The 288358-nt window shown below is 48.7% G+C and overlaps 1 protein-coding gene across 3 annotated transcripts; it reads right to left on the bottom strand.

Moving 5' to 3' along the window:
• Positions 1-47501: 47501 nt before the first annotated feature.
• On the bottom strand, positions 47502-252321 carry GALNT14 (polypeptide N-acetylgalactosaminyltransferase 14). Of its 3 annotated transcripts, XM_069494464.1 has the most exons (17): positions 251852-252321; positions 200253-200359; positions 131479-131497; positions 125863-126032; positions 100537-100635; positions 90290-90357; positions 88036-88101; positions 87751-87872; positions 79384-79471; positions 78629-78713; positions 75665-75768; positions 65833-65959; positions 63466-63558; positions 59033-59116; positions 58418-58562; positions 49179-49298; positions 47502-48063 (listed from the first exon to the last, which is right to left on the bottom strand). In XM_069494464.1, the coding sequence occupies exons 2-17, from the start codon at positions 200261-200263 to the stop codon at positions 47905-47907; spliced, it is 1560 nt and encodes a 519-aa protein (XP_069350565.1). In that variant the 5' UTR covers positions 200264-200359; positions 251852-252321; the 3' UTR covers positions 47502-47904. The 3 variants fall into 3 exon arrangements, with proteins under 3 accessions (XP_069350565.1, XP_069350564.1, XP_069350566.1); XM_069494463.1 differs by lacking the exons at positions 131479-131497; positions 200253-200359; XM_069494465.1 differs by lacking the exons at positions 58418-58562; positions 59033-59116; positions 131479-131497; positions 200253-200359.
• Between the last annotated feature and the right edge of the window lie 36037 nt (positions 252322-288358).

The raw sequence follows: 288358 nt of genomic DNA, 5'->3' as shown, positions 1-288358 counted from the left end.
ATGGAAATATTAAAAATAGAAAGGATAAATATATACAGAATCTGATTCTTTGTTTTTCAATAAAACAGATACGCTTCTTGCAAACTTAAGGAAAAAGACAGAGAGCATAAGGGTAGACAGGATTAAAAATGAAAAAAGGAGACACATGTCAGAGTTACATGATTGAATTGTATAGTAGCAAAATTTAAAAACTAGAGGAAATGGATTAATTGCAAATATAACACATCCTACTAAAATCAATTTAAGAAGAAATGGAAGCCTTTACTTGATCAATTATTAGAGAAGAAATAGAAGAGCTGATACATGAGGCTACCATTGAAAAAGTCACCAGTCCTCAAAGGTGAGCTTTTACATAACTTAAGAATATGCATTAGATAGCATTAATTCTAATGTTGTTTAACTAGTCCACATGATATGAAGAAAAATAAGCCCCCTCTATAACTCTAACAACAATATCTGACAAAGACAATAAAGAAGTAAAACTATACACTTATTAATCACTTATTAATATAGGTGCAAAATTCTAAATGAAGTATTAGCAAATAGAATCTGGTAATGATCTAAAGAATAATATATTATAATTAAGCAGATTTTAGAGTAGAGATGGTTGCCTATGAGAAAAATCTATCAAAATAATCCATTATGTTATTATATATCATTATATGAATATATTAATTATATCAATTTATACCATTATATAAATAAATTGACTATATGTATATACACATATACATATAATATATTGTTTATATATATTATATACACATGTTATATATTTATATATGCATGTAGCTAATAGATGTGGTATTATATATGGTAATTATCTATATCTATATTAACCTAGGAGACTACAGTATAAAGTTGGGGAGACTTTACTAATGAAAAATGGATGCCCAGAATAAATAAAATATAGCATAGACGTACTTTACTATATACAAATTAAACTTTTATATGAAAATACAAATTTAAATTAAGCTTTTGCATGAAAAAAAAAGGAGGTAATAGAAGTGTCAGTAAAAATGACAGCGTAAAGACCTCCAAAAAGTCTCTCTCCCATAAAGACAATAATAACACTAGCAAAATGATCAGATTCAACTTTTCCAGAACTCTGGAAATTAACCAAAGCCTGGCAGAAATTCAGGATGCATTTATATAAGAAAAGTAGCTGATTTTGGTAAGAACAATTAGCAACATGGCATTTTAACTTGCCGTATTCCCATCTTCCTCTCCCCTAGCTCTGCAGTAGTCATGAAAATCAATACCCCATGATCACATTGAAAACCAGCAGCCTGGCAGCTAGCAAGGTAGCTACTTTGAAAATAACTAAAAAATACAGAATAAAAGAAGCAAAGACGGAATTAAAAAGATACATGAGAAAATATCTATTTAACACAAAAGGAGACAGTAGTGGAAGAATAGAATTAACAAAACAGATATAAGATCCATACAGAATAAATAGCATTGTGGCAGATAAAAATTGCATTTCAATAATTACATTAAATGCAAATGAATTAAGCTATTAAATGTAAATTATTAAGCTTGAATCAAAAAGCAGAGATTGGCAGAATGGATTAAAAAAAGTTCCATTATATGCTTCCTACAAGAGACACACTTTAGATTCAAAGACACTAAAAAGGTTGACAGCATAAGAATGGAAAAGATATATCATGGCTGGGCACAGTGGCTCACACCTGTAATCCTAGCATTCTGGGAGGCCGTGGCACAAGGATCGCCCAAGATCAGGAGTTCGAGACCAGCCTGAGCAAGAGTCAGACCACGTCTCTACTAAAAATAGAAAGAAATGATCTGGACAGCTAAAAATATATATAGAAGAAAATTAGCCAGGCATGGTGGCGCATGCCTGTAGTCCCACGACTCAGGAGGCTGAGGCAGGAGGATCGCTTGAGCTCAGGAGTTTGAGATTGCTGTGAGCTAGGCTGATGCCACGGCACTCTAGCTCGGGCAACAGAGCGAGACTCTGTCTCAAAAAAAAAAAATAAATAAATAAATAAAAGAAAAGAAAAGATATATCATGAAAACAGTAATCAAAAAGACAAAAAGAGAGTTGGAATGGCTAATACTAATATCAGAAAATAGACTTTAGGACAACAATTGTTACTGGAGACAAAGGACATCAAGAAGCTATAACAAATATATAAACACATATGCACCGAGTGACAGAAACCCCAAATACATGAAGCAAAATACATGATGAACTGAAAGGAAAAATAGACAATTGAACAATAATAGTTGGAGTTTTTAATACCCTACTTTCAATGATGCATAAAACAACTAGATAGAAGATCAACAAGGAAATGGAAGACTTGAACAATACTATAAACAAATTAGACCTGACAGACATCTAAAGAACATTCCACTCAACAAGAGCAGAATATACATTCTTTTCAAGGGCACTTGGAACATTTTTCAGGATAGACAATACGTAAGGCCATAAGACAAGCCTGAATACATCTAAAAGTATTAAAATCATACAAAGTATATTCTCCATCCATAATGGAATGAAATTAAAAATCAACAATAGCAGAAAATATGGAAAAGTCACAAATATGCAGAAATTAAACAACACACTCCTAAATAGCCAATGGGTCAAAGAAGAAATCATAAGGGAAATGAGAAAATAAGAAGAATGAAAATGAAAACATAATTTTCTAAAATTATGGGATACATAAAAAGAGAGAAAAATTTATAACTATAAAATATTATATTTTTTAAAAGTCTCAATAACCTAAACCTCCATCTCAGGAAACTAGAAAAAAAGAGTAAACTAAACCAAAAGTTAGCAGAACAAAGACAATGATAAAGATTAGAATAGAAATAACTGAAATAAAGAATAGAAAAATTATAGACAAAAATCAATGAGATCAAAAGTTTATTATTTTAAAAAAAATCAACAAAATTTATTTTTGATTAAACTTTAGTCAGACTGATCAAAAAAAAAAGAATGAAGTCTCAAATAACTAAAATTAAGAATGAAAAGAGGGACATTTTTATTGACCTTAAAGAAATAAATAGCATTATAAGGGAATACCAAGAACAATTGTAGGACAAAAAACCAAACAACCTAGATGAAATAAACATATTTCTAGAAACATACACACTGTGGAAATTGACTCAAGAAGAAATAGAAAATCTTAGTAAACCTGTGATAAGTTAAGAGATTCAATTAGTAATCAAAAAACTTCCCAGGAAGAAAAAGCCCAGGACCAACACAGGTGAATTCTACCAAACTTGTAAAGAAGATTTAGCACTAATCCTTTATAAACTCTTCCCCTGCAAAAAAAAAAAAAAAAAAAAAAACAAACAAACAACAATAACAAAAAAACAAGAAGAGGAGGGAACACTTACCAACTCATTCTATGAGACCTACGTTATCCTGATAACAAAATCAAAGACATCACAAGAAAACTAGAGACCAATATCCCTTATGAATATAGACTCAAAAATTCCCAACAAAAATACTAGCAAATAGAATGCAGTGTCAGAGAAAAAGGATGTTACAACATGACCAAGTGGTATTTACCCTGAGAATGTAAGGTTGGTTTAACATACAACTACCAAGCAATGTAATATATTGTCTTAATAAATTAAAGGACAAAAACCACATGATTATCTCCAGAGACGCAGAAAAAGCATTTGAAAAAATTTCAACACCCTCTCATGATGAAAACAAACAACAGATTGGGAATAGAAGGAAACTTCCTCAATCTGATAAATAGCATCTACAATAAATCCACGTCTTACATTATACTTAATGGTGAAAACCCGAAATCTTTCCTATGAGATCAGTAAAGATAAGGAGACCTGCTTTTGCCACTTCTTTCAACATTGAACTTCTATTTAACATACAATGGAATGAAGGTTCTAACCAGGAAATTTGGCATATAAAAAAAATTCTTCCAGATTGGAAAGGAAGACATAAAATTATTCTATTTGCAGATGGCATGATCTTTTATTTTAAAAAATCCTAAGGAATCCACTCAAACACTGTTAAAGCTAATAAATAAGTTTAGCAGGCTTGCAGAACAAAAACATCAACATACAATAATCAATTGTATTTCTATACACTAGCAAGGAATAGTTTGAAAATGAAACTAAGAGAACAATTCCAGTTTTAATAGCATCAAAGAGAATAAAATACTTAGAAATCAATTTAACGAAAGTAGTGCAAGACTTGCACACTGAAAACCACAAAATGTCATAGAAACAAATTAAAGATCTAAATAAATGGAAAGACATCACATGCTCATGTATTGGAAGGCTTAATCTTGTTAAGATGGCAGTACTCCCTAAGTTGGTCTACAAGTTCAATGTGCAACCCTACCTAACACCATAAACACAAAACTTAACTCACAATGGATCAAAGATCTAAATGTAAAAGCTAAAACTATAAATGTCTTAGAAGAAAATATAGATATAAATCTTCGTGATCCTGGATTAAGCAATAGTTTTTTAGCTATGACTCCAAAAGTACAATCAACCAAGGAAAAAATAGATATATTAGACTTCATTGAAATGAAAAACTTTGGTGCTTCAAAAGACACTATCAAGAAAATTATTAGAGAACACACAGAATGAAAAAAAATTTTTCAAAGAAGATATACAAATGGCTAACAATCACAGTCAACCTCATTAGTTATTAGGGAAATTATTAGGCAAATCAAAACCACAATGATATACCACTTTACACCCACTAGGGCAGCTATAATAAAAAAGATGGACAATGACAAGCATGGAAAAATTAGAACCCTCATACATTGCTGGTGGGAATGTAAAATGGTGCAACTGCTTTGGAAAACATTTTGGCAGTTTCCCAAAAGTTAAACGTAGAGTTATCATATGACCTAGTAATTCCAACCTTAGGTATATACCCAAGAGAATTGAAAACATGTTTGCACAAAAACTGGTATAGGAATGTTCATAGCAGCACTATTTGTAACAGATCAAAGGTAAAAGTACCCAAATGTCCATCAACTGATGGGTGGAAAAAACAAAATCTCGGTCTATCCATACAATGGCACATGATTCAGCCATAAATAGGAATGAAGTTTTGATACATGGTGAACCTTGAAAACATTATGCTAAGAGAATAAAGAGGACACAAAAGGCCACATATTGTATGATTTAATTTATATGCAATGTCAAGAATAGCAAAATCCACAGAGACAGAAATCATTTTGTGCTTGCCAATGGCTTAGGGAAAGGGAGAAATCGGGAGTGACTGCTAATGGTTCCTTCAGGGTGACGAATATATTCTGGAGTTAGTGGTGATGGTTGTATGACCTTGTGAATATGCTAAAAACCAATAAATTTGTACACTGAAAAGATGAATTTTATGGCATGTGAATTATATCTCAATAAAAATTCAGTATATGCATTTCAGCAAAAAAGATATAACAAAGACAATAGACAATAGATTTAAAAAATGTTTGTAACTCAGATGGCAATTAAGTGGTTAATTTCTTTACAATGCAGAAAATTATAAATCAACAAGAACACTAAATCATAATAGAGCAAATTATATCAAAATACAGTTCATAGAAGGGTATATGCAAATGGAATAAAATATTCTCAACTCACTGACAGTCATAGAAATCCAAATTAAAATAACAATGAGAGATCTTTTTGCACCCACTAGACTGGCAAAAATTAAAAAGAACTATCATATCTATTGCTGGCAGGGATGTGGGGGAGTAAAGAGTGCTCTCATACATTGCTGGTTGGGGTAGTCAGGTAGTTACAGCTATTTTGGAAGCTAGCAAGCAACATCTATTAATATTCAAAGTACATATATCCTTTGATCTAGCAAACCTAGTTCTGTGAATCTAACTTAATAAAAATAGCAGTTTCTAAGGACACATACAGAAACACACATATATATTGTTGCTGAATTGGACATTGATGTGTATAGTAGCCCCAAACTGAATAGACTGTGGTACATTTACACTGCCCGAAGATTTAGAGGGAATTTCATGGATTTTATTGCATGAGAAAAGAAAGATACAGAAAGATGTGTATCATACAATCCCCTTTTAGTAAAATACCTAGAAAGAGCAATATATATGTGCATATATACATACATATATCTACATGATTATGCTTTTCATATACCTATAAAAACAGAGGGGAAAAGGTCACTTTGGTGGTAGATACTTGAAGGGAAGTAAAAATGGATGGTACAGGGATCGATGGGGAGCTCCTGCAACAGCCCAGGAAAGACAAGATGAAAACCTCGGCTAAATCAATGTTGGAGCCCAGGAGACAGAGCACCTCCCTATGGTCCTACTGGGACCCCCTCTCTGGGACTTTCTTCTGGATGTCAGAGCTGCCATGTGCCTTTCCCTCTGTACACCAGGTGACAGGCCTGCTGGTCTCCGGCTCCACTGCTACGACTGCTGGATCGTCTGTCTCTACAAGGCCAGTGTGGAATGAAAGTGCCTGACAGCTTCTCCGCATCCCAACCCCTGCCCCAGTCACCGTCCGAAGTGTGTTCTCACATCCTTCTGATATTCCGCATGAATCTGGACCGTGGAACCCCAGAGAAACAGACAGGGTCCATAAGACACCTGTGATGATGTCTTCATAGCTCTTTCCTAGTATTTATCCTTCATCTTTATGGACAATAAAGAGATCCAGCTGTGACTTTCCTTTACTTGGCTTCTGCATGTTCTCTGTCTTCATCCTTTCTCTGGGAGTCAACCCTACTACCTACCTTTGCTGTCCAGAGCTTCTGAGTTCTCCCAGAACTCCATGTGCTCCTTCATTCCAGTCTCACTCCTTTCCTTCAGACCTAGACCAGAGGTTCTCATGTTGGGGGTGGGCTAGATTCTATGGGGAAAGCTTTTCAAAATACACATGCCTTCCACTCTCCCTCATGTGTCACTGCTTCTGGAAAAATGAACTTTTTTTAAATGATAATATTAGGATGTACTATATACTGTCCCCATTTTACAGATTAGGAAACCAAGGACCAGTGAGATTAAGTGGCATTCCTAGGATCTGCTGACTCCAGAGCATATACTATTTCTACTGCACTCCCAACTTTTTATTACAGTAGAATTCACCAAAGATTCTGAGGAGGTACCTTTGCTTCTCAGAGGACCCTTTGGGAGTCTAATCCCAATGGCTTGTTTCAGTGTTCCTTTATTCTGCAAACAATCATCGAGCTTCTCAGATGTGCCAGGCTCTATAGCAGGTAGGCACTTGGAGTGAGGGGTGAGGATGTTGGTGGGGAGACGTGGAAATACACAGATGAACAAAACAGGGCATCTGCCTTTGATGGGTCACAGCCAGTGGGTGGGGTAGATCAGTGAAAAGAGGCACTTATACTCAGTGTGAAGGGTAGCTTTACAGGCTGGAGGAATTCAGAATTTACCTGACATGGGAGCACCTGTGAGGGCTCCCAGGGAGCAAGTGTTTAAGACCCACTTAAAGTGCATGGGTCTGTTCAGATCTACCTGTCTCTAAAAAGGAGTGATCCCGTCTCTCCCTCAGAACTTGTAAAGCACACTTCCTTGGGACCCTTCATGTTTCACACTTAACTTGGGCACAATCCAAAGTAGAACCAAGTCACTCTTTTCTCCATGGATTTCCAAGGGCGCTCCGAGAACCAGCCTGCCCGAGTTTTGGCAGCAGGGCCTCAGGACGCTTCCCAGCCTCAGGCTGATAAAACAAATGCATGAACAAACACACAAAGTGAGTGGGTCTTTAAAGTGTTCTAAAGGAGCCAGTGTGATGTACAGGAAATAACAGGATTTCACTGGGTGAGGAAAACAAAGAGAAGAGGATTCTGAAAGAACGGGAGTGTGAGTAGTGGCAAACATTCAAAATGCTCCAGGAAGAGATGCACATTTCTGATTCTGAAACAGAGAAAGTGGAGGCAGGGCCGGTGGTGATGCTGAACTCGTAGGTTGATCCGGATTGTAAAGATTCTTACGGGAGCTAGGGCTTCAGTGGGGAGGAATTGGGAGCTAAAGTAGACATTTTTAAGGTGAGTGGTTGCAAGATCAAAAAAATTATTTTTAATCATTTCATCATAACTTCCCAGTGGTCTTCCTACCTGGCAGGAACTTCTGTGAAGTATTTGAAGAATGCCTGCAAGTGAAATCATCCACAGAGAAACCCATGTCCGACGTGGCCTGCATGGCCTGTCCCTTCAAAGCAGAGTGGAAGCCGCAGGGAGGCATCCGGTGAGCGCGGGCGGCAGCCTGCAAGGCCCAGCGCTGTGAAGCTCCTGCCTTTCGGGCCCAGGGACTTCTGAGATTTCTGCTTTCCCTCTGTGCTTTCAACCTATAAAACCTGCCTCTTTGATCTAAAAGAAAAAAAATGGATTCAGCCTCCAGGTTAATGCTGTTGGCTGAGTATTTCAGAGAGGCTGCATGACTTAAGTATGAGCAAAGAACAGGCAGCTGTGGGAATCAAGGCCATCCATTTAACCTGTGTGAACCGCAGTGTTCTCGTCTGCAACAGTGGGGAGGTATCCCCTGTCCCACATTCCTGCCCAAGGAGGGGACAAAGGAGGTCATACGAAGCAGGTCTCTTCATTGGATATCTGTTGCCACATTAATGATGCTGAACAAAACCCGAAAAGCCATGGTGGGCATACAATCGCGTGCATACAAGAGCATGCATTGAATTAGTGCATGAGTCCGGGCACAGCTGCTCTGGGTTTGGCTGCTCTCAACTCTGCTTGTGCGTGTGATTGTGCTCAGCTGCGGGTCATCTAAATGGCCCTTGCCCATAAGGGCTGGGCTCGCTGTCATGCCTGGGAGTGGGCTAGCTACTGCTGATCTCGCATGGCCACAGCTGGAACAATGGGATGCCTGGGCATGTCCTTCCAATGGCAATGGCATAGGGCAAGGATGGAAACACACAGTGCTTATGTCACATCTCCTAACATCCCAGTGGCCAAGACAAGCCACAGGTTAAGCCCAGTGTCAGAGTGAGATGGCGTGACAAAGTTACAATGGCATGAGGTGAGGATGCAGGGTGTGCTGCAGAATTAGGCCATTTCCGCCATCTACCACAGCCCCTATAAACTGTAAGCCATGCAAATAAATGTACGGCGATATTACTATCCAAAGGCAATTTAATCAATGTATGCTTGTTGAATTGATTTACATGGGCATTGGCCTGTCTCAGACCTGATTACTTTCACAAGTGTTTTCCAATTACCCCATAGTTTTTCATAGCTAGAATAAAACTCCATTTAAAAACTATCTGTAAATTTTTCTTGGACAGCTGAGCTCTCTGCTTTCTCTCTGTCTGATGTTAAAGCGTGAGGGTGGGGAGGGTGTGAGTGGTGATTTTCTGTTTCCATTTAGCTTAAGTCATCAGCGATAACTTTAACTTGGCAGTTTCATCAGGCCTCTTTCTAAATGTGCTGACATTTCAATTAAATGTCAGTGGCATCATTCTGTTTACCAGCTGGAAGATTTGTAATGGGAAATATTGGTAGTGCCAGCGACTAGAGATTTCCATTTGGTAAAATGCCAGCCAATGTCTTTTGTCTCCACTACCCCCGAGGGTCCTCTGCACATAGTTTCTGACAGGCTCATTGGCCCTTCAGGGTGTCCCTCGCGCTCTGGGTCAGGAATTTTCAAACTGTTCCCTGAACCCTAATGGGGAGTGCTTTCAAAGTTAGGGGTTTTTTTTAAATTTATTTTTTATTTAGAGCTTGGAATAAAAGTTCTTCTGCCCTCCCATTTTAATTAAAGAATAGCCTGAGTTTGCAAGGCAGGCAATTAAAAAGTTATTAATTGCAACTACATATGTGTGTGTGTGTGTGTGTGTATGTGTATATATGGATTTTAATTGAGGCAGCAAAAGAAAATAGTTATTCAGCTCACAGACTTTGGGACTAAACTGCTTAAGTTTAAACCCCAGCTCAGCTACTTGCTAGCTTGCTGTGTGACTTTGGGTCACTCATCTGGGTCTCTGGGCCTCTATTTCCTCACTGGGGAATAATACTATCTCATAGCGTTCTGGGGCTTAGATGAGTCAGCATGTTCAATGCAGTCAGAGCAGTGCTGAAATACTATTCTCCATTATTAATACAATGCAACCAAAACAAAATGCAGATGGAAGACAGGTGCTGAAGCTGGTACCAAAAAATGCAGCTGTCATCCATGGTCCCTGACTTAATCTTTTTTGTTACAACAGTCTCATTATTGTCACTGATTGACTTTGTAAAAATTTCTATTAGTTAGAAATTATTTTAAAAAATACATAAAAAGTAACGACCATTTGTCTGTTTGATATATATTGAATTCTAAATGAGATTTCATCCGAGGAAAAACATTCTGCTGCTTAAAAATTTCCAAAGCCACTTCACATGACTGTGAGTTGGGGGCTTTAAACACATTCAGATACTCAAATACTGACCCAGCTCCCAACCTATGTGGGCCTGGAGGACAAATCCCAGGTTGAGTATTTATTTAAACCCAGAGCTAAAGTCACTCCACAGTAGTGTTTCTACTAGCACGTCCAGTTGAACCGAACAATTGTAAGAGCGTTTGGTGACAATAAATAACCTCCTATGGAAATAATAGTCACCTTGCTCTTTGACCAGGGCTGGAATGGTGCCCTGAATGGTTGCTAAAGCATGAGAAGCCCCTGAAGTATGTGTGGCTGTTACTGTCATTTCTGTGAGGCCCAGCTCTCCTAGTCTGCTTCAGCAGAAGTCACAAATACAGCAGCAGGACTCCAGGGGGAGCCCACGGGCAGATCCGTCTCTTCGCTCCTGCTACTGTGTGCACAGAACGCTGCAAATCAGTTTGATCCAGGTTAAGAAGGGGCTTGCGGGCCAGCAAGTTCAAACAAGGCAGTGACCACCCACTGGGTCACTGCCTGCAGGAGGCCTGAGTACGAGGCCCCCTCCCTGCTAGCAAAACAAGCCCTGAGCGGTGCTGCTCTCTCACTGAAGGGGCAGCAGGGGAGACTTAGCGGGAGCACTGCCAGCCGCCAGGTGTGCTCAGGAGAGCTCCCCCCAGGGAGCAGATCCCCCCATTTCACAGAGGGGCACACTCAAGACCTAGTGCTGCAGCTGGGTGTGGAATCAACGGTTTCTGACTCCAAATTCTTTGTTTTTCACTCCGCCAGCTACGATCAGAACTGCTTCAAAGAACAGCTGGCAAGAACTGGAACCATTTTATAAAGTAATGCAAAGCTTGATTCATCTATATTATCATTATTTTGCCCAGGAAAACTGAAGGAGATAAAAATCTATTTTCCCTTCGCTATTCCTATAGTGGGGAGTCACATGCTCCCATGTCATGGACTATTCCATTTTAGTGGCTTTGTACTAATCTACAGAATAGAAGTGCTTTATTCTTAACATTTCTGTTGTGGTTGACCATGAAGGTTGTTTTTACTTTTCACTGTAAGTTATATGGCCGTAATAAACATCTTTGTGTTTAATGCCAAAATACCTTCATCGGAATACAAGGATATAATTTAATTTTACATGTTTTTTTTTTTTTTTCATGGCAAGGAAAAAAAAGCTCAACTCTGGAAATGTGGAGGAATACAGATATTGGCCTTGCTCAGACACCTCCCTTGACTGAGTCTGAGGAGGGCGGTTCAGGGAAGGTCGGTACCAAATCACGGAAGAGCTTGAATGACAAGTGAAGAAGTTTTCACTTTTTCCAGGAAAATAGGGTGTTGCTAAAGAGTAGAGGAGGGTAATGCACAAGCTGAGCGCGGGACTAAACATCGGAGGCTGAAGGACACGAGGCAGGGACAGGTGTCGGGCCCTGGCTGCTGTAGTGATTACAGATCTCTGGGCCTCTGTTCCCTTGTCTGTGAAATGACTAGAAAGCTTGGAGAACAGAAGACGAGCCCCAGCTTCAGAGCCAGATAGACCTTGGTGTAAATTCTAGTTCAGCTACTTATCCACTTACCCATCTGTACAATGGGGAGAATTTTACCTACCCCATAGGATTATGGTGATAACTACAATTATCAGGCTAAAGAAACACTCCAATGGCTGGCACAAGCTTGGGTATAATTAGCAGTAACTGTTTCATTCTCATCGATTTGATGGCCTGGAGATGGCCTAAGCTCTCTGCCAGCTTAGAGGTGCCATGGTTCTATTCTATTACATGATGAGAAAACGGTTTGGAAGAATGGGGGCCTAAAAATTAAATTACTGGTTAATGGATTAATGGTTTAATCTATTTAAAAAGAAAATTCTCTCCTGGCAGAACCCAAAGGAAAATAATAGTTATTAAACATCCAGACATTTCACGGAGAAAAACAAATGATGTTGACTAGAGAGGTTTTCTTTAAAGTGTATTTAATTCACATCTGGAATGACATGAGGAATGCACCTTGAAATTCCTGGGTGATAAAGGATTAAAAATCAATAGTCTTTCTGCTTCAACTCTTTCAATTTTGTTTTCCTCCCCTTTCTGTAGAAAGGAGCACAGCCACTGAAGACCTAGTGATACATTTGAGGGGACCTGGTGTGTTTTTTGCCAAGGAATATAAGAAAGTGTCCCCAAGTGCCATCGCTGAATCCAAAATTCACTGTGTCAATATGTGGCAGAAGTCACAGTGCTGGGCCTTGGGGAAGGGAAGACGCTAGAGCTGTGCTGTCCAATATGACAAAAATTCAGCTCCTTGTCCACACTGGCCATGTTCCAGCTGCTCCATAGACACATGTGGCTAGCGGCTCCTACTCTGGACAGCACAGGTGTAGAACATTCCATCACTGCAGACAGTTTTGCTAGACAGCACTGGCCCAGAGGCAAACCCTGCCAGTGGCTGAGCACCCACTACCTCCTAAGTCCACCCATTCTACCTTTGAGCAGTCCTGGCTGTTAGAACAGCAGAATAAAAGGGGTTCTTACTGAGGTTTGTCTCTAACTCATTGTTACTGACTGCCTGGAAGACTAGTTAAGGAGGATTCTGAGGCCGTGTCCAGGGTTGGTGGTGAAGAGCGATTGATTAGTTAGCTGTGGCTGCCACAGGTAGCCAACGGGGCTGTGGTGGAACGGACACAGCACACCTGCCCTCCAGTGCTAGAAGCTCTTTTTCCTGTGAGCCAGATCTGCGCCTATTTACTGGTCCCTGTTTTTCCCTAGGTGAATGTTGTTGGTGGTCTTGCCAAATAGCACCCCCCTTTTCTTCCTTTCCAGCAGTGCCCACATTGCTCAGGCTGCTACCACCACCGTTGCCCGTGAACTCTCAGCAGACACTCACCTGCTGCAGCTCCAGGTTCGGTCAGGATTAGTCTTAACCAACCAGAGTAATCCCAGCCTCCTAACCACACCGAGTAATTCAGAAATGGGCAAAGAATCCAATTCCAGCCAGTGAGATGTGATCCGAGACGTTTGCCGAGGGCTTCTAAGATCTTTCCTCATTCTTTTGAGAGTTATGGGAAGATAGTTCTTGCTTTCCTAGTGGAAGTAAACAGAGACTGTGTAACCCATATTGCTACTGGAGGCCGGCGGGAGCATCCTAGAGTGACCAATGTAGGAGAAGGCCAACACTGTGCATAGCAGAGTAGAGGAATGGGAGACCTAGAGAATGTCACCGAGCCCCGAATCAACCGTCCACCTCTGGACCTCCAGTTACGCAAACTAGCACCTTCCCTGGTTGTTTAAAAACGATGAGAGTTGGGTGTTCTGTTGTCTTCCCTAACAGATTCATTCCCCTTGAGCGTGCAGATGTAACAAGTCTGATTCATGTTGTGATGTCTAGAGATGGCTGCCCTCTGCTCCTGCCTTCTCCAGGTACAACTGCTTTGGTTCCTTCCACCATTCCTCATAGGAAACGGCTGGGATTAATTCAGCATTTTGGAGGCTCTTCTGAGTATGTTCAAAGTTGTTTTAAGTCATTGTGTGACACTTGGTAGCCTCTGTTTGCACATCTAGGTGTCCAGCGAGGCCAGTAGGAAAGCCGGCAGCGGGTGCGCACTCTGTCTCCCGACGTTGTTCTGGGAACCCGAATAGCCACATGGGGTTTCTCTCTCCTCGCTTTGGCTGAGGCAGCCCTGCCCAGCAGCTGCCTCTCTTTCCTGGCTTCTGGGTAAATAACTCATGTTCTCGTCACTGCGCGTCACAGATAGAGAGTTTTCAGTGGGGTTCAATGTAATTGCTACCATCTATCACTTTAATAGCCTAATGAAGGTGAGATGTAATTAGAAAGGGTGTCAGTGGAATATGGAGTTTGTTTTACAATTATCTATACAGCCGGAGGGACCATCAGCACAGAACATTGCCTTTTAAAAGCCCAAGAAACATGTGGCATAAATGTTCACCACTGAGCGACTTAAAGGACCCATGGTCAAATTCCACTGCGTTTTCTTTTGGCTACTTTGAGTGCTGGTGCAGGTTTGTTTGGGCTCTGAATAAAGTTGCATAGAAATTGAATGTTTGTAAATCAAACCCTCATTTCTTACTGACTTACATTAACATCGCAGAGCTGTTTCTCTTTGCCTGACATCTCTTGAGTGTCTCTGGCTGTCCCCTAATTTGACGAGCAGTTAGTGATTTCTAAATGAACATTACGATTGTCCTGGAGTCACTATGGAAAGGAACATTTTTTCCCTTCAAGTGAAGAATTTCTCCTTGAAGTTTGTTTTTGTTTTTTATTTACTTTTTAATTGTAGTAAAATATACATAATGTAAAATCAACCATTTTAAGTGTACAATTCAATGGCATTAAGTACATTCATACTGTTGTGAAACCATCACCACTATCCATTTCCAGAACTTTTCATCATCCCAAACAGCAATCTATATCCATTAAACAATAGCTCCCATTTTACCCTTCCTTCATTCCCTGGTAACCTCCATTCTACTTTCTGTCTCTATGAATTTGACTATCGTAGGTAGTGATCTTAAAGTGACTTCATGTAAGTGAAGTCATACCATAATTGTCCTTTTGTGTCTGGTTTATTTCACTTGGCATAATGTCTTGAAGATTCATTCATGCTGTAGAATGCATCAGAATTTCCTTCCTTTTCCAGGCTGATTAATATCCCATTGCATGTACATACCACATTTTGTTTATCCATTCGTCCACCAATAGACACTTTGATTGCTCCTACCTTTTGGCTATAGTGAATAATGCTGCTATGAACATGGGTATATAAATATCTGCTCAAGTCCCTACTTTTAATTCTTTGGGGCATATATCCAGGAGTGGAATTGCTGGATCATATATTAACTATGTCTAACTCTCTGAGAAATCCCAGACTATTTTCAACAAGGGCTGCACCATCCTACATTCCTATCAGCAATGTACTATGGTTCTAATTTCTCCACATTCCTTGCCAACAGTTATTATTTTCCTTTTTTTACATAATAGCCATCATCCTGATGGGTGTGAAGTAATATCTCATGTGTTTTTTTTTTTTTTTTTTTTTTTTTATCGCCAGCCATGGGGTGGTCCCCTGCTGACCCCACCCCTGGCCCGACTTGCCGTTCTAGAACCCAGTGGCAGCAAGGCTGGTCGAGGCAGGGCAGATCTGATCAGGAGCCTCCCAAAGTCTCAGCTGCCTAAGATATGAGCCAGGAATTGTCACTTCTCTGTAAGTGACAGGTTAAAGCACCATATTATACTCTAGTTGGGATAGGGGAGAGGGCCTTGGATTTGGGAACAAACAGATGTGACCCTCATCACTATCTTGTGATCCTGAGTCAGTCATTTAACCTCTCCAGATTTTAGTTTTCTCATCTATAAAATGGCACATGCTCTACTTAGAATTGTTAAATAATAACAATGCTGTGGAAGCACCTGGCCCAGTTCAGCACGTTGGTCCCTCAATAATACGACCCAACTACAGAGTTGCTCATGATGTACCTTGGCTTTTATTGGGCTCAATTTGTCTGCGTGTGAACCTATAAACCCAAGAGGGCACACAGACTAAATCACACATGCCTCTCGGTTCCCCAGTAGCCTGGTGCAGCCTCAGCCATATAGGAGTCTCTGTTAATTAACAGACTCATTACTCAGACTGTAGCTTTCAAGCTAAGACCAAAAGAGGTAAAGTAACAGAAAGAAGGCCAGACTCTAAGTCAGCAGGACTAGCAAGATGGTACAGGACAAACAGCCTAACAACATCCACAAAAGGCCCTAGACTTGAACAAGAACCACAGCAACTTACAAGTGGAGAGTACTCTATGGTCAATACCACATTTTCTTATATATTATCTCCACTAATAAATAAGCTGTGAGAAAATGATCATTATCACTCTCGTGTGCAGATGAGCAAATGAAGGCTCAGAAAAGTTTAGAGATTTGCCTGAGGTCCAGAATCCAGAAACTGGTGGTGCCTGGACTTGAACCTGGGTCTTCTGACCTCGGCTGCTTTGACAACAGTTCATTCTGAGCTCCTTGACTCAAATCCATTCCAGATTCTGGTTTGATAGTAGAAGGCAAGCAACAGAGACCAAGAGCCACAAGAGCCTATTCTTTTACCTCCCTAACACTCAGAATTCCCCATCCGGGTATTTTACTGGATTGTCTGTTACCTTAACGTAGGAAGGTTTGCTGAGTAGGAATGAGGATGCTCCCTGGTACTGTGTCTTCCATATTCTCCTAAATATTCATTCAACAAACACTGGTCAGAATCACAGCTCAGGCCAGTTTCTCTGGCTCAACCGTGGCACAACCACCTTCCCTAACCACCTTCTCTCTCCCCGTGACCTGAGTTTGAATGTGGTTTATTCCACAGGAAGAAATCAGCAACAGACAGGCCACTGGATGGCCGACCCTCACTTAGAAGGTACTGTCAGTGGGAAGAACATTGGCACCAGATAACGATCGCTCGCTGCTAGATTAATGCCAGGGCTTGTCTCCTGATGGATGTTGTGCAGGAAAATAACAATTACTCAAGGTAGCTGTGTTGGAGCGCTGTGGGACTCACCCTTGCCAAGGGGCACAGGCACCCTTTTGGGGACTGAGAGCAGCCTTAGTTTAACCCCTTGTGTCCAGACTAGGCGGTGGGAGATGCTAAATGGGCAGGGGGTGGGGTAAAGAGGAGGCTCCATCTCTGTCTCGCTGCCTGGCTCTGGGGTGCCTTCTTGATTTGACTGTGCCTCCGTTTCTCCATCCTATATTATAGTGGTTGTCACCTGCAACCCCAGGCTGTTTAAGGGTTTGGAAAATACTTGAAACCAACATTAGGACATTAAATGGCACTTCTGATGCTGGTAAAGTGCCTCCCTCAATTCTGCTTTCGTGGCCAGGCTGGCAGTGGGGCCAGGAGAGTTGGAAGGAGAGAGAAGGGGATGCGACTGGGGTGTGAAACGGGTGGTGAGAGCTCCCCGCATGTGAGGACAGCAATGACAAAGTAGCCCTCACCGTAACTCTGAGCCGTTTTCCTTCCTGGGCGAAAAAACACAGGATTTAGAATCAGATGGATTCAGATTCAAATCCCAGCTCAACTGCCTTTAGCCGTGTGATCGTAAGCCAGGTGATCCTGCAGAGTTTCAATTTCCTGATTTGGGAACAGGAATGTGACTTCATCCATGCCTGAGTTATTGCAGCACCCTCCTAACTGGCCTCCCGTTTTCCCCTTAACCTCTCTTCTGTCGGAGCAGAGTGACCTAGCAAACGCAGGCCAGATCGTGAGACTACTGTGCATACCCACAGTGGCTTCTCGTCCCATGGAGTAAAAGCCAAAGTCTGTAATGGCCTAAAGGCCTCCCAGGACCAGGGCTCCTGTTTCCTCTCTGACCTCATCCCGTTCCACTCTGCTTACTCCACTCAGCTCCCTGGGCCCCTCCCTCAGGCTCAGTGTCTTTGCACAGGCTGTTCCCTCTGCCTGAAGTACTCTTTGCCCACATACTTGCATCACACACCCCTCATCTCCTTCAAGTGTTTGCCCGAACATGGTCTCAAGGAAGGTTGCCCTCACTGTCCTTTCGACAGACAACTGCATGCCTCACCCACTCTGACTCTCCCAGTTCATCCTGTCTCACTGGTTTTCTCTTTAGCGTCCCCCATACTAGACACTTACATCCTACGAGACACTCACCGTTCACGACTTCGTTATGAGTATTGCCTGTCTCTCCTCACTGAACGTTTGACTCCCTCAGGGTGGGGATTCTTGTCAGTTTTATTCAATTCTGTCACCCCAGCACCTAGAAAATTGCCTGGCACAGAAATCAGGGCCCACATTTAAAACATAATAATGTTTTGTGTACAAAAATTAGAAAATAAGACATCAAAGACAAGAAAAATCACCCACAATATCACTACCCAAAGTTAGGTATGGCCAGAATTTCAGTATGTGTTCTTTCAGCCTTTTATTCTATATATAAAATATATATATAACTCTATTTAATCAAAGTGGATCTGTTATGTAAATGTTATCAATCAATTTGTTTTTTTTTTTCCAAAAAACTACATTATGGATATTTTTTCATGTCATTGCATTCAGATTAACTTCATTCTTTTCAATGGTTGCATAGTACTCCACAGGATGATGGACCATGACCTGCTTAATGAATTAAGTTTCTCTCCAGTTTTTCACCATTGAAGATAATGCCACAATGACCATCTGTATACCTATTATACTATTTCTGTGGGATAGAAACCTAGAAGTGCATGTTCTGGATTGAAAAGCATCCACATTTTAAATCCTGGTTAAGAAATCTCATCATTCACAGTGGTTCCTTGAAATTAGCAGGGCCAGTGAACGACGTTTCTCTCCAATCTCATCATCTATGTGGAATTTTTCTATACTGTATCTTTCTTCTGTTTGAGGAGGAGGCAAACATTCAGCCTGAGAACGTGAGTTTAGGACTTTTTTCCCATAACCTTAAATAATGAACCTAACAACTGCTCCATGGCCCAGTAGGATTCTAGTGGGAGAGTGCTCTTTGTAAGTGGTGCACTCTTTTTCTTGTACATGCAGTGTTCATTGTTAACAGTACAACACAAACCGTGAGTTTTTCACCTATGCCTTTTATCTAGTTGGGGAAGTTAATCATGAACGAATGGCCATTGCATTTTGTCAAATATTTTTTCTACCATCTACTGGGATAATCATATTATTTTTCTTCTTTATTCTTTTAATGTGGTGAATGACATTGATTTTCAAATGTTGGAACAACCTTGAATTCCTGGGAAAAACCCCACTTAGTCATGATAGATTATCTTTTTGCTGGATTTGCTTTGCTAATATTTCTTTATGATTTTTATATCCATGTTCATGAGGGATATTGGTCTATAGTTTTATTTTCCAGTAAAGACTTTGTCAGATTTTTGTACCAGACTTATGGTGACCTCATAAACTGTAGTGGGACGTGTTCCCTCCTCCTCTATTTATTTGGATAAGATTGGCATTATGTGTTCCTCAAGTTTGATAAAATTCAACAGTGAAACCACTTGGATTAAGAATTTTTTGTGTGAGAAGGTTTTTATGTTTGTATCAAATTTGGGAAATATTCAGCCATTATTCTTTCAAATATTTTTTTCTGCCTTTTTCTTTTTCTCCTTTTCTGCCTTTCATTTACACATGCTGTGTTATGCTTCACTGCTTTATATTATCCTATAGATTTCAGAGGCTCTGTTAATATTTTTTAATATTTTTCTCTATATTCTTTAGCATGGATAATTTCTATTGATCTAACTTCAAGTTTACTAACCCTTTCTTATGTCATCTACAATCTTCTATTAAGCCCAACCAGTAAGTTTTTCACTTCAGTTATTATATATTTTTATTCTGGACATCCCATTTGGTTTTTTCTTTCAAATGGTCCTTTTTTCTCTGCTGAGGTTTCATATCTTTTCATTTATTATCTGTATGTTTTCTTTGAAGTCCTTGTATAGATTTACAATAATTGTTTTAAGTCTTTTTCTGCTATTCCAACAACAGGGGTCAGTTGCTATTGCCTGTTTTTTCTATTGAGTATGTGTCACAATTCCTGTTTCTTCATGTCTAAAACATTTTTTTTTTTTTTTTTTTTTTTTTTTTTTTTGAGACAGAGTCTCACTCTGTTGCCCAGGCTAGAGTGAGTGCCGTGGCGTCAGCCTAGCTCACAGCAACCTCAAACTCCTGAGCTCAAGCGATCCTCCTGTCTCAGCCTCCCGAGTAGCTGGGACTACAGGCATGCGCCACCATGCCCGGCTAATTTTTTTTTTTTCTATATATATTTTTAGCTGTCCATATAATTTCTTTCTATTTTTAGTAGAGATGGGGTCTCGCTCTTGCTCAGGCTGATCTCGAACTCCTGAGCTCAAACGATCCGCCCACCTCGGCCTCCCAGAGTGCTAGGATTACAGGCGTGAGCCACCGCGCCCGGCCCATGTCTAAAACATTTTAACTCTGTCCCAGGTACTGTGGATGACATGCTGCAGAAACTTTGCTTTGATGTCTTGCTTTCTCATGTATTGAATTTTGTTGCAGCAGGTAGTTAACATGATTCAACTCAAATTCCAAGCTGTCTTGCCTGAAGGGGGGATATCAGCTGATTTCACTGCTTAGTTCTTTTAACTTTCTGGGTGGGCTTCTTGGAATCTCCCACACACATGTACACTTTGAGTTAATTAAAAATTGGGGCAAAATTTATAAGAATATTTTGGGTCTCCACCTTTTGTGACTTCCTCTTTTCTAAGATTTCCCTTTTCAATACTCATCTGTTTTGGCAGGCCTGGAGTCTGTTCTTTGTGAGGTTGTGGTTTCTCGTTGAGTTACAGTCTCTCTATGTGGTGTATCTTAGGCTGGGGGTGATGGAGGTGCTATTAGGTGAAAAGCTATATAAGTGTGACTCTCACCAGCACAGTTTCCTTCCTCCATGGTTTAATTCTCCAGCTGCTGCCTGCTGTTAATCACTTTTCAGTGCCTTCAAGTAGTTTTTGTTTGTTTGCCCAGAGTTTATAATTCTACCTGAAGAATGCTTAGTCTAAAACAAGCTACCCTACCATTACTGAAAGCAAACGCCTTTCAGTAAGTAACATCATTAGTATTTTTTTCTTCTTTTGTGAATTCTTTTCTTATTCAGATTTTTTAATTAATTAATTTTGAGACAGCGTCTTGCTCTGTCACCCTGGCTAGAGTGCAGTGGTATCATCATAGCTCACAGCAACCTCAAACTCCTGGGCTCAAGAGATCCTCCTCCCTCAGCCTCCTGAGTAGCTGGGACTACAGGTGTGCACCACGGTGACTGGCTAATTTTTCTAATTTTTTGTAGAGATGGGGTCTCATTCTTGCTCAGGCTGTCATATTTTTCATATTACTTTATACACTGTGCCTGATCAGCTCATTTCTACATCTAATTCTGATCACAACCTATTTGAACTGGCTAGTAAAATAGCTTCAATTTCACACTTGAAACAGACATAGAGAATAGCCTCAGAGAACATTTGCAGATGGATCAAAGACAAATATAAATGCGGAGTTAAAAATCACTTCCAGGTGGTATCTACCTACACATTATTGTGTAAGCCTCCGTATTTAGAACTTGTAGTGTCCTCATTGCTGGGTACACATGACACAACCGTTCCTGTCCCCGGACCAATCTGCCTAGACTATTTTTCCCACTGTAATGTTCCCTCCACTGTTTTAGCCCAAACAGACTTTACTCACCATGGTGCATGTAGAACAAGGATCGTGGCTAGAGAGTCGGGAGGCTTGGATTTTAATTCAGGCTCTTCCACATCATAGTCAATTTATAGAAATCAGTTCCTCCAACTTTAAAATAGTCACAATAACAGAGCATTGTGCTGCGAATAGAATGAAGGAAATGAAAGCGTCTAGCATCACATGTGGCACACAAGAAGAGCTCAACAAAAGTTGAGTCTAAATTCTTTCTTGAATTCTGAACTATCCAAAAGTGGAGAACAGAGGTGAAGGGTTCTTGGCTGCAGGTGCTGCAGAATATGTGCTGGAGGAGGTGTGGACATGGTGGAGGTAGCGGCCCTGCACAGATGAATGACAGAGGAGGGGGGGGCAGGGGATTTGGGGCTTGATTCCTCCAACCACGAGAGTTTGCATTTGCTCTCTGGAGCAATAATAAATAGTTAGCTTTAACCAAAACTTACTGCTAAATTTCACATGATCTGTCATGTAGAAATATCGTGGAGATAGAAAACAAATACAGCTGCCTTACTTACTATGGCGAAGCTAGCAAGGGGAAACTTGGATTGGACTTCTGGTCTGCCTTACCCGTGATGCCATGAATTTTCACATATACAAATGCACATAAGAGAGAACCCGGTTTATAAGAGGAGCTCAATAAATCCTAATATCTGAATCTGAATCCAACTTTGTTTGCAAGTATCTTCCGATTAGCCATGCAAGGTGAGACTGGGGACCCTGTAAGACAATCTCAGCCACAAGGCCACCATGCTTCTTTGCACCCAGACTGTGCTGCCCTGGGTGGGGCTGGGGCCTGGGGTGCTGGGAAGTGGATCCCCAGGATCCAGGACCCTAGAGCGCCAGCGCTCCTCTCTGTCTGCCCCAGCTGTCCGAACCATAAGGCACTGGGAAGGCCTGTGTGGGATGGAGAAAGTCTGAGCCATGGAACAAGTAGGAGAGGTTCAGAGGGGGCCAATGGGCAATGGCAAGGCTCCCCGAGAAAGAGCACAGCCAGCCATGGGTCCTGGTGACACGGAAGCCTGGTGTGTGCACAGTTACCCTGGCACTGGGCCGGTCAGCTCAGGTACCATATGTATGCAGTTGGTTTCACGAAGCTACCTCTTCCTGTGCAGTGTAGATCAAACAAGGCTCTTCCATGGACCAGAAGGTGCCCATAAACACGTGCTTTCTCAGGCAAAGAAAATTAAAGGAAACTAGAGAGTATCTTGAGGATCCCCCAAAATATACGAATGAGGTAATGACCAAGTTCCTGAGGGTCTAATAAAAACCTGTGCAGAGCTGAGGACACATCATATTTGAAAGCTCTGAAGAATGTGCATAGGCTTAGGACAAACCTGATCTAGCTTATGAAAATAAAAAATTAAAAACTAAAGATGAGGAAGGGGTGATTCGGTCTACAGTAAGATTTCTCATAGGGTCCTTTTATCAGCAAACTTCCCTGCTGCCATTAAAATATTATTGGATTTGCAAAATTGTAACTAGATCTAATTTTTCCAGAACATGTCTAATGTGAATCTGGTAAACCCGGGTTGATGTCAATTTCATTTGCTCACATTTATTTGGGCATCTCTTGTCATCAGGCACTATGCCAGGCTTCGTGCTGGGCACAAGGACGTTGAGGTGAGTGGGAATCAGATCCTGAGCTCTAGGAGATTAGAGTTTCACAGAGGAGCCGGCCAGGTGCACAGCTAACTACAATGTAATCATACAAACGTCACCTATGGTGCTCTGAGGACACAGATGACTTCTTTGGTAGCAATGGTGAGGAATTATATCCTAGGAGCCCTAAGAGAAAAGGCAACACCTGAACTGGAGTTCCATTCAACAATTTAGCCCACAAATATTTATTGAGCACTAAGCACGTGTCGGGCATTGTGTTAGGGTCTGTAGTACCACAGAGATGTTGGACAAGGTTCCTGCCTGCACGGAGCTTCCATTCTAGCAGCAGAGATCATTAGACATTGTGAAACATGCTATGGAAGAGGTAAGAGGGTGGTCTGGCTGCCAGTAGGTAGGGGAGGCCTATTTTAAATCCTGTGGGTGGAAGGGAAGTATTCTAGGAAAGGGTATTTGAGTTGAGACTTGAAGGATGAGAATAAGTCTCTTACAATAATCACTGGTGGAAGCTGCAGACAGAGGAATCAGCATGTGCAAAGATCCCGGGGCAGAGAAGCGTTCACATGTCCTGGAAACAGAAGGCAGGTTGTCATGGCTGGAGTGTGCTGGGCAACGAGGAGGCTGCACTTGCATGGTGGAGAACTGGTTTCTGCTTTGAGGAACAAGAGAGGTTTTTAAGCAGAGGAAGGAAACTCAATCAAATTTTATCGTTAGAAAGAGGGGCATGCCCTGGGAACAACCTCAGCACTTCCCACCTGGTTTGGGCCAACTCTCACCCTCTGCCTCTCCCGACCCTATTGATCCTGTTTTTAGTTAAAATTGTGATGCTTTGTCATCATGAGTCTTTGCATTAATCTCGATTTTTTAAATAATATTGCATTAAAATAATGATTTCTCTTAATTACCAAATTCTTTGGTACTTCTTACATTTTGTGCCTGAGACGAGCTCTTCGCTCTCCTCACCCCTTCTCAGCCCTGCCACTTGGGCCCTTACACTCTGTCTGTAGAGGCAGCTCCCAGGGAAGGGAGTTGGACGGTCCTCAGCTTTTATTTTCCTGCCAGGAGTTTATATATCTCCCCCACCGCCAAACTTATCCCTTGTGTGTTATCCTGTGAGCACGGAGAAACGGTTCTTCTCTACCATCTTCACCTCTCTCAGCTGCAGAGGATAATCACACCCAGCCCACCCTCACCTCCATCCCCCCTCCAACCCCTGCCGACCCTTCAGAGCAGACGGAGTGAGAATCTGGACTCTCAGACACGTGGGAACAAAGCCCCAGTCTGTGGGCACCACAGAGTCTGGCCGAAATGCTCCCCGGTCCCTCACAGGGGACAGCAGTCTCTGCTCTGAACCTGGAAGAGATGAGGAATCCTCGGGGGGTGGGCAGAGAACAATGCCAAATGTTAACAAAGGGCCTTTGGTGAGCTCTAACCCCAGTCACTGCTTTGGGACCTTTGTCTGGCTTCCCCTGCCGCCCTGGGGCACCTCCAGAAGCTGAGCCGCACGGGATGCCCGTAGGAGGCCTCTATCTGAGCCGAGGTGTGTGAGGAAGCCTGGGGCTTGTGGGAGGAGCCCCCACCTAGGTCAGGGGCTTGGGGCTCGGCTCTGTCTAACCCAAGCAAACCACTTCACACCCTGAGCCTCTGCGATAAAAGGCCTCTGGGGGCTTCAGAATCCCCCACCTGAGTGGACTTCTCAATGGCTTAATTAATGTGTCTTAATCTCTTTTTTTGTTTTTAAATTCTCCAACATGTCCTGGCACATAGCACACTCTTAATAAATTCTGGTTAAATGAAATGTTGAATGAAGTTAAGATTTTTTAACATGACAACAGTAAAGTTAAGTCCTACACAAAAGAGAGAGGGGCCAGATGTGCCTTTGGGGACCCTTTAAATTGTCCTTACCTCATCAGTACTTGTCTTCTGCCCCCTACCTTCTCAACTGGATTTATCCTTACTAATAAACCCTTCCTCCCATCAGAAGCTAAATTGGAAAGTTGTTCATTGTTCTTGAACACCTTTGAATAATGTTTCAAGTACATTTAATACACGAGAGGGAAAGGTGTATTTAGAGAAGAAGATGGATTTTATGCATAACAGGCCTAGGCTTGGAAATTGCTTCTATTTTTTTTTTTTTAAATGGTTTCAGAAGTATTATATAATTTTTGAGTGCAAAAGATATGCGTTTACATAAATTCTTTAAACTCTTGCCACGGTCCATGGTGACGCCTTTGTGTGAATCTTCTGCACCCCTCATTTTAGGGCTTCTCTGCAGCTTGTGGCATCATTAAACACTCTTCCCGTAATTCCCTCCTCTTGCAGCTTCCACGATTATTTCTGATTCTCCTTCTTCCGCTTGAATTGCTCCTTTTATTTTTTATCTCGTCTTTCTTTGCTGTGTCTGTTTCCTCCTTCCACCCCCGAAAGGCTGGCATCCCCTGGGGTTCCTTCCTCGCCTTTCTTCTCCCTCAAGAGGGTTTCACTCCCTCTGCACTGGCCTGACACACGTCTGTGACTTCCAGATCTTTCTCTCCAGCTCTCGCCTCTTTCTGGGGCTCCAGGTTCAAATTCCCAACCTCCTGGGATAGCTCCAGCTGGATTCTTGTTGTTGCCTGAAATTAAATTTGTCCGAGAAAAAAACATTTGCTTTTCTTCTTAACCCCCCTAACCTCCTGCCCTCCCTGTACTCCTGGTCTCTGTTTAAGGTTGCACCACGGATGCAGGCCTCCTGGAGCGCTCTCTGAGGCTGCCTGCTCATTCGTCTCTCGGCTCCAGATTAACTTCAGTCCTGTGGATTGTCCTTGGAAATGCTTCTAATCCTGGCTTCCTTCCCTGTGGCCATCAGCCTTGCCCTAATTCAAACCCTCGAGTTTTTTTTCTCTTGCAAGAACATTATGAAAACTCAGCCTCCTTCCTCTCTACGCTGTCCTCCATACCCTGGTGCATGTCGTTGTTGTTTCACTGGCTGCAGCTCCTGCTAGGCTTGTTGTGCTTCCCCTGGCCACATGGGTGGACTCGGGGAGCCATAGGACCAGCAGGTGGCTGGGACGCCCCTCTGCCCCTCAGACTGTCCCTCCCTTCCCCTGCTAGGGAGGTGGGATGAGTGCGTAGCCTGTGTTCACATTGGCCTAGATGTGGAGGGGTGGGGGGTAGCAAGAAAGCCTCCTTTAATTATTCTCATTCCCTCTGTAAGCTCCCACTCAGTTGGAAGTAAAAAGTCAGCTTTTAGATCCAGCTTCAGAATTAGGACTTTAAAAAAAATCTTTTATTAAGGAAAATTACAAACACATATGGAAATGAAAAGTCTAATAAGCCCCAGTGAGCCATCACCCAGCTTCAGCAAGTCTTAACTCAGGGCCAATCTCCTTTCATCTCTGCTCCATGCACTTCCCCTCCCCCACCTCGGGTATTTGGAAGCAAATCCCAAACCGAGGTTTTCACTGAGCTGAAGTCCCAGGGCCACAGCCCTTTGCTGAGCCACAGCCTTGGTGCCCAGGCGTGTGTCTTTTCAGCACCTCCTGGTCTGGCAGGGGACAGGGCTCCACGTGGGACCTTTGAGTCAGCCTGTGGCTAATCACGACTCTTGTCATCCACGGGTGGCACCTCTCCCCTCTCCACTGAGAGAAATAGTTGGGGGCTGCCAGCCTGGCATCCCTGCACTTTGCCAGGTCCCCTCAGCCAAGCCCCATAGCTGCCCCCTGCTGGAGGGCGCAGGAGCAGCCAGCAAAGCACCCCCTACCCCCCACCCATCAGGGTGCTCATCAGAATTCCTCCTGCCAACGCCAGGACCCATTCCTGAGCCTGAAGGAGCAGCAGCAGAACGGAGGGGAGGAACCCAGATTCTTGAGAGTTACAGTGGAAAATATGCTATCTGGGTGCCTAGGGTCCCTTTGGGGGACCCAACAGTGCAGTTTGAGGCCGGAACAAGGGTGCCCAAGCCACAGGTGGCATAGCAAGGGCATATTGCGTCTGAGCTGCTGGAAGAGAAAGGGTGTCAGGCCAGAAGCCACAGTGAGTGGCTCATTTATCCAGGGCCTCTGTGTAGCCTTATTTTGTAATCAAAAGCACTTGCAGGGCTCTGGGCTCAAGATACAAATTTGCATATTGCTTTACATAAGTCAGCATATGGAGTTCACTCACCCCTAACACCAAGAAAGGGAAATTAAATTCAATTAGATTAATTAGCACAACTGATTGCAAATTGTTTTCAGACCAAATATTAAGGGTGCTGCGCACAGGAAATACAGAACAGATTTTTTAATTGGGAGGGGGTAGGCGGGGAGGAGGCAGCTTGGGCAGCCCGGGGTGGTCTGCTAGAGAGGAGCAGGGCTGGGGGGAGGGTGCATGCACTTCTAGGGGATAGTTTAGTCTCCCTCCCCTATTGCCCCCATCCCACCCCTCCCTGGATACAAACTGCTCCTGGGCAGAGGCTGACTGACCTGGAAGGTGATAAAGCTTAGGTTTCCGGCCACTCTCTGGCATGGATCTCTTCCAAGGCTCAATATTCAATTTTGCATTTGTCAATTTTAAGTGAGCCCTCCCCCTCCAAGGTGCCCAAGTCTGAGGTCCCTAAAAGCCTATATCTGCCTTTGCTACCCTCCCATCATTCCCTCTCTTCTCTCACCTTCCTCCTTTGCTGGTTCACTTCTCCCCATTGCTGCCTTGTTTGTTGGAATTTCAGGGGTGGAGGAAAGGGCTCAGGGAAAGGGAGGTTTTGGGGGAGCATGCTGGAGACAGGCGCTCCTTCCCCTTCCCCGCAGAGCTGTGGGTCCCGGGGGCACAGGCCTGGCCCTGTCCCCTGAGCCAGTCCTGACACCCAGTCAGGCACAGTGGTAGCCTCTAGCTTAGACCCCAGGTTAGGAGTGAAGCTGCCCACCCTTATCGGGTGTCTGCCCTGGCCCCATCTGTGGGGGCCTGTGTGACGCTCTGGTCGTGGGGGCGAGCGTCTGCCATCCATCCTGAACGGGCTCCCAGGGCCTGTGCTGGGAAAGGACCCTGATCCAGAGACCCAGCTCACTTGGTGGGTGGCTGGCCCTGCCTCCAGCCTCCCAGTCCCACCTGGCACACCCCTGCCCCCACGTGGATGACGGGAACCGGGAAGCTGCTGTGTCCTGAAGGCTCCTGCCACCTGTCCTCTCCCTCGAGTCCTGGCTCTCTGCCCTTCCCCAAGGGTTTATGTACTCGAAGTCCCAGCATACCTAGGACTGACTCGTCTCAGTTTTTATAAAAATAAATTCATGCCCCTGTTTATGTTTGCTTTCGAGACCTTGCCCCTTGTGATGGTGTGGGGCCAGTGTGCTCCCTGGTCCCAGAGCCTCTGCCCTACTTCCTGCTCACCCACTTTCGGAACGAGACTCTATAGAAGGGCTCTCTGCAGGATGGGCCACAGCTGGTGGCATGGGAATTCCTGGATGGTTCAGCAGTGTTCCGGAGGAAGGAGTCATTCACTCATCCATCCATTCACCCAACGGACACCTGCCATCTCCCACGTGTCAGGCCCTGTGCAGGTGAGACATCAGAGGTGGATGCACAAAGCCTAGTAAGGGGGGGTGAAGAAAAGTCCAGAAATAACCATAATATGAACCAGAACAGGATGAGCTTTCAAGAGAGGCACAGACAGGTCCCGGATTGTTCCAAGGTAGGGACGGCATCTCTGGCTGGGCCGTCAGGAAAAACCTCAAAAGGAAACCAAGCAAACTGGCCCTTCCAAGCGGGACAGCGGGGCTGGGCCCGACACGCAGAAACTGGGCAGTCACAGGAAGAGGTGGTGGGACCACCCTGGAAACAAACAGCCATTCAGCTTGGCCACGGCATTAGAATTTGGGTAGGGAAATAGTTGATGAATTCAGAGAGATTTGTGGGCAAAAAACAGACCAGAGGGTAATGAGGAGGAAGCAATGACCTTGGCAAGGAAGTGGGGGACAGTGGAAACAGAGGGGTAGGGGTGTCAAAGGCCCCCAACTCCTTTTCACAAATTCTCCTTTCCTGCTACTCCCAACTGATGGTGATGAGGGAAGTTGGAAGACCCCCAATCTCTCAGTCCTGGCTGATCCTCCATGTATGTTTCAGGCTGGGCACCCCGTCCTTGCTAGCAGCCAGGGGTTCCCCCTGGAGCCCCAGAATTCCTCAGCTGGGCCTTGGCCTTTCTGAACACACCTCCTCAGGCACCCAAGGTGGAGAAGAGGCTCTCCAAGAAGACAGCGGCCTGTTCTGCGTAATGATGCGCACACTCCTGACATTACTAAATGGTCGTCTGCTTCTAATAAACCCCATGCTGGTGGGTGCAGCATGAGAGGGAATAACCACTCTTCCTGGCTGGCTCCAACTGTGGTCAGGATTATAAAGATGCAGGAATCAGAGATGGCAGCCTGTAACAAAAGCTTTACCTCCAGCTGTTTTGTTCATTTTCTAAACAACAACAGAACATTCCCTCCTTCCCCACCCCTCCCGCTGTTCCTTTGTGATTCAGATTCATCACCAGCCCAATGCATCTGTCTAAACCCCCAGGCTTCTAGGACAACCTGAGAGAGAGAGGCCAGAGATGCCAGGCTGTGCCCAGTCCCTTGGTCACTGGCTTTTGGAGCAGCTACTGCCAACTGGGAAGGGGGTCCCAGGTTCCTCTCTGCCCAGCTGCACACAGTGCACCTGCCCCGCTGGCTCTGACCCTGCCCCCCTCCCAGGGCTAAGCCTGCTCAGGGACCCTGACCCTATGTGGCGAGGCTTAGCATGAGGTCACCTTTGCAGCAAATAACTGAGCTGCTGCCAGGAACAGAAGACTTGCCCCCACCTTGTTTAAACCTCCATTAAGTACCTGGCAACCTGTCTCAGCCCCTGCCTGATGCTATGATTGTTCTAAGGTCCTAATTACTCTTTTTTTTTAAATATATTGAGGTAATATTCACAAAACATAATATTAACCATTTTAAAGTGAGCAATCTAGTGGCCTTTAGTACACTTATACTGTTATATAACCACCACCTCCATCTTGTTCCAAACCATTTTCATCACCCCAAAGAAAAATCCTGTACCAGTAAGCAGTTACTTTCCATCTGACCCTTCCCCAGCCCCTGGCAACCAGCAACCTGCCTTCTGTCTCTAGGGCTTTACCTGTTCTGCCTCTTTCTCATAAATGGAATCACACCATAGGAGACCCTTTGTAACTAGTATCAGTACTTCATTCCTTTCTATGTCTGAGTAATATTCCACTTTGTGTATGTAGCACAATTTGTTTATCCATTCATCTGCTGATAGACATTTGGATTGTTTCCACTTTTGGCTACTGTGAATAGTGATGCATGTATGTGTATTTGCTTAAGTAGCTCTTTTCAGGTTTTTTCTGGGTATATAGCTATGGGTAAAATTCCTAGATCAAATGGTAACTCTGTGTTTAACTTTTTGAAAAACCACCAAATTGTTTTCCACAGCAGCTCAACCATTTTAGATGCCTACCAGCAATGTATAAGGGTTCCAATTTCTCCACATCCTTAATACTTATTTTCTGTTTTTTTTTTAGTTTAAATTTTTTTAAAATTATAACCATCCTAGTGAGTGGTAGCTCATTATAGTTTTGATTTGCATTTTTATAATCACCAATGGTGTTGAGCATCTTTTCATACACTTGTTGGCCATATATCTTCTACGGAGAAACATCTATTTAATTCTGCCTATTTTTTAACTTATCTTTTTGTTGTTGAGTTGTAAGAGCTCTTTATATATTCTGGATACTAAACTCTTATTAGATACATGATTTGCAAATATTTTCTCCCACTTTGTAGATTGTCTTTTCACTTTCTTGATAATGTCCTTTAATGCATAAAAGTTTCTAATTTTGATGAAATTCAATTTATCTATTTTTTCTTTTGTTATCTATGCTTTTAGTGTCATATTTAAGAAATCATTGGCAAATCTGAGGTCATGAAGAATCACTCCTATATTTTCTTCTAAGAGTTTTTGGTTTTGGCTTTTATATTTAGGTCATTGATCCATTTTGAGCTAATTTTTGTATATGGTGTGAGGTAGGGTCTCCTAACTTAATATTGACTCCTGCTCCCAAGCCCACCTCAGCTAGGGGTCCAACCTGGAACGTGTAGCCTGCTGGCAGCTGTCCCTGATTCCGGTACTGCTGAGGGTTTCTTGCTCTGCGTGGCCTGTTGGTCTGGGACAACTTCCACCTTGTGCCAGCCTCCATGATGTGGGTTGCTTGCTTGGGCTGCTACTTCTTGACCTGCATTGGAATCCACTAGATGAGACTTCCTCCCAGCCAACTAGCCAGGTCTGTTCCTCTAGTTCCAGCCCCATCCCTGTCATTGGTCTTAGCCAGGCCCCTTCCCTCCCCTGAGACTTAGCTATCCTGCTACTGCACCAGGCCGCTCCAGCAGTATCTTGAGGCAAAAACAGGTTTCATCAATAAAGTACAGTTGCTAAGGGCGAGGACTCTGGAACAGGGGACCAAATTCCAGCTCTGCCACTTACTACGTGGGTGACTATAGAAAGCTGTTTAACCTTTTTGTGCCTCAGTTTCCCCATCTGTAAAATGGCGATACTATAATGATTACACCTACTTCATAGGGTTGATATGGCAATGAAGAGAGTTAATACACCAAAAGAGTTAAGAAGAGTGGCCAGCACATAGTAAATGCTCCGTAAGTGTTAGCTCTTGTTATTAACAGTAATGTCTAAAAATACCACTGGTCCCTGGGAAAGGTATTACAACCAGAAAAACAATTTAGTATGGATGAGCTCATCATTTTCCTAGGTTCAGGGTTGGTGGTGTGGGTTGGTCGCCTACCAGAAAGGAGGACAATAAATCTATCTTTGCCAGTGGCCATTGGCAAGCAACTAGGCACAAGGAAGGAAGGAGAGGAGGAGGAGGGCGCAGGTCCCCATACCAATCTTGCTGGTTGCAAAATTCTGTTGGTGCCTCCCAGGTTGGATAAATCTACAGCAAATTCAGTCACATGATACCTGTGATCTAATAAGAGAGGCAGAAATCAGGAAGCTTATTTTGTTGAGTTGTCATGAGTTGTCCCTCCTTCCCAGCCCCTGTGCCCCTGATTTGCCTGCTATGGGGTTCGGGGATGGGCTGGGGTTGGGCGGCATTATGTTATCTTCCAGTATAATTACTTGCAGGTTTGTGTCCTGGGGATAGAATCCCAAAGATCCCCCAGAGTTGCCTGTAAGGAAGCCTGGGAGGAGGACCCCTCCTGTCACCACCCCTGCGGCTGTGTCCTTTTCAGAGTTGCAGATGATTCATTCCCCGGAGGGAGGTTAGCCACTGGATTTATTGTCTGTCTGGTTAGGCTCTGTGCAGCGCGACCAAAATAAAGGGGGAAAAATAAAGCTGTCTCAGCAAAATCTGCTGAATCAGAATTAACAAGAAAATCTTGTAACTAATGATCAGAAATTAAAATGTACTCGGGAGCTGTGGTGTTTAACTGAATAGCAGGGCTGCGGGGTGATGTTGTACAGGATAATGGAGCCTGGAACAGCTCCTATTCCAACTGCTGTGGGACCGAGGCTAGACTGTTCACAAGCCTGACTAGGTAAAAGGCTGGCCCCCCAGTGACCTGGTGGTACCACTCCTGGACAGAGACTTCTCCCCCGACCCCAGCCCTCCACTTCTCCCATCAAAGGTACCTTACTTTTCTGTAGCATCTCCCAGCTTACAATCCATAGCTCATCGGATTCTCATGACAGCCTGGGGGGACAGGAGAAACAGCTTAATACGACATCTCTCCATCTTGCAGAGATAAGCACTGAGGCTTGGAGAAGTTACGCCAGTAAGCGGTAGGGCTTGACCAGGGATTCAGTTTTTTGAATTATTAGAATTCCTGTACAAAGCCATCCTGTACACAAATAAGTCTCCTTTAATTTAGCTTTTCTATAAACCTAGATTTTTATGTAGTGTGTGCTTAGAGGCCTTTGTAGCATGCTAGCAAATATTGGAGTCTGAAGTGCAGAAGTGTGGTTGTTTTCTATATTTTAAATGTTAAAAATAGCTTTTGTTACAACAAAAGTCAAATATTTTCTTGCCTGCCTGACTCTAATAACACTTAACACGTTTTACAAAATAATTTGGATCTGGGGCTGCATCGAACCATGAGTATTTTTAGTCTCAGAGCAGGTGTCTCAGAAAGCTATGAAGGATGAAAAGCAGGGGTGTGAGGAAAGGATCCTGCAGTGTCACCATGCCACCTTGCCCTTCGGACAGCTGCCGTGGCCACTGAGTCATCAATGTCACTACTGGCCATACCTTGCCTACCACAATAACGTTCACCAGCGAGGGAAGAGCCTGCCGGTCTACCTGCTGGGGGAGACTGTGATTTGACTTGAACTTTATTTGCATATGTCTCCCTGGGGAGCCGGAGAGGAGACGGCTCCTCCCAAAGGAGAGAGCTGCCTTCTTCAATTTCAGGGAAGCCTTGGGAGCATGCTGAAAAAACGGAAAGAAACCCCAGGAGTCTGGGCTGCTAGTCTTCCCTTTGGTACTTAGTAATCCTGAGGTCTTGAGGAAACCATTCTCCTCTGTACCTCCTTTTCCACATCTCTAAAATGGGTATAATCATGCTTCCGTTATAGATCTGTTGAAAAGTCATATAAATACTTACATATTTATATATGTAAATAAATATGCAACTATAAATATTTACATATTTATATGTGTAAATAAATATATGTGCTCTGCTTATCCTATACTAGGGATCCAATGATGAGATACATGGTTACTAGTAGGAATAGCATTGGTAATAGTACCTGTATGGTAATAGCAGGAGGCATTTGTTAAATATTTTCTAGATTTGGCTTCCCCTTCCTCTATGAATATGCAAACATGTTCTTCCACTAAAAGTCTAACTCAAATCCCATTTCAGTGTGAAACCTCCCTGAGATGCGTGTCTGGAGTCATCACTTCCTCCTCAGTGTTCCTTGTCTGCATCTCTCACTAGACCAAACGTTGTTCCACCCAAGAGCCTCCTTTCTGTTTATGGGGCCTGGAGCACAGGCGGCAGCGGGACGGTCCAGGCAGAGTGGGGAAGATGTCAGGACTTGGTGTGTGGGTGGGGCCAGGTCAGAGGTGAGGGGTCAGGACAGGAGCCTTGGCAAGGGCAGGTAAGTCCATATGGCCAGCCCGAGACCAGGAGGCAAGTGTGAGGACAGGAAAGAGTCAGAGTGGGAGGGCGACACCTGAGTGATGATGCCAAGTTCAAGGTCTGGTGTTCAGACTCTGTCCAGCCAGGGCGGTGGGCCAGCAGAGGTTCAAATGGGCAGGTGGTTGGCACCAGGGCCATGTGGCCTATGGCATCAGAACCCCAGATTCAGGTTTATCAGGCGTGGGAGGCGAGGGCGCGCAGACCCCTGTCGACCAGCAGGCCACCAGCATCACTTAGATACAGGTTCCCAGGCTCCAGCCTCAGACTCTGAGGGAGTAAGTCAGACGCACTGTCAGGAGCCATCCCTGCTTTCCCGCTGCGTGAGTGCCCGTGCTCACCAGGTGAGGACTAGAGAGGGCCCCGTGACAGCGGTGGCCTTGAAACTTAATTAGAGACTTAATGAAGGTTTACTGAGAGGCAGGGGGTCTTCAAGGCACATCAACCAGATGCTCAGAAAGTGAGTGTGATAAAACGAACACTTTGTGGGGAAAAAAAAATTTAAAAAGAAGAGCAAACAACACCTGAAGGCTTGAGAAGTCAAAGTCAAGGTCAGCTTATATAAAAATAGAAAGGGCAGCAGCCATTTTCTGAAGAAAGCTCCACATGGAAACGTAGTCCTGAGGGCTCCGGGTCTCGCTTCAGGATGTCCTGCCTCAGTTTTGCCCCTTCGAACAGACCCACAAAGAATAGCAGCGTCTGAGTGAGAGAGCACAGTTAGTGCGAACAGGTAAGGTTTTGAATCCTACCCCCTGTTGACTCAGTCAACTTCTAGGTGATTTTCTCCTACCTTACAACAGGAATCTAAGGCTCTAAGCTCAGACCCAGGCCCTGAGAGGCTAGGAGTGAGAGGAGACCACTGTGAGGACACCCGTGTCCCGAGGCTTTGGTTTCTCGGAAGTATTTATTTGTCCTCCTTCATGAGGATGTGCTTGCTGCAGTGTGGCAGCCTCGGCCTCTCTCTCTCCCTATGCCCAGAAAGCCAAGCCTGGCATAAATCTCCCAGGCAGGAAACTGATAGACTGTTCTCTAGAGAAACTCAGGGGCAAATGCCCACCACTACCGACTATTGGGATCCCTCGACTAAAGGGCCACATCCCCTTTGACCACCCTCTGGCTCCGCTCCCCAGATGCCCTGCCCTGCCCGAGCACACAGAATTTCTAGCTGTCTTGGTGTCTCATGCTGAAGTGGACACTTATCGCCATAAATTGTTGGAAATTTGAGGAAATCCTCCAACCTGAAAGAGAACAAAGCAAATCAACAAGTAAATGACAGCTAGAGAATTCCATAAGGGTGTACAAGGGGAAAGAAACCATCTAACAATCAAATGAATAGTATAACAACAACAACAAAGAAAACTCCAGAAACATAGCATGTAAGGGTTTCTGAATTGGAATTTGGAAAAATCAGAAGACCAGGTGTAAAGAGATAGTTTAAAGGCTTCCAGGGAGGAGAAAAAAAAATGGTAAGAAACTAAAGAAAATGATTACACTGACATCAGACTGCTCAGGGGTGGTGGTGGAGGCTAGGAGGTAATGAAACCATTTTTGGCAGACAATTTATCGTGTCTTGTGCATGCCTGAATGTCTTGTGATTGTGGTATTGACTGCCCTTTGTCTTGGACTATCTTCTCAAGCACGTTTTATAGGGAACAGCCTTGGAAGACAAAGATAGTGTTTTTCTCCAGAGAGAAAGGCAGGCATGCCCATTATAAAAGATTTGGGTTCCTTAAGCTCAGGGTTCCTCTCTCGTAATGCAACTCATCGTGTGTGTGTGTGTGTGTGTGTGTGTGTGTGTGCATGTGTGCAGGTGTCATTGGCTCTCTTTACATGACCCCGTGAGAATTGGGGTTAGGGGGATTAGTACAAAAAAATGCTGATATCCTGACTTGTCCCATTTCTGTGAGTACCAAACCACCCTTTATCACTGACGCAGGATCCTCGTGTCGTCTACCAGCACCCACGAAACTGGGGCAGGCTGACTCGTTAGCTTGCAAGTAGGGCGACTCCTCAACACTCTTCACAGTACTCGACAACAATGCCTTCAGGATTCTGAATGAAAATGATTTTCACCTTAGAATTTAAGACACAACCAAAGTAGAAAACAAATATGAAATAGAATAAAGACATTTTTCGGCTTCAAAATTTTTACCTTTACAAATTCAAATTCAAAAACTTTACCTCCAATGTACCCATTCTTAGGAATGTACTCAAGGATGTTGTATGGCAAAAGAATAAAAAAAAAATAAATCAAGAAATAAGAAAATATATGATCCAGGAAAGAGGGAAACCGAAATTGGAGGTTGGAGAAGGAAATTCCTAGGATGTTCGCTATGCAGTATGCGCAGGAAGAACTGGTAACATTGGACCCTTTGATCAGAGAGCCTCTGGGGTGAGGACTCTCTGGAGGGAAAGAAAAAAAGGGCATGATGATTTAATTGAGTTTATGGAAAGTATTAGTATTATTATGACGTGTTGGAAAATTTGGAGAAAAGTATAACAGATTCACAGAAAACCAGGGCAGTGAAAAAAAAAATTGAGGCAATTATTAATTCCAGGAAAAATAAAAGACTGTATAAGAAAGGCACTGTGGTTGTAATTCACTATTTGGCTCAGTATGTAAATGCTGATTATTGATTTTACCAAAAATTATTTTATGAATGTGTGACAGGAACACAAGGAGAAGAATGTGGGCAGCAGTGTGGAAAAACTAAATCCTTCTCTACCATGGCATCAAGTCAATAGAGAAGGTCTCAAACTTATATTTCAAGACACAGCAGAATAATTTTTAAATTACGGAGGTAAATGCCAGGAGAAAGACCTAGAAGTGTCCAGGGTGGTTGTCTCTGGGGAGAGCGAGTGTAATAGGGAATTTCTGTATGAAAACATTACTTCAAATAACCACAACTTTGATAAAAATAAAAATCTGAGCTTTCCAAAGAGACAAAGGCAGCTGTTACAGCCTTCCAGTGGGGCCAGTCTACTTGTTGTCAGTCACACTGGCCAAGTCATTATCATCTCAAAACCTCAGTTTTTCTTCTCATGAAGGGGAAAGATAATTTTAAAAGGTGTTACACTTTGAACTTTTTAGTGACACTATATATAATATTGTTGTCATGTTTTTCTTGATTAGGTTTTCTAAAAAGTGAAACTTTCTTGAAGAAAAGGAAGGAGAACAGATCTGGGATCTGGAGCTGAATGGGTTCCAGCCCTGCCTGCCACTGCCACCCCGGTACTTACTGTGTGTCCTTGGACAAATTACTGCACTGCTCTGAGCGCTGTGGGTCAGGATTCCACCACCGGCCTCCCAGGGCAGTTACAGGCAGGCCTGAGGATCTCAGCCCACTGTAGCCTCAGCAGACCTGGTTACGTGCACGCGGTAGGCGGCCACTAAGTATCGACTTGATTTGAGAAAGTTAAGAATGACTTCTAAAGACGTTTTAAAATGGAAGCAAGTAGCTGCTATAATTTGGGCACACTCCTGTCAAGAAGCTGGGGTTGGACTAGAGATGCTCTTTTCAAAGTTCTGTTCACGCTTAGTATTCTAGACTTTTCTTTCATTCTGCCGTAGAAATACAGTATTCAAGGTAATACCGTTGGGCTGTTGAAATTAGAAAGAATTGATGGAGAAGATGCAGAGATAATCGAATCTGGTTTTTACAGGAATGGCTTGTTTTATAATGGCGAATTCTCAGCAGAGGAAGGGACTAACCTTCAAGTCATGCTCCCGGCATTGTAGCGTCTGTTTCTGGAATCTGAACTACTTCCCATGGTTGGCATGTGCCTGCCCGTGCCCACTGTGGTTGGCAGTTAACCTGGAAGCTGACTCAGTCTGCGTATCCCAAAGCCAGCTGCGGCAGGGGCGGGTGGTGTGTGGCCCTCCCGCTGCACTCTTGGCCTGCTCTCCTGCCATCCTTAGGTGGTCAGCCTGCTCAGGGAGCACCCTGGGGAGCCCCAAGGACAGCAGGGAGCACCCCTCTGGCTCTGCTCCCTGCAGGCAGCTTTGGAAGCCCTGAGGTTCCTGAGAGGTTTGTGTTGTCAGGGCTCCAGGGCAGCGGCTCAGAGCACCTGCTTGCCCACGCGCAGGGGCTATTGTCAAAAGTTTTCCATCAGCTTCACCAGAAAAAATTCCTGGTGGTTAGAATGAACCCTGGCCACTTCGTGCTGTCCAAGGTGGAAGGGCCTCTTCCAGACAGAGGAACAATCTTGGCCTGGCCGATTAGGCCGGGAGCAGCGGAAGGAGCAGCTTCATCTAGAAGTTAAGGCCTGGGCCATTCGGGTGGTTCAGTTCAACAAGCCCCCTTGGAGAGCCAGACCCTGCCAGTGCAGCGGGGGTCCCACCCTTTGAGGGGCTTCTACACAAATGGGGGTGGAGGGACAGACACACTGACAGGGGAAGTGCAGAGTGGAAGAAGTGTCAGGACAGGCTAGGCAGAGTGTGCTGTGGGACACAGAAGGACACGGAGACACAAAGCGTTCCATGAGGACACAGATGGGACACCTAGCCTTTCGCACCCCTCCTGCTGGGGGGCCTAGAAAGCACTTCCTTGAGGAGAGCTCAGCCTTTGGTCCCATGTTCTTCTCTAACCTCCAAAGAAATAATCTAAAGTTCACAAAGACAATGCCCCAGGGATATTACAGCGAGGACTAACCCGGGCACTCAGAGACAGCGTGGAGAAGCAAAGGTGGGCTCCTGCGTCTGCAATCCCGCAATCCCACCCTCACCTCCTCTCGTCCTATCAGCCTCACAGCCCGGCCACCCCCTCTGCGAAGCTTCTCCCTTCCCTTCTTAGCGGCCCTTAGGCTCAAATGACCTCTGTCATCGTGATACTACCAAGCACATCTTCCTCCCACTCCGCTCTGCTGTTCTCCTCTGCCCAACTTTCTCGCTAAGATGAAACCCGTTTCTCTCCCCTGCTCGCTGTCCTTGAAGGCAGGGACCGGAGGCCAGTTCCTGGCACCGTGCCTGCCATGGAACAGGTGGCGAGTTAATATTTATTGCTCGGTGATTTGCATGTACCTTTGGGGGGCCGCATTGCTGCGTACTTGGGAGGCCTGGCCACTGAGAAGGGGCTCCCGATCTGCCATTTGTCACTTGGACAACCTTGACCAGTCATTTAACTTCTCTGAGACTCAAGTTCCTCATCTGTAAAATTGTGATGATGATACCTGCCCCAGAGGAATGCTGTTTGCAGTAAATAAAAGAGTGTCTGTGAAGCAAACAAGCATAGCTTTGGCGCATAATAACAGCTCACTAAGGGCTACATCCCTTCTCCCTTCCCTACCTACCAAATGACTGATGAGTGAGCCAATCCGAGGGTCAGTGTGGCCAATGGTTGTTAAAGTTATAGAATGGCTCCCGTTTAAAAGGCCGCCCATTAGAGGGTTTTACACAAGGGACTCCAACTGCATTTGTGGCATTTTCTTTCAGGTGAGAACTCAAGTGTTCATTATTTTACCCTCAGTCTTGAGAAGCCGCAGAGCCTAGTGGTTATGAACACAAAACTCGGAATGGACTTCCTGGGCTTGAATCTCACTTCCATTACACGTTGTGTGACTCTGGGCAAGCTACTTAACCCGCACGGCCCGAAGGTACTCACTTCTAAGGTGGAGATAACAGGAACAGCTAGTATTACAAAGCTGCTGTTTTCATGAGGGTTGGCTCACTCCAAGAACAATGCCGGGCACAGAGCAAGCACTGTGTACATGGTTGCTATGCTACTAGTTTCCTCTTTTGTGTGTCTAGAATGTTTTATAATTAAGAAATTAAGCCTGGTTATCAGATACTCAAATAGATCAATTAAATGTGGGCGCTGTGAAGGCGTTTCCTCAGGAAGCTTGGCAGGACTCACTTGGCGCGAAGGCCATTCTCTGGCCTTGCTCCATCTTCTCTCTTCCCTCTTCCCCTCTCCCACCCACCCCCACCCCACCATCTCTCATACCCATTGTCTTTTTCCACCGTGACTGACAGTGACATAGTTCTGGCCTCATACCATTTCTGGAGCCTCTAATGGGTCCTACCTCTACAGAATCTCAGCTGTAAACCACCTTCCTCCCTGCTACCCAGCCGGTCTGCCTCCTCTTACACACTGCTCAGGGCTACTCCCTTGCTCCAAAACCTTCCATGGTGCACAATGACTTACCTGATTGCATGTAAAATCCTCTGCCTGGCATTCAAGGCCCTCTTTCTGGCCTTACCTGACCCCCACTTTTGTCCGTGTCTCTTACCCCACAGGCTGGCTGGCTTGTCGTGCATTCCCTGAAAAAGGCCCATCCTTCCTGCCTCTGTCCCTCTGCCCATGTTGTTCTTGTCCAGGATGCAGCCCCACCTCCATCTTTTTGAAATCTCACTTATGCTTCAAGTTCATCTCCCATGGGTTCTCTTCTTCCTTTGAACCTCAGAATACTTTATTTTAGCCTCTTTTCTGACACAACGTTCCTTCTTTGAGTCCTTCACCACCTGCCCCCTTGCTCAGGTGCTATGAGGAGCACCTGGGGGTCCGTGACTCCTGCTCCTACTTGGCTAGATGGATCAGGCCCACACGCTGCACAGGTGACCCCGCTGGAGAGGCAAGCGGAAGCCCAGGACACTGGGCGCTGGCGCCCACGCTGGACAGTGTTCCGACAGCATCTAGCGGTAGCTCCAAAACTGAAAACTGAGGAGCAAAGAGAGACAGAATTCAGGCACAAGAGCTGATTTCCTGGGTCAGACCAGAAGTTTCTAACAGGGCAGGAAGCCGAGCGGGGGTTATGACCTGGGTGTCGGGCGAGGCAGGACCTCCCCGTGAGGAGGCGGGAGCTTCTGGGGGTACTGGGCCAGGTGCACGTGCTCTGCCCTGCCTCGGAGCGCCTGCCACCACCGACAGCGCACACAGGGCTCCCACAGTGGAGGCACAGCCGCTTCCTGGGCACAGGTGGACAAAGGACACAAATGGCAAGAAATGACGGTGACAGAGGGGCCCAGACCAGAAGGGGGCACCGCTTCCCTGGGTCCTCGATCCTCCTGCCCTTTTCTGCTGACATTCCTGGGTTCGTCACCAAGTCAGAACCAAGGAGCCCTGCTTGCAGGGGGCCTGGTCCTTCTCCACTAGTCCCATGCCCTGGGCGACCCCACAGGGGAGTCTCGGGCCCCAGCCTGACATTTAAGGGACCTCTGAGAATTGAGGGGCACAGAGGATGGGATGTTTGTGTCCCCCCAAATCCATATGTTGAAATCCTAAGCCCCAGTGTGAGGATGTTGGGGAATGGTGCCTTGGGGGCATGATTAGGTCACGGGAGTGGAGCCCTCCTGAGTGGGATTAGTGCCCTTATAAAAGGGACCCCAGAGAGCTCTCTTGTCCTCTTTCTGCCACGTGAGGACACAGAGAGAAGGGGGCTGTCTGTGAACCCGGGAAGTGAGCCCTCATCAGACACGGAATCTGTTGGCGCCTTGATCTGGAACTCCCCAGCCCCCAGAACTGTGAGAAATAAGTGTCTGTCACTTAGGTCACGCAGTCGGTGGTATTTGTTACAGTAGCCTGAGGAGAGGAAGACAAGGGGTCATCCCTTCACACTCGCAGGCCTTTCCTCTGCTCTGGGACCCGATGTTTCATCCTCTCAATGAACTATAAGGACAATAGACATTTCTGAGGACGTAATACTCACCTGGTTCTGGGCTCAGAACTTCAAGTGAATCATTTCATTTAAGCTCACAATAAAACTATTAGGCAGGTGTGATTAGTAGCCCCTTGACAGAGGAGAAAATTGAATTCAGAGACGTTAAGTAATTTGTCCCTAGTCACACAGCTGAGAAGCAGAGGAGCCGGGATTTGAACCTGCATTATCTACCCCCAGAGTCCATGGGAACAGCCTCTGTGCTTCAGGGGAGCAGTTGGTCAGAGTGAAAGCAGAGACTGGACTTTCTTCTCTGAGCTAGGCCAGGAGAGATTTTCACGCCACTCAGTTGCTGGGGCAGGGTTGGCAGTGGAGGAGAAAGGCTGGGGGACCCAGAGGGGCACAGGGCACAGGTGAGGGGTAGCCTTGGAGAAGGCAGGGGGGAGGTAGGGAGGGCAAAGAGGAAGAGCGCACTCAGTCTCCGATTCCCCTGCTGTTAGAGGAGAAAAGTCATTTTCCGTGAGAGGCAGGAAAGGAGCGTGGGCCTGGGGGATGAAGTACCATCTCCTTGCTGCAGGACGGGCCTGGGACATCTCCGTGGCTGAGGGGCAGCCTGCAGAATGGAATGAAAGGCCCAGCTGAGTCTCGTGCCGCCCTTCATCCGTGCCCCTCGGTGCCGTTAACGAGAGCAGCTTTGGAAAGAGCTTCGCCCCTCTGTGGACTCCTATGTAGCCCCTGCCTGTCAGGTCACCCACTGTCACAACAAAAGCATCCGCAGGACGGACGGGGCAGGGACCCATTTTCTTGCCTCCATTTCAGGGATGGGTGAAGCTCCACTGGCGAAGGACCCACCCCCACCCAACGGCAGCCCTCCACCCCTGCACAGTGGCTGGCCCAGGGAGGGCTGTGCTCTGGGAGGCTGGACTCTCTGGGAGGGCCACCGGTTGCCATCCCCAGGGGTGTCCCGGCTCCTTGCTGCACTGGACAGTGAGTTGCCACAGCCTGTTACCTTCAGCAGCAGGTGCAGGCACCCTGGGCCAGTCCTTCCTGCAGCGTGAAGCCAGGTGATATTTACTGGCTCGAATGAATAAGGTAACTAGCCCTGTCACAGCACAGGGGATGGTCTCTCACCCGAGGCTTTTTTTTTTTTCTTCTCCTTCTTTCTTTCTTCATTATGTTTGTAATTTTGTTTTATTATTTCCCATTGGAAAGCTGTGAAATGAAAATGATGCAATCTACTGCTGTGAAATAATGTCGTGCTCGAGTCCTTTTCCAATAAGCCCTGAGGTTTGCACTGTGACGGCTTCATTAAATTAGTCGGCTCCATGGCAAATGGAAAAGCGCTTAGAGCTTCGGAGTTTGCTAATCCGAGTTGGGCTGCCAGAGACCACAGACCCACGAGAGAGAGCTCGGGAGCTTGGCTCTGGGTGGCGGGGCGGGGAGCAGGGGCAAGAGGCTCCCACCTGAGCTGCGTGGGGGTCCCAGAGGCCACTCCATCTGCACAGCTGCTAGAGCTCTCACCGGGCCCTCAAACCTTCACCCTCCTCTGCGTGCCAGATGCTGTCCCACGTGCTAAGAGAATGGATGGGCCAGGGCAGGACGGTGGCTCAGCATGTGGAGTGGGGAGGAGCAAGACTTGGCCACGTGATGAAACCACGACGGTGGACTGCAGGTACAGGGTGGGCCTCTCTGGGAAGGCCAGCCAGGGCTCCGCTGGCCAGACACCAGTCAATGTGCCTGAGACTCTTGCAGATGAAATACACGGCTTCCCGCCCACCCCTCCATCATGATCCTCCGGAGTTTACGAAATGAATTCTCTTTTGCTGGGCTCCACTGCAGTATTAAAGATTTCCATTACCGATAGTTCTTTCCAGTTAGCACTCTCAGTATTAAACTCTGTCATTATGAAGTAAAATATGTATGATCCCTAAATCTATGTGTATTATAACGAGGTATTATTGTTATAAATTTGTCTTCTCGGTCCTTCATTTCTGCCTTTGCTGTCTTTTGAAAACTCTAATGTCTGATAACTGAGGCCAGGAGGTAATTAGGAAGTGGTACTAAAGTATTACAGGCTTATTCTCTCACTCATTCGTAGAAATTTATTGAGTGTCTACAGTAAGATACGGCCCCACAGCCCGTGGGAAAGACGGTGGCAACAGCTAATTACAGCACTCAGGGATTTGGGTCTGAGCTGACACAGGGAGCCCCCTCCTCCATACACGTATAAATATTGGATAAAACATCACAGCTGCGTTTGAACAGAAAAAGGGAGAAATTCCAGATTCAGAAGCAAGTGGGAATTCAAATTCAGAGTGGCGAACGAGAGCTGATGGGGAACTGAAGCCAGATGCGTATCACCAGGGCTGGGGCTTCAATGCTCCAGCAGAGGCAGATGTGAAACCACAGCCTCATGGGTGGCAGAGCCCAGAAAGAGGGCCCTGCCCTAGCCGGGTGCTTGGAGGGGCCAGACAAACCCATCTGCCAGCCGGGGGGGTGCTGATGGCATGGAGCAGGACTAAAGTTTTGGGCAGAAAAAAGACAACCTGCAAAAGATCAAAATCCAAGCTTGTGCCAAGTAATAGACGTGGGTCCAAATTCCCATCACTCACTGTGAAATCAGTACCAGCAGAGTACAGATTTGTCTGGAATCAATGAAAACCAATAGGAGCCCAGCAGAGGCAAATGTAAACCTTCCCCGAGGCCTGTCTCCACCCCCAGGGTACCTGGGAGGCCTAGAGGAAAAAGCGCCCACTGAAGATGAGCTCACAGGGAACAATTACGAAGCACATAAGGAAACAGGGTGCCATGAGAGTGCGCTCAGATCCAACACGGCACCAGGCTCAGCTACCCACGCCGAGCTCAGATTGCCTAAAAACTCCCATTTCTCCCCACCTACTCTACACCGTCATGCCTCCAACTCTAATCCAGAGAATGCCTGAAGCCCCATCTCTTTTCCTTCTAGTTCATGAGAATATACATATATATAAAACATGTATAAATTCCTTTTCATTTAATATGCATATCACAACAATAAAATTCTCAGATGCCCATACTGTTCACATCTGTTCCCACTAGCCAGATATAACCCCGAGTGAGGGGGTTTCTGCCACACCTGGCCAACCTCCTCGCCTGGCAGTGAGGTGAGACTGTTCTAGGGTGATGACTCCTCAAGCGTGGTTTGGAGTCTAAATCGTGTGAACCCCTAAGATCCCCAGAGTATAGGGCTTTTTTATTCTCATAGGCTGATGTCATTTGACAAACTTTCACCTTCACTCACAGCTCCTCCAGGTTACTAAAACTTCGCGTTCGAATTCAATGTTCACAGTTGACCAAGGACTCTAATTCAACATCCACCAAAAGACCTGACAGCCAGGCAAAGCCTGGCCACGGTCATTCTGTGCTGCACATGCGCAGGCCACAGACTCCCTGTGACTAAAGCAGGTCACTGTCCTATCAGGTTATTGCTGGCTTTGTCTTGTATTAGTGGAGATTTGGAATTGCTGCTATGCTTGCTTTTAAATCCACTACTCTTGTTTTGGTTGCATCACCATCAGGTTGGTGGATAGAGCATTCGAGTAACGCTACACAGTTGTAGTGATTCCTGTGTGCATCATCAGAGTGTTTAACCTCCATTTTCCACTAAGGAGGCCTTGGGATGCACGCCCTGCAGCCCACAAGTGAGCCATCTGTGTCTCCCTTAGCGTGTTACCCTCATATCCTTCAAGGTGACTCTTCATGATTATCCCACGGTCTTTTCCTTGTACGAGGGACATCAGTGGGCCACATCGAAAGGGTTTGAGATAAGGAGTGTTTCCACCGTCCCCATTCCCTTGGGTGTTTGAGAGAGACCTAAGAACACCTGCGTTCTGTGTCCTCATAGGGGTAGCAAAATGTAAATAAAGTCACTTCGCCTGGGACAAGGAATAGTTTTTCAATCATCCGTTTAGGAAAACATCCACCGAGAGGCAGACGTGCCCAGCCCAGTGCTGGGGATAAAGAAAGGCCAGAGCCGTCTTCATTGCCACCAGCGGACTCAAGGACAGGCACGTACGTTTGGGGCAACAAGTAGGTAGATGAGGACAGTTCCAGGCTCTCTTGTATTTACTCTCATACAGTTCCTGCTTCACTGTATGGGGCGGAGGTTCTCGTTCTCCTCTGCAGGGCTGGTTTAAACTCTGTAGACACAGCGTAGAAGCCACCAGAGTGTCTTCTGTAGACAGCTTTATCTAGCCATGGCCTGCCTTAGCCCAGTGTGGAGTGAAATGTCTCCAACAAAACAGCCGAGTCCCACCTCCGGCAGGCAATGGGAGAATTGCAGACACATGAACGCAGCCACTGGAGAATGTCGGGTCTGTACACACTTAGCTGTTCGCTCTCCAAGTCTAGCGCAGTCTGCGGTAATGGATTTTATAATGATGAGCTTGAACAAATTCCCATCACTGAAGGGCTTTCTGGATGAAGGGGAGATGGATACCTGCTTGGAATATAATAGTTACTGTGGCAAGTGGATTCCAGCCTGGCTCCCAACAATCGCTGCCTCCTGGTGTTAATTCTCTTGTGCAGTCCTCTTCCCTTGAGTTTAGGCTGGACCCGATGACTTGCTTCTCTCAAACAGATGTTAAAAGTGAGGGGAGGTAACTTTTGAGATGAGGTTGCGAAGGGCTGTGACTTCTGGCATCTTGCTGGGCTCTCGCCTTCTTGGCTTACTTGCCTTGATGAACGAGCTGCAAAGCGAGACGCCCACACGGTGAGGAGCTGAGGGCGGCCTCTGGCCCACTGCCTGCCAGGAACAAAGTCCTGCCAGCCACCCCTGAGTGGGTGTGAGACAGAGCCTGCCCCAGCCAGCACCCTGACTGTAGCCTTGTGAGACAGAAGACCTCATGAAGCTGTGTCTGGATTCTTGACCCACAGAAAAGGGGAGGCAATAAATATGTGTTGCTCTAAGCTGCTCAGTCTCAGGGTAATTTGTTATGCAGCAGTGGATAACGAAGACACTTACTCATCAACACGTGGTGAACTTACCTGGGCAGAGAATGCATGGGCATATTTTGGGAACTTGAAAGCAACATGAATTGGTTCTCCTCTTAAACCCCAGTTAGCAAGAATGGACAGCACCATCACCAGTTCCCAGAGCACACTGGGGATTTCTTGGAGTAAGAAACTCTGAGGCTAATGGCCACAGACCATAAAGTGTTTGTAACCAAGGAGGGCATCGTAATCCACGGAGACACCTGGCCCCTGCTGGACCTACTGCACCAGGATCTCCACAGGGGAACCCAGGGCCTCAGAATTAGACAAAATTTCCCCAAATGAGGCAGATGTGTGTCATCAGCAAAAGCCACTGATCTGGTCCTATGCCCCCCTCTGACATAACAAAATGTTGGGACAAAGAAGTCACATGTCTTACTAAGATCACATGGCTGCTTGGTGGCCCAGGACAAGGGCACAGGCCTCCCGTCTCCCTGTCATCTTTGTCCACTCTGCCACAAGACACCCCCAACCCACACCCCCATCCAGGGGAGGACTCAGCTTAGCCCTGAGTTCACATCAGGGGAAACACAGCAAGAGACCCAGAGACAACTTCTAACGTTATCTTTATTTGTTTTGGAAAAACCCCTCGTTCTTCATCTCTGTTTAGTCCTGGCCTGGTGACAAGGAGGGCTTTCCTCTCTTGCCGCCACAGTGCCTCTTTTGTAAGAAAGGGAACAACACACGCTTCCCATCAGCTCTGTCTCCAGATACCGCTCAGGGGAGACCTGGCCGGCGCTGGAACTGGACGGCACTGAGAACACGTGGGATTTGTCTCTGAGTCCCACTGCCTCGCGATGGTTTCCTCCCTGAGACAGCTGCCCCTGGCCTGGGGGGCTCTGCCTCCACCTCCCAGTCCAGGGTGTCTGGAGTCGTCGCGGGCTCCAGTCTGTTCCGGTCCAGGGAAGCGCCACACGTGGGCCACGCTGTGTCTGGCAACGGTCCTCAAGAGCTCACCATGTCCCAGTGCTGGCTCATGAGTGAGGACTCACACGGGTTGACAACGACTTCCTTGCCGTCCTCAGTGCCGTCACCAAACATATCCGTGTCTAGGCAGAGGTGGGATGCTATGTGCTCGATGCGGGAACCGGTCTTGGTCCATTGCTGAGAGGACGGAGAGGAGAGAGGATGAAGCGGGTTTCCCTGGCTAGAGCCCCGGGTCCCGTCGATAGTATCGGGAGTTCTGGAAGCCTCAGAAAGTTTGATACCACTTGTCTGGGGTCACCCGAGACTGGATTTCACGGTCTCATGGAGCACTAAAACTGCAACTAATTGTTCTGCCAGGTATTGTTGTTGGGTTTTTTTGTTTAATTGGATAAAAAAAGTTAAAAGCAAAATCAATATGTTTACTAGGGAAGCTCATTAGGAGGCAATAACTTTCCAAGCAATAGGCCAGAAAACCTGAAGTGAGTTAGTCACAGGAGCGACCACAGAAACGATCCACACTCGGTGTCTGCATGGTCACGAGGAAGTGGGGGGAGCTGGGGGCAGCAGCAGCGGCAGGGCAGGCCCCATGCCGCGGTTCCACACTGCACCCAGCGTGACAAGGAGGGAGGGGCTGGACGCATCTTGGGCAAGATGCTGAGCAGGCACGGAGCTCCGCACTGCATGGAGACCGTCTCAGCTGCCCTGCAGAGTGAGTATCACCAACCCCAGCTCACAGAGGAGGAAACGGAAGCTCAGAGAGATCTAGTAACCCGCCATGGGTCACACAGCCAATGGGCCATAAAACGCACATTTGAATCTTGGTCTCTCTAATGCCAGTACCCAGTTGGCAGCCACCACTTTGCTGCTGGAGGAACTGGGCACTCGGTGCATCCAGAACACTGGGAACTTCGGTGGACACACTGCCAGAGCCCAAGGCTGTGAAAGCAAAGTCTTGCTCATCTTTGTGGCTTGGAGATTTTTGTCTGTGATCCCAGGTCGGGGGCAGGGCAATGACAGGACAGCACAAATAGAATGGGCATGGCACGGTCAGCTAGGGTCAACAGGCTTTCATGTGGCAAGCTGTCCTGCAGGGGTGGACCCTGCCATTGCTTCTGGCACCAGGGAGGGTATCCGAGATGGCACTGTCTCTCCCTCTCCTAACACAAGGACCTCTTTCTTATTAACCCTTCTTTTTGTAACAGTTTCTCTTGTCTCGTGCAGGAAACTTGGGCCCACACAGGCAGTCACGTTATGAAAGGCGGCCACACCCCAGGAGCCCCCTGAGCACTTACCTGTCTGGCATCTTCATTCTTGCAAAGGGCAAGAACCACAGGAGCACCAGGGAACAAGGTGACAACTGATAGGCACAGCTCCTCCTGGAGGATCTGCTGGGTGTACGTGAAGGCCCACACCTGGGGAGGAAGAGGCCAGGAAGGTCTGCTTAGGATCTGAGAAGTGGCATTGGACCATGTGTACGTGTGTGTGTGTGTGTGTGTGTGCGTGTGCCGATTAGTGCAGCTTGGTAAGAAGTCCTGGGGGTCCTAGCAGGCACTGGCCATCAACAAGGTCACCTTGGAAAATGCTACTCAAGTGCCAGAGACTTGGAGGTCACAGCCCCGTGGAGGGGACTGGGCCTGGGCCATGCCGGCTGCCCCTGGGAGTTGCACGATTCTGGGCTTCGGGCAGGAGCCTGAACAACATCCTTGGCTGAGCTGTGTGCTCCAGTGTCTGTGTTCGGGGAGAATGTCTCGAGGGGAGTCTGTTCCCCACCTGGAAGGTCACCCTCCCCACCGGCTGTCTTTAGAACGTGCCCCCGTCTTTGAAAGGGAGTCCAAGTCAGTGTCTTGAGCACATGAGAGTGATGGCATGAGGCAGATGGAAGGACAAAGGGAGCCAGGAAGGGCTCCGGGGCAGGGGATGAAGAGCTGAGGGAAGAAAGTTATGAGAAATCACATGATTTCAAGAGGTGCATGTGCCCCAGCATGCCAGGGTGATAGGTCATTTGGCCCCTGGACTCCTGCGGGGAGAGAAGCCGAGAGATCAGACTGACAAGCAGAGCTCTGACGGCACAAGGAAAGCAGCATTCTGCGAGGTTCATTAGGAGGGATGATTCCAACATGTTTCCTCCAAAGTGCAGAGAGCAGAGTAACTGTGGCTTAGGAAGCCACAGGCACTCCTGGTTCTTAAGCCAGAGGGCAGAAAGCGCTGGAATGATGGCTGTCAAAATGTGAATCTGGACAAGAGGTTTTTCCCTAGCTTGTAAAATGGGGATCACATCTGCCCTCTGCCTCTGGCAGGGCAAAGAAGATGATTCCCGGATTGGACCCCCAAGGGTGGCTGCAGGACTCTGTGAAGGCATCTGTTCTCCCCGACATCCCTGCCAACCAGCTGACCTCAGCCTGCGAACCAGGCCATACGTGGGCTACTTCTCCTTGGCCTAAGATGCAAAAGGCCCTTGAACAGGCCAGGCCCCTGCAGACATGGCGGCCATCGCCTCCCGGTCTGCACTTCCCTGCCTGTCTCCTGCCAGCCCCGCCCTGGTCCCACCCAGGTCCTCTCCTGACCACCCCAGTCCACTGAACATCCTTAATGGCTTTCTGGGACCTGGCTGTTCCTCCTCCTCTCCCACAGCCCCAAGCTCTTCTGCCGTCCCGACCGTACAGCGCACCTTCACCCTGAGGTGACCTGACTTGCTGGACAATGACCACTTTCTCTCCCGATCTGGGGCTTTCCCCTGTCCCCCCATCCCTGCATGAGGCCACCAGCCCAGTGGGAAGATGGCTCCTGCCTAAGGATTCTTTTTCTTTTGTCCCTTTTCAAACTGCTGGTGTTGGGAGAAGACCTAGACTAAAAAACTTCTCCCCGGGGAGCAGATGGCAACATAGATGGAGCAAGACTGCCCGTGAGCTGGTGATTCTCGCAGCCTGGCAGTGGGTACGTGGGGTTCTTTATGCTACCCGACTTCTGCATCCATATATCCATATATTTGAAATTCTCTATGATAGAAAGGCATGAAATACATTCTCCCAGACGTATCAAGAAGCTCTTCTCTGGCCTTGTGAACATCACCGTTCTATCCGTCCCACTTGCCTTCCTCCAGAATAAGCCGAAAGGGGCAAGAGGTCCGCGCGCACAGGGGTGATGCACTAACCATGCTGCCGCTGCTGATTCCTAACGGCAAACATTCATTAAGTGCCTAGGATGTGCCGGACACTGTCCTGGCAACTTTACACGGATTAATTGAATCTTCGTGAGAACCCTATTAAGTAGGTGTTATTAACATCCCTATTTTACAGATGACGAAACCAAGGCCCGGAGAGGTTGTCCAAGGTCATGTACTAGCAAGTGGCCCCAACCAACTCTCTCCAACAGCTCCGCTCCTGCTGACGCCGGCAGAGGCAGAGCTGGCTCCAGGCTCTTTTAGACAGGTTTAATCGTGGGAGAAGACACCTGACCCTGAGGTTCCTCTTCCAGGTTGTAAATATTAAAACCATAGATCAGCTGCACCTTGACAGGAGAGAGTGGCAAGAGATGCTACTTCGTGGCCAGTTTCCAGTGATGACCTTTACGAAAAGACAAAGGTCATACATACCCCAATGGCAGGGCCTGGGATGGGGCAGGCCAGAGAGTAGACCCCTCCCTGACGTTTATGGGAACTGGGCAGGAGTATGGTTGGAGCCCACACTCCCGATGCTCCACAGCCCCCTCCTGTCCCCTCCCTGGCCTGCATGCACAAGCTGGGTCACTCCCCTCTAAACAGTCCCCCTTGGGCCTAGGGGAGTGTACTAGGGACACAGTCCACCCTCAGAGGACAAACCCTGGGATAAGACCCACGCAGGTTCTGGAGTCAGGCTGGGCCATTTGGGTGGGGGATTCTGGGTTTCTGCATGTCTGGAATGTGATCTAGAAGGGCCCTTGAGTGTGGGCCCAGAATATTCCTTGACCTGTGGGGAGGAGAGAGAAGGGCCCAGGGGTCAGTCTCAGGGCTAGGCTGCCAGGAAGACGTTTGCCTTGGGGTTACTGACCTCAAATTTAGACTCTCGCTATTCTCTGGAAATGAAGCTAAACAGACAGTCAGGATACGGAAAGAAGATGAGGTTCTTTCCTTGTGTCCCATTACTTGACCCTGCAGCCTGCAGGGAACCAAAATTAGCATTTCAAAATGATCCTCACCATAATACAATGGCATTGTATTCTCTATGTTAAAAACATTAAGTGATTAAACATAAAAGCTTACAATAAACTACTGTTTTAAAAGCCCACTTTGGCATTTCTTCCTTTTCAATATCCTAGGGGTCTCAAAACTGGAAGTACTGGGGATGGGGGGTTCTTTGGACATCTGAGACACCCTGCGCAGCAATGCCTTTGAGGAGGGAACATGTGGGCTTGTGGCGCACCCCAGGCCAGGCCAGAAGAAACCCCCTCCGAGACCCCACGGGGAGTGTGTGAACGGGCACAGAGGGCCCAAGCCCTGGCACTTAGTGGACTTTCCATTAGCTGGTGCTTTCATGGCATTTAAATAATTTAGCCTCACGATTCCCAGAGGAGGGCTGATCTCTGGCTGTCTGCAAGAAGAGAGCAGAGAGAGGAAGCAAGGAGAGGTTTTCCGACTCTCATTCTGTGGCCTGCGCCGGCCAGACTTCCCGGAATGGCCCATGATGAGTGGGCTTGTTGAAAGGATCCTGGAGTCAGAAAGGACCCCAGGAAGGCAGCAGCGCTTGCTAAGGAGGCTCGATCCGTGAGTGCCCAGCCCTCTACCAATGGCCCCCCGGGGGGACTGGCAAAGGCATAGCCCTCCGTGGTGATGGAAGCCCCTCCCCACCCGCCTGCTGAGCCATGGAGGGGAACCCACAGGCCACTGGGAGGCTGGTGTGGGCGGCCTCGGTCCCTGTTGGGACGGGCTGGCTGGGGGCTAAGGAGGAGGAGGGTCCCCAGTGAATGGGAAGGGAAGCGTCCAGGCTGGGGCCCCTTAAGACCTTCTGTGCTCAGAGGGCGTCTCTGGAGACAGCCGCTGTGGAGGGAGCAGGAGCGGCCCAGCGGCAGGGGCAGTGGTCACTCCGGGGAGGCCAGGAGCAGACCTGGGGCTGACTCTGTGAACTTGGGCCCTCCCTGGTGACAGGGGACCTGAGCCAAGAGTATCCAGGGCCTCGACCAACCTCTGAGGCCACAGTGGGCAACTCAGTAGCCCGTGGAACGTGCCCTTGAAACTCTCTTCAGACGAGGTGTCTGGAATAAAGGAGCCTGAGCTCAACCGAACCTTTAAGTCAGCCGACCCCACGCTCCATCTGCTCTCTGAGGGGTCCGCTGTAGGGACTGGCGCTGACCCGCCATGGCGGGCGCTGCTGCACAGCTGCACAGACACAGGCCTCCGCCCCCGTGGAGCTCCTCTCAGGGGAGGCGGCAGGGCCACCTGGCAGGCTCCCAGACACACTCTTCCTCCCTGCAGGGCCTTTCATGGACCCGCTCTGGGGGTCTTTTCTTAATCTCAGCCCATCCTGTCCTTTCCTCTCACATCGCAAGAATTCACTTACATGTGTGTTTAAAAACCCACCCATGTGTGCTGGGTCACGTTGCTGGGCTCTGGGGCGACTGCCAGGGCAGGAATCCCTGCTCGCCTGCTTATTAACCTGGTGACCTCGGGTGAGTTGCTCGCTCTCTGCACCTCAGCTCCCTCCTGTGCAAAAATGAAGATACTATCCTGCTCCCCCACAGGGGTCACTGTAAGGAATAATCGGGCTGACACCTATCTGTGCCCAGAGCAGGGCTTTCCACTTAGCAAATGCTCCGTTACCGCCTGCGGCGTTGAGGATGGTGATGGAGGAGCCAACAGGCAGAGCCGGCCCCACAGACCTGCCTTTGGAAAACCGCTCTGCCAGAGGAGGCCACTCCCAAGGCTGTGCTGACAAAGTGCAGAAGGGTGACGTGCTGGCAGCCCGTCCCACTGGCAGACTCGGGCTCACACGCCGAGAGGTGCCAACACGAGTCTAGGTTTGGGGAAGAGCTTTATCCTCACCTTGCCCACCCGGGGTACCCAGCTGCCTGCATGCTCCACGGCCACTAGCCCGAATTGCTGGGAGACAGGTAGGAGAAAACATTAAAAATACTTTGATTTATATTTTCCCCTCTCTTTAAATTGGGATGGAAACCAGACTGGTGCATCTGTCTTCTTTCTACCTTTCACAAATATTTTTCTAGAGCATCCAGTAAAGTTACGAGGAAACTTGTTAACCTGGAGACTCCTTAAGCTTCACGTGTTTACAAATGGATGATGTATTTCTCTCGCATTTCACCTGGGGCATCAGTTTGCTGACATCTCCAATACGCACTCAGATTAAACATTCAGCTCCTGAGGTTGACAAGCCAGCCAAGGAAGGAGGAAAGGCAGGGAGAGGGATGGATGGGGCTGGGGGTGGAACAGAGATGGGAGCCAGTGTCAGAGCTGGAGGAGAAGCAGTGTCCTTTCAACAATGAGGACACCCCAGTGCCTGGGGCTCGCCCTGCCCGCAGAGAGAGTGGCCAGCTGGAACCAGAGCTCAGAGATCCCGGTCCCCACCCTCTGGTGCCTTTATGCCAGTCTGGGACCCCAGAATCCCCCCACAAATGGCGCAGCCTGACTCCAGGACCTGTGTGGATCTCATCCCGGGGTTTGTCCTCTGAGGGTGGACTGTGTCCCTAGTACACTCCCCTAGGCACAAGGGGGGCCGTTTAGGGGGGGATGACCCAGCTTGTGCACACAGGCCAGGGGTGGGGAGGGAGGGGGGCTAGGGTGGCATCGGGAGTCTGGGCTCCAACCATACTCCTGCCCAGTTCCCATAAACGTCAGGGAGGGGTCTGCTCTCTGGCCTGCCCCACCCCAGGCCCTGCCATGGGGGTGTGATCTTTGTTTGCCTTTTCATAAAGGTTGTCATTGGAAACCGGCCACAAAGCAGCATCTCTTACCACTCTCTCCTGTCAAGGTGCAGCTGATCTATGGTTTTAATATTTACAACCTAGAAGAGGAACCTCAGGGGCAGGTGTCTTCTCCCACGATTAAACCTGTCTGAAAGAGCCTGGAGCCAGCTCTGCCTCTGCCAGCGTGTCAGCAGGAGCGGAGCCATGATACGCAGCCAGATTTTCCATCTGTCTTTGTCGCTTGCTAGTGTATGACTTTGGATAACTTCTCTGAGCACTGGTGTCGTCATCTGTAAAGTGGGGATAATAGTAATACCTACTTAATAGGTGCTTATGGAACTTCTCTGATGCGGCTTTCCAGAGATAGGAGAGGTGGGGGCAGAGAGGGCTGAACGAGTCATGCGTAGGGGCCGGAGGGGCAGACGTGACTCCCGATAGGCCAAGAGGCAGGATGAGCCCGAGGACACAGGTGGGAGGGCCACGGGCGCAGCGTGGGGGCAAGAGGAGAGAACCCACCAACGCACATTAGCAGAAGGGGCTGGGAAGGGGAAGGACAGAGTGGTCGTTTGCGTAGGAAGGAGGAGAGGACCCTGAAAGGAAGGGGAAGGTCCCATAGGTCAGTCCTATGACAGTGTGTCCTCTCTCTCTCTCTCTTTCAACCTGTCTCAGGGATTATTTTAGCTGACATGGCTACGTGGGTTGCTATAAGTCCAAAGCAGGACTAACACCTTCAGACACTTGGAAACACACCCAGAGCTGCCGCTGGGCCAGGGGCACCTGGAGAGCGGGGCTCAGGCTCACCCAGCCCAGCCCCACTCGCACCCCAGGGCGGCGGGTGCCCAGGGGGCGGGGGCAGTCTGCTGAAGCGGACTGAACATCTTCCTCGCTCAGAGTGTGCTTCCAGTCTCTAAATTCACACTGTTGCTACACGAACCCAGCTGTTCTCTGCTGAGAGCAGCGGCAGCTTAGCATTGTCTTCTGGAAAAGAACACTAAGCTCACTTACAGAGGGTTCCCAGCACCACCCTGAACTGCCTACACAGGGCTGCTGTTTCCTCCTTTTCTCCCACCACGGGAGGGTCGCTGGGACGGGCACTACCACCCTCCAGTCCGAGCTTTATTGGCCTGGCCACCTCCCCTCAGGTCCAGGGCATTGCAGGGCCCCTCTCTGAGGCCCACAGAGCCCTCCCACTTCCTTCTGCACCCAAAGACATCGAGTACCAGAAACACCCCAGCTTTGCCAGAGATGGTCCAAGTAAACTCCTGCCCCAGGGAAAGGGGAAGACAACATTCCAGCTGCTGGGATGCCCGGGAGCGCTGCCCACTAACAGCCAGAAGAGAGGGATGTGTGTCGCCTACTCACAACGCTTCACAAAATGCCACTTGATCAGATTATGCCACTCTCAGCCCAGAGGCCATACTGAAAGTGAAATCAACACCTTGATTTCCTTTCCCTTTTCCTGTCTGACTCAGGCAGCTGCCTCCCCTGTCCTGCTGGAGCAGAGAGATGGTTCCTGGAAAAGTCACAGCAAGCTGGAGCCAGGTTGTGACATGTCAACAGGGAGATAATAGGGAGCCATCAAAGGCTTTGTTGGGACAGAAACCCTGGGTGAATGACCACATGCAAGAAGTGGGCTGAGGGGCAGGAGAAGCAAGCAGAGGCTGTCACCTTAATCTAACCCAAAGGCTCCCAACCCAGTGGTTTTTTCCCTCGGGGGCATCTGGTAATGCCTGGAGGCAATTTTGGTGGTCAGGACGCATGTGTGGGAGGTGCTCCTGGCAACTGTGGGCAGAGGCCAGGGACCCTGCTAGACAGCCTTCAACGCGCAGGACACCCCCACCACAGCAAAGAATTATCCAGCTCAAAATGTCAGCAGTGCCGAGGCTGAGCAATGCTGATCTCTCAAGAAGCGAACTCGGGGTCTAAGAACAGATATTCCGAGGGACGACATGATGGTGCTCGCAGAGACAGCAGGCGCAGCAGAAAGAGGAACCGTGGGGGCCGGACAGGATGGCAACCACGGAGCCTGGAGAAGGTGGCCACGTGGAGGAAAGTAGTGGGGTGAGGAGGCAGCTCGGGGGCCTAACAGGTGAATGACAGATGAGTGTGACATGGCCGTGGACTCATTCAACCACCTAGCAATTGAGACAGAGCCCAGGTGGGAGAGCCGCCTGCAGCTCTGCGATCCCGGAGCTTCTCCTGGGACCTCATAGCATCGTGCTCCTGAGGATGAGGCTCCTTCCCCAGCACAGGACGAGAGACCATGACTGGGCTCCTTCCTCCTGCCCAGCCTCACCGTCCGCTGCTCCCTCCCCCCACACCACACCCTCTGACCCCACCTCCCCGCAGCCCTTGAGAGGTCCATCCTCACGAGCATCCTGGCTCCACTCCAGGCTTGGCGCATGCTGCATGCCCTGGGCCGCCCTTTCTCTCCTTCCCACCTGGCCTGTTTCTGCTCGTTTCTGAGGATGCAGCTCCTTTCCAAGTCCTGTGGGCAGACTTCCCTGATCCTCACGCCTGCCTTGGATGTCACCTCTCGGTGCTCCTATGGCACCTGGACCAAACTCCACCCACGACAGAGGTTATAGCACAGTGGCTGCTAACTCGGTTATTTCTGCGTGACGTCCCTTGAGGCCTGAAATCTAGTCTTTAATCTTGGTATCTTAGCAGACAAGTGTTTGTTGAACGAATGAATGAATCCGTGGATGGATGAAGACACAGAATTTGTGAATCAATAAACAGAGGAGACTGTCAGAGCTGGAAGCACGGATAAAGTCTCCAAGAAACAGTTTTCAGAGAGAAGAGGAGTGAACTGAGACCCCCGGTGAATAAGGGGTGAGAATGGGGGGAGGAGCGAGCAGAGTGTGTAGGAAAGAGCGGGAGTGCAGGAGCACGGGGATCTCTCGGAGCCACGGGGCCAGGAGTGGGTTTTACATGACGGATGGATGTGCTTTAATGAGCTCAGCAGGCCAAGTGCCACAGAGACAGGCTGTGAATTTGTCAGCGACCTTTAAAAGAGCAGCTCTACCCTCAAATGGGAGGACACCGTCCCAAAAGACACCGTGGTCCTTCAGACTTTGGGGAAGCAGGAGCTATGTAGGGGGAGCTGTGTATCCTGATAAAAGGGGACGTGGCCAGAGACAAGGTGGCAGGTCGCGGTAGTTTTACCAAATCTGATATGACTCCCTGCCAGTCAGAGCTAAATCAGCTGAGAGACTCTCAGAGCAGGCACTTTGTCCAAGAGGAGGTGGCACCAGCGCAAGTTTTCCCTTTGCGTGTCACATTTGGGAGGAGATATGTCACTGGCCCTGCCTGACCCAGCCCACGTTTATCGCCCCCAGGTAGGACGCCGGTGAAGGCAGCCTCCTTAGGCTCCTGCTAATTCAGTGGGCAATTTCCTGCAGGCACGATGCTGCCTGTGAAGCCGTCTTTCAGAGGAATACCGTGTATTTGGAAAGCCGGTGGTGATAACCACAGTGGCAGAGAGGGACTCATACTCTCACGCTCTCTCTGCTGCTGGACTCTGGGAATAGGTGGCACCTGACAGCAGGGAGGAGCAGGGGATGGAGGCTGAGCCATCTGGCCACACGCACCCCTCCTCTGTGGCACTCAGTCCTGTATCCCCAGCCAGTTGCTTTACCTGGGACTTTGCTTCCTTGCCTTGGAACTTGACACAGGGGCTCAACCTTAGGTTTGGGATGTCTTGGTTGTTCTGCTTTTGAGATTCCAGGCACTTCTGCCTCTGTCGGATATTGCCCTTCTGGATGGAAGAATCCTTGGGGACTCTGGGGGAAAAGCCACAGGAGAGAGGAGAAGCCATTGCTCTTTGGATTAGACATAGCTGGAGAGGCTGAGTAGTGCTGTGACAACGGCAGGACCCTCTTGCCCAGGGCTGTCACAAGGATTTGCACTGCTCAGAGAAGGGGAGGATGCCACTAGGAATGAGGAGGTAAGGGGGGACTCAGGACCCACAGGGGGAGATGGATCCCTGGAAAGGAGCCACGTCAGTGAGCTCAGGCTCTCAAGGCACAACCCAGCAGTGGAGAAATACTGCTACTAGCTAACTTCAATCCCTCATGCTATTGATTCAATGTAATTCCCCTTCTGGTTTCAGGGATAGAGGAGACAACTGGTCTTAGACTTCCATATACTTAAAAGCCCTCGCCAGTTGGCCATAGGCTCTCTCTTCTCTAGACCAAGCAGCTCAGGGCCTCTCCTTGCAGCCGGCAAAGGCTCCAACAGGTAGGGAGGATACCTGAGTTCCGGGTACACATTCTCCAGGTACCACTTGAAGCTGTGGCAGCGCAGATTCTTCCTCAGGTCCAATCTGCTCTCAATGCTGGGGGCGACAGGGGTGGGGGCAGACACAAAGACAAAACACAGCCGTCAGAGGCAGGCACCAGTAACGCTGGCCCACGCTGCGGAGCGCAAAGTGCAACCCGTGCCCACGCTCTGCGCCCGCATCTCTCCAGAGGGTGCTGGGGAAACTAACCAAGGAGAGATTTCTATAACTCCAGAGCCATGGAAACACTCAGCAATATCTCACAATGGTGCGGTAATGACACTGAGGACTGCTGCTTTTTATTTGAAAGTGGAATTGGGGGTGTTTTTATTTCTCATTAAAAGGAAAGCTACAAGAACATCCAGTGTATTGTTCGTAATTCATCGCCGGGGCTCTGGGTCTACGTCCTCACAATCTCTCTGGATCCTGCAGTTGAAATCCCACTCCCCACTGCCCCAGCTTCAGAGAATCCTCTTCTTTGGCTGGTGCTGGGGCCTGCTCATATATTTGTTCACCAAATATTCATTGAACACCTACTATGTGTCAGGCTTGTACCCAACGTGGGATATGACAGAAAGCTTTTGAACAGGAGGCAAAGACAGGGAAACAAGCCATCACTGCCCGTATGACGTAAGGTGCACATGCAGGGCTGTGGGGCATCCCAGAGGGCACCCTCACTTGTCAGGGCAGGGTGGTCAAGGTGGTGATGGTGATTCTGGTACCTGGAAGGAAGAGTGGATGTTATCTAGACAACCAGGAAGTGGATGAGGTAGCAGTGCTGGAGGGGAGTGGAGAGAGAGATTAGCACATGCGGAGAGTGAAGGTTCTGTCGGGAGAACAGTGCTGCAGGATCTTAAAATCGATGTGTGTTTGTGAACATATATGGGGGCTGCAAGGGCGCAGTGGGTGGGATGACAGTGAAGACAGGCCATAAAGGCTCCTATGAGGGTCCTGCTGCCAAGGAGTCTGGACTTTATTTTGAGGGCACTGGAATCGATGGGTTCTAAGCAGAGCATGACGTGGTGACATTCTCGCTCTAAAAGCATCTTGCTCTTGGTACGTGAACGGGTCTGATGGGGTGGAGCTGGGACAGAGGGAACAGCAGGAGGCAGGTATGGAAGCCCAGGTGCTGATCAAGCTTTCAGATAGGGAAGTGGGTGGGACTGGAGGGAGCACAGGCTCAGTCTCCCCTTCTCTCCCTCTGCACTGCCCTCCCCCCAGCCCCTTTCCACCCTGTCCTTCCTGGGCAGCCACACAGAACTGACCCAGCCTCACTTCCTTCCGGCCCTGCCTCCTCCCTCAGCCCACCCTAAGATTGCACCAGAACTTCTCACACCGCACCAGCCACACCTCCTCAGCAGACTCTAAGCTCCCCAGGGACAGGAAGGATATCAGGTTTTTTAAAACGTTGAATGTTCAGAGTTTAGCAAGGACCTGGGTGCTCATGCATGAATGAGGCCGTGTCACCAGGACTTGCTGACAGTTTGGAGGGGGTGAGAGGGAGAGGGAGGAGTCAAGGTTGACCCCACATGTCTGATGTGGGCAACAGGGTACAAGGAAGGCTGTTATGGGGAATATGGGATGAGGAGTGTGTTCAAGAGCAAACCACATGAGTTCAGTTGAGGACTTGAGCTACAGGCCCCGGGGAGACATCCAGGAGAAGGTGTCCAGTTGCTACTTGGATACAGGGGACTGGAACGCAGAGGAAAGGCCTGGGTTAGAAATAGAGATGCGAGTACAGGCAGCAGAGGTGTGGTGGTTAGCGCCAGGGAGAATATGAGGCAAGAAAAGCCCTCATGACAGACCCGGGGCCAAGACTAGCATGTAAGGGGTGGGAAGAGGAAGCTGAGCCTGCAGATGGGACCAAGAAGGCAGAACCGAGCAGCAGCAGAAGAGCCACACTGCAGAGCTCTGCCGGCCTCTGGACAGAGGCATGCCGAGGGGGAGGGGTGGGAGAAGACTCAGGCTGATGGGGCAGTGTGGAGGATAATACAGGGCGCAAGTCAGTCATGGGGAGCCAGGTGGGAGCAGTTGCAGGGCACGGGGGCCAGGAGCATCAAGAGGGCATGGAGACAGTGAAGGAGCCTCTGCCTCCGGAACTGGGCTCTGAACAAGCAGAAAAGAGGAGGTGCAGTGATGGCACCGCTGGGCTGAAGGAGGGTTTCTGTAGTTTGTTTTCTTTTCTTCTCCTCATCTCTTTTTTGTCTGTTTGTTTTGTTTAAGATGTAACACTATGAATAAGTTTAAATGCTGATGGAAATGATGCCCAGAGAGACTCGTGATAAGGGAGAGAGTGGAGGCATATGGAGGGCAGATTGGCCCAGGAGTGTGGTTCCCACACTTGTCTCCATGTTAGAATCAACCGGGGGTTTTTAAAAAGTTCCACAGCCCTGGCCACACCACAGCCCAAGTGAATCAACCCTCTGGAGGAAGAGCCCAGGCCACAGTGGGTCCAAAGCACAGACTAGTTTGGGAACCTCCCTACTAGAACCTCGCTCTTCAAATTGCAGGCCTCAGACCAGCAGCATTGCATCACCTGGGCACTTACTAGAAATGCAGACCTTCTAAGTCAGAATTCATATTTTAGGCCGGGCGTGGTGGCTCACGCCTGTAATCCTAGCACTCTGGGAGGCCGAGGCGGGTGGATCGCTCAAGGTCAGGAGTTCGAGACCAGCCTGAGCAAGAGCGAGACCCCGTCTCTACTAAAAATAGAAAGAAATTATATGGACAACTAAAAATATATATATATATACAAAAAAATTAGCCTGGCATGGTGGCGCATGCCTGTAGTCCCAGCTACTCGGGAGGCTGAGGCAGGAGGATCGCTTGAGCCCAGGAGTTTGAGGTTGCTGTGAGCTAGGCTGACGCCACGGCACTCACTCTAGCCTGGGCAACAAAGTGAGACTCTGTCTCAAAAAAAAAAAAAAAAAAAGAATTCATATTTTAACAAGATCCCCAGGAAATCTGTGTGCGCATTAAAGTTAGATAGGGCCTGCACCAGGAGGCAAGAGGAGAGGAATGCAGGCAGTGGGAACTCGACAAATGTTGATTTATGGATGAATGCGGGAACGAATGGTGCACCCGGGGTACAGGCGGAGGCCTGGCCTACCGCAGCAGGAAGCACTTCTCGTCCTTTGAGACAAGAGACAGAGAAGGATGGTGCAGATGCAGTGACATTAATGTGTTGGTTTGTCTTGGGAAGCTGATGTCCTCTATTTCATCTGTAAAATAGGAGGTGTCATCTACTGCCAGTGAAACGAGTGGGGTAGACTCAAGGGCTGGGGACAGTAGAGAAAGTTTAATGACGACCGAGGGAGAACGCTAGCTAGGAAGGCAGCAGGGCCCGTGGGCATCCGGGGGCCTCGCGGGGACGACGGGCATGGAGTATTACTAGTAGCACCGGCTGATCTTTCCCAGTGCTGTTCAGCAGCCTGTGTGCAGGGGAGGACAAGGTAGTCAGGTTCATCCAGGTTGAGAAAACTTTGCACAGGGGGAGGGTGGTGTTAGATGGACAACAGGGCAAAAGATCTGAGGACAAGACCTCTGAGCACTGTCTTCAAGCAAGAGCGTGTCCAAGCTGGAGAGAGAAGGGACCTAGGGGGCGGGGTGCACATGGTCAATGGACCAGAAGTTCTGATGAGGTCCGAGAATGAATGCCTTGGGAGGTTCACAGTGCCTGTACGGGAAGGACAGCATGGATTTATGATTTCAGAGGTGCAAATCGTTTGGGCGGGCTCTGATTGAACTCTCTCCCATGCAGTGATGGACTTGACCCATGAAGTTTAGGCTGCAAAAAACCCATCTCCTCAGCAGCCTTCCTATGACTAGTGAGTGACATTAGTATGACAAAAAGCCATTGGTTGTCCCCAAAGAAACATAAATGATAACACAAATAAATGAAGTCACTATTTTTCTCTACTCCAATCAGCTCTGGGTTGGGGAATGCAAGCGCATATAGTTTTAGAATCAGACAGATGCGGTTTGAGCCTGCATTCCCCTCTGACATTGTGTGGTCTAGGGCAAGCACCTTAACCTGTAGAAGCCTCAGTCTACTCATCTGTAAATAGGGGCAATCAAGCCTGTTTCTCAGAGTCTGGGGAGGATAAATGAGATGCCTTCCATAAAGGTATCCAGTTCTTAATAAACATTCCTTGCCCTGTCCTCTTCTCCTGTGAAGGCTGAGCACTGCTGTGGGGGACATCTGAATGCAGACTGTTCCTCCAGGGAGGGAGGGAACTGAGGCTTGGGTGACTGAGTACTAGAAAGGAGGAACTCTGTCCGACCTGGAGGGACTCAGGCTGTCTAACCTGCATCCCACCTTTCTGCAAAAAGCCGGACATATTCAAGAGCTGCTTAAAGCCCTGCACACCCACCGTGGGCCTCTTCTGGACTGAAGGGACACTTACTTCCCAAAGGGCCTCTCCAGGGCAAAGGGCCGGGCAGCATAATAGTACTGCTTGTATTCATCCATCCACACTTCTGCTGTCCGCTTGGTGTTCCTGGGGAGACAGGGAGTGTCGTAAGGGGCTGACTAAGAGGGGCTGTGGGTACCAGTTAAAATACACACATGTGGGCTGAGTCGGCAGCACCGCCCAGGTGGGGGCCACCACAATCAGCTCCCCAATGTCATTGTTCCCAGGGCGCTGCCCCAGCTAAGCCCCACCCAATCTCCACAGGGGCCTCTACCCCAAGACACAGGATTGTCATTCAGGTTGAGTATCCCTTATCCAAAATGCATGGAACCAGAAGTGCTTTGGATTTCGGGTTTCTTTGTTTTTGGATTTTGTAATATTTGCATACACATAATGAGATATCTTGGGAATGGGAGCCTAGCCCAAACATGAAATTCATTTATGTTTCATATACACCTTATACACATAGCCTGAAGGTAATTTTATTTCTCTCTGGGGATGCTGAATAAACTCTGTGTTGTGCACCTGCGTTTTGACTGCAACACATCACATGAGGTCAGGTGTGGAATTTTACACTTGTGGTGTCATGTTGGTGCTCAAAACATTGCAGATGAGTTTGGATGAAGGATGCTCAAGCTCTGGCCATCCTCTGGCTGATGCTCCTGGGTTCTCCCCTCCACCACAGGGAAGTGCTGAGGTCCCAGCTCTCCAAGGGGACAGTTGGCACAAACAGGTCTTCCTGCAGGCCACGCACTTAGCCTGGTGCAGGTGTGAAGCACTAAGGAATCAAGCTTCCTCTTCCAGATATTCTGCCAGCACGCTAAGGTTCTTTAATCAGGTATTTGCTATGAGTCTGATCCCAAAGGTCATGGAAGTGGAGACAGAGAGAGACACTGAGGATGTCATCATTTAGCAGTCAGGGGTGTGGGGCTACCAGGAAGAGCCCCAGAGCAGAGAGAAATGACATCACGAAATAGTTAGGTGACTAGTGTCTTGGCGGCCGTGGCACTTGCCAAGGTCCAAGTAGGTACCTTGGGGGTCCAACTAAAAAGGGGGTGCTCTTCCGGATGCACACTGTGCTTTGGAGCAGAGGCACCCGACACAGGAGCGTGGGAGGACCTTCCACGCCAGGACCTGAGCTGACACGTGCACACGCAGCACGGCCTGTGGGCACTGGAGCCAGTTAGAGCCTCGCTGGCCCTGCCACCGGCCTAACCGCCAGCGGAGTGGAAGCTGCTCAGCAGACATCTGTGCCTCATTTCTCCACAATCGGAGTGGCACACCAGTGGGGTGCAGGATGCCCATGGGCCGGGGCCCGGTCTCAAAGCCCTGCCTCGTTCCCAGCCTGGCCCCTGCAGGCGGCCACACGGCCCTGCACAGCCACACGGCTTCTCTGCACCGGATGCCCCAGCTGACCTTTCCTTTTGACTTTTCCTTTTAAACACGAGAGCTGAGGCAGCTCTGCCGTCTGTCCCCGCTGTCCCCGCCTGCTGATTCTCTCATCACCCTCCCGTTTTCACTAAAGGTGTGGCTCACGGTCCCATTGCTCACCCCCTGCCTCCCCTGGGATGGTGTCAGGTCGTGACGCATATCTGTACACCTGTGCGGAGACCCGAGGGGGATAGAACACAGGAGGGGACAGTGACACCTTAACGAGGGGCACCAGAGGGTATGTAGCTTCCCTCCCCCAATGGACCAAGTGACAGAACAAAGAGGAAGAGGGGACAGTGGAAGAGCGAAGGTATCAGATGACAAGAGGCAGAGGATGGGGAGGGAGGGAAGCGGGAGGAGAAGATGAAAGAGGGGAGAGGGATGCGCAGGGATTACTCTGAAGGGAGAAGAGGAAGATGGGAAGTGGAGGGATCAAGGAAAGGAGGAGGGCGTATGAAGGGGTCCCTGCAAGGATGTTCCATCCCCCAGGTAGGAGGTAAGAATACCTGGGGACAGGGACCAGGGGCTCAGGCCCTGCCCCAGCCCAGACTATTTCCACGCACTGGTGAGGCCTGGGAGCAGGCTAAGCTGTACCCTCTGTGCCTGCCAGTTCCCCTAGTGACCCAGCCTGAAGGTGGGAGCAGCAGATCTAGAACTCAGGGGTAAAAAGGGCTGCCCTTCCCCCATCCACACAACCCCAAATACCAGGAGCTCGCACCCTTCAGGGTGGCACTGACCAGCGACTTGAAGCCTCTGAAGCCATCCCCTGGCCAGCCAGAGTCCAGGGAGCATGACGTGTGGCCCCTGTCCAACCAGGGGACTCAGGCAGCCTAACAGAGCACCAGGGGTGGCTGCAGCCCCTCAGCAGCAACCCCTGGCCACGGCCACACATGCCGCTGCCCACACTCGCCGAGCCCCTGGGGCACTTACTTTATATACGTGTTGGCGTTTCCATCTGGGAAAACATACGGGTGCTTCTTCCGGAAGACGTGCCCCACCCGGCTGCAGGGGATGATCTCTAGGCTGCCCCCGCACATCCACACTCGGAAGGAGATTTCTGCAAGACAGTCACGCCCCTATCACCTCCTCTCACTGGCCCTCCAGCTTGGAGGCCCCAGGTGCTGGGGAGCCCCCTTTACCCAGCCTGGGCACAGTGGCTAAGAACAGACTCTGCAGCCAGGCTGCGAGCTCCACTGGCTGGGCAATCTCAGTTTCCCCATCTGTAAACAAAACAACACTTTGGAGGGGAATTTAAGGTAATATAGGAGCAGTGCCAGGCACGCTAGCTCCTAGAACACAGCCAGCACCAAGCATAGCTCGGGTGGGGGCTCTGCTGGGACTGTAGTCTGGAAAGGAGGAGGCTTGGGGGGCACCAAGAGAGTTGCTTTTGAACATGTGGAAGGTTTCACGGTGGAAGATGGATTAGCCACATTCCTTGTGACCCCAGAGGGTTAGAATCAGGACTGAGGACAAAGCAATTTCATTTGAGAATACAGTAGAATTTCCTAACTATCAAGGCCCAGATGACTGTCTAGAGAAGACGTAGGACAGGCTAGAAAACTACATGGCAAGGATGCAACAGAGAGGACTGAGACCCTAGAAGGCATCTGGACAAGGTGTCCACCAGAGTTCATTGCACCAAGACTGCAATTCTACCACTGGGTAAGAGCCACCTGCATTGCAGCCCAGGAGGAGGAAGTCTGGGAGCAGAAAATCAGAGCTGAAAGCAACCGTAGAAAATGCTAGGAGCCTCAGAGCTGTTATTGGCTGTGTCCCCGGGGTTCACACACACACACATGTTTCTTCCTGGGTGGCTGCTGCTATGGGACCTCAGCGAGGGGGTGGCTGGAGTTAGCAGAGGCGGCTGTGATGAGTGTGCTCCTCACCGCGACTACCGCACGCAGCAGGCTGGAAGCACGTTCCGCCCCTGGGAGGAAGCAGTGGCCCCCCAAGGGGGCAGGGGCCGCTGGTTAGAATTGCCAGTGCGGGGTAACATTAAAAATCAGAAAGACTGTTAGACAGCATTATTAGTGCTTTTAAATTCTCTACAGACAATGCACCGCCTAGCTGACTGCACCCTACTGTGTATGGCACTAGCAGAAAAGGCAGCTTCCGATCTGCAGGAATTCCTGCGTGGCCTGTGCTCCCGCAGTCGCGTCCAAAGCATGAGCAAGGCAGGCTGGCTCACGAAAGGTCCACGCCCAGGGTGGCTGCACCTGCGAGGGGCCATGTGGATGCAGGACAAGTGTCGAGGGGCAGGGATCGAGGATGCGGGTATCCCAGGGCCTTCCCGACACGTGTGCCCTGCACCCTCCAGCACCCTGGGCCCCACTTCCCAGCCTCTCCAGGTTTCTTCTCTGTGGGCCCTCTCTCTCCTCTGCTCCTCACTCCCTTCCACTCCCACACTCTCTCCCCTCCTTCCAGGTCTCCAAGCAGATGCTTAGGCCGGAATTCTTCATCCTGACCCTCATTGGCTCTCACTCACCTGTCCCCAGCCACCTTAGCTGCCCCTCACCCCCAAGCCTCCTTGGAAAGGCCACAGGGCTACAGGTGAGACTTCCTGCACACCATCCCTACCCCCACCTTCTCCACACCTGCCTGCTGCTGCTGATTCCCAGGAAGCCTGGGTTTCCCTCAGCGTGGGGGCAGCACAGCCTCTAGGGAGAAGAAAGGACATCTCACCACTGCGACTGAGTGATGGTGAGAACGTGGCGGGAAGGAAACAGGGCGAGCTTAGCTCGGGGGCCACCAGGCCTGAGGCTGCAGTAACTACCAGCTGTGTCCCTGGGAAAACTGCCTAACCTTGTGGAGGCCTGATTCCCTCAAAAGTCAAAGATCACAAACGCACTCTGCAGGGCTGCTGTCAGCATCGCATGAAATGGAATTTTGAGAATACCTGTGTCAACTCTGAGTGTGAGGGGAGGATCAGCGGCAGTGATCCTGAGACGCCCTCGGAAGCCGGTGTCTCCAAAACACGGGCACTGATGTGCAGTACCCACCCGTGCCCACTTCTAACTTCCGCCACGCTGCAGGAGACGCTTGAAATTTGTGGACGTCACGTTTGAGACTTTGACTCTCCATGAAGTTCCACGCTATGGAGCTGGCACTTGGCTGGGCACCATCTGAATGGTGTGTGCCCCAGCCTGGCACATGCGTGCCCGGCACCCACGCTCCGTCTTGCAGTGAGCACACTGGGGCACATAGGGGTTGGTGGCAGAGTGTGTCAGCACATGTGAATCTGAGTCTCAGGACGTCTTCCTGAACATGTCTACGCTCCAATCAATTCCTCTCCAGGGAGTCAAAACAGGGTCTGCTCCAGTTCCCAAAACGGAAAACGCTCTAATCCTGCATCACTAGAGACGGAGTCCTTGCTTACTAGATATAACCCACACGTTCTGTGCCAGCTCTCTCCTAAGGACACGCCTGTTTCAGTGACAGTCTCTTCCTTTTCATGTATTCAGATGAGACATATGTCCCTGTGCATTTGCAAAGCAAATCCCGCCACCCTACGCCTGGCCCACGTCGTCCCCACTCCCACCCCCCACCCGCCACTTCTCTCCCTGAGCTCCCTTCACCCAGAACTCGGCTTCTCTCTGAAGCTTCCCCCTGCCTCAGTCGTGCACAGGGCCCCACCTTGGACAGCACTGTCCCCTGGCCTGGTCCTTCTCCACCTTCCTTCTGGTCTCCCCACATTCTTCTACGTCCCCCCAAGGCTCTGGCTTCAAGTGTCTTCCTGACACTGCTTCCTCGTCTGCTCCCAGAGAGCACTGGACGCCAAGGACTCACCTCCATCTCATCAGCCCCAACTTCCCCTGACCGGTGGAGGCTTCCATTGAGGTCCACGGGACACCACCCCACCCAAGACGTCTCCTACCCCTCAGCACCCCCCCATGGCCCACTGCAGCCCTGCCTCCTCTCTGCCTCCCCTAAAACCAGCCCAACCTTCCTCCTCCTCATTTTCCTGCGTCTGTTGCCCTGGTGCAAAAATTCAGAGTGTCACAATTCTGCAAACATCAGCCCTGGGAGGAAAATGACCCCTTCATTTCCTTCTGGGACAGGTGTTGTTAGGTTCCTCCTCTGGCAGTAGCTCCGTAGTCTTCCTAACAACCCTGCTCAGCGGTTAGCGATGTTCTCGTGTTGTGACGCAGAAGCAACTCTGATAGGACAGCCGGCAGCGAGCAGCTGGGAATCTCCCCAACTCCAGAATTCACGCTCTTTCCCCGACACCACCCCGCCACCGGCCAACACAGCTGCTGTGGATCCAAGGATCCTCACTTCAAGGCACTCACAAACAGAGTGACAAATATATAACTAGCTGTCACATGCCCCCGTTATCAACTCACTCGTCCAGTCCTGAAAAATGTCCATCTCAGTTTGTCCTTCAGGCCGGCTGCCGCTGCCCAGAGGAACCTGCAGCTGAGATGAGTTAAGAGTTTCTCTGCTCTGGAGTCCAGATTGTCGCACCTGAAATCACTGGAGCACGTGGCCTGACACGGCTCGCTGTGCGGCTGCCAGAGTCACGAGGCGGACAAGGGACGCGGCTTAGAGTTTTCAGATTAGCGTGATGATTTATAGGTTCTACAGTGCGGAGTGCTTAGCACCCAGGACACATAGCTGCCCTTCCCTGATCTATACCGCTGACTTCAGGATAATGATGTGCATCCTCTCAGGACCACGAGCCAGGCCTGGTGGCCCACAGATATGTGCCGAAGTCTTTGGGAAAGTCTTGTAATCCCGGGGCCCCAGGAAGCGGGCCTTGTGCAGGTGCTCTCGGAAGTGCCAAGACCGAGGTGGGCCGGGGCAGGGGCCCTCCAGGTGCAGCTAGGCCTCTGCTCCCCAAGGCCGCAGCTCCTGCAGAGTCATCATTTCTTAAGTGAAAGAGGAGGGAGCAACAAGGTTTTGCGTAGGGAGTTCCTAGGGGGTTCTTGCTGAGTCAGTGCCCGCATACTCTTCCGGGCAATGACTGTTGTCTCGCACAGACCCAAACTCACTTTGAATTCCAGGTGGGAGATGTGTAACTATCCAATCCTCGCTGGGGGCTCTGTTATCGTCTCACGTTCTTTAAACATCAGGTTAATATTTGAGAGCAAATTGCTCTCCCCACCTCCATTCCCACTTCTTTCATTCTACCTCCTCATCAACTCATCAGTCGTTCTTACCAGCCCTCCTGGGGCCCTGACCCTTCACCAGAACCAACATTTACCTGGCAAGCCCATAGATGGTGGACAGGAATGTAGGGGAGAAGGAACAGCTTTCTCCCCAGGAAGCAAACCACCGCTGTTCACATGCCACTGTTTGCCCATATTGGCCAAGGTTCTAATTTCATTGTATAGCCCGGTTTTTAAACAAAGGCCTAGAGAGCCATCCCATGTGGGTACCACTGAATGCCACGGGCTCTGTTTTAAATGGAGCCTCATATAATGTATATGTATGTATATTGTATACACAGTAATATTCTCCATTCTACCTTTGGCCAGGTTTAAATCTATTGGGCACAAAGGGATTGGAGAGGATGGTGGTGGGCAGAGAGAGATAGACACTCACCTGGCTATTGTCATTCATAAGTGCACACATTTATGTGGACAGGACCTTGCCTTTGGGGTCATCTTCACATTCCCAGGGGCTACTGGGCCAGGAAGCAAACTCTGTTATTATTCTTTAATGAACACATAGACTTGAGTAGACATAATATTATTGGCCCACAAAACACAGCTTTGAATCTGCACTTCACCCACATCTGAGACAATCAAGGCTCCACCCAGGCCCCCTACTCTAGACAAGTATTAACCACAGACACGCCACGGTCACCAATGGCCACATGACTGCAAATGCCAAGGTGACACCCTTTATCTTTCCATGTTCCCTATGAAAACCAAACAGCCAGTGTCAATGGGACTCGATTAGACTTGGAGGCGTTCAGGAGCAGCAGGAGAGGATGGCCTCAAGGGATCTCGCCTGGGCACAAGGCTTCAGCAACGGAGCCCAGACAAGGAACAGGGCGGTGGGCTACATGAGCTTTACTCTCCATCTGGGGAAAAAGATGCCTTTTCATCAGACTTGGATGCTTGTCTCAGATGAGGCCATTTCCTTAATCTTGAGCCACTGATCATGGAAAAGGTGAGGCCAAAAGAGAAAGTGCCAGGAGTAAAGTACTCCAGCAGGTCAGACACAACCCTCCTATAACAAATGCTGCTCACATGTAGCCGCAAGGGGAAGGCAGCCCATCCTGGTGGAGCGGAAGAGCTTGCATCATCTAATTTATCTTCACAACAGCCCCGTGATACAGGGACCGTGATAGTTTTCCACTGCTGCCGTAACAAACAACTGCAAACTTAGTGGCTGGGTTTGCTTGGGTCCTCTGCTTAGGGTCTCAAGGCTGAAATCAAGATGTCAACGGGATTATGAAAGGAGGCTCTGAAAAACAATCTGCTTTCATGCTCATTCAGGTTGTTTGCAGAACTCAATTCTTGGGGTTGCAGGACTGAGGTTCCCTTTTCCTTGCAGCTGTCGACCTGGGGCTTTTCTCAGCTACATCCGTGTCACCCCCTCCAGCAATGGGGTTGGCCGGTTCCTCTCATGCTTCAGATCCCTCTGGCTTCTCCTTCTGCTACTTCTCTTTTGCCTCCAGCCTGAGAAAGTTCTCTGCTTATAAGGGTCCACCCTGAGAAGCCAGGGTAATCTCCTGCCTTCAGGTCACTGACCGGTGACCTTCATCACATCTGCAAAATCCCTTCTGCCCTGGAAGGCAACATCCTGACAGGTGTCAGGGATTAGAGTATGGACATCTTTGCGGGGGATTCTTCCTCCCACGGGGGTCATTGGCTCCACTTTCGAGAACTGGAAACAGTTGAGGTGAAGGAACCTTCCCAAGGACGCCTAGTGACGGCTACCAAATTCAAACTTAGGTCTATCTGCCCGTGTTCTTTATATAACACATGTGCGTGTGCACACGCACGGGGAGCCAAGCCTGGCGTAGCCTGGTGTCCCTGTCTACGTTCTGGAGGTGGCAAGTGGTGGTGGTTCCTCTCTGGGCCCACTTCATCTGTCTCTGCTCAGCAGTCTTTTGTGCCTCCTCTGCTTTGGAAATCCCACATTCTAATTCAGGAATCCCATACCTCCCTTCCTGCATGTGCCAAGGCCTCCTTTTTGGAAATGTGCACCCCGCACCAGACCACCTACACACACACACACACACACACACACACACTTCTTACCAAGGCAACAGATTCCTTTTATCTCTAAAGACCAAAAGCTAAAAGTAAGATGCAGCTCAAAGGAAGTAGATGTATTACACGTACCCTGTGTAATGTAAATTGCAGTTTAAGCATCCAATTTTAATGCAAATCAACTTCTGAAAAATAAAGTCTAAAAGCCACATTTCCCTAAAACCTGCTCTCATGCTGAACTGTTGATGCAATTATCAGAGCTGTTCAGCTCACCTTAGAAGCACTTGGTGGGAACGGTGGCCCCAGGGTCGAGGTGTTGAGTATGTGAGGCGTGGCTTTCCCGTGGCTGCTGCAGCCCATCCAACCTCAGCTGCTTCCAACAGATAAAAACCAAGACAGGGCGGGGCAGGGCTGCAAGCTACTGCACAGGTCACGGTCACCCTGGCCAGGGCCTTCCCCCATAACCTCATGTATTTTTGTGCTGTGAAATAAAGTCAACACCACGTACTCAAACATGTCTACAATGCACAGAAATTCTACTTTGGGGAAGGAAAGATGTCTCTGCCTGCTGCTGTTATTAGTGTCCTGTTTAAAGGGAACCCTTAATCATGGGCTCCATTTAATATGCAATGAGGCTTATTTTAAATGGCGCCTCGTATATTGTGTCATGTTGCCCTTCCACCCTGAACACGCTTCCCAATCAGTCTCTGGCTTTTTGAACACACATTTAGTTAGCAGTTTCTACTGTTGTGGGCTTCAAGAATGAGAAGTTGGATGAATGGCCTTGGCTTTAATGAGCTCCAGGTTTGATAGGAGGCTGGGCAGCAGGCACAGATGAGTAAACAGACAAATACGTACGAGAGCTTAGTGCAATGACAGAGAGGGAACCGGCGCTGGGGGCGCAGCGTGAGGGAGGGTGGGGCAGGTGTCCTAGTTCTAGAGGAGGTGGCCCAGGACTGTGCCGTGCAAGGGAGCTTCTGTCTCGGGTGGAGATGGGAGGTTAGGTCGTTGTAGAGAGTCAGGCACATTCTAGCTAGTGTGGGAGGTTCTGTTCGGACCTCTGGACTGGAGGCTGGAGGCGGGAGCAGACTGATGAGGTCAGAGAGGGGGCAAGGCCACGGGAGGGACCCAGAAGAAGTGGGGGCCTCCTCTGTAGGACAAGAGGGAGCCACTGTGGATGCCAGGCCTGGGAGGGGTGGGGAGGTTTGCATTTCAGAAAGAGCACATTGGCAGGAGCATGGGAGGTCAGATTCCACAAGAGAGTAGAGGTGGGGGACAGGAGGTTCCTCCTGCCACACCCTGGAGCCGGGCAGCTTCCCTCACCCCTTAGCACCATCTCTCTTTTGCAGCTAGAGAGTCACTCATAGACTCTATCTGATCTTCACACAGGCCCTCTCTCACATGCCCTCCAGGTACCCAGGTGCCTTGTCACTTCACCAACAGATGTGAGGCTGCCACGTGACATAGCCACCATTGGAAAAGCACTGCGTTTTCTGGCATATAAAATGCTAATATATATATATATATATATCTCCACCCAGAAATGGCTTTCAAAATGCTGTTAGCTGGCTATAACATAATGGGATGTTGGGGTGGGGAAAATGAAGTGTTTCCTGTGATAGCTGTTGGCAGCGCTTTTTTTGTGGTTTAAAAAATTTTGTGATGGATTGTAAATGTCTCTCCCACACCTCCCAGCACCCTTCCCAACTTCTGTATTCCAATCGGCCCTTGTTAATGCCAAAAGACTTGGAAGCCTGCTAGATGAGATTGCTACTTGCTTTGAGCAGATGTGTGTTAACACTGCTATAAGGAAAGGTATTGTACCGATACCAAAATGGACCAGACTGCGTCTTGGTTGAAAAGAACACACTGCCTGACTCCAAATGGGATTGCCACGTGAAAGAATCATGCTCACTTTGTGCGGTTCAAGAGGGCAGAACAAACCTGACAGACAGGAGCAGGGGGGAGCCAGGCTTTGATTTAGAAGATTTTCTAACAGCCCAACAAAAAAATTCTCTACAACAGAATGTGCTAAACTGTGAAATAGTGAATACATATTACATGTGGCATTTGAGCAGAGGTTGGAGGGCTGCTGTCTGCCAAAAGTGCTGCAGAGAGGACGCATTTAATGGTTGGGAGAAATGCTAGAACACATCACTAAGAGGAACTGGGGTCCTCAGGACATGACAACTGGCTCTGCCCAGCGGGAGCGAAATCTCTGCCCCTCTGAGAACGCCGAGGGTCTACCCGGCTCCAAGTTCTCCTGGGTTGGTACAGGCAGACCTGGCCTCGAACCCACATCAGCAACCCCCAACCATGTTCCAGAAGGCCTTCTTGGACTGGGTCCCAGGGAGGGGGCTTGGTTTGGTTGGGGTGTTGGGGTTAGTCTGTTTTGTTTGCTGAGCTTCCGGTCTGGCCCCTGTATGGCAGGACACCGGCTTTTCTGATGCATTTCTCTGCACTGCCCAGTTTGGGAGAACAGATGCTGTGGGTCAGGCCAGAAGCCATAAATTTCTAGGAAATAACTCTTAGTGACTGAGGAAGAAAGCCATAAAACTCTCTGGAGGCAGAAACAGGAGAAAACAATGACAGCAGACAGTGCACGGGATTACTGCTAAATGCCAGGACGACCCATGGATCATTCTCTTGGCTTGCACCACTGTTTGGGGAGCCCAGGCCAAACACGTGCCCCAGTGCTCAGAGAGAGGAAGGGCCCCAACATGTGGCAGGTCCTATAGTAAGCACCGTGGATGGCCAGGAACAAAACGGACTAAAATCCATGCCCTTGTGCAGCTTCCATTCTAGGGATCTCTTAGGTCTCACCTGCTGGGAGGAAACTAATATTTACTATGCCTGTGGGGTGCCAGGATTCTGACACTGACCTCAACTGATTTTCACAGGAACCCAGAGAAGTATGATTATTACCCTGAAGTTACACTTGTAATACACAAGGGAAATGAGGTCACGTGATTACTACTAGCTAGATAGCATGGGTCTTTCTGACTGTGCTGTTTCTCTTGCAGTTGCAAACCTCAGCCTATAACGCTATGGCCAGACCTGGCCATCTGCAAGGCTTTGGGCCCCTCTCCCACTGAAAGATACCCCCAGGGTTCCTATAGCAATTGACGTAGACCCTCCTCATTCCCCAGTGCTGAGTGCCCTACTCATAGCAGCCGAAGGACATCAGTGGGTGTTCACGGATGTCACTGCTGTTCCTGTTCCTCATTCTCTTTCTCTCCAGTCTCCTTCCAACTCCAGATTCGCAGGTGCAGTGCTCCTAGTTTAACCTGTGTCTGGCCCCTTGGACTTGGCATTCCTCCTTGGTCCTCCTGGCTGCTGCATCTCATCTTTCCCCCAGCAGTCTGCCCAGGTGTGTTTCCCTGGTCCTCAGCACCCATGTGGCCCCCCAGAGCAATTCCCATTACCACCACCCTCCAACAACCATTAGTAGTAACTCACCATGTCTTAGGCCCTCATCCCAGGCACATGTGACTCCCCGACAGCTTGGTGCGGGATCCAAGGACTCAGAGATCCCTTCCCCAGCCCCCAGGGTGTACAGAGGGGCACAGGTTAGGATGAATAGGACAGGGACTCACCGAAGTTCTCCCCACCCCAGATGTCCATGTCCATATCATATTTCCCCAGGTAATTGAACCAGGCTTTGTTGATCACGAAGAGTCCTCCAGCTATGATGGGAGTCCTGTGCATTTGGAAGAGAAAGAGAGGAACTAGTTATAGTGGGAAGGTCACTCTCAAACTCTTCTGCCCCAGGAGTTTAGAACTCAAGGCCATTTTCTTCCCATTTCGTTCCCACTCAGAAGGGCCGATACATTTTCCAGTTACTTAAAACAAGAATAAGCTCCAGCGTTTTTCCCTTTGATTGTAAATTGCCTGACCTCTTAGACAGGCACATTCACTCATCAGCACACCTCCCATGGGGCTCGCCCAGGACTCCAGCTGCTCTGACGACCTGCCTGGGAGCCTCCGCTGGCCTCTTCCACAGGCCCTGCCCAGTGAGGCTCTCTTGCAGCTCTGCTGCTGGGGGACAGGGGTGGTGGCCACTGACCGGGCAGGGAGGAAGGGCTGAGGCCATCAGCAGCACATCCTGCTCCTGAAACCAGCTCTCTCCTTTTCCCTTTTCCCTCTGTGTTACAGGTTGAATTGTGCCCCCTTCTAAGCTCCCAGTACCCAGAATGTGGCCTTATTTGGAGAGAGGGTCTTTACAGAGGTCATCAAGTTAAACTGAGGTCAGCACTAGTCCAATAGGACTGCTGCCCTTATAAAAAGGGGCAATTGGGACACAGAGACAGACACACAAAGACGATGGGAAGAGACACAGGGAGGAGATGGCCACCTCCAGGCCAAGGAGAGAGGCCTGGAACAGATCCTTCCTCCCAGCCCTCAGCAGAAACCAGCCCTGGGGACACCTGATTTCAGACGTCTGACCTCCAGAACCGTGACACTGCACGTGTCTGCCGTGTAAGCCACTCCACACGCGGGCGTTGTTACCACAGCCCTGGTGAACTCACATATACCTGAGGACTGAACTCTGATCTTTCTCTTTGTCCAAAAAATTCCTTTCTAAGGGGGCCTGGTGAGCCATGACTACAAATGATAAAATCTCAGTAAACAGGTTTTTATGATGCGTTTTACTTCCCAACCTGGTTCCAATATAGCATCACATAAATGATAGGAGACCCTTATCTTAACAAAGCCTAACTCTTTCAGCTAATTGTCAACTAAAAAATCCTCAACCCACCTATGACTTGTAAGACCCCACTTTGAGTTGTCTCATCTTTTTGGGCCAAACCAATGTATGCCTTCTGTGTATTGATTTATGACTTTATCTGTAATTCCTCTCTTCCCAAAATGTATAAAACCAAACTGTAACCCAGCCACAGTGAGTCCACTTGCTCAAGGCTTCTTGGCTGTGGCTCCGGGTCATGGCCCTCAAATTTGGCTGAGAATAAACCTCTTTAAATTATTACACAGAGTTTGTCTTAGTTCCCATTGACATACCCTTTGTTTCCTCTTCTTGGGGCCCCGCCCCAGCCTCCCTGCCTTGATAACTGTGAGACGCCTGGAAAGGAAAGGGGCTGGGAAGGCAGGCGAGGGGAGCAGAGGCCCAGCAAATTCTCCAGCAAGTACAAGGACGGTGGCTGGGGCTGGTGGGCAAGCCCTCAGGACCTGGCCCCCAATCAGTGGGTCCAGAGGGCGAAGGGAGTTTTCTCCCACATCAAACAATTGAGGGAGAGCCGTGCAGATGCCCAGGTGTCCTGATGCCACTACACCCTGCTGTTCCCTGAGAACTGGCCTCATCCCAGTAAACGCTTGCTCTGATGAGCAGAGATGCCCCATGAGAAGAGAACCTGTCCTGAGAACACTGGCACTGGGACAGAGGGAAACCCAGACAGACCCGCAGCACCACCACCTTGGCCTTGACCTGGTCCCTTCCTTCGAGGTGTCTGGACAGGCAATGCTCTGCCCATGCCACGCCGCACGCTGAGCGGCAGAGGAGCTGACATGAGCTGCCTGAGGCTCAGCACGGGAAGAAGTGCCCCCTCTCCCCTTTGAAAGAAAGGACAGTGTCTGGGGGCCAGCTGGTGCCATTCTCTCTCCCTCCTCCAGTGAGCAGAGGGACGGCAGGTAGGTGAGACAGAGTCCCACCCCCGTCTGCAGTGCCAACATTCATATCCCTATTCACAGCTCTTCACATCCCCTTTGGTTTTCAGCTTGACGGAAGTCAATTTGGTGAAAATGATCAAACATTTACTATGTGGCAGCATCAGAGACACAGAGACGCCCTTGAATAGTCCCGGGCATCCCCGAGCCGCTGGATGGAGAAATCTCAGTCCTGGGACGGGTTTACCGTCCAGCCTTTGGTGGGACATCAACGCCACACGCCCTTGATGCTGAGACCACGGGCTCCCCATGGGGTGGCCACTATGCTCTCTTCCATGCCGAGCCCTCAGATGGGCCCCACCTGCCACCACGTGCAGGTCACTGTGGTCCTGCAAGAGAGAATGTGGGTCAGCACAAAGCCACCCACAGCTCAGCAAAGCAGCCAGGGTCCATGCCACCATCATGTTCTCACACGGAAGGGACAGATGTGCTTGTTGACACGTAGCAGTGGCTGTGCCTTGCTTTTGGCCTCCACTTACAGCAGTGGCTGTTTCAACCTTCCCGGACTGAAACGGGACACCCAAGACCCGGGATCTCTGCTCCAGGCCCTGGAGAACCATCCTTCCCTCACCAGAGGCCCACATGGGACCCTCCTACGGTAGCAGGAAGCACAGGGACATCATGGCACGTGTGAGAGTAGACCACACTTCTCAGCAGGTTTCCACCAGGCCCCGTCCCCTTAGCTAGAAGTCTCCATGAAGACGAAAACCTCCTAAAATGAGGGCAAAAGTGGAGATGCCTTGGCAAAGGGCTCTCTTCGACTCTGCCCAGTCCTTTGCTATCTCATATGGAGGGCCTCCCTACACCATGTGACAGAGGGAAGGCCCCAGTGGGGACGGATCTGCCCTCTCACCCTCGCACGGACCCTTCCTTCTTACCTAATGGGCTCTGTGGGGTCCAGGCGCCGAGACCTCTGCATTGGTGAGAGCTGCTCCCACTGGAAGTGGAGGCTCCAGTCAAACCCTGAAACACAGCACTGATCTGCTTAATTTGGTCTCTCAGAAGCACCACAGAGCTTCTCCATAAGGTCACGAAAGCACCCGGGTTCCCTGAGAAGCAGGCCCCCGGGACACAGGTCCCACCTGGGCTGATCAGCAGCCTGGCTGCCAAAGCTCCCTCTCTCAGCTCCTTCTCTTTCTGTACCTCCCGCGGCCTCTCCGAACCTTCTCTGCTGGGCAGAGTTAGGAATAAAGGGCAGGGGATACGGAGCCCAGGGCAGGGCCTGGGGACGACAGGATGGATGGTCATAGAGGGTGGCCCTTGGCCCTGAGTCTTGAGAAGCTGTGAGCAGGAAGTTTGGGAGAGGCCCCTAGACTACATGAGTCACCTCAAAGTCGGTCCTGGGGGGAGCACGAGGCCCTGGGCAGAGACGGGGGGTGAGTCTCTAGGAGGAGGGCAGAGCAACGTGGGCCCCGCACAGTCGGGGAATCCTTGCTCCCATCGTGTTCTCAGGCCCTGGGGTGAGCGCTGAGCACTGCAGTCCTGCCCACCCCCAGCCCTGCTGTCCACAGTTCCAGTGCTAAGAGCCAAGCTGGAGTTATTATATCACTGTAGGCAGGCCGGGCGTTCCAGACGAGCCACTGAGAACGTTCCCCACTGTCCCCACCCGGGAGAAGACATCAGCCCCACTCACCCCCTCTGAGCTCCGAAGCGGACTTGATGTAGGCGAAGGTGTCCAGGTTAATGATGTCGATCACGGGGCACACCACCCGTGTGTAGTCCTGGAAGACAACAGGCGCGCGCTCAGTGTGCCGTGAGGAGCCCTCGGGGAGTTAGGGAGCTCGGAAGGCCCCCCGGTGGTGCCAGAGATGGGGGTTTTGTGGCCTTGACCAAGCCCTTTCATCTCTGGGTCTCAGTTTTATCATCTATAAAATGGGGCACTGGACACTGGGACCTCTCCAGTTCTGATGCCTAAAATGCTTAGTGCCTTTCCTTGACTGCCGGGGACCCCTCCGTCACAGCGGCCATCAGAGAACGGTGCAGACAGCTGGAGGCTGGCTGCGGGGTGCTGTGCACCGAGGAAGGGGAAACCGGGAAGTCCTTCCCTTCCCTGGGCTCCAGGAGGCAGATCGGCTGGGAAGGCGACCCCAAGCCTGCAGTCCTAAGAAGCAACGTCACACACCCCCAGGGAACCTCTCAGTTTCATTCCAGACCTGTGGCTCATGGACAAGTTGATGGACAGCGTCTCCGGAGACTCCCAACCTCAGCTGCTCCCTGTACACAGATACGCACAAACCTGTGCCAGGTCTCGCCTTCCCTCCTCGCTTCCAGACTCAGCTCCAAGAAGCCACTGGCCACCTCCACGTGCACTTCACTCAGCCCTTCCAATGGTGGCTTCATCCTCTTCTCCGCAAACACACTCCTCTCCCTAAGTTCCCTATCTCTGTTAACAGAATCATCTCGTATCCCCCTCTTCCCAGCACTAAATGGAGTAGCTTCACCTGCCCATCAACCAGATCAAGTCCTGCTGGTTCTAACTCTAAATTCGCTCCTTTGAATTCATCCTGCCTCTCCTCCACCCGCAAGCCTGGGGAACTGCAAGGGACTCTTAAACCCAAGCCCACCCCACCTTCTTCTCTTCTGCTTCATTCTACTTATGGCCCCCAAAATGGACTTTCCAATTTGAAAATCTGACTTTGCCACTCAACTGCTAAAAACATTAATTGCCTCTAAGATAAGGTACAAACTTCTCAGCCTGGTATCCCAGACCATCAGGACAGGCCTGTCTCTAGCTTTTCAGCCTCATCACTTCCTAATTCCCCCAGGCCACCCCATCTGTAGGCGTGAAAATCCTCCAGAGAACAGTTTCAAAATATGCAAGCCCAAGTCACCAGCCCTTGGTAGGGGGACCATCAAGACATCGTACACATATTTTTCAGGTTTCCCAATCCTGGGTGAGCACCCCTGTACCTGGCGCGCCGTGGGGAAACTGCCCCTGAACATGCAGATTCATGGACAGCTAAATGGAAATCAGGAGGCCTGGGAAGCTCCCAGCAAAGCCAGCAGGTGTCTGGGAACCAGGTAGGACTGCTCTTCCCGTCTTCTGCACCAACCACCCTTTGGCCGACACAGGCAGGAACCTCTGGTTCTCCTTGAAGCCATTTAATTTCCTGCTTCAATCTTTCCTCCAAATGAGGTTGTCTTCTTATTTTAAGCTCCAGATTCACTGAGTGTCTGATTTTAAGTTCACAGACTTAATTTGGCCCTCAGCCTCCCACATGTGACTCATTCTGACAGTAACAAGGTGCCTCTGAAAACCAATTGGCCCACATGGAAAGAAATGCTCATTTTCTATGCATTGCTTCCACCTCTGGGATGTCACAGATGCTCATTCACAGTCAGCACTGCACCTGCCCGGCTGCCACGGTTCCTCTGGGGCTCTTCTTGGGCCACTGTCATTGTGTGACTATGTGTAGATGCACATGGCAGGCACACACCCGCCATCCATACAAATACCCACACACACAAATGCACACACACACACACACACACACTTGTCCCTTGGGTTTGGAAATGTCCTCAGATGTTCAGAGACATCTCTGCTATGTCCGACAAAGTCTTCATTTTGCCTTTGCTTTGAGTTTTGGGGCCTCTGCAGGTGTACTATGTCCTTCTGCGCCTCCTACACAGTCAAGGATTAACCGTGCCCAAAGATAGGTCTGGCCTTTGCCCAGCTGCCGGGAGGTAACCTCTAAACCCTTGGAATACCCTGCCTAGAAGGGCATCTTTGTTTCCCTGGAAGCCGTGGGCTACACCAGTAGTCTATGCTAACAATGTGATTTAGGGTGAGCGCCTTGGGCCACATAACACCCACTCAACTTGACCTCTGGAGAGGCCTGGAGACCATGAGGGTGGTCAGCCCCGTCTATGGGACTGACCCCCAAGAAAAACCTCAGATACCAAGGTCTGGGTGAGCTTTCCTGGCTGGCAGTACTCCATGCATGTCGCCTCCCATCCTTGCTGGGAGAAGTGAGTGCTGTCCCTACGGCCCACTGGGAGAAGACAACTGGAAGCTCATGACCGGAACTCCCCTGGCACCTCCTCCCACTGCCGGCTTCCATCTGTATCCTTTCACTGTCATGAACCACAACCACGATTGTAACAGTTTTGCTGAGTTCTTAGTCCTTCTAGCAAATGACTGAACCTAAGATTGTTCTCAGGGGCCCCCCAAACTGCAATCTTGTTTTGCTTTGACTTTAAAATAAATCTTCTCCCCATATTTGCAAACCACAATGCCAAATAAAATGCTGGCTGTTCACTTTGGCCACAGACTCCCGGAAGGCATGCATGCGTTCCGCCTCCAGGGCGCGACAGCTCTGGTGTGCTCCTCCGTAAGCTCTGAGGGTTCTGTCCTATCATCCCTGTCACAGCTCGGCCATGGCGTCTGCCTGGCTGCGAGTCACGGAGAACAGACAGGCAGTGAGGGATGTCTGGGGCTGAGTGTGTGTGGAGCCGCGACCTTGAAAGGGGCTGCAGGAGACTTTACGTATGAGCCATCAAAGCCAGGGCACGACCTCTCTAAGTGCCACTTTTGTATCCCTCAGCCCCAGCCCGGAGCCTGGTGGGCAGCAGGTGTTCAATCTGTGCTGGCTAAAGAGGACGTCTATTAACCACCTCCGAGGACATTGTCGGTGCTGCCAGTAAGCGTGTCACAGCTGAACAGGATGGCTTCTCCTCCTGCAGGCTCCCGATGAAGGGACTTGCAACACAAATACCCAGACCCACAGGAGGTCCCTGCCTCGTGCCCCAGCAGGCTGTATCTTTAAAGCTAGGGCCACGCTCAGCTCAAGCAGGCGGCAGGCGGAATCTGGGCAGATCCTGGACCACATCCCCTGCTCTCCCCTCCCCCATGCAGGTCCAAGGCCCTACCCCCACCCCACTCCCATCCAACCCTCCCCAGCCAGGAGCAACAACAGAGGCTGAATGTACCAGCCTGTGGCCACCGTCATCCTGCTGTCATGCCTCCCGTTCCTCCACTGAGTCATGTAATTAAAACCACACTGGGAATGCGAAATCAAAAAGCTCCGAGGGACATTCACTCCTGTGGTCACCCAGCATCCCTGAGCACCTGCTGTGGGGTAGCGGTGGCAGGTACCAAGATGAGTGAGACTTCCCAGTCCAGGGAAGGTGAGGACAGGTGAGATGGTTCTGATGCAGGTGTGTAGGAGCCTCTAAGCTGGCCTGGAGGGAGGGGAGGAGAGGGGAGCAGAGGTGTCCTCAAGGAGGTGACACTGTGGATCAGGGACAAGTTGGCAGGACACCTGGGTTCCCATTCTGGTTCTGCCATCTAGAATACGTGTGACCTTTCACAAATCAGCACACTCTGTAGGACTCTGTTTCTTCATCTATAAAGTGAAGACAAGTTACTATTTGCAAAACCACCCTGCCTCTCCAGCAGGGCTTTTGTGAGCAAAAAGAGAAGAAAGCATTCAATAAGTCTTGGAAGAATATGTAAGCTATTATTAATATTTATATAAATTTACCAAATGCTACAGGGATTGAGATTTCTTAAAATCTTTTCTCCTACTAAAAATATGTAGATAAGGAGGGAGAAAAGAGAAGCCCATGTTTAAAAAAAAAAAAACCCAACTTGGTGCTGGTTTCAAGTATGTTCATGTAATTGAAAGGAAGAGAAGGAAAGCCGGGGAGGTTTTCAGTGTGGAAAACACCAGCTGAGGACAGCTCATGACAGCTCAAGCCCAGCCTCTTCCTTATCTCTTTCTATTTTTGAAAATCCCAAACTCCAATTACAGCTTAACATTTCTACTTCCACGCACAAGATCAAATCACATTCTATTCTAACACAAGACACATACAAAGACACACAGAAACCAGGCCAACACATGCCCACACTCCCGATCCCCAAAGGCTATCCCAGAGGAACTGTTTCATGTCATCCAAAAAGTCAGGGTCTTAGCAAAAACCTGCAGCCCCTCGAGGGGCAGAGCCGGACCGTGGCTCCTGGGCTTGTCTGACTAATCTCTCTGCTATGAAAGCTTTAGCGCAGCCAGTGGAGAGGACCCAGGAGCTTAGCGTGGGAGGCTGAGCTCAATCCTGGGGCTGAATGGCTCCCCGAGAAGGAGCGTTTGGCAGCAGGCAGGCACTGAAGGAGCCGAAGGCTTTGCCTGACCAGTAGGTGAGGCTGGCCAGGGATGCAAAAATGAGAACATTTCTCAGAGAGGGCTTCTGAGATGGACTCCGAGCCGCTGGGATGGAAAGGGCTTTGCAGTTCATTAAGGCTGTCCAAGGAAAGCAAGGCTCCCTGAATGCGTCCTGCAGGGATAGAGTCAGCCTGGGGGTCCCTGCGGATTAAACATAAAAATACCATATGACCCAGCAATTCCATTCCGCCATATATGTACCCTCAAGGATTGAAAATAGGTCCTCAAAAAAAAAAAAAAAAAAAAAAAAACCAACTTGTACACAAAAATGTTTATAGCAGCAGTATTCGCAATAGTAAAGATGTGGAAACAACGCAAATGTTCATTAGTGGGTGAATGATAAACAAAACATGACATATACATACCATGGAATATTATTCAGCCATAAAAAGGGATACTGATACACGCTACAATGTGGATAAAGCACAAAAATATGCTAAAACAAGCCAGGATCAAAAGGACACATATTATAGTATATAATTCCATTTATATGAAATGTCCAGAATAGGCAAATCCATAGTGACAGAGCAGATTAGTGGTGGCCAGGGTTAGAGAGAAGAGGAGAATGAGGGGTGACTGCTAATGGGTATAAAGTTTCCTTTTGGGGTGATGAAAATGTTTTAAAATTTGATAGTGGTGAGGGTTACACAATGCCGTGAACATACTAAAATCATTGAATTGCCCACGTTCGAATGGTTAAAATAGTAAATTTTGTTATATGTATTATATTTTACAACACAACACACACACACATATACACTCATACAAAGGCAGCCTGGGGGCAGAGGCCATGGGGACTGAGTCTACCACTGTCACGGCTGCACCCAGGGAGGCCTGGGCACAGTTCTGGGCAGAGAGCTCCTGGGGTCAGGTCTGAGCCCCGACCACACCCTGGCCCAGCAGTCCCCAACATGTACTGAGAGCCAGGGCCCCGTGAGCTTCGGCTCCTGGGTATGTGGCCAGCAACCTGGAAGGGGGAGGGGGTCTGGCTGGGGCAGAGACCCCCCAAAGGGTGGGGCCGAGTGAGGAGGGGCCAGCAGTGCTGGGTGGGTGCTGGACTGTGCCCTGACCACGGCCCTTCATATCTTTCTGGGAGACAAACGTCAAGACTGTTTACACTGCGACACGTCTGCCATCCTGGGTGAGGGGCAAGTTACCTTAGAAACATTGCTCAGAAAATGCTGATGTATAACATTAAGAGAAAAAGCGGAATACAAAATTATATAAATACAGTATGATTACAATTATGTAAAAAGACACTTTCTGCAAAGGGAAAAAGATCCTAAATGGAAAGAAATGTTAACAGTGGATGTCTTTCAATGGTAGAATTTTGATTAATTTTTATTCTACTGTTCCTCGTTTTCCAAAATGTCTACAATGACCATGGAATACTTTCATAGTGGAAAACGAGGTCCCAGCCTCCTCTGTCCCCTGCCAAGAAGTTTTCCTTTACACCACATTCCTCAGTTTCGAATCCACTTTTTTTTTAAATACGACCTTAGTTTAGGTAGGGAACACTTTGTCTCTTCCTTACAAAATCCCCTGTGAACAGAGGCACCGTCTCCAACCCCTCCCTTTCCCCAGCTAAGCACTCCTAGACCCTAAACATTAGTTCTCATCCTGCTTCCTTAACCCTTAGTTGTTTAATGCACTGGAGTTTCCTTTTAACTCCAGGCATGAATGGCCGCAGAATGACTGAGCTGGCCCTAGGGTAATGTCAGCAGCTCCCAGGCAGAAAGATCTTTCTGGGAAGTAGATGTTCCTGCTGGGGAGCGGTTACCTCAATAACCAAGAGGTGCCCACATGTTTTCCATATTTCTTTTCCTCAAAGAATTTCCTTATTACTAGAGTTTTCCCTGGCTTCTCCCTGTGCTCACTTGCTGTGCTCCCCTTCACCGGAGGCCATTTGCAAACCGGTGTGGTACCAGTTCTCAGGGACCCACTGGGTCTCACCAAGCAGGGTTGGATTCCTTTTACATGGCCTGTTCCGACCTCAGGACTCTGCCTGAAACAGGTGCTCGATAAATGTCTGCTAATTAATTTAGAGAAAGGACGCAGGCTGCTTTCCTCCTATTCCAACCCTATCACCGCCCCGGGCATCTGGTCTCTTACTGACATTTCCAGACACCGAGTTCCTGCTCTGTGACAGGCAGGGCAGCCACAAGGAGACACTGGTGCCCCCACTGGGTTTGGAATCTGTCAGGGCTGCAGTTCCCAGCTCCTGGTACCAGTACCAGGCCGCGGCCTGTTAGGAGGAATGGGGCAGCTTCACCGCCACTCCATCCATGGAAAAATTACCTTCCATGAAACTGGTCCCTGGTGCCAAAAAGGTTGGGGACCACTGTGTTAGGGGAGACAGAGAACCCAGAAGAGGAACCGGTGGACCAAGGGGACAACTGTTGCCAGGAGTGACCCTTGCTGGCTGCACCGTCGGGAAAGGCTTCCTAGAGAGGGGGAGGTAGGGGTGGGGCTGAAGAGTAGGGGCTTGTGGAGCAGGGGGGAGGCAACCCCACTGCTGGAAGGGCCTGGCCAGAGCCGGAGCAGTGGGGATGTCGCAGGCACGTTCAGGGACAAAGAGTGGCCCAGCTGTGCCGCTGCTGTAGACAGGAACACAGAGGAGGGGCGTGTGGAAGGGCCTTCAGTGCCAGGCAAAGCCCTTCAACGGAATGATCTGTTCATGGCTTAATATTTCCCGGTCAGACCTCTTTGCCTGGCTTGTATCACAAGGAGGTAGAGAGGGGAGTTTTCTAAATAACACTGAGTGGACGAGCCTCTCAACCTCAGGGAAAATGGTCACCGATGGGCTTGAACACCGAGGCCAGTGGGCAAGAACTCTGAAAACCCAGCGAGGCTCTCTCACTGGAATGAACGACGCTGGTAAGGATGCCCCGGTTCTCTTCTGAGCAGTTCACAGAGCTCGATTCTTCCACGTCCCTAACACCGTCATTACGCAAGTGGGATGAAGAACGGGTAGGAAGTGACCACAGCCCAGGGAAGATGCAGCTGAGGTTACACCCAGGGCCCGGGTGCTGACGGTACCGGCTAGGGAATAGCACACCGGGTTATAGAACTGCCCGAGACTGCTTCCCCATCCGTGAGACGGGCACGTTAAAAACACCTGACCTCCTACTTCACAGACGGCAGAGCACGTCAGCAGCTCAGGAAGAGTCACGGGCAGGACAGAGGCCACACATTCTGCAGATCAGCTGGGGGGACGATGGGATTTTTGGAATATAAAATAATGATGGGAAAAATTAAAATGTTCTGTTTACATTTGAGAGGAGTAACTGAGACATAAAGAAAGATGCATATCGGATTCCAGAGTAATTTATGGGCAAAAAGAGGCAGGAACTCAGGTCTCTTAGCATCCAGCCTGCAGGCGTGGTGGAGCCCTTGGGTGAGGGTGACGCGTGGTGGAAGTAAGACAGAGGTTTTAGGAACCGGGGATGAAGCCTGGTTAATTCTCTTGTCTCCTTCCTACAAAAGGCCCTCATAAGGGCTCCCTTTCTGGAACCTTCTACTCTCTGGTAGAAACAATTCTGGGCAGCTCTCTTGCCCATGAAGCTGCACGTGTCATGTACCAGCTGCGGCAGCCCCAAGTGTAGGTCTGCTGTGGGTGACGGTCCTGGTCACACGTCCTGGTCCTTGCTCTACCACGGACTGCTGTGTGACCTCAGGCAGGCTGCTCCACCTTAGTTCCTTCATCTATAAAATGGGGACAGCAGTCTGTCCCACCCATCTCCCAGAGGAACTGGGGTCATGTGTGAGGTGATGTGCCTGAGAAGGTCTGAAGACACCTGGTGGAGGGAAACCCAGCTCCGCCCCTTGGCCCCACTCACCTCCTTGACCCGGTGCAGCAGCGGCTGGAGCCAGTCCCTGTTCACCTCACAGTGGCTGTCAAGGAAAGTCAGAGTGGTGCCCTGGGCAACATCAGCGCCCCGAATCCGGGACCGGACCAGACCTGCGGTTAGGGACAAATGACCAAGGGGCTGCCACTGTCGCTCCATCATCCAGCAAGACCACAGAAGAGCCACCCAGCATTCGCCCAGAACACCCAAACTCACCCCCGACCCTGCATCCCCATACCACTCACACCTGAGCTCTGTCCCGCCGCACGGCCCTACCTTGCCGCTCGTTGTTGCGCAGGCATTTCACTTTGGGCAACTTGATGAGCTGTTTGCAGTCATCGGCTACAAAGACAAAAGGTTATGCCGAGCGAGTGAGCGTCTGGGACGTGCTTGCATGATGCATGCTGCTGTGAACCTGAAGGGGAGGTAAGGCGGCCCCACTCACTGTCCCTCCCTGCCCCCCAACTGCAGAGCCGGGTCCTGACTCCACGGTGTTCCTAGGCTGTGGAGGGGCTGATGGATCACTGCTGTCATTAGACAAGGTGGGCCTCTTTGGTGCAGGTCAGTACACAGCAACACCTGTGCACCTGCTTGAAAGCACTCCAGGGGGGAAATTCTGACCTAGTCACCTGGGGATTTTCTCCTTTGGCTGGGGCCATTCAAAGCATGAGATCTGAGTCCTGTTCACCTTGCTGGGTCTGGTAAAAACTTCTGGGAGGCCACGAATGGTCGAGATGGATTTTGGACTTTCCTTTCAGAGCACGGAGACCCTCTCTGTGGAAGGATCAGCCCAGCGTGCCTGTGTCACTCAGAGCCGGTTCACTTCTCTATCACGCAGGGAGATGTGCTGGCGCCAGGGTGGGCAAGAGACCCTGCTCTAGGCATTTGTCCCAGGTGCCCCTTGGCTTGCCTGCTGTCCCCTCGGTTTCTTGGCTCTGAAGTCCATACCTTGGCCTCATCATTTTGGTGTCAGTTTATTTATTTGCTTTAGCGAGGAAAGTCATACAGTCAGATCTGTGCGTCAGAAAGTTCACTCTGGAGGCCCCAAGGAAGGTGGCCTGGTTGAGGCTAGTGCATTTTATTGCATTAAAATGTTGACATGTTTAATCCTTAAATAAACCATATATACTATTATCATTTCCTTTTTCTAGACAAGGAAACTGACGACACGAGGTTGATCATTTGCTCAAGGCACGTAGCCAGGGAGTGAGGAGGTCGCAAGGCTGGGATCTGAACCTAGGCAGGCTGGCTTCAGAGTCCGTGCTCTAATCTCTAGGCCATTCTGCTCTCAAGGGAATCCAGCAGCTGTCCCTTCTCCTGCCTCAGTGCCAGCTACCCCCACCACGGTGAGTGTCTCCTGACCTCCAAGCTCCTCCTCACCAGCGAAGGAGAGCAGATCACTGAGTCTCAGAACTCAGAGTCTTGATCTCCTGACTCTGGGCCTCACGCACAGCCCACTCTTCTGTGTCACTCCCAGAGGTTCCGAGGCTGTGTCACCAGCTGTGGGTTCCAGCTTTGCACAGCAGACCCCAGCGTGGCAGCGGCTCCCTGTGCCCAGCTTCCAGCATCCGTCCTGGTGGGGTGGGCTCCACTGTGCTGGGACTCAGAGCTGTCTCCAGTGGCCACCCTGTTTCCCCCAGTTTATCATCAGGAGGAGGCTGTCCTGCCTGGATACGGCTGACTGCACGGAACTGCACCCAGGCTGCTGGGATGCTGGCTCTCGGGGGAGGTGTCAGCACTACCAACACTTGAATTCCGACAGTGCTTCTACCATCATTGTGCCTTTCAACTTTAACACACAGATGTCTGGAAACACCCCTATGTTTTCCTCTGGAGAGTGCACCTGGGGTGTGAATTAGCCTGGGACCCAGGTTCTCTGACAGCAGGTAGGAGGTGGTAACGAGCAGCATGTTGGGAGACAGAGGCAGCCATGCACCGTGTCAGGGCTAGGGGGTGGGAGGTCCCCCAGGGGATCCCAGAGACAGGGCCCACGTGGACCTCTCCAGGAATGGCAGAGAGAGGACATGTTAGCCTCAGCCCAGACTGCAGATTATTGCAACATAAGAATGAAGAATCTCTAGTGGTGGGCATTGCTTCTGGGCCTTAGGTCCCAGTGTGAATCCTTTGAAGGTTCAGTGTCTTTTTCCATGACCAGGAATGCAGGTTAGGGGGCAATGACATATGTTCATGTGCATGCCGTGCATACTTGCACATATGTGTACACAAACTTGCATACACAAGTGTGCATGCACCCACACACATATACTCACACACCAACCAAATCAAGAATCTACTAAATTTAGCTGGTTAGGTCCTCAAAGACTCACAGCAGAGAACCCAAGAAATTATTTTTTAAAAGGAAAGCTTCTCTCCTTCTTGAGCCCAGCCATGGACACTCTACGTCTTCCGTCCCTATTACAGACCTGGGCCTCCTTCCATCCCCAGGAAACCGGTGCACTCACCTCTGCCCGTTGCACGGGGGCAGGGACAGACAGTGGTGCCTAAAGAGCAAGGCAGCGACATCACTTACGGTCATTGCTGAAGTCATCCACTAATATGATTTCCTGGATCAGATGCATCGGGGTGCGGTTTAACACGCTGTGAGATGGAAAGAGAAAAAATCATTATGGCTTCGAGTGGCAAAGTCTATGTATTAACCTGAGTTTTAAACAGACACTGTTGCATTCGCGGAATGAAAACTCAGAGCCACCACAGGGCTTGTCCAGTCACACTGTCCATCTGTGAGCCAATGGGGTGTAGTTCTGCCTTCCCTTAGTGAGTGCCACCACCAGCCACCCGGCCACCCACACAGACACCCAGCTCCCTGGAACCCCGAAGCAAATCAGTGAACAAGACTGGCTGGTGTTATTTGAAAATGTCACTCCAGCTACTTACACCTCTACCCTGATTCAACTTCTTTTTTCTGGTTTACTGCAATAGCCACGACCTGCCCTGGCCTCTCCCAGACCGCCTTCCCGTGGCCTCCAGAGTGAGCTTTCTGCTGCACAGATCTGGTTCTGTGACTTTCCTCGCTAATGCAAATGAATTGACACCCCCCAGTGGCTCCTCCCTTCTCCATCCCGGTCCCCAGCACACTCCTAAGGCCTTTGCCGCATGAACCTGGCCCGTGTGTCCCCCATCCCCACCTGCTCCATGCTGCAGTCCGAGACTTCCTGCTCATTCTTAACCGAGAGCTTTTCTCCAGCTGCTGCCACTGCTTGAAATGTCCCACACTGCCCACAAGGGCCAGTTCGAATGTCACTTCCTCTCTAACAGCTTTCCAACCCACTTAGTGAGAATTAATTACTTCCTCCTCTGGGATTCCCTCAGCAGTTTGTATCTGATCCTACTGCTTTTCTCACTTCCTGAGCCTGAAGGTTGGTTGGTTTTGTGCCTCACCCGCCTGTTGTTCCCGCCAGAGCAGCGGTCCCCAAGCTTTTTGCCTTTTTTGTACCAGGGGCCAGTTTCATGGAAGACAATTTTTTCACGGACTGGGTGAGGGGGGAGGGATGGTTTGGGGATGATTCAAGCGCATTATATTTATTGTGCACTTTATTTCTATTATTATTACATTGTTATATATAATGAAACAATTATACAACTCACCATAATGCAGAATCAGTGGGAGCCCTGAGCTTGTTTTCCCGCAACTAGACAGTCCCATCTGGGGGTGATGGGAGACAGTGACACCGAAGTGTGTTGCTGAGGTCCAGACTACTCCATAATCTCGTTTTGGTTGCTGCCACAGCAGAAAACCCTGCTTCACAAAGATAGGATGTTGGAAATGGAAGCAGGCCTTTCAGTGCTTTTGTGGCAACCTCAGGATATTCTGCTTTGACTTTAATCCAGAACGTATGGAGATTTGAAGTTGTCTCAAATGCATTTTCAAGGCCACCATCATTTGCGATCTCAAGCAGGTGATCCTCTTCTAGCACAGACAAAGTCAATTCACCTGTCTTATTCACAAATGGGTCCATTCCTTCCTGGGTCAGGGGTCCTTCGTGGTTGGGAGGTAATGCTCAAACCCTTTTGAAAGCTGAGATAGGCGATCGTGCACCAGCTGGGAGAAAGAAGGCCCTGGCTCAGTCTCTTTCAAAATCTCTGCTGATGTTTGAAACATGTCACAAAAATCCCAATGTTCACTCATCGCCCCCATAAATCCAGTTTGGCTTTGAATGCAGCCACTTTATCTGCCAACTTGAACACAGTTGTCGTTCTCCCCTGAAGTGACAGATTGAGTTCGCTGAGCAGGTTGAACATGTAACACAAGTAAGCAAGTTTTGCGACTCATTCTGTGTCACTGAAATGTGCTGCCAGTGGTGACTGTTTTTCTAAAAGAAATCTCTGGAGCAGCTCTCGGAACTCAACACTCTGGCCAGTGACCTACCTTTAGAAAGCCATCTCACTTCTGTGCATAAGAGAAGAGGTGTGTGCTCTGCGTCCATCTCCTCACAGAGCTGTGCAAACAGACGTGAGTTACAGGCATGTACTTTAAAGTGGTTGATAATTTTAATCACATCCTGCAAAACGTTTAGTTCAGGTGACATTTTTGGGCTAGCCAGAATTTCTCTGTGGATGACACGGTGCGTAGACTCACATTCAGAAGCGACCACCTTGACCCGAGTAGTGAAACCAGAAAGCCGTGCAGTCATGGCAGCCACTCCATCCATGCATTTACCTACACAAAATGACCAATTCAGTTTTCCTGATCTGTAATCATTCAAAGACTTGAATAGCTTTGCGGCTGTGGTGTTGGCTGGCAACAAAAGTGCACATAACATATCCCCATGCATGTCCTCCTAAAAATATATTGCACAAAAACAAGCATTGCTGCCTTGTTGTCAACCTGGATTGTGTACCACAGTGACTCATTAATCCTCTCCAACAATTGTGCCTCAATATCCTCTGCTATTTGATCAATTCGTCTAGTTATGGTGCTAGCGGGAAGAGGAACACCTGCCACCTTTTGAACTGCAGCCTCTCCTAAAAGTTCACGGCAAATGTCCTTAGCAACAGGCAGGATCAACTCTTCACCAATAGTAAAAGGCTTCTTAGCTTTAGCAATGTGGTTTGCCACGAAGAGTGATGCTCTCAGTGTAGACACATTTGATGAAGTGGTGGCCTTCAATAATTGCTTCTGTTTCTCATGTTCATGTTTTTTTCTTTTGAAAAACTACAAAGCCGTGTCTTTTAATGCAAGGTGCTTGGTCTCCACGTTGCGAAGCAGTTTTGAAGGTTTCATGGCTTCGTTGGATAGCTGGTCACCACATATTATAGAAAGTGGGCTTGGAGAATGTGAGTCATCTGTTGCAATGAACCCGTAATTTAAGTAAGACTCTTGATATTTTCCTTCAAATGCAGCTTTCATTTTATTGGCAGTCTTAGAGTCTTCTGCCGTCTTATCATTGGGTCTTCCCCCTTTTCAAAGAAGCTCTCCAGTGATGTTTGTTTTTCACTCATTTTTGCTAGGGTTAGCTTGTGGGTTTACCAAGACTGTGACTGAGACAAGTGTGCAGCTCAGGAAAGAGGTGTGGATGGAAGTGGACTAAAATAAGTGTTGGAATCTGACCTAAAGTCTGCACCAGATGCAGCTTCACAATTGAAGATGCCCATTTGCCACTATAAAGCCTGACACCAGGTGCAGCTTAATTGTCACTTGCCACTCACTGATAGGGTTTTGATATGTATGAGTCTGCAAGCAATTGATTTATTATGGTCTCTGTGCAGTCAAACCTCTCTGCTAATGATAATCTGTATTTGCAGCTGCTCCCCAGTGCTAGCATCACCGCCTCAGCTCCACCTCAGATCAGGCATTAGATTCCCATAAGGAGGGTGCAACCTGCATCCCTCACATGCCCAGTTTATAGTACAGTTCGTGGTCCTCTGAGAATCTAATGCCTCTGCTGATCTGACAGGAGGCGGAGCTCGGCTGGTGATGCCAGCGTTGGGGAGCGGCTGTAAATACAGATGAAGCTTTGCTCGCTGGTCCGCTCCTCACCTCCTGCTGTGCAGCCCTGTTCCTAACAGGCTACAGACCAGTACCAGTGTGTGGTCTGGGATTTGGGGACTGCAGAGCTAAACGGTAACATCCCAAGGCAGATCCTTGTCAACTGCTCTCCGTCTTGTCAGAGTCCAGCACGCCTTGGCCCATCGCCACTCCTTTGAGGGATGTCACAGCACACCTGCTGTGTCCTGGCACCGGGCATGTGATGGTGAACAGAGGAGAATGAGTTCTGCCCTCCCGAAGCTTGTGGTCTAGCAGCTCCTTCCTACAAGCTGTGGAACCTCAGGCAAGTTACTTTATAGCTCTGTGCAGCAAAGTACCCCACCTATAAACTAGGGCTAATAACAGTAGTACCTACTGCACAGTGCTGTTGAGAAATTTAACGGAGAAAATGCACATAAAGTATTTAGCATGATATTTGGCATTACATGATGATAAATGATAGCAATTATTACTATTTAATATTTTCTGCATCACTAATGATTTTTGAATTGAATAGACTTCAGTCACCCCTCCTGTGCTGTGGGCCTCGACCCAGGAGCAAGGATTGGGTTTCAGTGTTAACTCCGGGTCCTATACCTGATTGAGAAGGCTGGATCCTGCTTCTCCTGAAAACCCCCAACCACATGGTTTCTCAGAAACCTGCCGGGGCCACATCAGCCATCATGGGATACCCAGAGCCCTATGTATGTGGAGAGGGGTTCAGAGTGGGTGCTGGCAGAGGTGCTGTGGTCCTCCTCTGAGGAGGACCGTACTGGGCCCTGTTTCTGATGAGCCACCCTTTCTATGCAGGATGGAGACTCTCCTAGAAGGGAACTTTGCCTGGAGCTACCATATTTATGAAGCCTTAATTCTCACCATGGCAACTAGTATAAGACGGGAGAGGAACCCCAACACAAAGCCCCGAGCTCACAGTCACTGTCTGCTGGGAGCTGGGCTCAGGGAGGGGAAGACGCTACAGCCTCCGCCAGAGGGTGTGGGAGGGGGCCGTTCACCACGCGAGTCCCCAGAAAACACACACAAACACAACCACCAGCCCTCTAGTCAGGGAGGGAGGCAGGAGAGAGCAGAAAACCTGCTGGAAGAATAACCTCTAATGAGGTTTGATTACGGCTGTAGCTTCTGCATTCGATTCCCCCAAATCCCTCCCGGCTCTTTGAAATTCAAGAGTTCTCTTCTGTGAACATCAAAAGGTAAATCTCGTGCGGCTCTGTGCTGGTTGAACTGAGAGATGATTAGCGAATAAAAAATGTCCAGGGTTTAAAACAGAAAAGAAAAAAAAAAAAAAGAAATCGTCAGCAGTAAGTGCTAATTAGACCATTTCCTGGTAACACCTGGCTTGTTTTTGCACCTCTAATCAGAGCAGTTGGCGTGGTGGCAGTGTCCCCTTAGAGGTGGCTCAGGGCAGGGAGGGCCCGGGATGGGCTTGTGCTCTGGGTACCCGAGTGGTTGGAAGAGGAGAAGGTTAAGTCCAGCTCATGACACCTGGCCTGGCCCAGATGGTCCTCCAGGGCCCTCCCTTGTGCACACTCAGCCCCCAAACCCTGGTTGCTGGAGCCTCCCTCCCCCCTCTCACCACCGTGTCTACAGCAAAGCAACTCCCTCTTCCCCACGGGGCCCAGCGCAGGATGGCTCTTCTCTGTGTCACCCCTACTCCAGCTGCCTGCCCTATGCTTTTCCTTACATGGCCTTAGCATGGGAGCAAGCACTGGTCCCACCAGCATCTGTGGGCCACATTCTGCCTGAGATTATTCTAGAACTGAGTCTCCTATACGCAGCTCACCTCTCTGCCAGAGGGCGGCTGTTCAGGCAGCATCTATGCCCGCTGCACCGTAACCGTGGCCCCCGAGGAGCCCCCAGAGGTGGCGAGGCAGCATGGGCTCAGAGGCCAGGTGGGCTCCACCACCCACGAGCTGTGCAGTCCTGAACCAGAGAGACGCCTCCGTTTCCTCCTGTAATTACATTTTCCTTGTAAAGGCAGGCGATATTAATACTTGACCTACTTCACAGGCTTTTGTGCGTATGAAATGAGGAAATGTATTTGAAATTGCTTTGTGAACTCCGTGGTGCTCTACGCAGGCAGGTTTTATCAGACACTCCATAAATACCAGTAGAATGAAGACCGGAGGCCGGCTGACAGTTGAGTGCAGTCGTTCTGGAGTGAGACTAACCTGGGTTCAAGTACTTTCTCTGTGCATCCGCCCTTCCCTAGCAGGGAGAGCTTCAGTAAGTGTTCAGCCTGCAGCACCAGGACTTCCTCGGCTGCAGCAAAAGAGCGCACCGTGCCTGGCAGACGGCAGCTGCTCTCTGAATGAGGGCACTGATATTAATTGAAACTATATATTGAAACTAATAATAGCAATGAGCATGACTTTCAGCTGTGGTTCTCAAAGTGCAATCCCCAAACCACCATCACCTAGGACTTGTTAGAAATGCGAATTCTTGGGCCCCACGCCAGACTTACTGAGTTAGACTTTGTGGGGATGGCGCCCAAGAAACAGTGTTTTAACAAGCCCGCCAGGAGCTGCTAATGTCTGCTCAAGTTCGAGAGCCACTGCTGTCTGCCAAGGCTGGAAGCTCATGCTAACACCTGTTGTCACCTGTACAGGTTCACTAGCCAGGCACTGCTCCAAGTCTTTTACCTATCTGAACTTAGTCAATCTTCTCCACAATAATGCCAGGTAGTTATTAGTAGTCCCTGTTTTGCAGAAAAGGAAACTGAGACAGAGAGGTTAAGTAGCTTGCCTGGGGTCACACAGCTGTTAAGGGCAGAATAGGAAAATTTGGCCCCAGAGTCCAAATTCTTAACCACTTTAATCTGAGGAACTTCTCCTTTAGATCTAGGATATTACAAAAAAGCAACAGTGAGAAGAATCAGCATATAAAGTGATCAGTTCTGCATGCTCCAGAGCCCCTGTGGGGGGTGGGGGGGGCGGTAGGCCTGAAGGATGCCCCAAGAGGAAGGGAACAAATACACAAGGACTTGCTGCAACAGCAGTGAAGACGGTTCTTCAGGGTTTGTTCTCTCTCCTTAGATGAGAATGTCCCCTAATTCATCAAGGTTGTGATTCCCCCATCACCTATCTAGCCCACCCAGCCTCTGCCTGGCTCTGAATGCCCCCAGCTCCCCAGCTAACCCAAGAGCTTGGGGGGCTGGGGGGCACGGTGAGAGGGAGGAGGGGCACATTCAGTTCCTCGAACATCTTTCCCTCGCAAGAGCCTGGTGGCAAAGCTGTCCAGAGTTCTACAAAGTTGAAGATGAAAGGTACGTAGAGAAGATCCTGTCACTGAAGACAAAGGTGGGGTAGGAAGTGCTTTTCATTCATTCCTCTCTCAGTGCCTAGTGATGCATGCAACAGGATAGGGCATGGAAGCTTCTAGAAATAATCTTCCTTGACCCCACTCCTAAAAGCCATTTCCACCCAGTACGCTGATGCTGTAAGTGCCACCTGTCCACACGTGGTGGCTCTAAGGCCCCCATCCTGCAGGTCAGGTGTGTCTGAGCCAGGGGCCTGGCTTATGGCTGAAGTTCCTGGGAGGCAGGAAACGGGCTCTCAGCTAAGTCCTCTGGCATGTCCTGGGTGTCTTCTGAAAAGTACGGTGCTGAGGGGCCCCGAGCCCCCTCCCACAGTGCAGAGTGCCAGGGCCTCGGGGCAGCCCTCCATCAGGCCAGTGGACAGGGGAGCTGGGGCCGCACCCCGGGGCAGGCAGGAAGCCCAAGCCTGGCTTCTCCGCTTCCCAGCACATGGCCTTGGGCCTCGGCGTGGCACAACCACCCACTGCACCGGCTCAGGATGAGGCTCCGACCAGAGTGAGGGAAGGAATGTGTTCTGTAGGCCAGGAAGCTCAGGATACATTTACCATATTAATGTCATTAAGTATCAGTTCTACTATTAAAGAGAGATGGAGGAGCAGCAGGAAGAGGAAAAGTACATCTCAGAGCTGATGGAGCTAGGTGTGAGCACAGTGTTGGGAGGCATGGGGAGTGGAAGGCCCGGGACCCCCACACTGCATTGTAACGCTCCCCAATGTCCGAGACGTTCCCCAGAGGAAAGTGCATTGTGGGAAATATGATAGAACTGTTATAGAAACACAAAAAATATTTTTATTACCTTTTTGTTTTTTACTGATGTGGTTAGCAACCTGCCCAAGGTCACACAGCTAGGAAGTGGTAGGGTGGGGACTTGACCCCGGGTCTTCTGACTCCAAGCGCGGTGCCCTTTTAAATGTCCCAGAGCCTCTTTCCTCTGATCGAGCACTTACTCTGTGCCAGGCACAGTTCTCCGTTCTTCAGCCGAGCTAGCTTGAAGCAACCCTACATGCTACATACGATTAGTATTCCCACTTCCTTGATTGGGAAACTGAGCCACAGGGAGTTTACTAAGAGATGAATAAGACCAAGTTCTTTTCCTAAGGCAGCTCACTGAAGAGTATGTGGGAAAAATGCTTTAAAGGCCAGAGTAGTGATGTGCAGAGAAGGGCCCAGAGGGGGTGCACCGATGGGGTGCATGTGAGTGTGTTGGGGTGCAGATGCCTGGCGTCAGAGAACTTGAAGGACAAAGAGAGACCGGCCTGGACATCCAGGAACCTCTCTCAGATGCTAATAGTGTCCTCGTGGAAACTTCTAGCAGACATGCCCGGTCATGACCTGTGGCACAGCCACCATGGGTGGTGGCGGGGAAGGCAGGGCCTGCCACTGGCTTGTAGCACCGTCCCCTCCCTGCCCCCGTCTCCCCTTCCCCCCTGCCCCATGCCCAAGCAGATCCTGAGGGGGTGGGGGGTCGGGGGCAGTGGCCTGGCACCTCTGTTCCACCATGCGTCTGCTCAGCCCAGAAGGCCCAGACACTCCGATCTCCCCTCACCAGAGCAGACCCAGGTACATCGGACCTCCCCGTCTCTGTTCCCCCGCACACACACTCACCAGTTTATAAATCAGCCAGGCACTTTATTAATCTACCGTGAGACTCACAGTTGACACCTGACAGTGACTTGGCACATTTTCTTGTCAAGAGCTGTTGCCTTGTTGGGGAATCAAATTCGAATCTGGCAGCTTGCGGGGGAATGCGGAAGCCAGGACGGGCAAGCAGCTGGAGGACAGAGCCAGCTCGCCAGTGGCCAGGGACTTCTGGGCAGCAGACAGAGCTGTCCCTTGGATGAGTGGAAGCAGCGGGCTGAAAGCCTCGTGTCTGGACAGGCCCCTGGCTGTGTTTCTGCAGGACGTGCTGACTGTGCACAGTGGACATTCATCACTAGTGACAGGTGGGGCTGAAGACCCGGTGCCTCCCTCGGGGACAGCCTACTGCAGAACTCACCTCCATCACCTGGGGATTCGTGCCGGCCCACAGCCATGCGGGTGTGGGAGGGAGACAGGAAAAGCCTGGCTTGTTTGATGGAAATGACAAGAGAATTTGCTGTGCTTGGTGCACTTTCTTTGGCCCACATTTAATCTTATTTCCTTCTCTGTGGAGTCAGGCGACCATCATCCGAAGTGCTGTGCAACAGATCCGGGAGGATGCTAACGCCCCGTATCTTGCAGGGGCGTGCAGGTGTGGAGGGTTCTCACTCTGCTGGCAGGTGTGGCTGCGGCACCCTGCTGCCTAGCGATGCTCCATGCCGCCACTGGGACTAGCCTTGCCCTAGTCAGGCTGCCGAAAAGGACTCTGGGGTCAGAGTGTGCGCGCTGGAATCCTGCTTTACTACTGTTAGCTGTGTAACATTACACCTTGATTTAGCACCTCCAATCTGTTTCCTCAGCTGTAAGGCCTTGCCCCTCCCCAGCTGAGCATGGCCAGGGTGTATCTGCACAACAGTGAGGCAGATGCTGGGGGGCAGAAGGGCACCGGGAGAAGAGGGGAGTGAAACAGCCAGGGCCTTTGGAGAACCCAGAGGAGGAATTCCCAGGCAAGCCTTCCGGGTGCAGGTCTGTGTTCCGAAGAAAGTTCTGCTGGGGGCTGGCGCTAGGACTTGGGCGTATCAAAAATCCATGCAGCCCACAGGCCACACAGAGCACGAAGCACCCATTAGAGCAAGAACACAACCCAGGTGAGGCGCTGAGGGTGGACTGAGTCTCGAGGGGAAATGGGGCTGGAGCCCAAGGCAAATGGCCAGGAGGGCAAACCTTAGCGATGCCCGCAGGCTGTTCTGATTTGCATCAGCACCGCCCTGGGCAGATGTGCAGGAGGCGGAGCGGCAGGGGGCTGGGTGGGCGGCACCTGGCAGACCCGAGTTCTAACCCCAGCCTGATGCTGGGGCTGGGCTGTGCACCCGGCCTCCCAGGGCCTCAGCTCCTCCCACAGCTGTGAAAGTTGGAGCCCATGCTCTAGAGCAGCGGTCCCCAGCCTTTTTGGCACCAGGGACCTACCGTTTTCAAGGAAGACAATTTTTCCATGGACCAGGGAGGGAGCGGATGGTTTCAGGATGATTCAAGCACATTATGTTTATTGTGCACCTTATTTCTATTATTATTACATTGCAATATGTAATGCAATAATTACACAACTCACCATAGGTGGGGGACCCCTGCTTTAGAGGCAGTCTAGCACAGCAGAGAAGGCCAAGGGCACTGAGACCTTGCACAAGTTACCTGACACCCTGGGCCTTTCTCCCTGTGAAATGGGGCAACAGCCTCCCTCACAGGAATGTGAGCAGGGGCTGAGTGGACGTGTAGAATGGTGCCCGGTGTTCCCAGCATAGGGCCGGGCTCCCAGTGAGCAGACAGGCCCCCACCGAGTGCTGGCCTGGAGCTGGCTGGCAGACCAGGAAGGCGCCCTCACCTGCGGATGGTCCTGAGCAGGGTGGAGCGGGCCTCGTTGTGGAAGGTGATGATGATGCTGGTGGGTGGGAGGTCCGTGTAATACACCAACAGGGTGCATCTGGGGAAAGAAAGGCAGAAGACAGTGAGACTTTGGGGGGCAAAGCAGACCTGAAGGGCTAGAAACAAGGGTGTTGGCTGGTCACCAGTTTGACAGACATTTGGTATCTGCAGAGCGCTGGGTAAGACCCTAGGGCCTCACTGGGCCTTAAGCAGGGCCAGGGAGCTCAGAGAATGACTGAAGCCCAATATCCCACCACCTTGGGGGAACCTGGGCTTGGAGCCAAATCAAGGTGATGTACAGAAAATGCACATGGCATTTCTTGCACACCTGAGTTAGTGCACAGTGGTCCCTACCAGCCGCATGAACCCAACCCCAAGTCTTGGGCTCTGCTCCCCAGTGGTGTCCTTTCAGCTTTTCCTCTCGAGCCACTGGCCAGCGGCAGATGCCTCACCGTGTCTGGGCCAACAGCTCCAGCCCACCGTGCCGTGCTGCCCCGGCCTCTGCCACACATGCCTGAATCTGGCATGTATAGAGAGGTGGAGCCCCAAACCCTGGTATAAGCAACAAAACCCCATCTTGAAAAAGCATTCACTCCCATGTCTCCAGGATTATTTTGTATGACAATTACATCTGGGGTAATTTCAATTTAATACCTCGCTGCAAGTGAAAATTGTAGCCTGCAGCCCGAAAATTACTATAATAATGAAAATAAACCCGCTGAGTGAGGCTGGTGCCACCGGGGCTATAACTGGGTAAATGCTTCCTCCTGTTTCTTGCTATTTCAGGGGTTGACCAATTATTGGGGGGGGGGCTATTCAAAAAGAAGTAAATAGCAGACTTTTAGGGAGTCAAACGTTTGCTCTTTTCATTTTCCCATTTTTTCTTAGGCCTGGGGCTTTTAACATGGGGTCCGGTGACCCAGGGACGGGCTTCAAGGGTGAGTGAGCCCTCTGAAATTGCTTGCAAACTGTGTGTGCAAATGTGCATGTTTTCCTTGAAAAGACAGTTTTCACGGGATTATAAAAGAAGTCTGTGGTCTAAAATACTTAAGATCCTCAGTCCCAGGCCTGATATCTCTTTGCCTCCCTGGTAACTCTGAACAGCTTAGCGCCAGGTGTTGGTGCAAGGACTCATTCAGAGGACGCCAGGCTGTTCTGCTCAGGACCTGCATGGGCTGGCCTGGGCCCATCCACAAGGAGCCGAGAGTAAGGGAAGGAAGGGGCCAGGCCCAGAGACAGTGGGAAGGGGGAAGCCGTGACCTCCAGGCCTGTCCTCTCCCCACAGAGGCAACTTCTCACTCTGCCCTTTTACCTCTGCCTCCTGAATGCATCACTCCTCTCATGACAGCCCACCCTGCAGATTCTTCACTCCTCCTGGGAGCACTGCAGCAGCCTCCAGCCTCTGTCCTGCCCACCACCGGGTCTGCCAGGCCCTCCTCTGGCTTGAATCCCTCCTGCAGTTCCTGATGTATAAAGTCCAAACTCCCTGTCACAGCCTTCAAGATCTTCCACAATCACAGTCTAATATGCCACCATAACTCTGCCATTGCTCATGCTGTCCCCTCTGCACGAACAATGTCCCTCCTCCTTCCTTTACCTGAGGAGCTCCTATTCATCCTTCATCCCAGAGCAAACGTCCCCACTGCTGGAAAGGCATTCTATACTACCCCAGATAGGGAAGGGCCTGTCCTTTGTGCTCGCATAATTCTGTACATCTCTCTTTCTTAGCACTCCTTGTGATAAGTCTCTCCCACTATGAGCTCATCAAGGGAGGGACCCATGGCCTTGTCCATCTCTACAACCCTAGACCAGGACTCAAGCATACCAGATGCCCATTTATGGAGAAAGGAGGAAAATCAGGAAATCCGTGCCTGGGTCAGCTGAAGATTAGCCTTTTCCAGTTTTCCATGGTGTGGCAGCCAGCCTCCCAGATGGCTTCCAGTGGCTCTCACCTACCAGTTTTTATGCCCTTGTGAGGTCCCCTCCCTCACTGAATCAGGGCAGTTCATGTGCCCAATAGAATATGGTGGAAGTGACACTGTGACTGTTGAAATTAACCATAAAAGCACTGCAGGCTCTGCCTTGGCTGCCTGGAGGGGAGCCAGCTGCCAGGCTGTGAGGACACTCATGTAGCCCTATGAGAGGAACTGTGGCCACCTGCTCACAGCTGGCACCAACTTGCCAGCCACAGGAATGAGCCATCTTGAAGTGGGTCCACCAGTTCCAGTCAAGCCTTCAGATGGCAGCAGCCACAGTGGACTTCCAACTGCAGCTCAGCGAGACTCTAAGCCACAACCGCCTGCCCAGCCAAGATGTTCCAAACTGCTGACCCACAGACACAGTGAAGATAATCAATGAATGGTTCCTGTTGTTTCAAGCCACTAAGTTTAATCAGGAGTGATTTGTTTGCATTAAATAACTATTATAAAATGAGAAGGAAAATGCCTTGAAATGGCCCCCAGTGAGACGCTTGGACTTGCCTGTCTGTGGACACAGACGTGACTCAGGAGCAGTGGGGAGGGGGGAGGGCAGGCAGCCAGTCGAGGTGGAGCTGGGGAGCCCTTGGTTGGTAGGTAGCGGGTCCGTGAGAGCAGGGAGGGGCTTAGGCCGGAGCAGAGGGGGAGGCAGCCAGCACAGTCAGCATCAAGGGGAATAGGTGATGTCAGGGAGGGGGGAAACCATCTGTCCCCCTGAAGGAAGGTGATAAGTCAGACAGGTCTCTCCCTCAGAGACAGGGGACAAAGGAGAGAGCGTGAGCTGAGCGACTCAGAAGGCTGCTTCTGCGAACACTGCCAGGACTGGGTGTGTCCAGTGGCCAAGACCCCAGCTTCTCCTGGCTGCGGTGGCCCTTGCCATGGGGGAAGCATGCTCTGAAACCCCCTCAAGGGGTCAGGCCCTGGGCACTGCCTTGAAGATGGCTTCCCCTTCCACGTGCTGGGAGGCAGGGGGACCCCAAGCCCCAGCTTTTGTGATGTAAGTTACTCAGGGGCAAGTTGGGGAGGGAGGGTGGTACTGCGAGTTGCTATTGCTTAGAGAGCTTTTGGGGACAGGAGCTACTTTCCCTGCACTGAAGGCACCAGCTAGGACAGCAGCTGTGCTGGTGCACGACACAGAAGTGTGCACACACAGCAGAGGTGCAACTCTGCTTGGGGTGGAGGAGGAGGTGCGGGGTCTCACAGGTGAGGTAGGGAGGGACAGACAGACAGACAGGGCACAGAATCCCAGTCACAGGCACAGATCTGGACCTTCAGGCTAAGTGAGAGAGTTCACAGAATCCTGGGGTCAGGACACGAAGGACCAGCTGTGGGACCTTGGGCAAATCGCCCCTCTCCAGGCTGCTGTCTGCTCATCTGTAAAGCGGGGTGGCCCGCATTCAATGGAATGTCACAAATAACCATTTTGCAGCTGAGGCTCAACTGTGTCAGTGGGCATCCAACTTTACTTTTCTAAGCTTCGGTTTCTTCAACTGGAAAGTGGAGATAATTCTTAACTGGAAGATTTTTTTTCCCCTAGACTATGACTACGTTAGGTAATAATAGACGTTTGACAAATAGTAACTACTATTATTTGTAACATCAGTGCAAATCTGCAGACAGCCCAGCCTGCTGGGTGGATCCAGAGCTTGCGTGGGCTGGAAAGATGTCTTTGGCGAGTGGTTCTACCCTGTCCCCACAGCAGGTAAGGCGCACAGGAGGCAAGAGAGGGAGGAGAGATCAGAGAATGCGGCATCAATGTTAGTGAGCAGAACCTGGGCTCCAACACCTGCATTTCAGTCTGGATGTGCCAAGAACTGGCCGTGCACCCTTGGGCCCGTCATTTACCTTCCCTGAGTCTCAATATTGTCATCTGTAAAGTGGGGCTAAGTACGAACTCTTGCTGCGAAGATTGCTGATGATGTGTGCAGAGCACTGGGTGTTCAGTCGGTGCTGAGTAAATGGTTGCTACAGTCGCTGTCATCACAACTACGGAGCCGCTGAGCCAGCCCTGTGCTGTGTCCAGTGCGTACTGACTGGAATCGCAAGCTTGTGGTTTAGAAAAGGAAGGGATGGTGGGGATGACCCAGCTCAGCCTTCTGAGCTGACCTGGCCGTGGTGACAGGGCAGGTGTCAGCTGGAGCCTGGGCGGTTGTACTCCTGGCCTCTGCACCCTCCAGCCTCCTGTGCCTGCAGGGGAAGGGACAAGAATCCCGAGAGCACCCCCAGCACGCACAGGCTGGGGAGGGCAGGCGGCAGGTACTGTCTCACACCTCACAGGCTCGAAGGGCATCACAGGACATTCCTCTCGCCCCTGCTCACGGCTGGGGGTGCCCAGACTCACCCCTTGCCTCATCTGACCATCAGAACAGACTTCAAGAGCACCCACTAGAGATGAGGTAAACTGAGGCTCAGACTCTCGCTCAGGGTCACACACCTGGTGAGTGACTGCAATGATGGAGCCCAGGTCCCCTGACTCCTCACCTGGTGCTTGTCCCCAGCGCCCACTGTGAACTCCCCCGGGTTCAAGGCACAGGGGCCAGCACTGGTGCTGGCCCGTCCCACCTGCCACTGAGCCCTGCGCACGAGTCCCCGCGTGCAAGCGGCCAAGAGGCGGAGAGAACCCTGAGAGCTGGACAGCGCGCGGAGAGCCGGCTCAGACAGTGGGCTCTCTGTGGGAGGATCTAAAAGATTAATCAAACAGCGAGCTCTATTAGGGCCACGAGGGAATGGAAACACCTGCCAACACCGAGCTCCGGCGCCGGCAGACGGACGAGAAAGCATGTTGATTTATTAAAGATTCAAGGTTTTACTGGAAAGAAGAGCCAGCGAGCAGGAAAGATTGGTGTGGGGGGTGGGGGACACCATACAAGTCTTGGGGAGCCGGGAGGGAGGGCAGGTTCCCCGCCGGGCGTGGAAACAGACTCCCCGGGTCTGCAGACCTGCCGGCCAGGGCCACTCGTGAGCAAGGCACGCTCCTCTGAGCTGATCTGCAATGTGATGTTTCTTTCTCTTTTCTTCTTTTAAAGAATGACTCGAGGAAGGCTCTATTTCCCCCAGTTAAGACAGGGCGCCGAGTGCCTCCTGGACCACCAACCCCTCGAGTATTTGGTGCCACGGACTGGCCAAAGGTGCGGCCAGGGAGGTGACCCGAGACGACAACTGAGGGCCTGGGGAGGAGCGGCCCCCTTCCCTGTCCACAGTCAGTCACTGCCTCCTGCCCACCCCCACCCGGCCCCAGAACATGTGACAACGTGGGCACCTCGGAAACACGCCAGCGAGGATGGCTGTCAGTCACCGCAGCGCTGTCACGTGCGCACACGCCTTTTATCTTGTCCCACGAGCTCGTGCAGTCCTGGCAGCAGCCTGTGAAGGGGACTGTGATGATTATCCCCGTCAGCCCCGTGTCATCGACGAGGCTTCAGGGCCACTGGTGGTTCTGTGCTGGCCTGCTGGGGCTGGGACCAGGTCCTCAGACTCCCGGACACGCGTTCCTCCTCCTGCAGCACGCTGTCTTCATGGCAGACACGACTGGGTCACAGACCAGGAGCACTCGGGATCTCATTCTCGAGCAGAAAACCAGGAGGGATGATGGAGTGGCAGACCCGCCAACTCTGGAGCAGAGGTGAGGGGGTGGGTGCTATTCGTGACGTGTGGACGTTAAGGGAAGCCACTCTGGGCCTTAAAGGGGGCTCTGGCATCCCAGAGGGAAGACTGAGGACAGTGAGAGAACAGGGAAAGGTCACACAGTACACGGAATGATGTAATGGAAGTCACACAGGCCTGGGTGGGACACACTCGGGTGGAACCTCAGTTCCCTGGTTACAGTGATGGCGCCATCCACCCGTGGGACGGTGTCAAACCACCGCTGTTGAGCCCTGACTGGCAGGCCCTGCACAGAGCACCTCCCATAGTGAGTGTTCTCAGCAACCCTATGCGGGGGCTGCTGTTTTGCAGGTTCCCTAACGAAGGGACAGGCGCCTAAGGAACGCACTCCAGCTAGCGAAGGGGGTTTGAACCCAGGCCTGCCGCACTCCGGCGTCCTTGTCACAGGCTGTAATGTCCTCTGTGCCAGGACAGTTCCAGTTGTCACTCAGGTCTATTCCATGACCTTGTATGCTGTGTGTACCCAAGTGCCCACACTCGGGTAGCACTTGGGTACCCAAGCGTTTTCTGCCGAGCTCTAGAAACCAGCAGTTGCAGTGACCTGCCCAGGAGGGAGGGACAAGGTGCTGCGGGGAACTGCTGGCGGAGCAGCCAGGAGCATCCCAACAGCGGCTCCCACTGGAGCTCAAGAGGGTGGGTGAAGATGTGACCTCTCTAGGACCCTGGGTGGGACAGTTCATGAACATCTATTGCTAAACAGAAAGCCCTGCTGACCGAAACAAAAATTAAGGTTTCCTTCCAATTCCTGTACTTCCAGCGCACACTGCAGAGGTCAGACCCAGGCAGAGAAAGTGAATGGGTTGTTTTCTCCGTCTGTTCCATCTCCCTGAACACCAGGGCTAGAAAGGCAAAGGGAAACACAGGCGTAAGACATAAAGTGGGAGTGGGACTGGGAGAGAGCTCTCTGTCCCCAAGAGAATGACAATCTCTGGATCCTGGGTGCAGGTGGGGTACGTCTGTCTCTGTCACTCACTCCGTCATCGGTGCCAGCCCAGAACAGGCCTCACGGACAGCACCTTCATCAACCCCTCCTGTCCTCACCACCAGCCCCAACTCAAAGCTGATGTGTGTGAGGAAGAAAGAATGAGAGGAGAAAAGCTCTTGGCTAGAGACCTTTCCAGAATGTCGGTTCTCCCAGGACAGAGGGCAGTGAACTTGCTCCTGGCTTTTAGAATCACAGATTTAGTTGTTAGAACTGCGCACATCTAAATACATCCCCAGTTGAGGTCTATGGAAGGAAGCCTGCTCTCAGCTATGAGGAAAAGGGAGACGAACAAAAAAGTGTAACATGCCCGATCTGTGGCTGGTCCCTGGGTTCAAACTCTACCCTTTAGAAGAGAAAAAGGCAAACAGTATAAAAAGTATGACAACTGTGAAATCAGAAATTCCTTTTAATCTCATTTCATGGGCAACACTGATACACTGTAAGGCATGAAATTTTTATTTCATGTCAATTTCACTGGGGTTTCACATGTAGATTAATTCGTTCATCCACATAAACATACCCTGCTTTTAATTCTTGCCTCATCAGCCATTCTCACTTTGTGTTATGGAAATCTGCGTCTCAGAGAAGGGTCAGAGAATACCCTTAAAATAACAGTCGGATCTGCTATTCCATTACACTGCCACATTTGAATTGCTGGACAGGTTATTAAGTACAGTGTGCCAGGAAGGGAATAAGTGGGCCAGGGCAAAGAGGTGAGCCGCTCAGGAACCCGGCTGGCCACCGTGGCTGGCAGCTTTCAGAGATGCCCCCATCCCGCCTCCTTGTGTAGCCCCTTCTCCTGAGTGTGGGCTGAACCTGGTGGCTTGCTTTAAGGAACAGAATACAGCTAAACGACAGGTTGTCACTTTGTGATTAGGTTACAAGACTGGGACTCCCATCTGTCTGGCTTCTGGGCTTCCGTGAAGCAAGCTGCCGTGCAAGAGAGCCCCACAGGTCAAGGACTGAGCATGTCCCTGGCTAACAGCCCACGAGGAACTGAATCCCACCAGCAACCACGTGAGCAAGTGGGAGAGGATCCACCCCCAGCCAAGCCCTGAGATGACTGCAGCCCTGGGTGACCCTTTGATTGCTGCCTGTGAGGGACCCAAGACACTCCAGGATTCCTCACCCACAGAAAGGTGAGATGAAAAATGTTGTTTTAAGCCACTAAGTTTTGCGTAACTTGTTACACACCAACAGACAACAAATACAGGCACCCTTTGCTACCTAGAAAACAAGTCTACCAGAGTTTCTCACCCCTTGGGTGAAAGGCAGATTCCCTTGGGTACCTGGTAGAAGGGCTCTGCAATTGCACCATGATTCCCCCACCCCCACAGTGCTCCCAGAGTCACCACAGGACCTTGTGTCATGCTCTGCTGCCTCCATTCCACAACATGGTGCCAGGCATGGGGTGCCTTGGGGCTCCTCCATCCAGAGGAAGGCTCTTCAGCAGTGTCTTTTGGGCTCCCATGTGCTATAGATTCGACTCCTTTAGAGGTTCTTAATATGAACCACAATACATAGAAAACTATTTGAGTGACTATTTTCTCACTTCTCCCAGGGATGGTTCGCAACCAGTACCCTTCCACATGCATAGGAGAGCAGTTAATTCATTTCATAAAAGGGATGCCCTAGGGCTTGAGGGCTTAATTCTCTTTAGAAGCCCAGTTACAACAGGCTGCCCTGGACATTAGCACAGACATCCCTCCACTCCGTGAGCACAGGCCATTCAGCAGGGGACGTGGTCTCAGGGTGGGTCTATCTAGGCCAATATATGCATTTCCTTGTACCAACCCCCCACCCCCCCATAAACACACACACACACACACACACACACACACACACACACTCTTGGCTGAAACTCTGTCTGGCAAGCTCCGAGTCTGCAGTTCACTTCTTGCTGCTTAGAGGACCCTCCTGGTTTTCTTAGCCATCTACTTCCAGCAGCGTGGAATTTCTAAGAAAATCTGCACCTTGATAAGTCTAGGGCACTTCCACTGTCTGATGAACTGCAGGCTGTAGATCAGAATGATGACCTCAGAAATTCACTCTGCAAGCCCATCCTCCTGGCAATGTAAGAATGCCCTACAGAATCTTTCCAGACAAGCTGGGAAGCTAACCAGGGAAGGGGGCCCTACAAGGTAGGAGGCTATACTGTATGGACTCACCTGAAAGCTCAGGCTCTGGCTCTATTTTTGAGCCACTAGCAGCTGGAAGACCTTTCTCTGGCTGCAAGCAAACTCTAAGGTTGCTGCAATACCAAACCAGAAGGGGCCATGAAGACCAACTAGTGTCCTGCACAGTGAGTTGCTGGACACTATTTCCAGGAGATGTCTTCACACACTTGGTGAATAAAGTGTACAAGGGTCAAATAAGTTTGACAGTTGAGAAGTACTGGATAAATACTGGGTTACCTTTTTGGCCATTCACCAATGCACATTAACATGTTAAAAGTTCTTAAGAGTTCTACCAGCCTACAGTTTATTAAACTCCAACCTCAAAATCTGTCCCCTCCCTACCCTTGCACTTTTTAATTTTTGCTAGCACATAATCCTTCACAAATCATGGGAACTCAAAAATTTACTGGGTGTATATTTAGTAAAGTATACCATGTAATGTCCACCAAAAAGAATTGTGGGACACCAGTTTAGAAAGCATTGGCTCCAGCTCCTTCCTTCTTTACAGATGAGGAAACTGAGGCCCAGAACAGTGAATTGACCTGGCCAAGGTCACTCTCTAGTGGCAGAGCTGACATCTCCTGGTTCTTAGCTCTTGAACTTGCTCAGTTTCCTTAAGGCACTCAGGCCTGGGACCCATCAGACAGTACAGAGGCGCCTTGGCCCCTGTCGACAGAGGGTTACTGGTCACCTCTGCCTTCAAGTGTCCTTCTGCCACCCTCTCCCCCTAGATACTCCCATCAGACCCCCTATTACTTCTCTATGTGGTTAAATCTAATGGAAATGTTTCAGTCTTCTCTTGTCATTGAGGGTCACACATTTTATTAAGTGCTTGATTCTCTGCCCCTGGCTTTGGTGAGATGACCCCAGCATGTCTGTCCTCTTCTTAGGCTGCTTCCTCTTGGTTTTCCTTTTCTTTCCCTCATCTGAAATTCTGGTGTTCCCCCAAAATTCTCTCCTAGGCCTTCCTCTTCTCAATCTTTCTGCTCTTTGGATCATCCCACTTGCCTTCAAGGCTTCTATTTCCCATCTGGTTGCTAATGACCCAAATCCTAACCCTAATCCTATTGAGCATCTTCTCGGGGACATCCCCATGAGATGACCTATTCATCCACCCTCTGCTTCCCATGTCTCAGCCAAGCCTGCTGGCCCTTCTGAGTTCCCCAGCTCACCACCTACCATGTGCCCAAACCCAAGAGATACTCTCTAATCCTGCCTCTCTCTGCTCCACTCTCAATCTAATTAAACCTGGCCTTGCCCATTTGTCTTCCTTATCTCTCCGTCTGGTTGTTTCTCTGCGTTGCCATCATGTCTTTTCTGGATAGCTGCAGCAGCTTCCGAGCTGGCTTTGTCCTTTTCCACTCTACCCTGCATGCTGCAGCTAGAATGACCTTTCCAAAATTGCATCTTTAGCATCTTCCAGTGCTGCCCAACTGCTCACAAAGTGGAGACTCCTAATCATGGCTTACCATCCTTAGCGACATGGCACCACTTCCACTCCTGTCTTTGGCGCCCTCAAAGTCCCAGCCACGTTCTGTTCCATCTGCTCTTTGTTCCCTCCGGACCCTTGCAGGCACTGTCTCTCTCCCATGTGTCTGAAGTTCATTCTCCACTCTTCCAAGACCTGGCTATTTTTCTCCTCTTCTAATCTTGGCTTGGAAGTTACTTCCCCTGGGGAGCATTTCTCAGTCTCCTGAGGCTTTTCCAACGTGCCTGTCTAGGACCCTGTGCTCACCCCATCGCTGTAATTTATTACCAAGTGCTGTGAAATTACTTTTCTGTCTCCTCTACTGACTGTGGCTGCCATGAAGACAAGGACTTATTTGCAGTTGAAACCTCAGTACCTAGCATGGCAATGAAACCTACCAGGCATTCGACAAGTGTGTGAAGAATGGGTGGAGAGGCGAGTGAAGGCAAGAGGCAGGCCAGGCTTCCACAGGGTCAAAGCGAGATGGGAAAATGCCCTTTGCCAAGCTATGGGTCTCCCTGGCACAGTGAGCTACGCAGCAGTAAGCTGAGGGAGGGCAAGGTCAGTAATGCAGCAAAGAGAGACCAAGCAAGTCTCCCAAACCGAAGTGGAGTCTGGAAGCTGAAGTATGGAGCCGTGGTGGGGAGAATGAGGAGGCATGGGCTAAGGGTGTCCCGGGAGAACATCTGAGATGGTGCCTGGTGTCTGTGTGCAGCTCTTAAGCTTTGTCTATTACACTGGAAATGCTCAGCTGTGTTTCAAAGGCTGGGATGTTCTTCCTGTTTACCAAAGTCGCAGGAACGATGAACAATGCTTCCTGGAGTGAGGGGGGAGACTGGAATCCTATGACAGACTACGGCCCAGACACACTCTTCTCTTAGCCAGGCACTACCCAGTAGGGCAGCAACTAGCCACATGCAGTTACTGAGCATTTGAAATGTGTCTAGTCTGAATGGAGATAAGCTGTAAGTGTAAAATACACATAAGATTTCAAAGACTTAATATAAAAAAGAATGTAAAATATTTTACTTGTATATGTTTACATTGATCACATGCCAAAATGATAATATTTGGAAAAATTGAGTCAATAAAATGTATTGCTAAAATTAATTTCATGTATTCTACTTTAATGTGACTACTAGAAAATTTTAAATTACATATGTGGCTCACATCTATTTCTATTGGACATCATCTATTGGACATCATTCTATTGGACCTAAGTGGTCACCGAACTTTACTTTGTATATAATCCAATTTAAAATTTCAACATTAGTGTCCAGGTATTAGGTTCTTCTGTGTGAGTAAAGTAAAATAAAAACATTATAGAGACCGTTATTAGATTTGCAATATTTCATTCTGCAGGAAAGAATATATCTTAAAAATCCCATCATCTACCATCACCATCAGTTTGTAAAAGAAAGGGTATTTAAACACTAGGGAAGACCACGATCTCAGAATAATTCAGAGCCTTCAAATTGTAAAATTTGGCTTTAAGAAAATCTCCCTCATTGCCTCTCCTCTCCCCAAGGCCATGGCTCAGACCTGCACTAATTTACCAATGGCAACCGAAGGTACTGTTCAGGGTTTGTTCTGCTAAATTATGACGAGCCTTTGTCTGACCATCCTCAGCAGAGAACATAAACGCTATACGCACAAGACAGGACATCTCCCACTCTTCATTCTGGAACCAGCAGAGTTAACTAGGCTCCCGGTGCTACAGGTTTTTCCTCTGCTTGGGCACTTCTGCTGCCTGCGCTGACTGCTGCGGTCTGGGCTCAGAAGCCCCACCTGACTTAGGGAGTGTAGACTCCTCCGGCTACATTTAGAGACCTTCTAGAAATGACCATTGCTCCACTGTGTACCAGGGTCCTTTTCTCTTTCCAGACAACTAATTTTGGTCTCTTATGTCAAGCAGCCCCTCTGAAGTGAGTGGAACACTAAGGATTGGTTTCCACCCGTGGGGGAAGTGGCAGGTCCTTCTCTCCAGGAAGATCAGCAGAGAGGCTGCAAAGAGGTTTCTCTTGGGATGCTGCCGGCACCTGTGTCAGCTGGTACCAAGCACCACCCAGATGGTAGCTGTGTGTGCCTGTGCATGTGTGTTGTGTATGTGTGTGTGCGTGCACGCGCAAAAAAAAAAAAAAAAAAAAAAGTGTTCTCAAAAGGCAAATGCAGAGCCAAGCTGGGACCAGAAAGTGTGGAGGTGGGCCATGACTTATTTTTGAAATGTTTCCTGAAAAAGGTTTCTCAGTGTCTGGGAGCAGAGCTCCTTCATGTCTCATTTTAGCCCTGCTTGAATCAGATTCCATGTCAGTAATAATAGATGGCACTTACCGAATCCTCACTGTGTCTTCCCAGAGCTTTACGTCTGCACAGTAACTCTCTGGGGTAGGTTCCCCCAGTCCTCCTCTCTCATTGTGGAGGACAAGGCGGGTCCCAGCAGCGAGCTGCAGAGCCTGGATGTAAACCCAGACGGTCTGGCTCCCCAGGCCGTGCTCCCACAATCTGCACTAGAACGCCCTCAGCCAACCGTCTGGACTCACTGCCTCACAAAACTTCATTCCATGCTGGCCTTTCTCTGTGTCTTCCATCTTGAAGGCTGCATGCTGGAAGCTTCTACAAACATGGAAAATCATGGGTCTGGGCTGTCCCTCACCTGCTTAAGATACCCCCTTGACATCCCCTGAGCTATTTCATGATATTTCTCCGACTTTCCAGCTAAAGGATCAGAGAAGAGTCATTTTCTCCTTTTCCCTAAAGTGCGGAAGTTTCCTCAAAGTGAAGCAGCTAAGACCTACAGACTCCAGACCAGCGACTCTAGGGCTGTGCCCATCCCAGCCCAGAGCTTAGGAACAGTATGTTTGAGGCTAAGTGTCCAACACCTCTTCTCCAGGGGACTCACAACCGTGTGCCACTCCGGAAGGTCAGGGGTGGGTGTAGGTAAGAAGCAAAGGCTGCCCACACCTTCCTGCTGTCAGTCCATCCTCAGGTCAATCCTGCACCCGAATCTGCCTCCATCACCTCCTGTCACTCTCACTGTTACCCCTCAAGCCTGACCCATGCCCGTCTGCCATCCTGCAACAGCTTCCTGGCTATTCTGCCTGCAGACACTGCCTTCTTGCCTGTTCCTCCCACCCTTTCCATGGCGATCTGCCCAACACACTGCTTTACCTGTGTGACCCTTTCCCCCAAAGTCAGAAGCTACCTGGAGTTATGCCATAACCGGCATCCCAAAGCCTCCCCGCCATCTAAGCCTCCAGTCTCGCTGCCCCATTCCCTTGCAGGGGCCTCTGGCCCTGCTCAACCAGCCCATTGCCTCCCTGGGCCGTGCCCTGACCTCCACACACCTTCTCGGTCCTGCCACCTTCCTTCTCCGGCTGCCTAGACTGTAACTGCTGTGCAGGGTTCAGCTGAAGTCTCTTCCTCCACCGCTGCCCGGTGGGCTGCCTGTGTCACTATTCCCCTTCCCACACAGCCACACTATCGTCCCAGGTAGACCACTGCCTTCTTGAGGGCGGAGGCCGCATTTCTGCTTCTTTATTGTCCTATGGATGAGTTGCTCAACCTGCTGGAGTCAGTTTCTTCACCCAGGGTCACAGTAAAGCTGTGAGGCTGAACTGAGAGAGCATATATAAGGTGCCTACCACGCGTCAGGGGAATGGTGTGATCAATAAGTGTTTGCCGATTACGGCACTGGATTTATGTGTGAACACGGAGAATTCTCTGTTGAGTGAAGATGGTTTTAAATTTCCCATGGTTTGGTTTCCTCCCTCTGTTCTGAGGATTCAGTCCCACACCTATACCTTAGCTTGCAAACCCCGACACTTTCAGCAGCTGGAGAATGAATCCAGCGAGGTCTCTCTGGGCCCCTATTCACCTGGCTGATTCCGACGAACAGGCTGCGTGCCAGGCCCCCAGCCAGGCTCGGGAGGTGCAAAGGTAAGTCAGCACCCTGGCCCCCTGTTGCTCAATGTCTGCAACCAGGACTGACGGGTGCTGCTCAGAGGTGAGCATGGTTGTAGGAGGAGCTGCCAAACTCAGCCCTGGGGGGGCAGGATGTCTTCCAGGAAAAGGGACCCTCCACCCAGATTCCTGAAGGGTGAAAGAGCATCCTGAGCAGAGACAGCAATGATGAGGAGGAGGTACGACCCCTCACGGCACAGTTCGGCACAAGCCACGACCTGGCCGGGGACCCTGCCCTCAGGGTGTGGGTGAGAGATGGGGCGGGGTTTCAGAGGAGGAGCCCTGCAAGTGCATCCAAAAAGCTCTCTGAAGCGGATGTATGAGCAGAGCCAGAGGCAACTAGTGGGGTACCTGAGGGTGCCCAGGTGAGAGGCAGGTGGCCGTGGAGTGGGGTAGCAAGCCCAGGGACCGAGGGGTATCTCAGAGGCAGACTCCACAAGATGCAGGTGGGAGAGGAAGAGGACTCCGGGGGTGTGGGCTCGGGTGCCACGGTGAACGTAGGGCCCTGGCCTCAGGTGGAGGAGGTGCTTGCTGTCTCAAGAGGTGGTACAGGCAGGCTCAGTGGTTCAGGTTTGGGGCAAGGAGTAAATGATGTGTCTATAGGATGAATTGAGGGGGAGAGCCAGGGCGGAGTGGGGCGTGAGAGAACAGAGGCCAGGATGCCTGCCCCGGCCAGCGTCAGGGCTGCCGTGAGGGTCAGACAGGTCAGGGAGATGGGAGCCGTCTGGATACGATGAAACTTCCGTCAATACAAGGGGCTCTTCTTGCTGCCTAGGGACACCAAGGACAACCGCAGAGGGCATTTACTGATGCTGCCTGGTTAGCCCAAATGGGCCCTCGCTGGCTCAGTGGCCCACGGGTCCCCAGCAGAGCCCACCACACCCCACACTCCTCGGGGAGTTTGCAGCCACCGAGGGCCTCACGTGGCTCTCCCGGCTCCATCCCACCACCTGCCACCCTGGGCTCCACAGGCCTCCCCCCAACAGCTCCTCTCCTGTTCTTCCCATCTCTTGTCACATGGGCTTTGGATTCCCTGGCCCCTGGCCCCGCATGACACCCTCTGCTGGCCTTGGCTTCTATCCCCAGTATCTTTCAAGTGCAGATTTCAGCAGACCTGGCATCGCAATTGCCTCATCGTTTATTTTGCTCTCCAGTTTTTAAAGTAAGTTTGACATTCAGGCAAGTGGAACATTCAGCGCCGGGAGCCAAGGCTGAGGCCGGGAGCTCTCCAAGGACTTTGCCGCCCGCCCTCTGCCACCTCACTCTCAGCTCAGCGGTGACGCCTGTGAGCCACAGCATCCCACTCAGGGGTGGGGCAGGGTCCTGCACCAGGACCTCTCCAAACTCAGCCCTGTCACCGCTTTCTCCCCGCTGCACCTGTCACCTCTCTGCCCTGCCTCCCAGACCCGCTTTGGCCTGCAGCTGAGAGCAGCGGGAACATCACCAAGCCTGATGCCAATGCCACTGCCAACGCTAATGTGCTAATGTGACTCCTCATGGCCACGGCTGACGAAGGGTCACTGAGTGTGCTGTAGTCACACCAGAGGACACGCTCGGCATTTGACATGAGTTCCTTCACCTTGCCCTGAGGACATTACTATTCCCATTATATAGATGAAGAAACTGAGTCTCAGGGGGTTTGAGTAACTCACCCAAAGACAGGCTAGTGAGTGGCAGAGACGTTTTACCACAAAGCTCACAGGACTAGGAGACCTGGCCCTGCCACCTGGTCACCCAGTTACCTCTCCTGGATCTCAGCTTCCTTCTCTGTGAAGCAGCAATGACCCTTCACCCACAGGGCTACTGAGGACGGCCTGGGAACGAGACGGAAGGCACTCCGTAAAGCCCGACGCAAATACGAGGCATGACCAGTCTCACTCTATGGGCTCCCTGCACGGCCCATCCTTCCCTGTAGGAACTGCCCCATCCCAGCCCCAGCACCAAGCCTCCTCGGATTTCCTCAGGCAACCCTGCCGGCCTGTTTCTTCCCGCAGCAGAGGGGCATTGGGCATATCACAGGAGCCAGTGGTTCTTGGAAGTGCTGGGGGTTATAAACAGGAGAAGCCTGTACATTCCAGCTCTTTTTTCTAGACTGAAAAATGTGGGCAGGTCACCCCTGTTTGCAGCCCAGCTGCCATCCACGTGAAGTGCCAACTCCAGGAGCAAATGGCTCTGTCGCTGCTGTGTTTAACAGACCCGGGGGTTTCAGGTGAGTGAAAAGACAGTCAAAGCAGCCTACAGGAGCATCTCAGGCTGGGAGGGGTCCGGTGACCTACACCGTGGGGACGCAGAGGGGGTGGGGAGGCCCCCGTGGGAGGAATGGACAAGGTGGCAATGAAAAAGGACAGCTCCGATGCTCCGGGGGCCCTGGAGTCCTGTCAGGCAGGCAAGTGTGTGAGGGGAGGGGTAAGCGGGGGCCTGGGGGAGGGCGCTGCTGCCGAGCCCGAGCAGGAGGGCGTTGTGTTTCTGGAAATAGCCTCCAAGCCGATTCAGTCCCCAGCCGGTTCCCACACGTCTTCCCGGCAGAAGCATTTTCAAACCGGCAGACAGAGCTGGAAGTGACCTTAATAAGCGTCTCTGACTTACTTCTCTCGTCTTGCATGGGAGGAAACAGACACCCAGGGAGCAGAAGCATCGTTGGGCAGCAACTCAGAAAGGACCTGTGGCCTCTCATGCTCAGCCCGTGTATTTTTTTTCCCTTATCCTATTATGCTGCCTCAAAATGTCGCAAAAAATGCCAAAAAAAATAACCAGAAGAGAGGCAGGTTACTGAGGGGGACTAAGAGGCAGGCTCTGTGCTTGGTTCTCAGGCAAAAGGCGTGGATGGACGCAGACAGGAGGGGCAACACACTTGATTAGGCATTCACGTGGCCACGGAACTTATGGAAGGGTGCGCAGCTTCCCTGACCTGCAGGGAGCGGTAAATTAAAAACACAATAAGATGTCACTACTCAGCCTCCGGAAAGGCTAAACTGAAAAAGACAGACAGGAGCAGGTGACAGGCAGCGAAGATGTGGACAACTGGAACTTCCCAGAAGTGTGGCGGTTCCACAGCCGCTCCCAGGGAAAACCCTTCAGACACACATACGCGTCTTCACCGAAGACGCGAGTGAGACTCATCAGAGGAGCTCTAGTCCTAAGAACCCCAAACTGGAAAAGCCCGAGTGAGCATTGGTAGTATGCTAATTGGAATGTATTCATACAAGGGACTACTATACAGCAATGAGAACAAACAAACTGTGCCTTGCACATGTGGCTGGATTTCACACACGTACTTTTGAGGGAAGCCAGACACACAAGAGTGCATACTGTATAATTCCATTTACATGAAGTTCAAAAACGAGCAAGGTTCATCTATGGCACCTGAAGACAGGATAGCTATGGGGGATTCCGACTGGACAGGGGCACAGGGTGGCTTCTGGCAAACTAACAGTGTTCTTTTTCTTGCTGTACCTGCTAGATGTAGAAACACAGCATACTCTCTGTAAAATTTCTTCAAGCTGTACCTGTAGGAGGTATGTACTTTTCTGTATACATGGTATATTTCAATATAAGGTTTACTTAAGAAAAGATGAAGAGAGATTCTGGTCTTGGGGCAGATTTCAGTCTTGCAGGAAGATTTCAAAGGCCACTGAACTGGAAGAATTCAATACAGCCCATGAAATAGGCAGGAGCTGCAGCCAAATGCAGCAATGCCGTCTTCTCCACCCATCCTTGTGTTCACCGCAGCACTAAAGATCCCCAAAATGCAGAGTGCAAATCTGGGGCATCCCCCTCACCCTTCCTGCAAGATAACTCAGAAGAGAAAGCACTGATACCACGTTGCCCTTGGTGTTAGGGTAGGGCTTAGGGTCAGGGCTCATTTTCCAGGCACGCCTCCTCCAGGAAGAGAGCCTTAGGTGGGGATGGACTAGTGGCCTGGGGAGGGCAGCGAGGTAGCTCCCATCTGTCCACCTGGGGGAGTTACTTACTGGGGGAATCTAACTTCCATGAGGGCAAACTTCTGGTCTGCTTTTTTACCGACATACCCCTAATAACCTTGGACTCAATAATTTGTAGAATGAGTCCTTCGTGGCAAGTATTTAATCCAAGTCAGTTTTCCACCCTGGGCACTGAACATACTTCTACCTATCTTTCTGCATCTCTTTCCACTGCCTCGTCCCCCAGGCAATGTGACATAAAGGAGGCAAAGTCAGGGAGAGAGAGGGAAATCCGTCCCCGGAACAAAGGCCACTGAGTACCTTTCAAAGCCACACAAGGTTCTGCTTGGGTTACCTGCCCATTAGCATTTGGCCCAGATGAGAGAACACCAGATGACACTATTTATTGCATTAGATGATTGAAATACATTACTGTAGTGCCTCCAGGCAAAGCTAAAATATAATTATCAAACCATCTTAATTGGGAAACCCAGAATCCTCACGCATCACCTCTTCTTGCCCCAAAGCACAACTCAAGCACATGCACACACTCACTCACCCAGTGAACTTGGGCATCATAAGGGCTGTATGTTTTTGACAGAATAAGATAAAGTATGTGGACCCAGAATCTGAAAATTTGATTTTGAGTTTCAGCCAAGCATTGACTAGCTGTGTGACCTTGGACAAGTCCCCTAACCTCTCTGAGCCTGGTTCTCCTAACCGAGGTATGTGGTGAATCTGCTAGTCTTGCTGTTCTGCTCAAGTCTCTGCAGCCCCGTACTGGTGCTCAGTCAGAAACCCGGCAGTGAGTCTGGGCTCCTATTAGACCTGGAGACTGGGGACTAATTCCTAACACCGCACTTGGCACATGCTCAAGTTAGTGTGTTGAGTGAATGAATGAGCAAGTGAATGCATGAGTACAATGCAAGGTCAAAGTTGGCACAAATTCCCCAGGAAACAAGGTATGAGAAAACCAGGTAGTGAAGGCAGTTTGTCTGGATGAATTCTCATCAGCAGGTGCTGCTCTCTGGTCATCTTTTGAAGGCTGAGGAGGTGCCCTATGGGAAATCTCCCTGGAACTCACAGAACAGCAGGAGAGGCCTGCAGGCTCAGCATTCAGGGAAGCAGGGGACCCAGAATGGACAGGAATCCTGACCCAGAGGTACCTGCTGTCCTGGCTCCTGTGGCCTTTCTTCCCCTCTCACCCCAGCAAGAACCCATCCTAAGGCCCTGTAGGTGGTACCATGGACAGCTGCCCAGGGCCAGAGGAGGGACACAGTTCTACCGCCGAGCCACTTCCAGGATGTTCTGCACCCCCTCTGGCTGTTCCCTTACTCCCCCAGAGCTCCCCGAAACTCTGAGATGCTCCAGAGTGAAGTGCACTCACGCTGTCAGTAGGCTCACATCCTGTACTGAAAAATGGTGTGCAGGAGGAACCAGAATGTCACAGATGGGGAAAGCTTGTTTGCAAAAGCTAAGTGTCTGTGATGGGTCTCCCTCTCCACTCCCCTGGCCTTGATGTGGAATCACTAACGCTGTGCTGAGCTAGTGCAACAGCCTTGACTCAGAGGGAATATGAACATTTTTTATGCTTAGCCATTCCAGCTGTAAAGATTTTTATCCTATTACTGCTAAGTGACGGGTACAAAGAGAGAAATGATGATGATCTTCGGCAGCCATCCCAACCGAGTAAATACGAGGAGGGAGGGATGCGACCAGAGGCTGGGCCACTGCCCCTTCATTTCCCAGGGGGAAAAGGAGCCAGGAAAAATGTCTCCCTGGTGAGATGTATCAAAGTGTGGAATTTTCCCTCCAGGCAAGTGATGGGCATCCCACTGTCTGCGGCGTTTAGCAGTGCTCTGGACAAAGGCGGGGAGAGTCTGCCCAGGGAACAGTCAGACCCAGCCAGGCCCGCAGAGGGGACCCAGTGAGGCTCCCCAGCTCTAACCCCTCCCAGCCCATGGCCCACGGGCTCAGAACACCCTGCCACCTGCTCCCTGCAATCAATGCAACCCCATAATAGGCACTGCTCGGCAACAGCAAAACTATACATTTGCTTTATTCAAAATATTTCCCTCCTCCTCAAGGGGTGTGTCACCATTTGACGGCTGCTGGTTGCCAGACATTTTGTGTATCACTTGGACAATGACAAATCCAGCTGCTGTCACCAAAATGTGGTGACAGGGTGGGGCTGAGACAACTGGAAAATGAGGACCATTTGTGAGACCAGCCAGTGCTTTATAGATATAAGCAGCAGAACTCCTATGGGAAACTTCTCGGATTCACCCCAGCTAGAAGTTGTCTCCTCCTTACATTGAAATCGTTATTTAGGGCACATCACCTACCTCCTACTTCTGATACAAGTGGCCACGTTTTATTCGTCCTTGTGACCTCACAGCACCCAGGCAGCCACCTGGACATTAAGGCTCTCATCCAAGTTAACAGCACTGTTGGCCTTAGTGGGTAAAGTTGGAACTAGGATGCCCCAAGGCAAGCTCCATGTTTTGTTCAACTGGGGTGGGGGCTGGTATAGACATGTATATACCTGGAATGAGATCAACTGCAAAGCGTTATCATCCACGAGTCACCATACCCAACACCCTTATTTCACAGATGAGAAAACGAAGCAAAGAAAGGAGCAGGGATGTGCCGAAGGCCACTGCTGGGCTACTTGTCCCCACTCCTCTCACGTGGCCTGAGACCAGGGACAAGGGGACTCAGAGACACACGTGTCTACAGGCGCCAACAGCAGGCTTCCATCTCGAGAGTGTGAAAATCACATCAGATGCAGCGAGGGTGGGGTGTGCGTGGGGAGGCTGCTAGCCCTGCGGCGTGACTGAGCACGGGATCCCTTGGAAGCTGCAGAAATTACTTTCTGAACCACACTGGGTGTGCACTTGCTCACTGCCCACACTGGGCCCCCTAAGCCCTGGGAAAGGGGAGCTCAAAGCCTGCCCCCGTCTTAGCTTCTTCCACCCCTTGCCCACAATCCCACACTTCAGACAGACCAGACTGCCTCCCACAAAATACCTTGGACTCCACGGGGTGAAGGACCAAGAGAAAAACGGCCACTCCGTTCCTTTCCATACAGAGAAATGAAGCCCCCAGGCCCGTCTGGGCTCCTTCCACCCCATAATGCCTGGCTGTAGTGCTGCCGGTGCATCTGGGATTCCATCAGCACCGGCCTGCTGGGCGAGAACGTCCACAGCCTCCCTCCTTTCTTCCCTGACCCCCACCTGCTGCCTCCCCATCTCCCGGCAGCTTCAGCTTCCTAAGCAACTCAGCCCAGCCTCCGCCCTCCCTACAGCGCTTGCTCTAATGCTCGGCTAATAGTTCTCTGTTTCAGGCACTGTCCAAACGCATCCTATAAATCAGAATCCAATTACTGGGGTAAGAAAATTGGAAGCAAATTTAATAAGCTCAGACCCCTCCCACATGACATTTCTTCACTCTTCTCTTTTCAGTAATGAGAACTCTCTAAGGGAAAAAGCCTTTTTCTTTAACTCTGAGTCTGTTCTCCTGATTGCCCACAGGAGGCTCCTGAGGATGGGATGATAAGGAGAAGGGGGCAGGCGGACAGAGCGGTCAATTGTCTTTCTTATTCTCCCTTTTATTTGTTCAACAAACATTTATTGAATTCCTATCCCATGCCCAGCACTGTAGTAGATGCTCAATGTGTCTCTCACCCTAGAAGGCAACTGATGTCATGACCTTAGGACCTTAGCTGCAAGGCATGATGGGAACACAAAGGCGGCCCAGTGGAGCAAAGCCTGTGTCCATGGTGTTGGGTCCCACAAAGGAACCAGGAGTCCAGTGTGGGCCAATGGCCATGGGGTCAGGCATGGTTCCAAGTAGAGACTTCTTGGTAGAGGTGATGCCGATTCCCGGGAGGATGGCAAGACATGGATGCTGTGGATGAAGGAACTGGGAGAAGAGGGAGGAACAAGAAGGAAGCAGATAGGCCAAGGTCTCCACAGGGCCTGAGTCAGAGTCATGTCACCTGGACAGAGGGAGAAGGCTTTAGCATGTGGGCAGGTAGGTGGCCTTATTCCCAGGCCTCTGCTCTCTACTCAAACCCTGAGCCTTTCGGCTGGACCAACCCACCCGTGAACTTCATCTGGTCCACAAAAACGAGCAGCAGGTGTCAGCTGATGCTCTGTGGTTTCCAACTTGAGCAGGCATCAGAGTTGCCAAGGCACAGATTGCTAGACTCCACCCTCAGAGTTTCTGATCCGGTGGTTCTGGGTGAAGCCCAAGAATCTGCATTTCTAACAAGTTCCCAAGTGATGCTGCCACTGCTGGTCTCTTGGCTTGAGGAACCAGACTTTGAGAGCCACTGTGCTAAGCCCTAGCTACTCAATGTGCGATCCCCGGACCAGCAGCATTAGTATCACCCAAGAGCTTGTTAGAAATACAGAACCCTGGGCCCCACCCCAGACCTACTGAATCAGATTTTAGCAAGATCCTCAGGTGATTTGCTTGTTTGCCTATTGAAGTGTGAGAGGCACTTACCTAGAGCAGTGGTTCTCAATGCTGGATGCTCACAAGGATCACATGGGGACCTTAGAACAGAAATCCTGCAGCTGGATCCTGCAGTTGGAGTCTGAATCTCAGCATTTTTCAAAGGTTCCCAAGTGATTCTTGTAAGAAGCCTGGATTGAGAATGGCTAACGTTCATGGCCAGCACTCTACTCACTCGAATTTCTCTGGCATTGAACCTGACCTTGAAATGCACCTCTGCTCTCCCCTGTCCCCACCACCACGCCTGGCAACTCAGTGATCTTCATAACCAACGCCCTTTCCTGCTACTTGGGACACAGGTGCTTCCTCAGTTGGGGGTTGGCTGTGTCTCTTCCCCATGCACCTGCTGCTTTCTGGCGAGACCTCCCCGGCCACTCCGGGCCATCACCTTCCCCACATTCCCCGTAATAACAGCAACAACTGACACTTTAAAAACATTTACTATGGAGTAGGTAAATACACATATTTTATTTGACCCTTATAAAAATGGAATTAGGATCATTATTGTTATTTTTATCACTGTTTTTCAAAACAGCAAACAGGTACAAAGAAGCTAGGCAACCTGAGTTCACTCAGCTAGTCAACAGCAGACTGAGTGGATTTTCCTGGAAAGAGGGCGATCTGATCCCAGAGACCCTGTCCTTAACCCCTGATATGGTTGAAACACTTTCCCTTTTTGTTTTCCCAAAGGGTGTCTAAATTCTGTCTAAATCCTCTCTGCCCTTCTTGCTGCAATCCCAGATCTCACTTTCTTAACAGATGGAACGCACTGGGTCAGGTGCAAAGACCGGAACTTAACCTGGTGAGCTGGGCTCCTAGGGAACGGGCTCAGTTCGCCACCCAACACCACGACCTATGTCCGGCCCTCGCAGAACTGTGGTTTGTGCCTCTAGATTGTAGAACAGGGTGAGCGCAGAAACTGGTCCTGCTCAGGGTATCCCCAAGTACCCTTCTGCCCGGTGAATCCCTTGGTGCCTCCTTCCTGCGGGTGGGAGCAGTCACAGGTATCTCTTGGAAGGCTCTCACCCAGAGGCAGCCACTTTTCTGGCTAGGAGGTGTCCCTTTGCCCCTCTGGAGGGCCTCGGCATCTGGACTCAGAACAAGGGAGGGACCACTCGCCTGAGACCCAGAGGGGCTTCTCAGACTCCTGTCTCGTCCCTCTTCCCCTCTGCTCAGGGAAATACGATACGCCAATATTTAAATAAAAATCTCTCAGATGCCAAGGAGCAGGATAAGTGCTGGGGAATTTACATGGGGATAAAACAAGACTCTGATTCTGAGAAGCTTTCAGGTCAGCAGAAGGGAGTAGGTGTAACCCACGCCGCCCTCGGTCTCCGGCTGAAGGGGGCTGCCAGGCACTGCTGCTAAGGAAGCCGAGGGCGGAGTTTAATCCTGCAGACTGCCAGAGGTAGAGGAAGCCATAATGTCATCCAGGTCATAATGTCATCCCCCTTGCTGTACTCACAGGGAAACCAAGACTCCAGCTTCTTTTAGTGATGACAGTGATTAACAAGGACTACTTGGGTTCCTCCATAGGATACATGCTGCATAAGACAAGGTTTCTGAGCCCACTAGGCTCCACATAGTCTCAGCTTAAGAGCTTCCAGAGTAGTCAGCCTCATCAGCCGGGAAAATTCTCACTCCCCTGCTCATAAAACCCAGTTTCCACAACGGACCCAAAGGAACACAGCTAAGCCTCTCGATTGAACATTGCCTTCAAACCCTCCACCCGCAGCACGCCACCCTGCTATTTGGGGCCAGTTGCACAGCTAATTTCCTGCAGCAGAAAGGAAACAACCACACAGGTCTTTGGCACCTCTGGGCCCCCAGCTTGGAGGCCGGGAGGGGAGGAGCTGAAGTTGAGACTGACCTGCTAAGTAGGTCTCCCTGGGAAGTGTAAGGACTCTAGAAAGGGAGGGTCAGGAGGCCAAATGTCTTCACAAAGCCTCTTTTTGCAGGGAAATAAAACTTTCTACATAGCATCAGGCCTGATCTCTGCAAGCCATTGTAGGTGTGGCCTGACCAACGAAGGGCTGGCAGGTCGGAGGCTGTGTGAATGCGCCCCCTCCACAGGCAGGCAGTGGGACCAATGGCAGGTGGGGGGGGCCCTCTGGCTTCTCGTGTGGCAAAATGTGCATGGCGTGGCACAGGAAGGGTCTCTCCCAAGGACAGAAGAGATCAGCCACCTGACTTCCCTGGAGTCTGCCCATCCTCCCCTCCCCCAGGTTGTGGGACTCCGCCAGGGACAAACAGGCCTTGGCTATAGCATTGTTAGTGCTCCATGAGCTGATGGCAAGTGCCACCTGGGGTGACCACCCGGTGAGAAGGCAGGTGCAGGTGACGGGGACCACCCATCCTCTCCAGCCTCCCAGTGGAAGGTGGGGGGTCTTTGGCATGGCTGTTGGCACTAAGCAGTGGCAGCACAGACAGGGTAAATTACCATATCCTAGTGACCAGGACCTAGTCCCTCTAGAGTCCCACTGGTAGCAGATAGTTTGCCCACCGAATTCTCAGCTCTGGGCCCTACACAGGGTAGGCCCCAGATCAAGCCTGCTGCTGACCTGTCAACACTGCAGGGCCGGGGGCGGGTACGGAGTGGGAGACGCAGGAAGTACCTGGAATGGCGAGTGTCTGGGACGGCCCGGTTGCTGGGGGTCCGCTCGCTCTCCCGCTGGTTGAAAGCGTACAGCTTGTAGGGGTCCTCGCCAACGCGCCACTTTCTCGCATTCAGATACCGCCGCTCATCAAACTGGTCCCACAGGTCGTCCCAGTCAGCATCTGAAGGCTGCGCGACATGAACGGGAAGTCTGTGAGGACCGCTCCCTGCTCCACTGGCCCTGTCCGCCTCCCAGTACGCAACCCCAGAGACCAGGCCGGTGCTGGCAAGGCGTGGTCCAAAGATGGGGACAGAGGCAGAACACTGACAAAGCCGTCTCAGCAATAATAGACAGAACGGCAGTAACGGCTGCTCCCACTTAGCGAGCACCATACCGCGCTGCACACCGGGCGCTGCTCTAGGACCTTGACCACGTTATTTCATGTAGTTCTAGAGCAGTTCTATGAGATGGACATGCTATGATTGCACATACTCCCATTATACAGATGCGAAAAGAGCCTCCATAGGTAAGTGCTTTGCCCCAAATTCCCCAGTTTGGAAGCGGCAGGGCTGGGACTTGAATTCTAGTATCCTGAGCCCAGAGGACATCTCTCCAGGGCAATTGGAGAACACCTAGCCTAAAAGTGCTGGCCCGGTGACTGGCACAGAATAGGTACACAGCAACTGCTGTTCTCTCCTCCTACGCTGGAGGAAAGGCAGCAACAGGAAAGAGTGATCCATCTATCATGGTGTGCCACCCCCCAGACACCCTTTCTGTTCCCGTCTCCCTCCTACCCAGGAATCAGATTATTTTTAGAAGCATCAATGGAGGAGTGAGTAATAACCCTCGCCGTACATGGAGGCAGCACTATAGAATGTGCAAGGTGGTTTCTGTATTCATGGTCTCATTTCATCCTCACTAAACCCTCCGAGATGAGTAGGGAGGATGAGGTTCCAGAAAGATTACAAGGCTGCACAGGTGGAAGGTGGCGGAGCACGCAAAGCAGAACTCAGTCTCCCGGGCCCTCCGGCAGAGGAGGTGAGGGGATGCTCCCAGCCAGAGCCCAGGCTGCCCGGTCCGGGTCCGCCCCACCCACCCCAGCTCCACAGCCAACAGACTGTCCACACAGCCAGCAGAAGGTGTGGGCTTCAAGGCCTTGGCAAGCTCAATGCTTATATTGGGTGGCCATTTCCCAACTCATGTTACACATTCCCAGTATACTCTCAACCCTACGGAAGAGCCAGTCTGTATCCAAAAGAGCTCACACTTTTAGGTTCATCCAAACCATAAGACGCTGTGTCTCTGGGAAGAACATGCTGATCCAGTTCTGACCTGGAACATGAGGGCCGGGGCTGACATCATCCGTGACGAGATGCTCATTCATGTTTTACTGGCCCAAGTGGTTGTGCAAGTGTCTTTAAGCTGCCTGGGTACCGAGGGAGCTGAGCTGAGAGCTGCCCCTCCCGTCACGGAGCAGAATGCACTTCCTGCACCCGGGAACCTGACCAGGACGGCCCAGGGAGGCTCAGCAGACAGCGGTGCAGGCACTTGGCCCCCACGGCAGGTAGGAGGGGCTCGCCCGTCTGCACGTTCATCTCAGGCACTGCCGCAAGCTTATCCAGTAATTGATCTCCTCTCTCTCTGTTATCTCCTTTTGAAACAGCATTCTCTTGCTAATAGCACAAAATGAAGCTTTGGAGACCAGAGATTTTTATCCAATAATTGATTTTATTAATGTCCTGTGATACTGCTGCTACAGAACACGCTAGCGGGAATTTGAGTGGGGGTGTGAAACCCCCAGCTTGTGCTGTGCAATGTCACATCCTGATAGCTGTCACCTCTGGTTGGAACATCACCCCACGGCAACCTTGAAATCCCATCTTCATGGGAAGGGCCATAGAACTGTTTCCCACTAGCTTGTTTCCAATTTAATTCATTGCAGTTTTCTCAGTAAGTTGTGAGCCTGCCCAGTACTCAGAGCTGGGGGGGAGGGATGCGGAGATGAAAGGCCCCTGCCCTTGAGGGGGCTGCAATGTCACAGACAGACACGTGTGGAGATGCCTGTAACACACCGCAAGGTGAGTTCAATTACATAAGCTTGATGACAGTGCTGGTCATTGTCACAGAGCAGTGAGAGAAGCTGGGGACAGTTTCTTGGATAAGGTGTCACATGAGTTAGATGTTGAAGGATGAGTAGGGATCTTAACTTTGCTTGAGGGAAGATAGAGACGGGAAATAAGTGTGCAGTGAGAAGCCAGATAGAAGGCAGAATATTAGATATGTTTAGATGCACAAATACTTAGCACTGTGTTGCAACTGCCTGCGGTATTCAGGCCAGGAACCTGCTGCACAGGTGTGTAGCCCAGGAGCACTAGGCCACACCACACCATATAGCCTCGGGGTGTCGTAGGCTCGACCATCTAGGTTTGTGTGAGTGCACTCTAAGATGTTCCCACAAGGACAAAACCGTCTAACTTTTCTATATAAACTTTTATATGTATACTTTATAAAAGCATATAAAAGTTTATATGGAAAGAGATTTATTCTAAGGAACTGGCTCACACACTTATGAGAGCTGCCAAGTCCCAAGATCTCTGCTGGTCCCGACGGAGATCAAGAAAAGGCGATGCTTCTGTTTGAGTCTGAAGGCAAGAGAAAAACAACGTCCCCACTCAAAGGCAGTCAGGCAGGAGAAGTCCCTCTTAGCTCTTGTGTTCTATTCAGGCCTTCAGTGAGTGGGATGGGGCCCCTCACACTGGGGAGGGCAATCTGCTTTACTCAGGCTACTAATCCAAGTGTTAATCTCATCCAGAAACACTCTCACAGGCAAAACCAAATACCGTCTGACCAAATGTCTGGGCACCCCGTGGCCCAGTCAAGGTGACACATCAAATTAACCATCACAGGCAGGAAGGCCTGGAGGAAGAAAATCTGTGCAGGGAACGGCTAGCTCAAGAGTGCGAGGCTGGAATGTAGATTGCAAAGAGGGCACAAATGCAAGAAAACTCTAGAACGCAGCTGAGTCTGTACGAAGATGATCATGGGGAAAACATCTCTAGCCACACATGTAAGATGGAGTGGAGAGAAGAGAACTACCATAGGAGGCCAGCTGTGAAGGGACCACGGCAATCTAACCTGATGGGAAGGGACTCCCAAACTGAGGTTCTGCTGGGTGCCAAGTGGAGGGACAGGCACCCATGACGACACACAGGGGCTGGGAGAGGGGATGTCACCAGCCTCTCGGCCTCATGCCAACCCCCTACTCTCTATTCACTCCACACAGAGGCTCAGGGCCACGAGGGCACAAGGCTGGTGGATTGCTCAGCCTGGCTATTGCCACCCTACAGGGCGCCCCTAGCACCCCTGGAAGGCACCGCTTTCTTGTAGCATCGTAAACTCTGCTGTAAGAACTCAGCTGCAGTTCGGGCCCCCAGAGAGCCAGAGCAGCGGCCTGGCTGGCAGGAGAAATGCCATGAACAGTCCGCTGAGGGTGTCCTTGGAGGGGACCGCTCCCCCCTCAGACTGTCACGTGTGTGGAGCTCGTTCACAGTTTGCTGCTCGAGACCCACGGAAGGGAACAGCCCGTACTGAGCTCGGCTTTTCTACAGTGATATTTGAGTATCTTAAGTCACGGTGAGGGTGAGTTTAAAATGAGAACACGAACACTCGAATAGCACTTTATATTTTATAAAGCAGCTTGTACATGTATTGTCACGGGATCCTTGCACAATCCCCATCTTTGAGAGAGGGACAGCTTAGAAAGGTTAGGTGGCTTGCCCAAGGTCACCAGCTGTTAAGTGATGAAATGCTGATTTAATCCTCCCAAAGAGTCTCCAGTGCCACAGACAGAAATGAGTGTCTCCCCAGCCGAGGGTCAGCGGGCAGAGGAAGATCCCCTGGAGGACCCACAGAGAGCCCGTGGCTGGGGGATCGGAGCACACGTAGGAGCGGCCAGCTGCTCGTCCCTGCTGTCCCAAGGACGGAGCTGGCTGTGGGCCTCCTGGGGCTTCTGAAGCGGCACTGGCTTTGCTGGACATTTCCAGTCACATTGGGAGTTGGCTTCCGAGCTCTTCAATCCGTGAGTCCCCACATCCAGCTTCCAAAGTGCCCGGGAGGACACAGTGTGGGGACGCAGCACCCTGGCCTCCTCCCTGCCTCTGCGTGGGGCCGCTCCAGCACCTTGTACCCGTGTTGTGTGTTCCCTGCTTCCCGGCTCTGTGAGCATCCAGGAAGGCTTCCGGACACACACTCTCCCCTCCACACACCTGCCTAGCACAGGAAGTGCTAGTCCCCTCAGAAACAAAAACTCAGGCGCGCCCACAGGGCCCCACCCCAGAACTGCCCACGCCCGTGGGGCCCTCACAGCGCCCACGGCCCCCACGCACGCCTCCACTTCACCTTCTGACCAGAATTCATTCGGTCTAGAGGGAATGTGTTTCAAAAGATAGGTGTGATGCCACAAATAGGAAACAAAGACATAATCTTATTTTTAAGTTACATTTTTAATTCACAAATAATAATTGTCTATATTTATGGGGTACAGTATGATGTTTTGTTACATGTGTGCACTGTGGAATGATCAAATCAGGCTAATTAACATATCCATATTCCCAAATATTTATCATTTCTTTGGGGAGTACATTCAAAATTCTCTCTTTTAATGATTTTGAAATATACAATACATTATTATTAATTATAGTTATTTTTTTGTCTAACTAAAACTTTGTGCCCCTTGGCCAACACCCCCCCAGCTGCCCCCCAGCCCCAGCCTCTGGTAACCACCATTCTACTCGCTCTTCTTTGAGTTTGACTATTTCAGATGCCACCTATACGTGAGATCATTATTTGGCCTTAAAGAAGCAGGAAATTCTGTCATTTACGACAGCATGGATGAACCTAGAGGACATTATACTGAGTAAAATAAGCCACACACAGAAAGACTAAGACATAATCTTTTAAACAGAAGCTGTCTCGTTAAGGCTGCCAAACCCCTGGCCAAGACTATTGCTTAAATAATCTGGCAGCAAAAACTAGGGCTCAATAGCACATCCGTTAAGTTGCTTAATTCCTCTCCTCCCACCATGCTTCCAGGAGAAATCTCAAATCTCCTTTCCTCCTTCCTTCCCGGGCCTGTTTCTCTCACTCTCATTTCAAGCTGATTATTTGGCTCTGAAATCACGGTGTAGCCTTCCCTTCCATTAGGGTTTGACCTGCCTCTATTTTCCACTCGGGTGTTTGTCTCCCTCCCCTCTTTCCCCAGTTTGATCCTATTTGTTCTCTCTTATTGTCCTGATTCTCTTCTTTTTCACCTTTAAAATGAGAAATGCTCTACCCCTTGGTAAAGCTTCTATCCTACCCTGAATAGTGTGATACTTAATAGAACTTCTCAAACTTACCCCATAATAAATCATCTAGCACTGTGAGAGATACTTACTAAGTGTCATAAATATTGACATTTAGTCTTTACAATAATAGATGCCATATTATCATTTTATAACTGGGGAAATTGAGGCACAGAGAAAACAAATACTGGGCCCAGTGTCACCCCACTCGTCAGTGCTAGAGCCGGGATTTGAACCCAGGCAGCGTGAACCCCAGCTCCTTTGCTCTTTCCCAGCCTCATCACAGCCTCACTGGCATCATCTCGGGCCATCTTCAAAGACTATGCATTTTCCATCATTTTCCTCAGCCAACTTCTTTCTTTGCTGTGGGCTGTTCCTCCTTCAGGGGATGTCTGCACCCTGTCACCATAACTGCTTGTCACTCTCCTTGCTGAGCAACCTTCCTCCTCCCAGCAGCGGGCTTGTTCCCAACAGCCAGGGCGAGAAAAGGTGGTCTCTGCAGGCAGACTCCTGCAGAAAGGCGGGACCGTGCCAGGCTAACACAAGAGAAGGTCAGGATCGAAGAAATGATATAACGTATTTAAAGATGATATAATTCCACCCAGTATTGGAAACTGCAGCGTGACATTCCACTGCCCAGTGGGCATCCCTCCAGGGTCCAGCCACTGATACAGACATCCCAAGGAGCCCCTCCAACCTCGAAGGACTGTAACTTCTAGATGTTTCCTTCTTATATCAAACAAGAATCTGTCTCCTGGTAATATCTCTCTTCTGGTGTTTTAGCCTCGTGATGTTTGGTACTAGTCTAATCTTTCTCTTTCATATCCTTCAGATATTTAATGGCAACTGTTGTGTCTCCCAGGTCTTCCAACCCCTGGTACCCTCATATGAGACTTGCAAGTCAGCGAAATGAACACAGAGGAGTATAAAACATGTGGCAAAGGGTTGAGTTGTTCTAGACCAGCTGAAGTCAGATGGGCTCATCAAGGAATTCACACACTGTGGAAACCCTCTTATACATGCCTTACACGAGGGGAGACGTCACCCACCGTCCAGCCTAACTTTTATATCGCTGTTTCACGGAGAGAAGTTCTTCTGTGAAAATGCTATGCCTATGGTAATGCCTGCCATTTACTGGGGACTTACTATGCGCCAGGCTCTACACCACATTTAATTTTCTTAGGAAAGAGCCCTTCTCTCCTCACTCTCATCATATTTCCATGGAAGAGTTCTCGCCTAAGAAAATAAAACACAGTGTGGAGCCCGGCACAGCCAGCGCAGGAGAGCAGCTTTAGCCCCACCCCGGGCACTGCTGTGAGTGCTGTAAACACTGGCAGTGTTTCTTTCATCCCTTCCTTCTTCCTCTCCAAGGGAGGAGAATAATCTCCCTGGTGGGAGCCACGCATGTTTTGCTGGTGGGCAGGAGTCCTGTGTGGCAAAGCCGTGGCCCCCCCTCTAGTCCGCATGTCCCCTGCCCAGGCGGAGCAGGTTGTCCCATTCTACTTGTCCCTATGTAGTAAGCACACACCAGGCTGCTGTCTAGATGCCAGCCTCCTATAGCATCAAAGCACCTGTTCTGGATAAGTGGATTTGGGGTCGGCTCCACCTTCTCTCCCTACAGGCACCCCTGAGTGTGCTGGTTCCTCGGTCTGGATTCAAAGTGGGGATACAGGAAGCCCCACTTCATCCTCAGATTAAATCGCAATAAAAAATTACCAGATACACCAGGAAACAAGTTACTATAAGTAAGAATCAGTGGAAACTATAAATAACAGATTTAGACCCTCTGAAAACTTCAAATACATGAATGACCAGACACAGAATAAAGCATAACTATAGATAAAATGTTTAAAATATGGAATAAAAGTTCGCAAAAAACAAAAGACAAATAAAAATGTCCAGGTAGATTTTATTTATTTATGTATTTTTGAGACAGAGTCTCTCTCTGTTGCCGGGGCTAGAGTGCTGTGGCATCAGCCTAGCTCACAGCAACCTCAAACTCCTGGGCTCAAGTCACCCTCCAGCCTCAGCCTCCCAAGTAGCTAGGACTACAGGCAGGCACCATCTAATTTTTTCTATTTTTAGTTGCCCAGCTAATTTCTTACTATTTTTAGTAAAGATGGTGGTCTTGCTCTTGCTGAGGCTGGTCTCGAACTGCTGGTCTCAAGCTATCCTCCTACTTCGGCCTCCCAAAGTGCTAGAATTACAGGTGTTGAGTCACCACACCCAGCCCAGGTGATTTTAAAAAGAGCCAAATCGAACTTTCAGAAATGCAAAGTATAACAATTGGAAGTCAATAACAAACAGCCCTGAGAGAATTGTTTATAGAGAAAGCAAAGGAGCTTCCTCAAGATCACATACATAGTGAGTTCGCCACTGAGACTCTAACCCAGGATTTTTCACTCCGATACTGTGTTCCTTCCACATCACCAGATGTTCCATCCATCCACACTTTGCCCCCTGCCAGGTAGTCACACAACACAAATATCTGCTCACCCCTGTATCCTCCTGTTGTCCAGCCAGCTAGGAAGTGATCTTATGCTTCCAAGGGCCAGCCAGGAAAGGGAGGAATCACAGCATGATCCCTGGTGACCACATGCTAATACAAGCCTGCCTACAATGGCGGGTGGGGTGGTCTGCACCAAGGATGAGGGTCCCTAACAGAACTACCCCAACCTGCAGGACAAGCCCGGACACAGCAGGAGGGGCAAGCCCGCCCTTCACTCTCCTGGGCTCACGACAAAGGGAAGAGCTGGAAACCCTCCTCTCTCACCTGGGGACAGCACATCAATTATGGATTATTAGATAAGATCTTCATTTTAATATTTCCTCCATGTATTATCACCTCTTCCTCTCTCTGGAATTCTGTCTTGGGAGTTATTTAACTGATGTGCAGAAATCTAAATTTAATTTATTATGATCTAACTCACTTTAGAAGCCAAATTACCCTGCACTGGAGAAGGATCAAGTCAATATCCCACTTGGCTTCTTATTTGTCTTTTGCAGGGTTTTCTCTCCTCCTAAGGATTCATTTTATCTCGGGTGCTGGTAATAAATTTAAATTTTCCTCAGAATTAAGCAATTGCTCCTTCCGTGTTGCAGTGTAATTGTTAGTATTAATTATATGAAAGAAGCTCCTTAAATAGTTTGATGGATAGAATGGACGTGTCACGGAGGGGGAGAGGGCTATTTCTCAGACCGGATGAGGGGCATAGAATTCAGCAGGGATGGGTTTACTTTTGCAGTCTGCCTCATCCTGTCCTTTTCCCCACTTTCTTCCTCAGCCTCGGCGGCCAGGTGCTGGGGCTGCCGGGAGCTGCTCCACTCTGGCGTCTCTGGGTCCCTGGAGGGTCTTCCAGCCAGGACCCCAAGCCGAGCCCCGCCCCCCCCCCCCCCCCCACCGCTGGCTTCTTTCTCCATTTAATCTGAGTCTCACTGAGGCTCTGACAACAACAGCAGCCACTGCCCAGCTCTCTGCTCCCCACGCTGCCCCCACGTATACTCTCACGACTCACATCTCAACTGCACACCACACGCGTTGCAACTTCGCGGGAAGCTTCCAGCTTTCTGGAAGAAGAAAAGTTCCAATAATTATTATAATTGCCTGAAAATTCCAACTGTGAAATATAATATGATTAACTGAATGGACAGAAGCCCAGTTTTTGTTTCTGGAATAGAAAAAAAAAAAAAACCTCACACAATTTGGACCTTATATGAAGATGAACTTGCTTACTAATTAGCACGAAAGGGGGGTGCCAGGGAAGGCTAAGTCAGCAAGACGGGGAAGAGGGCCTGGCTCCCAGGCACGTGCCAGGATGCGTGAGCTTGGGTGCTGATGTATCTGCTGCCTTCCTGTCAACACCCCATAAATTCCACCACCAAAGACTAAACCCCAAGCCCCCCTGTGTAGACAGGCATCTCGGATCACTTGTCACATGCATGAAGAACACGCCCAGTTGCTGGTGGACATGAGGACTGGGAGGGCTGGCCCCACTCACACCATTTATTCCTGCATCCCCTTCTCTCTGTGTGCAGAGATGGAACAGTAAGCTGGTCACTGGGACAGGAGAAGCCTCTGTGTCTTCCAGCTCCGCCACCAAGGGAGCAGGAGAGCAAGGCGGAAGGGAGCCAGGTATGCACCCGGGCTCAGGAGAAAGAGGATTTGCTGCAGAGCGGTGGCCCAGAGGGCGAGTTTGCCTGTAACCAGGAGGCTGACGCTGGAGGAGAGCATGCACTAAGAAGAGGAACCGGCGTCCAGGAGAGACCAAGGAGCAGGGCAGGACATAGGTGGAGAAAAGCCAGGAGTGGCTCTAGACAGGCAGTCCAGCAGGACGGAGCTGGACGCAGAAACGTGCTGTCTCTGGTGCACACGGCTGAGCCGTCTTGGTGCAGGGTCAGCTCATCAGACCGGGGCAGGCCTGCAGGAGGGCTGCTGCAGCATCTGCCAGGGGCAGGGGTGCCCATATGAGGCCAGAGGGGCCTCTAGGAGGACAGAGATGGGGCCTCATGGTCAGAGGTCCACCCCACCATAGACCAATAGGGGGGAAAAAAGACACTGAAAACAAGACTTTAATTTCTCAGTGACAGAGCTTTCCTGTCACTCAGGCTTCTCTCCCCTCCTTAGCTTGCTGTACAGGGCCAGGAAATATCTTAAGGCATCATCAGGAAGCTCTTTAGCCACAAGAAATAGCTATGGGGCCAAGCAATTTTCAAGGGGCCCTACTGAACCAAGGTATCTAGCAGAGGTCACGAATGAGCAGGCGTGGGGCCACTGAAAAAAGAAATGTGAGCGAGCGCGGACAGCTCATAGGTACCGCACAAGCGCTGCCTCCCTTACGCTGCTTTAAACCTGCCTTTGGGCGACACGAAACATGCCCACGGGCGGAATGTGGCCCGCAGGCCACCAACTTGTGACTCCTGGGACAGTAAGAGAATACAAAGAAAAGAGTAAAGAAAGACAAAGGAGGGAAGACCCGAAGGAAAGGAAAAGTGATCGTAGTAAACATCACGCTTTTGTGACTTGTTTTCTCCTTCAAAGGATCCCTTGTTGATTTCAACGCAATTTCACCAGGACAGAAATGCAGCTGCCGGAATGTGTGTGGGGAGGGAGAGGTGGGCCGAGAAGGGCAGGCACAGCCCAGGATGACCCCCTAATTCCAGAAAGCAAAGCCCTGAGCTTGGCTCGGCTAAGCACGTCCTTTCAACCTCATGGTCAGTTTCTTCTTCATCCCAAAGACAATAATCATCCTCACTCCACCCATTTCCACAGCCTGAATTAGATCTCAGAAATGAGATGAGACGTGAAAAATTGCTTGGTAAAACATAATGCATACATAACATATTATTATTGTCAACATGGCTGTGGTTACTATTATTTCTTTTGGCGACTGAATGCTAATGGAGGAAAAACGCAATTTACAGTCAGTCAATTTCTGTTTAGCCGCTTCTTCCTTCCCTGTGGCAGCAATGGGGTGTCTGATAGCATCCACCTTACCGCCCATCTGCGAGAACTGGTCATCGCCACTGCTACCCAAAAGCTCCACCTCAAACACAGGTTTGAGCGCAGTGCCATGCAAAGGATAAGACAAGAAAAACTATTTTAGGAAGCATGATACGTAAGGTTATTATCAGCTTTGCAGGCTAGAAATGGAGCTTTGTGCTAACTTCTTCCTTATGCACACGGAGGTGGGGGCTGGGGCCGGCATGGAAGCTGTGCTGTGATCCTGGGGAGAGACCCAGGATTAGAAGCCTGAACTGCCTGAGACCCCAAGCTTGCCAGCAGGCCGAGGAACCTGGACTTCAGGGCTAGCTACCTCCTCAGCGTCTGGTCCCCTCCTCCTCTGTGCTAAGCCCCAAAGGGACTTCTCCAGCCGCCTGGGACTTTGCTTCCAAGGGCCAGGATGGCCATTCCAACAGTTACACTCACAAGGAATGTGTTTAATAAGGGTTACAGCTTCCTCAAATCTCCCTCCAGGTTCTTCTGAGGACATGACCTCGGGAGAAATCGAGCTGGGAGCCGTGGGAAGCCAGGCAAAAGGACTGGCTTGGAAAGGTGATGAATTCTCACACTGGACACAATCACCCTGAACAACCACTACCGCAACTAAGAGTATTGTAGCATTTACTGCATGTCAGGCTCTGTCCTACAGACGTCCTCCATCCAATACTCAGAGCAAATCCGAGGCAGGTGCTTTTAATCATCCCATTTTACTGAAGGGGAAACTGAGTTTTGTGCAGCTAAAGTGGCTTGGCCAAGGTCACACAGCAGGTGAGTGGAGGTGCTGGGATTAGACTCAGGCAGGTGGGCTCCGTGCACACACTTGACCAGTCCCAGCCGCAGCAGGGGGCTGTTGGTGGAGTGCGCTCCCCACCCTGGCGCCTGCCCAAAGACAAAGAAAGGAGGGAGGAGGCACGGCCGGAAGCTCAGTTGTACATTTTCTGTCAAGGTTACCCTAAAAACACCTTCCCTTATCCACATGCCAAAAGGTGCTAAACTAGAATATGGCTAGAAAGAGAGTTTGAGAGTCAAGTGTCCCCTAAGCCCTGCCACTCAGTCCCCAAAGGTGACATTAGCAAGAAGCTTCCAGATCTCAGCTGAGCAGAATTTGTTCCCCTCTCTTCTACGCCCCCGAGGTGGAGGAGAGATCTTCCCAGATAATGTGTGCTGCAAGGGCCCAGAGCTTAGCACATTTTCTATCTGCTCTGTAAATAAGTTGACATCCAGATACCCTCTGGCTCCCTCAAAACTAGGGCAGCCGCTGAATATGTAGGTGTGGGGTTGGAGGGGACGACTTTGAAACGACTTCGTCTCCAGGGACTCTGTGGGGGCTGCTGGCTGGATTTTAATGGAAGGGGCCCTTTTTATGTCAAAAGCAGATCCAAGGCACCGAGATGTCATGCCTGCCGAAGCAGGATGGGGAGGGATGCCTGCCTCAGCTAAGGGCAAATTTGGTGCCACCGGCGACATGGCAAGTTTTAATGGCAGTGGGCTGAGAGACTGGGAGAAATCCTATGAGCCTGTCCTCGGCACCAGCCGTCTCCACAGCGCAGCAAGGGCCTCTCCCGGGGCATCTTGCACGAACTATCAAAACGGGATTTATGATGCTCTTGCTTCTGTAAACAAGACCCACAGGGGCATTCCCCTCACCTCAGGATGCACGAGTAATTGCTCCCCAAGTGATGTGCTTGTCACCAAACATTCCTGTCATTCATCAAAGCACGGGTGCCACGATCCCTTCTGCAGGTCCCTCACGAACTGCTGGGGGGATGTCAAGTGCTACGGTGACATTTAAAACACCTCCCCCACTCTAATTCAACTTCTCATCCGCAGTGGCCCTCTCCTCCTTTTTTCAGAATTAGGCGTGCTCTTACTTTAATCAAATCCGGCCCTATATGGGAATCCAAATTTGCAATTGAGATACATTGGGAAGAGATTAATCACTTCGCCAGAGCTGTTTTGGTTTATGTTTTACTCTATAAAAGTACTCACTACAAGATTCCCTTAAGTAATCTGTTTCCTCGGTGCACTAAAATTAGATGCTGGAGACAAAGAAAATTCAGTATCTGAACAACTTTTCCAGAGCCACATTCTGGGAAATGAGGTCAACATTGTCAAAAGCCCTGTCACCCCCTTGCCTCTCTGCCCACCTTGTCCTCACCCTCAAGGCGCAGAAGCAGAGATGCAGAGCTCTCTGGCCCAGAACCTCTGGGCAGGACATTTCCCGCCTTCGGCTGCGTTACATTTCAGGTTCAATCTCTTCTTCCCAAGAAGACGTCAAAGCCAAGGGGAAGAACCCGACCCCAGACCTCTTAGCACCCTCGTCTCCCTTCAGTCTCCCAAGGACCAGATTCTCTCCGAGGCGCCTTCCTGCAGAACTCATGTCTCCCTCACTGAGTGGCTCTGTGCTGGGCTCCTCCACCCACCACTGCCGGCCCGGCTGTTTCCGGCCCCGTGCATTAAACATTAAGGCTTTCCAGGCAGAAAAGATGACGGTACCTTCTCGCCTGCCTCCCAAATCAAGGGTGGGGAGAGAGGCAGCCAGGCACGGTGCGTAGGGAAAGTAGGTCATTAGTGGTAAAGATTACAATTTTCAAGAGGTTGTTAATGCTCTGTTTATATGGATTTCTTCAAATGTGACATTTTAATGGCATCATAATTGTGTGATTACAGTGCAGTAGACACCACTCTGGGAGGAAAGGCGACAGGGACTCTGGCTTCCTGCTGGGGGAGGCGGCTCCCTGCACGGGTGGCCAGGGCTGGCCGGGCACTGCTCAGGCCAGGCTGCCCAATGAGCATGAGAAGTGGCTCCCCGGGGGCCCTCTGCTAGACAGGGGCCACAGGTTCCCAGGAAGCTTGCAGCTGGCCTAGCCCTCGGACAAAGTCAATGCCCTGGGCTGCAGCAGGGAAGAGGAGGGTAGATACACCTCACTTTGGGGGCCCACCAATGCCAGCTGCACCTGCAATTCACTTCATTCATTCACTTTGCGCATTCATTCATTATTTCTTGAGTTCTTACTGTAATCTGAGGAAAAAGGCCCATGGATATCCAGAAATAAGAGAACAAATGAAAAAGAAAGAGAGTGGCAAGAAAGAGGATCTCACATTTATTGAAGACCTATTGGGTGTCCAGCACTGAATGAGCCACAATTTGGCACATTCATCTACACTGACCTCTCAGCCAGGTCCTATCCCACTGGTGAAGCCCCCCTTTGAGTGCTCTTGTCTCTTGGCTTCAGTACCCCTCTCTCCTAGGGCCCTCCTCATCCTCTGGCCTCTCCTCCACCTCCTCTGCTGGCTCCTCCTTTCCCCTGGCTTCTAATGCTGGACTTTCTCCTGGATTTAACCCTGGTGCCTCCTCTGTTCTCATTACATGCTCACTGTAGGTGACTTCTTCCACTCCCATGGCTTTAACACCTTCTATAGGTGGAGGATTCCAAATGTATTTTTTTGTTCCCATCCCAGATCTCTTTTTAAGCTCCAGATCTGTATGAAACCAATGTCTACTCGGCAAGCCCACTTGGGTGTCTCACAAGCAGCTCACCCTGGAGAGATTCCAAATGGAACTCCTGGTCTACCCATGACAACCAGTTCGTCCTACAGCCATGCCAGGTGAGGAAATGGCACCGCCAGCTGCACAGCTGCACAAGCCAGGAGTCTGAGAGTCATCCTTGACCCTTCCTGCTCCCTCATCCTCAGCTTCACCCCAAACACCTGAACCCACACAGCTAGCCCAGCACTACCGCCTGTGGATTCTGCCTCCAAAGTGTCCATCCAGCCACCCTCCCTCTCCCATCTGCACTGCCATGCCCTGTCCCCGCTGACTGCTCTGCAGCACCACAATAGGCCCCACTTGACTCTTCTTCTACTCCCGGCCCCTCCAATTCATTTTCCACAGTCAGCTTCTTAAAAATGGCATCAGGTCCCCTGTCCCCCATTCTGGCTCAAAAGCCCTCCAGTGGCTCCCACTGCTCTCAGAATGACATCCTCACTCTCTACCACGGCCCTCAAGGCCCTGCCTGGTCTGAGCCTGCAGACTCTCCAGCCCACCCCCTCCCCCATCTCTAGCATGCTGGGCTCCAGCCACACTGGCCTTTCAGCATGTCCCATCCCAGGCCTTCACGCCTGCAGGGCTCTCTGCCGGGGACACTCTGCATCTGACCAAAGGTGGCCAGCAAGGACGGACAGGACAGGGAACCAGGGCCATCTGCCTGCTAAGAACCTTCAGCGGCCCTGGATATCCAGAAAAGACCAGCAAGGGCTGGGCCCATCGGGGAGACATTCAGGGAGGAGGCAGGTCTTGGCTTTGACCTTCAGAAATGAACCAGACTGAGGCAGGGGCACAAAAGGGAGGGAGGGAAAGACAGGTAGAGTGGACACCCGAGAGAGCTGGGTCTGTAATCTCTCCTCCAGTTACTGTCTCTGTGACCTTTGGCAAGAGACTGACCTCAGGCAAGCTGTCTATCCTGTGAAATTGTGATACCATTTTATGGATCTAATGGATTAACAGAAGTAAAGCACTGAGCACTGTGTCATGCACACTTAACAGTAAATAGTAGCTACAACTTTATTTGTTAGCAAAGTGAAGACAACACCATGTGTCCACGGGGCAGGAAGGTGATCTCACCGGGAAGGCAGTGAGGAGTCCCAGAATGTGCCAGGAGATCTGACTTTTGGATCCGGCTCTCACTACCTTGTATCCTTGGGTAAACCGCTTCTGCTCGTTGGGTCTCTGGCTAGTTCCCCCACCTATAACAGTAGGGGTTAGACGGAACCAGCATTCTTAACTATTTGAGGAGACAGGGCCCCCTTCTCACTGTGATGGAAGGCATGGTCCTTCTTCCCAGAGAAATGTAGTTGCAGACACAGACCCAAAATTCTGCTCGTAGTGTCACCTGGCTGTCTAGTCAAGAGGAGAGGGGGCCTCTCTGAAAAGGTGAGCTTCCATGGCGGGCCTGCCTGGAAGCAAAGCAATCAATGATAAAACACTCCCTTCTCAAATTCCCAGCTACCCCTTGGGGGGCCGAAGCAGTTCCCTGGCTCTGCCGGCCTCTGCCCATCCCATGCTGTGCAGAGGGACCCTGTAATTGGTCCCTGCTCTGTTTGTGCTTTAAGAAACAACAACCTTGAGATGTGTTCTCTGGGTATGCCTTGCTGGCCCTGCCACCACAATGCACATCCCCAGGAAGCACCTCCAGAGGTCCACTGCACTGGGGGAAGAGCTGAGCAGGCACTGGCTGCTGCCTGGAGGCTGGAGGTGTTTGAAACGGGCTGGGGTAAAGAAGGGGGCACAGAAGCCTGCCCAGGAAGCTCTCTACTCCTTGGTGACCCAGTTTCCAGTAGAGAAGGTATTTCCTTGTCCTCTTTGCAGAGCTGACCAACAGATAGGTGCTGGGGATTTATGTCTTTAGACCTGTATCTAATTTTTCACACTGCTGCTGGAGTGACTTTTCTAAGATACAGTTGGATTCCATTGACAGAATAAAGGCCAAGTTCCTTACCGTGGCCTGCAAGTCCTGCCCTGGACTTTGGACCTCCTCTGGCTTAATCCTGGGTCCCACACACTGGTAGCCTTACATTAAATCGCCACCATCATTTCTTGAAGTAAGCTGAGCAAATCTGGTCCCTACAGTCTAAATGTGTCCCTTCCTCTTATTTCAGGGCACTTAAACTATGATTACCTGTTTATTAGACCTCTTCCCCCCAACTGCATATGCCTTGGAGGCACAAGCATGTGTTTTCTCTCTGAATCTGCACCTGGCAGAGAGTCGGTGTTCTAATGAAGACTGCTCACAGCCTCAGGGTAGCTCTCCCTCCCACCTCCCCGGGCCAAGGCCGTCAGGCTACAGAGAAGTGGACAGACAGAACTCCCAGCCCTCCAACCTTGCCTTGGGGAGGAAGGGGGCCAAGAATGGACTTGCCCTACATCAGGGTGAGTAGGGCAGGAAAGATGAAAACAAACTGCATGGCAATGATGCCAACATGTGGTGGTGGGGGGGGGGACAGAAAACAAAAAACAAACAAAAAAAAAGGAGCATAGCATGAAAAATACAAAAACACCACCATACACAAAAATAAAGCAAAACCCCAATCTGAAAGAAAACAACCTAAGGAACAGAAAGAAATTACCTACACATGCTTCATGGTATAGGACAGCTTAAGAACATGAATTTAATAAACTAAGAGCTAAAATGAAACAAAGCAATGAAATAAAGAATTTCAAAATTGAGAACCACAAAACAGTTTTACAGAACCAGTAAATAAATGTAGAAACTCCAAGAAGCAGAGCAAACACAGCAGGAGATCTAATTACTGACACCAACTACAGTCCTGGCTCTGCCTCCCACCAGAAGCGGGACCTTGGACAAGTCACTGGGACTCCGAGGAGAAAGATTTAAGTTATTAAAGCAACTAGAGGAGAGAAAAAATGTATAGAACTAGCAAAGGTGATCCAACATCAGAACAGTGGTGAACCTGAAGCAGAGACAGAACAGTGTTCATCTTTTAAAAAAAAAAAAAATCTCCTGAAATGAATAAAGAACTGAACCTGCATATTGAAATCACAAGACAAGTTCCATGAAAAACTGATACAAAATGATTGACATGAAGACATTTCCTGGTTTCCGTATTGCATTTTGAAATTCAAGGAAGAAGTCATCGAGCGTCCAGGCATGAACAAGTCACCTACAGAAGGGGAAATGCTCAGCTGACCTCAAACTTCCCCTCAGCAACACTCAGTGTCAGAGGACAATGACGGCATTTTAGCCTGTTTCCGGGTGTTCAAGGATGGACGGCGAGAGCCTCACATTCCACCCTCCGAGCTCAGGGAGTACAGCACCTATGAGTCCATTTTGAAGGATTTGCTAGATGATAAAATCCAGTCAATGAAAAGATGGTTCAAAATGAAAAATCTCAAGAATGGAGTATAAGAATCAGTTAGAGCACTGAATCTACTTAATTACAAAATTAAAACTAAATAGTTGTGGGAATGATTATGAAATAAGACGGAAATGTTATAGACTCTGACAATCTAAAAATAATGATAGTGTGGACGATGGCTTTAAGCTTCTGTCCCTGTAAACTTTCATGAAAGCTGCTAATAAGGAATGAAAATAGGTAAACCTAAGTGTTCTCAGGACCTGGGCTCTGATACTGGCTCCACCACTTACTATTTATGTGATTTGGAGTCAGACTATTTGAGCCTCAGTTTTCTCACCTGTAAGATGGGGAGAATAAAATAATGCCTATCTCACAGGTTTTAAGGATTAAATGAAAACGTTGTATGTAAACAGCAGTGGCTTATACATAGTGACTGTCCACTAAGAGGTGAAGGGGACCAAAGATGAGAGTGAAAGTGAGCTGCCCCCACTAAAAAAAAAAAAAAACAGGCAAGGGAGGAGCATCGGCTCTGGATAGCTAGTGGGAGACTCTGGGTATTCACAAAATCTCTGTTCCAAGGTTCCAAATCAGAGCAGAGAGCCTTTCCCACAGAGAGGAGTTGGGCTCCCAAGTTCTAACCAGGCAGACAGCAAACCCCTTCCCCCAGGCCTGAGGCAGAGAAACTGAAGACTGGAGGGGAAATAAGACTTCGCCTCCTGGCCAGCACACATAGGTCAGAAAGCTGAGTTCTAGACCCAGCCTGGCACCCACTGGCGGTGTGACCTGCAGCGAGTCACGTATACTCTCTGTGTCTCTTTCCTCATCACTAGAATAAGAGGGTGGGAGTCAGTGATCTCTGAAGTGCCTCTGGGTCCAGCATGTCTCTAGAGGACAAAATTCTGAGTGGGTTGTACCCCTACCCAGGTCTTTGCTGCATAATTAATTCAACAAGCACCTCGAAGAAAAGGAGGAGGAAGGGGAAGAAAACATGAGACTGAGATGTAAATTAGCAGGTGGGGGGACGGGAAAAGGAGGTAGGGAAGGGCCAAGGCTCTGTGACCCACGACAGAATCCACCTGGTCACTGGCCTTAACGAAGTGCGAGCTCGCTCCCTGCCTGTGAGAGCTAAGTTTGCGCCCCCAGCCTGCACAGGGGACCCCAAATCCCCTCCTGATGGCAGAACTGCAGAAAGAAGGCAACTCCACCTTATAAAAAGGGCCCAGGAAACGCTGCATCCAGCTCTCCTAAAATCAATGGGATGACGCTTGAGATGGATCAGGATTTTGTATCATCTCAAAGTATATCTTCCAAGATATGTATTAATTACAAACAGGAATAAATATTAATTTTCCAGTGGAGACAGCTGGCAGGCTCTACCTTAGCCAAGCGATCAAGGTTAACATCACCAGTAACAAGACGTATCAAAATCACACATCCCCTGATATGAAGTGCTGAGAAGGGCACAACATCACGTCTGTAGCAATTTTGCCAAAAACACATAACTTCAATCTAATCAGGAGAAAACATCAGACAAACCCAAATTGAGAGACCTTCTACAGAATAACTGACTAGTTTTCTTCAAAGCGTCAAGGTCATGAAAGACATGGAAAGACGGAGAAACGGTCACAGACGGGAAGAGACAAAGGCGATACAACAATCAAATGCAATGTGGATCCTGCATTGCTCACCAGGGCCCTGGGGTCACCCCACCAGGGAAGCCGCCTTTAGATGAGACCTCGCTGCAGGCTGAGGGGGCGGGAATGCAGAACAGGTGGTGCAGGAGGAAGATGATGGACTGGGGCCTGCGGTTTGTGCTACTCGCCCTCCTGCCTGGGTCTGCCCCAGTAGCCACCACAAAGACCACAGACTGGGAGGCTTAAGCAACAGACATTTATTTATTTTCTCACAGTTCTGGAGGCTGGAAGTCCAAGATCAAGGTTTGTCAGCAGGGTTGGTTTCTCCCACGGCCTCTCTCCTTGGCCTCAGATGGCTGCCTTCTGGCTGTGCCCTCTGTATTCCTCAGCTCCTCTTCTTGGAAGGACACCAGTCAGATTGGATTATATCACCCCCAGTTACAGGACTTATAGGCCAATCTCCAAATACAGTCACATTGGGGGTTAGAGCTTCAACATATGAATTGTGGGGCGGGACGCAATTCAGTCCATACAGCCTGCCTCATAAGCTTTCCCAGAAACTGTGACTAACCGGAACTGCAGAGAAGTTGTGCTTGAGTGGAGTATGGGCTGTGTTGGGTGGAGAGGGGACCACCGTGGGTGCTGTGGGGCCCAGCACAGATCCTTCCGCTGGGCCTGCACACCCATCCAGCCGCTGCTCGGATGCCGGCTGCCCCCTTCTACAGAGACCTGCCGCCCACTGAAGTTACAACCTCAGCCCTGGGGAGTGACCAGTGCCAGTGGCTGAGCAATCTCTGCTCCAGGGCTCCCCTTGGGACCAGGCCAAAGCTAACCTCCAGCCAAGACATCCTGGTGGAGCATCTTCCCCCATTCTGTCCTGCTTCCCTCATTCCCCTCCTCCTGAGAGTGCTCCCATTAAATCACTCTCACAAGGCTCCGCTTCTGTGGAATCTCTCCCAAGACACAAGGCACTACCTATAAAGCTTAGACCAGTGCCTGGCACACGGTAGCTGCTCACAGGGTGTTAGTGACCATCACTGCAACGTGCCAGGCCTTGTGCTAGGTGCACTACACTCACCATCCATTCAATCCTCAGAGCAGCCCTGCAAGGTGACAATGTGATGACCGTTTTACAGGTGAGCAAAGGCCTCAAAGTTAGCCACAGCACACTTCTAATTGGGACCCAGTCTGGCCCCATGCTCATCCTGTTAATGCCATTTCTGCTTCACATATCAATTCTGTCCCCACATTTTCATGCAGGTTCCTGACACACTAATCCCCCCTCATCCCCACAGCCCTCAGCTGGTATGACCTGGCCCCTGGTCCCCTGCAAGCCAGGATTCTCTCCTATGGCCCCTAAGGCTGCTAGCAGTGACTGTGGCCACCAAGCACCCACCTGCCATCTCCTGTCCCCTGCCTACCGCAAGCATTGCCAACGACCCCTAGCAATACGAATTCTCCCAACTCTACTGTGACCTCAATGACACTTGCATTTACAGTAAATAATACACATAACACAGTGTCTACTTTTATCACATTTAAATTTCCTCCTGAGAAAACACAAAATTTAATTTTTACCTGAAGGGTAACATCTTGGACCGATTGGTGGAGCAAACGGCTTAAAGATCGGAATCCTCTGTCCCTGGCACTGCGTCAGGGGAGTGAGAGGGAGCAACACAGCCACCTGCCACCGCTCCCGAGGCCCGCTCTGCGAGGAGGACACCCTGTCTAGCCCCTGCCCCAAAGCCTGCAGTCCACACACACGGCCAGGGAAGACCCCGAAACGCAGCACCTCTCACCTGGGGGGCGCCGGTGCCGCTGCACGGGACACCGTGACAAAGAGGGCACTTGAGGAAATTAAAAGGCGACCAATTTAAAAGAGATTAAGCAGGGAAAGGAGATTTAATGATCAGCTTTTGCCACTGTGAACTCACTGAACCCACTGGCGTGGAGACTAATGGTTTAATATGTTGTTCAACAAGGGCGCGACGTCTGTGTGAGTAATAAGGGCATCTGTAGCTGCGGTGACAAGGGTGAAATTACCCTCGCCACAGGCCCTCGGCCTCGGGGGCGGCACTCTACTCATTTCCTGGAAGGTCGGGGCCAACCATTCAGCGGCTTCCCAGCCCCGGGAGAGGCAATTTTCACGAGAAGAAAGGGGGCCCGGAGCTGTGTGAATGGAAGGAGGGCTTGGCGAGCAAGTGGCAGGAGGGAGAGACGGGCAGCTGGAGGACGGAAGTCGGACAGGGCAGCAGGGCCCTCGGGCACCCCCGGCTCTCAGGGACTCGAGAGGAATAACTACCAGGTATTATTTATTATCCACTCCTGCTCTAGAGTCCAGAAGGGGTGGCCGCTTCTTTCTTGTGTTTCTTTTTGTTTGTGACAAATGACATCTGGAACAGTGAGGACATCTGGAACAGTGAGGGATAGTTGGACGGAAGGGAGTCATAAGGGAATCTGTGCCGGTTCTTTGGGAGGGTGACAAGAAAAGCAGCACGAGGAATTTCACCCAGCATGTGGCCCTCTCAACCTCTCACTGTGGCCTGCAGGTGCCGCGGGTGTGTGGGGGTCCTGTGACCTCCCGCCCAGCCCAGGCCCTGCGGGGCACAGGTAGCTTCTCAGTGCGTGGTCATTAGATGACAGGACAAACGGGTGAGCCCAGGCCACCTCAGGACAGTGTGAAGGGGCCCGTGATGGGAGTCAGGACTCGCCAGGGACTGAGCTTAAGGCTCCTCGGGCGGCATCTTGTACAACCCTGAGAACAACTGCATGAGGTGGGAAAGATTAAGTACATCCCCAAGGCCACGAGCTGCATAAGGCAATGAGGCTTCACTTGCAGGCATCCTAAGTCACCACCCCCATGCCTCACTGTCCCATGGATGGGGACAGAAGCCCCCAGGCAGGCACGTTCTCAGAGAGGGCAGAGCTTTGAGCCTCCACTCGGCCTTTCTGCTGTAGCCTTAATTTAGAATCTAACTTGGGCTCAGAATCTGTTGATATTGGAGTTTGTTTTGAGTCAGTTTTGCTTGCGTTTTCATTTGTAAAGAACACCTTCTGGAACCGCAGAGCCTGGTGCCTGACACCTAACTCACCAGCCCTTGCCACACTGTCATGTGTGAGGGGACCCGGGCCCATTCATTCCTTCTCTCATCTAATGACCACACGTTGAGAAGCATCTGTGCCCTGCAGGGCCTGGGCTGGGCAGGAGGACACGGGTCCACCACACAGCCACAACCCAGTCCTCAAGGAGCTTACGGTCGGCAATGAAAGTCACAAGGGTGCTGACAGCCCGGCTCGGGATAGGTGGGTACTCTGGCTTCAGCCTGGAGCCTGGACTTCCTGATGGCAGCTGGGGGCAGAGGAAGGAGTCCTGGGCTCCAGTCCCAGCTCTGCACTCACTCTGTGTGTGACCCAGGGAGACTGGCTTGGGGCCTCCGTCTGCCCCTCTATTAAATGGGAACCCTGATCCCTGGCCTGCCTGGGTCACAGGGTCATCGCAGGAGTTAAGTGAAAGGAGACATGTAAAAGTGTCTTGACAACCTAACAGCTTTCTACGAATACAAAGGCTTACCACTGGGCCAGAATTTCAGTACAGGATTGCACAAGAGTAGGGACAAGTGGTGACTCAGGCTGCCCCAGGAACCCATCTCGGCTGAGCAGACACACTGTGATCCATCAGGGACTTGGGAGCATGCACGTTAGAGGGGTGTGTGTGTTTTGTGGCTACAACACAGGAAAACTGTGGAATCATTATCTGGGACATGAAAGCAGACTCAGCCTACAGAACTGGATGTTTTAATCGTATTCATTAGAAGGAGATTGAACCAAAAATGAACCTAAAGTGAAAGCTGATTTTTCTATTACTATTCCATCAAAAACACAGCCACAGTTGTTAGTATTTTATGTGGGTCAATGACACTCCAGGGAACAGAGAGGTTCTGAAAGAAGCAGGGAACTTCGGGCCACCCTCCTGGAGGGGCCCCCCACCAAGATAGTCAGCCCAAAGCTGGGGGGACGGTTCCTGCCTATGCCTGGAATTCAAGGTGGCCTCTGATATCACATAAGGACAGACTCATCTATAGACCCAAGGCACCTGTCACCCTGAGGAAGCTGCTTAATCTTTTCTTCCTCAACTTCCATACCGGGACTAGGAATGGTCTCCCCAGACCCACCTCTGTCCCCTCAGGGAGGGGGAATTGTGCTGCTGGTGGGACCAACCCACCTTCCGTCTTGTCCCTAATCTGCCTTTGGCTCCCACACGCCATGCAGCCTATAGGGATCACTTAGCCAAGCTGGTCCCCACCTGCCAACGCAGGCTCCATCCAGCGCATCCCGCTCTGGGTGAGCCAGCCTCGGCCGCTCTGAAGGGAGCGTGGTCTGCAGAGAAATAGGCTTTCCAGCAGCTTGCACATTTCTGAAAAGCCAATTACATGCTTATTACTCCTCTCCAGGAATGAACCCCATGTCCCACGTGGCCAGCCCCCTGCCCCAGCACACCCCGGCTTATCTCAGCCACTGCTGTCAGAAACGTATGACTGGGCTCTTCATCACCGCCAACGGGCCTGGAGGGAAGGCAGGAGCGCTAATGCCCACCCTGGAGCCAACAGAGACTCGCGCAAGAGCTCGAACAGCCAGCAGGTGCTGTACAGGTGGCCATTCTGGAGGTGTGGAAGGGTGCTCCAAGGGCCACGTGGAGCCATGGTCACCAAAGGGCAGCTTTGCAGGCTGTCTGGGGTCTCCTCCCTTAGACCTGTGGGCTTGATCCAGGCTGCCACCTGCTTTTATAAATGTTAATATAGGTTTTGTGGAAACAGAGTCATGCCCGTTTGTATATACACGGTCTATGGCTGCTTTCTCACTCAACAGCAGAACTGGGTAGTTGCAACTACTTTGCAGACCATTTGGCCCCCAAAGCCTAAAATATTTACTATCTGGCCCTTTAGAGAAAAAGTGTGCTGAGCCCTGGCGCGGCAGAAAGAGCACAGGAGGCTGAAGTCAGAAGACTTGAAATTGAAATGCACTCCGTCCCCTCCTGGCTGTGTGGCCTGGGATAGGTTCCCTCACTTCTCTAGAAATCAGTTTTTCTCATCTGTAAAGTGGGGATATAGTATCCACCTTATAGGGTTGTTGTCATAATTCATAAAAAGGAGACAAGTTGTACATATGGTGACGGCCTTAAAGGCAGATGCACCAGTGCATAATCAGATAGATAGAAGAGTCTTTCTTCCCTGCGGTTCTGGAATATCTTTGCATCCTAGTCTTCTATTCTTTGTGGGCTAGAATACTGTCAGAGACCCTGCCTGTGATTTGCAAAGATGTGTATGAATGGGAGGCGGGATTAGAAAGACGAGAGAAGGAGGGAAGAAGAGAGAACTGTTCTTTGGCACTGACTTGATTTTTTTCAGAAGTATTGACAGGCAGGCAAATCAAAGCCTGCCTTCCTTTTTAATATAGACACTGCCATACCCCAAATGTGGCTGTGTAGCCCCAGCGGGTCCCCTCAGTGGGGATGGTGGGATGCTGGGCCCCATCTCAATATCTGGCATGTGGGGCAGCCTCCCCCTGGGCTGAGTATTACGGACTTTGAACCACTGTGCAGCCCTGCATTCCCCCTCTCTGCCCAGTTCCGGAATAAAACCACTTTTGACCAACACCCCACCATCCCACACAGGGCCTCCACTGCCACGTAACACTTCCACGGAACAGTCTTCCCACTTAGCATGTATTTAGGAAATAAGGAGGTGCTTCAGGGGGCCCCCAGACTGGTAGGATGCAATTCCTGCTTGAGGAGCACATAACTTCCTAGGGGGATGAGGGGTTAAGCAGGGCCAGGTAAGGATTGTTGGGGCCCCTAAGCACAGAAGAAATCATGATACTCCAATATGGAATTCTAAATAAAAGCAATATGCAGCATTAAAGCACAAGACTTATGAGTATACTGAAATGCACAGAGGTTCTTTGTAGCTTTTCTAATACCACAATCCTGGGTAAGTTGATGGGGGCCGAATTCATTCACTCCCCACCTGCTAAGTGCCTGCCACCGGCGTGCACTCTGTCTGCTGACTGGGGAACTCGGCCCTGATCGCGAGTGCTCTGTGGAGCCCAAGCAAAGGGCCCGGCTGGTCAGGAGGGGCCGCTTCCAGCAGGGCTGTTGTGGGAAGCTGCGTGGCGTGGGGCAGGGGTGCATTTGGGATGGGCCTTGAAGAAGAGGTGACGTTTTGACAGATTGAGATGTGGGAGAAAGTTTTCTAAGTCAGCTTATGGTCTGGCCCAACAAAGCTACAGAGGGAAAAAAAAAAAAACCCATGGTGTGTTTGAAGGAACAGTGAATGTCTTAACTTTGCCTAGAGTAAACCAGGTTCCAGCAGATGAAAAAGATGCCAATAAGATACGTTAAGACCAGAGCGTGGATGGCCTTCACTACCGATTGTATGATTTGGGTCCCTCTCCTCTTGCCTCCTCGAGGAATTCTTTCCTGTAACTCTGCCTTCTTTCTCGGACATCTTCAAAGTTCCCCCTCCTGCCGGGCCATTCCATTAACGCATACACAGAGAGAGCACTTCCCGTCTTTAAAACACCCTCCATCGACCCCAGAACCCTCTCCGCAATCATCCCCTTCTCAGCTTCCCTTGGAGAAAAGGAATCCTGTTTTCACTTTCTCTCCTCCCCTTCTCTCTTGGGCCTTGACCCCATTTGACTTTCACCCCGATGAGTCCACTGAAATTGCCTTATGAAATCGCGCATGGTTAGATCCGATCGGCAACTCTGAATTCCCATCCTGCTGGATCCAGCAGCATCCCTGGCACAGCCGTCCTGTCCTCCCCGGACCTTCCTCCCCTGCCTCTGGGACGCCCCTCACTCCTGGTTTCCCTCCCAGCTTCTGGTGGCCCCTTCTTAGGCCCCTCCTCCCTGCTAAGCAGCGAAGCCCCTATTCCCCACCCAGCCCTCTTCCCCTCCGCATCCACACACTCCCTATGTGACCTTCCCTAGTCCTGCAGATTCGGACTTCGAGATGATACCCAGATTTCTCTTTGCCTCCAACCTTTCTCCCTCTCATATCCAACTACTTACCTGTACCTCCACTTTCAGTTCTAAAATACGTCCTGAGCATACGTCCCCAACGCAGTCTTGGTTCCCCTCTGCACCTGCTCCTACTAAGCTTCTCCATCTGAACAAGAGGCAAACCCATTCTTCCCATTTCTCTGGCCTTAAATGTAGGTGTCCCCCTTCCTTCCCCTACCTCCCTCCCCAAGTCCCTTCTCTCAGCAAGCTCTGTGGACTCCTCCCTGGAGTACACCCCAGGCAGCCTCTCGCACCTGCAGCACTATCACCTGCGCCCACCCAGCATCACCTCTCACCTGAACACCACCTGGTTTCCCTGGTTTCTCCTCTTTCCCCTAGGAGCATTCTCCACATAGCAACCCACAAGTGTGCAAGTCACATCATGTCACACCTTGGCTCAAAGCCTTCTCCTGGCTGCACTTTTCACTCAGGGACAAAGTCCTTACAGTGGCCTGAAGGCCCTACAAGCCCTCATCTCCTGCTGCCCTCCCCTTACTCACTCCCCTCTAGCCACACCGGGCTCCTGGCTGTTCCCCCTCCATGCCAGCCAAGCACCCACCTCAGGGCCTTTGCACCTGCTGTTCCTTCCACCTGAATGCCTTTCCCCCAGATTCTGCATGGCTCACTCCCTCCTGCTCCAATCTCACCTCTTCTGAGGATTTGCACAGACCACCTTCCCCTCAGTCTCCTCCATTTTTCTCCGTAGCATTCATCACCACTGGACAGACTGTGTGTCTGTTTGCGCACCACCTCCTCTCACTAGAACATTGGCCTTGTGAGGGCAGAAATCCCAGGGGGCAGCCCTAGCAAATAGAGCCCAGAGCCTGGCACACAGTTCTACTCAATAAAGGTTTGCTGAATAAATGCCAGGCCCAAAAGTAGGAGTTTTATTTAGAGAAGCAATGGGGATCCACTGAAAAGTTCTGAGAAGAGTGACCCTACAGAGCAGGGACCTAGGATGATCACCTGGCAGTGATGGCATGGTGGCAGGTCGTGGGACGGTGTATATGGGGCCCTAGACCAAAGTCTACAATAATGCCAGAAAGCTGACAAGCCTCAATCCCAATGCAGGAGGCCTGAGCGCGGTGTGGATCTCATGAGCCAGCAGGCAGCCTCCCACCGCCAACATTCTGTGACATGGACGGAGAGACAGGTGGAGGCCGACATGGGGACGCGTGGACAGAAAGACAGTGTGACAGTCAGCGAGTGAAGGAGGCCACTGCAGGTGTCCAGCTGTGAGATTAAAAGGGACCAGCCAGCGGGAGAATGCCAAGACAGGGCTGGATGTGAGACAGGAAGCAGAGAAAACAGACAGGCTGGCTGGCCACATGGACGTGGGCAGAGGGTGCCAGAAGAGACTAGAGGACGCCAGCTCTGAGATTCTAACTTGGTGGGGACGAGGCTGGAGGAATGTGGAAATGAGAGGGTGAGTGTATCAGGCAGAGTTCTGCAGAGCAACAGAACCAACAGGGAGGGTGTGTGAGTGTGTGTATGAACAGAGAGAGAGAGAGAGATTTATTTTAAGAGAATGGCTCATGCTATCGTGGAGCCTGGCAAGTCCGAAATCTGCAGGGCAGGCCAGCTGGAGGAACACTCCGACAAGAGTTGGCACTGCAGGCTGCTAACTCAGGCAGGGTTTCTACGTTACAGTCTCGAGGACTGAGGTTTCCTTCTTCGGGCCTTCGACTGATTGGATGTGGCCCACCTACATGGTGGAGGGTAATCTACTCGACTCAAAGTTTACTGATTTAAATGTTTATCTTTACTCGAAGTCTACTGATTTGAATGTTAAATACATCTAAAAAATACCTTCCTAGCAGACCGGTGTCTCATGAAACCACGGCCTACCTGATCTGCACATGACACTGACCGTGACAGTGAGCCTGCCGCCCGTCGTGCCAGGCATGCTGAGTTGGCCGGAGCCCCAGTTGGAATGTCGGGCGCTTTCAGAAGGACGTGTCTTCCAGTGAGGGGCAGGGCCCCCGGCTTCCTACAGGAGACGTGCAAAGGTCAGAGTGTCCGTCTAGATTTCCCCCTTTCCTCTTACTACTTTGCCAAGTCTCCGAGGCTTTGTAGAAGTTTTATTCTTCCCGCTATTATGGCTGTTGTTATTATCCTTCTTAATCTTCGCACAAGGATGCTCTGGCTGGCTGCCAAGAAGGAGAATTACTTTCTGTCTCCCTTACACCCTCCTGTTGCTTTTAATTGGATGCAGAGTGTCTTGTCTTCTCTCCCCAGACTGATGCAGAAGCGTGGCCTCTGACGGTTAAGTGGCCTCCCTGCGCTGGCTCAGAGATGAACGAGGCCCCCTCGGGGAAGCCAGCTCACCCTTACGGCCACGTGAGACGTTTGCTTCTAAGGAGATCCCCGAGAGTCTTGTGCCTCTCACCTATCAGAAGTGGGGCTGCCCCAAGAATCACGATGGGGTTTAGTCCTGCCCCTGCCACTAATGTGCCACGTGACTGTGGACCAGCTTTTTCTAATCTCTGGCCTTCAGCTTCCCCACCAACTGGGTCATCTCCAAGGTTTCGTCCAGTCTAACGCTCTCCAAGGCCGCCAGGGCAGATCATTTCTATCCTGCTCATATACAAGGAATAGGGTCTGGCCTGTGTCGGTGTGCGTGAATATGTACCCAGGACATAAGGGCCATGGATGGGGCTCGATCCCAGGACTCTCTGCTCCAAGTCCAGACTCCTTTCTTCTCCAGTATTCCCAGAGCTGCCCACTTCCTTGAGCACAACCCAAGGTAAGAAATACATTTCATAGTGGGACCGGGATACCTACAAACACGATGGAGACTAAGATTCTGTGAATGACACTTTCCCTTTTTTCTTGTAATGCTTTTTCCTTCTGTCTCATGCCTTTAAACGAATATAATTCACTGATGCATCATAATCCACTATTTAAAATAAAAAATCTCCCTGGTCTACCTGGCACTGTAGCAAGGTATGGTGAAGAACCAGGACACACACCTCTCAACTAAGCATTACAGACAGGCCCTGCCCTCAGCAATTTCTCACTCTGAGAAGCCAAGGGGCCCAGTCGGGACCAAACCTTCAACCTCGAGGGTCCTAGCACAGTGCAAAAGATCCCAGACAAAAAGGGTGATATCTGGGATCAGCCACCCTTGGCAACTTTAAGAAGAAACCCGGTATGTGGAGCTCGGTGGGGTAACATTAGCACGTCCCAAGCATTCCTTTCGGGACTGGTACATAGCATCAGCCACCCTTTATTTGTGTTTCTGTTTATTACAACAATTTATGTCCCTACCCTGTATGATGAAATAGGAATCTAAATTAAATTCACATCTGCTATAATGTACTTGGACTGTACAACTCTGTAAAAAATAGTTGCTGCTTCCGGAAGGCTTTAGGCAACAATTGCCGTCCGGGGGTTATGACACCCTAAGGGGCCCAAGGCGTGCTCTGTGTGTCTGAGTGTGTGTGAGTGTGTGTGTGTGTGCACACGCGTGTGCGCTGGGGGCTGGGGGCTGGGGAAGGCATCGGTAAAAGAGGTTAGCTTAGTCCATTGCTAACGAGCATATGTAGTGAGGTGTATTTGTATGAGTATGCTCGTAAACCCTAACCCTGTCTTTAATGTTAAACGCTCCTGCTAATAATTCCTGTTCTTGTTGTTCTTGACTTGAACTTTTTCTCCTCTCTTCCCTGCTCCTCATTGCAGAAACCTGATTTCCTCACCCATGAGGTTGCCTAGGGAGACAGGTGTGAGGGCGCCTGGGCTCTCTGAGAGGGGGCAACTGGTAACCCTTTCCTTTACTGACAAGCACTCACCTTGCCAAGGGCGCCACAACTATTCCAGCTGCTTCCCTTTTCTAAGGTGCTCCTGCTTCTCTACCTCCAGGTCAGGACAGGTTGGAACTGCCACTTACCCCAGTTCTGCCTCCTCCCCCCAGCTGCGGCGGAGAGTCAGAGGAGAGCCCTAGGTCCCCCCAGGGCTGTGTGCCTGCCGGGATGAGGACACCAACATTCAAGGTTTCACAGCAACCGCCCTCCGCCAGGCCCGGCTGGCAGGACCCTCTCCGTCCCGGCTGGAGCCGCGGCTGCCTGCCCTGCTCCGCCAACGAGCTCCCACACATAACAGCGTGTCAGAAATACTGCTCCTTTGTTATAAATATGCAAAGCTTGGGAGGCAGCAGGCGAGGGGGGATAAAACACCAGGGGTTATTTATGAGCCTCCGACTCCCACACTGGGGCTTTATTTGCTTAATGAATGGCCGGGGCCAGCCATCAGCCCAGGGATTTATTTGTCACCGGGAGCAGAAGACACTAGGATGTGGAGATGTAAAAATGACAAATTCCCAGAGTCAGCCAAGGTGGTATTTCACTGCCACACTATCCAGTGGGGAAGAGAAGGTGAGAAGGGAAGGACGGCTCCCATGCTAAGCAGCCTCGGCTGAGAGAGGCTGAAAGTTGAGGGATCGGCCATGTTACGAGACAAAAATCCAAAAACGCTGCCTTCCACGGTGAAGGCTGAAGACTGGGGACAAGGACATTTGTCAGCAGTTCTCAAAACCTCCCTCCACTCTCAGCTTTCCTGGGCACCCCCCGAGCTCCCACTTATCAAACCGCCCCACCCAGCAAGAAGTCCCACGTGCGCAGAGGAGAGGAGGCTTGGGGCTGAGTGTCTCTTCAACCACTCACCATGGTGTGGCCTTGAGCCGGTCACTCTTGGGATCTGTTTTGTCACTTGTGAAAGGAGGGGATGGACAAGCTCTATGACTCTTATTTAAAGTTGAGGAATACAAAGAATGGAAGTCAGGGAGCCAGCCTGCCCATTGCCACAGACCCCACCGCCTCTACAATCACTGTCACGGAGGCCACTGCATCACCCCTGTCACCACCGTCATCTCCATCCACACTGTCATCTCCACCAGCACCCAACCACCCGGCCGAACACAGAGCCCATCGCACATGGAGACGCAGTTCCTGTACCCCCTTTCAGCCAAGCCTTCTGGACTAAGGCTGATAATTGTCTCCTTGAGTCTTTCTCCACTCCATGCATTCGGGGACAGAGCCCTGAGTTTCAGCTGGGCATGCCCACCCCGCTAGCAACTCTGTTTCTCAGCCCGCCTTGCAGCCAGGCAGAACCACCTTATGGAAGGTGAGTGGCAGCTATGTGTACAACACACAACTCTTGATCTTTAAAATGGAAATGGACTGTCTTGCAGCCCTCTCTTTCTCCTTCCCCTGGTCTGAGTTAGGGACCTGGTGGCGACAGCCAATCTCAGCCACATGAGCAAGGACAATACTCTGAAGCATGGAGGAGCAACAGTGCCCTGGCTGTCCACATGTCCCCATGCTACAGAGTGCTACGTGACTGTTTAGAGAGAGAAGAGCAGCTTCAACCTTGGTTGAACTGCTATAATTTTTGGTGTCTTTGTTACAGCAGCTTGACCCATATTTTAACTAACAAACTTCCACTTGCTTTGGAAAAGTGAGTCTTTCTCTGCTCTGTGCATCCACAGCACATCAGCTCTATGATGGCACTTTCCATATCATACAAAATTATTTGATTATTACTTTTGTGTCTTCTAAACAGTGAGCAGCTGCAGAGCAGGACTTGTGTCCTCTTCATTCTGACATCCCCAGAGCCTAAAATAGTGTTTACCACATAGTAGATGCTCTCAAAGTTTCAGTTAAATGAGGGAATGAATTCCCTAGCAGACTATCCCAAGACATCTTCAAGAGTCCTCATTACCACAGAACTGGATCAGGAATCAGTTACGGATGGAAGAGCCTGACCAGTTTGAGTTTTCAGAACAGCACGAGAGGAAAACAGTGGGGCCTGCAGGACTTAACTGACATGCCAGGGATGAAGCCAACAGGACTTGCGGGACGGCTGCCATTCCCAATTACCAGTGTAGGAAACGCTGGCTGACATGGGAGTGCCTGTCTACTCATCCGGAAATCACACAAGCCCAGGGCTGGGCACCGGGGCTGGGCAGAAGAGAAAATCAAAGTGTTTGTATCAGAAACCACTCTAGCTATGATAAGCAAGAGGGATTTAATAAAGGCACTTAGAGGCTTATAAAATTGTTAAAGGCTAAGGGAGAAAAGTCAAGAAAGTCACTGCTGGAGTTCAGGAAATCAGAAAACACAGGAATTGCAGGAGACTGTCACCAATGGTCTCAGCCACCTACAGCACAGAAGTGGGTGGCACTTCTGTCACCATTTGCGGGACACCCAGAAGCATTGGCAAAACCTCAAAACCTCGTGTCTGCCGTCTGCTGAAGACCTTCCCACCAAGCTGCTGGAGTGACAATGGCTTCTGCCTCTCTCCTACCTTCCGTATCTCGGGCAAATGCTTCTCCCTGGTGGATCCTTTATAGCGAGGGAGTCTGAGAAATGTCTGCAGGCTTCCGGCCCCTGGAATACGGGAGAGCGCCAAGAAGGACAGAGATGGTGCTGGGCACCGACAGTCAGCATCTGTCACAGCCTGGATTTAGATATGGTTGAAGGCTCAGATCCATCAGCAACTCTTTTTCTTGAGATGCCTATTTAATCTGTGTATTTTGGACTCACTGGGGGCTGAAGGATCTTGAAAGCTCCACTTTCAGGCCAGAAAACCACTAATATTCAAACATCATGAGAAAGTGTGTGCCTGCACGTACACACATGCGCACGCGCACACACACACACACACACACACCAGCAAACTCCAACTGTATAATTCTAATACGAGAATGGGATTTCCTATCACGGAGATCATTCTGGGCTCAGAGAACTTAGTGTCATAACCTTTAAGTGACTACAAGTCCTTTCTCAAAATTGCAGACAGCCCAAGTCCTGTGCTGACACCACGGGATCACTTAAGGGCTGAACCTCTGAACAGCCTTGAGGGTCCTGTGAGGAGACCCCACAGTACAGGCGGCCCCGGGGTGGGGAAGCAAGTCCCGTTTCTCCCTGTCCTGATGTAGCCGCAAGTGGGTGGCTGGAAAACTATAAAAGAAAGCACGTGACTCGGGCATACTTTCACTCTGAGGCTACTGGACCATCATTTTCAAACAATTACTATTAAACATGGTCCTAACATCACAGAATTGGTGATGAGGAAATTACATCTAGGCTCACTAAAATGACTAAAATCACGCTTTTGCCCCAGTCTGTCTTTGTGCTGTCCTGCAAATTCTTTGGTTAGACTCCTCATCTACCAATGCCCCCGGCACCCCCGCCACATTGCTCACCACTGTCTCCCACCTCCAACTCACCTAGTCCCCAAATTGTTACAGCTTGTTGGCACACACTCACGACACAAGAATCCATCTGAACAAGATCGTATGGAGAAAAAAGAAGGGCTCTAAGTCCCCTGCCCAAGCCTTGAAAATAGCCACCACCCTTAGAACCCTAGAAGGACATGTGACTTTGGGTGCAGGATCTTGGCTCCACATTCCGACTTCTACTCCCCCACCCCACACCTCCACAGAGGGGCAGGAGCGTGGCTGGACACACCATGCTGGGGTGCGATGCTCTCTCTCCAGCAAGCGTCCTCCTGTTGTGAACCTCTGTCTCTGGCCCTGCTGAGCTGTGCCCTGCTCCCTCTGCCTGCTCCAACATGAACTCCTCCGGCTGCCACATTCATCTGCAGGGGACCGTCCTTCACTTGGAAGGAGGCCATGATGAAACCACAGGGTGGGGTGAGAGGAACACCCAGGGGGCTGACTCTCGTGGGTACAAAAGGAGTCCTTGAGGCCTGTGTGGTGATGAGGCCACCTCCCTGACCTAGGGGACCAACCCGGGCCAAAGCCCTAACCTGCAAGAGAGTGATTTTTCTCAGTCGTCTGTACCATAGTCCCTGGGGACCTGGTGGGGATGGCTGGTTAAGGACTTACTCACTCAAGACACCTCCCAGCCACTGATGTCCTAGCACTTTCATCGTCGCCTGAGCCCAGGGTTGGGAACAAGAAAGATGGGAAGGTGGGGGAGAGAGAGAACAAGAGTGGCCACGAGGACCACAGCACAGGGCTCCTGACTACCACTGAACCGCAGCGAAAGGCAGGGCAATTTCATTTCCAGGTTGCATGAAAACCGATGAAGCAGGCGGTTCAGAGTAGCTGGGCTCGACTTTAGCCGCTTTTACTTTTCCGGTGCCTTCCGAGGTCAAGCATAGTAAGAAGCATCCTGGGGCCAGGAGATGACCGAGTAGCCCCGAGGTCCGTGTGAGCAAGTGCACAACTTGACTCTGCAATCTTCCTGCCAGGGAAGCTGGTGAGACTATTCCCCCGCACACTCCCTCTTCCTGGCCCCGGAAGCCCCTCCTCAGCACAACCCCCCAGCACTGCTGAGCGATCAGAGGTCCGCTGTGAGGCACAGATGTGACAAGCGGGCAGAAGCCAGGAAGCTCCGCCTCAGGCTGCACTTTGCTCAGGGCTGGAGAAACAGCTGGACTCTGTGCGGTCCCCTAAGGGGGACCCCTGGACTGGTCAGCTCTCAGAGCAGCCCTGAGCTGGGAGGCACCTGTAATCAGATCCCAGTGCCATACTGTGACCAGTGAACGTCCCCTGGCCAGCACTGCAGGGTGGGGGGTGGGAGGGAGGCAGCTGGGGAATAATCAGGTCTCCAAAATGAGCTCGCTGGCTCGAGTGGGCAGCTTCTCCACATGTTCGGGCTCAAGTCACTGAAAAGCAACTGAGCCCCTGAAGCTTTGGGGGACCTCTGACTGGGAGGGCATCTCCCTCCTGTTTCTCACCTGTCCATCACATGTGGTGTGGCCTATCCTGGCAAAACCCAAAGCACCAGATGCAGAGACAAGATGGGGTCCCCATCCTCCTGGTGGCCCCTTCATGGCCCTGGCACTTCCACTAACAGCAGAAACACAGCAGAGTTTCTATTTCAAAATAAAGAATCCTGAAATCTCAACACAAGACTCTGAAAGTGTCCCCCTTCTCTCTGCAAAGACGATGCACAGTCTACCCTGCTGGCGACCTCTCCCCGCTCCTGATCCTCCAGCTAAATTCTGATGGCACTGTTTCTGCTTCCTTCGCTTGCTAATGAAGCTCCTGTGTGTAGTTCACAGACCTCTTCCCCCCCAAACCCACCGTCTTCTCTCTTTCACACCTCAGGTACTGACACCTGCAGCTCTGTGACACCTGTCCTAAGCCACGGCCCCTTCACGCCTCCACTGGCGCCTCTGCTCCTAACCATTTTGCTTTCTCCACTGACTCTTTGTCCATCCTACCCCCAGCCCCACCAGCCCCACTCCACTCGTCCTGAGATAGGCAGGCGACACCCACACGTCAGTTCTGGCACTAATGTCTCTCCAGAATGCCCGCCCGTGTTTCCAGCTGCCCACTCAACAGTGACACTTGGATGTTCTCACCATTGAAAAAGCGCGTCAAAAACTGAACTCGTGATACTAGCAAGCAAACTCGCACATCTGTTGAGAGTTTCAGAGTTCACCACTGTCCTATTTTACATGTGACTCCATTTAAATCACACAAAAATCCTGGGACATAGGCCAGGCGAGCACTGTTGGTCTCATTTCACAGGTGAGGGAACTAAGGGCTCAGAGGACTTGCCTGAGACCCGATGGCAGTAAATTACGGAGCCAGGGCTAAGCTCAGTTTTCCTCCTTTCTTACTTTCCAGATGAAAGATACACACGCACAGCCATCACGTCCTGTGACCTCTCCCTCCCTTCTTCCCAATCCCTGTCACACTGACCCTGACCCTTGACTTCTGTCCCCAGCCGCCTGCACTATCACACAGCCTCTTGCTTCCCAGACTGATGAAATTCTTTAGCCATTTATAATGCATCTGGAACACCACCAAAATAATCATCTTAGAATACCTGTTTTATTTTGTTTCTCTTTCGGGAGAAAGTTCCAATGTCTCCTCCCGGCCCACACTTCGAAACAGAACGCAGCCCAGCACAGGGCCCTTCCCAGATTGGCCGCTCCCTGTCCTCCCGCCCAGTCCTCCCGAGCCCCTGCGGCCATTCCAGCCAAGGACTTTAGATGTTTTCCTAGTCTTCAGGTTGTTTTTTATTCTGCTTGACTTGTGTCTGCTCTAACCTTTATTAATTTCCTTCCTTCTGTGGTTTTAGGTTTTGTTTACTCATTTGTTTCCTAATTTCTTAAGGTAAAAATTTGGGTTACTGATTTCAGATCTCTCTTCTTTTTAAAGTGAGGCATGTACAGCCATAATTTTCCCTTTAAGCAATGCTTGAATTGCATCTCATGAATTTTGGTATGTTGTGTTTTAGTTTTCATGTGTCTCAAACGAATTGGATACAAATTGGTCACTAATACTGTGACATCTTGCTTATAAATATTCCATTGCTCTGTAGTCCAAATCTATTAGCTTTTTCTAATCTATTAGAAATCAAATCTATTACTATTTTCTAATTTCCCCTGTGATTTCTTCTTTAACCCATTAGTAATTTAGGAGTGTGTTGCTTAATTTTGATGATTGTGTGAATTTCCCAACTATCCTTCTGTTATTGGTTTCCAGTTTCACTCCATTATGGCTGGAGAACCTATTTTGCATGATTTTAATCCTTTTAAATTTATTAAGGTTGTGTTACGGCTTAACATATGGCCTGTATCAGAGAATGGTCCACGTACACTTTAGAAGAATGCATATTCTGCTCTTGTTGGGTGGACTGTTCTGTGGGTGTTTGTTAGGCCTAATTTATAGTCTGGCTCAGGTCTTCTATTTCGTTATTGATCTTCTGTCTAGTTGTTCTATCCATTACTGAAAGTGAGATATTGAAGCCTTTATTATCATTGAATGGTCTATTTTTCCCTTCAATTCTGTCAACTTTTGCTTCATGTATTTTGGGGCTCTGCTGTTAGATGCATATATGTTTATGTTTGTTTTGTCTTCCTGATAGACTGATCCTTTTATCATTATAAAATGTTCTTGGCTCTAGTAATAATTTTATCTTAAACTCTATTTTGTTTGATATTGGTATAGTTCTCTTTTGGTTACTATGTGCATATTTTATCTTTAATCATCGTTTTATCTACAACTTATTTGTGTTTTTCTGAATCTAAAGTGTATCTCTTATAGACAGCAAATAGTTACACCTTTTTTTATTAAATCCATTTGCCAGCCTCTGGTTTTTGACTGAAGTGTTGAGTCCACTTACATTCCATGTAATTAGCGATAAGGTAGGATTTATGGCTGCCATCTTGCTCTTGGTTTCTGTACATCGTATGTTTTTGTTCCCCTATTTCTCCATCACTGCCTTCTTTATGTCAAATGAGTATTTTCTAGTGTATCTTTTTTATTCCATTGTTGCTATTTTCTTTTACTTATTTTCTTAGTAGTTCCTTGGAGATTACACTTAACATCTCAATTTGTAACAATCTAGTTTGGATTAATACAAACTTAATTTCAAAAGTATATAAAAACCTTGCTCCAATGTAGCTCTGTCCCTTCCTCCTGCTTTGTGTAGGGAACTGCCGTACAAATTACACCATCGTGCGTTATAACCCTATCAACACAGTTTTATAAGTATTGCTTTATGTAGTTGTCTTTTAAGCCAGACAGGAAAATAGAAGAGTTATAAACAAAACTAACTTTATAATATCTTTTATGTTTGCCTATGTAGCTACCTTTACTACGGTCTTTATTTCTTCATATGGATTTGAGTTACTGCCTAGTGTTCATTCATTTCAACCTGAAAAACGCTCTTTAGTATTTCTTATAAGGCAGGACTATAAAACAATTTCTCTCAGTTTTCATTTATTTGAGAATGTTTTAATTTCTCCTTGACATCTGAAAGATAGTCTTTACTGACTCTAAAAATCGTTGGTTGACATTTTCTTTCAGCATTTTGAATATGTCATAACACTGTTTTCTGGCACCCAAGGTTCCAATGAGAAGTCAGCTGTTAATCTTACTGAGAATTCCTTGTATATGACAACTATCTTCTCTCTTGCTGTTTTCAAGATTCTCTCTTTGTCTCTGACTTTAGATAGTGTGACTATGATGTGTTTAGATTTCTCTGAGTTAATCCTACTCAGAGCCTAATTAGCTTCTTGGATGTATAGATTAACATTTTTCATAAATTATTTCTTCAAATTTTTTCCTGCCTCTTTCTCTCCTCTCCTTCTGGTACTCCCATCATGCATATGTTGGTACACGTTATGGTGTCCCATAGGTCTCTGACCGCTCTGCCCATTTTTATTCTTTTTTCTCCTGTTCCTCAGACCGGAGAATTTCGATCGACCTACTTTCAAGTTCACCATTTCTTTTGCCAACTCAAATCTGCTGATGAGCCCCTCTAGTGAACTTTGCATTTCAGATATTATACTTTTCAACATCTAAATGTCTATTCGGTTCCTTTATTTAAAATATTTTTTACCTATTTATTGGTATTCTTTAAGAAGACAATGTTTACATACTCTCTTTTCATTTCCTAGGCATGGTTTTCCTTACTTCTTTGAACACAGTTATAATAGCAGATTTAAAATCTGTCTAGTAAGTCTAAAGTTTGGGCTTCCTCATGGACAGTTTCTATTGACTGCTTTTTTTTTTCTGTGTATAGGTCATTCTTTCCTGTATCTTTGCATTTCTCATAATTTTTATTGTTGTTGAAAATTAGGCATTTTATTTAATTTATTAATTTATTTTTGGGACATGATCTCACTCTGTCACCCAGACTAGAGTGCAGTGGCATAATCATAGCTCACTATAGCCTTGAACTCCTGGGCTCAAGTGATCTTCCTGCCTCAGCCTTCTGAAGCTAGGACTACAGGCATGTGCCACCACACCCAGGTTATTTTTCTTATTTTTTGTATAGATAGGGGCTCACTATGTTGCCCAGTCTGGTCTCAAACTCCTGGCCTCAAGCAATCCTCCCACCTTAGCCTCCCAAACTTCTGGGATTACAGGTGTGAGCCACCACACCCAGTTGAAAATGCACATTTTAATTAAATGCGACAATTCTGGAAACTCTCCCCCAGAGTTTGCTGTTGCTGCTCTATTATTGCTGTTTCTGTGTTTAGTGACTTTCCTGGACTAATTCTACAAAGTCCGTATTCTTCATCAATGCAGCTATTGAAGTCTAGATTGAACAGAGATTTCCTTAAATGCATTTAGTCAATATCTCTCCCAGCCTTTACTGAGGGGCTCTGTGCGACTTTCTAGATTCTCAGGAATATGCCAAAGCTTTTCAAAGTGGCTGTGGCATCTCATTCTCAAATTTTCCTTTTATAAGTATTGTGGTCAGTCTCTTATCTGCCCTACCTGGTACCACTGACTCATGCAGCAGTGATGTCAAACCCTTACCATTGATTATTTTTGACCAATGCCATGATGATGGGGCTGTACACACTCAGTGAGCCAGGAGTATGGTCAAATAGACGAGCCCTGAGAACAGGGCATTTCCAGGGAGTTTGCCAGGCAGGTTATACTGTAATAACTCTCTGGAGATAGAGTTTTAGGGGGCGGTTCCAACCCCATTCTGTCCCCTCTAGGGACTGCTAGGCTGCTGATTTTTACAGCTACTGGGGTTGGGCTTTTTAAGAATACTGCAGAGCTGGGGGAGGTGAATGGAAATAGAGCAAGTTAATATGCCATGAAGCTTACTGTTTTTAGCAAGATTCAGCCATTTTTCTTGAACAAATGCTCCTTGGATTGTTTCAAGTTCTTGGTTAATTTCTAGGGTTCTAAAAAGTTGATTTTGACAATCTTTGCCAGTGTTCTCCTTGATTTTATGGAGGAGTGGTGATTTTGGAAGTACCTACTCTGCCATCGTGGAAGTGTTTCAATCACTGGCTTTTGAATATATTTTGTTCGTTCTTTGCCCAGATTCCTTTCATGCAGTTTCCCTGGCTGGAATATTCACCCCTTACTATGACAACCAGTAACAACAAAGATAATAAACAACATTTCCTTAGCAATTCTCGGTTTGCAGAGAGCCTTTTAATTTTAAACAAAAACCATGAGATAGATGATACTGTCCTCGCCTTTCAGATGAGGAAACTAGATGACTTGCCCAAGTTCTCACGGCCAATAAAGACTCACTCTTAAGACTTGAGTCAGGCCGGCTGCTTACCAAGCTCACACGTATTCCTCTGTCCCCCACACCCTCATGTTTTCCGCCCAGTGGCCAACCAGTTGTCACTGTCCTCACAGAGTACAATATGCTCTTCCTCATACTGCCCCTAATTCACTGATGAAACCTCAGGCCTGTTTTCCTAGGCTTGTCACCCATGAAGGGAGAGAGTCTACCATAGAAGAACTCCTTTTTCATTAGCTCTACATTACTACCGAAACATTGGAGGTAACTTAAAAGATCACATTACAGATATGAAATAAAGGAAAGAGCAAGCACGTTAATTGAATAAGGATTAATTTAGCATCTGTCAGATACCAAGCACAGTGCTTGGCATTGGTGATTCTGTGATAAATATGGAGGCCAGACCCTGCGCTCAGTGAGATTGCAGCAGGAGACAGGATTGGCCAAGGCCATCAACAGGCAAAGGCACCTTCAGGATCAGAACCCACCTGCCCAGTCTGGCCATGCATTTCTGTCGTGATCTTTAGGAGATGTTTATCTGTTTTTGTTCTGCTTAGACTGTGGTGCAGCAATGGTATCAGCAATATCTGGCCATATTTAGGAGTCTGAACAGGAGATAAAAGTAGCAAAAGAAGGGGGGCCAGTGTCCATGGTCAATGCTTCTAGGTGCAGGCTCACAGGCACACTCCCCCGCCTCCCAAGTGGTTGTCAGGAGGCACAAGCTACAAGAAGCAGAGATCTTCACGTAATACTCTACGAATTTTATAGAAGACTTTTTGCTTCTTATTTACTTTATAAAGCCTCACATAAGAATATTATTTCAGAATCAAATAATATGCAAAACTTTGCTTACCTTGAGAAATGGATCGTTTCTTTCTGATAAGAGAATCATAAAACAGCATGTCCCTTTTCACTTTGGTTGTTAGGAAGCTTAGAGACATATGGGAAGCTTAACTATGACAATTATAGTTAATGGAAGTTTAGATTCTTTCCTTCCTGGTCTTAACTATCTATACTTATATTTTCCCATACTTTATTTCTATTGCTATCCTGTCATAAATTTATGGCAAATAGACTCTGTATAAATCACTTTATTGAGATGTGTGACAAAAAATCATTCAGATAGCAATATTTTGGGTTATTTCTTTTTGTTTTTTGCAATATTGAAAATAGCTAAAAGGAACAAGAGGTATTTTCCCTCCCCGTGTAGAGAATTATGTGTCTCCTTGCCTTAGAGGTTATTATGAATTCATGTGGCTAAAAGCAGAAGGTGCTGGACACTAAAAGGACAGACTCCCCCAGCCTTGCAGGGGCAGTAGGCAAACTCAAAGAGGGAGGAGAAAGGCCCCAGAAGCTGAAAAGGGGCCTGGTTTCTGGAGGTACCGTGCGTGGTAGAGGCTGGGGCTCTTCTCCTCACAGTGCTCTGGAACCACAGGGGGATCTCAGAAATGACCTGATGCTCCCAGCATGAATTCTCAAACTTTCCTAACATGGAAGCAGGGGACCACATGGGCTCGGAAGTGACCAATGTGGGCCTCAAACCAAAGAGCTCTTTTCCGGGGCTTCAGAACTGGTGAGAACTCTGAGGCTTTTGTATAATCCTGGCTCTCTAAAGACAGACTGAATTTCCTGCCAGCTCAGCAGGTGGAAGCTTGGCACTGGTTAAATTTGATTTAGAGAAATAAAGAAATGTGACATTTCTTGCACCCTACTGTTGTGGCCTGAAATTCATGCCCGCCACACAGGCTATAAATACATAAATGAATAAATAAACAAACCAGAGGCCAGAGAGCCCAGAATGAATTCCCAATTTGCTGCGTACCCACCACCAGGGTCCTGCAACCTTGAATACACAAGGGCTAATGGCGAATTCCGCATTTGCACAACACACGCCATCTGTGGGGACCGTATGGGAAGAGACGAAGGTAAGAAAGCCAAGGACAGCTCCAGACCTCACAAAGCTTGCAATTTAACATAGTCCACGTCAACAATAAAACGTTAATAAGAAAAAGGACGGCTATATAGTTGTGCAGCATGTTTTTATTAAGCGCTCATTGCACACACTAGAAGGCAGAAAGATAAAGGTGAGGATTAAGATAGCGCCCAGCGGGAAGCGGACAGGTTGGGGAGGAAGATATGAGAGGGGGAATAATACTACACCAGAAGAGGGACACGTGCTGTAATCGTGATTTGCATACGGTGCTACGGAAGGAGAGGTCACTTCTGCCCGAAGGAAGAGAAGGCTTCAAAACGAACGGGGTGCTTGGGCTGGTCTCTAAAAGATGGAAAGGATTTGAGCAGAGTGAGGTGGTCTGAGGGCACTGCCGGCCAGGGGAGATGAAGGTGCGGGCCCCCCACCTGCTCACGCTCAGGCTGCAGGGCAAAGTCAAAGTGTCATCACGGATGCTCCTCGGGGTGCATGAGGATGAATGGCTAAGTAGTGATGAGGCGGCCAGAAAGGTGCCTGCGTCGGTCATAGGCAGGACTTTGGATACCATGCTACAGGGTGTAGACTGGGAGCTCTAGGCAAGGTGATGGGGAGATCACAGGTCTTTGAGCAGAGAAGGCTCGTGATACCGATGCTCTTGGAGGGCGACTTGGATCGCTGAACGTGGGAAGATGCATTAGAGAAGGTGGATCTTGTAGTTACAGGGAGAAGAATTAAGAGGTCCATCGCAATGTCCTTGGCACCTGAGCTATCACAGAGGCAGAGGGTCACAGACAGGATGCAGACGTGAGAGAGTTCACAGGTGTGGAGAAGTGATGAGCTGCTGAGGTTTCAGGCCTGGGCAAACCCGGGAGTGCGGGAAGAAGAGGATTTGGGAGGAAAATGATGAGCTCAGGTGACAGTGCATTGAGCCGAAGGCCCCGTGGGCCCCGCCGATGAGATGCTTAGCAGGGACCTCAGGCGCACAGACATATTATGTAAGTGTGCACTCAGTTTTACACATTATAACATGATCTTTCAAAACTGATAAATTAGTGGAGATCCATAGTCATCTAACAAAAGGATTCCTCACCTTACAAAAGCATCAATAATAGGGTACTTTAAATAGTTAGGTCCCCTGGTGAATATAAAATAGGCTTTAATATTTTTTTAAAAGGTGACTTACACCTCTCTTTTCAAAAGCTCATCTATTGTGTTAAGTAAAGCATATCTATGTATGAATATGGAATGAACTGGGAGACTTGGGCCAGGTAAAATTAATCAAGGTAGATGTCATGGGGGAAGCGATGAATCTTAAAGAGGATTCTGACAAGATGACATTTGAGTTGGTGAAGAAAAAGAGAGTGAAGGCTCCAGCACAGTGGGGGGTCGTAGCCCCCCTGGGAGGGGGGCCTCCCCTCCTCTCCTCGCTGCTCTTCCACCCCAGGGATGAAGCCACAGCCTGGTCGGGGCTGGGGAGTCCGGCTCCAGCCACAGCCTGCTCCATCACCGCTGATGGCAACTCCATCCAGCTACACGCTGAGATGAGAAGCCCTGGGGCAGCCTTCCCTCCCTTCTTCCCTACACTCCTCATCGAATCCATCAGGAAATCTCGCTGGCTCCTGCTTCACAATATATCCACCATCTGCTCTTCTCACCACCTCCACCACTGCTACCCCCTTGGTCCACACCACCATCATTTGGCCTCGGATATTTTAATAGCCTCCTAATAGAGTCTCCCTCTTTCTATCCTTGCCCTCCTAAAGTCTATTTGCAATACAACAGTTACAAACAGTCCTTTTTAAAACAATCAGATCATGTCATTCCTTTCCTCACAATCCCCGAATGGCTCCCTTTCCTTCTGAACCTAAGCCGAAGTCCTTTCCACAGTGGTGTTGGCTCCCCCTCTCCCCTCATCCCAGCCCACCCCACTCTGCTACACCCGCCCCTTCAAGAACTCACTTACCTTGGAGCCTCTGCTTTAGTTTTCTCTGCCTGGAACACAGCTATCTGCAAGACTAAGTCCCTCACCTCCCTCAAGTCTTTGCTCCAATCTCACTTTCTCACTCTCACCCCACGTAACGCTGCAACCTGCCGCCTGCCCCTCCTCAATATTGCCAATCGTCTCCTTCCTGGCTCTCCTTTTGCTTTTTTACTTAGTATTTACTTCCCTTCTGACTTACCTATGGATTATGTTCATACTTTGTTGGCTATCTTCTCCATTTAAATTAAAAACTAGTAAGGTTCTTTACTTGTTTTATTTTATACCTTGCCCATAGTAGCTGCTCAATAAATAACATAGGTATGACTTAATGAATGAGTGAAGAATAAAGCCATGTAGACAAACAAGAGGAGGCGGGGGCGGGGGGGAACCCACAACTCATCCAGCCAAAAACACTGCACTTGGAGATGGGAAGCAAAGGATTCAGTCCCTGTGGGGGCCAGAGGCTGGCTAGTTCCAGACAAGATATTAAAACTCTCTGGGATCCTTCACATTTTTACCAGGAAGGAATGAACCAGGTGATTTTTTTTTTTTTTTTTTTTAGTGCTTTTCCATAAATTATTTAATTCACTCAAGAAATACTTATTGAGGGCCTACTACCTACTAGGTCCTGTGCACAGAAAGATGCACAAGATACCACCCCACACTGGTCTCTCCCCACGGGTGGGAGAGACTGATCTGTAAGTAAGAAATGATCAGACAGTGAGATAGCAGATGTCTAGGCAAGTCGTGTTGGACTCACAGATACAAGAGTGAGGAAGTCAGTGGTCGGGGTGGGCAAGGGTAAAGGATGCCTGGGGAATGGCCCCGCAGGTTATAGGATGCTCCCTGCATCTGGGGAACCAGCACCAGAAGGACTCACCCTCTGTGTTGCTGTCAAGTTTTCTGACTGCCAAGTTCATGTACTGTAATCTGTAACATGGCAAAGGACTGGCTAGTTATTTTAAGACCCTTTAATCATCCATAGATCAATTTTTTCATGTAATTGTTTCTTCATTTCCCATTAGTAAGCCTTTTAATGCCACAAGTGGTTATGATAAGATGGGCCCTTTGTCCTGACACATCAGAGTTCCCAGAAATATTTGGAAGGACTCGGCAGTAAAACACTACACCGCTCATTTCATCCGGCCATGGCACTGTCTGCAAACTCAACACACTGCTCTCTTAAAATAAACACATTGGATAGACCTTTCTTTTCCCCGAAAACTAAGGTTCACATTCAAAGCAAGTCATGTTTTCCTCTCGCATTCTCAATTATTATCATTTACTGACAACACCACCATCTTTATCAAGACATTGATTTATTGAGTGTCCTCCGTGCCCAGGATGTAATTCAGAGCAAGATGAATAGATATTCAGTCTCGTCACCCTGGGAACTTGTACTTCAATACTCCATAGTAACAGGGCAGCAGTGCACCAATCAGAAACAACTCTTCTAGAAATTACACACTAGCTACACTCTATCCCAAGTGCATTTGAGCAGTCAGAAGCATGGGGAATCAGATTCGTTAGGCATCAGAAATTTAAACCAGATATGTTCACAGGAAAGCACCAGAAAAGACATCAAGACGGGAGGTGGAGAGGCAGGTGTCAGGAGCCACATGCATGCTGGGGAGAGAAGGACCAGGTTGCTCAGGGAGAGGGTTAGGTACTGGTGCAGGCAAGGATGGGACGACTGCAGGACCCGAGCAGCACCCATGATCTGGGGCACTCAGGAAGATGAAGAACCTGGCCCAAACCTTGAACTTTAAAGGCCTAGCTCTGCAGGGGCCATTTCTGTGTGTCCCAGCATCAAGGAACCAGCTGAAGTTTAACAACAACTACGGTGTCAAGCTGAGGTCAGACGTGTGAAATGAGGAAACATTGGTCTCCAAATTCCACGCCCTGAGTTATACAGGTTCATCCACAACCCATTACTCAAGGATGGAAGTCTTTTCTACTTTGTTTCTTAGACAAGATAAGGATGGACGCCAGAGGCCACTTTTCCCTGTCCCCTGTGGTTATCAGGAAACTCAAAGTAAAATGTAAAATGTTTACAACAGGAACCACATGAAACCTTTGTGATCATCTTTGTCTGCGCTGAAGTTCCTACTCATCTTTCCCTGTGTCTCTTAGTCCGTGTTACCATCCTGTTACTGCTGCTGCATACACCTATCTTTCAGGGTACACAGCAGAGAATAAGACAAACAACAACAACAACAACAACATTAAACTTTTACTGAGCAAGTTAAGTTATGAGCAGTCTTTGTGCTAATCACTTTTCATGAATTGTCTCATTCAAACCTCACAGGATTCCAGGGAGGTAGGTACTATTATTATCCACATTTTACAAATGATGAATAAAAAATGAGCATAGAAGTTGAAACAATGTGTCCCAAGTGTCAGAGATAGGATGCGAATCTACGCAGGCTGCCTCCAAGAGGCCATACTCTCAGGGCCCCTACGCATACATACATCCAGGCATAAAATACTTATAGGGAATTGCTTGGCATGTTGCAATATTATAGTTGATGAATGTGGTATGGAAATTTATGTTAACTACCTGGCTTTTGAACAATACCATACGGTAGAGGTTGACTGTTGGCCTACAGGCCAAATTTGGCCCACAGATACGAGTTATTGGGAACCTATAGCGTTTATTTTTTTCTGATGGAATCTAACTTTGTTCTCCAGGTCGCCACAGCTCCGACCATGTCACTGCCCAGCTCACTCATTTATGTTCCAAGTTCATGGACCTTGCTTTAGAATTTTCAAAATATTCTCACACTATCAGCTCATTTGGTCTTTGAAATGTTTCTACAAGGGAGACAAGACAGAAAGCAAAATCTTCTTTTACAAATGGAGAAATTAAGGCTCTGGAAGGTAGAGCCCCTCACCTGGGCCCAGATGCCAGGAAGTGGCCTGGCTGGAAACAGATCCCAGCTAGGTTTTCTGCTTCCAGAGTTGGGGGTGGTGGTGCTCAATCTCACAGCACAGCCTACCTGGGGAGCACAGTTGCACAACATCAGCGGTAACTGGGGGAATGAGAGCTCCTTTATGTGAACACAGAGCAGGGCTTGCCCGCAGGTGGCTGAGTGGCCAGGCTGTCACAGGGGGAGCCAGGAGGCCTCACCCTGCAGCCCTGTCCTGCACCCCAAATCAGATCCAGCAAGGCAAAGCAGGAGAAGTCAGTGGGTGGCCTGTTTCCCAGGCTTTTCTGTGGTGTGGCATCATTCCTTGGGGAAGCTGGTCATCCTGCTGGGAAAACCCTAATTCGTCCCAAGCGCAAGACCTCGTCCTCCTCCTCACGCTCCCCGCCTCACCACTTTACTATAGGACAGGGCGTCCCAGGGCCCCGGATTCCCACTGGTAGCCACTCGCTGGGCTCTGAACAGCTTCAGAATTGGGTCTTCGTGAGGACTCTGTACTCCGATATCCGAGGGACCCCATAGGTAACATTTCTACCATTGTACAACTAAAATCAAGGGGCAGAGGAGGCCACAAGGTGTTCTAATCTCTCTTTCAGACCAGACTCGTGAGAGACTGAGCTAGTGACCTCCGGGGGTTCGTTTCCAGAAGAGAAGGTGGACTTGACCAAGGGTTCCCAAATCTGGCCGCACGGCAGGATCGCTCAGGAGAGGTCTTCAAGATTCCTGGGCCATACCCCAGGTGTGAATCACTAACTCTGCAAGCAGACGCTGGAACATGCATGAGCACCAGCTCTGCAGATGCGTCTCGTGCCCTAAGGGACAAGGCTATAGTGGAGTCTTCCTCCACAGCAGAACAATGCCCGCATCGGGGGCCCACCCTCCGCCTGCAGCTCACACAGTGCCAACACCCCACCTGTCCTGAGCAGTGTTGGCTCCCAACCAAGCACCAGCCCCTGGGGCTCCAGCTTAGGGTCCATGATAGGTAGATTTAGAACATTTTAATCCAAAGCTTCTGAGCGTGTGAGATGCCTCCAACACCCGAGAGCTGGCTAGCTCCCAGGTCTCTGGGAGAAATGGTCCAGGCGCGAGAGCCACGAAACCGTCTGCCCTGAGCCCAGAGGCAGATGCTCAGAGTCCGGGATAACCTTATCACCCTGTGTATGAGTCGCCCACCTGGGGTGGGTTGGGGGAGGAAACCCATATTGGTCTCTTCTCTTGGTTTTTGTTAGGAATAGAAGACTTGAGACCCTGCTGGCTCTATGGCTTCTGGCTGGGGGCCACAGAAATGCCTAAATGTGCCTTGCACCAGCCACTCCGCCCTGTGAGGGCCAAGAAAGGAAAATGGCAAAGGAAGGAGAGCTTTGCTGTCAGCCCTAATGGTAGCTGAATTGCAGGGCCTTAGCTTAGAAGCCTAAGGCTGGGGGAGACCCCACCCCGGAAGCTGACACACTGAATGGACAGATTCTTCGGAGCAAAAATAAGGACGGTGCCAGAGAGGACGAGGCCTGGAGACTGCCTCCCCACCCCCACCCGCAGCAATGCCTTCCCGCAGCAACGCCACGTCCTTCTGCGCAGTTCTGCACCGCCTGCCCCTCCAAGCAGGGCTGCCCACCCTGAGCCACGTGCTTACCCCTCTGCGTTGCCCACTTGCTATGCACAGAGCGCGGAGCTGATGCCTTTGCTCCGTGCTACTGTCACTGCTCTCCTCCTCTCAGGACGGGTCAACTCCCTGCCCCAGGCCCAGAGAAGCCCCTGCTGCCCTCGCGACCAGCACTGACCTTGACTCCCCTGCCACTCACCAGGAGTCAAGGCTGTGCCCTCTGCCGGGCCTGCTCACCCCACTCCCACGGGGCCTTTCACAGGCCAAATGCTCCTCCAGCCCACAGCCCTGCCCCCTTCCTCGCCTCCCCCCATCCAGCCTTCTCATGAACGAGAAGGGAGTGAGCACACATCTCCCTTTCTATCCTCGAAAACCCCCCAAGCTCCCACAGTGTAAGTTACCCAGCTAGTTCTCCGCAGTGTAGCACCTTGCCCCACCTGCGTGCTTTCTTCTCAGTCCTTGACTGCTCTACCACGGGGCAGCCGTCCATCTGTCTACTGCAGTGTCATCTGTCTTGGATCCCCTTTCTCAGGGCTAGGCTCTGGGTCTTCAGCTCGTCCTATGGTATCACACATAAGCTCATACTTACTAAATGCTCAGAGCAGGAATGATTATTGTTGAGCACTGCCCAAAAGATGACCCAGAGCACTGCAGAAATCCCCAAAGCACCGCAGAAATCCCCAAAGCCCAGCCAAGGGCTCCTGAGTGCCCCCAGCCAGAGCAGAGCTGGCTCAGCCGCACAGCTCCCCGGTGACCAGGGGACAGCCACAGCGGCTGCTGCACTGGGGCGTCTGGGACCACACTGGCAGCTCATCTCAGGGGGCCAGTGCTCAGACTGCCAGGAGGGAAAGGCAGTCACGGGGCAAGCAGGAAGGGCCAAAGCAGACAGCAGCCTCCTCAGAGCAGCCGGACAGCCTGGCTGGAAGGAGGGGACCCCACTACAAACCCAGGGTGTCTAGAATCTGCTTCCCCTTCACTCAGGACTCTGCATGGCCTCCTTTACGGATTCCCTTCTGACTTCACATGAAACTTTATACAAGCACAGCTTGTAAACAGCATCCAAACAATTTATGACAGTCTTTATGTGCCTTGGTTTAAATAATAAACGTTTTTATTTCACTCTTCTGTGAAATGAAACTCTTGCGGGGGGGGGCAAAGTATGGAAAAGTCTGGGGCCACGAGTGAGGGTGGGAGGGCAGAAGGAGCAGAAATAATGCCAACGGCAGCGACAGAGACGTGTGAGGTCCCAGACTCTGCACTCACACGAGCAGTCCCATCTCACTCTGTCGCTGGGCCACAGCAGTCCCGTCCCACTCTGTCACTGGGCCATGTGTTGAGCAACTTCCTTCTTGTCACAGACAAGGAAGACCCGGTGCTAAGGGGCAGGGGCTCCCCCAGGGCGCAGACGTCGCAAACTCAGAATAGGGTCCCCAGCAAAGGGAACAGGCCAGGAGACTCAGCTGAAGGGGAAAGGCCAAGGGGAGGACTATTTGGGAATAAGGTCTGCAGGGGGACATTTAGGGGACCCAGCAAGGTCCCCAGTGGGTCTGAGGCTGCAGGGAGCCTGGCTCCCACATCCTGGCCCCTTGGGGCTTCGGTGGCCGGAGCCCTGCCCCAAGAGAAGGTGGAAGCGAATCCCTTCTGGGATGTTCTAGCTGCAGGCCAGCACCCCTACTCCTTAAGTGGAAATCACTCAAGCTCCCAGGCCTCTCGCTAAACCCGAAGCGTCAGCAGCAGCCAGCTTGTTACTTTCCTTAACTAATGCCTCTCTATTTCCTGCAGAGTAAACAACTTGATTCCATTAGATGCTGTAAAATATTTACCAAGCAGCCAAGGCAGCTCCCTTCTTCCCAGCACGCCCCAGGGAAGAGAGGGAAGGCCGGGGTCAGGCCTCTGAGCACCAACAGACACCACCAGGAGCTTCCAGTGCAGGCTGGGAGGGGAGGAGGGAGCCCCGAGAGGCGCGAAGTGGGGAGCAAGGAGCAGCAGACAGGGCCTGCCTAAAAAGTGAGGGAGCACTAAATGCAACTCGGGGCCCTGGATCAGATCCTAGAACAGAAAAGGGACATCGATGGGAAAACTAGTAAAATCTGAGAATGTCTGGAGTTTAGTTAACGGTGGTGCACCCTGCTGGGTCTCACTCAAGACAAACGTACTGCAGTAACCCAGGATGGTAACTTTAGGGTTCACTGCGTGAGGGGGATGTGCGAACTCCCTATCATCTAACTAACGTTTCTGTAAATCTAAAATTATTCCGAACTGAAAAGCTTATGTTTTAAAACAATGACTGTGTAGCCTTCTTGGTGGTGAGGGATTCTCCATCGTGGGTGGTGGGGTTTGGGGGCAATGCAACGCCCACAGGGGCCGTCCCTGTGTGGGACCACGCTCCAGAGGGAGCCCGCAAGTCACAGCCAGGTTATAACCAAAGAGGAAAAGAGCTCAGGGCAGATGGGAGGGGAAGTCCTTCCCGCAGAGACCTAAGTAAAGGCATCAGGCAGGGAGATGCTGCACCAGCTTGGTGACAAGTCCGCTGGACGGAGGCCCAGGGATTAGCTGGGTAGGAAACCTTCTGCCTGCTCCACCTCCACCAAATTTACATCTTGAACCAGGTGGTCACACCCTTCCTTGGCGCTCTTCCCGTCCAAGGCAGAAGCATGGCCCCCCACCATCAGGAGCAACGGGCCCAGCGGATCGAGAGGGTGCAGAGGGCGGGCGTGATGGTGGGTTTCATGCGTTGACTGGGCCAGGCTGCTGTGCCCAGCTGTTTGGGCAAACACCAGCCAGATGTTGCTGTGAAGATATTTTTAGAGGTGACTAATATCTGCAATCAGTAGGCTTTGATTCACACGGATCCGCCACGTGGGTGGGCCCTGCCCAATCAGTTAAAGGCCTCAAGAGGGAAGACTGAGGTTTCCTGAAGGAGGGATTCCGCCTCAAGATGGCAACATCAACTCTCCCCTGAGTTCCCAGCCCACCGGCCTGCCCTGTGGATTTCGGATGTGCCCCCACGGCTGCTGGAGCCGATGCCTTAAAATGAATCCGTCTCTCTGTCTCTCTCCCTCAGCCTGGTTCTGCTTCCCTGAAGAACTCCAGCTCACGCCAGGGCAGCAGAGGGCTCGGAGATCCCAGGCAGGGGTCCGAGGCATCTCCTCCCTTTGCGGCCCTGTTGCCATCCCTCTGTGGGTTTCGAGACTGGGACACCCTCCTCCAGGGCTTTCACCATTCCATCGCTCAGTCACCGAAATAAAGACTTCATATTGATTGTCTTCGAGGATGCCTTTCCCTGTGCTCAAAAGTGACAGTAGGTGACAAAGGTTTCAGAAATAGCTTCGTGGACATTCCCCCCACTACCTGTCATTTTCAACTTAAAAATAACACGTCACTCAATTTCTCACCCCCTAGCCCCAGCCAGGTGTGCCCTGGGCTGACAGGATGTCCCCGGTGGTGAGGCCAGTGTGCCGCCTGCCAAGGAGGTAGCCCCACTGAGTGCCAAGCTACCCAACAGTGCGCCAGGGGGCCACACAGTGGAACAGGCTGATAGTCCCAACTAAGTCCCTCTGCCTGCAGCTCCCTCGGTGCCAAAGACAGGAGGAGCATCCACAGAGCTGCCCGGGCCTGTGTGCTCTACCCTGACCCAGGAGTCGGGGGATCTGGGTTGTAGCCTCAGCACCTCACTCAACACTGAGCCGCTCATCTCCTCGTGCTCCTGGGAGCCTCACTTTCCCCGCTACGCGAAGCAGAGATTCTTCACCTGGCAGAGACGTTTGTGACCCTTAGAGTTGGGTGGATGACATCCCAGAGGTCACATCCTAGGGGTCACTAGAGCACACCCTGGAGGTCAAATAACAGAGTGGGAAGCTGGGCATTGTCCAGAGGCTGATCCCACCTGCACTGGGGACACTTTTCAAAGAGGGGTAGAAAGAGCCACAGCAGCCTGCTCCCCATGGACGCCTGCCTCCCGGGGGACACCGGGGCATCCTTCCTCCACTCGGCCAAGACACCCCTTCCCTCTGCGTCAGCCTGCCACTCCAGCCCCTGCCCCTGCTCAACTGCAGACCCGGGAGGGACAGGTGCACAAGGAGATAGAAGAGAAACTCCCGCCCCCATCAGCCTCGACTGCAGACGACAGGGCAAATAGCCGACACTTTAGAAACCCAGGGCCTCTTTGGGAGCTTCTGCCTTTTGTCTTCAAATTAGGGTTGCCAGATTTAGCAAATAAAAATACAGGACACACAACTAAGTTTGAATTTCAGATCAACTATACAAAACCTCATGCAATATTTGTGACACGTGATTTAAAAAAAATTGTTGTTTCTCTGGAATTCAAATATAACTGGGTGCTCTGTTATCTTGCTAGCATCCCTACTTCCGATGGAGGAGAGCCATGAGCTACAGCTCTGAGCACCTGGCCCTAGTCCTAAATGGGTGGAGAATCCTGACTGCCGGGGCAGTCGGTCACCTCATCTTGGGTACCACCAGCCTCTCTGGTGTGTCTGAAATGGAAGACAACTATAATGCCTGAACCCTACACCTGTTGCGGGTGTCAGCCCACCAACGAGCAGCTGCAGCTGTGGGAGCTCTCCACCCAGGTGAGTGGGACTTCTCAAATCCTGGTCCTTCCCCAACTGCCCTGTCATGCCCTCCTGTCCTGCCCAGCTCCAACCCTGAAAGCCACGGGGCAGATCTTAGACAAGTCTGGGTCCTGAGCAAGACTACCTTTCAAAATAAGGCCCACAAAAATGCAACTAGGTACCATGCCACACCAGAAATCTCATCACTTCCCCTGAGCCACTTGTTCCATTTGTGGCCTGAATCCCAGGACTGTGCTGCCACCACTAAGAAGCAGTTTTCTGCTTCCATTACCAGCCTTCCCTGTAATTGCTGCTTCCCGGGAGCTCAAAGTCCAAAAACAATTAGCTTCTGATTAGATGAGCTTCTTTACTATCCTGGCATCCATGCTTTCTCAAAAGAGACACAGCAGGGCATTAATATTTCACTAAGAACTAAATCTTTTCTTTTCATGGCAATCTTTAGATCATAGCATGCAAGGGACTAGCAAATCTGCTCAAGGCTGGTAAGACCCTCTCTTGACTTCTCTTGCCAGTTCTTACCCACCTTTGAGCCTCAGCCACTGTTTAGTAAGAACCCCACTACAGTGCAGTCACGCAAAGCCCAAGGAAAGTGAAAATCAACACAGTTAATTCTTTCATTCATTCACCCACTGAATTTCCTGCATGCCTCCTCTGTGCCAGGCATGGCTCCATGAGGCCCAGTGTGTGCCAGGCCCTGCATCAGGCTCTGTGGATATGGGAGTGAGCAAGCCACTGTCCCTGCCTGCAAGGAGAGCACACATTGTTTAGGGAGAGAGACAAGTAAAACAGGCCACTCCCAGGAAGTTTGGCAAATGCTTCAACCCCTGGGGGTGAGCTGTCTGCTTAATGGCTATACTGATTTTTTTTTAAAAATGGTTTGAGATGAGAGGGAAGTCACATTTACATTTGTGTGGACATACTCTGGCCATTCTGTCAACGTGACCAAAGATAATGTTGGCATGGCTGGCTCCCGCTGTCATTCTAGTCCCATCTTAAAACATCCCCTCCTCTGAGCAGCTGTCCTCAACTTCCTGATCTCAAGTGGAGTGGCCTGTCCCTCCCCATCAACTCATCCTGTTTTATTGTTATTATGGCATTTATCAATGCCTGGCCTTTTCTTGTTTGGTCATCCATCCCCCGCTCAAGCAGATTCTTATCTGTCTCGTTCAACGCTCCGTCCCAGCACCAGCACAGCGCCTAATCCACCCAACTTTGCCACACACATGAACCACACAGGAAATGAACAGACAGAGCACCCCCCCACCCCCCGCTGTAGTTCCCCACCTCCGGGGGCCCTTGAAAGCCATAACAGATCACTGCAAGCTATTTTCAATATATTCCAAAACCTAACAGGCTTCATTTGTTTGCTTACCCTTGATAAAGCCCCACAGGAAAAATAAAATGTCACATTTCTTTGCCTTTGACTGGAATGATACCAACTCAGTAACACTGGCTCCCATGCTAATCAGAAACTCTAATTAGTAAATATATTTTGGTTATTAAAAGTGGGAAAACAAAAGCATCATAACATCAGAGCTGTTTATTTCATGGGTAACAACTTTGAAGACAGGAGAACAGGAAGCAAAATATAAAGCACCGAAGGGATCCGATGGCAGAAGAGAGACAGGACACCCATCTACTCCCTGGTGGCTAGACCCAGGCAGGCGGTCACACAGAGCCACAGGCAGGAGACCCCAGGCCAAAGTTCAACCTGCTAAACTATCCGAACAAAGGAGGATGAGACTCAGTCATAAAAATATTGCTCATAAAAGAAATCATGCTCCGGAAAAGGAGCAATTTAAATGAAAGCTGAAATTATTATTCGCAGCACAGATACCGTGTATCTGCAGGCTCGCTGCTCTCAAATGGATCAGCCACATAACGCTGGCAGTCTTCAGAAGGGCTAATGAAGCTCTGGAAAGTGTAAACCCATCAGTGGGGTGCCAGCATGCGGCTTTTCATTTATTCTGCTATCTTCAAAAGCGTAAATGGCGCGAGCACTTACCCCTTTGCAAGCTCTGACCTTTGAATAGCACTTTAAACTCTTCAATTAAAGGCGTTAAATAAAGCCACTGCCATTTGATCAAATGACTAGTCTGGGAATGCAAAACTTCAGGGACAAAATAGAACGGCCCAGGTCAACTGAGACTACAGCTACCAGAGGCCAAAGGGGCCCTCATGCCATTAGCTGACCTCTGAGCCCTGGCGGGCCCCAGCCACCGAGTATCTACGCCACTGATCCAAGCAGGGCACTGGGTCCTGGGAGGAGCCCCCTGTTATCATGGGAGGACTCCGAGAAGGCTCCTTGCAAAGGGGACAGGCTCCCTGCCCGCTGGCCCCTGGCAATGGATCCTCAGAGTGGCCACTTGCAAGAGAATTAATAGTGGGAATATTATTTCTCCTGCCTTCCAGGGTAGCAGGGGAAAGATCCAACTAGTACAGTGACTGGCTGCTTTATTTCTCTTAGAAAAGCGGCCCAGCCAGAGAGGACAGCAAAGAGCCTCTGCCCGGCCTGGCAACAGGACCTCTAGTTACGCTGCACGGAAGCAAGAAGAGACCCGGATGGTGTGAAAAGCAACGCTTCTCGCTTGCAACTTTCAACCTAAGGGGAGTGTACCTTGGTTTAGAAATTAGATGTGTTGCTGAAGATTCAATTAAAAACTTGAACTTCAGGTCAAATTAAAAGCCCAGGGGCACAGGCAATCTACAGCAGTGGTTCTGGCTCTCACACAAAACCGGAGAAGCTTTTGAAATGCAGATTCCCAGGCCCTGCTCCCAAAATTGTGATTCAGCAGGTGTGAGGGTGGAGCTGTGGGAGTCTACACTTTAATAAGCTTCTCAGGTGGTTCCAAGGTATGAGGTACGAAGGTGACGTGTGGATCACACTTCAAGGAAACACCCAGTGGAAGGTGATAATATTTGGGTTTACTCTTGTTCATTCAGTGGGTTCAGTCTCATCTGTCCCTACTCTCCTTTCCCAGGACACGTGCCTCAAAAGTGTGACCATGAAAAAGGATCAGTGTTTAGATCAGTGCACCAGGAGGCACAAAGAGCCTAAACCATCACAGCAACTCCCCTGGAGCTTGGTCCCAGGGATCGGGCCTCAGGCCCTGGGGAGCCCCCAGCCAGGCCTTACAACCCAGAACACGGAGCCCTCACCCTCCACAGTCTGGTAGCTAGAACTGCAGGTGAACGTACATAGGGGCCAAAACGGTGCAGCCCCGATGTTCGGAGTCATTTGTGTATGTGCATGCCGTGGGGAAGCCTGTGCGTCCCTTGCCAGAATAACGCTTACAGATGTTTAAAATAAAATGCATGGCCTCAGAAAGGAAATCGGTTATACTGAAATACGGTTTTTCAAAATATTTTTTAAATTTGTGTTATAGTAATGCATGCATTTATTCACTGATGCACTAAACAAGATCTGGCAGCAGGTCTAGTAACTGCTGCAATTTCGAGGTAGTGACAAGATGAAAACATTTCCAAATACCTGGAACAGCAGCATCACGTAAGCATAAAGCTTGGGCGAGCCAGCCTGGCCACTGGGGGACTGGGCCTGGCTCCAGGACCACACAAGAGGCAACAGCCCTTTTAACAATCTCCAGGTGTTTTACTTTTTTTATTCATCGAGCCTGACGTCATCACATGACACCCATACTCTCCTGGAGCGTGTAACACTAGCGCAGCTGAGGGCACAAAGGGCTCAGACATCTGCCCTATAAAAGCACCCAGCAGCCAGCAGGCGTTCTCCAGGAGAAAGGAGAAGGTCAGACTGGCCCCAGGGGAGCGAGGGGGCTATGTGGGCCTAGGGGACTAAAGGGCACCCCTAGGTTTCCTCTTCACTGGCCTCCTTTCCCACGTGGGCGATAAATGCTCACATCTGGCACAGCTGAGCCTTCACACACAATGTTCCATTCGATCGCCATAATGTTATGAAGTGGGCCTATTACATTACTTATTTTTTTTGGATGAGACAAAGTTCAGAGATACTAAGAACTTGTCCAAAGTCATATGTCTGCTAAATACCAGCATCAGGCCTGGTTCTCAAGTGTTCTAAGCAATGTCTCAAATTCTTTCCCAACAGAAAGACCTAAGATCGCAGACACAAATAACCCAACCGGAACTCTACCCTTCTGTAGTTTGGGGGCCAGAAAGAGACCCTTCCACTGAGAAACAGAACAGGCATCGAACATCCAGTCATCCGTCTACTAGTCTTTGAATGTTTGTGGTCTCGTTGTGTAACTTAGTGAAAATAATTTCAGTAAAAAGCACAGAGACGAAAGAAACATCTTTAAGGACAAGCTGGAGGGTTGGAAATCTTAACTTCTTTATTTCTCAGGGGACAACATTTTCTCAACCTTGGCTTAATGGGGGGAAAGTAAGCCAGCCTGGTGGCTTTGACCTCCTCTCGCCTATTCAGCATTAATGAAAAAAAAGAAAAAAAAAAAAAAAACAGTGATAGTCCTCCTTGAATTAAAAACAGAAATCACAGCCTATTTCTATTCCAAATAAAAGTAATCTAAGGCTCTATGTACCCGTCCTAAAATGTTACTTATCCTGAATAAATACTGTCAGAAATTCAATTTAATATATAATTCATGGGTAGTGGTTGCTATGGTCTGACTGTCCCTGTCCCGCTAAAATGCGTATGTAGAAACCCTCACCCTCAAGATGACGGTATTATGAGGTGGGGCCTTTGGAGGCGACTGGGTCATAAGGGCAGAACCCTCAGAATGGGCTCAGCACCCTCACAAAAGGCCTGGGGGAGACCTCCTGCCCTTTCCACCATGTGAGGACACAGCAAGAAGGTGCCGTGTAGGAGCCAGAAAGTGGGTCCTCACCAGACGCTGACTCTGCCGTGGTCTTGGACTTCCCAGCCTCCAGAAATGGTGAGAAATAAGCTGCTGTTGTTTATAATCCACCGAGTTTACAATATTTTGTTATAGCAGCCAGAACAGACTAAGACAATGCCAAATTATACTTCTCCTACCCTTTCAGTGGAAATTCCCAACCTCCTAGAATGCTTGGTGTCTACACCATCCCAAACCCTTTCCCCTCCTTAGCCCTTGAAAGGCTTCATGGTCATTAATTCCCACGATCACCCAAGAAGAGAGATGTGATGAGCCGTATTTCACAGGCAAAGAGACCAGAGGCAGAAAGGTGACATGGCTTGTGCAAAGGTGAGGAGGAAACCAGTGATGCAGCCAGGACCAGGACCCAAGAGGCCCAGGTCAGGGGAAGAATCTATCACTACCACACAGCTTTTCCAGGTTGTCTTTTTCCGCCCAAAAAAAACAAGTTACTCTGGTTTCCACTTTGCAAGACCCCCAGGCACACACACAAGCCCCCCTAGGCCTCCTTCAGAACAAGCCCTCTTTAACTTAAGCAGGGCCAGTGCTAAGCAGGCCGCGCTCCTGCCAGAGAGAAAGCTCTTCAGCAGAGGGACAGAACTGATCATACACTCCCGGGCTCAACAGGAGAAAGCAAATCCATTGCGAGTAAACTGCATCAGCCTTCACAGAGCACGAGGAACCTGTTCATAAAACATTTGCTAAGCATTAACTACAGTCCTGCTATTAAATGCTTTTAATAGCAGCTCCTCAGAACTGTGCCTCACCAGTCTAGCTGCACCTTTAATGGACTAGCGGCTGTCAACATGACACCCGGGACCCCGCCACGGCACAGCTGGGGCCATGTGCTTAAGTTAAACAGCTCTCTCCATTAGTTCCAGTGCTTGGGGCCCAGCAGGTCACCTCTCTCCCAGGGAAGCCACTGAGGGGCCTGAAGGCAGCCAATGCTACAGAACCACCTGGCTCTGCCTTGCTGTGTCCTGTGTCTTGACTGGGCTCCACCCAGCCAGCACTTTTCTAGGGAAGCCCCGGGACACAGGAAGGTGATGGGCTTCTATTGCCATAGGACTGGTGGAGGCTGCCTTTAGAATGGAAGACTTTCTTCCCAGGAGGCTTTTAAGAGAGGGCTGGCCTTTCTCCAACTCTTCCTTCTGCATTCCTTCTGATCTTTCTTTCCCTTTCCTTTTTAATTGTTGGCATTTTTCTTCCATCATTCAAGCGACCCCCATTTGCCCATCCCGGTGGTCAGCTCTCTATCACCCGTGATCCCGAGCACAAGCCTCCCCACCAGACATCCCATTTGGACGACCCATACACCCCTCAAACTCAGCACATCTACAACCTTGTCTCCACCTCCCATAACCAAGGTGCTCCCTCTCCATCCAACCCCAATTTCAACAGCAAGTTCCTGTCTCCATCCAGTTTCTCAAACCAGAAACTTGGCCTCTTCCTTACTTTCTCTTTCTCAACCATCACATCCAATGATGGGTTTATTAATTCTACTTCCAAATATCTCCAGCATCCACCCTCATTCTCTCTTCCATTTTAAATGAAATCATCCCATCTCAGTCTGGGCTCCCACCATTACTCCCCAAAACAACTAAGTCTCCCTTTCTCCCCACCCCAATATGCGTTCTCTAAAATAACACCAGGGTGATTTTCCTAAAACTGGGCAGTGACCATAAGTTCCCCTCCTGGAAACAAACCCTTCGTCCTGCAGCTCACGTGGCCTTTTCCACTTGGGTCCAAACTCTGTGGCCAGTCTCACCTCAAGCTACCTTCCCGCAGTGTCCCAGACTACTGTGCAACCTAGGAAATGGGCAGGTGCAGCGACGCCTCCAAGGCTTGGCTCATGCTACCTATCTCCTGAACTGGAATGTTCTTTCCTCTATTCCTTTTCCTTTAGACCCAGTTCCTGTCCCTTTCAGAAGAGAGTCCTTGCAGACTGTTCTAACCTGCTGCTGAGTACTCATCACCGTATCTTGTAACCCTGTCATCTGCCCCCAGGTGCCTACTGCCACCACTGGCACTGAACAGTCCTTGGAGACAGGATCACAGTATACATTTATTCACACCCTGGCATTTAACACAGTGCCTAAAACAAATGGTTCCAATAAATTCTTGAAAATGAATTGAATTCTTGCCTGGCAGTACTTAACATACAATTTTGCCTAGATAGAAAAGATTTGAGAAGACGACTCTACAGGAGGGGACTTCCAAAATGAGGATTTCATTCTCGTTGCATGCCTGTTGGGCAAAGAGTTCCCCCGTACAGATGGCAGGGGAGGAGAAATGGCAAAGCGCATGGCTGGCTCCACGAGAACTCAGAATGGATGTCACATCTACACTGGTGGGTCCCAGCTCTCTCCCCCCGAGAAGCTGCTGCAAACGCTCGATTTCAGTGGCAATGGAGATTGAAACTCAACTGGGTACAAATCTGTTGCTGTGTTCCTACTGTGTGCAAGGACACAAATCAAATGTAAAATAACGTCTCTGCCCACACAGTGCTCACTGGCTCCCCTGAGAGTCTAGTCATAGGCACAAAACAGAGAGGAGATTCATATAAGATGGTAAATTTCTAGAATATTAGATCTAGAAACAACCTCCTGGGTCAACCACTCCAGCGCTTTTCAGACCTCCCTCAGAGCCCCAGATCCCATGGCGGTGCGGAGAGGAAACTCAAGGGGCAGGTGCTGCCTCGACCCTGTGCTGACCTCTGGCTCCCTGAAACCAGAGGAGCTCCACTTCTATCCAGTTCATATCTTGGAACTAAACTGAACAAAAGGGATTCCACTGGGGAAAACACTTGAAAATTTACTTCCAGTCCCCTCGGGTTATTCAATCAGCTTATAGAAGAGCCAAGACTGGATGTTTACATGTCAAAATATACAGCTGATTTCTGTCGGACGGGCAGAACTGAGGTCGTCCAACTGGATCTTGCCAGAAGCAGCTACACTGGGAGGTCTACACCGGCAGTCCAAGCTCCCCAGTTCAACACCACAACACGACATCGCTTCTTGGAAATAGCACTGCTCTAAATAAATGCGACAGGAAGACGAGGAGGACTGCTGAGGAAGAGCTAAGTATATTTGTTAAAACTACGCAGCCTGTTCTTCTCCTGGGAATAACCTTCCCTCTGTCTGTATCGATCCCCAGAACTAACAGGGATGAGAAGGGAGAAAGCCGTGAAAAACCCGTTAGCACGTTCAGAGCGATCTGTCTCCTCCCTCCCCGGCAGATGAAGTGCTCACACTTCCAGGCTGGTGGAGCTTCTCCCCAGGAGGTGAAAAGTGGGGAGACAGGGTGGCTGGCAGCAAGCCTCAGGCTGACCTCTCCTCCCCAGGTCAGCCCCAGGACCCCCCGGCTCTGGACTCCCACAGGATGGATGGTCCATGTATCCAGCTTGGTCCTTCACCGGCCACTCTTCAGTTTTATTATTTTAAATAGTGTGTGGATGCTTGGAGTCCCCAGGGCCCTGGGGGCAGAGGCGATATCGATGCCTCACAGTCTTGCATCATCCTCACTCTTCCTCCCCCCTCACAGTCTTGTGTCATCCTCATTCCTTCTCCCTCGAAGGCTGGGACGACAGTGGGGACAGCACTGCCACGGCAGCCCACGCCCCTCCCCTGATGGGACAGCTGTGTGAACTTGAGCAAGTCAGTGATGCTCTCAGAGCACTGTTTTCTGCATCAGAAAAATGGGGAGAACACTTTTCAGGAGAATGGTGAGAATTAAGACAAATCAGAGGCTATAGGCTCAGGGCCTGGCGAGATTGGCAGGCGAGAGGCAGGAGCAGGGGGCAGAGCGCTGGGGACAGTGAGTCAGGGCCAGCAAAAGGACAGCAGGAAGGCCCTGCGGTGAGCAAATGCTGCTGCACACTTTCCAGCCCAGTCTACGTGACGACAGTGCTGCAGGGTCTCAGGCTCACAGGTCCTGCTCACCGGACTGTGCTGAAAAAACTATGCTGAAGCACTGGAAGGAACCACATTCAGCCTGTGCTGGGGAGCTTCCTACCTTGAGAAAGACTACAACAAACTCTCCTACAAATCCCCCCAGACGCCCAACAAATTCTCCCTAGGTGCCCTGGGAGAACGAAGAGCCGGGCAGAAGGAAGGACGCAGACCTGGGTTAGAGTTCCAGCTTTGACAGGCTCATGCCTTGTAACTTACCTAAATATCCCCAGAGACTGCTCCAAACTTAACCCATGGAACTTAACCTAAGGAACTCCATGGACAGGCTAGAGAGCAAAACAGCAAGAGCGTAGGCCTTCAAGTCCAGATTCAAATCCCTTTCCCTTGCTGTGTGGCCCAGGGCAAGTGGCTCAACATCTCTGAGTCTTACTTTATCTCCCATGCAGGGCTGACATGAGGGAGAAATGAGACAATAGCTGCAGGTGCCCAGCACTGAGCAGGGGCACCCATGGCAGGGCCCTGTCCCATGACCCTGTTCCACTGTTGTCATCTCATGGAGGTTCCGCTCTCCGAGTGTCGCCGTTCCGTGCTTTGCATCAGCTCCTCAGCCGAGCCGTTTTTAGGCTCCCTGGGGCCAGAGCACGCCCGTCCAGGGGGACGGAGGAAGGATTCATGTCACCCTCCCGGCCGTAAAGCACCCGGCCGCCTGTCAGGAGCACAGGAGCGAGGCTGGACCCAGACAGCAGCCGTTACTCATGGCGCTGCCTGAGGACGCCGGCGGCTGCAGGGGGTGCGGAGGGGGCAGCATCCAGCCACCTAGAAGGGTCCCTGTTTGCTTGTGAAAGAGGAACACGGGGCTTATGCATGTCACTCAGGCTGAGCGAGCAGGCAGGGGCCGCGCAGGGAGCCTTAATGAGCGTCTCCCCTCAGAAATGCTGACAGGAGCTGGACGTGGAGCACATCTCCGCCAAAACGCCATCGTCCCCAAGATCCCAGTAGGAAGATGAAACCGGCTGCAGATACTGGCTCCTGTGAGGAGCGCGGCACAGAGCAAGCAGCCTGCAGGGCCGCAGGTGCACAGGGGGAAACCGGGCCAGGGCGCTGCTGTCACCGCCACCGGCCCCTCTTGGGGTCGCCTGCCCCTGCAGTGCCACACAACGCCAGCCCCCAGGCTGGGCCGCCTTCCAGAAACGGAGAAATGTAGTTATATGGGGAAGCTGCCCGGGCTGTGGAAAACCCAATTCCCAAACCAGCCAGGCTGGGAAGGGGCCCACCCACCTCACTCTCGTCACTGCCCAGGGGCCCAGACACCAGCCCTTCCCTGCTCTCAGCAACACCAGTCACACACAAGGGCCAGGACAGCCTCCCCTCAGCCAGGGCCCTCCTTTGTCCGGCCCCAGTGGTCTCGGCACCACCCCCCTCAGCGCTTACAGCACCTGTCCTGCTGCCACCGCCCACCGGCCCCAGCCCTCTCGCCCTGACACCAGGCCTTCCTGGCCTTGGTCCCCTTGTCTGCCACCTGGGCCATGCAGGGGGGTGAGTGGGAGAGTCCCCCAAGCCCAGTGCTCTGTGCTGAGCAGAGGAAGAGCTGCAGGAACCTTGAAACTTCAACCACACAGCAAGGCCAGGAGCAAGGAGCACATGTCCCCACCGGGGCCAAAAGAAGGTGAGAGTGCCCGCCACCCCCCGAGAAGCCCTGAGAGGCCAGGAATGCCACAGTGGGTGCAGAGGCACAGGAGTCACCGAGGGACTGGGCCTTCTTCATGTACCCCTAGTACTGTGCACACAGTGGGGCTCCCCCCAAAGCCTCCCCTCCCAGCAGGTGTTGTGAGGGCAGGTGGCGCACTCGCTCAGGACAGCAGCTCAGGGTGCTGGATCTGTCATGACACTAGGCAAGGTCCCCAGCTCTGCCCCTGCTGGCTCTGTGGCTGAGACTGCTTTCCATGCCTCAGTTTACCCACCTTCAAAGACACAGGAGCCTATCTCTATGCAAAGGGAGGACCCGGGCGTCTGAGTCTACTCGTGCAACGAAAATGACCCTTTGAGTGGACACAGTGCCCCGTCTCACTACTGTCAGCTCACTTCAGTTTCACAAAAATGTTGTGAAATGAGCAGCCCTCATCCCATTTTCCAGACAAGGACTAAGGCTCAGAGGTCCTCAGTGGCGGCTCAATGCCACCCAGTGGCTAAGGCAATCGGGCAGGCTGGGCATGCACGGTGTTACCGCTCCCGTGGTCCAGGATCTGGGGAGAAGCAGGCAAGAAGGCTGTGGACACCACCCCCCTTCTGGAATCTGCTTTTCCTTCCTATGGGTGTTGATTCTGCCCCTCTGCACCTGAAACAAAGCTTAGGAGCCACTCCTTGCCCTGCCTCGAGATGCATCCTCATCCTGCCCCCAGGCCCTGCCCAGAAAGGGACTCCGAGTCCATTCCCAAAACTGGAACCTCTGGTCGGGACCCTGGGGCCCAGCCCAGCAGGCCCCCATGTTCCAGTTGCTCCTGAAGCAAGACGAAGGCTGCACACCAGCAAGGGCCATAACTAATAGCGAACACTTTGAACAGTAACGAAGGCTGCAGAGCCACCCCTTCTACCTCCAAGCCCCACTCTCTCCAAAGTAGCCAGGGACAACCTTCCTGAACACAGAGCAGCCACCACCGGCCCCTGGTAGCCAGGGCAACAATGGACCCCCTAGGTGTTTAAGATGATGCTGGATTACTTATAACAAAGTGGGAGCAATGGAAACGTCCACCAACTGACGAATGGGTGAACAAAGGTGGCGTGTCCATATGGTGGAATATTACTTGCTAATAAAAAGGAATGAGTGCTCGTGCATGCTACCACATGCAGGAACCTCGACGCCCCCATGGTAAGAGCAGCCAGTCACCAGAGGCCACGTATTGTATGACTGTGGTTACATGAAATGTCCAGAATAGGCAACGTATGGAGACGGAAAGCAGATCAGTGGTTGCCTGGAGCCGGGTGGGACATGGAGAGCCAATGATAATGGGTGCAGGGTTTCTCCTGGGGGACAGAGGTGTTCTAAAATCAGACTGCGGTGATGGTTGTACACCCCTGAGAATACACTAAAACCACTGATCTTCACATTTTATATGGTGGCTTCTACAGTATGTAGATTGTATTTCAACAAAGCCATTCAAAAAAAGAAGATGCTGCAATCACCACCTTCATCTTCTGTTTTGGAGAGGGACAGGAGAAGGCCGATATCTCAGAAAAAAACACTAAACATTCTCAATGTTATTGACTACAAGGCCACGCAAGGAAGGTGACATGGTCCGTGCTTATTAGCGTGTACTTGTCTCCAGACAGGCTAGACAGCCTGAATCTACCCTCCGATCAGCATATTTGTCATTTATGGCATCCAAGTTCTGTAGTAAGCACTTTGCTCGTATTCCTTCATTTATTCCTCACAATAGCCCTATAAAGGAAATGCTTTTATTATCCCCATTTTACAAATGAGGAAATGGGGTCTCTGGGAGGTTAAATGTAACATCTGGGCAGACCACGAGTGCTGGTGCTGGCGCTGAAGCCCAGGCAATCTGTCTCCAGAGCCTTCCCTCGTAACCCTGACCCTGGGAGCATTCGTTTATGGCAATCCAGGATCACATCCGCCGCCAAAGCAGCAGGGCCCGAACCTCCTGGGAACTTGACACCCAGCAGGAAAAGCTGAACTGGCAAAAGGAAGATGTCGTTTTCTTCCTACGAGGCCTTGGGCAACAGCAAGATGGATTTCTTTTTAAATGACTGTCCACTGTTGTGTGTGATAGCTCTTTGGTTTTATCTAATCCTGCTCAGTTCACGTTACTGCTGTCATTTGTCACCCCCACCCGATGGGGTGATGAACTGTCTTGCTCAGCCAGAAGCAGGTGCCGAGACCGGGAAGAGAGAAATGCATCAAGGCCGGCCCGAACCTGGGAAAGGTGAAGGAAAATGGCTTCATCCACCGGTGCAAAGCCACAGTCCTTCCTGCATCCACTGACACCTCTCCTCTGAGTCCCAAGAAGCAACCTCCAAGCACCTCTGGGAGGACACAGACGAAGTGGAAGCTACCACAAAACTGAAGTCCCGGGAAGCCGGCTGCCCCAAAGCAAGACATACGAGGTCTTCTTCCCAGGTTGACGGGGTCTGTCCCACCATCCCACACCCACCAAGTGCCTTCCTAAATTCCATCAGGACCTGGGAAGGACCCCTAAATTCATCCAGCCTCCTGAAAGGAACGCATAAACAAACCTAGGAGATCAGTTTGGGGACCCTTGAGGTTCCAATGTTCCTCTAGAAGGAATCTAGAAATGGCAACACTACCCAGGCTTTGCCCAGGCTGTCCTGCCCTCAGGAAAAGAGATACTAGAGACCTCCGGGTAGGCCCCTGACCTGAAGACCACCTCCTTCCACCTGCCCACTTTACACCGAACTCAAACGAGCTTGCAGTTGGGCTCCCTCAACCCTGTGACTCATCCATTTTCCACCAGCCTGAAAAAGGCTCAGCAGCAATTTATCAGCGTGCCAGAGGGGAGGCAGCTGACAGCCACGAGCCAGCGCAGCCGAAACAAACAAGGGCAATGCTGGGAACTGCACTTCTAATTTAAGGTGAAATCCTACCTCCTGAAGTCTGATTTTTTTTTTTAGGGTTCATCCAAATTCCAGTATGTAGCCAAATGCCCAATTTGTTGAGCTGGTAGGATGATCCAAAATCCAAAATCCTTTGTCCAATTGCAAAAAGGAAAATTTGGAAGTTTGAGTAATTTGATGTTTAAGGGATGCAGGGAGGCTGGCCCTACTCAGGGACGGGCGCTGTGCTTGCAGGAGCAGTAAGTGCCATCTGTCTTTATTGGCAGAGAGGTACCAGGGCCTCCTTGGACTTGGGAAAAATGAAAGCAGAACCACGGTCCACCAAGAGTGAGTCTGAGTCCTCCCTGGACTTGACCTTTTTAGCTATTTCTTGAACAGAGTCCAGAGGACACTAGAGCATCCAGAGGGTAATAAAGAGCCAGTGACTTTGAGGAGAGCAATTAGAATCTGAAACCAAGGGTGGACAGAGGAGCTTCCTTCAGAAACTGGTGTCCTTTGCTGCAGCTGTTCCAGCCCTTCCCTGCCCGCCCAGGAAGGGAGGGATCCACACAGCCAGACCCAAAGTGGGTTCTGACCCTGTGTCCCTAGCCTGCCGTTCCTGCTTTGCCTGCTTACCTGGCTCACCTGGTCCCAGGAGCCTGCCCCTCAGTTTCCATGTGCTCCCGGCTCCCCTCTTCTTGTGCGAGTTTCCCTCCTCTCACTCCCGCGCCTCCGAATTCTGACAGCTCTCTGATCCTTCAGACCCTGCAGCAGGGCTCTGGGCCCTGGGGCAGGACTGACTGCAGAATGGATAAGGCCCAGCGCAAAATGAAAATGCAGGCTTCTCGTTCAAAAGTCATTAAGGAGTTTCAAGACGGCAACAGCAGAGCAGGAAACCAAGAACAGACCCCTGTGCAGCGGCCACACACCCAGGAAGCAGCCTGGAGATGCTGACTTTGCAACTGCCAGCAGAGATGGCACCCAGGGGACAGTGAGGCTGGAGGGTGGGGCCCACCTACATGTTGGGGAAAGGAGAAGGGTGATCGGGAGGGGCCAGGAAGGGAGGTGTGCCAGAGACATGTGAAGAACATGGAGGACCTGGGCCAGAGAGGGGCAGTTCAGGAAGGCACGACCTTCAGCCTCTGCTGTGGCCGGGGCTGGGGCAGGGGAACTCGGTCCTCTCCCTCCCTCCCTCCCTTCCAGTCAACTCCCTCTACCATGTTTATTTCTCCAACACACTCCAGAGATATGCGTCAATTTTTTCCACTTTCATTCTCACCTTCCTCTGGTCTCCTGGCCTCTCCTCTCTTCATCCTCTTTCTGCCCTGCGTCTTTCCTGCCCTCGTTTCCTTTCGGTTTCATAGCCCCTTACTCTGGTTTGCTGGAAAAACTCTGCCTTCCTCTGCCTCTCCCTTACAGCCTGGACTTACAGCCTGACAGCCTGGAACTCCTGGAGCTGAAGGAGACCCAGAGGACACGCGGTTCCACCACAAACCTGACTCATGCGTCCCTCCTGCAGCAGCCCTCATCTCAGTGGACAGGGAGGAAGCGACTTCCCATGCAGCCCTCCAGACAGGGCAAGAGTGAGGGGAGCTACGCAGACAGGACACCGTGCAGAGATGTACTGGAGGGGGCGGCACGGGCCTCCAGACTCCTGGCCCAGTGCTCCCTGCATGACCACACATGGCCTCTCTGCCCTGCGCTGCGCTTGCTAATTATCTACCTGCACTTTATTTGAGCCCTATGTTCTCTGCACATAATGATAAATTGGCTTTTGCTCTTGAACAGCTTAGCGTTGGGCACATGGAAGAAGATACTGGTAAGGAAAGCTCCAAAGTTCAGGGGCAACAGCAGGAACCACAAGACACAGGCATTCTTTGCAGAGAAAACCCCTCCCCTCATTGCTTGAGTGATGACAGCAAGTGGTTACCCAGAAAAGTGTGTAAGGACTTCCTATCTGGAATCAAACAGCCCCAGCACCAACACTAACCAGCTCTATAATCGTGGGCAAGATATGTATCTACTCTATGCACAGGGTCCGTGTCTGCAAAACGGGAATATTGACAGGACTCACTCCATGGGGGTTTCATGAGGTTTAGACAATGTAAATAACTTTGTCCTGGGCCTGGCATATTATATGCACTCAAAACATGTCAGTTATAAACATGGGACTTAAATAAATATAAACACTTGCTGCACACCAACCATATGCAGGTGTTGTTCTAGGCACAGGAGATAGAGTGGCCAAGAAAATGATGAAGACTTTGCCCTCGTGGAGCTTGCACTCCAGGGAGGAGATGGACAAATCAGTAGATAAATTATCTCTACTATGAAGAAAGATAAATTCGGGGATAAAAAGGCAAGGGGCAGCAGCTTCTGAGGTTGAATACAAGGAAGGTGCCTGTGAACAGAGGAAAGGAAGGAGCAAAGCTGTCAGCTTCCTAGAGGGAGACAACCGCAAAGGCTGAGACGGGACAGGCCGCTGTGGGATCAAGGACCCCCCCAGGGCCAGCAGGGCTAGGGCAGGAAGTGAAGGAAAGAAGGGAAGAGATGGGGTCAGGGAGGGAGGGAGGGAGGGAGGTGCCAGCTTCTGGGTGGCCTTGGAGGCCTTGATGAAGACTGCGCATTTTATTCTAAGGGTGACAAGTGGCCACCAGAGACCAAAAGGACAGCAGTTAGAGACCACTGGGATGGTCTGGGGGAGAGGTGACAGTGGCTTTGATAAAGGGAGGGGTGGAACCCCCCTTCTCATTGCCACATGGTCCCTCTGCTGTAGCCTGGGCTGAGCACCTACCTACCTGTGTATTATCTAGGCCCTGAGCTCTCTGTGCATGGTAACAAGCATTGGGTTTCACTGCCAACAGCTGCCTGTGAGTTGGGGAACCAAAAGAGGTAAATGTGGATAAGAAATGACCCCAAGGTGCAGAGGAAGTAGGAGAGAGAGGACTAGAGCTCACTGCCCGGGACTATAGGACACAGGACTCAAGGACAGAGTCCTGCTTCAGCACAGAGTGCTGAGCAACGCACGCAGCCTGCTGGGCCAGCCCCCGTCCAACTTCCAGCTTCATGACCTTGGAGAAGTCACTTGGCATCCCAGGCTTTAGCGCTTTAGCTTCCTCAACTGTAAAATGGAGCCAACAAGGGACAGTTGCTGTGAGCAATAGTGACAGCACATATGCAGAACTGGGCACACGACAGGGGTTGCACTGTCCCCGGCCATCTTTTGGGGTTTTCTGGCTTAAAACCACCAACATTTTTTATTTCTCACATCTCTGCATAAGTCCAGAGTCTGCCGACCTGGGCTGGGCTCACTCATGCTGTCTGTGCTCAGCCTACAGGTCTGCTTGGGGCCAACTGGTTCAGGATGGCCTCAGCTGGGAACGCCAGGCTCTGCTGCACATGGTCTTTCATCCTGCAGCAGGCTAAACCTCTACCTGTCCTTAGGTGGTGGCAGAGGTGAGAGAGAGAGAGATGCATGCAAGCCTTCTAGAAACCCAGACTCAGCATTTACATTTTGTCAGTTCTATAATATTCTATTGGCCAAAGCAAATCAATCACAAGACACTCAGACTCAAGAGGTGGGAAACTGACTCTCTCGACTAGAATGCAAAGGGTGTGGTTACAGGGAAGGATGGGAAAACTGGGGCCATGCTGAAATCGATCTGCAGCAACTAGATCCAAGATGTAATCATGCTATTGCCCATGCATCTTTTACATGCAAATGTGTCTCACACCGCTGCAAGCCTCCATCCACCTAGAAGCTGCTCCTAAGAGGTTTGCTGATTGATCTGGAAACAATCAGAAACAATCTGAGTGCTGGAAACCAGATTTGAAAAGTGTTTCTCAACTGATGCAGAATGTATGTCACAGCTGGATATCACAGCATTTCCGAGAAATAGAGAGGAACGCCAGGAAGAGGTTCGGCTGGCCCGTGCCCAGCCCCGAGAGTGACAGTGTGTTTACAAGAGCTATTAGGGGCTGCTGCTCCTCAGATGCTTACGGGATGATTTACTCCACCAGGACTGCCAGGCTGTTTTTTCTTCCCTTTCACTGCTGAATTGATTATTGAATCACAAATATTCCATTTGAAAAACATGATTTCAAGGCAGGCAAGAAGTTTAAAGCCCATGGTAAAAAGATCCTTCCCCCATCCTGAGCTCTGCGGCTCTGGCAGGTTCTACAGACGCATGCGTGAGTTAAGGAGAGAAATCTTTCGAAAGCACCCTACAAACAATTCTGACAGCCGCAAGTCCCACAAGAGCAGGGACTGCACCTTCTTGCCTAGCAGGGAATTCCCTAAGCACAGTGCCTGACACTCACTTCAAAAAATACTTCTTGAATGAATGAATCAACCAATCCATCTACCTGGCCAGAAGCTGTTTTAACCCGAGCAGACCCAGGTTACCAACAGACCTGGAAACCACTGTGTATAAGAACAGCTGGAAGAACTGGAGAAAGTTAAGTAGGAAGGAGGCAGGGACACGATGCTGCCGCCAGCACTTGGACAGCTGTCCTGCTCAAGTCTCCTCGTCTCTATCGGGCACCCACCAGGCACCCTGCAATGCAATCTTTCTAACAGGACTTCAAGATCCATTTTATTACTCATATTTCACATATGAAAAAAACTATGACTCAGAGAAGCTTAATGACTGGCCCATGTGGACATAGCTCCCAGGTGACAGGCAGGGGTATCACCCAATGTTCCACCCATAGCTCCACACTTTAGAACCAACTCTGATCCTGTGAACACCCTGTCTTCACTCCTCTGAGCTCACCATCCTCTGGGGATCCCTTTCTGTGGGGAGCCCTTCGCTCAGCAAACAGTGCCAGGGCACGGGTCCTACAGAAATGACCACTACAGGTTGGGGTCACCACGTGATGAGCCCTGTTTACCTGCTGCTACAAATGCAAGAGGTTCACTATATGGGGGTGTGTATACATATACAAATATTTACATATACATATGTATCTAGTGGCCTCCAGAAACTCATAATCTATTTGAGAAAATCGGAAACTATGAGTAATGCAATAATATTGTCTTACTGACACAGACAGTAAGAACCAAAGGTAGGGAACTATATGATTTGTCATCCAAACGGGAACACTTTTAAGAATGAAGAAAGACACTGCTCTTGGACGACAGGTATAAACTAAGACTGGCCAAGATGAACCAGGACGTAATGTCACTATAGCTGGACAGTCACAAGCTCCAGCCAAAGTTATGGACACTCAGCTTCCAATGTCCTATGCAAGTGCTGACTTTTGCACAATGCCATTCCATCCCTTGTGACAACATCATTGACCATAGAAGTTTTAGGGAAAGATTAATGACTATTACACAAATCTATTTGTATTAATTTAGTAAAAATTCTTATAATAATTGCAGCTTCTGTTCACTGGATACTGCAGAAAATGTGCTAAGCCATTGCAAACATCATCCCATTTGATTCTCACAATGACAAGAGGTGAGCATTATCAGACCCATTTTACAGATGAGTAAAACAGGTACAAAGATGTTAGGCTAAGTGACATGCCCAAGGTCACAAAAGAGAGTCTTCAACCCCACAACAGTCCAATTTTAAAGGGCCTCATCTTAATTACAAGCTATAGGTCTTCCCATCGTTTCTTTTCACCTACATTCCTCAAGGAGGTTATGAAATCTAATATACACCTCCTCCTTTTACCACTCACAGCTCAGCTCCGGCCATCTCCGGCACTTTCTTTCTCTCCATTTTGACATCTCTCTCCCTCCCTTAACTTCTTTTCTTCTTTTCCCTTGAATTATCTCAGGAAATATTTTCTCCTCTCTCTAAATATTTCCTTCCCCAACTCCATTTCTGTTAAATATCTCCAAAGATGCTAGTCTTGTCTGATATGTCTAAGAGAGCGGTCCCCAACATTTTTGGCACCAGGGACAGGTTTCATGGAAGACAATTATTCCACAGACCGGGGCGAGGGATGGTTTTGGGGTGATTCAAGCACATTACATTTATTGTGCACTTTATTTCTATTATGATTATGTTGTAATATATAATGAAATAATTATACAACTCACCATAATGCAGAATCTAATGAAATAATTACACAACTCACCATAATGCAGAATCTACCGCCACCGCTGACCTGACAAGTGGTGGAGCTCAGGTGGTGATGCGCGTGATGGGGAGCAGCTGTAAATACAGAAGCAGCTTTGCTCGCTCACCCACCGCTTACCTCCTGCTGTGCAGCCGGGCTCCTAACAAGCCACAGACCGATACTAGTCCACAGCCCTGAGTTTGGGGACCGCAGGTCTAAGAGCTCCTTTATCAAAAGGCAAATGAAGGCCTAGGTGGTAAAATAAAATTTTAAATAATAAACAGTTTTGTCATTCAATTATGACATTGAAAGTACCCAGAAGTCCCCTTTCAGAATCCCCAGAAATCTTCATTTGCCTCATCTATCTCTAATTAAACCGACTTTTCCCTGAACACCAACAAAATACACACATTTCTCACTCAATTCCATCACCTTTGGGTTTCTATTCATAATTATTAGGGTAGCCGCATCGCTCCCCATTTTCCACTGTGCACATACAGCTTGTCGGTTACAGTCCAGGTTAAAAGGCCATTGTGGGCCGGCGGAGGTGCCTGATGGTGTATCATGTTGTGCCCACGGGGAAATGTGTACCAGGTTACAGATGTACTTTAGGGCCCGGCCCTATGTACGGGAGAGACCAGGGCAGGCCAAGAGGCTGAAGCAACTTGGAAGAAAACAGTTCAAGTCAGGAGTTGAGGACATTGCTATGTGCCAGAGGTGAAAACGCGGGAAGTGAAAGTCATGGGCAATCTTGAGACAAGACTGGCTCCAGTGGAGACGGTGCTGGTTCTGAAATGAGGAGGCTGGAAAAAGGCCCAGCGCAAATTATGTTCATTAGTCAGCAGGGACAACAGCTGAAAAGTACCAGGCTTAAGCTATGCAGCGAAAGTTCAGGCTCATTAGGAGGAGAAAACTTGAAAGGTAATGATGCTCCTGGACAACTTGCAGAGTTCCAGCAAGGCTTTGAAAATGTTAATGAGGTTGGATAACATTAGACAATCGGAAGTTCACCTGGTCAGGCGCCCCCAGCCCTGTCTTAATGGGCCCTTCCCTTATGAAAGGAACACAAATAAGAAAACTTTATTATTATTTTAAAGGCATCCAGAAAATTGCGTTCAGAGTTAAAGCCAACTTAAGTGGCTTTAGAATAAAGAATCTAAGTCTAAATTTCTCATCAAAGCAACCCTAGGCAGAGTTGGCTACTAAGGGATTCTCTTCCCACCCCCTGGACGCTGCTCAAATCCGCCCCACTCACCCTGCACTGCACCCAGCTGGTGTGGGCTGTCTTGGGCCCAGCTCTGCAGAAGTGCCAGAGCCAGGGAGCTCTGAGGCCCTGGGGCTGCGCTGACCACTCAGGACAGAGCACAGCAAACGTTCCTACGCTGGAGAGCAAGGTGGGACCACAGGCTGGACGCGGACGAGCAGTAGGCACCAGCGAACAGCACAGGCGCACGAGGTCAAGGCAAGGGAGGAGACACAGGCCGGGGAGAAGCCAGGCAGAGGCCAGAAGAGGACAGGGCCACAAATTCAGTCACCTTCAGAGAACCCACTGGACATGCTTCCTCTCCAGGCACTGCAGTTCCATGCCCTGGAGGGAGAACAGTGGAGCTACACGGAGGTGCTGGAAGCGGGTTCAGAGTGAGATGGGGGAGCAGGTGTCAGCCATAGACTATTTTCAATTCTAGAAAACATAAGTAAGACATGGAAACACATGCTATGATATTTTGCACAGGGGACCACACATTTTTGGGACACTGGCTTGTTTGAGCCAAATGCCACAGCCCAGGCTCCCCGGGCTCCTGCAGGCTCCTCCATGGTCGGATGGAAGCTAGATGGACAGGAAGAGTTGCTCCAGTGAGAAAGCCATGCATCTAGGGATGATGGCTTCATCTACCAGCGAGTGATGGTTTCAGACAAGGGCTTCCCATAGGCTTCCTTAGTGACGTAGGGTCCTCCCCCTCAGCCGCTGTCACAGCTACTCCCTCTGGTGGTCACCTCCTGGTGCTCCCAGGAAGGCCAGGGCTGAGCACCTAGGGCATTGCTCCAACCGCCAGCAGGCCTGGACCTGGCCAGTTCCCTGCAACCTGGTGCCCACACGGGCTGGCTCAGGCAGGCATGAGGGCCCTGCAAGGGTCAGGATGCCCACTCAAAGGGATGCAAGTGGGCCACATTAATGGAAACAGGGCATGGGGCAAAATCAAAGCTGACCTAAAGGAATTTCTTTTAATGAAAGAGGACACAGAAAAGCAGAATATGCCACGAAAACATTAACTCAAGTGGACTATGAAAAGTGGACTATGTTCTCGGCACCTTAGGTCAACATGGGAAACCAAATGAAACACGTTACCACGTGACAGGGAGATTAAGGTTGCCTGAAAAAATACAGGACACCTGGATAAGTTTGAATTTCAGAAAAACAATGCATAATTTTTTGGTATGTCCCAGATATCAAGGGGTCATATTTATACTAAATAAATTATTCATTGCTTGTCTGAAATGCAAATTTTGCTGGTGTACTCTCTCTTTACTTGCTAAATCTGGGACCTCTACCAGAGAACTATGTAATATCCATGCCATACCTAGACTCTAAGTGCAGCTCTGTTAAAGTCCAGCAAAGCTCACTATAAATGAACAATACTTAGATGTTTGCATATGGAGAATAGTTGTTTAAAAATCATTACTTTGCAGAAAAGAAGATGAAGAGGAGAAATTATCTAAATTCAGGAATGATTTGTTACGGGAAACACCTGGTTCTGTGAGTCCCGGAGGACGTGGTTTCTCATCCCAGGCTTTGGGACCTGTGCAAGTCACTTAATTTTCACATTAAAGAGTTAGCGTGAGGATGAAACCAGTGTTCTCCTGCATTCTTTCCAACCCTAACATGATGATTCTATTCAATCAGAACTATATGAAGGGGGTGAAACATGTATTCATGCTCTAAGTCCTAGGAAAGCAAAATTAGAGGGCACCTGTTTGAGCTTGAAAGATGCAGGTACTTGATTTTCCAGAAGATAGAGAATATACACAGCCATGTTCTAAGAGATGACTAGTGAGGTTGAAGCCACTCAACCTCACTACAACCTGAAACAGGCTCAGAAAAGACAGAGGTGAATCCATAAACTCAAGAATGTTATTTGGGCCCCCAAGATGTAAGGGGTCCCTCCCAAACATTCTGAGGCTGACACAACGGAAGAGAAGAATACCCTTCCCTAACGTAGCCCTATGTAAGACTGTATCTAATTCCAAATGTTCTGTTGCTATGAAAATACTTTCTGAAAATAAAACCCAACTGATCTCAGTGAAGAGAATTTGTTTCAGATATGGTAAAGCTCAGGTAATCATGGAAGATGCTGACAAGGCCTCGCGAAGGTCACACCGATGGCTGGCCGAAGTCCTGCACATGGATTTGCAACAATGATGAAGCTGAGTACCAAGTTTGTAATTATAGCGATTTCTTCTCCGCCCATAGCAAGAGTGTTTTCCAAAAAAGACTAATTCAGTCTCAACTTAAAAATCATTTGGGAACTATAAAAGTAGAAAAGCTTACCCTTCTTTTCTAACATGTAAGTAACCAGAAAGAAAAGGTAAAGACTGGGTTAACTCTGAAATATATATTACAAATGTTTTGGGTTGGACCTGCCTGAAACAGTCTAATTTACCTAAAACAGTCTAATTTATCACAGCAAAAACACATTTCTACATTTACAGCAAAAAATAGTTAAACACTCGAAAGTGCACATGCTTATTTTGTTGGGAAAATTATACACATTTGTTTGATTAGCTTTGGTAAATAAAATAACCAAGTCATCACTCAAGACTCAGACGTGGCTGCAAAATTGATTCAACGAAATGTCAAAATAAATCATAGCTTAAAAATGCATGGTATGTAACTTCTAAAAATGAAAACCACATCTATCTCTGTCAGAGCTGTGAAGATTGTGCATTAAAATTATATCAAAAACGAATGCATTTTTGAAGGGAAAATATTGATTTAATCGACTCTTCCTGACTAGTGATTCAAATCATGATTTGAATCAATTTGATTTTAATCGAGCCCACCCTATCCAAAAGTCATTTATACGTGCCTTTGGAGTGCAAGATGTTATTTTCAGAGGTCTATTTGTCTTCCTAGCTATAGGCGGCTCACACTGATATGAAAAGGGTTGTGTTCGTTCCCTTTATCCCATCAGCAGGGCAGGGAGCAGAGGTTTCTACAAACTTATCCAGTTGCAGATAATCCCAGTAAGGCCAACAAAGCACCAACTGTAATTAATAAGAGACTGACCAATGGTCTCAAGGATGCCAGGACCTGGGATCAGGCAGACTCCTGGGACGGCCCGGAGACTGCAGATAGTCCCAGCAACGGGGCAGAGGAATGTTCCTGACCTGTGCGTAATGCATAACAAGAGGGGTGTCAGGCAAGGGTGAAGGGAGCCTCAAGATTCAGAGAGCAGGTGTAAAGGCCAACCCTCAGCAATAGGAGTTCAAGTGCAACACTCCTGACTTGCAGAATTCTGGGATGGAGGAGGTCAGGGACAAGGCTGGCCTCAATCAGCAGGGGCTGTAATCGTCAGTGACTCTCAGTCATAGAAAGGGGGCTGGGAGGAAACCAGTTTCTAGAACCAAAGGATTAGCACAGCCCCAGCAGGAGGCTGACCTAAAGCTGCAAACATGAATTAGGGAAACAAAATCAGGCAAGGGCTGCTCAGGTGAATTAACTGTAACCTCTGCCATAGCTTCCTAAAGCCACTGTCTACCTCATAAAGATTTTAAGCGTGTGGCGTCAGTCTTGGCATACAGGAAATGCTCAATATTAGTTATTACTGGAGAAGAAGAAGAAAGGGAGAAGGAGAAGAAATAATAATCAAGAAGAAGAAATACTACTACTACTGATAATAATGTTCCCTGCCAGGGTGTCCAACTGTCCAGCGTGGCCAGGGTTGGAGTTTCCAGGACGCAGGACAGTCGATGGTCACACGGAAAGAGCCAGGCAAACGGGGATGGTTGACTGCTCTATCCCTGCCTCGCACCGGCCTGATCCCAGCACATGGGCTGGGTCAGAACCTGCAGGTGGCTTGAAGTGCCCTTAGCCGTGGGGACCAGAGGCCAGGTGAGGCCGGTAGACCAGCAGCACATTTGGAAGGAAAGCTGAGTTTTCTTGTACGAGGACCACAGCCTGGCTTTTCCTTGGGCACCTGGTGAAAAGAATGTAGTTAATCAATAATCGTTAACGAGCTGCCCAGTCTAATCATTTCCTCCAGTTAATAAGAAAACAGAGCAAGGGGGTGGGAGGAGGATGGGGAGCAAGCAGGGTCTGGCTGCCCGGGATCACCGAGTGTCAGCTGATCTCCAACTTCAGATCCTTCACCCAGTTTTAACCTCCACCCAGTGTCTCTCTGCGGGATCCTGGCAAGGGTGGGCGCTCAGTCCACGTGGGCAGCATCTGAGAAGGTGAGGGGTGGGTGGGGATCGCCACTGGCACCTCCTTGGACGTGTCTCTGTGGAAAGGCCGAGGCGCTTGGCTGGAACTACCATAACGGAGCCACGGTTCAGCGGGCAGGCGCTGCTGCCCGTGCCAAGTGGCCTGAGGTCCAAGTCCTTCCCCACGTGTGATCTGAGGACAGGGTGGTTATACAACCTTGCATGCCGCTGGTGCATCTCAGAACAGTGAAAGTAGAGAAGACCTGGAGGACTCCCGGTGAAGGCTGGGTAGTCGGAGAAGCAGCCCGGGATCCCACATTTCCCACAGAGACTCGGGGATAGATTTAGGAACATGATTTCAAGAGGCTGTTTGTATACAGCACAGCAGGAGAGAGAGAGCACACGATTCGAAATCAGAATGTGGGTGTTCGTCTCAGCCAACCGCTCCACAAATGCAGCCGCAGCTGATGCACACTGAACCTCCAGCCACTGTGCAGGGCACCTTCCCAGATCTGTCCTCACATGAACCTCAACACGACACATTATCGTCCCCCACTTTATTGGTGGAGAAACGGGCTCAGAGCGGCGGAGGTATGAGAAGTAAACTGCTCAAGACAACGTAGCTGCTTACGTGGTTCAGCATGTGGGCTGAACCTGAAGCAGGTGACCCTGGAAGCTTGAAGACGTGGGTCAGGACATGGACTGGAACATGCACCAAACTGATGATGGCTGATTTGAGAAACAAGGAACCTCAGGGCCAGAGGAAGAGTCTTCTTCGAGCCAGTCAGCCAGTGTGGCATTTAAAGCACTCTGGTAGGCTGGGTGCGGTGGCTCATGCCTGTACTCCCAACTCTTTGGAGGCTGAGGCTGGAGGATCACTTGAGGCCAGGAGTTTGAGACCAGCCTGGGCAGCATAGCAAGACCCCATCTTTACAAAAACATAAAATAATTAGCCACGTGTGGAGGCATACACCTGTAGTCCCAGCTACTGGGGAGGCTGAGGTGGGAAGATCACTTAAACCCAGGAGTTCGAGCTGCAGTGAGCTATGCTCACACCACTGCACTTTAGCCTGGGCAACAGAGTGAGAATTTGTCTCTAAAAAAAATAAAATAAAATAAAATAAAAGTAAAGCACAGTGGTTGATGTGTCCAGCTCCCCCATGTTTCTAAAGGGCTTCAGTGCCCTGATCTGATGCTCAGCTTCCTGGGCCGAGGTAGGGGCTGTATTCTTGGAAACACTGCCAAGGAGGGGCGGAGAGGAGAAGCACGAACACCCCACACAGGACTGGAAAACCGCTCTGCTCCTCGGTAACAGAGCGGCCTTACGCAAGTCACTTAACTTTCCTGAGCCTCCGTCTGTCTCTTCATGTGACTGGCTCACCGTGGCCGGGGTGAGTATTACAGGTAACATGTGTGACGGGCTTTGCCCTGCATGGGAGGCAGTGTGGTGCTCCACACATGGGGAACTTGATTCAAGCAACTATTTGCCAACCTGCCAGGGTGCCAGGCCCGCATGCTAAACGGACGCTCTCCTCTCCCCCATTCGTGGCATTTAACCACGCCGGGCCAATTTGTCCAATTAGGAATCTGACTTGAAGTCTCCATCCCTCGCTCCCTCGTCTTCTGGGCATCCAGGATGCAGGCCAGGCTCTCCTGGGCACATTGGCTGCCAGGACAGCAGGGGCACCCCAAGGCCATCAGGACAATGAGGGGCCTCCAGAGGGAGGGAGGAACCGGTGCTCAAACGCGGTCTTCGAGGCCTCAAAAAGATGGTCCCAAGAACGGCTGCAGAGGAGTTCGACTCGGAATGAAGGGACAATGAGGGAAGGCTCAGCCATGGGAAGGCGCAGGCCCATAAGGCAGGCAGGGAAGTCAGCTTCTACTGCAGCCTGGCCTGGGCACCGAGGTGCTCAAAGCCACAGCACCCATCACAGGGTCCCTTCTCCCATCTACCCCCCTCCACCCTAGGGGCTCATCAGACATCACTCCATTTCCTTCCAGGCATTGCTGTGACCCCTCAGTTCACCTGTGCTTTCTTGAGGTTTCTCTAGTTGAAATGCTCAGTTCTTTCCCATGTGTGACACTTGCTCTGCCACCGTCACTCGTCACCCTGGCCGTCACCTTCACCACATCCCAGGATCTCTGGGCTGGGTCACACTTTGCTCTGGGCTAAACCTTGGTTTTCAGGCACACAGAGTTGCTAGCTCTTCAACCAGCTGCTACCCTCTAAGAAGTCACTGCCTTTAACCACAAAAATCAACACAGGCCCTGGCCAGGGGACACCTGCTGGGCAGGTCCCTGCAGTGCCCAGTCTCACAGTTGTGCCCTGTCACCAGGCTCTACCGCGCCCCAGGCCCCTAGCCTTTTCCTTTCTCTCCCCTCCAGGCCTTTTCCACTGCTGAAGAACTTGACCTTGAGCAAGTAACTTCATCCCCCTGGGTCTCGGTTTTTACAGCCATAAAGATACAAGGTATATAAATTATGTTAGCAGTTTTCCAACCTTTGAATGTGAAGAAAAACCATAAAAGAGTGTACTTTTACATACATTAACTAAGAAAACATATGAAGATTAAAAGGCCCTATGAATTTAGTAATACCTTCAAATGAATCTGTATTTTATTTAATATAACACCATCCTTTGAAAAGTAGTACACATATGAGTGAGATTTATTACTTAGTTCCCCCACAGCTAAGCAGTGATTGGTGCACTATAGGCTCTTGGACCCAGGGCAATAATTCCACAGCCCCTCATAGGTTCACAGCCTGCAGGTTGGCAAACGGCGGACTAGACAACCTCCAAGGGCCTTTCAAGGTCATTCATTCAACAAAGATTTACTGAGCGCCTGCTAGGAAGGGTACATTCTAGTTAGAGAGACAGATAAAATCCAAGAGTACAAATGAAAAATTCACCAATTATGATAACTGGTAAAAATCCAAGGCTGACATAAACAATGAGGCAGCACGGGGACGGTGGCCTCCTTTAGACAGAATGGTCAAGGAAGGCTTCTCTGGGGTCACCTTTGACCACATGACCTAGAAGATGACAAGGCACCAGCCCTGGGAAGGGGGTAGGGTGGGGAGAAGAAGGCAAAAAGTGTTCCAGGCAGAAGAAACCACCTCACGAAGGCTCTGAGGCAGGTGCCAGTGTGGTCTGTTGGAGGACGTTTATGGCTGAGCATGAGGACATAGAAAAGGCAAATTATAGAGGGGAAAACAGCAATTCCATCTGGATGAATTAGGTTTGAGGAGTAGGCATGACACCCAAGTGGGAATGTTGAGACAGCAGAATATAAGAAGAGGCTAAAATTCAGACATAACTGTGCTAGAGATATGCATTTAGGAGTCATCAACATAGAGAAGATATTTCAAACTCTGTGAATAGCAGGGATAGAGAGAGAGAGAAGAAGAAAAAGGAAAGGAAGGCAGGGGAGGGGAGGGGAGGGCAGGAGAGGAGAGGAGAGGATCTCTAGACCAAGTCCTTAGCAACACCACCACCGAGCCGGGGAAGTGAGGGGGAAACCAGGAAAGGGAGTGGGAGGAGCAGTCAGGGCAGGAGGAGGAAACCAGGACCTGGTGAAGTCATAAAATCCCAAAGAGAAAGGAATTCAAGAAGGAGGGAGTGGCCAACTGTGTGCAATGCTACTGAGAGGTGAAGGTAAGCTGAGGATGGAATCCATCCCTGGGATTTGGCAATACAGAGGACACCGCAGACTGAATGTTTGTGTTCCCTCCAACATCCGTACGTCAAAACCTAACCTCCAAAAAGATGCATCTGGAGGTGAGGCCTCTGGGAAGTGATCAGGGCGTGATGGTGGAGCCCTCGTGAACGGATTAGTGCTCTTATAAAATAGACTCCAGAGAGAGCTTCCTCATCCCTCCTACTATGGGAGGACACAGCGAGAAGACGGCCACCTCTGAGCCAGGAAGCCTGCCCTCACTAGACACCAGCACTACCAGTGCCTTGATCTTGAAATTTCCAGCTTCTGGATCTATGAAAAATATATTTCTGTTGTTTATAAGCCACCCAGTCTATGGCATTCTGTTATAGCAGCCCAGATAGAGTAAGACGGAAAAAAGAGGAGCCTAGGTATAGTGGTTGGGGCAGAAGCCACTACAGTGGGATGAAGAAAGATTGAGGGGGAGGAGCTGGGGACGTCGTGAGTAGATGACAACCCCTTCATACAACGTCTTCTGGAAGTCTGGCTGTCCAGAGACACAGGAAAAAGGGGCAGAAGATGGAAGAATATGGCAGATTATCATCCAGCAAGTGCACTCGATCCCCACGGGAGGAGTGTATTTCCCATCCCACTGATGCTGGGCTTGGCCAGTGAGACATGCAGATATGCCCTGAACAGGGGTTTGAAATGCACTTGTCTGGCTGGGCTCACCCTCCTGTGGTCCTGCCTTTCTCCATGGCAGCATACCTCAGCTAGCCTCTGGATGAAGGAAGATGAGTGACATGTGGTGCAGGCTTGGAACACAACTTATGGCTTGGAGCCCAGCTTAGATCTGTAGAACCCTAGCAAAACCACAAGCCTGCAAGCAAAAACCAAATGCATATTGTATGGCCCTGAGATGCCACGGTTTATTTGTTATCCAGCATTATTGTGGATAAAGCTGACTGATACAAGGCGAAATATACAGTCAGGTAGGGTTATTTTTGGAAGAGGTGATACTAGAGTATGTTTGTATACTAATGGGAATGGTGTACTGAAATGAAAGTGGATTCTGATGTCTGGGAGAGGAAAGATAGCTTTGGAAAGGCAATTCCCATGAGAAGAGCAAGAAAGGATGAGTTCCTGAGGACAAGCCGGGGAGGGGGTAGCTTTAGGTAAGAGGAGGGGTGCATCCTCCATTGTAATAAGAGGGGAAAAGGTGGGTGCAGATCCCAGAAGGTTTAAAGGTTTTGTTGAGGAAATACGAGTAGCTTAGATTGGATGTCTTGAATTATTCAATAAACGAGGAAGCAAGATCATCAGTGGAGACCGTCTTTAGCAGTGGTGAGGAGGTGTCTTGCTGCCTGCTGTTTGCTTTCCTTAAATGTCTTTCTAATTTTCTCTGCTGATCTAAATCCTAAGCCCACCTTTCCTTTGGAAAGCCTCTAACCACCCTAGCCTACCGTGAACCCCCCTTTCCTATGGCATTTGTCATCTCGAACCCAGTCCCACATTTAATTAGCCCTTCTCACTGTTTGATGTGGGACTTAATCATCCTTTCCCTTCTGCTGGACATGAGCTTGATGAGACATATGGGTCATGTCATTTGCTTCTTTCGAGTCCCCTACAATACCAATGACATAGTGATGGTCACGCTGAGGAGGCTTAATAATTACTTGTTAACTGGCTCAAGAAGAGAAAGTATGTATCTGTCACTGTTTCCACTTATAGAATAGCCAACTTGGGCCAAAACAAATCAGGGAAGACCAGCTGTTAAGAGTTAGCCAGAAGAACTATTGCTTCTGGAGACAGACACGTTTTCTGGTTTGGGGTTATTTTTTTCCCACTTCTTATGCCAACTTCCCTGAAGCCTGATCCATTTTCTTTCCCTGATTGCTTCAAAAATTCTTTCATCAGTCCTGCCTTGGACGTACTAACATCTTCCCTAGGAAAGCAAAAGGGTTATGTTCCAGATGTTCTTTAATGCCATGGCTTAGAGGACTTTCTGTTTTATTTTTAATGAAACAAAAAATGCCCGATCTGACAGGTGAGGCTAGAGCGCCTGCATTTCATGCAAGGGGTCCCAGAAATACCAAGTAGCTGGTGAGCTCACTCCATCCCAGCTATGCACCCTTGTTTACGCCTGAAAGAGAGCAGAGGGAGTTCACTCTCACAGGCCTTCCCAGCCTGAGTCAGGATGGCTGAGCTGACCTTGGAGTCTCAGTCTGACAGTTTCACAAGGTCCTGTGCCACCATCTTCAACAGCCATCAAAGTTATATGTGGAGGAAGCAGCACTGGTCCAGAGAACACTGTTGCCTGGCAACAGGGCCTTCAGGGGCAAACTTGTAAGGCAGATGAGGGTGCGCATTCCTCTGTTCCTTCAAGGGCTCCAATCTACCCTCCCAAGTTCCCATTGTTTCCAGAATTATCAAGCCCACCCACCCCCTCCTCTGATGGAACAAAGCGTCCGTCAAGAATCTCCCCAGCTCATGACCAGGCTGGGTGAGGGTCCCCTCTTCTGACCTCCTTACTCTCACCTTCTGGCACTTCCCCCACCGGACTCAGAGCTCCCTGAGACTGGATCTGTATCTTATTCACCTGTATTTCCTTTTCTTCCAGTGCACCAGGGACCAGTGGACGGCCTATAAATGGCTCGGTAAACTCTAACAGCACAGGTAGGCAGTGCGTTTGACCCACCAGCTCCAACTCTGAATGGCCTGAGGCAGTACCTTCATCTTTAAGGGACTTTCTCCACACCTGTGAAGAGAACATTAAAATACCTACCTCAAGGTGCTGTGAGGGTGGAAGTAAATAATGCGTGTTTTATAAACTGACCAGTGTTTTACAAAGGTAAGTCAGTACCAATCCAGACAAAATGGATCATGTTCAGGAAGGCAACCAGGAATGGGCTGGGACTTGGACATGTGTCACAGGAAGGGTGGCTGGAGAGATAATTCAGGGGTTCAATTATCCAAAGAGCTGTCATGCTGAAGCAAGATAAGGATCTCCATCTCCTCTGTGGCTTCTAATAGACTTAAGACTGAAGACCCATTTCCGCTCAATATAAAAAAGCATCCTGGCTGTCTGAGATGTCTCAAGGGATGAGTTCCCTGTCATTATCTCTATTCAAAGGTATAGCATAGTGAATATACAAAGCAGTGATCAATGACCAGATGACCACTGGTCTGTGTAGTGGGAACCTTTTAGATTACTCATTTTGCAAAGACCTCCTTAACCACACCATGAACATTCACAAGGACAGGCTCCTGGGTGCCACATTTGTACAATGTAATTCAATCAGTTTACTGGATCAGAAATGGCTCCTGTCTAAGGCTGGGTCTACCAGCGTCCACTAGCTAAGAACCCGAGAGCAGGACAGGGTGAGAACAAGGGGGAGGACGAGGGCGCATGGCTGGGAATGTAACATTTCTGCCCCCCATGGGAACTCAGGAGCAGACAAGGCTGGTCTGCTAGGAAAGAAGAATGAAGCAGCTGTACAGAGAGAAGGAGAGGAATGAGATGGAGAAAGAGCTCTTCCTGGGCTCCCAGCAGCCTCACAGACCCTAGCTCCAAACTCTTCGAGAGGCTGGGGTTCCATGACCACACTTCTGGGTTACTACAAAATAGTCTCATTTTGCAGAAGCTTAGTTTGAGATACATTCTCTTACTCATGGCTCAAAGAACTTAAAGTAATATCATTATGGGGTAAGAAGACTCAAATCTTGACATCCTGACCAGTGTCCTCAATGTCTTCCAGCCCTGGGAATCTAAGATTCCAATAGCCACCGAGAGGGGAGGTCACACCCCCTCAAGAAGCAGTGCTCAGGGAGTCTGGGACTACACACCCTGAGCAGAGACCACAGACGTCGTATGCCAACATGCACACACCGCGTGTGCTTCTCTCCTCTTTAGGAAGACAAGAACATGAAATCTATCACACCACGCTGTTGTAAAGAATAATGAATAGCACCATTAACAAATGACAAGTGCTACATTTCTTATTATTATCTATCATGTCTATATCACTTTATTTCTGTAGCATCCAGCAGGTGTTGAATGTAAACAGACGGGAAAACACTTTTGCAGACTTGTAGCCTCCTGCAAAGAAAAACATTTGTGAGCAGGGAACAGTATAGCTTCCAGGTTGCTCCAAGTCCTAGACTGCACTACCCTGAGCAAGACGTGAGACGCCCCTCTAAGTCATGATGATTGGCTGAAAAGCCATTGAATCCACATTATTCATATTCATTCTGTTCCAGTGAGGTCTACCCTAGCTGTAGGTGTTGACCTGGCCCCATTTGGAGGCCGTAGCTATTTGTGTGATCTGAGAACCACAGAAACCAGACATGGGCACTATGTGGCCAGAGGCACTCGATCACTCTCTTTGCTCTGGCAATAGGACAGCCTTTGGCCTCCCTTGATCCGGTTTATTCCACATGGCAGATCTTACCACTAGCCAGGTGTCTCTCAGCTTCTTCTCCACTCTCTCCATTCTGCATGTGGAGAATGGAAGTACATCATTAAATAATCTTCCCCAAGAACATGAGTCTGGTCATGAGAATAGAAAACATAGGCTGTTTCTGGTCCAACAACAATGCCCACACAGAGACTCACTGTAGGGAGAATGCCAGACGCGGGGCAAGGAACAGAGTAGGAGAGACCGGGCTCTGGCCCCATTGCTGCCCCAGTGACAGTAGGACCCATGCAGGTCATCTCCCCTCCCTTGCCATAGTGATTCCTCGATCCAATGAGCAGATTAAACCAGGAGCCAGGTCAGAGCCATGAGGCAGGAGCATCAAGATCAAAATTAGGAAGAGGATAGGAGTTGATACCAAAAAACCACCAGGCAAATGCCAAGTCTGGAGTGGAATCGATAGACACATTCTAGCTGAGTCACTAAGAGTGCCAATAATGAGCTGAGTTCAAGAGGTACCAAAAGCAGAATCAAGTCACAGCAGCAACAATGGGAGTGGAAAAAGTAAGAGAGGTGACAAAAATCCAGAGGGGACAACACAGAGGTGGACTGATCTTGTAGAGATTTATTGTGGGATAGCTTAATGTCACTAACATAAATACAACATGGGGTGACTAGTGGGATCCCACCCAGTTCTCAGAGCCCATGAATTTCAGCCATGTTCCAGTTGTGCTAACAAATGTGCACCAGAGCCCTGACAAGGAAACAACTGCAAGCCACGTACCTGACACAGCACAGATTCTGAGTTAAGCTTGTCCTTTCCTACCCAGCGCTATTAGGACACAGAGGAAATCATCTCAAAAGGGGACATATGCCAAAGTCTCCGCTTCCATTTACACAAATGTGATCTCTGCCTTGACTTCCTACTTTTTACTTTCCCCTAAGATGTTGCTGGGTACTAAAGAAGTCACTTGTCTACACGTCAGGACAAGTAATATTTACGCCAGAGCACTGAAAGAATAAATGCTGAAGCTCCTGACCCTCCATGGGGGGAGTGCAGGCTAGCTAAAAGGAGAGGAAAATTTATTTCCAAGGCCAGCTATTTAATATCCTATCTTTCCCAGGCCATCTCCTACAGGACAGGTATTGACGCTACTGCATCCAACACGTTAATTCCTGTCCCTACAAAAAGTTTCTGAAGTAGCTATGAGACTTAGGACTTAAAAGTCTCTCCACCTTTCTGTGCCTACTTTTCTCATCTGTAAAATGTGGGAAATGGTACCTGTATTAGTTTTCTATCACTGCTAGAACAAATCACCACAAACTTAGCTTAAAACAATGCAAATTTATTATCCTAGATTTCTTAGAAGTCCAACATGGGTCTCCCTGAGCTAAAATCAAGGTGTCAGCAGGGGTGTGTTCCTGCTAGAGGCTCTAGGGGAGATTCTGTTTCCTTCCCTTTTCCAGCCTCTAGAAGGTCACCCACGTTCCCTAGCTCATGGCCTCTTTCCTTCATCTCCATCTTCAATGCCAGCAACAATGAGTCCAGTTCTGGCATCGTGAAGTCACTCTGACCTCCTCTTCTGCCTCCTTCCACTTTGAAGAACGCTTGTGATTATATTGGACTCACCCGGGTAATGTAAGATATTCTCCGTATTTTAAGGTCAGCTGATTAGCAACTTAATTCCATCTGCAACCTTAATTTCCTGTTGCCATGTAACCCAACACATTCACAGCTTCCAGGAATTAGGACGTGGACATCTTTGTGGGGACTTTATTCTGCGCATCACAGAACCTGTCTCAGAGTGGCTAGGAAACAGTTTCCTCTGCTAGGTAAGCATATGACCCTGGCCAACTCTCTTGTCCCTTTGGTTTCCTCCTCTAAAATCAAGAGCTTTAGCCTAAGAAGATCTTTAAGACCTATAACTTTATGGGGTCATTAAAAGATTAGCTTCTGGCTTATGCATTATAATCTTCCAAGCACTTGCCCACATTTTGTGTCATTTTATCTTCACATCAATCCTGGGAAATATACAGGAGAGATGTTGCTATTATCTCCACTTTGTACAAGTGTAACCTGACAATAGGAAGTTATTAAGTAAATGATTTGTCCAAGATCACACAATTAAAATATGACAGTCCTGTTTTCAAATTAGAGTCCTCTGATAAAACATGCCCCATGTGAAAACCTTTTCTGAAAACCATGGAGATGGATACGGGGAGGATGGGAACGACCAACACACCACCACCAGCACCATCAGCTAAATCACAATTCCATCCAAGTGGAGAGAAACAGCAATGGCAGATGCTGGTCTCTGAAAATAATCCAGGACGCTGCGTCCTCCACTTTGGGTTCCTGTCCTGTGTCTGGTTGTGTCCCATTGAAAGTATCCTCTTAGAATCATAATTCCCCTTCCTCGCTGTGAGACTACACACCGTCAGCATAGTCCTGGCTCTACGTCAAGCAGAGATAGTCCTGAGCCTCTAGCTGGGGCAGGAGGGCAGGAGAGTCTCGTGTACTCTGTGCAGGGCCACCAGGTGGTCTCAAGGCCCTCCTGCTTGTGCGAGAGAGGATAACTAATCACAGTCACGGAAGCTTCCTCCCGTCCTCCTGAGTCAAATCCAATGGAAGGGAAAATAGAAACAGTGAAGACATTCTCTAAGAAGACAGCAAAGGAAGATTACCTGAAGGTCTTTGAGGTGCAGTAGGCATTTGTGTCTTTTGGCCCCTAGCTAGCATCGACCGCCACATCTCAATGTCTCTTGAGGAACAATCCCTCTCCCCACGCTCAGGCCATGTGCTTGCCCCATCCTCCACCCTCTACTCCAAGCATGCAGAATTAACTCCTTCCACAAGTATTTATTGAGCAGCTAATATGTGCTCTAGGCATTGGGAGACCCTAGACAAGCCAGACAAGGCCCCTGCTGTCACCAAACAACCAAATAAAACTGGACAACATGCTTTTTGAGAGTACTATGGTCTAGGAGAAAATAAAATAGGGTTTGTGTTACAGAGAGGGACCAAGGGTGTTACCTAGACTTTCCAATTACAAGTTCGCTAGGTCTTCTTTTGTTTAATCCTGTTTGGGTCAGGCTTCCTGCTGTTCACACCCAACAGGTTTCCTGTGTTCACATCCTTCCTCCCCTCATGCTGAGGCTCCCGAATGCTCTACTGTCCTGACTAGGGAAAAGGGTAATGGGAGAGAACCCAGAACTGGCACTTAGAACCTCAGCTTCTAGTTCAAGCTCAGCACTGACTAGCCAAGTATCTTTTACCCAGGCTGGAGTGTTTCCTCATTGTGCAACGGGGGTGGGAGGTTTTCGCCAGTTAATCCCCGTGATCCATTCCACCTCCATCACTTTATGTCCTAAGCTTTACATGATCAGAGCTTCTCAGACTTTACGTTCTAACTGGGAACTGAGTACTCTCAACCTGGTATCAGTCACATTGCACATCTTTATTAAAAAGCTGCAAAACAAGCAGCTAACACTTGATCCAGATCCATACCCTACCGTCAGGGGAGAGCAAAACTGCACACTCGGCAAATGCACTGCATTCTGCAAACACGCACTCTAGTGCCTAATAAAATTTAGTGATTTGGGATGATGCTGATTTTACCTGAAAAAACTTACAATGGACTTTAAGGAGTTCTGCCTCTATCCTTCATAGCTTCTCAGGGAGGAAAGGCTTTGGGCAAATTTCATTTGGTTAGAGCAGAAGCATTCATATACTTTTCTGTAGGTGCATCATTTTATGACACAGATATATCAGTGGCTATGTCAGAATCCCATTAGCATAAATGCCCCTTTAAAAAATAAATACATTCACCTGATTTTTTAAAAAAAGGCATACAATGACGTTTCCCTTCTACCCTTGCCCATCACAGCCCTTAAGGGAAACCTTTGTTAACTTGTTGTATATCTTTCCAGAATTTCTTATACATATAGATGCACATATAAACAGTTGGCCCTTGAATAATGTGAGATTTAGGGGCACCAACCACCCGCATAGTGGAAAATCCACGTATAACTTTTGATCCCCCAAATTTAATTACTAATAGCTTACTGCAGACTAGCAGCCTTATGGATAACATAAACAGTCAATTAACACATTTTGTATGTTATAGGTATTATACACTGTACTCTTACTGTAATGTAAGCTAGAGAAAAGAAAACGTTACTAGGAAAATCCTAAGGAAGAGAAAATATATTTACTATGCACTAAGTGGAAGTGGATCTTCATCCTGGTCCTCATCCTCCTCCTCTTCACATTAAGTAGGCTGAGGAGGAGGAGGAGGGCTTGGTCTTGCTGCCTCAGGAGTGGCAGGGGTGGAAGAAAATCTGCATTAAGTGGATCCACGCAGTTCAAAGCCCTGTTGTTCAAAGGTCAACTCTATTTATTCTAATTTCAGCCCCCTGAGCCCCCATGTGTACAAAAGTTAGTATAGCATACACACTGCTGTGCATCTTGCCTTTTTTCCTTCATTTGGCAATCTTATAAACTGTGGTATTTCTGTATAGTTTTAATTTGATTTTTTTATAAAGTAAGGTTGAGTATATCTTTTAACACATTTAGGGCCATTCTTAGTTCTTTTTCTATGAATTGCCTTGTTATATCCCTTACCTTTTTCCCCCTATTGGACTGAAATTCATTTTCTTATTGACTTTTTGGAACTATTTACCTATTAAGGTGATTAGGCCTTTGTCATGTGTCTTTTCAGTTTACTTATGTAGATTCTTTTTACTACATATATGTCTGGGGTTTTTTCTAATTTTTATCTTGTCTGATATACCTGATTTTTCTTTCATGGCTTTTGGATTTAAGACTTGGTTAGAAAGGAACCCTCTGTGTTTTCTACTGGTATTTTTATAGTTTTGTTTCTACCTTTACATTTTATTTTCATTTTGAATCTTATTCTGGTGAATATGTGGTGTGAGATGTGGATCTAATTTTATTTTCCCCCACTGGGCTACCAGTTATCCCAATAGAACATTCAATCTTTTTCTCCAGTGATTTGAGATGCTACCTTTATCAAACACTAAATAATTACATGCATTTAGGTCTATTTCTGGATTATGCATTTGGTTCTTAATTATCTGTGCATATGCCTACAGCACACAGTTTCAATAAATGATGCACTATAGTAAGTTCTAATATTTAATAGGGCCAGTCCCCCATATTGGTTTTTTGCAGAATTTTCATGACTATTTATTATCTTTTTATTTGAACTTTAAAACAAACTTACCTAGTTTAAAAATGATCTATTGGTAATTTTATTTAGATTATATTAAATTTATAAATTAACTCAAAGAGAATGACATCTATTATTTTCCTATCCATGAACATGATATGTCTTTCCATTTGCTACAGGCTCATTTTGTATACTTCAGTGGTGTTTTTAAATCTTCATATATAATAGATCCTGCATATCTTTTGGCTAAGTTTAATATTAGCTCTTTTAGATGTCTTGTTGTTATTGCAAGTGGTGGCTCTTCCTCTAACAGTATACAGTAAGTCCTCACTTAACATTGTCAGTAGGTTCTTGGAAACTGCAACTATAAGCAAAACATGGTGCAGCAGCAGGTCCTCGAATGTTATTTCCTTAAACATCATTTCATTATAACAATGAAAAAAAATTGGTTTTGTTATACATCCTTTTGCCTAAACTCGCAGTTTCCTAGAATCAGTTGACAATATTTAGGACTCACTATATCCTGTTTAATGTCTATTATACATAGGGAAGATATTGGTTTCTGTTTATTAATTATTATACATTGTTAATTTATGGGATTCTTTTATTGTTTGAAATAGTTTTTTCAGTGAATTCTCATGTTTTTCCAGCGATGCAACCATAGCATCTGCGTATAACAACCATTGCATTCCCCGCATTCGCCTGTTTTTATTGTTTTCTATTATCTAATTGCATTGGCAAGTATCACCAGGACAATGATGAGTAACAATATTAACAATTTAGGTCCTTATTCTTTACTTTAGTGAGAATTCCTATAGTATTTCCTCAGTAAGCATGATGCGGGCTCTTAGTCTGAGATAGATGTACTTTAGCATAATAAGGAAAATACCTTAACTATACGGTGCTCCTAGACTTATGGTGGGGTTATGAACTAATAAACCCATCATAGTTGAAAATATCACAAGTCAAAAATGTATTTAATACACCTAACCTACATCATGGCTTAGCCAAGCCTACCTTAAGTGCACTCAGAACATTTACATTAGCCTATAGTTGGGCAAAATCATCTAACACAAAGCCTACTTTATACTGTAGTGTTAAATATCTCATGTAATTTATTGACTACTGTACTGGAAGTGAAAAACAGAATGGTTGTACAGGTACTTAAAGTATGGTTTCTACTGAATGTGTGTTGCTCTCGCACCATCATAAAGTTGACATATTGTAAGTTGAACCATTGAAATTCAGAGACCATCTGTATAACCTTGGCTATTCATGTTTTCCTTGAGTGTGTTTCAAATAAAAAATGACCACTGAACTTTCTCAAAGACCTTTTCAGCATCAATGAAGATAATCCCTTTTTTCTCCTAATTTTCATTAATGTAGAACTATGTCTGCATTCCAGGAATAAAACCTTTTTGATCATGATACATTGGCCTTCAAATGTACTGCTGAAATTGTTTTGCTACTTTTTTTTATGATTTCTGAATTCATATTCATTAGTCTTTGGATTTCTATTTGTGTCTCCTTTGTCAGGTTTGGGAAACTGTTACACTTGTTTCCCTTCTTTTTTTTATGCTCTGGAACATACTGGAATTGTCTGTCTGTTCCTTAGAAGTTTGATGGAATTTTCCCTGTAAAACCAACTGTATTAGTGCTTTTTTTTTCTTTTGTCAGGGTATACCTGTTTGATTTTATTTTATTTTTTTTTTTCAATTTCTACCTTAGAAATTTTGAACTCTTTTCTGCGGTCATTTGGGTAAATTTTATTTTCTTGAAAAATAGTCTAGTTCACCAGGTTTTCAAATGTATTTGTGCAGAGCTGAACGAAGTAATCTCATGATCCCTTTAATTTGCTGTTTGTGTCACTGCTACCCACGTATCATCTCTTACTTTAGGTATCTGCACTTGCTCCCACATTTTCTTGATGAGGTTAACTAATATCTATTTTATTGGAGTTTTTTTTTTTCACCAAAACCAGCTTTGAAATTTATTTCAACTGCTTTGTTTTCTAACTCATTAATTTCTAGTTTTATCTATTTCTGCCTTCTGCTTTCCTATTGCTATATTCTGTTTTATTCTCTTATAACTCCTTGACTTAGATGATTAATTCATGTTTTATCATTCTTTCGTGTAAATATTCCAGGCCCTTAGTTTTCCTCTGAGTCCTGCTTTAGCTATATAACATCTGTTCTGATATTTAGTGTTTTCATTAATTGTCACTTTCCAGAAAATCTGCAATTTCAGTTTTTATTTTCCTCTTTCAGCCATGAATTGAGTGTTTTTTGTTTTGTTTTGATTTTACTTTCAGTCAAATGGTCTTCTGGTTTTCTGATTTACTATTAATTTCTAGTTTAATTGCACTGTAATCAAAGAATATTGCCTGTATATTTTTTTCTACCTTCTGGGATTTATTGAGGTTATCTGTTGCCTAATAGATGGTCAATATTTGTGAATGTTTCATAGGGCCTTGAAAGATATATTCTCTTCATTTTATCTACAGGGTTTGCTATTTATCAACCAGATCTACTTTATTACTTATGTTAATTAGAGCTTCAATATTGATTTTTATTCTTTGTCCAGTTATCTGGAGACTGAGACATGTGAATTAAAGTGATCTGTTATGAGTGTGATTTTGTCTATGTCTAGTTGCACCTCCTAAAATTTCTGCATTTTCAATATCGCTGTTATGATTTTTTTCATTGTGAAAGGGAACTTTGAGCATTATGAAGTTCCTTTCTCTATCTTATTTAATGCATTTTAACCTGAATTCCACTTTGTCTGATGTGAGCTCATGATGACTACTCTTTATGTCTGTATTTTTTATGAACCTTTTTAAGCATTTTCCTGGTGTTCCTTTACTCATCTTTTTTATTTTCAACCTTCCTGTATCATTTTCCTTTAGGGGCATCTCTATAAACAACATAGAATTGGGTTGTGATTTGTGATCCTATCTGAAAATCTTTTTAAAAGGTAAGTTAAATTCATTTATATTTAGTGATTTGACAAATAGGCCTGGTTCCTAGCTCTCATTTTATATTATGTCTTCTGGGTTTTCTGGCATTATTTTTAGTCTTTCTGTGATTGTTCTTCCTGTGTTATTCTTCTGGGAAGGTTTATGATTTTTATTCAGTGGTTACACTGATAACTACAACATTATATAATAATCTTAACCTATGTCTTTAGACATGACTTATTAATTCCATACTACAAGCAAAGATAAAATTGGTGTATTTCTCTTCTTCCCCTTCCCTACTCTTTGTGCAGAGGCATAGCCAAGGCACGGCTTGGGTGCGAAAAAGACACATATTCCTGGAAGCCAGTTTCGAAAGTGCACAGAGGTGTTGATCCAATGGCAGCTGCAGACAAGGGAGGGAAACCACACACAGACCACATACACAGCCCCTGGGCACCCTCCACCCTGGCTATGCTGCGGTCTCTCTTCCACCACTTGATTTTGGTCAATAAGATTATCTTTATAAATGTTTATCATTTATTGCTAATCTAATTATGCTTGCCTCCCTTCATTTGTCAGCTCACAATTATAATATATTCTTTGACTCCCTGACATTACAGAATGAGACATTCAGAGAACTTCCTCTTTCTTTCCCCAGCAATATTTGCTGGTGCATCAGGGCACAGAACATGTACATTCACCTTTGTTGTTCTAAGCCTCCTATGTGCCTTAGTCTTCATTGTAGTGCAGTTTTACAGTTGAAAATATTCAATGCTCACCCACCGTCTTCTCTTTGTTGTCTGAAGTTCATCCTCTACTAGTTTGCTCAGAGAAAGGGCTCATGGGAACAATATTCCCTGAGTTACTGCATGCCTAAAATCATCTCTATACTTAAAAGATGGCTAGGATGGATATAAATCGTTGGCTCACACTTTCTTTCTTTGCTTATCTTGTACATGTCGTTTCACTGTCTTCTGGGCACTGGAAGTTGCTGCAGAAACCGGGGCCAACTTGATATTTTTCTCCTCATAAGTGACTTGGTCTCTTTGCCTGGATTCCCAGTAGATTCTTTCTTTCTATTTATTGTTCTTTTTCACTATCCTTTTATTAATTTTGAAGTCATTTCAAACCTAAAGAAAAGCTGTAAGAACAGTATAAACTCTCACACTGCCTCCACACAAATTCCCTAGATGGTGATATTTTATTGTATTTTCCCCATTTTTGCAGAAAGAGACAGACAGACAGACACAGATATATGTTATTTTTTCACAAAATGCCCATCACTTCTAACTACTCAAGTCATGCCTCCCAAAGACAAGGACCCTTCTATATAATCACAATACAGCCCTCCTAGGAAAAAAAAAAACAAAAACACTGATACAGCACCCACCCAACACACAGACCCCATTCGAATTTCTCCAAATGTCCCAACAATGTCTATTTCCCCTTCCTGGCCCAGGATCCTGTCCACCAACTCATGTGGCATTTATGCGTTGGTGGGCACATCATGCCTCATCAGTCTCATCCAGTCTGGAAACGTTCCTCAGTCTTTCTCTGTTTCTCAAATCCTTGAAAGTCTCAAAGACTACAAGCCTGCAGTGCCTGGATGGCCATTGTCCATCTGATGTTTCCTCGTGCCAAGACACAAGCCATGCATTCCTGGCAGAAATAAAACAGAAATGATGCCGTGCTCTTCTCAGTGCATCACACCCAGAAGCACACGGTTAACCCGTCCCACCACTAGTGACATTAACCTTGATCATCTGGTCCAGTTGGTGTCTGCCAAGTTCTGCCACTGACAATTCACTATGTTTCTGTTTTCCTTGATTACAGTTTTGCGTGAAGCTTTTTTAATATTGTGCCAATATACTATTCCTCATGAAACCACCACCCACAAGACAGCATCCATTGGCAATGACTACCTGTACCAATTACCACAATGATGCGGACCCACTAGGAAGATCCATTTCCATCATTCTCCCTATACCCATCAGCTGGCATCCTATTGTAAGTGAGTTTCCTCTTCTCTTCCTTCTTATTTACTTACTTTTCTACTTGTCTATATATTCATTCATCCATTTATAACAGTATGGATTCATGGACTCCTATTTTATTCAATAGGTTGTAATCTAATATTTTTATTATTTGCTTTAATGCTCATATTAAAGTTTGGCCAGTGAAAACTCCTTCAAGCTTGCTCCTGTGTCCTTTTGATACTTCCCCATCTTTTCTTGAGTGTTCCTTGACTTTCTGGCATAACAAGAAATTTCAGGTTCATTTTATACTTTTTCTGTCCTATCTCTTAAATCAGCCATTTCTCTGAGGCACCCTGGCAACTTTTAGTGTAGGACACTATTTAGAAATCAATATCTAAGTACTCCAGCATGCTACTGGAGTTCCACTGCTTCCAGACCATCTCAGCAAAATGAGCCAAGAAATATATTAATATGTGTGCGTGTGCTTGCACACTGATACTTCTACTAGGAAATATGTGCATGTATATACACGTATACTGATACATCTAATTCCAATCCAGCACACTAGGTTCTTTCTAGCCTTCCCCTTTCCATGTTTATCAATCTCTTTTCAAACAGTGAAAAACATGGTTCCTATTATCCTCCATATATTTATGTACTTGCTCAATAAATTAACTCAGTTGCCCCCGTAATCAACCTTCCAACCATCCTAGCCCCGTCCCCTGCCCGCTACCTCCACACCTATTCTTCTCCCCTGCCTTTAAATCTTTCCAAGGCTATATCTTAGTGTTAACTGTTCTAGGCAATTTTCCCTGACACCCAAATTTGCACTGACTCAACATTTAGATTCAGGTCCTCTTTTATATCATGAAAGCCTTCCTAATTAATATTTTAAATATTTTTTCTATTTCATTATTTTGTGTTTTCCTTCAGGGACTAGAGTTATGCCTGTGTTGGATCTCCACTGCCTGTCTACCACATCAATCATTTTCTCCCTAGTCTTTATTAATGTTTCCCTTATTTCAGTTGCATTTATTCACCCCATCTACGTTCCACCCTGCATTTTCCGCAGTGTCTATTTTCCCGTGAGATCCTTCCAACTTCATTTCTGAGACAAATTTGCCTTTTTTCTCTTATCTCCTCCTTAAGTTCTGCCAGCTCACGTTTCACCACCTCTTGCCATCTTGTCATCCTTTCCAGAACGCGTGTTTCTGCTTGGTGAGTCTTTCTTCACAGGAGTGATTGCTTCGTTGAGTTCTTTAAATTCACAGTGAAATACTTGATTACAATTTTCCTCTGCTCCCTAAGAATATTTTCCTGGGAATGTTCCTTATCTGGGGGCAATTTTCATGACTCTTGCTGACAATTTTCCTTCTAACATCAATGTTTCTATTCTACTGATGATACCAAATTCTTTCTTATTACTCATTGTTATAGGATACTGAATGTCTTGGACCATTTCTTTGCAGAAATTTCCATGGATGGGAGGAGGGACCAGGGTAGACCTTCATTACTAAAAAAAAGAAAATTTTCTTTGTGGGGAAGGGCTAATGACAGGGAGACTTCAGGGTGCTGAAAAGATTTTGTATCTCAATCTGTGTAGTGAATATGCAAAAGTTTGTTAAACTAAAAAATACCTGTGTGCTTTATTATATGTATGTTATACCTCAACAAACATGTCAGGAAGGAAGGAAGGAAAGGAGGGAGGGAGGACTCTTTTTCTGCTGCCACAGTCATTACTTCTTGCAAATAGGTCTCTTCTGGATGATCCTTTATATAAACGCACCTCCTCTGCTTCTCCGAATCAAAGCAGGCCCAGAGGTACCTTCCTTCAGTTCTGCTCACCCACAATTAATGCAAATAAGGGATGTAGCTGTGGCTCTTCAGGATGCCCCCATTTCTAGGACATGCATTTTTCTGGCACCCTCTGCTACCTGCTGCCTGGGCCCACCTGCCACTCTCTTAAACAAACCTCCTGGCCTCTCCCAAAACCCGCTGCTCGGGGCAGCTCTTGCACAAATTTCAGATTCCACAGATTATATCTATTCCCTAATTCCACTGAAAATGAAAATGACATTTATGGAATTTTCTATTGCTCTCCTTATTGCTGTTGTCACGGTGTCCAGGAGGAAAAAGCGAAAGAGGTTACACACACAGCCACATTACACTGGGGGTCCTGTTTGCCTGTTCTGCTGACTCACCATGACATCTCGAATGGGTCACCTCTTGGGCCTCAGTCTGTCCATTAGCAGAATGGGCAGGGGGATTGCTGTCCTTCTCGCAGCGCCTTCCGAAGACCAGCAAAGCAGACGGGGAGGGCACAGGGAGGAGGAGGCGGCGTCTCTCCGCTGTCAGGATGGGTTTCCTCAACGTTAGACCGTAGGGCGCTTTCCATGGTGCTGACCATCACACCTCTCACCCTGTTGCTCCCTGAGCTTCTCCCAGAGCTGGAGACCTGCTCTTCCAGGTCTCATTCCAGGCCACCAGCCAGGAAACAGCCGGTTCTTTAGAACGAGGACGACACTCTTAACCCACACTTCAGACGCTCACCACCTCCCCAACAGCACATGCACTCACAGTCAAATTAAAGACATAGCAGATTCTTCAAAATACCAATTTGCTAGCTGCCCTGTCTCGTTTCTCTTGCTGGCTGCAAAAGTAGCAGTAGGAAGATGCCACTCCTTGGCACCGTCTGCCTGGCTGTGAGCAAACACAGGTCCCCTCAGCCAGGCGGTGAGATTCAGGAAATACCAAGCCCAGACTCCTGCCCCTGACCCCATGCGAACCCTGCAGTTTCAGGCTGCAGATGGGCAACATCAAATCACCAGGACCCCAGGACTCTGCCATCACCACATCAGTCACAAATATTGCTCTTACTAATAGAAGTGGCAGATGGGAACATAAATTCTTCAAAAGCAATTCGCTTGCCAAGGACTAAGCAACATATGAATGAAGTGTGAACAGTAAGTTTTTCCAAGTTAGGGAGGCTGGACACGTCACCCGCTCAACTACACAGGCAGGCTCTAAAAGACCTAACCCAGTCTTCCATCAGGCCAAAAACATTTCTGGCCGATTCAAAGGCAAACACAAAGGATTGTTCTCTCTTCCTTCTGCTACTTCTTCAAGGAAAGCCCAGAACTACAAGAGCAAAATGCAAGAAAGGCAACACTGGTAGGAGCCTTGGGCATTCAGTTTTTCCAAAAGAATGGGGATAAAAACAATCCTTTGATAAAATAATCCTTTGAAATCGTATGCCCTCTTTCAGAAGCCTCTGCGTCATGGAAAGTGTCCCTGAGGACTGAGGACTACACAAGCATTAATCATTTGCATGCTCTGTGATGGTTGTCATGGCTGGAGGGTCCAGCAGGCACCCAGCATTCCCGTCGGCAGCTCCCTGCTTCCCTGCTGAGCTTTGCATTTTATTGAGGCAAACACAACACAGCTTGGAACAGGCAGACTGCAGAGAGCTTGGACTCGCAGCCAGGAGGCCAGGTTCTAGATAAGTTCTGCCATTAACCAGCCGATGCTCTTGAGAAAGGAACCTTCCCTCCCTAGTCTCAGCATCAGCTACGGAGACAGCAAGTGGACCTGATCATCTCAGAGGCGCTCAACCTCAACAAGTGAGGATTCTGGCTTACTCCTCTGAGCCTAGCTGACATCTCAGTCCCAGATGCCACAGCCCTAACACCGTAAGGGAAGGCCTTGTGCTTGGTGAATCAGCCACCACTTCACCCAGGCCTGGGACGCAGCTGTTCCTATGGCAAAATGCAGTCATTACTTCAAGACCAACAGCAATGGCAAATGGCAGAGAAAATAAAATTCAGCAAACTCTCACTGCAGAACCAAGCTAGCAGATGAAGGAGTGGAGGAAGTGACTGCCTATGTAACATTTCTCTAAATTGCCCACCTTTTGCCTCTCCCCAAGAAACAGATAACAGAAGGAAACCACCCATTGAGTCGGAAAATGCATCATCCCTTGTTCTCAGATGAATTCAGCTGCTAATAGCACTGATACTTTTAGAAAACCAAAGATAAGGAGTCTCCAGCTTAAAAGGAGCTGTCAGAATGTGAAACGATGCTCCTTTTCCTTCCTTGAAAGTATAAACTGGCTTGGCTCGAACTATGTCTAATTAGGACGCAGTGAACATGAAATACACATAAACACACACACAGAGAGACACACAGAAACTGGCCCCTCCGTCCTACGGCAGTGCGGACAGATTGTAATGGGCACGATGTGGTACAATCATTAAACATCTCTCCAGCTTATTTGCGTGCAGTGTGTCTCAATAATGTGTTATGAGGTGTGTTTGTAATTGGCTACTGCTGATAGTGGTCCTTGAAAGGGAAATGGAGTGTGTCTAAATGCAGACAAAGCTACTTAGCGCGCCAGGACAAGATGAGATGCTCCTCACAAGGTCCAAATGGGATACTCAGGGCTTCTTCCACCCATGGCTTGGGAGAGAGAAAAAGGAATAATCTGTCTCAATTTTCTCAGCTCCAGAAACAATATTTATAAAATAGAAGGTGATTTCAGAGCTCATTTATTTTCCTGGTTCACAGTTCCCACTCTCTGCTGACATCATTTTCTAACCAATTTTATTTCCAACAATCGCAGGAACAGCCTCAATTCTACTTGAAATCGTTAAAAACAAATCCATTCTTTCCTTGTCTTTGAGCCCCATCTTTCAAAAACTGGTTTAATTTCTGCACTGCCTTTCTTTGAAACAATATCACAAGTCTCTGAACAACCACACCAGATCCTTCCTTCTCCCTTTCTTACCTCCTAAATCCCTGCATTCCTTATAAATGCAGGAAGCACACAGATACCTCCTGGGCCCCGTTTCTAGGCACTCTCTTCACCACTCGCTGGCTGATGGTGTCAATGGTTGTCCTACCTGTAGACAGTGAGTGATTCCAAGGGGCATGTCTTCCAAACTAGGCACCTTGGAAATTGAATAGGCCAAGGATTCAAAAACTCACAGAAAGAAAGAACCATCTTTCTTTCCCAGAAGGTAAGTGCCAATGAGCAAAATCAAAGCCTAACAAGAGATAGCCAGCATGGTGCTGGCTTCCATGAAAACCGCGGACATATCCTGGCACAGTGGCACCCGGAGTGGTGGGGAAGGGAATGGCAGCACAGGGCAAGGTGCTGGCCATCCTTCCTCTGTCCTTCCCTGACCTCCCAGTGGAACGACCACAGGGAAGAAGAACCGAGGTTCACGTGGCACTCGTGGTTCTTAAGCAAGCCATGCTCGCCCTGTGGCAATTACCACATTTTTTCCTAAGTGCTCAGAAAACCATCTGTTCTAAAATTTGGGAGAATTAATGTGAAGCTGATTGGTCTTTTTCTCTGAGTGGGAGAAACAGACTCTGTGAGACTTACATCAACTCTCGCATAGGCACTAGATTCAAGTGAAACAGAATTTTTAAAAGTCAGATTTTCAAAGATATGACTCAACCGGACTCCGGTGGATTAAGGAAAAAGGTGACAACTTGAACCATAACCGCACATCCCCGAATGACTTGGGGGTCAAGTACTCTGGTTTTCCCTCACCCATGTCCCCCATTTGTAAAACAGAGTTAGGCAAACCGTCCCCCACCCCACCCCCACGGTCTTGACTGCGGCAGAGAACACACTGCCGCCTCCCCGCTTCAGCTAGGAAGCCCAGGGCCCATCCAGGATGTGGGTGAGAAATGCCACCTTGTTGAGCTGCCCAGCATACAGGACACACACCTGCAGCATCAAGGACACAGACCCAGGGATTCTTCATTAGCAAGCCACAAGGACACCAGCACAGGGACCTTCCAGGCTATCCTGCAAGACTTTACAAGTCTCCAGGGCAAAGGGCCAGAGCTTATACTTTCATTCCCATAATTCTGAGCACAGCACTAGATACACAGATGTTTGATCAACATTCATGAAATTTCATTTGTTCACTGATTCAACAGCAGGAAAGCCAAAAGGCAGGGGCAAGGAGAACTGCTTGTTCTCCAGGCTGGTTTGACTGGGGACACCTTTCCTATAAGTCACTTGCGTGGCTTTTACTCAGAACTTTAAACTACAACCCATCAAGCCAAAAATAAACTATTGCAAACTACCACCAATTGCACAAAAGCTCAGCCCTGAACCCACCTCTGTGGGGAATCCTGGCTTCCTCACTGTGACAGTCCGAGGTGTAACATCCCTTTTAAGCCTTTTAAGAAGTGAGATGATGCAGGTAAGTAGACGTTGGCTTAACACATTTTTTTTTTCAAACAAAGGTCTTTATTTGGTGTTAGTCATTATTTTTTCTATGCAAGATGAATTTTAATTTGATCCTTTCTCTTTTGCTTCTTTCTCACATTTTATTTACCTTTTGATTTTTTTAATATGCCATCAGAAAAACATCCTCAACAGAACAGTCCCACAGACAGCTGTTGCCTCCAGTGACAGGGGCTGGATGTTTTCTACCCCTACAACTCCACATATTAGCCTTTTTTTCCTTTGCATTACCCTTGCGCCACTAAGGACCCTCTAATGTCTGGGAACTGAGCTCCTATTTCCATCACCAACGCTGTAAAAAAAAACTGTCCCCCGGGGAAGGCTAGCAGTCACTCCTGTCTTCTTGCTCCTGCCCATGCAGCAGAAGCATCCTCTGAAATGACCCTCCCAGGGAGCAATAAACCCAGCCCCAGGTGCAGGAGAGCAAACAGACCACTGCTGCTTTCTTAACCTAAGCACTGTGTGAGCAAATCCAGGACAAAAACCTGTGCTTTCCAACAACACTGTCACATCTGAGCCAAGCCTCCTGATCAGTCATGAGAAGTGCTGTGGGCATTTAGTGACACGTGACCTTGAATAAATCCCTTAGTTTCTCAGAGTCTCGTTCCTCATTGCAAACTCTGAAGAATGCTGCCTAACAAAGAGCATTAGGTGAGATTACAGGAGATGCAGGGACAGCACCAGGCACATTGCTTAGCATGAAACTCATGCTTAAATTTTTCAAAAGATGAGGATCTCCTGAATTCTTCTTTATGAGCTAATCATTGTTATATGTCACGATCTTCAAAGAAAAAGGTCAACATGCATGACACCCAGGGTCATATCTTCTCACTGGAAAGGACATCCGAGGATAACATCTTGGCCAACTAATTTCCCAGCAAATCAGGGTCCACTTGGAACCCTAACGCCTCTACGGAACAAGATCCGGTATCATTCCCACTAGCCACAGCACCAGGCAGCCTGTCCCTGGTTTGACCCCACACCTTCTCCTTCTTGCCATCTCCAAAGTCCTCACTCTGATCCTCAGGCGTCACCAATTCTCTGGTTATAGAATCCCATCACCATGTGTTTCTGGAACTCTTAATTTGGGATGGATTCAACCTAGAAATCCCCAAATAACCCCATAAGGAAGTCGTTCCAGTCTAGGTGAATTAGGCCTATCTGGTGGTGTTACTGTGTGCAACTACTAATAAAACTCTAGAAACACTTCCCAATAAATAAAAATCCTTTCAAAACTAACACCAAAACCGCTCTCTTAGAATGTGACAGGATGCAAAAGGAAATGCAGAGATTCTACCTTCTCATCTTCCTACCAGAACTGAATCACTTTACAAAGAAACCTAAATTTTAAAAAACTATTTGCTTGGAAAGTTCTAATCATCCACTGTTGAAATTTCAGACATCGATGAAGCACTTCTGGACAATGGTGGCTTGAAGCTGCCCCTGCTGACAACTGGTGTTGTCTCTCAGCTCCAGTGCAATGGCAGGGTGCTCTCTTGAGCCTGGGGGCCGCTGCGGCCAGCATGCAGGCACAGTAAGTACGGAGTCTGTGCGAGAGACCTCAGGCTCTACAGGGTTGGATGGAGAAGGCTGTGGCAGGACTGGGCACCTTGGGAACTGCAGCAGGAAACAGACACAGAAGCAAGATCAGATGTCCCTGAATCCTGGGGACATCTTGGCCCACAGTGGGATGGATCCCTGGGAGGAAGGCAGCTCCAGCTGGCATGAACATTCTGAGAGGACCTCCTGTCTCTGTGCCCCAGAGGAAGGGTCAGGAAGCTGAACAGGCCAGTGTAGCTTGGAGCTAGGGTAGCTCTAGCTTGGGGCTAGGGTAGCTCTAGCTTGGGGCTAGGGTAGCTCAAGGGATTCTTTCTGGTGCCCCAGGGAACCGACACCCTGCCTGGTGGTGCCACTCCCCCAAGGTACAGGAGCCAAGACTGCAATACCAACACCACTCTCTGTTGGTCTCACCTGAAGGCAGACTGACAGCTGCTCCTAGGCTGCAACAAGTAGACAAAGGAAAAAAGCAACCCACAAAGAGGACCAGAAGCTACAGAGAGCAAAACACTCAGAAGGGGAAGCTGTTGGTGAAACAGCTGCTAAAGGAGACAAAGGGCGGCTCAAACAAAAAACATTAAAAGTGCTTAATGATATTTAATTATAGCACAAAAAAAAAGACTTTCTGGGACTAAAAATCATGATTTTTCCACCTCAAAACTCAGCAGATGAGTTGATGAAAAGGATGGTTGCTGTAGAGACCTAAATTAGTGGCTGAGAAGATTAAGTTGAGGGTGGGGATCACCAGCAACACAAAAATACAAAGAAATAAAAATCACGGGCAAAAAGATATTTGGAGAACAGATTCTGGAGACCCAAATAACAGTAATCCCAGAAGGAGAAAAAGGAACAAATAAAGAACAGATAAGAATTAAACAAATGGAAGTAGAAAATTTCCCTGATTATAAGAAAGACCTGAGTCCACCCATGGAACCGAGCTCCTTGCAAGAGTTGTAGGAAAGGACATACCCGGAGGTGGGTTCCTAAGTTTCAGGAATGAGGAGAAAATACCACGAGTGCAAACAGAGAGAATAGGTAACTTACAAAGAAAACATAATGAGACTCCGAGTACACCTGCCACCTGCACACCTGGAATCCAGAAGACAATGGAAAACCATCTCTACACTGCCAGGTATCCAAGCCAGATGTTAACCACCTGTCCCATTTGTAGAATATTTGTGGATATGCAAGAGCTCACAGAAGATATAACCCACACACCCCATGTGAGGAAAATAATCTGCCTAAAATATGAATGAATTCAAACGGAAATCTCAGGATGGGTGAGATGAAAGGAAGGGGAAACAAGGGTGTGATGAACCTTGCGATCTGCAGTTAGATCTAAACAGTCAGTATTAACGTTGCTGGAAACAGGTGATGGAATTGGCAAACAAGAAGACGATAAAGAAAAGGCATTCTGCAAGGAAGAACTTAACATTAGTTCTAGAAGCATTACATTATCTCAGTAAAACCTAGGAATTAGGAGTCATTAGAAGGTGGGATGTGTAAAAGCCTTCCAAAGATCCATCTGCTTGCAGTGTAAGAAAGCGTAAGGAAGTAAAAGTACTCCTAAAAGGCTCGATTTAATAGGATGATAATAAAACCATAAGTAAAACATCTGGGGTGGAGGGACCTGCATCGTCACTGATAATCTTGTTTGCATAGAAATACGCATTTGAGTGTCCCGGAAAAAAAAAGTAACAGTCAGCATAGATGATATAGTAACATGCCCAAATATAAAAAGGAAAGAGAAATTGAAATAGCAATTGGTCAAACCAGCAAACGTAATAAAATGGAGAAAAATAAAAATAAAGTAAAATAGTAAATATTCAATTATATCAGTTATTTCACTAATTATGATAAGCTGAACATTCTGATTAAAATACAAACATTATCAGATTAGATTGAAAGACAAAAATATGTATTCAGGTCAACAGAGAGCTATACGTGATTTGTGAGAAATATTTTATGTAATAAAGAAAGATTGAAAATGGATAGACAAATGCAAACGAAAACAAAGCAGGACAGACAATATTAATATCAGACATGGTGAAAGTTAAGGCACAATTTATTACAATATAAATCACTAAGAACCAAACCAAATAGCACTAAAATATTAAAAAGCTAAAACTCTTGATGGTAGGAGATTTTGATTAAAATAAAATTACAGTGTATGATTTCAGAATCGGACAGATCTAGTAGACCAAAAAATGACATAAACAGAGAAAATGACAGATTGAAACCAGAAAATGTATCTAAACATGTATGTAGACAGAGAACTTTACAGCCATCAAATCAAGAATATTCAGGGGCTTTTTTCATATGTCCAAAAAATACTTCAAAAATTGATTACGTAATTTAGCCATTAATACAGACTTAAGGAAGTTGACAAGTAGAGATTTGATAGGCCATATTCTCCTCATAATTCAATAAAATTAAAAATAAAAATAAATAAAAATTAAAAGTGTCAAAAATCCTAAAGATTTGGAAGTTAAGAAACATGCTTCTGGGTAGCTCTTTGGATAACCAGAAAATCAAAATTAAAAATACAAACCATCAAGTAAGAATTAAAAAGAGGAAGATTTAGCTCCCTTGAAAGGGAAAATGAGAAATGCAATCTTACTGTGTGCCCAAAAAAGGAGATACCAGAATCTGGTGAGCAATGACAAGTATCTGTCACATTATGGCAGAGATCAGGAAGGTGATTAAAAGCTACCACTGAAGAAGTCAATAGGACGAGGTAAGTTCACAGCTGAGTTTTATGTGGCCTTTAAAGAACAAGTATGTCCAGGTTATTTAAACTATTCCTGCATGTTAAAAAAAAAAAAAAAAAGTTCCCTAATTCATTTTATCAAAGCAGTATACTCTTAAATTTAAACTCAGAGTACCAAAAAAAAAAACAAAAACACAAAACTATAACCCAATCTAACTCATGACAATAGATGTTAAAATCCCAAATAAATGTCAACAAATAAAACCCAGCAGCACAAATAAAAATAAACTAGAACTGAGTATAATTTACCCCCGGAATGTAAGGATAGTTCAAAACAGAAAATCAAAATAAATCACTGCATCAATAAAAGAAAAAATTATTATTCAATTAAAAGATGATAAGGCCGGGCGCGGTGGCTCACGCCTGTAATCCTAGCACTCTGGGAGGCCGAGGCGGGTGGATTGCTCAAGGTCAGGAGTTCGAGACCAGCCTGAGCGAGACCCCGTCTCTACTAAAAATAGAACGACATTATATGGACAACTAAAAATCTATATAGAAAAAATTAGCCGGGCATAGTGGTGCATGCCTGTAGTCCCAGCTACTCGGGTGGCTGAGGCAGTAGGATCGCTTAAGCCGAGGAGTCTGAGGTTGCTGTGAGCTAAGCTGACGCCACGGCACTCACTCTAGCCTGGGCAACAAAGTGAGACTCTGTCTCAACAAAAAAAAAAAAAAAAAAAAAAAAAAAAAAGATGATAAAAATTCAAAATAATCTCTAATAAAAACTTGAAGAATAAGAGGAAACTACTAAAATATGATAAATAATATTTAGTAAAAGTGAACAGTAAATCATGAACACTAAATCCATTTGCATCCAAACGAAGAGAGTCCTGTACTGCCATGGTCTTTAATTTTGAATGTTTTTGTGAATTCAACAAAACAAGACAATGAAATAACCAAGATAAATATTCAAAAAAGAGCGAAAAGTTTTACTCATCTTGATAATGATATGATTTTTTACCTAGGAAATCCAATAGCCTAATTGAGAAAAAGTAACCACTGGATTTAATAAGAAAATTTTGGTAAAAAAGTATGATATTGCCACAGTAAGGAGACAAATAGGTCAGTAGAACAGAATGAAGTTCCCAGAACTAAAACCCGGTGTTTATGAGAAATAAATATATGACAAAGGTGGTATTTCAGGTGGGGGAAAGGATGGTTTACTTAATTAATGATGTTGACACAAATGACCATCCATCTGGAAAAAAAATACAGTTGAATCCCCTATACCTCAAACTTGACACAAAAATAAATCCAGATGTACAATATGATGGTCTATTTATACACCTGGATACATCCTTCTATAAAACCTTCTGAGACCCTCAGAGATCACTCTTCTCCTAAGTATTCAGGCTAGGCAAACATTTAGAATTAGAATTTCAAGAACTACTAGTGTCAAGTGCAAACTAAGGTGTACACTGAGTCACTCTACAGGAGAGGTACAGCCTCTATTTGAAAGCAAAGTGCTTGCTGCCACAAATCTAAAAGTACAGTTTGGGCATTAAATGTCTACACCATGTTAAAAAATAAATAAATTAATTAATTAATTCAGATGGACCTAAAATTTAAAAGTTTTTTTAAAAATCATACAGAAAAGGAAATTTAGGATGCTCTATATACAATCTAGGACTTAGGAAGATTTTTTTAATTAAGAGAGAACATTCATTAGCTATTTCTTAAAAAGATATATCTGATCATATAAAACAAGTCAAAAAGTTGTATGGCAATATACACCATAAACAAAGTCAACCATGTAACAAATTGATTAGGAAAAAAAAAAAATCTGGAGATGGGAGGATTGTTGAGCCCAGCCTGGGTGACAAAGCAAGACCCTGTTTCAAAAAAAAACCCCAAACAACAACTACACACACAAAAAAAAGAAAGAAAGAAAGAAAGAAAATCTGCAACATCTATGACTAATAAAGAGCTATCAATATTACACAAAGAACTCTTATATTAATAATTGACAGCAGAAAGATTAAGGGTCCAGTAGAAAATGAGCAGGAGATATGAATAGACACTTGATAGAAAAATAAATCCTTAAAGGCATAAACATAGGAGAATACACTCAACCTTCCTGGTCATCAGAAGAATATAAAATTACAATTGTATTCCATTTTACATGCTTTATATTAGCAAAATGAAAATGACAACATTTATATCAAAGAGGGTGCTGGGGCTGGGAAGAGAGTACTCTCATCTTTGCTAGTGGAAATGTGGACTACTGTGCTGTTTTATAAAGCAACCTTAAAGTATCCATTAATATAAAAATTGCAAACCCCTTTTGATTCAAAATTCTCACTCTTCAAAATCTATTGCATGGAAGGAAAAGCTCCAATAAATAAGAAGACATTAATATGTACATAGATATTTACTACAGCACCATCCATAGTGACAAGAGATGAGAGGTCAGGTAGATACCCATCAAATAGAAATGGTTGAATAAAATAAGTTACATTCCCACTGTAGAATACTATGCAGTCATTAAAAATAATGAGCTAGCTGACCTGGAGGGTTTGTATGATGTGTAGTTAAGTGAAAATAAAGACGAAAAATATATATAATGTGATGGATCTTTCACTCTCCTTTTTAATAATGACCAAAACAGATCTGTAAATGTTTATATATACATGTGTGTGTATGTGCATATTTTCATACACTGAATACACAGTCCACAGAAAAAGACGTGGAAGTTTACAAAGCTCATGTATCCTGATTGTTATGTTGCTTACCTAAAAGGTGGTAAGGGAGAGGATGACAAGTGGGGAAGAAGATAGATAAATAAGGCGCAGTGAGAAATATAGCATGGACAACATCCCATTTATGTAAATCACCCCTTTTGATATTCTTACTAAGATTTTCTTCTTGTATATCTTGTTTTAAACAAAACAGGATCCTACTATGGACACAATTTTGAATCCTACTCTTTCTTCTTTAACTTGGCACATCCTGAGTATATTTCCACATACACTGTACTAGGTGCTTTCCTGGCCCAGCTTTCCAAGAGGGCAATCTAGAGGGAGGAACCGTGGACCAGCACACATCTCAGGTAACAGCAGCGGACCCGCCGGCCTTTGCGCTACCTGTTATACCTGAGAAGAGGGAGTTCTTCCAGGCCCTGAGAACACCAGCAGGGATGTCTTCACACCTCGATTCCTCCAACTAACGTGCACAAACTCAGACCTTCGGAGCTCTGGGTGCCCAGCACAGCCCTCCAAGGACATGACCATTCTAGGTGACTTTTGGCCATGGTCCTGCCAAGGCTTCACCTGTAGAGAATCTAGACCACGCCTTTTCTCTTAGAGCAGCTACATGAATTAAAGACAAAAACAGATGGTCAAGAAAAGCCAGAGCTAACCTTGGTGAGAAATACAGAATGTACGCAGCAACTCTCACACCGGAGGGGTAAGAGAAAGGGAGCACAAATCTAGGCAATTAAAACCCTTAAACCCAAAATATTTACTGAATAAAGTCCCCAGTGAGTAGAGGATAATGTTCCCAACTGAGGAAATCTGTTTACTTTCAGACACGCTCCCATCTTAGAACAAAAATAAGCAAACGGCTTTATTTTCAAACTTTTCCACAATCTGGTCCACTGCTGGTTTCCATCCACCTCTGGTCATTCTTTCTGAGTCCGGCCACCTCAGGAAGACCTCCCCGACCCTGCTGCACACACAATCTCCCTTGCTCTGCACTCCCACAAAATTTACTTCCCGTTCTACAGGAAGATACTCTAGATGAGGTCCTATCCTAGACTGTGTTGGTTGTGTATCCTCAACCGCATCATAACATGTACAGTGTGCTAGGATAATGGGATATTCATGCATATTTGTTCTTTCTGCCTTCTCCCCACCCACTCCCACCCGGCCCTGCCCCAATCCCTCAGCCTCAGCAGATAAACAGGTCCCCATGCTCCGTTGCTTCCAGGGAGGTGGTATTCCTAAGCATAAAGCAGAGATACCAGGAAATATCCCATCCTCTATCTTTCGCAACAGTGTTCACTGAAAGAATAAATAGCCCAGAGGGTGAGGAAAAAGGCAATGCCTTTGAGGACTAGAGAGAAAAAGAATTCCACCAGCTTGGAAAGAGAAAAGGGACAGCCAGTCCTGAGAGTGGTGGGTACCCCAGGAGGCAGCAAAGCCCAAGAAAAATGGCTGTGTAGTACCCCTAGGGGGCTGGCCCTTGGGCACAGGGGGCTCCTGGCTTCACAAGGAACCCACTAGCCTGGGAATAGCAGAATGATGAGGGCTCAGTCAATGATGTTACAGCCATGACCGTGATGCCTGGAAGACCAAAGGCTCTCCCCACATGACCTGCCATTGAGGAAGCCTCCTGTATCCCTGTGAAGCTGTGAGTAGAAGAGAAATCCCCACACCAACCCAGGGGAATGGGAGCTTAGAATCGCGTTTAACTCCAAGAACAAAAGGAAAAGTGGCACCAACTGTAGACATCATCTAGTGAAATATGGTTCACACAAGCTCTTTGTGAGCAAGGGTGTCATCTCATGCAGGGCTTCTCAAACTCGACCTACACACAGATCACCTGGGGGTCTTGCTAAGACACAGATTTTGAATCAATAGGTCTAGAGTGGCCTGGGCTTCTGCATTTCTACAGGTGACACCAACACCCCTGGCCCACAAACCACATTTTAAAAAGCAAAAGTCTAGGTGAGGGATTAGCAAATTTTTTCTATAAAGGGCCAGATAGGAAAAGTTTCAGTTTTTTAGGCCATAACAGTCTCCATCACAACAACCCAACACTGCCACTGTAGTACAAACGCAACTGTGGACAATTTGTAAAGGAATGAGTGTGACCATGGTTCAATAAAACTCTATTTATGGACACTGAAATTTAGATTTCATGTAATTTTTGTGTGTCGTGAAATATTATTCCTCTTTAGAGTTTTTTCCCAACCATTTATAAATGCAAAACACCACGCACAGGCCAACAGAAATAGCAGAGGAAGGAGCGCCTAGATTTGGCGCGTGGGCGGACGCCTGGTCTACGGTGCCCAAAACAGTGTAGAACCCACAATACTGATTACATAAAAGTGGGCTGCTCGGTCAGCCTATTTCCCATCCTGAAGCTGGTTTTCCTTTCCTGTTATCCTTCCACTAGTGCTGTGCTTCTAAAACAGCAGATGCCTTGGGGACAAGTGGATTCTGGCAAATGCTTCTTCAAAAATCACTAAAATGACTTTAAAAGGCCACCCTAAATCCTTCTTCTTCTAAGAGACCCTGTGGAATAACAGGTTCCTATTTTAGTGAAACAGCTTTAAGGATGAGATTAAAATCAACCACAGTTTTCTGAGCTAACAGAAGAGTGACATGATCAGCAGAAGAAATTCAACCTTGCAGAACAACACCTGGCAAATTTAAAAGCAATTGTCTCAAACTTTTATCCCCATGTACCCCGCTAAAGATGCTGTCCTTCCCCTTGGCCTCATGTTCCATCATGACTCAAACGAGAGAAAAGACTTCTTGCAGGTCCCTCCACCATTAAATAGCATCCCTTGCGACACAGTTCTATCTTTCCAGTAATGCAGCAACACATCTCAGAGTCTGAGAGGGAGACAGTTCTGGAGTCAGAAGTGGCCAGGGGTCAGCAGAGAGTCACTGTCCTACACTCCATCCTCCCGCAGAGCCTGCGCTGGGCAAGCGCGGCAGCACCCTGGCTCAGGCATCTCCACAGTCCCCCTGCCCCGACACAGGGCTTCACACACAGCAGTGCCCCACGTGGGTTTGCTGGATGGAAGGATGAACTTGAGCCGGTGGCCCGGTGCAGGTGAATTTGCCCACTGTCTCCCCACCTTGGATAGGCAGTCAAAGGCATCTTCCTCACTTGTCACATACCCCAGGGACACCCCAGCCTGGGCTCCAGCGTCATACAACCTGCCTTAGCTCCGCCACTTATTAGCTCTGTTGACTTGGGCAACTTATCGGACCATTAGAAACCTCAAGTCCCTCATTGCCAAAATAAGGGTGATCAGTACACCATCCAGAGATGATATTCAAAAGAGAAAAACTTAACAACTGGTAATGGCTCGGGCACTGTTCAGTCAGAAAGGTGCCAGCGTAAATAACTGGTAAGACTATACTGGCAGCAAGAGTTAAATCTCCGCCTGCCCACCTGGTGGGTGGTCGTGAGGAACAAATGACTTAACACGGATGAAGCCCCCAGCACTTCTCCTAAAAGGCAGACACACTCCCCTCTCCCTGGAAACCTCTTCTTTCTGCATGGACTCCTGGCATATAACGGAGGCCACAAACCACTGCCAGCAGCGAATGCAGGACACCTGACAGTCACCCACAGCACTTACTGAGGGCACAGCCAGAGCTCCCCTGGACTCCTGCTGGACCCAGCTTCTCCCTCCAGACATCCTGGGAGTTCCCAAGGGCTCCTTCTGCTCCACTACCCACAGGACTCAGAGCCTCCTTGGGCAGGAAAACAGCTGGCGCCTCTCCCCACTGGGGACGCATAGTCAACCTATGTGCAAGAAGATGCCCTATTTGGTGGGGGATGCAGGCACCTGAAGCACCCAAAGACCCCATCCCATCCTCCTTGAATAACAAGGACCAAACCTCAAAGTGCCACAAAAAAGCAACCAGACCATTTCTTTGGCAATGAATTCCAGCACCAATTTCACAGAGAAAATCCTAGCTCCCTTACCCCTCAAAAAGCCTCTGTGCCCATGGGAAAGAGCTATATCCAGCCTCGAAACAGCCCCTGCTTCTTCCCCTAAGAAGACCTGCCACCCTTCAGGCAGGGCCCAAGGCGTGACACTCAATACACGTCAGCTCTCAACTCCCTTTTGAGAATAGAAGGAACCAAGAAAACAATTTATTTGCAGCTCAATAAGCAGATATGCTTAGTCTGACTGGGGAAAACGGGAAGGCTCGCCACAGACAGAGAAGAAAGGAAATTACACATGATTAAAAAGAATAAACCTAAGAAGTAGAAAATATCACAAATGCAGCTTATTTATGGTTAATAGCAGGTATTTGGTTTTGGTGCTAATAATCTAATTAGCAGTCAATCCAATGTGTCCTTTATTATCAGCTGATCCATAATTACTGCTCCATGCTGAGTATTTTCCCAGCACATGATAGCTTTCAACTCCTCGGCACAAACAACCAAGTAATTGGTGTTGCTATGCTGAATACAGAACAATTCCCCTCTGAGGGGTGAGGCTGGGGTATTTTTAGCCAACCACTATGGCCTTTCTATTTTCAGCATCTGTTGATGAACTCCTTACTGTCCCCTCTTTAATCAGTCTTGAGGCACCTTAACACTCTTGAGAATGTGACACTTTGGAGACTTCCTTTTTTAAAGTTTAACCGTAGGACCAAAAACACTCCCAGTCACCCCTAGCAGGGCAGTGTTCATAAAAGGATGTCAGATAGTGAAAGTGCAACATATTTCTCTTTGAAAATGTTGTAAAATTTTCTCTCTAAATATTGTTTTAAAGTGACTCATCCTAGAAGAGAGAACTTCTGATGTAAATCTATTTCATTCAACAGTGTCTGATCTAAACAAGATGTGTATAATTCTGGGAAGTAGAGAAAACTTAGGCTCAAGGGCTGGTTGCCCAGGGAAAACTATACACAGGTCCTCCCCATCAAGAGGCCAGACTGGGTGTGACTGTGAGAGAGGGAGGCTCGGGGTGAGCATGGGAAAAGGGGGAAGCAGGTGGGTGTTCTGGAGCCAGACAGATCTGGTTTGGGATCTAGATCCTCTGCCTGCTCATGCGTGGTGTGACCTGGGGAAAGTCACTTAATTTCCCTAAGCCTCCGTGTTCCTTATCTGGAAAACAAAGCTAATAATGCATGTGATGCAGGGCTGTTGTGAAGAGTAGGTGACTAAGCCCTGGCACTTACTACTAGGCTGAACCCAGAGGCTGGTGGGAGGTTCCATGGGAACTTGCCCTTTAAACTGGCCCCACCCTTTTGAAGGCCCGCCCAAATCCAACTATAAAAGCCCTAGATGCCCCCCATTTCGGGGCTGACACCATGTTGGATTTGGCCTGTCTGACGTTAAAATAAACTTTCTTTTCCTTCACCTCGGCCTCGTGCATTCCTCCCTCGGCATTTCTAACATTTACTAGCAGCTCAGGTTGTTAGTTCTCTGCCTTTTTCTCTAGATGCACAAACAAGAAGCTGTTTTTTCTAAAAGCCAGTGGCTTGTGCCATATAACTCCATTCTCTGCAAGTAGGCCTCCACCTAGGAGCCCAGGCGGATTTCAGCCCAGATGCTGTGTGGGGCAACGGTACCAACCAGTCTCCTACTTAGAGTTCCCTACTTACTGTCCTAAATGCCACTCTGCTCTAGGACCCCTCACCTTCCTGTGATCCAGTCCATGCTTTGGTTAGCTGGCGCCTGTGCCACACCAGTTGTTAAATGTCTCTCCATCTATCAAAGGGAGTAAGGTCTGGGAAACAGAAAACTCAAACCAAGACCTTTCTCCAAAGACTCTCTTATTCAGGGATTAGAAACCAGTGGTTATAGAAAGACTGGAAACTGCTAGGCTCTGACCCTAAGTGAGGTGCTAAAACCTGGAGTCAGAAGCCACATGCTCAGTTCAGATTTTTCTTTTGGAACTTTTTCTTGACATGGAATACACAAAGAGAAATGAACGTCTGTTCTACGAATTTCCACAGGGTAACCAGCACCCAAATCCAGAAACCCAACGGTACCAGTTCCCCCAAAATGTCCCCCTGTTCCCTTCCAGTCATTAACCCCAACCAAGAGTAGCCATGAACTGACTTCAAACACCAGAGATGAGTCTCATCTGTTCTTGTACTTGATCTAATGGAATCCGCAGCCTGCAGGTCTGGCCTGCCACCTGCCCTGGTACGTCCCACAAACTAACAATGAATGTTACATTTATAAATCTTTGAAAGTAATGCCAAAAGAATAATACTTTATGAGTTGTAAAAAATAGATGAAATTCAAATATCAACACCCATAAATAAAGTTTTACTAGAAGACAGTGACACTAACTCACATACCGTCTTTCATGCTACAACTGCAGAGTTGAACAGTTACATCAGAGACCATATAAACTTACTTTCTAGCCCTTTACAGAAAAGTTTGCCTACTCCAACTTGAGTGCATGACAATCACGGAAATACATACACATTTCTGTTGGGTTTATATGTAGGAGTGAAATTGCGGGGTCATAGGTACACACATACGTCCAGCTTAGTAGATGCTGCCAGGAAGTTTACCCAAACATACTCTCAGTTTTAAGAGAAAAGCTGAAACCTAGGGCAGAAACCATAATCCCAGTTATAACAGAGGCAAAGAGAATTGTAGAAAGTTGATCTGATCCAGAATAGGGCAAATGATCAGGGCCTCCAAGTACAGAGGGGAAATGTCAGAGTTATCTAGGTTTACATTTCTTTTCAATTTTATTCCACACACAGTCTTGAACAATACAATACCCTTTAATGTCTCCATGCTCGGGAGAAATGGACAACGGTGAAAAAGGGACCAGCTTTGTCATTTAGGCCACATAACAAAAGCACCACCAGGAGCCTTCCAATAGCTTACCAGCATTGCAGACAAAATACCCAGGAAGACTTTAGCAGCCTCCAAGTCTAAACATACACATAGGCAGCAGCTACATGACTCAAGCCCAACTTCCAAAGCAGCTACAGGCCGGGCGTGGTGGCTCACGCCTGTAATCCTAGCACTCTGGGAGGCCGAGGCGGGTGGATTGCTCAAGGTCAGAAGTTCGAGACCAGCCTGACCAACAGCGAGACCCCGTCTCTACTAAAAATAGAAAGAAATTATCTGGCCAACTAAAATATATATAGAAAAAATTAGCCGGGCATGGTGGCACATGCCTGTAGTCCCAGCTACCCGGGAGGCTGAGGCAGTAGGATTGCTTAAGCCCAGGAGTTTGAGGTTGCTGTGAGCTAGGCTGACGCCACGGCATTCACTGTAGCCCGGGCAACAAAGCGAGACTCTGTCTCAAAAAAAAAAAAAAAAACAAAAAACAAAGCAGCTACAAAGAGCCTGGTCCCTGTACTGGGCAGAACCAGCAGTCTGGCAACCAGGCAGCCCTGAGCAGTCCTCAGTCGTCTTCAAGGCTAACCAGCAAGACACAGGCAGGGCGTCCTCTGCACTAGAGACACAGGCAGGATCACTTCCTGGAGTCATTCCCTCACCTACCTGCCTTGCTCTTCAAACGGGATATGTTAGGTTCTTTCAAAGGACCCTTTTCCTCTTAGAAGGGAATGACTTCTGATTGTTTAAAGACCACATACATCACGAAAGGGATTCAAACCAACAGTTTCTGTCTGAATTCCACAATCCTGCTGGCTTCCGAGTTGGAGCAGCTTCATGAATGACAGCAGAGCCTCACTTCCCACTGTCGAACCCTGCAGGCACAGGAGGGAGGTGGCAGGGGAGCTCGGGCTCCCCCAGAGCCAGCACGTGACAATGGGCCTTGGGTCGGGGGAGCCTCTCTTCACTTCTCACAGCACCCGAGTCTGCAACTGCAGCCCTGGCATCTTTCCATGCCAGAAGGCAGCAGTTCTGTGGAACATCTCTGAAGGGCCCAAGAGTGGGTTAAACTTGGCCTTTCCTGGAATAAAACCCAAAGGCCTCCCGGTACTCCCACGGCACACCAGAGATGGGCTCTGTATTTCTCTTAATCCCTTCCTCAGTTTCCCTCTGTAGGTAAAAAAGCAATGCTGGTGTCTTATCAGAGGTAGGGCGGCATTTCTCAGCAAGAGCACTACCTTCTTCTCCATCTGAAAATATACATATAACATAGACATATATATTTTTTTCATTTTCCTGAAGGTGAGCGTGGCCCTAACAGAAACAGCATGTGTGTGACCGTCAAAAGAGTGAGTTCAAGTCCACCTGCTGGGTAGGGGAGTTTGCCAAAGTCTCTTTCCTCTTTTCACTTCAGATTCATCATACTTCAGAAAACAAGAAGAATAATAACATCCACCTCACGGGGTCACGGTAAGGATCAAATGATGCATTTGTGAACACAAACGCTGTGTAAACTGTAAAGCGCCACACCACGTGGTGGGGAAAGAAGCTACCTCTTATCTTCCTTTTCCTGATTCACCCTTTAATTAGTCAAGTCTTTCAGCCAGTTCCTCTTCTGATGAAGACCACCTGCCCACCATAAGGACATTAGTCAATTCAGCACCCAGCTGGCAGCCATCAATTGGCCATCTATTAATAGCCAATTATCTGGGTGGCTTAATTAATCTGTGGAACACATGGCCTGATCTCCCTGAGATCCTGGAAAACAATGAGCTTGAAATACAGGCACCAGCTAATTTTTCAACGGCCACCAAGGAATTTGGCATCGTCCATTACGCCTGCATGTTGCAGCTGCAAGTGCTGGGCGCATAAATATTGATTGGACCAGTCTCTCTGTGGCTGGGGGGAGCATGAATGATTAGTACTCTCTGAGGAATAACAGAAGCTGCATAAATCTTCAGCCCAGACTGCTGGGGAAGAAAATCCTCATTTCCAAACCTTAGTGAGGACAGAGAAAAGGGATAGTTAACCTCTCTGGAGAGAGACTGTCAAGAGGGGCGGGCCTGCCGGTTCTGTTGATGTTTCCCTGCTCTCTCCTGGCCATGATGCAGATTGGGTTTCACCGTCATTAGGAAGAAGGCAGCTGGTTGGCCGTCCTCTTCATCTGGGCGTTCAAACCCCACGGCAGGAACAAGGGAGTGTGCCCCGTGCTTCTGCATTTCCTTGAAAGATCTCTGTAGTGCTTACGGTTAGGAAGACAAGTGACATGAGGAGAATTTAATTATTTTTTAAGTGCCTAATCTTGTCTCCAGGAAATGGTATGCAGAAGAGACTTTGTACTTGAATCAGCGTTGTCCAGGAGGCAGCGTATCAGATGGCTCCTTATTTCCAGCGATAAGGGCTGGTGCTGATAGCAGGGTGTCCATGCAGAATGGCTCAGAGTGGCCCAGAGCGACAACCTCCTTCCTGTATAAAGAGCAGTGCTCAGAGGCAGGCTGCTGCTGACCTTGGGGCCTGCAGGGATGAGCGGGGCTCCTGCAGAGCAGAGGGCCGGCCACCACGGGGCCCCTGCCCCAGGCTGCTGGGGCTCCACAGTCCCCCTAGCTTTTCAGGAGACTCAAATAAGAGGAGGAAGAATTTGCTGGAGGGAGGAGGGCATGTAGACAGAAAAGCAGGAGGAAAGAGGATGCCCTGGTGGCACACACATGCCTCACGCCACTGAGATCTCTGCCTCTCTGTCCCCCATCAGCTTCCTAGTGCTCATTAGGTCCTGGGATCGCAGCAGTCACTGCCAAATGCAAGGACTGCTGCCCCAGAAGGTCAAATCAGGCCATTTATTCTGAAATACCAAAATACCAGAGCCAGCAAATTTCAGGAGCTGCAGAATTCCCCAGGGCACATGTGTGTGTGCATGCACGCGTGTTCTTCTGTATCCCAAAGGGGTTCTTTCTTAATCAGTTCAACATCTGAGAACTTGGAGACTGATTTATTTTTTGGTTAATCTAGCGTTTCTGATAAAATAATTAAAAGATAAGTAATAGACACAGAGTAGCTGTGCTATAATTATTTACAGCCTTAAGGCCTCACTTCAGAGTTATTCACAACTAACCAGACTCCACTCAGGCTGCTGGCAGGCAGGTGGGAGATGGGCAGCTCTGTAGCATGCTGCTTCCATTTCACAGTCTAGGAGACTGAGCCAGGAAGAGGCATCAGAGTTACCCCTGGTGCTGCCGATGGCAGCAAGACACACCCAGGCTGCCATGTCTGTAAGAAAAACCAGAGGGTAAAATCACACTTGATTTTGACATGATGGGAGCTACAAAGAAAGGGTCAGACTCTCCATCTCCCAAGACTCATGAGCAGGATGAGCCTCTGAGGACCAGGCGAGAAGGAAGGCTCGCACACAGCTCAGGGTAACTGCGGGCAAGCGGGAGGACTCCGCAGCCAGCCGTGGAGGGCACGGGCTCGGCCAGGCTCACTTCCCCAAACAGATGGCAAGTCTGTCATTCTGGGTCTCTGGGGTGGGATGTGCAAAAGCCACATCAGGGTTCACAGACTCCCCCTAAAAGATGATCTGTCCCTGCTTTCCAACTCAGATTATTTTCCAAAAATGCATCAGGGACTTTGAGATGCTCTGGAAGAGTGACAAAACTGTAAACGTTAGAAATCAAACAAGGGCACAAGCAATACATATCTTCAAAACTGGTTCCTGGGTGCCGGATAATGGATAAGACTATTCTGGAAATCTGGGATGGGGAGTTGTGGCAAGGGACACAGGCAAAGAGGTCAATCAGACGGCATGTAAATTAGGCGTCAGCCCATGGCAGCCTTATTCTGTCCCTGTTCCGTTTATAAATGACCTCTGATGAGTGCAAATTAGCACTTTTAAATGATACAACCAGACGGGCAGCCCTGAAAGAGGGTACTCTCTGGACAGATGGGGGAGGCTTGTGACAGGACCATTAATTTCTCTTTCCTTCCTGCTTTGCCCCTCCTGTCTTCTCTGATTTGAGCAGGCATCATTTTGTGCCTCTTGAGGGTTGGAGAAAAGGATTCCTGGTCTTTGTTTCCCAAAACATCAGGCCATTTAGAGGAACAAGGATTCAGGAGACAGGGAGCTCTCCCAAACAGACTAAGAGATTCCCCTAGAACAGAGATCCATGGGCGCCTGGGACAGGGCCCCCCACCTGGACCTGGGGGAGAGAGTGGGCTAGGAAAGCCAAGGGGAGCTGGGACTTGGCATAGTTGCCACCAACTTGGCACTGATGACCAGAGGCCTGGACTCTGCACAAGCCCCTGGGCCCTGGATGACCCAGAGCATGCCGGAAATGACCCAGAGTAAATTTCCCACCAGCCTGATGGGATGGGGGCTCAGGGTTTTAAAAAAAAAAAAAAAAAAAAAGCTTGTTGACACCTAGAAAGTGAAGACATGCAATTTCTTGACTACCTGGGATCCCAACACACTACTTGCATATTTCCCAGCCTCTTACAAGAGCCACTGCAGGAGCAAGCCACATTCTGGCCCACCAGGTAACACCATCCCCAATACCTGCTCCAGGGAACTGCCTTAGAATGGAAAACAGCACAGTGCCCAGCCCAGGCACCAGCGCAGCAAAGGAAAGGCTGAGTATGCATCTCCTAATGGGCTACTTCTGGTCCTGCCAGAGTCAAAATTCCCGGGACAGAGTCCAATATGCACGCACCGAGCATCACTAGATTAATAGGGTCTATCTCTAAAATTCATGACTTTTTTAATGGGAGAAATTATCTACTAAACGGGGAATAAAATAACAGTGTCATATACTTTAAGGCATTGGTGGTATGCAAATGTTACAGAAAGACAAGCTATTTTCTAATAGCATTTACTATATTTCTAGTAAGGCACCAATACATTAACATGGGCCTGAGGCACTTTATTCAAAGCCTTTACATTTCTAATACCTTCCTCAAAGATTACCCTCAGGCCTAAAATTCTTTTGCTTTGACTAAGCCCTAACACGTGGACTAAATTTAGTTTCCTGGAAATAAGAATTTTTGTTAATTCTGTCTGTTATTGTATACTTCTCCAAAGAGCAAACAAATGATAGGGGAGAGAAAAAATGAAAACATTTTTCAGGTTCTTTTTAGTGGTATAGTAGTTATCGTTAAAATACAATTTCAATTAAAACATCAAATTGTTACATGATTTTCAGTCAGAAATGAGAGCTTTGCTGAATACTTTGGGGGGGTGGTAAAAGAATCAAATCAACATTAAAAAGTCAAATTTAAAGACATCTTTACTTGAGTTATTAATAGAAACAGCTCTTCTTGAAATGAAGGAAAAAATCCAATTAATTTTCTTAAACCAGGAGAGCAGCACACCTTCTCCACACCACTTGGATTGTGACCCACCGGCCATCAGTTTTGTTTTATCAGGCCCACTTTGGGGATCCCATCACTGGGTGAATGGGGATGTTTCCTAACCCATGAGGAAAAGAGAATAGAGGCTTAAGAGCTCTGAACCAGAACTTGTACTGGGCCCCTGTGAAGGCAACTGGCACCAGACAATGTAAGATTTGGGTGATCCCCAGCTCAGGAGCCCTCACCAGAGCCCTCTCCCATCTCTACGCTGTCCCCAACTTCTCTGAATATTTTTAGGAGAAGAGAGCCCACTGTTCTTGCTTTGGAAAATAAGCCCCTCTACCATGCTGGGAAGAAGCCCAGGCAGGATGGAAACTTTTCCAAGCCTTCAGCATGTCCAAGGCAAGAGCTTTCCCCACGATTACGCATGTGCCTTTCCTAAGAAAACCTAGAGTACTACTGAACTCACTCAAAAACTTAATTTTTTCCCTATGATCCACAAAGGTCCCATCTGAATTCCTACTGTTGAAGAAACAATCTCTACACTGGCAAATGATTCCTAAACCAACAGCACTGCAGCCATTGGGTGCAACCACCCATCGGATGGACCTGCCCTACCAGGTTGTGCTGTGTCCAGCACAACATATGGTGCCCTCCGATGGCAGAGTGTGTGTGATTTCCTTCAAAAGTGGTTCCTCCTTTTGTACCTCCACAATTACATGAGACCCCTTGAAGTTCTCTGAGGACAAGGGTCTAGGGATGAGCCATGGAAGCTCCGGAAGGTGGGGTGGGGGAGCTCCCACTGTAAACATCCCCAGCCTCACTGCATCACCCACCAGCACAGACCCAGGCGGGCCGGGGGTTTAATGGTATGGAAGAAGCAAGAGGTGGGCAGTTCCCAGAGCCATCCCATTCCATTTTTATCCTGACACTAACACTTGAACACTTGAACAGCCTTGCTATCTTGGGCCAAATATTTCACCTCCTTAATCTCATCTGCAAAAAAGTATCATCTCTCTTGTGTGGTTGTTGTAAAGATTAAATGAGCTAACATATGTTAAAAAGTCTGTGAACTTATAAAGCACTACACAAATTCTGTCAACTGCTATTTAACATGAAGACATTCACTCACACGAGCTAGGTCCCCAGGCAAACTCAAGAAGAATGAAATCATTTGGCCATATTTACATGGAGCCAAGCAAAGGACAAAAAAATCAATAGACTTGGTATTCTTCCTCTAGCTCCCAAATGCCATCCATCAATAGACCGCTTCAGAATCACATGGGCCCTGGTAAAAATACTATTTTGAGGACCTTCTCCCAAACCCACAGAACCATAATCTTTTCAATAAGTCCAAGAATCTGTATGTTAAACGAGCTCTCCAGGTGAGTCTGCCATGCAGGCAGGTTTGGGTACCACTGTGCTTCTTTGGACATGATATTCAAATTTCCTGTATGTATCAGTCATGGAGAATAAAAGTGTTCTGGTGTTATCTAAGAAGGGGTGTCTCTTTGTCTCTCTTCCTATCAGTTACATACACACTAAGATACAGAGGGATGTCCATCCACCAGACACAAATACACACAACACATACATGTAGACACACAAAGCCACACATATAGGTGAAAAATAGGAAAGAAAAAATACTCACAAAAAAAAGGCCACTTAATAATAAGAAGCATCAAGATTGTAGAAGTCCATAGAATTTGTGGTTCTAGGAGGTATGGAAAATGGGGGGAAAGAGAAGGATGTTAAGACAAAGGTGATCAAAACTAGAAAAGCCCCTTGTGGGTGACTGTGCAGCACTGTGTGTCTGGACTCCTGACATGAGACCACTCCCCCCAGCTCACAGCACACTCATCTGTTTGTAATCCTGCCTCGGCCAGGAACTTATGAGAGACCCAGGCCCCCCGCTCCGCATGCCAAAGGGCAGGGAGACAACACAGTGCACTCACTCCAGCAGCCCTAAACCTAGCATGGAGCCTGGCATACAGCTGCCTGCAACAAACTAGTGTTGAGCACATGCCAAGATGAACAGAGGCAGGGAGGAGGAGGGACAAAGTGCACAAGGAAGGAAGCAGATCGCTTGTCCCAGATCCCTGGTGTAAAGCTAGAATAAGTAAGCTTAAGGTAATGAGGTTCAACGCAAAACAGAGAAAGTTCACGTCCCTGCAGGCATCATTAACGACATCACACATAGCAGAACCATCAAGGGAAAAAGAAGAGAAACTCCAGATCTGTGGGCAGGGTCTGAGGTGAGTGAGAAAATTGATCCGGAGCTATAAAGGCTATTCTAAGTCCCCAGTATGACCTCACCACTTCTCTGCTTGACACCCCTCCAAGGCCCCTCACACCCACAATGTCCTGCCAGACTCGGCCCTTACACACCTTTCCAGCCTTCACCCCTCCAACCTCCACACACTTTGAGCTCAAATCATGCCACACTCACACAGCGTGCTGTGTCATTCCTCTGAGCCTGTTTTGCACAGTTAATCTCTACCTCAAATGCCCTCGCTACCCACTGGCAAACCCATTCATCCTTCTCAACTCAGTTCTGTTATGTCCTCCTCCTCCAGGAAGCCCCCAGGTTCCCACGACACCCAGTGCACTGAACTGTCTTAGCCCTGAGCACACTGCAGGTCCCAGTCCAATGATGAGTGAATCCCCCAGATCCAGGGAATAAGTTCTGCATCTCTGTAACCATAGCACCGAGCACACTGCCTGAGCACACCGTGGGTGCTAAATAAATGCTCATTGAAATCAACTGAGCACTGGCAAGATTCCAAAACATAAGTGCCAGAAGACTTAGTTAAAAGGGAAATCTGAAGTAACTTGATATAATGGAAAAATTCTGAGTGTGGAGGTTTGAGTTTGAACCAGTAGAGTGACCAAAGGCAAGTTACTTAAAGATTCTGAACCTGTTTCCTAATCTATCAAATAAGCATAACGCCACCCAACTCCAACTACTTACGAAGAAAGCACCCACTATGCACCTGGCACACAGTAGGCCTCCTGTGGTGTACTTGCTAGGGAGACTCCCCTACACCACACCCCCATGTGTCTGGATCTCCCATTTCCAATCACAGCTCTTCCAGGGCTTTGGCCCAGTTCCTGGAGGACTGCTCTGGACCCAGTTCCTAAACGCTGCCTGGCTAGCCAGGAAGTGCCCCAGAGGCTCCTTCCTTGTCCCCCGGCCAAAGCTGTGGAAGAGGAGACTGAAGGCTCTCACATCAAGCAAAACTATGATCAAATGAATTTGCACGCTTTTTCTCCTGTTAGTCTGCCTTTTGTCATTTGATTTTCAGAGAACGTTTGCAGAGCAATGGGGAAGTTTTCCCTTACTTCCTGCAGGGCTCTGAATCTAAAGGCAAGAGTGAGCCTGTAGAGGGAACCTTCTGGCCCGCTCGGATGAACCGACTGGGCAGGAGTTGGAAAAGCCACTCGGATTCCCATTTTTTCAACTCCCCACCAACACCAAGGCGTCTGTTTCCACAGGCTCTTTAGTGGTGTTCTGGAAGCATTCAACTTCCAATGCAGCTGCGGGGCTCGGGAACAAAGAGCAGGGGTGACAACAGGCCGGTGGGCCAGGGCGGCAGCCGCGCGGGAGGCTGCAGGGCTCTCGCCCGCGATGCCCACGCGCGCGGCGCACCCGGCCTCCGGCCTCCCGATGTCGGGCCTGGCAGCTGCGGGAAGGAGGTCAGCGCAGCCGCCAGACTTCTCGCGGGCGCCCGCACTGGCCGGCCGTGCCACCCGCTCCCAACCACCAGCGACTCTCCGGCGGCGCCCGCGGACCGCCAGCCCCAGGGCTGCCAGTCAGCAGCGGCCCCGCCGCCCCGGGACCCCCGCGCGCCGCTCAAGTTGGGAGCCCCGCTCCGCCCCGAGCGCGCGCGCCCACCACCCACACCCACTGCCACTTACGCACACCGCGGAACCCGAGATGCCCTAGAGCTTTTTAAATCCAGAAACATCACACGGTAGCCGCATTCGGCGCCTTTTACCTGCTCGCAGCACCCAGACCCCCCGCCCTGGCTTCCCGGGAGCCCGCAAACCTGGCGCGTGGGCTGTGCGCCCTCCCGCAAGCCACTGCCCCGCGCCCCGCGCGCCGCCAAACCGCACACCTTGGGGGTCTGCACTTCAGGTCCCGTCGGCACCTCCAACTTCCTCTTGGTTACCCAGAAGAACAGCAGCACGGTGATCCAGAGCACCCCGAAGATCGGCAGCACCAGGCGGCGAGTCAGGCGCCGCATGGTCCCCTTTGCCTCCTCTCCGCGGTGCTGCGTCCCTGGGGCACCCCCCGGCGGTCAGGGTTGGCGGGGCAGGAGTCCTGGAGAGCGCCTCCCTCTGGGGCGCGCTTGCCCCGGGATCCGGGTGGAGGGCGGCGGGACCCTGCAAGCGCCCCGCCCGCTTCAGAGAGAAGCGAGCCCAGGTGGGGGGCGCAGGGCGCCCTGAGACGCGGCAGGGAAGGGCCGAGGGGCAGCCAAGCTGGACGCCCGCTCCAGCGGGAGGAGCGCGGTGGCCGCGGAGATGCTCCCCACGCCGCCGCCGCTGCCGCCGCCAGTGCGTTGCCCGCCACCGCCGAGAGGGAAACTGACTCCAGGAGGAAGCAATCCGAGGCTGTGCCGGGCACTCCGGGAGGAGCACGAGGGAGGAGGGAGCGAGGGGGGAGGGCGGGCCCCACAGACAGACGGACTGCGAGGGAGCCGGGGCGGGAGCGAGCGGGGCTCTGCGAGGGGGCGCTACTGCCGCCCGCCGACAGAGACGCACCGTGCTGCTGTGGGGCCGCCCGCGCCGAGCCCTGGGCACAGCTCCCGGGCCACGGTGGGTTGGGGCGGGGCGGGAACGGTGCACCCGCGTTGCCCGCCCCAGCTGCCGGCTGGGACCGAAGAAGGGCCGACCCGCGTCAGGTGGGGCTGTGCCTGGGAGGACTTTCCCGCTCACCGCGGGGGAGCTGCACGTGGCGCTCACACCAGGGTCCCGCCCCCAATGTGCCCACCCTCCGGAAGCCAGGGCTGGGATGTAGGGGCGCTGGCAGGGCTGCTGCCCCAACCCGAGCTCACTCGCCTGACCACTCAGGGCCAAGGCTGTGTTCAGTCAACTCCCCAGGGTGTTTCTATGCCTGCCTGCAGGTACCTGGCAACTTTTTCTGCTTAATGGAAAGCTGAGCTGGTCTAAATTTAACTTTAAAGATATCCTTTTAAAAATTAAGGTGCAATTATCTCCCATAAGGGTTTTCTCTCCCTGCCAAGCATCAGAGCTTTGTGCTTGCAAGAAAGTGGGTCCAAAGTTGAGCCAACTACATGGGGTTCTTGGAGAGTGACCATGGGCAGGGAGATACTGGATACAGAGGATTCTCTTTCAAAAGCCCTTTTTCCCAAATGCCTTTGGGAAGCACATCCTCCTCCCACTTGCAGATTAAAACCACTTGGGTCTAGAGGCAGAGCAAATTCTGAGTCCACTCCCATGCAGGCCTCAGGTAGGCTGGAGTAATGGCCATATCACTGGGACCAGGGAGTCCTGACCCAGCTCAGCCATGCTCGCTGTGTGAATCTTGTGCAAGTCGTTTACCTTCCCTCAGTCTTAGACTCCTCTTCTGTAAAATGGGAGGATAATACCTCCTCTGACAAGCGAGTGAATAGTAGTGAAAGCTGATTGCAGGGTATTGGTGGTGTCCAAGTACTCAAAGAGGGAAGCAAAAACATTGGTCTGCCAATGGGAGCATTAGAGCAGGAACTGTGTAATTTTAGTTGGAGGGTTGCTACCCTCATCAAGTTTTTGGGGGAGGTGGGAGTGATGCCCCCACTACTGCAGCCACCATCCTCCCTGCCTCTGTCTCCCAGCAGAGCTCAGTATGGGGAAGCTTCCATACCTGAGTGCAGGTGAGACGGCCGTGAATAAGGGCTCTGGAATCCCTTCTCCAACAAGATGGTGCCCCCAAGACTGGTACTCGGAAATGGAAGAGTCTACTCAAAGCCTCCTGTGTTTTGGTACCTTGTCTTTCAGCCACAAGGCAAGTCCTGCCTCCCAATCCCAAAGAGTTCTTGGCCAGGCTGTAGATAAGAAGTTTTGGGTCAGGAACAGCAGTGGAAATCAAACAGCATAGAAAAGCTGGGCACCCTTGACAGCCCACTTCAAGATTTACCTGAGTTCTTAGACCCTCACACAGAACCCCGGGGACGATCTGGCATTTGCCTTTATTAGAACCCTCTCAAGGGTTGGAGTAGGCTCCGCAGCCACCGCTTTGGCCAGGGAAAAGCCAGGTAGAGCACCTTCCTGGGAGCAGACAAGTTGGAGGCAGAAAGAAAACCCACCTCTGCAACATCCCGGGCTTACTGGACCTCATCCAAAAGCCTCAGTGTGGACCTGCAGGCTTGGGCCTGCAAAGAGCTCTGCCGCGGGCTCTGCAGGGGACCCCCAGGCAAGCTACTGAGCTGCTGTGGGCTCCAGGCAGGAGCTGCAGCACCAGAGTCCATTGCTCAGCGCTTTGCGATGCTGCCTGAGTAACAGATGGCAGACAGTTACACAACACCACCGCCAAGCCTCCGACATGGTGCAGCACCACACTGCTGAGGTGCCGAGGTGCCTCGTTCTGTTTGGCAGATGGGGAAACTGAGGCCCTGCAGTGAGGGCCACTCCACGCAGGGCCTGCAATGCCTGAGAGAGTGGGGATTTCCTTCCAAGGTGCTTGCTTCTTGAATCATTATTTTATCCTCTACTCACGTGGTCAAGATTTCCTGCACCTATGGAAGCTGTCAAGAGGATCCAGTTTTGCTAAGTGTTGTTAGCTGATGAGCCAGAGGGCACATTAGTCTGAGTTGCCGAGCCAGTGAAAGTCATTAGGACTGAAGTGGATTTCAGGTGGGACTTCAAACACCTGGAAGTGAGGTGAGTGGCCATGCAAGGCTCAGTCCTGGAGGTCTCTCCCATGCTCAGGAGCATATTTAGAACTCTTTAATAATCAGCTTAAGTAACACCGAGCACAGTGGATCCCAATGGGGGATTAGCTATCATTGGCAGTTAATCCAAGTTACTTTTTTCTCATCACAGCCAATATGAGGAGAAAAAGCTCCTAGCAAAAGATTTAACATAGAAGGAAATAAGAAAAGTATTAGGACTCTCCTGGTGCCCTAAAATGGATCTACTTCCCTGGTCTTGATATTCTTGAACAAGTTCCTCATTTCTCCGGGTCTCAGCTTCTCCATCTGTAATGTCATGTTCTCTCAGAGACCCTCCCAGCCCATACATTTAGGGTGCTGACCGTCCTTGTCCTGGATTAGGACCCTCTCTGCCACTCCTGTTGTTGGTGAGTTCTGTGTAAGCTGTTCTCACAGCCGAAGACATTAGAGAGCAAATTGGGGACTGGAACAGATGTGAGTCATTCATGTTAGTATAAAAACTATGGAATGAAACCCATTATGGCCCGGAAAGCTGTGTACGGCAGCATATGGAACGAACGCAAGCTGGAAGCAGGAGGAAGCTGCGAAGCCCAATGCATATGCTCTGCCGCAGCTTCTGCTGTGGGTTCTCACACTTCGCTTCTCATTTCCTGTAGCTGTCTCCCCATCGCTCTCGCTCAGGCCACTGCAGAGGCTGCAGCCTTTGTTCCTTTCAGATCGGATTCCCCAAGTCCCTCCTCTCCGCCTGCTGCATGACTTCAGAGAGGGTGTGTGTGTGTGCGTGCGTGGCTGTGTGTGTGTCTTGCCATCTGCACGCTTATTAGACCTGTCACAACCAGCGAGATGCCCTCCGTGCCAACCTAATGAAATTTCACCCACAGAGGCCCCAACAGTTCCTGTTGAGGTCTTTACCCCTTCTGGGCCACCGGGAAAGGTAAGCGGTGGCAGGGCAGATTGCAGCACAGTGAGGAGATGACACACACGTACACTGGCCCAGCCTTGGCAGGGTTCCCCGGCAGTAAAAAGAGCGGCAGTGAGAATTCAAAGATCTGTCTGTCTTTATTCCACATTCGTACAGATACAAGTCTTTGGGCCAACCCCTGCCGATGGCGCTGTTCAAGTTCTCCACTGTAAATAATACATCAGCCCCTTTTCTTCTGTGTTCCTGTCCGCTCTCCTTGCCACTGTGGATCCTGTCAAAACCACATGTCCCAGGTCTCCTGCAAGGCCTTCTTATAAAGTCAGTGATGGAGCAGTTTAAGCCACGTGGTAAATGAGAATGAGCTGTCACCCCTTACCTCCTGTTTCTGCCGCATTGGTGCATCTTTGTCAAAAGAATAAAGGCAGCCGGCGTTTCTTCTCATCTTTGACAAGTAGATGGGTAGCTTTATCTAAGGGATCTGACAGTCACCTTTCTGGATCTTTCTCTATCCATTAAACAACTCCTTTCACCATCCTACTACCCTCAACTCCTCTCCCTCCTTTTTCTCTTATATACCGTGGTATAATTTGCTTTGTTGAAAGGGATTTATATCTTTGCAGTTCAAAAGCCCGCTTCTTTTATTATTTGAAATGCCCCTAAACTTTCTTTTTTCCTCACCCAAATGCCAAGTGTAAAACTTACCACTGCTACAATGACATGTACTTTGCTGGTTGTGGAAAGTGGTTTGATCTGCAGTGATGGTGTCCTGCAGGGACCTGACACATGGTCCCCAGCCCCCATAGAAAATGCAAAGTGCTAGCATGAATACATGACCCAATTTGCTTAAAGAAAAGAGGAAAATTCTTTCTCCTGAATTACCTAAAGGAGACTGTGAAATAGGGGGGCACCAGCAGAAGACATGGAGGGGCCCAAGGACAGATGTTACTCCCCAGGTCCCAAATGTCAGGCAGCCAAGTCTGACAGCCACCTGCATCATCTCTGACAGTCAAAGACAGTCCTTCTTGGTGGGCTTCAGCTTAATGGCACAAGTGAAAAGTAGAAGGGGGCAGGTGGGCTGAAATCCTAGAAGAAACAGAGCTGTGGTGGGGCCGCTCCAATCTGATGGGAACTTCAACAGAGAGAGGAACCAAGCATGCCCCAGAGTGGATGTGGGACAGACTCAGGACAGCCTCTAGTGGCCAATGACGGGTTTTGTAATCAAGTCACTGGCAGACATTGCATACTGAGCTGGGTGACCCCATGCCCCAGTTTGCTTGGGACGGTCCTGATTTGTGCATATTTTTATGGTATAATTATTAACAGCACCTTCTTCTACTTTCAAGAAATTTCTATTTTAGACAATAAATTAGATGGACACTCTAATTAACAGGAGAACTTCCAGTGATGTTTCTAGAAGGAAGATTGCTTTTCTTAGATGACTAAAAATGTGGATTTGCTATTTAAGTTGTTCTGTATGTGTGCTGAGTTTGGGATACCCTAAATTTTCATGTGGGACACGACTCTGAGGAAACAATAGTCAAGACATTTATTCAAAGAAGAGACAATGTGGAGAAAGTGAGCCAGCTCTAAATAAGGAAGTAACTGTGTTGCCCACATTAGTCAATGGCAGTCTCATCCCATTCACCCAACTGAAGGTGTTTTACCGAAGTAGCAGCTCATGCATCCCAGGAAGCAACCAGGTTCCAGGGACAGTCTTTTGGAGCATGAGGGGTCCCTGACATCAGACTCCAGTCACCCCTCCGACAAGCTCTTCCTCTCCCCCACATACCTACGTGGGCCATGAAAAGTAACAGAACAAGAGAAGTGGACTGGCTTCCAGTGCTGCCAGCAGGCCCCGGAGCTCCACCCCCAAGGCTCTGCCCCTGAGGCACCAGCACTGCGACTCCTCCCCGGGGCTCTGCCCCCACAGTTCCTGTGCTGCCACCCAATCCCTCGTCTCTACCCGCTGCAATCTTAGGCTGCCACTGAAACCTGTCACCCCACCCCCGCAGCTCCCACTGGCCACCTGGCAGGAACTGCCCCTGTAGTCCAATGCTCTGAGAGGGCCCCGCTAGCCTCCAGCTGCCATCACACCTGGACCTGGTGGGAGCAAACACCTGCAGCCCTGACACCCACAATCATTCCCTAAATAACCTCACCCAGCTGCCACTGTCACCGCCATGGGGAGACCAGGGCACAGCAATCTCCTGCAATGCCAGCCTCCAAGGAGAGGGACTCACCCAGCCCCCAACCCAAGTTTCCAGTAATGGCCTGGGGAACAACACAGCACTCTGCACAAAGATTATCCAGCACCAGTTTGGACTGTGGCAATCACAGGGGGACCGGACAACACGGAAGGGCTGCATTACAAGCACTTAGTGCATCCGCCCCTCCCCTGCAGGGTCAGTCTTCCAGAGTAGGCCATAAAGGCGCCTTCTAGGGGCCTCTCCTTCTTCTCACTAAGTAGGAGAGTTCCCAGCAAAGAAGAACAGCTGCGCTGCAAACCTACCTGCCTTAAGCTGCCAGATGAGAAGAAACCAGCAAAAGAACTCTGGCAACATGAAAAAACTAGCTAGTTCAACACACCCAAGGGATCACAATAGATCTACAGCAATGACCTCAACCAAAAGAAAATTATGGAAATGTCAGAAATGGAATTCAGAATATGGATGGCAAAAAAGATGAATGAGATTGAAGAGAAAGTTAAAAGGCAACACAAAGAAGCCAAAAAAATACTTCAGGACATCAATGAAAAAAAAAAAAGAAAAAATCACTAAAGAGCTAGACAACGTAAGAAAGGATATCACAAAACTTAAATAAATGAAAGAATCATTTAGGGAATTTCAAAATATAGCAGAAAGCTTCAACAACAGGATAGACCAAGCAGTAGAAAGAATTTCAGAGCTTGAAGACAAGGCTCTCAAACTAACCCATCAGCCAAAGATGCAGAAAAAAGAATAAAGAATGAACAAAATCTCTCATAGAAATATAGGACTATGTTAAACAAACCAATATATGAATTATCGGTATCCCTGAGGAAGAAGAAAAAGCAAAAAGCATGGAAAACCTATTCAAGGAAATTATTGAGAAAAACTTCCCTGGTTTTGCCAGACTACAAAACACTGATGAAAGAAATCATATAAGACACAAACAAATGGAAAAACAAACCAGGCTCATGGATTGGTAGAATCAACATTGTTAAAATCTCCATACTCACCAAAGTGATTTACAGATTCAATGCAAGACCCATCAAAATACCAATGTTATATTTCACAATTCCAGAAAAATAATTCTATGCTTTGTTTGGAATCAAAAAATGAGCTTGAATAGCCAAAGCAATCTTAAGCAAAAAGAACAAATCTGGCAGCATCGCATTACCTAACATCAAATTATACTACAAGGCTATAGTAAGCAAAACAGCATAGTACTGGTATAAAAGTAGAGACACAGACCAATGGAATAGAATAGAGAATCCAGAAATAAAACAACTAACTAATCTTCGACAAAGCAGACAACATACACTGGGGAAAGGAAGCCCTATTCAATAAATAGTGCTGGGTAAACTAGATAGCCACATGCAGAAGAATGAAACAGGATTCCTACCTTTCACAAAAATTAATTCAAGATGGATAAAAGATTTAAATGTAAGGCATGAAACCATAAAAATTCTAGAATAAAATAGGAAAAACTCTTCTAGATATTGGCCTAGGCAAAGAATTTATGACTAGGACCCCAAAGGCAAATATAGCAACAACAAAAATAAATAAATAGGACTTAATTAAATTAAAAGGCTTCACAGCAAAAGAAATAATCAACAGAGTACACAGACAACCTACAGAATGGGAGAAAATATTTGCAAACTATACATCCAATAAAGAGCTTATATCCAGAATCTGTAAAGAACTCGCACAAATCAGCAAGAAAAAACAAACATCATAATGTGGACAAAAGGCATGAACAGAAGTTTTTCAAAAGAAGATAGACAAATGGCCAAAAAACACATGAAAAAATGCTCACCATCACAAATCATCAGGGAAACGTAAATTAAAACCACAATGAGTTACCACCTTACCCCTGTCAGAATGGCCTTTATTAAAAAAGTCAAAAAACAATAGATGATGAGGAGGATGCAGAGAGATAAGAACAATTATACACTGTTGGTGGGACTGCAAATTAGTACAACCTCTATGGAAAATAGTATGGAGAGTCCTCAGAGAAATAAATGTAGACTTACCATTCTATCCATCAATCCCATTACTGGATTTGTAGAAACCAAAGGGAAAGAAGTCACTTTATCAAAAAGACATCTGCATTGGAATATTTATTGCAGCACAATTCACATTCACAAAGAGGTAGAATCAACTTAAGTGCCCATCAGTTCATGAGTAGATTAAGAAAATGTGGTGTATGTATACCATGGAATACTACTCAGCCATAAAAAGGAATGAAGTAATGCCTTTTGCGGCAACTTGGATGGAACTAGAGCCCACTATCCAAAGTGTAGTATCTCAGGAATGGAAAAACAAATACCACATGTCCTCTCTAACAATTGGGAGCTAAATGATGGGCACACATGGGCACAAAGAGATCTAAAGTTCATTGAAAACCCAGAATGGGGAAGGGTTGAAGTGGGGAGTGATAGGTAATAACTTACTTATTGGGTACAACAAACACTAGTCGGGTGATGGGCACACTACAAGCCCTGACTTAAGCATTATACAAAGTGTCTGTGTAACAAAAACATTTGTACCCCTTTAATATTTTGAAATTAAAAAAAAAGAAATAGAGTAGAGTCAGGGAGATAACAGCATAAGCACAATGATAGCAATGGAACTGACATTCAACCCTCATGTTGAGAACACAGTAGGGAGTGGTGGGGTCCAGGTAGGACTAGCAAGCAATCAGTTCTCGCTCATCATTGTCAATGCAGGTAAAATGTTGGCAGAGTTTTCCAATTTCCCAACAGAAGCAGAAGTCCACATGATGATTTGAAATCTCCTGGTTTTTAACTGTTGTTAACTAATTCAATCAGCCCCCTCCCCACCAAAAATTAGGGGGGCTAAACAAAACAGATCTGCAGTCTGCATCCAGCCGGCTCCTTGCAAGTTTGCAACCCGTTCTCCAGCCATGAATGTTTCAATAAGCACTAAGGTTTTCCTGTGTACCATCTTCTAACTTGAAAACAGGTATACCCAGGTAGCATGAAGGGGAAAGAGTGGACCAGAATATATTAGAGTCCAAGGAAGGGCCTTTGACCCTAATCCAGTTCAACACTCTTTGTTTTGTAATTGAGGAAAGCGGAGCCCAGAGAAACTGCATTATCTGCCTACAGCGAGACAACAAGTTGATTGGTAAAGCCTGAGTTATAACATATCTACCCTATTCCCCAATGCTCCCAAGTGACATCCTTCACTGGGTTTCACGGGCCAAGTGGAACAGGGAGCTGAGGCATTTCTAGGGGGCTACTGAGCCCAGGAATTTCCAGGTAATGAGCAAAACAATCAACAAAGACACTGGCAACACAGACTCTGGGCAATTTGCTGTGAGGAATACAAATAAATATAAGGCCTGTTCCCAGCTTGTCCAGAAAATTTATGCAGGTGATTTGAACAAAGGCTTGAGTGTTAAAAGATCTGTTCCCTCCTCTTGCATTTCTGTTGAGTAATGTTATGGGTTCTGGAGCGAGGCCCTTTAGTCCACCTGAGAGACAGCTACATTGCAACAGAAAGTCATTTTTGTAGCCATACTCTGCACCTGTCTTCAGTTCCCCTCTCTAAGTGTTGTACAAATGTTAATTAAACATAGATTATTTGAAAAGTGCTCTTAGCATTTGAACTCAACTGGGCTGCCTCAGAAGAGGATATTACTATCGTTCCCCTGTTGGCAGCATGCTTTGTAAAATAAAAACACCTTTCCTTTTGCAGTTTTCACCATGCAGACAATTTATTTTGCCCATCCTCTGGCTATTTCACCTTTTTGTGTCATCATTTTCATGAGACAAGTGAAAATAATATTTCTCTTATGCTCCAAAGGGCCAAATCCCTTTTTTCTGACTTGATCCGAGGAAGGCCAGTTGGAGCGGTAATAGAAAAAAGTCTGATGTACAGTCCAAGCGCAAATCCTCGGGGAGAAATAATGCATCTCTTTGGGAAAAAAATAGCTTATACTCATGAGGTAGGAGATTTTCAATTTATAAAGGTTTCCTATTTCTTTCAATTGCCAGGATAACTGCATTCCAGAGAGGTTAGGCTTCTCCTGTACAAGGCAGAACTGCTCTCTGGCATCTGGGATGTGGATTCAAAAGTGATGAGTGACAATCATCCCTTCTCCATTCCCTGGACCACTTCCCCGGGGATTTTAAAGCAGCACGGATCAAAGGGTTAAAATCCATTCCCCAGAGAAATGGGAAAGTTCCTCTCAGTGATTTCTTCCCCCATCACTGCTCTCAGGCCTGAATTCCAAATTGATTTCCTTAATAACTATTAAAGATCTTTTTAATTAAACCAGGCATCCTCTTCCTTGGCAAACTTTTCTTGATGACATCTCTGGTTAATTAAAGGTTTAAGCTGCAAAGACGTATTACATAAGAACAGGGGAGGCTGCTTTATGGCGAGCCGGTGAGGAGCCTGCCGGCTGCTGCTGCAGACGCCGGGGCTGCGCCTACGAGGCTCAGGCTCCCCTTACAGCGTACGTAAGAGGTTCCAGAAAGTGTTAATAATGAAGACCGGTTGCAGGGGGGAGAGCGTTAATTTTTCTGTTTCCTGAGGTTCAATTTCTTCTTTCATGCTTGCCTGGTAAGTGTTCATCAAGTGTTTTTCATTAAAAACATCACTCATTTTGATCACGATTCACTAACGCTGACAAAACATTTTTACCTTTTCATCCAAAATTCCTGGGGTAGTTGATACATTTGGTAACCAGAGAACAATGAATAAAAGCCTCTTTTCACCCATCAATAACATGCAGCCACCTCTTTAATAGAATGTACCAGGTTCTAACAAGAAGGAAAAATATCTTTTATATATAAATTAAGTACTTGTGTATGTATATATATATATGACTTTACATATATGTGTGTATGTGTGTGTGTGTATATATAGATATATATGGTAAATTTCCCCAGCCCCTTCACCTTCTTTTTTTCTCCTGGTTCATTTATTCTACCAGGCATCCTATTTTAAAATGGCAGAACAGGGTAATATCACTAAGGAATAGAGCTTTCCTTAATACAAAGTTAAATAGCTCTTAAGTTGGGAATCAAACCCATGATCTTGGCTTTGTAGGCATCATAGTCTAAAACAATGGGTCTCTAGCCTAGATAAACATTAGACTTATCTCTTATTGTTGTTAAAAATCACATGCCTCTGACTCACCCTAAACCTGCTGAAATCTTATGGGTGATATCTCTAGGCACCCAAGTTTGGGAACCACTGGTCTAATCAATACCTGCTTCAAGTCGAGTCAGTTCCACCTGTAGGTCTGCCTGGAGATGGGAACGATGGTCACTATGTCATATTGCAGTCTAACAGACAACTCAGTCTAAACAAACAAAGGGAAATAGAACCTCACCAGTATTGCTAAGCAAAAGCAGCTCCAATTCTGATGGGACACTGAAGAAGTTCAAAAGATTCTCTTTTATTTTCTTTTTAAACTGGAACCAAGAGAATAGACAACCCCATGTCATAATCAGTCACGTGGAAAGAGAGCACTCACAGTCTGTCATTGGTCAGTAGCTCACAGCTCTGCATTCGTAGCTCTCAAACCATTAGAGAGAATACCAATAACCTGGAGAACTGATTTTACTAGCCATTTTATTATAAACATTTTCAAATGTGGAAAAATAGAACAATAGTATACTCAAGAGCCACATGTGTAATATACCTACCACCTAGACTCAAAAATTGTTAACATTTTGCCATACATGTATGTGCCCACACATACACGGGCTTGTAATTGCTGAACGGTTGAAAGGTAAATTACAGATGTCATAATACATCACACCTAAATAATAATCCTAAATAACCCAGAAATACTTCACGCATTCCCCCAAACTAATAACATCTTCCAACATAACCACAGCACCATTATCACACCTAACTGAATTAAAAATAACGTCCTAAGATGATATAACACCCAGCTCATAGTCAATTTCTAGGAGACTTAAAAAGACAAAAAACAAAAAAAGCAAAGCTTCCTGGGCCAGAGTGCTGACAATTTTGATTCAGTTAGGTGATGCTTTGAGAAACACTACTGTGGATGACTAATTAAGAATGCTGGTCTTTCCAATAACTGAAAGGAAGTTCACTTTTTATACTTGAAAAGTGCTTGGCCGTTTGCCTCGTACTTAGTCATTATTTCATCTGATTTCATCTGATGCTCTTCACAGTGCTACCCGGAGCGAGACAGGAGTGATGAGGAAGGAAACTGGGACCCAGAATTTCTGCGACCGGCTCAGGTCCTCCAGGTAGCTAGCAGATTCCAGCGCTGGGGCAATGGAAGGAGCACTGCACTGGGAGTCCGAAACCAGAATCCTGGTGTTCTGTCCGCTTCTAACTCTGCCAGTGTGACATGGGGCACTGAACCTAACATCTCTGTATTCTTATGCCTTTGTCCGTACAGTGAAGAACTAAACCACAGATCTAAAGTCATTTCTGTCTCAATCTTTCATTCATTCAATGCATTTCTGATTCCTTTTCTACAGCTCTTTATTCATCTCCATTTGGCTCTGTAGCAAATGTACACGGGAGCTTATTCAGTTATAAAGGAAATATCCAGTATTATAATGTTGAGAAAAAGATGAATTTGACAAAAATCGTCCCACTTGCCATGGCCAAGTATGGCTGGAATGCTGAGCGTCTGCCTCTGACGCTTGCTCCCGTGGGGCAGCATGTGTTAGAGAAAAGAGCGAGATTCTGCAGAGGAGCCCATGCCCTCTTCTTCTCGCCTTTAAAAGGAAACTTTGAAAATCTAAGAGCACGTTTCTGGCAAAGTCAACATCTTTTAAGCAGAAGGGATACATTCCGTTAAAGACCCCCATTTCATTTCACACATGACCCCAGCTTCCCCATCCTTCCCTGCACAACAAGGGCTCTGTGTCTCCCTTAGACCTCTACCAGGTTCGCCAGTGCTGGTCCACGACAGAGCTGGGGTCTGACGGGTGAGGACCAGAGCTACTTAAAATTCTTCGCTTGGGGAGACTTTCATTTTTAGATATGGTGTGTGAATTTTTTACCACCAGAACATACTCATGCATTGCTTGTGTAATTAAAAATAAATAATTAAAATCCTTGACAGCTGATGGGTTTTTCTTTGGACTCTCAAAGACAATGCAACCTCCAGGGTGCAGAAAATGACCCTGAGGTTTTCACTGGTGTGTGTCGGGGGGTGGGGGGGGGCAGGGGTGGGCGGGGAGGTGGTATGAGATCCCATTTACAAGAAGTGAATGGAAATGGCCCACTGATGCTAATACAATAACAACAATAATGTTTAAGTCCTTAGATACAGAGCCTATACACATTAAGGGGCAATATGAAAATGTCCCAGCTACTCGGAAGGCTGAGGCAGAAGGATCGCTTGAGCCCAGGAGTTTGAGGTTGCTGTGAGCTAGGCTGATGCCATGGCACTCTAGCCTGGGCAACAGAGCGAGACTCTGTCTCAAAAAAAAAAAAAAAAAAAACTAAGGCTAGGTAATCACAGTAGAACCTAGACCATGTAGTGAAAGGTGGGAGAGAAAGATGCAGAGTAATTCATTCTCTCTCACTCTCTCTCTGTCTCTCCCACCGCCTGCCACTTGTGACCTCTTTCAGAATACCATCTCGCCCTGCCAGACATGTCCAGCTGGGAGGCACGCCCTCCCACGTCATTCATGATGCCTCCATCGGAGAGGCGCTCTAAGACAATACCAGTGGTCACTGAGCAGGTTCCTTCTTCAAAATCCCTATTCCCTCATTAGGAGGTAAATGACCACCAGCAGACTGTCTTTGTCCTTTAGGACAGACTTTAGGGTCAGGGTGACCAGCCTGAGATCATAAAGTCCAACAGTCTCGCAGAGGGGTGTTAAAATCCAGAGCTTTCTCTCCACAAAGGAGTCACAGAGAGTCAGACCAGGCAGTGACCTTTGAGGTCAGCTGGCCGATGCCCTGATTCTCTCTAGCCTGCCCTCAGGGGGTCTCTGGGTGGCCTGGCTTTAGTGACACCTCCGTACCCAGAATCTGCTGAAGTAGTCACCAGAGCTAGAAAGGACATGTTGGAAAATCTCAGAACTGAATAAAAGGCATTCAGGATGATGAAGGCAAACAAGGCAGCGAATGAACACGTTGGGTATGGGGTCAGCTCAGCTCATGGGTGCTGGAGTCAGAGGCCCATGTTCTGATAGCTCTGCTATCAGCTGCAGACTTCTGTCAAGCTACTGAGCCTTCTGGTCCCAGTTTCCCCACTTTGGAGTTGGTCAAACAGCCCTCAGGGTCTAGCCTGGGATTTGCTATGTATTAATTGCATGACTTGAATGTGCTATGTAGCTTTTCTGGCCTTAGTTTCATCATGTGGTATTAAGAATATCTCCGAGGGTGAGGTGATCATTGCACCAACCATCCCTTACTGTCGCCCGTGACTGTGTGATGACGATTAACTATCACCTGGACTAAGGGCTGTGTCTTTTGCACCTTTATGGCCCCACCGCTTAGTGACATATTGGACAGAGTAAAAATACTCAGCACTAAGTTTGTTCAACGAATTTTTTTAAAGCGAGCATCTCCTTCCACCACGCCAGCTCCGTGAGAGGGAATATGAGGAGGTGGGCTCTGGAAATACAGCACCAGCTGTTGGTGGCTCTGGTGGGCATGCAACTTTTGTTTGGCCGCCTCCATCTGAACCACTTTCTATCTCTGGGCAATTTCCCCTTTGATGAGGGACTGCAACAGCCTCTGCTAAGGGAGTTGAAAACACTAACGACCTCCTTTCCTAGCCTACCTTGATGCTAAAGCCCAGATTTACACTTTTGCCCATCAAGCCGCTATGCCAAATTTTGCAAGGGGAGCCGGTGCGACAAGAGAGAAGTGACAGGGAGCAGTGAGAGTAGTAACAGCAGAAAGGGCTAATTCTTGGTGCAAAAGAAGCGTGGTGCTGGCAGCAACAGCAGAAGCAGTTGAGCGGGGTTCCTGAACAGAAACAGCACTGGTGCACACACTGGCATCTGATTCTCATGGTCCTCTCAGCAAACGAGTTCTGCAAGCTTAGCCCAGGCTCTCTGTGAGCACCCCAAATCCTTTCAATATTGTTTTCCTGCTTTATCAGCCAGACTAACAGCAGCCTGAAAATCAGGATTTTCTTTTCCAGCAGGGTACTTAATCTCTCTGAAGTTCAGTTTCCTCATCTTTAGAACCGGGTTAATTCCTTAGGGACAGAAGGAGATAGGGACAGAAGGATGTAACGTATGTTAAGTGTCTTGCACCAGGATACTCAATAAATAATATTTTCCTTGAACGCATGTGCATCAGCAGTCATAACCTCAAGCTGCAGTGTTACTTATATTCTTGGTTGACATTTGAGTATTTGTGTGCCTCAAGGCTCCACACAATTCTAGAGAGATCCCATTTTATTGGTTGGATTTTTAGCTACGGGGTGATCAGAAGGCCAGAAATAAATCATACCGTAGGTTTATAGGTAGAATCACTCTGAATCCTCAAAGAGTAATCTGTATCAGTTGATTAAGATGGGAACCAGCTCTGGCTTTTGATTCAAAAACATCACAACTCATGCACCCAAGTTTCCCTACACCCTCCAGCTGAAATGGAAGGATCTTGGTACAAATAAATCTCCCTTTAATGCTTTCAAGAATGTAATTTTTTCTAATTTTGAAATTTGCTAACCTTAGGATAAGAAAAAGAAACAGTTGCAGAGTCATTATCTCTCTTTCTTTATTTTTCCTTTTTAGAAACAGGGTCTCACTCTGTCACCCAGGCTGGAGTGCAGTGGTACACCAAAGCTCACTGCAGCCTCGAACTCCTGGGCTCAAGCAATCCTCCTGCTTCAGCTTCCTGAGTAGCTGGGACTCTAGGTGCACACCACCACACTTGTCTAATATTTTTTAAATTTTTTGTAGAGATGAGCATCTTGCTATGCTGCCCAGGCTGGTCTCAAACTCCTGGCCTCAAGTGATCCTCTAGCCTCTGCCTCCCAAAAATACTGGGATTACAGGCATGAGCCACCACACCCCCCAGCCCAGAGTTATTATCTCTTGACATCTCTTTTTCTCCCAGCCTGGTTGTTGCCCATGTTGAGGTCCCTGCACTTTAAGGATAGGCCATCAGGTGGTGATGAAGAGCCTCATTCTCTGGCTAGGGAGCCTTGGCTGAATTCTAGGTAGCTTAGCTTAACTGCTTAGATTCACCTTGTGGGTTTAGAAATGAAATATGTTAACTGCAAAAAAAAAAAAAAGGTGGGGGGAACCCTCAAATGGGCTTATGGAAAAAGAAGTACTTTCTTAGATGTATGGCAGGGTACCTCACAGTACCCAGTGGCAGTTAAGGATGGCCAGATCTCAGGATGACCCTCTCTCCATTTGTCTAGGACCACTTGAAGACGTGTCCCTAAGCCTCTCAGCCACCTGCTTCATTCTTTCCCACTAGATGTCCACATGGATTATTCCCTTGTTTCACCTTCCTGTCCTCCTTTTCTTAAATAGCATCTGCTCAATCCCATCAATCACTATTGCCTTAGGGGCTTAAGTTTGTTTCACAGAATTTATTACTGCCTAAGCATATAGTATAGGTTTATTTATTTCTTCTCTCTCCCTTGCCTCACTAGAAGGTAAACTCCATGAGGAAATAGACTTTGTTCCACTTGCTGTTGTATCATCTGTGCCCAGAAGAGGGTGTGGTTCACAGAAGCACTCAATAAACACTTTTGATTCAGTGAGGAATGAACGAACATGTGAATTCTCCTTCTCTGTACAGTCCTCTTCCCTGCTTCTGGGAGCTCATGGAAGAAAACAGCTGCCAAACACCAGGGTCCTGCCTCATCCAAGCCTCTGATACTAATTTACTTTCTTAGCGTAAATTCTGCAAGACAGAAATAATCTGATTGGCTGAGTCCAGCCTACAAATGAGTTCCTTTGGAGTCCACCAAAAAGCTTTGGTCTGAGAATGGGGCTCCAAGCACAAATGGGCAACCAGAATTGTGGGAAGAGAAGAATTGCATCTCTAAGTCAAAAACCATTATGTACCTTTTCAGTTTGAAATAAATAATAAACCACTAATAATCTATGGAGAATTTGGACAATCACAAATTATTTTTTGTCATTACACACATACATACACAATTAAACAAAACAAAAAATTACACAAACACACATGTGTCTTCATGAATTCCCAACTGTTTCTACACACGCTCTTCTAACTGTATCTTCTCAGGAGCCTGACTTAGAAGGCTAGCCTTTCTGTGGAACCTGAACCCTACCTCAGCAATTGAGCTTCTAGATCTTTGATGCCGTGGTTTCCTTCTCTCCTGAGAAAACGTTCAAATATTTTGCTGCTGGTCATCTGCTTGGTTATGAGATGAACTGTTTTCATCCATAACTCCCCACCACCCTGTTCTCTCTGTATCATTTTCTAGCTAGCTTTAAAATAGGGAAAAGCTTCTACTTTGCTCTAAAACTCTGTTTCTCTTCGACCTGTCCCTTACGAAGATGAAAATCATTCCAATCAGTTTCCTGTTCTGCTTAGCTAGGGTTGACTGCGATGACCGCTGCATTAATTAATTAACAGACTCTGGGTCTGGTTGCCCAGGCAATGCCCACCAAAGCAGCGGGACCTTTCAAGCAGAACAGCACATCGAGCAGTCAATTAACTGTTTTCTTCACACATGGACGCCAAGTGCACAGAGGACCTGCTACAGAAACGGGCTCCCAGGGGATGCTTAGCAGACATTTGCTGACTAGCTGACAACACCTAGGCCGACAAAGTGGGTGCTGAGTCTGCAGCCTTGAGCATCTGAAGGCATTTAGAGCTGGTGGCTAAGGCCAAGGGGAACAGCAGCCACTGTGATTTTATAAGAGCTTTGGTGTGGTGCTAATCCCTTAGAAATAATCTAGAAAAGCAGGGAAGGAGATGACAAGCCCTTCGCTAGGCCAGGCTGCCACTGGGGAGCTGGGAAAGAGGGAAAAGCCAGACCGATTTTTTCCCACTGGTCATTTCCACTATCATCTCCCAAGGCCACAAAGAAGACTCTCCACTTGGGACCTCAGTCTTGGGGCTCTGCCATAGTGCTGCTCCTCCACCGCAGGCCATTAGCCAGACTTACACTAGGTGAGATGTGCAGTCATGAAAATCTCCCCCAGTCAAGTGTGAGTAATAGAGAACGCCAACTGTATACATAAACACAAGGACTAGCTTTTGGCTTAGTTACATATGAGCATGATATTTCCAGTTTGTTTCTTCTGAGACTATGTTCTTGGCTCCAGCCTTTGGGGAAGTTGGATCCTCCCAGGTACAGCCCAAATTCAAGTTGAATCACTTTGCCCCATTGCATGCTCAATCACCAATTGCATCTCACTTAAGCTAGCCACTTACAGGAGAATTTATTGAAAAAATATAGAACTTACAGTTATGTGACCCAGCCGGGCCACTTGGAAATAGAATCTAAGAAACTGGAAGGCACAGGGCCCAAGCTGCTGTCTCTCTGATGCAAATAGTTCCTCATCTCCACCTGGCTCTGGCCTGTGCTGTCTTCTCTCTCTGCAGACCTGCTTCCTCACTCCTGGTTTCTGCTCCTGAAACTTTGGCTTGCCTTGGAGCTGACTCTGGCCCCATCTCTATAAGCACTTTGGGCTCAGGTTCTGACAAATTGCTCTCTTAGTCCCCTGCTATTCCAATTCCAGACTTCAAGAGAGGGCTCTGATCAGCTCGGCTCTGCTGAGGAACCTGCTCTAGATCAAACAATTGCATGAGAAGGAAGGGGTGAGTGCAGGTTGCGGTTGTGACTGTCTTGGATCATCTCCTAAGTCGGGGCTGTGGGCACTCACCTCAGAAGGAAGCTCCTGGCAGGGGCAGGAGGGCAGGAACCCCAGCCTACGTCAATTGCAGCTTCTGTGATCAGAATCTCCTGAGCCTTTTTATTTCCTGCAGTTTCTGTGTTTTGCTGCCCTTCATTCCATACATTGTGTTCTGCCACATTTTTTACACCTTTTGAGCATCCTTTTCCTGAATGCGTCTTTTATTTTCCCATCTCCCACCCCCAGCCAAATCTACCTATATTGTCTTATATTCCTAGATTTAGTGTTGGATGGAGGGTGTGTGATCTCAGTCTGGAGACTCCACAGCTCCCAGCCTTCCGGACCCCCTTTCACTTGCCTAATCACAGCAGTCACCTTCCTGCTCACTGAAAAGCATTTGTCTCCCAAACTCACATTGACATATTATAGTATTCTATAGCCACCGTCTACCAAAGTCTGCTCCATAAGTCGTTTAGTCAGCAAAGTTTACATTCTTAGAAAATTTTTAGGACTTAATAAAGATAGTTGTATTGCAAACAATTAGCATAGTCCCTGAGTCCAAAACTAGTGTTCATAAAATTTTTAATTCTGACTGACTCACTGGAGACTACCAGCCTAATTCTGACTCCCAGGACTTTGAAACCAAATGTTTTCTGGGTGGGTTAAAAAGAAAGCCCCAAATCAAAGTAAAAACTGTACATTCTTTATCTAAATCCACTTAGTGGATTCATTTACTCACCAAATATATACTGAGCACCTGGTACGTGTTATGTCTCACCAGCTGAGGTGAAGGAGACATGGGGTGAACAAAAACAGACAAGTCCGTGCTCTCGTGGAGACAAACATTAATTCAGTGTCTGTATTACTGATATAGCACTAGAAAGAGAAGAGCAATGAGGGGAATGAACAGTTCGAGGACACCATATAACAAAAGAATTTGATCTAAACTTGAGAGCTTAAGAAGACACTTTTCTGCAGAAGTGAGAATTGTACTTGGTGCTGAAAGCAAAGGTAGCTAGGTAAAGGCTAGGATGGGAGAGAATTATTCCAAGCATATGCAAAGGCCCAGTGGCCAGAGGGGACATGGTGCATTCAAGGAACTGCAAGAAGCCCTGAGTGAGGGGCCATAATACAAGGTCAATGATAGACACTTTGTGCTTTATCCCAATAGCCCAGGGAAGCAGTACCATGGAAGAAGGGTTTTACGTGGGAGGGTGGTTGATAGGGGTTACAGAGGCATGATGTTATCAGACTCCTGTGTTCAAAGGCCCCCTTTGGCTACAAAGATGGGAGCAATTTTCTGGAAGGGGCCAAAATGATGTGGATAGGCCAAAGAAGAGGCTAATGTGGTAAACACAAGCAAGATGATTGAGCTGGGACTTGAACAATTGTGGCCAAGACGGGAGAAGGGCATGGATGTGTGTGATATTAGGGGTATGACCATCAAGAGCTTACAAATTCTGGACAGAGCTAATGCATATATGTAAGAAATGATAGAATTAACCTGCTTTAAACAACATAAAGAAACTGGTTGGAAAAGAGGGCAGTGTTTGCTTTAACTGGGGAAGCTTCATAGAGAACATGGCATTTGAACTGGGTAAAGATAGTTAGATTTGGACGTGCTGAAATGGGGGGTGGAATAGGAGTTTCAGAGGGCGCTTAGGAAGATGTGTCAAGGTTCAGCTGGTGGGTTGTTGTACTAGTGTACTTTATACATAGCCCTCTAATTGCCCATGAGGAGTAAGACTTGAAAAAATTACTCAGGTAATACTGAAAGTGTGCAGAGGTACTCAGTGGACATCTGCCAATGTGTGTTGGTTGTCTCCTCTGTGACAGACACTGTGCACATACACAGCTTGACAACACAACGGCACTGCCCTAAAAATGCTTATGAGGTCCCAGCTCACCATCTCACAGCCCATGAAACAGTCTCTAAAGTAGAGTCTGAAGATCACCAGCATCAGTGTTACCTGGGCCGCTTGCCCAAAGTGTAGCTTCCCAGGCTGCTTCTGAGACCAGCTGAATCTGACTCTCTGCATGGAAGCCCCAGAGGCTTCCTTTAAAGGAAACATGCCAGCAGGTGGTGTGCATGGCCTCAAGTGTGAAAACCAGAATGTGGGACAGAGGAGGGAGCAAGTATTTCAGAGAAATCATGGTCAGTATGTGACAAGTATTCACATATTAATTGGTTTAATCCTCCAACAACATTACCAGGTCATTATCTCTACTTTACAGATAAGGGAAGCACATGCATGATGCGGGGAGGTTAAAAGATTTACCTAAGGATACAGCTCATATGTTATAAAGTAGAGGTCCCAAAGGTGAGATCCCCTCTCTTTCTCTCAAAAAAAAAAAAAAAAGAATTCTTTTTTAGGCTCAGTCTAGCAGTCAGAAACAGAGGGCAGACCACGACCCTTTAGTTCACCAAGAGAACAACAACACTGGTCCATTTGATGAACATGCCCCGTGAAGATCTACCTCAATTCCCCCAGCACAAAGGAGCAAGTACAGTTCCTGTGAGCATCTCGAGATGGAGCAGGAAGAAGAGGAGGACTGACTCCCAGACCAATAAACTGATCCAGGTGGGAAAGAAAATCCCCAGAAGAGATCCATGAGAAATTCACATGCACTCACTTGACGGTCATTGATTTGCCGGTAACACTGCCCCTCTTGCACAGAGACACAGCTGGAATTCAGTGGGCCAGAGGCTTCCTCACTCCTGGTTTGTGAGTGTCACACTTGACAAAGCCACCTCTAACAGGGAGATACTGCAAGCAGAAACGCCAACACCCGTTCCTCCCCACCACTGCCATTTAAATATAAGCCCCTAGGTCAGGCACTCCCTGGTTTTTCTTGGATTGCAGACCATACCTAGCAAAGCAGACATGAGCCCAGGGAACCAAATGTGCAATTAAGCCATTGGGAGTTATGTGGAGAGAATTGCCAGGTAGAATAAACAGGCCCCAGGACTGGAGCAGATGACAGCAGAGGTTTGATTCCGCTGTGCCGGGAAAGATTGGCAAGCATGTCCCAACTGGAGCAGATCATTGCAGTGGAGGTGAAATACATTTCACAGGATATTTTCAGAGGGAGATGCATGCAGAGGAAAATGTTCCAAATTTTTTTTTTTTTAAATCTTTGCAGTAACAAGCTAGGTAGGAGCATGTGGGTAATTGATGCATATGCATGAGAGCATAATTAAGAACTATAAGACCTGGAAGATTTGCAAGCTCTATGGCAATTATAAACCATGAAAAAATACCCTTCCTTGGGGTGTAGGGCTATTATTCAAGCATCTCTCCTCATTATGGTATCTTGAACTTACATAGCACTGTGCGAAACGGAATAAACAAAGGGCGAGCTGTCATAACCTAATAATGATTCCCGGCTTTGTGCTTTTCAAACAGTCTTCCCACACATTATCTCCTTTGATTCCTTCAGGGATTAGTTTCCTATTGCTGCTATAACAAATTACTACATATTTAGAGGCTTAAAATAATACTTTTTCCTCTTACAATTCTAGAGGCCAGAAGTCCAAAATGAGCCTTCCAAGGCTAAATCAGGGTGTCAGCAAGAGTAGCTCCTTCTGCAGGCTCCGAGGGAGAACCTACTTCTCGCCTCTTCCAGCCTGCAGACCTTGGCTCTCAGGCCCTTCCTCCACCTTTGAGATCAACCACAGAATGTCTTCAAGTCTCGCAGCTTCTGTCATCACATCATCCTCTGTCCCCCTGATCTCCTGCTTCTCTTATACGGCCCCTGTGGTCACATCAGACCCACTCTGATAATCCGGGAGAATCTCCCCATCTCAAAATCCTTGACTTAATAACATCTGAAAAGTCCCTTTGGCCATATAAGGTAGCACAGTCACAGACTTCCGAGATTAGAACAGGAGCATCATTGGGGGACATTGTTCAGCTTACCACACTACATAAATCCTATGAAGTAGGTACAAAAATCCCATTTTGCAGATGATGAAACTGAGATTCAGAGGGTTTCTTAACTTGCTTCTGTTGGCTAATTGTACTCACGTATCCCTCTGATATTTATTAAGTGCTCTCTCTGTGGCAGACACTGTAGTAAACACAGTAAAGTCTATCTTGAAGGTCTGATACACTAGTGAGAAAAGCAAACAGTTATTTAAATAATCACTTAGATACAAATATATTTGTGTTGTAAAGGAAAAGGATAGGGTATTAGGAGAGAAATGTAACAGAGGAGTCATCACTTAGACTTGACAGAAGAGAGTTTAGGGGGAACTTCTTTGAAAAACTGGTGTTTAGGCCAAGACCTGAAGGTGCACAGGAGCAGATAGTCAAAGGGAGGTGGAACAGCATCTGATTCTGAGGGAACAGCAAGTGCAAATGCCCGCAGGTAGAGAAGAAAGCACACTTGCAAGAAGACCAGCAGGGCTAGTATGTGATGAATAAATGTCCCTTCTTCCTGGAAGCCTCTCCTGACCCTGTATTATGAGCCCTCCTGGGATTTGCATAACCCCTTCATTCACCCCTCATCGGAGCACTGCACTGATTTTAACTCCCTGGGTATTATCTGGGTCTCCTTGACTAGACTGTGAATCACGGAGCGCCAGGACGGGGTCTATTTGTCTCTGCATACTCAGTCTTGCACAGTTCTTGGCATGGATGAGGTGCTCGATATATACTCTGAATAAATATGCAAACGAATAATGTACAAATCCCTCCTGCCATAAAACTCCCTGCGCTCACATGTGATCAGGCCACAAAGCAACTGACACTACAACCGCACTGTGCAGAGAAAGCATTACGCCCCTATTTCTCCACAGCCGATCTGATTTTCCTCCAAGCCTCTCCTCCTCTTCTCAATCCTGCCCTCCATCTGTTAGATAGTGAGGGGAAGGGACTATATTTAGTTCACCCAGTTCACATTTTAGTTGATCTGTTAGCAGCCTCTTTATGTAACTTCATGCTCTTTGGGTTACTCAGTCTCTCGGATTTCTGAACCTTTCCCCCAAGGTGGCAGCCAGGCGGGCTCTCAGCCTGTGCCCCGGCAGCTCTCCTGTGCCCCTGCACAACTGTAAATGCTTCCATGTTGGAATGGAAGCTGTTTGGAGACAAGGACTGTGTCCTATCAGGTACCATGAACAATACAAAAAGCATGGCCTGAATTACGCATGTTCAATTTCCTTCATTATAAATGTTATTATTAATTATAAGGAAGAATGACAGACTGCATTCCAAGAGAGCCGGCACCCTGTGACTAACTAGTAAAGAAAGATAAAACGTCGGGTGACACTCATTCTTGGTCTCATTTTCCTTATCTGTAAAATATATGGAGGGTAGGTTGTACACTGTCCTACTGGGTAATACTCTTACTGGGTTCTTCAATTTACAAAATTAAGGTGGAAAAAAACACGTTGGGGGGAAGGATGATGAAAGATGCAGAAACATAAGCAGGACCACCCTCCCCACACCGCCACCACACCCCTAATCTCATTCATCCTCCCAACACTGTGATCTCACCGTAGATCAAGATCTTACTGAGCCATGTCCCAATTACCCCCTCTGGGTTCCCAGAACGTCCATTGTGTTCTATCCTGCTGCCATTTCCAACACTGACTCGCAGCCTTTCTGGGTTGACACCTTAGGCAATCTACTTTCACTTCCCCCCGCCTCAGCCCCCTCCCTACCTCACTATTGTTAGCGGATAACTGAGTGGATCGCTATGGCGCAGGCCAGAGGCTAGTTGTTCAATGAGTGTCAGTTACTTCCAGCCTGGGAGGCCTACTGCACCTGTACCCAGACAGGCCACCTTACGCTAATCCCTTCCTCCAGCCTCTGCTCTGGGCCTGGGCGTCCTTCCTATCCGAGTCTTCTCCAGAAATCCTTCCCCTCTTCCAAAGCCCAGGGAGAGTTCCTCTCCTGGAAGCCATCTCAGAATTCTTCAGTCTACACCAATGTCTTCCTTGCTGAGTACTCACTGTACCAATTCTAAGCAGAACCACACATTTTAGGGCTTCTCTTCCATTTGTTCTAGGTGACTTATTTCCTCAACTAGCTGTAAAACCCTTGGAGACTGTGTCCTAGACATCTTGGTGGAGAGAAACATGAGGGAGTCTAATCCCCACTCACTGGCTGAAGGGATGGCCGATCCTCCTGTCCTAGACCCTGCTAACTCACAACATCAGCGCCCACCAACCCTTCCAGACACACAGCTCCTGCAGCAGTTGGAAGCCACTCTCGAATGGAGAAGGTGGTGCGATGGCTGATTTGCCCATAAGTAAATAGCTGTTGTAATTACGGAAGATTATTCTCAACAGACCAGCAGACGGAAACCAATTTGCATAATAGATGTGGTTGTTCATAGAAATGTTTGTGATTTGTCTACCAAAGCAGATGAAGACCCTAAAATTAATGTGTGTGTGCCAGCACCAGTGAACCAAAAGCTCACTCCTCCACCCTCTTATCCACGACATACGCGTGTTTCCCCCAGGCTGGACTCAGCGTCTTCAGACCCGCTTCAGACCTGCTTTCGGGGCTGGGAGGCCCTGGAGAAAGTGCAAATCTGGGAGAGCAGGGCAGGAGGAAGCATGCAGAAGTGTACGCACTACCCCGCCTTTTCCATTTTGCCAAGAGCTCGGGGTTGCCACTGTCTGTCTGATGGAAGTCTTACAAGAGTCTGGTACGTCCTGGAAACCTATGACTGGATCCCATCTTGGACAGGGATGGAACAAATGAGAACTGACAGAGAAATTGTCTGGTGAGCTCTGAAACACTGGTCTTTATGCACATCAGAATCACTGAAAGAGCTTTTTATGAAAACATGGGTTTTGGGCCCCAGAATTTCAGATTTAGTGCTGGATTGAGGAGCCTCCCTGCATATCTGTGGAACAACCTGCTTTAAAATGTAACCAACACAAAATCCTCTGTAAACCTGAGGAAAGTGCTGTGGCGTGAAAGCCCAATGTATTTGAATGAAGACCATGATCCATGGATCCCGGAAGCTGTGTGTTCAAGACCTCCACGTTGGTTGGACACAAGAGGAAGCCATCCATGTATCTTACAACATGTAAATTACCCAAACCCATTGAGTCAACTCTTCTAAACAAAGTAATCAATTAAGAAAGTCAGTTTTTAAGCAAACTTGCTCCTTCAAAGACCACTTTCCTTATAAATGGGCCTTAATAGTGAGAGTCCTTACAAACTTAATTGCTTGTAAGACCAAGCTACAGGGAACAAATAGATAATCTCCAAATGAAACTTCTTAAACACGGGATTTTGAGGGGGCAGGGGTCACATCTGAAGATAAAGAGCTTTGGTTTATATTTAGGGTTTTGTTTCTTCTAAAGATTAATTCTTAGATGCCTATTAGCAACATTTAATTGTTTGCTTACTTTTCCAAAAAAAATTCTTTGTAAGAAGAGGGGAAAAGGTTTTAGTTTCAAAATCCCAAACTCATAAAGAATGGCACTGCTTAAGCCCCCTACGTACTTGCTATTGTTTTTGGCTTAAAGGATATTTATATAAGCCACCTTGGGCCCCTAGAAACATTAAAGGCGGCAGCTATTAGTTAAATAAACCAACACGTGTGGAGTTTTAAGGGCAGGGCAGTTTGCGGGAAGCGCTTTGATCAGGCCTGATGGGAATTAACTGCCTAAAAGGAAATCTTCCCGGAGTAAACTGTGCCGGGGGAGTGACTGGGAGCCAGCCACTGGGACGCAGCCACGCGAAAATGCAATCAACATAAAATGAGCTGTAAACCCAGACTGCATGGCCCGCCAAGAAAGGGCAATGAGTTAAAATAAAGAAGGTGATGTCATGACCAGCACAAGCAGATGCGAGAGAGTATCTGACTAGCTGGTCGCTACAGGGTCCTCAGAAGCAGGTCCTCGCCGCGGCTTGGGGAGGGCCGCCCAGGGGACGAAGACAGTGCACATGTGGCAGCACAGATATCACTAGAAGGGCCTGCCCTACGGCGGAGCAGGCCCCCATCTCACTCCCAGAGCTCTAAGTGTGCTTCGCCAGCTAACCATTCGTTTGCTTTTCCAGGTGCCCAGAGGTAGCTGTTCTTGGAGAGTGGACATAAACATCTGGTCACTTTAGAGGGGCCTCCTCCATTGACAGCAGGTGGATTGGATTCCCAGGACACGTGACAAGGACATGAATGGGACAGGTGGGGACCCAGTTTATTAGAGACTGGTCACTTCTGGGTGCCCTGAGCTGGGCGCCTCTGATCGGCTGAGCCTTCAGCTGTGAAGTGTCCGTCACAGTGTGGCCCCTCAGAGCCCGGCTGGAAACCAGCCTGCTTCTCTCCCCCACCTCCCCGCTGCCTCTTGATAAGGGTGGGGTCACGTCTACACTTCCAATACACTTGACCTGTCTGAAAAAAGCATTTGAGTACTTTTAATCTCTGATGTAGCAGGTTGCAAAGGTAAGAGGAGGGATGCTGAGCATATCCAGGAAATTGGTTCCAGAGGCCATTTGGCTCGATGGGTTGAGGATGCAGACGTGAGGTGAAGGGAAAACATCATAAACATGGAATGTGAGGCCTTAAGCATCTGAGCATCTTATGCCAAGGCTGAGTTTTCTCCCCTGTCTTACGAAGGTGAAGAGACTTACCTGACTTAGAAGTAACTGACCACGCTCAGTTCTGCCCTCCTACCTCCTGGGGAGAGCAGCTGCAGAGAGCCTCTGTCTGCTCTGCCTCTCTGGGGCCAATATCCCTCCGCTGCGCCCGGGCCTCTGTCTGGGCCAGTGTCTCAGGGCTGATGGGGTTTTGCATTATCAAGCCCACATGCCCACCTGGTCAGCAGACCTAAGGCCAGAGCCCTAACCTGGTCTCTATCAGTAATTAAAAGAACATTTGGACTCTAGTTTTGTTTCTCAACTTATAAAGCATTTGGATAAGGAAGAGGCACGCTATTTATTGGGAACCCCAACAGGTCTGGTGGAAAGATCACAGGGTTTGAAGCTAGGAGCCCAATGCTTGAATTCTGACTCTGTCACTTCCTAGTCTAGCAGTTTGGGCCAGTCAATTAACCCAGCAGTTCCCCAGGGGTGGTTTGTGGGCCTGGGGCCCCAGGATGCTTTCAGGGGGCCTGTGGGCTCGAAACTATTTTGATAATGGGACTAAGATGTGATTTCCCTTTCTCATCGTGTTGGCATTTACACTCCCGGTGCCACACTGTGCTACTAGACACTGTGTTCTTTACCACCATGCATGCAGCAAATAAAGGGGAAAAAAGCCAATCTCATTTCAGAATATATTCAATGAAGCAGTAAAAATGATTAACTTTATTAAATCTCAACCCTTAAATACATGTCTTTTGAATGTTTTGTGTGAGGAAATTACACATAAAGTGAGCAGTTTAGTAACACAGTGCCTCTGTCCAGACCCCTTCCCAAGAACAGCTACCCTTGGCACCCTAGAGGACAGATTTCCAGCAAGTTCTGCAGCATGGCACCACCGTGACATCTCTGCCATCCACTAAGCCACAGCTCTGCTCTCTCCAGGGAAGTGTGGATCAGCTGTAAACAAAAACAGGCCTCTTCCTCAGCCTTAGGGTCGGTGGGCGCCCTTATAACTGCTATTGTATTGTTTAGCGCCCTCCTTACGTTTTATTACCCAATCCCTTGTTACTCCGATGCCCTATTATAGTTTAAAAGTCCTTATGTTAAACTTCCTTGCTCAACTCACTGTGTGGCTTCTCTCTCCTGAGTGGACCCAGATTGGCGCCGACCAATGAGATGTTTTGCTCCACAAGGAGCCTCCACACCTTCCTGGCCTGTGTCCAACATGGCCCCGAGTGTTCATTAAGGTTCCATGGGAGCAGAAAGGATTTCTAAAGTCCCTTCCCAGAGGGACTGGCCTTGCACAGTGTGAGCCTGGGTGGAGACAATGCCCCAGTTGCTTCTTCGGCTGTATCTATTGTACCTGTTTCTTCTCACAGGTGGATGGGACTAAAATGCCTTCCCGGCTGAGCAGGGGAAAGCCAACGCTGAATGGCAGCTTCGAAATGGACTGTTAATACTCTTCCTCCTTCCCTCCCTCCCTCAGGCCCCTCCTGAGGACAGATGGCCGGGGCAAGACAGCTGGGCTTGGGGAGCCTGCCTCAACCCCCGAGCTGCCTCCACACCCCAAGCTACCCCTCTCCCCTCACACTCTCAACCTTGGCTTTGTCAGGGTCTCTGATGTCATGAGGGAGAAGGTGCAACCTTGAGCGTGGGGATAACAGCAGACTTGATTGGAAAGGCACCTGTCAGGGCCTCTGGGGTTCTAAGAAACCTGAGGAGGGGGCCAGAAAGAGCAGGTCATGAGGACATGTCATTTCTCATGGACAGGACCTGGGGCAGGTCACTTACATTCTCTGAACTTCTTCCCGTTTCCACTTCTGCCAACATTTCCTCTGATAAACTACCAGAGCGATTTCTCTAAAACACCCTATGTCCTGTTACAACCACTTGTCACTCTCTCTGTCCCTTTCCCATGCATTCCTCCTACCTACAGCATCCTTCTTTCCCTGCATAAGTCTCTAAGCTTTCAAGTCCAATACCACCTCCTCCAGGAAGTCTTCCAAGACTTTGCAGGTTGATCTGAGTACCCCAAGTGTATTCCTGTCACCCTACACTGGGCTATTTTCTTGTATTTTCCCCGAACTGGACTGCCATCTTCTTAAAGACAGGAACTGAATGTTTAATCTCTGTATGCTAGGATCTAGACCAGTGCCTGTTTTTTTTTTTGTTTGTTTGTTTTTTTAAAAACAAGCACATAAATAATAATAAAAGAAAAGAAAAAAAGGAAGGACTGCCTGTCTTTTCTGTGCTTGAAGTCAGTGGTCCCCAACCTTTTTGGCACCAGGGACTGGTTTCATGGAAGACAATTTTTCCACAGACTGGGGTGGCGGGGGGATGGTTTCAGGATGATTCAAATGCATTACATTTATTGTGCACTTTATTTCAATTATTATTACATTGTAATATATAATGATATATAATGAAATAATTATACAACCCACCATAATGCAGAACCTAATGCCACCGCTGACCTGACAGGAGGCAGAGCTCAGGCGGTGATGTGAGCAATGGGGAGTGGCTGTAAATACAGATGAAGCTTCACTTGCTCCCCCCCCCTCCCCCCGCCACCCACCTCCTGCTGGTCCGCAGCCTGGGGGTTGGAGACCGCAGCTTGAGGTTATTCAAAAACGGTTACCGTTAATGGAGCCTGGTTAGGTGTCATTTTTACTAATGAGAAACCAAGGCACAAAATGTTTCGGTGACTTGCTTAAATCACAGAGCTGGTAAGTGACAGAGGCTGGACTCTGACAGGTGGTCTCTCATGGACGACATCTGGAGGAGCTGCAGGAAGGTGATGGTCAGAGTGTTCTCAGAACATGGGTCAGGCCAGCGGGGAGGGCATGAGATTCTGCCAGGTGGTTGCTGAAATTACTTCACTCTCTGTCCTTCTAGGGCCAGGGAGGGAGCGGCAGGGCTGCCAGGAAACTGTCCACGGCTTGTGGTAGTCGTAGACATCGCTGGTTTTTGCCTGGGGACTGGTCCACACTGATGAGGGCTGGTGGGGAGAGGGATGAACAGGCCTCACTGGAGGAGCCAGCAGGGGTCCCCTCAGCCCCCCATACCTGTAGACACAGCACCCGTATCTCAGAAACCAAGCTTACTGTTGAAGCAAACAGTTTTCCCGCCCCCAGCTCTGACTCCCCTGTCCTGCCCCATGTGTCATGGGGGAAACCACCTTGCTGCAATGGCGGCCTCCAAGTCCACTACCGGCAAGCTGTCCGGTCACCTGACAGAAAGGCTCACAGATCAAAGAGGCTCCGATCACAGGGTTAAGTCAAGTTCAAACACTCCAGGAGAAGCAAGAGGAGAGAGATGGGCCAGGGCAACACGCTCAGAACAGAGTGAAAGGGTGGACGGACCACGTCTGCAATCCCGGGGCATGCAATGCTCACATGCCCTGACCCTCTGCCACACCTGCCTCTCCTGCTCATGGTGCGGTTTCAAGCACCGGAGCTGAGGTCTGGGCAAATGGGCCGTAAAGACAGACGGTGCCCGGGCCCGATCACACATGCGCTCCTTCAGAGAGACACGGGGCAGGTACGGCTGGCCACAGATGTAGCTTATCAATTCTTCTGCTGAAAGCCAGAGTGTTAATCTGCATTTCTAGGCGCTCGTAGGGGGACCACAATAGCATCATCAGTGGGTGGCTAATTGAATACTGAGGCCTCGTGCATCTCGTGTGTGGTTGATGTATCCTGAATATTTGGTGCTTCACGTGCCTCATGTATATTTAGTGTGCACCATGAATATTCAGTGCCTGCTCAGCTCCTCAGCCTCATATCAGTGCTTACACACACGTGCTTCACATCCTTTATCTGTGTCTAACATGTCTCCTGATTTGTTTGTCCTCTCAGTTACCAGAGCAGAATCCCAAATTCTCATTCCAGCAGATGCACATTACACCAGCTCTGTTCACTGAGCAGTAACCCCTGACTCTGAACCCCACTTTACAGTGTGCACAGGTCTGATTTCCTCTTTGCCACCATCCTGTGAAGCAGGAGTTAACATCCCAATTCAGATGAGGACACCAGGACCCAGAAGTTAAAAGACTTCCTTAAAGCCACAAGTAAGCAACCAGTTGGTGGCACAAGGGACACAAGCTCGAGTCCTCTGTTTTTAGTCAAGTGTGTTTCTAGTTTTATCGGCCCACCCCAGAATCACTTTCACTCCCTAAGGACCCCCAACTCTTACAGCAGAACTTGCAGCATTCAGACCTCTTCTCCCATCTCCTGAGCCTGGTACAGCCTGATCTGAAGAAAGCAAAGCTTCTGGAACCCTGGGTATCAGCTTGACACACACACGCACACCCGTGAGTGCACGTGTTATGTATGCACAAGCTTCACAGAGAAAGGCGCTGCGGCAAGGAATAGGCCCACTACACAGCAGGCTCACGGGACCTTTTCTAGGTGATGCCTGCACAGCCACCTGCATGGCCGTTAGTCCACAGCCGGAGTCCACGGGACACTTCCCTGCAGCTCAGTCCCTCCAGAAGCTTCTCTGCTCAAGCAGAGTGGTGGCACTTTGAACAGAAGAGTGTCTACTCCCTGAGAACATCACCATCCTCTCAGTGTTAAAGCCCCGGCCAAGTGCACTCTAAAAACCTCTGATTCCTCCCTTGTCAAGGAAGCCAAGGACCAGGGGAAGAACGGCCTGTGTGAGTCAACTGGCCAAACTGCAGCCGGGGAACCCACAGACCACATGAAACAGTGTGAGTGTTAGCACACAAGCCAGCCATGCCGTGGGGCCTGACCCAGACCCACTTCTCCAAGTGGATGTAATCCTCAGGGTGAACGAGAGGAAGGGGACTGGCCTGGTCCCCCTGGCCTGCTTGAGCATGTGCTGCTGCTGCTGCTGCTGCTGGCTTTTGCTATTGCCACAGATGAACCAATGGGTCTTGATAGCTGGGTGACAGGAACACCACACTTGGTGAAGCTCCCTTTTGAGTGAGACGAGATGTGAAACCAATGGAAGTTGGAACAAAGACAACAATCACAACTTTGATAATTTCATTAGGCCAAAAGATCCCTTCTGGGAAAGGAGTCTTTTGTGCAAAAGCTCTCAAAGAGATGTTTCCCAGGCAGAACTGAAGCTCAGGTTTCAGGCACCAGAGCCTTGTGGCCATTAGTTTGCTCTGATTCAGAAACCACTTGGCTTCTCCCCCGTTGGAGAGCTGGAGCCACTGCAGAGTGGAGGCGGGGCTCTCCTTTGGGGTTAACGTGGCTGGGCAAGGTAACAGTGAACCACACCAGAGGCCCAGCACGCGCCAAGCTGCATACGTGTGTGACGGCATGCCATCTTCACAGTGTCCTCTGGACCCTAGATCTGGCGACTCACGAAAGGCGACTCACGAGAGGTAACTTACACAGCTAGACTCAAGCAGACACCATTTTAGAGGCCAGCCTGTGTTCCTGGCAAATTTTATATCTCGAGCCAGATGCAGAGTTAGAAGTTACACAGTTCAACCTCCTCCAACACACAACTTTTTTTAATAGATGAATTGAGAAGTTAGGGAACTTATCTAAGGCCCCACGGACAGCTTTTCAGGAGATCTAAAAACACCCAAACCCCACGCCAAGGTGGGGCCTGCTCCTCCTCCACCCTCCCCTGCCTGTCGCAGGATACACGACTTCCAGCATAATTTTCTTCTGCAACCAGGAAACAGGATGCAAGTCAAGGCCGAGTATGGAGGTGAGAACAGGAAGTCTTGCCAGAGTCTAGGTCTGACCCAGGAACTCCCACCCCCCACTACTCACAGAGGATCTACCTTGCGATGTGCAACCAGAAAGCTAAAGGCTCTGAACTTGAGCCAAACGTTAATCCCCCCCGGGAGGAGGAACTCTGAACGCGTAAGAGAAAATGATGCACAAGTGTCTTAAATGTCAAGATATGAAGAATTTCTTCAGATAGTATCTGTGATGGTTTAAATTTTATGTCACTTCAGAGGGACACCTTAGAGAGAAGTCATATATCTCTTTAAGCAAACCTTATATATTGATAATTTCAGTTAGCAACTCCAACAGTCTGAATATTTAAATGACAAGATTCACCTGAATTACTTTAAAAATTGGTCATTCACTAAATTCATAAATACTAAACATGAGCTAAGCACTAAACCAGGGGCTGGGATACGAGCGTGAGTGGGCTGGCTGCTGTTAGATCCCTCAAGGAGATGCATTTACAGTGAGTGCTTAAATAAATGATTTGTTTTTTCAGAAACAAATGCAACATATAAAATAAACACTACATCAATTAAAAAGTAGCCAGAAAAAAGCAGCAAGGCAAGAACATTGAGTCCACGTGGTGCTGAAGGTGGCCTTTTTTGGGCCAGTCAGGCTGGCGAGGCACTAAATTAGCCCGGGTTTCCCAGACTGGCCGCCTGCAGTCCCACAGCTGTGACGACGCCCTGGCGTGGGGACAGCGCGCCACCTAGCGCCGGCGCCAGTCTCGGCACAGCTGCAAACGTGGGAAGGAATGTGCCCCGCCCCAGAGAAACCAGGGGAGCTCAGAGTTTTCACGTGCACTGCCAAATGCCAGAAATGCTCACACGTGATCTCACCTAGACTTCACGAGAGCCCCACGAGGTCGCCATTGTCATCACCATTTCACTGATGAGGCTGTAGAGATTCAAACAGGCGAAGTCATTTGACCAAAGGCCCCTGATCTAAAGGCCAAGGCAGGGATCGGAATCCAGCTCTCCCTGCACTCTGCTGACTTTCTAGCTTTGCTGGTGGACAGGAAAGGCTGGAGCTTCTCATTGCCAGGCTTGGCATTCTCGGTGGCACCTCGGCCCCTCAGGACAGGACCCGGGTGCCATGGCAGAGCCCGCAGGGGTCAGCCCTGCCTGCCCGTGCAGCCTCGGCCGCTCTTCCAGGCTCCTCCAAACTGCTTGCTGTGTTCCACACGCACCCCTCCGTTCCACACGCACCCCTCCGTTCCTCGTGTTAGTGTCCTTTCTCCACGTGCAGTGCCCTCGGCCTGCGGCATCGCCCTCCCTTCATTTTCCTACCTGGTGCCTCTTTCCCTGTAAGCTGGTAAACCTCGTCCTCCAGGAAGCCTCCCCTGACCCTCCGTGTTTCCACAGCGCTCTGTGCATCCACAGCCAAGGTGAGCCTCGGACCACCTGTCAGGCGTCTGCAGCCCTCAGGAGACTGAGGTGCCTAGCACAGTGCCTGACCCATTGTAGGAGCCTGATAAATGTCAGGCAGCTGGCTGGATGGACAGGTGCAGGAGATGAAAGCTCACAGCCTTCCTGGCCTCAGCTTTGCAAGGCCTCGTCAGCACCACGTGCAAACCAGCCGCGTTCACCCGCAGAGCCAGTCAGGACAGGGCACCAGAGCGACAGCACGGCTCTCACGGGAGCAGGTGTATTCTACACTTGTACCTGTCTATTCTATTCTACCTGTCTCTCCCCACCTTCTCATCACTAGTGTCAGCCAGTTCTAGTCACAATGCAATTGCCCAGCAGAGTTTCAGTCTCCCAAAGTTGCCTGATCTGTGGTCCAGAAAGTGCCTAGAGCTCTGATGAACGAACCTGCTGGTTCTGGGGTTGGAGGTAAGCAGAGGGCAGCGTCCTGTCTCTCTGACTCCAGTGCAGCTTTAATTACGAGACGGCCACTTCCTCAGCAGTCCCTGCAATGGAGGCTGGGCCAGCCCTCCTGAGGCCACACTTCAAGGAAGTGGTTTGCCATGTTCAGAGAAGGGATATGGAAGAAGAAGAGGAAGGTGGACATGGAGTATGAAACCTGGGTGTTTCAGAAGAGTGTTCACTCTGAGTGACCATGTCCTATAAAAATCAAAATAAAAATAAACAATGAGAGTAGTAAAAATTACTTATTCTACCTAAGGGGTGAAAGTTGGAGCTTCGTTTGCTAGAAGCCTACAGCATGCTGGCATTATTTAATCTTCGTAATGACCCAGTGATGCCGGCATTTGGGGCTCCCTTTTACAGGTGAATAAATTGAGATCCAATGTCACACAGCTAGAATGTTCATCCCCATCCTCTCCTACCTTTTATTCCTGTTGGAGTTTGTACCCCCTCTGTCCTCGGGACTCTGGAGAAGAGATGGTGACCCAGGACTGGAGACTGGTGGCTCCCAGGAGCTGGCATGCAGCCCGCCCCTCCAGGACGCCCGCTTTTCCTATCCATGGCCCCCGACACTCAGCCCCTCATTTCTTTCATTATGAATACAAATACATCTATTTCACTGGGGAAACATCACATTGGAAATCCTGGAAGCTAAAGTCATTTCTCTAACCCAGCATGGCAATGGCAGGAAGGCAGTGCCATTTACAGTCAGCTGCTAACTGCCCTGCTCCAGGCCCCATCTGCAATCTAGAAGTTTCTTTCTGGGTGAGCAATTTTCATACAAAATATGAAAGAAGGAAAAAAAAACAGGGATAAATAAATGGTAGGTATTTTAGTCCCCTCTTGTACCAGTTAGGGTCATTTTTTTCCCTGATATTTTGACGGGTATTTGGAATAGGGCTCACCTTGGTGTGATGCGCCTGCCTGGGCTGGACTTGACAAACCAAGCACCTGGATTTCCTGACCTCACCTGCCCCGGCACCAGCAGGTGATTCCTCTCCCTCCTTGGTTGCACTTTCCTCTTGTTCTGGGAAGGGCAAACTTTTGGCTTTCTGTCTTCCAGAACTGCTGCTGTCCACCTCCCAGCCCTCCAGCTGACCTCACCCTGGTTCTTGCCCAGTCTGTCCTCCCCGGGTCTCTACTTGCCTCCATACTCTGGAGGGACAGAAGGTGGGTAGGAGTGTGGGTGGGGGGCGATGGCTCTGCCCCCGATCTCGAGCACTCGGCTTTGGTGGGTGTTGGAGGGAATCGGGGGAGGTCAGCAAAGACAAGTCATCTCTGAGTTGCCACAGTGACACATGGACTCAGGGGAGTGAGAGGAACAGCTGAGTGACACAGAGGGCAGCTCAGACTGCCGAGACGCCAGCAGGGGGCGCTCTATCAGACTTAATCGATTTGGAAATAGATCCAAGTATCATAAAAAGGGATGATGGTATCACCTTCCCTTCACCCCCAAAAAACCTCCAAAACCGTCTTCATGGACCAAGCCAAAACTGTTTTATTAAAACAACTATTTACAACAGTGGATTCTAAAGACAAAGGTAGGAACAAATAGACATAAAAATCTTTTAGACTATAAATGCATGATCATAATTTATATTATAAAAAGAGTAATTCCTCATGTATCTGGCACTTTATGACAAACCATTTTACACCTTATCATTTGCAATAAACATAAATTTTTCCT

The sequence above is a fragment of the Eulemur rufifrons genome, chromosome 19 (assembly GCF_041146395.1).
Source record: "Eulemur rufifrons isolate Redbay chromosome 19, OSU_ERuf_1, whole genome shotgun sequence".
In the NCBI taxonomy this organism is placed as follows: Eukaryota; Metazoa; Chordata; class Mammalia; order Primates; family Lemuridae; genus Eulemur; species Eulemur rufifrons.
The sequence above is the reverse complement of the archived record's forward strand: the minus strand, read 5'-3'. Positions and strand labels throughout refer to the sequence as shown.

Coding starts and splice junctions, on each gene's coding strand:
- GALNT14 (XM_069494463.1), bottom strand. CDS start 251,980: ATGCGGCGCCTGACTCGCCGCCTGGTGCTGCCGATCTTCGGGGTGCTC. Junction 79,472..87,750: donor TGCTGCACCGGGTCAAGGAG/GTGAGTGGGGCC, acceptor GTTGTCTTCCAG/GACTACACACGGGTGGTGTG. Junction 48,064..49,178: donor AGAATGAAGATGCCAGACAG/GTAAGTGCTCAG, acceptor CCGTCCTCTCAG/CAATGGACCAAGACCGGTTC.